General features: G+C 38.5%; 3 protein-coding genes and 1 non-coding gene across 7 annotated transcripts; all 4 read right to left on the minus strand.

The window, feature by feature from the left end:
* Positions 1-4,381: 4,381 nt before the first annotated feature.
* Positions 4,382-163,724, minus strand: ACAP2 (ArfGAP with coiled-coil, ankyrin repeat and PH domains 2). Of its 4 annotated transcripts, XM_044252040.1 has the most exons (25): positions 163,470-163,724; positions 111,489-111,546; positions 100,211-100,330; positions 97,710-97,763; positions 75,702-75,760; positions 74,196-74,379; positions 70,119-70,163; positions 66,697-66,792; positions 59,389-59,463; positions 57,212-57,223; positions 52,295-52,407; positions 47,764-47,784; positions 44,340-44,391; positions 42,712-42,812; positions 42,031-42,136; positions 26,867-27,075; positions 26,466-26,535; positions 25,039-25,130; positions 22,690-22,874; positions 21,712-21,804; positions 19,812-19,999; positions 19,297-19,406; positions 16,998-17,108; positions 14,481-14,542; positions 4,382-8,875 (listed from the first exon to the last, which is right to left on the minus strand). In XM_044252040.1, the coding sequence occupies exons 1-25, from the start codon at positions 163,520-163,522 to the stop codon at positions 8,775-8,777; spliced, it is 2,370 nt and encodes a 789-aa protein (XP_044107975.1). In that variant the 5' UTR covers positions 163,523-163,724; the 3' UTR covers positions 4,382-8,774. The 4 variants fall into 4 exon arrangements, with proteins under 4 accessions (XP_044107975.1, XP_044107976.1, XP_044107977.1 ...); XM_044252041.1 differs by lacking the exon at positions 57,212-57,223 and having other exon boundaries at positions 163,470-163,723; XM_044252042.1 differs by lacking the exon at positions 47,764-47,784 and having other exon boundaries at positions 163,470-163,723.
* LOC122910844 lies at positions 58,101-58,266 on the minus strand. Its single transcript, XR_006385279.1, has one exon. It is a non-coding gene; the product is annotated as a U1 spliceosomal RNA (small nuclear RNA).
* A 35,813-nt stretch (positions 163,725-199,537) lies between the features above and the next one.
* Positions 199,538-229,367, minus strand: PPP1R2 (protein phosphatase 1 regulatory inhibitor subunit 2). Its single transcript, XM_044252044.1, has 6 exons — positions 228,959-229,367; positions 216,781-216,888; positions 213,282-213,359; positions 212,551-212,645; positions 206,075-206,242; positions 199,538-202,341 (listed from the first exon to the last, which is right to left on the minus strand). Exons 1-6 carry the CDS (start codon positions 229,078-229,080, stop codon positions 202,295-202,297), a joined length of 618 nt encoding a protein of 205 aa, XP_044107979.1. The 5' UTR covers positions 229,081-229,367; the 3' UTR covers positions 199,538-202,294.
* Positions 229,368-250,672: 21,305 nt separating this feature from the next.
* Positions 250,673-268,005, minus strand: APOD (apolipoprotein D). The gene is made up of 5 exons (XM_044252045.1): positions 267,876-268,005; positions 263,653-263,782; positions 257,674-257,795; positions 254,175-254,263; positions 250,673-251,128 (listed from the first exon to the last, which is right to left on the minus strand). Exons 2-5 carry the CDS (start codon positions 263,773-263,775, stop codon positions 250,893-250,895), a joined length of 570 nt encoding a protein of 189 aa, XP_044107980.1. The 5' UTR covers positions 263,776-263,782; positions 267,876-268,005; the 3' UTR covers positions 250,673-250,892.
* Between the last annotated feature and the right edge of the window lie 20,353 nt (positions 268,006-288,358).

Genomic DNA, 288,358 nt, shown 5'->3' on the forward strand with positions numbered 1-288,358 from the left:
TAAATGAGAAATGCCACCTAAGGTGCAAATGGCCTGCCCAACCCACTGGCACCTGAGGCCAAGTAAAGGATGTGGCCAGCAGGGGGACCCCGCTGCCCACGACTTGAAGATAGTTTCCAAAGTCCCAGGAAGTAACGCTGGAGGCTTTTATAATACCTTAAGACTTAGAATCTCAAGACGTGCCAAGTCGTTTTTCAAAATTTTAACTGAGGCACACTGAGGTAACTTGCCCAGGGTCACTCGGCTTTGACCTTAGACAGCTGGGACACTTGACAACTACATAAAAACTCATTAACTTCAGTCTTCTAAGGACTGATGATAATACTACAGCATTTAAACATGTACAAATGATCTGCATTCTTGAAGGTCGCGGAGGTGAAAATGCATGGGCAAATGCACATACGAATTATCACTCAGCCGTTTACTGTGCCATGCTCTTATTGGTGAAAGTGACTGGTACCCAGAACTACAACGCATCTTTTTTTTTTTTTTTAACGATTTTTAAATTTATTTGACAGAGAAAGAGAACAAGTAGAGTGGCAGGCCGAAGGAGAGGTAGAAGCAGGCTCCCCACCGAGCAGGGAGCCTGATGCCTGGCTCGATTCCAGGACCCTGGGATCATGACCTGAGCCAAAGGCAGCCACTCAACCGACTTAAACACCCAGGCGCCCCACAATGCATCTCATTTTTAACTCTTGTTTTTTTCAATCGGAGTAACAGTTTTCTGGGGAAAAAAAAAAAAAATTGGAACTCTAAAGTGGGCTGAGTGAAAAGATCAATACATACTAATTACCTTGTGGGGGTAGGAAGGTAACCCAGTAGCTAAATTAACTCACTCAAGTGATGGGCTCTTACTTTATTTAATCCTCACAACCCTAAGAAGCAGAGGTATTATTTGCACTTTACAATTGAGGAAATTGAGGTTTAGAGCATATATTGCACGAACTTAGCTGGCTAGTAATAGAGCCAGATCTCAACCCAAATCTTACTTCTGCCAATGCATAAGCTTTTAGCCAAGACTCACACTGAAAGCAATAATTCAAGCCCTGGGTTGTGTGTATGTTACCACAACCTTCAGCAGATATTGGTTACAAGAGCAAGTTCTCCAAGTTAATCTAACATGACTAATTATTAGACTTCAGACAGGATCCTTAATCTGAGCTTCAATAAGATCCATTTGGAAAACAGGGTTAATACTAGTACCTGAGCCTTATAGGATTATAAGACAATACATAAAAAGCAGTTAGAACTGTGCCTAACACTTAGCAAACAATATAAAATATGCTAGAAACACCAAACTCTACAAAAGGGCAAAATAGCCAACAAGTACCCAAATATAGCGACCATAGCTTTTCTAGGGTAATTACAAATACCAAACTACAAATGTCCTTTAAGACTTTATTATATGTTCCGTATTATCACCACAGCAGTGTGCTACAGCTATATTATATTCTAATTGTTCACTAGTAAAAATTCTGGAGTTGTGGCCCTCATCTTCACATCAATAATGTGGTTTTTCCTTACGCCAGTTATTCTAGAACTTATTCAATTATTTTACTTTTCAGACCTTTACAAGATCACTACTCCTGGTATTTATGGATAAAAGAGGAGTGACAAGATAATTTAAATTTTACATAGAAAGGAAAATACTTGAGACTAGTCTTAACTTCATGTTAATTTTTTATTCCCAATTCTTTTGACCATAAAGAAAAATGTTGCAACTTCCTGAAATATATTGCTAGCTGGAAACTAAAACAGGAGTTGAATGAAGGTGGCCATTTATTCAACAGGTAACAAGTGACCCCTGAGTATCAAGCACGTAGTGCCTAAGGATTACACCAGTGAAAGAAAACAGAAATCTCTGCCCTCATAGAGCTTATATACTAGCAGGAGAAAATAGAATAAGGAAAGGTATGTAGTGTGTCAGTTTTCACTTTGGTCAAGACTTCTGACCAGATATTAGAGGTAATTGGTTTCTCCATCTGTAATATTGGGTAGATGATCGGACTTTTTTCATATTGACTAGTACCCAATACTGTCAAGGATATAGAGAAAGATAAACTTTCCTTTACAGCAGATGAAGGGTACTTTTCTGGAAGGCACTCTGGCAATAACTAAAATCTTTCTGTGCCCTAAGAGCACTCTCAATTCTTTCCTGAATGTTTCTCTCCAAGACGGAAGTTCCCAGATTTTGGTTGGCCTTGGAAGCACCTGGGGAGCTAGGTAAAAACACAGAGAATCAGGCATTATGAATCATCAGTGAGCCTGGGCCTCAATAGTACATCTTTTACAGACCAAAGTTTCTAAAGCACTGCCTTAGATCTTTGCACAGCCAAACTCTCCTTCTGCGTCAGACCTTAACTTAGATGTCATTGCCTTGATGAGTGGTCTCTAAACACTGAGCCATTCAGTGTCCAGGTGAGGCACTATCCTCCAACAATCCCACGAGGGCCAGCTCTAAACTATTCAGTCCCATTCTTCTCCATTCCAAAAAGCAAGATGTCAAGAAAATAGAAGTACATCTATCTTTTATTTTTTTGACTGTAATATCCCCAATACCTGACTCATTGAATGAGCCTCAAAAATATATCTGCCCATTGTGAATCAGCATTTTTACTTCTGGGAATTCATCCTGAGGAAATAATTAAGAATGTATGCAAACATTTAGCCATAAGGATAAAACAGAGCTAGATTTAGGAAGGCAAGAAATTAGAATCAAATATTCATCAATAAAGTGGTTAAACAAAAATAATGATGCTGTTATTAAAAAAGTGATGTGTTCGACAAACTGCAAGTGGAAACTTTTCAAAATTAATGAGGAACTTAGAGGAGACACAGACCTATTAGCCAACTGTAATGAATGGAACTTCTATGAATTCTAACTTGAAGAATCTATTTTTTATTTTTATTTTAATTAATTTATTTTTTTTGTGTTAAGAATCTATTTTTTAAAAGCACATTTGATATAATCGGGTCAATTTGAATACTGACTATATAATTTTATAGTTTAAGGAAATGAGATATTGTGATTGACTCTTTTCTTTTAGAGATACATACTGAATGATTTGTTAGTGAAATGTCTGAGATTTGATTCAAAATCTGGGAAAGAGAAAAAATGGGTGGTAGTATTGATAAAACAATGTTAGCCATGAGCTACTAGCTATTGAAATTATTCTACTTTGTTTATGCTTGAAATTTTCCACAATAAAGACTACTGAAAATCCTCCCCAGACACTTAGTCACTTAAAGATCTGTTCCCCATTTATTAAGTGAAAGACGCAGGTAACAGTATGGTCCCACTGTATATTAACAAAAATACACATACCCAAAGTTCTAGAAAGATATATACCAAGAAATTAAGTTTCCCCCTCAATGCTAATCAACAGAATTTCCTACAATGATGGACATGTTCTACAACCTGTCCTGTTCAAAACAGTAGTCACTAGGCACATGTGGCTGAGTTCTAAAAATGCAGCAGTGTGAGAGAAGAATTCAACTCTTAATTTTGTCTAATTTCAGTTAATTTCAATAGCCACATGTGGCTAGTAGAGACCATACCGGGAGCATAGGAAGATGATGGAATTATGGATGATTATCTTTTTTACTTATTGTTAAACATTTTTCTTCATGAAAAAGCATTGTTTTGCAATAGAAAAAAGTAGGTTTTTTTTTTTTTCAGTTAGAACATTTACTCACTATTGGTATGGGTTCTCTTTACAGAACCATTCTGAAAATGAAATGAAATGGAATAAGCAAGTCACGCAGAAAAGTTTTATGTATCTGCTTTTAATTAACTTAAAAGGCAAAAACTGGTGATTCACTTCCAGGTCTGTTTTTTCAAACCTCCATTTCTTCTATCTCAATTCATATAAAAACATGTCTTTGTTTATTAAAAGGATTGAGTGTGAATGTGTTGCCTAGATGGGGAACTTCAACAGATGTCAATCATAGTGGAAAATAATTAGAGCTAGCCCCCATCCCTGAAAAAAGGAAAAAAGGCCTTTGCCATTTTTAGCTAATAAATGCATACAGCTCTGTGATCAGGAAGAAAATATTTAAAAGATGAAAAATGAATTTCCTGATTGAAGCAGTCAGCAGATAGGATCAACTGGATCAATATGACAGAGTTGAAAGGAATATAAGACTTTAAAAAAAAAAGAACAGACATGTTTAAGATTTTATTTATTTATTCATGAGAGACAGAGAGAGAGAGGCAGAGGCACAGGGAGAAGTAGGCTCCCTGGTGGACCCTGGGATCATGACCTGAGCTGAAGACAGACACTTAATTGACTGAGCCACCCAGGTACCCTAAACATGACAGCTCTTAACACATATGTCCGCAGTTATAGTTCACAATAAAGTGGAAGTCTGAGCATAAAAGAACTATGCCAGAGGTGAGATTTTTATTGACTTATTATCATAATTTTTCCGCATACAAAGTATTTAATCAAGTATAATATTTACAATTCTTACATAATGTACATTTTAGAGTAACTATAAAGATATGTACTTTGCTCCATTTACAATGACAAACTACAGTAAAACTACATTCATGAATTAGATACAAAACCTCTACATACTAATAAAAAGTAAATGGAGTGTTGGTTATACATTCTATAAAATATGCCTTTTCACAGGTAGCAAGAAATATTACATGTAATAAATCTTTATGACTGGAATGATCCAGAAATACCACAAAGCACAGATAAACACATATAGAAAAGTAGCTCATCATTTCCAAAAGTTAACCTTTAGCCTTTGTGTAAAATAAACGGTGCCAGCAATCTTCATAATGTAGCAAGCTTTCCCTGTTTAAAATGAACACCCTCTGCAGGAGGTTGTTGAGGAAAAATAAGAAAATCTAAAACATAATACAGTGAAAAGACCAATGCAGAGAAAAGATTAATCAAACCTTATTTCCCTCCCCTTATTATTTCATTATTTTAAGTGGGTAAATCTATGTAATTGGGAAAGGATATCTACGAAACCATGTTTATGGATGTAATTATTTAGCCAAACTGAATCCAAGGCCCTTTTAGTTACCTTTCATTTGGAAACATCAAGAATTTGATAAGTATATGGTAAATTAAAATCACCTTACCATGTTTTGCTTTCATTAATGTTTGCTTTTACAAAAATGTAATGTTTCCTACCATTCAATGTCTTCAAATCCGTATCTATTCCTTCAAGGTAATTTTATAACCAGGTTCTCCTGAGTATTTGGAGTCTTTGCTATGAAAACACAAGGAAAGCTGGCAGTCATTATCAGATTTTGCTGCTTTACAATGATTTCAAAACATCTCCCGATACAAGTAAAGTGCCTCCGACTAGTAGTCAGTCAGACAGGGGTTCTGGGGCCAGTTACGCCACCAACCAGCAAATCAATGACTCCCCTCTGTAAACCAAGAGGAAAATCCCAGGATCAAAGAAAAGAAATGTTGGCATTCTTAGAATAATATCGCAGAAATCCTACTGTCAGAATCAGGTGAGATAAAGCAATGTCAACATACACTGTGAGCAGAACAGCACACAAAAGGATGGTGTTATAGTTTCACCATGTTTTATCCACTCCTTTTATTTGTGAGAAGCTCTGAATCCAAAAAGGGTAGTAACTACTAGTCAGTGCTCTTTCCATATAACATGCAGGTGGAAGTCATTCTGGACATAATAATTCTATAAAAATATATCATTTTTCCTGCTCCTGTCCATGATCAAAAGTGCTATCAAACAGGAAAGTTAATATGACAATATGCGAGTGCTATGGGAATGTCTTCTTATTCAAAATGAGTACTAAGTTTAGTCTTAAATACAATTTGGTTTATTGTCACCATACCTCACATGTGTAAAATTATATTTTTTAAAATACTGCCTAACACATCACAAACTTAAGTTGTCCAGACTGTGAAGATATAATTTTTTTTCAACATGCACTCATGAAGAACCTAAGTACATATTCCAAATTAAATTATATGTTTTGGAAAGTAAACATCAAAGCTCACTAAAATCTACCAGTAAAGAATACCAATAAAAATTAGGTTCTGAATCCCTGGAAATTTACTGAATCCCTAGAAATTTCTGAATTTCTAAGAATTGTACCAAAGGTAAATTTTAAAAACCTTAGAAATCTTAAACATAAACTACAAATAACTACTCAATTACCTTTAGTCTAGTTCTGGTGTGAGACTGCATTTTATGAGCTCTTCATAGTACTGCTATTTTATTTTGATGTTAATCTAGCTTTTAAGTTAATGTGCTAGAACAATAAGCTAATAGAGCACTGACAAGGAACCAGAAATTAATATAAGCAGATCAGTTAAGGAAAGAAAACAAAGAGCTATCACATTGACTTATGAATCCCAAAAGTATGGTTAACATTGTTCACACTGTACTTTCTCATAATGCATTGAGAAAAATTCACAGCATAAAACTCAGATTTGTTACATACTATATAAAAGCTATTAGTTGACGCAGCTAAATCACCTTGGTAAGAGCCAATCTACTTTGTAACTACTTATAACTATTAATTTACTTAAGAGCCTTGCTATATTTACTGCATCGTTTCTGCCAAATTTCATCCAAATTGGGTCATGGCATATTCAAGAAATCAAGCCACTGGAATGTATTTTTGTATTGTCAGGCTCTCTATACTGATAAAGATTTAGTTTCTCTGAAGATATTCAGAACCATGATCATCTTCAAATACATCTCTAACCATTAAATTTAAGTAGAAACTAAGTTTAATGAAACTTTTATTATACTAACATTAATAAAACTCACGACTCCAGCCACATTGGTAAGAGTGTCATAAGGAACTGCCTTCACGACCAGAGGCCCCAGAGATGATCTGGAGCACCAATGGCTGGATCCCAAAGCAAAACTGTTCAGGCTTCCTCAGATAAAGCTTAGGAGATTTAGAAGTGAAGCCCTGTGATTAACCAGAATAGGTACTACAAAGGAAAAGTGAGCTTCTCTTTTTCTTTCTGTTCATTTTTAACATATTTCTAACATAACTTATCCTTGAACTTTTTGGACAACTTCAAAGTACACTCTAATAAAAATGTTACAGACCAGATCTGTGCAAAGCCAAATGATCTGTGACTCTGAGGTGAGAAACAGGAAGATTTAATGTTTTTGTTACTGTCATAATTAAAATACAGGCCAGGGAAGTTAACATTTTTTTAGAAATAACACAAATATATTTTATCCTTATCTAATATATGGTGATTATTACTAAATAAGCATTGTAGGCATACAATTTGGCCAAATATGGAAACTTTTCTGTGACAAGAATTTACTTCAGTCTAATTCCTGTTTAGTTAAATCCTGGTTTGACATGCAATCAACTTAAAAAACTCTAGTTACTGGAGGGAGGGATGTTAGGAAATTTTATGTTTAAAATTTATTTTATCTACCAAATTAAATATAATTTTTCTACTTATTTGGTAGCGCAAATTTTAAAAACTCTTATTTAGAAACCGAGTATCAATAATACGACATCATGTAAAAGAAGATTAAACTTAATTCTTGACAATATTAGAAACTATAAGGCAAATTACTTAATTATTTTGTACTCCTGACAAGATATGTCAATCAAAGACGAAATCAGACAAATTTATAGCATTTACGTGTAAATTAGTAGATCCATGTTCTGGAATTCAAGGGTGTTTCATGTAACCAACTACTAAAGATACATAGATGGTATAATTTAAAATACTGTATACTGTATACAAAGGATAGATGTTGAAAAAATTAAAAAGCAATTTATCATTACATATTTTAGTATAAACTGAGAAAACCTTGAGATTTTTCTTTTCCAGAAATTTTTCTTTCACTCAGTGCAATAGCAAAGTTATCTTGAAAAGGAGAAATTTTGAATACAAAAATGCTCTACATTATAACTTAATCAGTTGAAAGTTACAATCTGATAAAAGTATAATTTTCAACATTCAAGTAACCTCTGAAACATAGTTTTATTACATCAATAAATTTGTCAAGGTTTTAGGAAACCAACCCAACAATGAAGGACTACAACTTCTGTAAGTAAGGTTCTTTTGGTTATTTTTTTAAAAAAATTGTTAAGGGCTTCTTTATGCTTCATAAAATTGGATAGATCTGAAAGACTGAGTTACGTCTACTTGTACAGCCATTACACGTATGTTAACTTAAACAATAACCAGACATCTAAGGAATATCACTATATTTATGAGCAAATGGAGGAAACATATTCTCTAGCTCTGAGAATTACATTACATATTGTGTGTATAACAGGATACCAGAGAACAAAACAAAACAACAAAAAAAGTATTTTTGAACCACCAAACTTCATTAGGGAAGCTAAAGAAAAGACATATTCTTCAGGCAGGCAGGACAGTTGGCTCTTATTTTGATGCAGACATGCTTGACTGAATGGTCCTTGGCATGATGCATAGAAAAAAAAATCAATGCTACCCATTGGCAAAAACAGAGATTTCATCCAAACTATTAGCATCTTGTAACCTAAAGATGGCCTAAGTCTAGATTTTGTCTATAAAAAATAGCCCTTTAAACAGACTTCTTTTTTTTTTTTAATAAAAGAGGTCCTAAAGTAGGTTCCTCTCCCAACTACTAGAGACCTACGTTTTAATTTATAAAAAATATCAATGAATGGGGTACCTTTTTTCCAAACCACTCAATACCTACTAAAATTAAGTAGAGTTAAAGCAGTAAAAACTTGTAAGATTTCAGATGTACACATTAGGGGATGATTCAATTTAATATTTTCCCCTTTAAAAAACTCAGAATTTCTGTGAATCTTGCTGGAAACGATTTAGTTTCTCTGGATTATTGGATGCCATTTGGGAAAAATCACGAAAAATATCCTGGTAGGTTTCATCACCTGCATGAAAGTAAAATAAAGACACTTTTAAAATGTATATAATGAAAGTATTAATAAACATTCATTTTTATGGCTAGCAATTATAATTAGTCACATTCAAATTTTGCTCAGATGAACATTTTTGGAAGAAAAAAGACTAACATATATAAATGCTGAAAAAGCATATAGTGAAAGAAAAAAAAGCTATACCTGAAAAAAGCACCTCAGATGCAGCCACAGAGGAAAGCTCAGAGTTAGAAAAGAGCAAAGATGCAAGTATTTTAAAGCAATGTAAAGAAATACATTTATTTACACAGAAATTAAAGTCATTCTAAATGAGGTATAGTAAACAAGGCATTCTTTAAATAAATATTTTCCTTGATCGAGGCCAAAAGAAAAGACCAATAACAAATACTAATGCTTCTGATGGATGCAAGTTATTAATAAGACAAACTGATAATCAGGTGAGAAAAAAGTCTATTTTAATATTATCTTTTAGTTAAAAGGCATTTTAATTTAAATAGCATGTGAAAAAGGAATTCTTTACTCAAACATGAATGCTGAACTAAAATTAATGCACCTAATCCACTGCTTACTGAGCTTATAAAATAATAAAGCCTAGAAAATTACTATATAAAGTCAGTTTCACATTTAGTCAAGTTTTTTGTTTACTGTAAGTCATATGAGCAAGAGTGCTATGACAAAACAGGAACAGATACAAAAGATGTCTGTTAAATTAGAGTATTACACATATGTATATACATACAAATATGCTTGTAGAGAAGATTATAGATACTGATTCTATATCAGACTGAATACTGTTTTTCTTGCCCTCATAAGAAACTAAATATATGAATACGTAAAGATTAATTCCTCAGATAAAGCATATGTATAAAGTAAAATTTTATTTTAAAGATGAATCTTTCATCATGAATACTTCCCGTCAAACATTAGCTTTACACAGCATAGTTCTGTTTTCAAAATTTAAGCCATCAAATACTGCTTTAAATGATTACTGCTGCAACAGGGTTTTATAATTATTTCCCCTATGATATCTTGCATCCATCTTAGTACAAACTCATTGCTACAGCTGTTAATAGTGCAGTAAGTTTTGTCAGCTTTTAATAAGTGAGATTTTTGAGGCAAAAGGTGTCATACCAAAAGCTAGAGAATCGGAAAAAAGTTGGGGGGGGGAATAAAGATCTAGTAAAAAGGTCTAACAGCATAACCCAAAATTTTCAATAAAAAATTTTTAATACTTTTAATATGTAGTCACATTAAGTATTTAGTCTATGTAAAAAGCAAGTTATTAAAATCTCTATATAGTTTCCATTTAGTCCTGGAAATGTTCTCATGACCTGAATCAGTCTACTTTAAAAAGAAAAAATATAGTAAGAAGAAAATCTTAATAGGTTGGCTAAGAGTAGCATCTAACTCATATTATGTTATTAAAACAATAAAAATAAAATTTGATATACTAGATCTGTTAGGACAATCCAATTACACCCATGATTTCTTAGAAGTTAAACTCTCACATTAAATGACAAACTACAAATCTATTCCCATTTTTAGCCATTCTAAAAGATATAAAATAAACTGAGAAGAGACCAACATTAAAAATCAATTAACAAACCATACAAAATATTTAAAAATTCTTATCTTAGATGTTGAATTAAAATATTTAAAATATTTATTGTAAACATTAGAAATATTTTTAAAATACTATTTAAACTTGAGAGTCTGGAATTTTACTTTCCAAGGAAGTGTAAAGTGCAGATATAATACAAAAATAATACACTGATTTTACCATTCAACACCAGAAGTAACTTAAAAGGCACACATTATACATTCAAGAAGAAATAGGAAGAAATCTAGCAGACGCTAATGCCAAATAGTTTACAGATAGCACCAGATGAGCATTCTTAAGTATTACAACAGTACAATGGCAATATATGGCTTCTACTATTAGCAATGCATATTCTGTATAACAAACTGTAGGGTTTTTTTTTCTTTTTGTGGTTTTCCAGCTTTTGTTCTTAAATCACCTAGTACCTATTATACAAGTACGTTTTAGTAGAACCATTGTACCATGCAAAACAAATTATAAGATCTTTTATTCACTGAATTAAATGCTTCCTTGAAGGAAAGTGTTGGTGCTACACTAATCATTGGTTTCACGAATACATTTTAAGAGTTAATACAATACAAAAGGAAGTCTCACCTTTACACACACACAAAACTTCCTGTTAACGTTCAGTTTCTAAAACATTAATTAATGGACTATCAATAAAATACCTTTCTTAGGTCTCAAAATGTATTATCAAAAAGCAAACATTACAATAACAATAGTGACTAAGATATTTAATATCATTAACATAAATTGAACTTCAATGTGATTCTTTAAAATTTAAGTATAATTTTAATCATTAAGAATTTTTCCCAAGGCAAATATAACTTGTCTACACTACAATACATAAACAATAACCCAGAATATGCTGCCCTGGAAAGTTCACAGAAGTACATTTAACAGTTTATTATAAATGGTAAGCAACTAATCACCCAGTATTTGTAACGCTACGTTATATCCTTTAAATTACTTAATCACATTGTATTTCTCTTCCAATAGTTAACTTTTCTATATGCCCAGACAGTTCTGGGTTTTTAAAATGTGCACTGCTATATGTCCAGTGATAGTTTAAAATAGTTTTTGATTTTTGGTATTCAGAATATCCATTGCAATAGCAATTATGATGATCCAAGGTTTTGTTAATTTTGCTCTTAAAATGCACTCCCCTCAAAGAGATGGCAGTACATGACACCCCACCTTCGGGTGATCAAATATATGATCCCACCCTTTCTGGGTTGGTTACAGCTTCCTTTGAAAATTGATCAGTGATCAACCATTGCCAGCAACCTAGTCACATAACCAGTAGTGGTTCTGTAAAGCAAGAACTTTCAGCTGGCTGAGAAACTCTGCCAACAATCAAGAGGAGTCACAGAGCCAGACACTGTGGGAACCACCAAAGTGGTTTCCAACAACGGAGAGCAGGGCGTGGTATTTCACTCACTCACCCAGTCCTCTTTAGAGTTGTAGGAACTGATAAAGAGGGATACATCCTCCCTTCAGGAAATGTGTGCTACTATAGCACCTTGCAAAAAAACAGGGAGTTTCAGGGTTGTAGATAAAAGGTTCAGAAGTGGGGTTTCTCAGAAATAAGTCCATGATTTCCAAAGATTATATCTGAGACTTATAAGTGATAGGGCTCTTCATTATCAAAGATTGAAAATACCTGCATTTTAAAATTACCCACAATTCTAAGGTATTGCTAGGGAACAAAAAAAAGGATCTAGATAAAACAATCAACCAAAATTAATGAGAGAAAAAGAGCAGTGACAAGTAGAGGGAAAGAAAGACCTACTGCCTGAGCAAACATTTCTGCTCTCCAAAGACTCATGAAGAAAAAGAAAAGTAGCCAGAGAGCAACTGCTGTGCCATTTCACCACAACATCTGTATAAGTATATAAAATTCTGCTTTACATGAGACCCCATAAATGCATTAAAAATCTATTATCAAGATTATTCTCTCATTTTATTCTGCTGATACACCATCTCCAGAATTCTGATCTATTTTTAAGCTCTAAATCAAAATTTGAGAGTGACAGGAAAAAAAAAAATTTTTAAGTGAGTCTTTTTTGTTCAAATTTTCATTTAAAAAAATTGAAAAAATTCATTTTTATACTGAGGAAAGTAAAGTGTTTACTCATAAACTTATACATAAAATGACAGTGAGAGAGACATTTGAGCACTCCTAAATGGTGGCAGCAGAAGCAATCTGAGTGGAACTAGAAGTCACAAGAATATGGAGGCCCTGTCCTTTCAAGCTTCCCAACTCCAAAGGAAAATCGACCACTGACCTTATGACTAATCAGTTGGGTGTAACTTCATTAGCAAATAGCTTAAGGAAAGAACAGCTAACCAAACATTTAAGTTTAAAATTTCAGGAATAAGAATTATTTAACTTAAAATCCTGAAGTTCACTCTTAACCTCACAAATATCAGGTCATAGTCTTTGAATAATTTTTATTTTTAAAGTGCTTAAACACAAAGGCCTCAAAAATGGCCTAGTAATACTCTCACTTAAGTATATTCTGTTACAAAATTATAACTTATTTAAAATCTAACATTCAAGTTTAAAACAAATGGGTGAAATTCAGAATTAACACTGACACTTCACCCTTAATCAGCACTCTTACATCTTGGTATACCATGAGTCAGAAGTATTGTTTGATCCATAGGATTAAAATGGGACACCCTAGATTAGAAGCTACTAGCTGAAGTGCCTCTAGTCTCAAAGTTCTTACTTTTTCCCTCTTAAACTAGACCAACAGTAAGTAGTAGATATAGTCCTCTGAGAAAAGAATGGCCCCATATTTATATTAATTATATATTAATCCAGTTAAAGTAAAAGTTAATGGCTAAAGCTAGCATAAAATACTGAAATTTCAAAACATATTTAAACAGTAAGAATAGATAATATTACTAAGCCCCTTTAAAAATAATATATTAATATTCATTTTTTAAAAATCAAATGTACTTATTGAAACTAACATTCTCAATTATTTTGGTCATGAATTCCTGGAATTTTTTACTAATACGTATATGAATTTCAAACAAAGAAATTAGTAATTCATATACTCAAATTCATGAGAATGGAGATCCAATTATTAATCTTTTCTTTGTGAAAAATGTCTAATTAGGATGTGTTCATCAAAAAAAGGAATCTGATTATCAACATTCTTCCTTTTCCTGACTTCTTGATGCAAAGGTGAAAATTACTCAAAATGAGACGTGAGTTGATCCTGAGTTGAGGTTTCTCTAACAAGCTACTTTGCCATCAGGTTCGTGAAATACTGTTCTAAATACTTAGATTTATCCAAAAGATACTGTATGATTGCTGGGGCAAAGCTACAATAAAGTGAAACCTTTTCTTTATACTTTTTAAACTAACTCCATTCTCTTTATGGACTTATTAAACCACTCCTAAATTTTATTTTTAAACCTACAACTTATTTTTAGATCAGATTACGGAACTCCTCATTCAGTAAACTTTTTCTAGGTATTTGCCATACTGCCTTTTTATATGCCAAACACATGGTGATTTGGTTTTTTCCCTGAACACAATTTATAGAAATTCCCTGAATAACAAAAAGAAAACAACTCTGTTATATTCATTTGACAGCTAAAGAGAATTCCAAAATGAAAATGACTATTGTGCTGCTGTAAGGGTACAAAGATAGGTTATCATTCCATTCGCGTCACTGGAATGTATATGGAAGACATCTGTACAGCAGTAAAGAAGTCAGCAGCCAAAGTTGAACACAGCAAGTAAATGTGTACTGTAGTAGGAATAGTTACGGAGTTTTAAAGGCTCAGGAGTTAGCCACTCCCAAGAATTCAGTAGGTATAATACATAACAACTCACAATTTACAAGTAGGTTATACAAAATACTCTAGGGTATTAAGTCAGTTTGCTAAAGAACTATGAATCTTCCAACTGTAAACTAATAAATTCCTGAATGCATTTCTTATACTGCATTTCAGTATGGTTATTAGTAGAATATTGACCTGGCTGTCCATAAAGTCCTTCTGATTCCCGCATCTCTTCATTCATTCTTGCTAAACGTAACCTAAAATTAAAGGAAAGGATTTTTAGATGAAGTTACGTAATATAGATATTCATAAACTAATAAGCCCTGACAATAAAACCTTCCTAACTAGTACATTTCAGCTCTGTTTAAGCAGGATCCTTGCAGCACGGCCAATAGCTTACTTCCTCCAGACTCCGGAGACTCCCTGGCTTCCACAGCAACCTGCCACACTTACACTGCCAACTGCTGGAAGTGTTGTTTCTATGGTATGGAATGTTGTATTATACCATATACGTTCATTCTGGTTCATCCTGAGCTGAGGTAGTTCAAGACATACAAATAGCATGTGTTATGTCTAAATAGTGGAAATACATTTTGATGTATTAAATGACCACAGGTTGCCAAGATTTTCCCAAGGTTTCTATTTGGTTATACATTCTTTTTTGGGTTATTCATCCTGCCAGCAGGAAGACATACGGCATTGGATTAAGAAGACACGAATTTCCTCCCATTTTCTTACTAAGTTCAAGCAACATTTTGAGAGAGGCAAATGTTTCCTTTGGTGTACCTCTCCCCCTTTGTACTATTTATACTATTTGCCTGTGCTTTGGACCACCAAATACTCACTGCCCCATGAGAACTCTATCACCATCTACTGACATGCACTCTCTGGCATCTGCGGCATCTGCCATGAGCTTTCCCTCTCTTCAGAATACTACCATTCCATTCTCTTCCATCGCTTCATAACCATTGTGTGAGTTAATAGCGCTGCAAGTCCTCTTTGATATTTGGACTTTTCAGAGAGGACTCTTATTTTCAAAAATTAAGTGAAACTGAAGTCCTCACACAAAGTAAAATGAGAAAATTTAGACAACTTGGGAACAGATATTTTTGAAAAGGGACTATTCTTATTTTTTAAGATTTATTTATTTATTGAAGAAAGAGAGCAAGTGTGGGGAGGGGGAGGCAGAGAGAAAAACTTTATCAGACTCCCCACTGAGCTTGGAGACCAATGTGGGGCTTGATCTCATGACCGTGAGATCATGACCTGAGCCAAAAACAAGGGTCAGGTGCTTAACCAACTGCATCACCTAGGGGCCCCAAAAGGGGCTATTATTAAAAGAATTTCTTTATACTATCTCTATCTTTTCTTTATTTAATAACTTACCTTTATCTAATGGTGAATCTAAAATGTTTTAAATGTTTTAAAAGTTCTAAATTTTCCTGCAACAGCCTCCAAAATTACAATAACCTCTCCAGTGAGGAAAGAACACTGAGTGCAGAGAAAGTATGTTTTACTGTTTTACTGTGTGTCTTAATTTGGCAGGGGCCAGGAGGAGCGATATATGATAACTCAAGAATTCTCAGTGGTGGGCACCTGGGTGGCTCAGTGGGTTAAGCCTCTGCCTTCAGCTCGGGTCATGATCTCGGGGTCCTGGGATCGAGGCCCATATTGGGCTCCCTGCCCAGCGGGGAGCCTGCTTTCCCCCTCTCTCTGTCTGCCTCTCTTCCTAATTGTAATCCCTCCTGCTATCAAATAAATAAATATATTTAAAAAAAAAAAAGAATTCTCAGTGGCAGCTCAGTTAAGGCAGTTGGGAGAGTCTCTCTTTATAAGTGACTGAGATTCAGTAATGTGAATGAAACTACCTCTACCCATATAACAGGATCAACAATTCAATCAACCCAGAACAGAATGAGTAAGTAACTTCATACAACATATTTCCTACATTAATAATAAAGTGCAGGTAACAACCACATTTCTAGGTTCAGTGTAAACAAACAACTTTGATCTAAGATGCAAATCAAATTAAGATCTCAAAACTCTTTAACAGATCATATTCAATCATATTCAAACATTAAAAACAAGTATTTTTACCTTAAAATATAATATTTGTGTGAATAGTTCCTTTAAAAAAAAGCACAAACAGATCCTAAGTATCACTGCCCAAAGGCAATGCAGCTGTAAAAGTGACTGACATCAACACAGCTGTCCCCCATACTTAACAATCCTTGAACTTTTGAGGTAGAATAAATGTAGATTCCTGAGTAGAGTAACTTCCTATTACTACCAATCCAACCCCCACCCTAGTACTGTAGTGAGAATTAAAGATCCATTTTAGAGAAGCCACTGGTTTTGTGTTCTTACTGGTCAGGCAGTATAAAAGAAGTGGCTAAGAACATGGATTTTGGAGCCAAAATTCTTAATTCCAAATCCCCACTGCACCCGTCATCAGTTTCTTAAATTATCTGTGGCATGGCTTCCTTATAAAATGAGGCTAATTAACAATAGTATCTTCCTCATAGGGTCGTTGTGAGAACCAAATAAGTTCATGTGTGTAAAGTGCTTAATATGTTTAATATGTCTAGAGAAGTTTATGGCACAAAGTAAATAATCAAGTTTATAGTTCACACCTATGCATGAAACTATGCTAAAACCCTGTACAAGTAACACACTGTATGAGAAATAATCAAGGAGAAAGAAAACACTTACAAAGTCACTATGTCAGCATTGGCTGCTTCCACAGCGATAGTCAAAGGGTCTTTCCCTTCTTCATCGGTGGCATGCTGATTGGCACCTCGTTTTAGAAATAAACATACCTGCCTGTTTAAGGAAAGAGCATTTTTGAGACATTGCCAATAAGAAAAAAAAAATAGTATTCACCTTAAAAAAATAAAAAACACTAAAGAAATAACATTTTCATTAGGAAATTCTTGACTCATTCTACACCTATTAATTGAACACTGGTTCTAATAATATAAATTTACCCTCATCAGCATTTTACAAATCTCTAGATGTTTTTACATTTAACTTGTAGCACGATGGGATGTATAAATTATGGTCCCTACCCTCAAATAATATCAGAAAAAGATGTACACATATATCCATAAACTTAAAACAGAAATCATTCACGGCCAAATCAGTCAAGGCAATGTTAACATCATACCAATGATAATTCAACAGCAAAGAGTGGAAGGTAATCCTCCCACTGGACTCCACAAATATTCCTAACTTGAAGAAAGTAACAAAAATGAAAAAAAAAATGATAGGATGAGTAAATGAGTCTATTAAGTAAAATGGGAAGAGTGGCTGTTTAAGAAAAAAATACAAAAATACGGGGCGCTCGGGTGGCTCAGTCGTTACGTCTGCCTTCGGCTCAGGTCATGATCCCAAGGTCCTGGGATCAAGTCCCGCATTGGGCTCCCTGCTCAGTGGAGAAGCCTGCCTCTCCCTCTCCCACTCCCCCTGCTTGTATTCTCTCTCTCATTGTCTCTCTCTCTCTAATGAATAAATAAAATCTTAAAAAAAAGAAATACAAAAAAAAAAAAAGAAATACAGGGGCACCTGGGTGGCCTCTGCCTTCGACTCAGATCATGATCCCAGGATCAAGGGATCGAGCCCTGCCTGCATCGGGCTCTCCATTCAGCAGGGAGCCTGCTTCCCTTCCTCTCTCTCTGCCTGCCTCTCTGCCTACTTGTGATCTTTGTCTGCCAAATAAATAATAATAATCTTTTAAATAAATAAATAATCTTAAAAAAAAAAATAGGGACACCTGGGTGGCTCAGTTGGTTAAGCATCTGCCTTCAGCTCAGATCATGATCCCAGGGTCCTGGGATCGAGTCCCACATCGGGCTCCTTGCTCAGTGGGGAGCCTGCATCTCTCGTTGCCTCTGCCTGCCACTCTGCCTGCTTATGTGTACTCTCTCTCTCTCCCTGACAAATAGATAAATAAAATCTTTTTAAAAAATACAAAAATAAATATGAACATTTTTAAGTTTACAAAAGTTTTTACGATGAAGTTACTGAACTCAAGTCTCTGCTGGCTAAATTATGATAAAAATAGAAAATGCTTTAAAAAATAGATGTTTTAAATAAAGTAAAAAAAGAACAGCATCTTGATTTTTGGGTACTAAGAATAGGATATCTGAGATATTTTATTTTTTAAATTTGTTTATTTTTATTTATTAGAGACAGAGTGAGAGCGAGAGAGATCACACAGGGAGAGGGAGAAGAAGCAGATTTCCCACTGAGCAGGGAGCCTGATGTGGGACTTGATCCCAGGACCCCGAGATCATGACCCAAGCTCAACGCAGATGCTCAACTGCCTGAGCCACCCAGGTGCCCCCTGAGATATTTTATTTAAAAACAATCACCTATGATACAAACTTTTCATTTAAGGTCAACATTTCTATTCATTTGTACCTTCTATTAGAAAATCCATTTTCATGCCTTTATTGTTCAACGAGTCTAAATATTGCTTCAGACACCTCAATGGCAATAGCACAGACTAAGAATTTACTTTAAAATTAGACTTTAGCTACCCTGTGGGAAAACTCAAATGTACAAAATTACAAAACTCTCCCCAAATGCATGTGCTTTGCACAAAATGTATGTGAACATGCATTTATACAAATAGAGACTTAGCTGCTGACGAAAGCACCATAATTTTAGTAACAGTTCGAAATACTAAAACTGATCTATATAAATGGCAAGTAAAGTTCAAAAAAGGCTTTGCAACGGTCTTATCTGAAAAGTAACCATAGCTTTTTTCTGCATGAGATTTTTAAAATCTGAAATTCCATCATGACAACAGAAGTCATAGGAAAGTATTTTATAAACTCTATCCAATGGCCTTCACCTGAGAACAAACAAAATATATTTTATATATATTTATTTATAAAATATATTTTTATATGAGTATATACATATATATTATATATAACAAGCAATATATTATTCAAAATAATTTTTCAAATAAAATCTACTTAAGTATGTAAGCACGACAGTTTACCCTGTGTGTCCCAAGACAGTGGCATGGTGCAGTGGGCCCCGCCCCTGCACATCTCTCTGGTTCACGTTAGCACCATTCTGTAGGAGAAACTCGCAGGTCACCAAAGAACCCTTGAAGGAAAACAGAAGATAACAATGTACGAAAAGCAAACAATAACAAGTTTCTATTAAAAACAGGTATTTACTCTGATAGCCTTTCTGTTTTTTCTCCCCCAAAGAAAAAATACTCCCCAGTAAAAGCAGAAAAATGATCAATTATATTATTTTCTTCCCAAGGACTTCAATAGGAATTCAACTTGCAGTTTGTGATCTAGCAAAAGACACCACATTCATCACCAGAATTCTCTTCCATTGAGAAAAAAAAAGAATTTACATAACCAAATCACTTTGGTTCAGAAATCACTACCAGCTTTTCCTTCTACTTTCCAACACATCTCTTAAAGCAAAGAATAATGTTAAAGCTATGTTCACAATGAATTATAATTTTTTATGTTTTTACAATGCATTAATTCATACCCCTAATACGGCCTGAATAAGTGGTGTTGCTTTATTTTCCTCTGAATTAGCCCAGTTCACATCTGCACCATGAGCCAGAGCCTCAGCCATTTTAGGAAGATTTTTTTCATATGAAGCCCTATAAAGCTGGAGTCCAGGGTTAAAATGTTTAGAGTCGAGAAACACAGAAGAATCTTGCCGTTCTCCCTCTGAAAAGCAAACACAAATACATCAATAAAAATGAGCAGGGCGGGCAAGAATGATTTCTCATTTCTGAGGTATAGGGTTTCAGTTGTGTAAGAGAAGAGAGCTCTGTGGCTAGATCGTGGTGACAGCAGCGAGAGTCAATGGCACACAACTAACGATCCATTTGAAGATGGTAAGTTTTGGGACGCCTGGGTGTCTCAGTGGGTTAAGCCTCTGCCTTCGGCTCAGGTCATGATCTCAGGGTCCTGGGATCAAACCCCACATCGAGCCCCGCATCGAGCCCCGCATTGAGCCCTGCATCGAGCCCAGCATCGGGCTCTCTGCTCAGCAGGGAGCCTGCTTCCTCCTCTCTCTGCCTGCCTCTCTGCCTACTTGTGATCTCTGTCTGTCAAATAAATAAATAAAATCTTAAAAAAAAAAAAAAGAAGATGGTAAACTTTATGTTATGTATATCTTATCACAATTTAAAAAATAAAAATGAACTCTTACAATGTGCCACAATGTAAAAGATGTAAAAGAAACCACTAATTCAGGGCGCCTGGGTGACTTAGTGGGTTAAAGCCTCTGCCTTCAGCTCAGGTTGTGATCTCAGTGTTCTGGGATCAAGCCCCGCATTGGGCTCCCCACTTGGCAGGGAGCCTGCTTCCTCCTCTCTCTCTGCCTGCCTCTCTGCCTACTTGTGATCTGTCAAATAAATAAATAAAATCTTAAAAAAAAAAAAAAAGAAACCACTAATTCAACAAAATGAGTGAATGGGAGAGTTTCACAAAACTATGTTATTTCCAACAGACTGATCACTCCTCAAACAGTCAAACATCTTCTCTTATAAAGATGTCAGTTGGGGGGCACCTGGGTGGCTCAGTGGGTTGAAGCCTCTGCCTTCAGCTCAGGTCATGATCCCAGGGTCCTGGGATCGAGCCCCGCATCGGGCTCTCTGCTCAGCAGGGAGCCTGCTTCCTCCTCCCTCTCTGCCTGCCTCTCTGCCTACTTGTGATCGCTGTCTGTCAAATAAATAAATAAATAAAATCTTTTAAAAAATAAAATAAAATAAAAAATAAATTAAAAAAAAGATGTCAATAGGTATGCTAGACATTTGTGGTCCTGCCAGGATTCAATAAGAGGTTAATTACTCTGTACTAGATTAAAATTAGGTATATTCCTATATGACTGGATTTATGGACTCACAAGAGCTGGTAAAAAAAATTCCTAGAGAATTTTACTAGGAGACCAAGCCTTACTTTATTCCCAGGATGGTCCAGCACCACCACAATTTACAGTACAAGCAATTCAAGTAATCAAAAAAATGCTTACAACCCTGGGTATTCTGCAAGATCAAAATCATGGAAATCAAGGAGAGAATATAGAAGAAAGCACAGTTCAGGAGAAAAATATAATGCAGAGAGAGTTACTAATCTCCTTCTCCTGATAAAACAGCCATAAAAAAGATAAAGAGTAATAAGACATAGTTCATGCGGATTAAAAAGTATCCTTAGTGACTGACTAAGCATTTTTAGGATGTATCATGAGGCTTAGAGGAATATACACCTAGAAGAGAACTTCTAAATATGAAAAGAAATAGCTGCTTTCTCATTTAACAATACCTTCTAAAAGGCTAACCACTTACTTTAGAAATTATTTAATCAAGACTAAACACAAAACACATGCATTTTTCAGCAAGCAATACCAACTGACATTGAATTTTACCAAAACTCACCAGTCTCATATAAACTATTGGCAGACACTGTGGAGGGTAAAGATTCTCTTCCATCATCAGAACTCTGCTGGATTCCACTATCATTGCTTTTGACTGTTTTAAAGAAAAATCAGCTAGTGATTAAAGTTCAAGCCATTCAGAAAACAATCTACCACAAACAACAAGGTTTTAAAATGAGCTCTGATAACGTCAACATGAACTTAACCACCATCACAATACATTTAACACAATTTTAATCCTTTCGAACATTTAGCTTATTAAAATATGAACCAATCACAAAGCCTGAAAATAAACTCTTCAGAGTCGCAACACATCTCATTACCCCATAATATGACAGGCATGGTGAAGAGCTTAATTTATTATGACTGCAAGTAATGTGTAATTCTGAGACAATGGGTAACATCTAGAGAAATGGCCACACTGCACAATGACCACTGGCACAGACTTGGAATGCTCCACAAGAGTAGTACTTACTACTACGTAGTTTTGAAGAAGTATCAAAGTAGGAGAAGAGTGAATCTAGCTCATCAGGACAGAACAGAGACTCCCGCCTGGCCTCGTCGCTATTTACAGCAACCACTGGGGACATGCAAGTTAGCAAAGCACAAAGCAGGCCATAAGAAGGGAAAAGGGCAGGAAAAAACGTTACTGGGAAAGATTGAGGAGGAAAAAATAGGAAGGAGATTAGGTGGTTAATCAGATATTTAGGGCTTGTTGCCATGATAGATTTATAATTCCCATCTCCCCTTGCCTTTTAAGCAGTTTTATTCCTTAGAATATACACATTACCTAGAATTGTAATTACCAGATGTTATTTAATTTTAACTGTTTTAAAGAAATCCAATTTTTCCTTAGACTATGCAGAAGGAAACAAGTTTTTGGCATTCAAATAATCTACAATGGCTACTAATTCAGAAATTAAGAAAGTGACTTCAGTTTAAGAAAATATTTCTATTCATAACAGGTAAGCTATAATACCTGAACTTTGGAGAGGTACTCTGACTTGGTCACTGGGCCCAAGTTTAGAAATGCTCAGCCTCTTCTCTTCAGAACTTTTGGAGACAGTCTTTTTTTCCTGCTCAGGAGGTGATGATGACATAGAATATTTATCCACAAATTTCCTCTCCACGTATTTTGCTTTGATATATGCCTCTTTCTCCTGTCTGGTATATATAAAAATGCCATGATGTTCTGCTTCATCTCTTAGTATGGCTAATACTGAAAAGAAGCCATTACATACCAAATATTTCCCAAAAAGTCACTAAATGTATTACTGGTTAAAACTAAATTTGTGATATTACGCAACATATTTCCCTTCTAAATATTTAATATTTATTATGTTCAAATAAAATACAAGTAATAAACTAAATGAATAAATAAAAGTAATAACCTAACTGAAAAATCACAAGTATTAACATGGCACTCTCTTTACTCTCTTAATTTCTGGGCTCATTCATTTCTACACATATTCCCTTGTGTTTATTACAAAATGGAAAACATTACCAAGAAAACTATAAAAATTTATAGAAATTAACTTTAATTTCATTTTACTTCAATAGACAACATCAACAGATCTACTATCACTATTGTCAGTCATAATTTTTCCTAAGACAACTACTTTAAAGCAACATAGCAGTTCTAATTAAAGGGAAAGAAAAACATTTTAAACTTTTTTGATACAATCAGAAAATGCTAGGAAAAAGTATAGAATAGACTTGGCATTTTCTGATTGTATCAGAAAAGTTTAAAATGTTTTTCTTTCCCTTTAATTAGAACTGCTATGTTGCTTTAAAGTAGTTGTCTTAGGAAAAATTATGACTGACAATAGTGATAGTAGATCTGTTGATGTTGTCTATTGAAGTAAAATGAAATTAAAGTTAATTTCTATAAATTTTTATAGTTTTCTTGGTAATGTTTTCCATTTTGTAATAAACACAAGGGAATATGTGTAGAAATGAATGAGCCCAGAAATTAAGAGAGTAAAGACTAAAAATATTTCAAGATCTGAAATAATTTGGCCATGCGTTAGCAAATAATCTCACTTAAGTGTTAATAGTTCAGACAGCAATAACTTTAAAATAATACTGATTATACACAGGGGCATCTGGATGGCTCAGTCAGTTAAACATCTGCCTTTGGTTCAGGTCATGATCCTGGGGTTCTGAGATTCAGGCCAGTGTCAGACTTCCTGTTCAGCTGGGAGCCCTCTGCCCTTCTTCCCTGCTTGTGCATGTGCTCTCTCAAATGAATAAATCTTTAAATAGGATTATGGCACATAGGATTATGGTAAAAAAAAATTAATGCTAAAAATAAAGAATCATAAAGACTAAAAGCAACATCAACAACAAAAACAAATTATGTATGCACTCCTAGCCACTTCATTCTATGAGCCTCAATATACAGAACTGGAAGCATAATTTCAAACACAGCAATTAAGTATTCTCCCCTACCTGAAGTTACCCTTTCACCTTTAATTCTTTAATGTACCGACTACATGATTAATAGATATATATACATATATATATATATATATATATATATATTTTTTTTTTTTTTTTTAATGAGAGAGAGAGAGCATGACCTTGATGGGGAGGGGAGCCAAGTAAGAGTAAGAGAATCTTAAGCAAACTCCATGACCAGTGCAGAGCCATAAGCAGGGTTAGATCCCTGACCCCCGAGACCACAACCTGAACTGAAATCAAGAGTTGGACACTCAACCGACTAAGCCACCCAGGCACCCCATAACAGATATTTATTGAACAAGGTCAAACAATGTTTGTTTCATTCATTGTTGATAATAGAAACTTGATCCTGAGAAACATTAACAAACAGATTTCTCGGGGCGCCTGGGTGGCTCAGTGGGTTAAGCCGCTGCCTTCGGCTCGGGTCATGGTCTCAGGGTCCTGGGATCGAGCCCCACATCGGGCTCTCTGCTCAATGGGGAGCCTGCTTCCTCCTCTCTCTCTGCCTGCCTCTCTGCCTACTTGTGATCTCTCTCTGTCAAATAAATAAATAAAATCTTTAAAAAAAAAAAAACAGATTTCTCTTTATAAAGGCCAATAACAGAATTGATATACTTTAACTGCTAAGGGCTTTTATATTCTATGTAGATACTTTGAATATTTAAGATTCTCATCTGAAGCCCACAGTTGATTATCTAATCAATAAAAAATAATTATCTAAGACTTACCCAAGAAAGAGAAAGTCATATTTTAACAGTCTCTTCCAAATAGTCTGTCTCAATATTACATATCGATTATAGTGAAATAAAATCATAGCTATATTCCTGCTTATGAAAAAAAAGCATGGAGACAACTGAAATAGTACCTTTGCCCCGGCTGTGGTTTCTTTATTCCCATTTTTTCCACTTTAGCTTCATAAACTCGATTTATAACATCATTTCCCAACTCACACATAAGCTGTTTTGGCAGGAAAATAGAAAAATAAGCTACAAATTGCTAAAATACTAAAAAAGTCCTTAAAACAAGTACAATTAACTCATTCTTTTTGCATATCCCGCCAATGTTCATCCCACAAAGACATTTAAAGTTAAAACAAATTAAGACAAGGACTAAGAGCAATATCATCATTTTGCCATTAACAGCATTTCTCCCCCTGGAAGACCACCACTCTTACAAGAAAGGGTTTCTCCTGACTCACCTTCCCTCAACTATGGCTAGTACAATGCTGCATATTATTCACAATGCTTGGTAAATCAAATGAAAAAAGGTCAAACAGGTTAAGTTTTAAAATACAAATAAACTATCTTCTCCTTACACACGATATATAAGAATTTCAAAATATTTTGCTTAAAACTTGTGGTTATATATTATATAATGTACCAGACTGTGTTTCAATGAAATTTTAAAAATTGAATCTAACGTTTATAGCTATAAAACTGATGCCAAAAAATTAGGTTTCTGCCTCTCATCCCCCACTTTCTTCTTTTGAATTCATAACAGTTCATACAAACTATTTTAATAGGGCTCTACTGTAGGAGCCAATTTATCACTTTCATCCAGATGTTTACACAGTAATTCCACAAAGCAAATGTTTTACTTTACATAATTGAGAGGATTACCAGTTTATCTATGGGTTGAAATAAAAATTTAAGTACATTAAGAACACAATTTCACACAGAAATAAATGCAGAGTATATTATAATCTTTAAACTAATATATATATATTTACAATATGGTAAACTAAATGGTGGGAATTAAAAAGAATATATTATTAAGCAATATGATTTTTATTTATCAGAAACCTAATTGTGGTCTAAATGATTTATGACATTTTCATAGATATGAATTTGTGCACAAGGCTTCATCCTTACACAAGATGAATGCCTACTACCTTCAGAAATCTAAATCTAAAAATGGTCCTATGTTAAAAGGGCCCAATGATAACAACATGCTATACCAATCCACTCTGGAGCACACTAATATCTCTGTTATACTTTTAACAAATAAAAGATTAAAATTAAGACACAGAATTGAAGGTTTTTGAGAAAACATAAAAATGTAGGAAAACAGTTTTCCTTAAAAGGTGAAGTGACTTGCAATTAAAAGTGCTACATAAACTTAGTAATTTAAAAACCCATTAATGAAAACACCAGATTTTCCAAATAGCCTCAGATGTGTTCCAATAAATTTAGTTTATTGTTAGCATTGAGACACTCATACATTTTACAAACCCTAAAATCCTGATCATTTATGTGGAAATCTGAACTATTTTTAAACAAGTATGTATTTTACCTTTAAAAGTTCAGGCTCCCATGTGTCTAAAGTTAAAGATCGTACTTTTGAAAAATGAACTCCAAGACTCCTAGAGGGAAAAAAGACTGTATTAATATATAAAGCTATCAAGTCTCTATTTGCATATTATTCAAATTATTTCCCTTTTAATGGAACATAGTTGCTAACACAGCCCTCAACATGCATGTAAATAAGGAGGGTTCTTCTGGCTAATAATAAATAGTAAAACAAAGTCCTCTAAGGCATTCCACAAAGCAGAATTTTATTCACTGTACAAAAGTTACAAAGATACAAATGGCAATCACATTAAGGCAAGTGGAAAAGGTCCTGTAACCAATGGGACATGATAATTTACTATGTGTATCCCAAAGAAATCTGTCACCCTATACAGGCCTACCTACCGGTGAATTCCAGAACACTCGATACACAGAGTGATGCCCAGGTTGATGCTGGCCCACCGTGGATCTGCCAGACCACAGTCACAACAGCTGGCATTGCCAGGAATACACTGGACTCGCTGCAGTGCACTTTCTCCTTTCAATAATTTATCTTTTGACTCATTTCCAGAATCTAGGCTTCCTGTGGATGGAGATGATTTCTTATCCAGCTTCTAAAAGAATAAAGAATTATTTGTTTAAAAGAAAAAAAAAAAAAAAAAAAGACTGCAATACTATGCTACACATTACCTGCTCCAAACAAAAGCTTCCAATCAATAAACTGAAGGCTTATGATGGGCCTAAGCCAGGCACTGTTGTAGGCATTACAAATAAGGATAAAAAGGTATAGATTTCTCCATCAACTGGCATTTAGTCTTGTCAGAAGAAACATAAATGTTGGAACTGATATCTATATTTATGTAAATAAATATATATTTACATTTAATTTATATTTAATACAAATATGTATACCTATAATAAATGCATAATGAACACATGTGTAAGATAGGAGGGTGGAGAGAAAGGGAAACACTTATTTAACAAGCAATATCAAGACAGATGAAATAAACATGAGACTATTAAGACTCAAGAATAAAATTAATATTATTATTTTATACCAAGTTTTTCTGAAGTATTCAATGAACTGCAAGCAAATTGTTTTGATTACTGTAGTGAATAACTAGAAATGGTATGGCTTTACTAAAGAATAAATCAATTACATAATTATAATTATATTCCCAGCAAGACAAGTGAGAAACTAAGGAAGGAGAAGAAAGCACTAGTGTGAGGTGCCAGAGCCCGAGTAGGGGCAGTAGGCAGGAAAAAAGGATGTTCGTTACATACAGGGGGACTGATCATGTAAGTAAACATGTTAAAAATAAAAGGGAGCCATTTATTTATATGGAAAGGGAGAGAATTAAAACAAACCCTGTTGTGTGTACTTATAACTGGAGATACAAGAGACACACTAATGGTTTTCAATATAAACAGATACATAAAGATATGTAAACATGTCTATGTGTAAATGCATGCATATATTCCTTCATTGGTTTCTAAAAGCCATTCACCAGCAAAAGGAACTAGGGCTCTTTGGAAAAACTGCTGATCTTAGCACTGATGCAGAAAAAGTGCAAGATGAACCCAGAACATCTCATCATGCTAGAGAGTAAGGAGGAACTCAGATTGATGGGAACATGTCAAAAGGATACAGAAGCCGGGGTTCCACTGGCCACATTTGGGCCAATTTTTTAAAAGAATTTATTTATTTGAGAGAGAGAGAGAGCGCACAGGCATGGCGGGGGTTGGGAGGAGGCAGAGGGAGAGGGAGAAGTCCAATGTGGCACTCGATCCCAGGACTCTGGGATCCTGGGATCATGACCTGAGCCAGAGGCAGATGCTTAACTGACTAAACCACCCAGCCACCCAAACCTGGGTCAATTTGAACAGCAAAACAATGATAGTAATGGATTATAACACATTGAATAAAATAGTGGTCTATACTGACATAATTAAATAACATTTAAAGCCTGATGAGGAACAGAATATTCGCATAGTCTCAAAGTACCTCTCTTACAAAATACTTATTATCTACAAAGGAACTATTATAGTACAAAATTCTAGCAAACACCACCTTCATCAACAATCAAAGTTAACATCACCAATAATGAGACAAATCAAAGTTATGTGCCGCCCGAGTATGCACTTAGAAGAACACAACATCACTTATACAACACACCTGCCAAAGATACATAACCTTGAGAGTAAAGATCAAACTCACAATGAAGGACATTTCATAAAATAACTCATTAGCTTCAAAACTATCAAGGTCAAGAAGGTCAAAGTAAGACTGAGGGACTATTCCTGAGAGAAGGAAACTAAGGAGCCATGGCATCTAATGTTACCTGTGCTTCTGGACTGGATCTTATAGCTCTAAAGCATATTACTGGGACAACTGTGAAACTTAAAGATGTTTGGGAACTAAACTGTAGCCATGTATCAATGCTCATTTCCTGATTATGATGGAAGCACTGTGGTTTTATGAGAGAAATGTCCTAGAGTATGGTAAGTAACACTTAAATAAGCCGGGCATTATGCTAGAAACTTACCCTGAAACAGTTTGTGGTGGCGGGGGCAGTTATTTGTACAATACTTAGAACTTGTCTGTAAATTTGATACGATTCAAAATTTTTTAAAACTGTTTTACTAGAATATGTTCAATAATGTGAATTACTTCATAAGCAATTATCAGATAGGAAAAAGATGTCAATGTAATACAGAAATCTTGTTGGGTCATTCCCAGTTTATAGAAACTAATGTTTTTGCACCAAATTAAAGAAGCTGAAAGCAAAGTATACTACACAGCAGAACCTGGGCTAGCTGCCTCCAGGAAAAAAGGAATAAATATGACACTCATTCCTTCCATTCTTTTTGGCTCATTTTGGCTATGTGCTAGGACTCAAAAGTGTGTGCTGCATTCATTCTCTCTGATCTTTACCTGTTTTGCCTTTGTCACCATAACTGAGTAGCCTCGACCCTTCCATACCCTTCCATTATGCTATCTTCATCAATTTTTAAAGCTAAGTCCTATTATGCTGTAGTATTCATTTATTAATACTTTAACTCTTCTAGTATTTTTACTGAGACTCTAAAATTCCTGCAAGTATTCTAATTACAAACTCACACAGTTTTTCAGGACAGCCCTATCCCTATTTTTTCTGTAATCCCTATTATTTCTAGTGTATGATTTTTCATAACAGGTATTTCAGCAATGCTACCAGCTTCTTCATCAAGATGATCTGGATGCAAACGTAATTTTGTTCCCTCACAAAACCTTCTTAGAAACCAGAAAAAAATTATTAGAAGGCATTATCCTGAGCTTTTATTGGACAAAGCTGTGATATTCTCAACATAAAAAAAAAATACTGATGTTGAATATCTTTTCATGTATATGTTGGCCATCTGTATGTCTTCTTTGGAAAAATGTCTATTCAGGTCCTCTGCCATTTTTAATCAGATTATTTGTGGGGGTTTTAGTGTTGAGTTGTGTAAGTTCTTTGTATCTTTTAGATCTTCACCCCTTACTGGACATACCTTTTACAAATAGCTTCTCTCATTCAGCAGGTTGCTTTTCTATTTTATTGATGATTTCCTTCACTGTGAAAAAGCTTTTCATTTTGATGTAGTCCCAGTAGTTATTGCTTTTCTTCTCCTTGCCTTAGGAGATATATCTAGAAAAATGTTACTGTGGCCAATGTCAAAGATATTGTTGCTTATGTTCTCTTAGGAGTTTAATGATTTCAGGTATAACATTTAGGTCTTTAATCCATTTTGAGTTTATTTATGTGTGTGGTGTTAGAAAGTGGTCCAGTTTCTTTCTTTTTGCATGTGCTGTCCAGTTTTCCCCATACCATTTATTGAAGAGACTGCCTTTTCCCCATTGTATATGCTTGCCTCCTTTGTCATAGATTAACTGACCACAGAAGTGTAGGTTTATCTCTGGAGCTCTGTATTCTGTTCCATTGATGTGTCTATTTTTGTGCCAGTACCATTCAGGTTTGTAGTGTATCTTCACATGTGGAATTGTGATACCTGCAGCTTTGTTCTTCTTTCACAAGATTGCTTTGGCTATTCAGGATCTTTTATGGTTCCATACAAATTTTAGCACTATTTGTTCTAGTTCCATGAAAAATGCTGTTGGCATTTTGACAGGGATTGTACTAAATTTGTAGATTGCTTTGGGTATTATGAACATTTTAACAATATTAATTCTTCTAATCCATGAGCATGAAATAGCTTTCCATTTATGACTTCTCTTCAATTTCTTTCATCAGTATTTTATAGCTTTCAGAGTATAGGGCCTTCTTGGTTAAGTTTATTCCTGAGTATTTTATTCTTTTTGGTACAATTGTAAATGGAATTTTTTTCTCAATTTCTCTTTCTGCTACTTCATTGTTAGTGTATAGAAATACAACTAATTTCTGGGTACTTTTTATCCTCCAATTTTACTAAATTCATCTATTACTTCTAGTAGTTTTTTGGTGACATCTTTAGGGCTTTCTATGTATAGTATCACATCATCTGCAAAGAGTAACAGTTTAACTTTTTCCTTACCAATACAGATGCCTCATCAGGGAAATGAAAATCAAAACCACAATGAGGTATCACCTTACACCTGTCAGAATGGCTAAAATAAAAAAGACAAGAAATAACAAGTGCTGGTAAGGATGTGGAGAAAAAAGACTGCTTGTGTATGGTTGGTGGGAATGTAAACTGGTGTAGCCACTCTGAAAAACAGTATGGAGGTTCTCAAAAAATTAAAAATAGAAATACTACATGACCTAATAATTCCACTACTGGCTATTTACCCCAAAGAAATAAAAACGTTAATTCAAGAAGATATATGCAGCCCTGTTTACTGCAGTACTATCTACAACAGCCAAGATATGGAAGCAATCCAAGGACCTATAAATAGATGAATGGATAAAGAAGATATGTATGTGTGTGTATACACACACACACACACACACACACAGAGGAATATTATGAGGCCACAAAAAGGGATGAGATCGTACCACTTGTAACAGCATGGATGAACCCAAAGGGTACTATACTAGGGTGAAATAAATCAGATGAAGAAAGACAAATACTGTATGATTTCACATATATGTAGAATCTAAGAAACAAAATAAATGAATAAAAATACAAAAAAAAAAGCAGAAATAGGGGCGCCTGGATGGCTCAGTGGGTTAAGCTGCTGCCTTCGGCTCAGGTCGTGATCTCAGGGTCCTGGGATCGAGTCCCACATCTGGCTCTCTGCTCATCGGGGAGCCTGCTTCCCTCTCTCTCTCTGCCTGCCTTTCTGTCTACTTGTGATTTCTCTCTGTCAAATAAATAAATAAAATCTTTAAAAAAAAAAAAAAAAGCAGAAATAGACCTATAGAGAACAAACTAATGGTTGCCAGAGAGGAGTGAGTGGGGGAAATGGGCAAAATGGAAAAGGGAGTGGTAGATAAAGGCTTCCAGTTATGAAATGAGTAAGTCACAGAGATAAAAGGTATAGCACAGATAATAGAGTTAAAATGGTATTGTAGTAACACTGTATGGTGAATATGGTGAGCACAGGGTAATGGATAGAGTTGTTGAATCACTGTGTTCTATACCTAAACTAATACAACACTGTGTGTCAACCATACTCAAATAATTTTATAAAAATAAGTAATTACTGTAATTAATTAGGACCTATTGTACCTACAAAAATCCATGAGTTTATAGCAATAACCAAAAAATTAGATATCTGTCCTCCTTGAGGTAGCTAATAAGGTAACCAAATGTGGTAATTAAAAGAAAAAATCAAGCACTTTGTTACAGTAACTAAATAGCTCTAGCTGATAAACAAAAGCTATATTTAATGTAAGATTCAAGTTAATCAATAAAGATGGGATGACAGAATTAGAGAACCAGCATTTCACAATTCCTAATGAAATTACAAACTCATCTGTAAAACCATTAGATGAATGGTTGGAGGGGGATTAGATCTTGTGTTATCAAAATAACACAAAATAAAGTTACTATACAAAGTAACAAGTAGACTGGGAAAGGGGGAGAAAATTTAACTTTACAGTGGAGAAATCATATAGTCATCTTTCTAATCCAATGTGGCCACCTCATCTTCACACAGAAGCCTTACAGCATTAGCAATGAATGACTAGATAACCAAGTATTCGGTGTCTCCTGTTGCAACATGAAGTATACGTACCACCTATGATGGAATTTTATCAGTTGAAATTCTATAGGATAACTAACTTTATCTCTTCAGTAAGTCATTGTCATTAAAAGAAGGCCTTGCTCTAGAATGAAAGACCTGAGAGACATAACAACCAGATGCAATGCCCAGTCATACACAAGATGCTACTTTTATAAAAAGGTGGCAGAAGACATTTTTAGGACAACTGGGGATATAGAGTGGGTAATAGATGATATTAAAAAATTATTATTAGGCATGAAATGAGATGATGACTATAATCTACTTAGAAAGCTCTTGTGGGGATCTTTTAGTTTGTTTTTTTTTTAAGACATTTACCCACAAAAATAGGGAAAACAGAAAAGCAAATAACAGCAACAAAATTTTGAAAGCTGGAAGATGGTTCGATGAATAGTAACTAAGTGTACCAAGGCCAAATCTTACTATGGAAGTAAGTAAAAATCTGAGTTCATGAATTTACTTTACATGATACTCAAAGGGCTCAAGGATTTATACCAGTGAACCATACAAGTGGGAACCAAAGTAGGAGAAATGACTGTGGAAAGAACAGGTAGATCCCAAAGTGCCTTCCCCAATTCCATGCCATTTTGGGACTGCTTCCACACATAAATACAAATAACTAGAATTTTATTTTATACTCTGAGGAAGTAAAACAGGGTCTATGGATAGGATTTACCTGAAAGTGGAGGACAGAAGATTAAATGAACATACACACACTGAATATTGAGATCCCTGGCAACTAGTTCCCAGCAGACCCTTACCCCTCTGCAGGAGACTGATATCGAGACTTCTCTGGAAATCATACCAGCTAAAAAGATTCCAAAGAACCTAACTCTCTGGTTGTTCCTCAACAAATCATCCAGACTCCAGAGAGGCACATAGTCAACAAAGTCCTAACTATGATCTTGAGAGTGTCCAAACAGGCTTTTAGTTCTTAACTTGTCATCAGAATAGATTACCAGATAGCCAAGAAAAAACTCTTGACTCAACAGTTCTCAACATTGCCTGTATATGGAATCACCCAGGAAGCTTTTCAAATATTGATTCACGGGGGACAACTAGGGGGCTCAGCAGGTTAAGACTCTGCTTTCAGCTCAGGTCATAATCTCAAGAGTCCTGGGATGGAGCTCCACATTGGGTTCTCGGCTCAGCAGGGAGCCTGCTTCCCCTCTCTCTCTCTACCTCTCTGCCTACTTGTGATCTCTCTCTGTCAAATAAATAAATAAAATCTTTCTATATATATATATATATATATATATAGAGAGAGAGAGAGAGAGAGAGAGAGAGAGAGAGAGAGAGAGAATAGATTCCTGGATCCCAACTCCATTTAATTACTCTAGGGTAGAACCTATGTACTGGGATTTTGGGTTTTTTTTTATTTTTATTTATTTTTATTTTTTATAAACATATATTTTTATCCCCAGGGGTACAGGTCTGTGAATCGCCAGGTTTACACACTTCACAGCACTCACCAAAGCACATACCCTCCCCAATGTCCATAACCCCACCCCCCTTAACCCAACCCCCCTCCCCCCAGCAACCCTCAGTTTGTTTTGTGAGATTAAGAGTCACTTATGGTTTGTCTCCCTCCCAATCCCATCTTGTTTCATGGATTCTTCTCCTACCCACTTAAGCCCCCATGTTGCATCACCACTTCCTCATATCAGGGAGATCATATGACAGTTGTCTTTCTCTGCTTGACTTATTTCGCTAAGCATGATACGCTCTAGTTCCATCCATGTTGTCGCAAATGGCAAGATATCATTTCTTTTGATGGCTGCATAGTATTCCATTGTGTATATGTACCACATCTTCTTTATCCATTCATCTGTTGATGGACATCTAGATTCTTTCGATAGTTTGGCTATTGTGGACATTACTGCTATAAACATTCGGGTGCACATGCCCCTTCGGATCACTACATTTGTATCTTTAGGGTAAATACCCAGTAGTGCAATTGCTGGGTCATAGGGCAGTTCTATTTTCAACATTTTGAGGAACCTCCATGCTGTTTTCCAGAGTGGTTGCACCAGCTTGCATTCCCACCAACAGTGTAGGAGGGTTCCCCTTTCTCCGCATCCTCGCCAGCATCTGTCATTTCCTGACTTGTTGATTTTAGCCATTCTGACTGGTATGAGGTGATATCTCATTGGGGTTTTGATTTGTATTTCCCTGATGCCGAGTGATATGGAGCATTTTTTCATGTGTCTGTTGGCTATCTGGATGTCTTCTTTGCAGAAATGTCTGTTCATGTCCTCTGCCCATTTCTTGATTGGATTATTTGTTCTTTGGGTGTTGAGTTTGCTGAGTTCTTTATAGATTTTGGACACTAGTCCTTTATCTGATATGTCGTTTGCAAATATCTTCTCCCATTCTGTCAGTTGTCTTTTGATTTTGTTAACTGTTTCCTTTGCTGTGCAAAAGCTTTTGATCTTGATGAAATCCCAATAGTTCATTTTTGCCCTTGCTTCCCTTGCCTTTGGCGATGTTCCTAGGAAGATGCTGCTGCGGCTGAGGTCGAAGAGGTTGCTGCCTGTGTTCTCCTCAAGGATTTTGATGGATTCCTTTCTCACATTGAGGTCCTTCATCCATTTTGAGTCTATTTTTGTGTGTGGTGTAAGGAAATGGTCCAATTTCATTTCTCTGCATGTGGCTGTCCAATTTTCCCAACACCATTTATTGAAGAGGCTGTCCTTTTTCCATTGGACATTCTTTCCTACTTTGTCGAAGATTAGTTGACCGTAGAGTTGAGGGTCTATTTCTGGGCTCTCTATTCTGTTCCATTGATCTATGTGTCTGTTTTTGTGCCAGTACCATGCTGTCTTGATGATGACAGCTTTGTAATAGAGCTTGAAGTCCGGAATTGTGATGCCACCAACTTTGGCTTTCTTTTTCAATATTCCTTTGGCTATTCAAGGTCTTTTCTAGTTCCATATAAATTTTAGAACTATTTGTTCCATTTCTTTGAAAAAGACGGATGGTACTTTGATGTGTAGATTGCTTTAGGTAGCATAGACATTTTCACAATATTTATTCTTCCAATCCAGGAGCACGGAACATTTTTCCATTTCTTTGTGTCTTCCTCAATTTCTTTCATGTGTACTTTATAGTTTTCTGAGTATAGATTCTTTGCCTCTTTGGTTAGGTTTATTCCTAGGTATCTTATGGTTTGGGGTGCAACTGTAAATGGGATTGACTCCTTAATTTCTCTTTCTTCTGTCTTGTTGTTGGTGTAGAGAAATGCAACTGATTTCTGTGCATTTTTTATATCCTGACAATTTACTGAATTTACTGTATATCCTGACAATTTACTGAATTCCTGTACAAGTTCTAGCAGTTTTGGAGTGGAGTCCTTTGGGTTTTCCACATACAGTATCATATCAACTGCAAAGAGTGATAGTTTGACTTCTTCTTTGCCGATTTGGATGCCTTTAATTTCCTTTTGTTGTCTGATTGCTGAGGCCAGGACTTCTAGTACTATGTTGAATAGCAGTGGTGATAATGGACATCCCTGCTGTGTTTCTGACCTTAGCGGAAAAGCTTTCAGTTTTTCTCCATTGAGAATGATATTTGCAGTGGGTTTTTCATAGATGGCTTTAATGACATTGAGGTATGTGCCCTCTATCCCTACACTTTGAAGAGTTTTGATAGGAGGGGATGCTGTACTTTGTCAAATGCTTTTTCAGCATCTATTGAGAGTATCATATGGTTCTTGTTCTTTCTTTTATTGATGTGTTGTATCACATTGACTGATTTGCGGATGTTGAACCAACCTTGCAGCCCTGGAATAAATCCCACTTGGTTGTGGAGAATAATCCTTTTGTACTGTTGAATCCTATTGGCTAGTATTTTGGTGAGAATTTTCGCATCTGTGTTCATCAAGGATATTGGTCTACAGCTCTCTTTTTTGATGGGATCCTTGTCTGGTTTTGGGATCAAGGTGATGCTGGCCTCATAAAATGAGTTTGGAAGTTTTCCTTCCATTTCTATTTTTTGGAACAGTTTTAGGAGAATAGGAATTAATTCTTCTTTAAATGTTTGGTAGAATTCCCCCGGGAAGCCATCTGGCCCTGGGCTTTTGTTTGTTTGGAGATTTTTAATGACTGTTTCAATCTCCTTACTGGTTATGGGTCAGTTCAGGCTTTCTATTTCTTCCTGATTCAGTTGTGGTAGTTTATATGTTTCTAGGAATGCATCCATTTCTTCCAGATTGTCAAATTTGTTGGCGTAGAGTTGCTCATAGTATGTTCTTATAATAGTTTGTATTTCTTTGGTGTTAGTTGTGATCTCTCCTCTTTCATTCATGATTTTACTTATTTGGGTCCTTTCTCTTTTCTTTTTGATAAGTCTGGCCAGGGGTTTATCAATTTTATTAATTCTTTCAAAGAACCAGCTCCTAGTTTCATTGATTTGTTCTATTGTTTTTTTGGTTTCTATTTCATTGATTTCTGCTCTGATCTTTATGATTTCTCTTCTCCTGCTGGGCTTAGGGTTTCTTTCTTGTTCTTTCTCCAGCTCCTTTAGGTGTAGGGTTAGGTTGTGTACCTGAGAACTTTCTTGTTTCTTTTTTTTTTTTTAAAGATTTTATTTATTTATTTGACAGACAGAGATCACAAGTAGACAGAGAGGCAGGCAGAGAGAGAGAGGAAGGGATGCAGGCTCCTGGCTGAGCAGAGAGCCTGATGCAGGGCTCAACCCCAGGACCCTGGGATCACAACCCGAGCCGAAGGCAGAGGCTTAAACCCACTGAGCCACCCAGGTGCCCCCCTTTCTTGTTTCTTGAGAAAGGCTTGTACTGCTATATATTTTCCTCTCAGGACTGCCTTTGTTGTGTCCCACAGATTTTGAACCGTTGTATTTTCATTATCATTTGTTTCCATGATTTTTTTCAATTCTTCTTTAATTTCCCGGTTGACCCATTCATTCTTTAGAAGGATGCTGTTTAGTCTCCATGTATTTGGGTTCTTTCCAAACTTCCTCTTATGGTTGAGTTCTAGCTTCAGAGCATTGTGGTCTGAAAATAGGCAGGGAATGATCCCAATCTTTTGATACCAGTTGAGTCCTGATTTAGGACCGAGGATGTGATCTATTCTGGAGAATGTTCCATGTGCACTAGAGAAGAATGTGTATTCTGTTGCTTTGGGATGAAATGTTCTGAATATATCTGGGATGTCCATCTGGTCCAGTGTGTCGTTTAAGGCCTTTATTTCCTTGTTCATCTTTTGCTTGGATGATCTGTCCATTTCAGTGAGGGGAGTGTTAAAGTCCCCTACTATTATTGTATTATTGTTGATGTGTTTCTTTGATTTTGTTATTAATTGGTTTATATAGTTGGCTGCTCCCATGTTGGGGGCATAGATATTTAAAATTGTTAGATATTCTTGTTGGAAAGACCCTTTGAGTATGATATAGTGTCCTTCCTCATCTCTTATTATAGTCTTTGGCTTAAAATCTAATCGATCTGATATAAGGATTGCCACTCCTGCTTTCTTCTGATGTCCATTAGCATGGTAAATTTTTTCCACCCCCTCACTTTAAATCTGGAGGTGTCTTCGGGCTTAAAATGAGTTTCTTGGAGGCAACATATAACTGGGTTTTGTTTTTTTATCCATTCTGATACCCTGTGTCTTTTGATTGGGGCATTTAGCCCATTAACATTCAGGATAACTACTGAGAGATATGAATTTAATGCCATTGTATTGCCTGTAAGGTGACTGTTACTGTATATGGTCTCTGCTCCTTTCTGATCTACCACTTGTAGGCTCTCTCTTTGCTTAGAGGATCCCTTTCAATATTTCCTGTAGAGCTGGTTTGGTGTTTGCAAATTCTTTCAGTTTTTGTTTGTCCTGGAAGCTTTTAATCTCTTCTTCTATTTTCAATGATAGCCTAGCTGGATATAGTATTCTTGGCTGCATGTTTTTCTCGTTTAGTGCTCTGAAAATATCATGCCAGCTCTTTCTGGCCTGCCAGGTCTCTGTGGATAAGTCAGCTGCCAATCTAATATTTTTACCATTGTATGTTACAGACTTCTTTTCCCGGGCTGCTTTCAGGATTTTCTCTTTGTCACTAAGACTTGTAAATTTTACTATTAGGTGACAGGGTGTGGGCCTATTCTTACTGATTTTGAGGGGCGTTCTCTGAACCTCCTGAATTTTGATGCTCGTTCCCTTTGCCATATTGGGGAAATTCTCCCCAAGAATTCTCTCCAGTATACCTTCTGCTCCCCTCTTTCTTCTTCTTCTGGAATCCCAATTATTCTTTTTTTTTTTAATTATTTTCTTATTAAAAGATTTTATTTATTTACTTGACAGATAGAGATCACAAGCAGGCAGAGAGGCAGGCAGAGAGAGAGAGGGGGAAACAGGCTCCCTGCCAAGCAGAGAGCCTGATGCGGGACTCGATCCCAGGACCCTGAGATCATGACCTGAGCCGAAGGCAGCGGCTTAACCCACTGAGCCACCCAGGCGCCCCAGGAATCCCAATTATTCTAATGTTGTGTCGTCTCATAGTGTCACTTATCTCTCGAATTCTCCCCTCGTGGTCCAGTAGCTGTTTGTCCCTCTTTTGCTCAGCTTCTTTATTCTCTGTCATTTGGTCTTCTATATCGCTAATTCTTTCTTCTGCCTCATTTATCCTAGCAGTGAGAGCCTCCATTTTTTATTGCATCTCATTAGTAGCTTTTTTGATTTCAACTTGGTTAGATTTTAGTTCTTTTATTTCTCCAGAAAGGGCTTTTATATCTCCCGAGAGGGTTTCTCTAATATCTTCCATGCCTTTTTCGAGCGCAGCTAGAACCTTGAGAATTGTCATTCTGAACTCTAGATCTGACATATTACCAGTCTGTATTGATTAGGTCCGTAGCCTTCGGTACTGCCTCTTGTTCTTTTTTTTGTGGTGAATTTTTTTCTCCTTGTCATTTTGTCCAGCTAAGAGTATATGAAGGAGCAAGTAAAATACTAAAAGGGTGGCAACAACCCCAGGAAAAATTTTGCTTTAACCAAATCAGAAGAGATCCCAAATCGTGAGGGGGGAGAAAGGGGATAAAAAGAGGTTCAAAAAGAAAGAAAGAAAGAAAAAAAAAAAAAGAATTAAAAAAAGAAAATGAATAAAGAAAAGTATAAAAAGAAAAATATATATATTAGATAAACTAGTTTAAAAACGTTAAAAAAGAAAAGGGTAAAAGTTAAAAAAAATTTTAGCAGAAGAAGAGGGAAAAAAATGAAAAAGAAAAAAATTAAATTAACTGCAAGACTAAAAAATCACAGGGAGAAAGCCATGAGTTCTGTGCTTTGCTTTCTCCTCCTCTGGAATTCTGCTGCTCTCCTTGGTATTGAAACTGCACTGCTTGGTAGGTGAACTTGGTCTTGGCTGGATTTCTTGTTTATCTTCTGGGGGAGGGGCCTGGTATAGTGATTCTCAAGTGTCTTTGCCCCAGGCGGAATTGCACCGCCCTTACCAGGGGCCAGGCTGAGTAATCCGCTTGGGTTTGCTTTCTGGAGCTTTTGTTCCCTGAGCGCTTTCCATAGAGTTCCGGAGGACGGGAATACAAATGGTGGCCTCATGGTCTCCGGCCCGGAGGAGCCGAGAGCCCAGGACCCCACTCCTCAGTGCGCCCTCAGAGAACAGCACCCAGTAACTCCCATCTGTCTGCCTGACCTCCGGCCGCGCTCCGAGCTCACCGAGCCTGCAACCGGTTCAAGGTAACACCAAGCTGCGAGCTTACTGTAGGCTCTGTGTCTGTAGCCGGCTCTCCCGTTCCAATACCTGCAAGCTCTGCAACACTCAGACATCCCCGATCCTTCTGTGACCCTGCGGGACCTGAGGCCACGCTGACCCCGCGTGGGCTTCGCCCCGGTTTAGTCTCTGGAGCGATGTCCCTCAGCGGAACAGACTTTTAAAAGTCCTGATTTTGTGCTCCGTTGCTCCGCTGCTTGCCGGGAGCCGGCCCCTCCCCCCGGGGTCTATCTTCCCGTCGCTTTGGATTCACTTCCCCTTGGATTCACTTCTCCGCCAGTCCTACCTTTCAGAAAGTGGTTGTTTTTCTGTTTCTAGAATTGCTGTTCTTCTTCTCTTTGATCTGCCGATGGATTTGCAGGTGTTTGCAATCTTTAGATAAGCTATCTAGCTGATCTCCTGCTAGCTGAAGTAGTCTCAGCCTGCTACTTCTCCGCCATCTTGACTCCTCCCCCCAGGATTTTGTTTTAAATCCCTGTGTTATCGTCACAGGCAGCCAAGTTTAAAAACCATAGCTCTAACGCTGTATCCATGAAGAAAGAACAGGTTTACATGTATAAACATTCAGCAAACAAAAAAACTCCTGGAAATTTAATATGTGTTAACAAAACTATAGTATTCAATAAAAGGTTTGGGAGATTAACTGAGAAAATCTCAGAGAGGGGCGCCTGGGTGGCTCAGTGGGTTAAAGCCTCTGCCTTCGGTTCAGGTCATGATCCCAGGGTCCTGGGATCAAGCCCCGCATCAGGCTCTCTGTTCGGCAGGGAGCCTGCTTCCTCCTCTCTCTCTGCCTGCCTCTCTGCCTACTTGTGATCTCTGTCTGTCAAATAAATAAATAAAATCTTTAGGAAAAAAAAAAAAAGAATATCTCAGAGAAAGCAGAGCAAAAACACATAGAAAATTTAAAAATCATAAAATCAGTCCAGAAATTCCAGAAAAAGAAAACAGGAAAATTGGAGAGGAGCAATACAAAAAAAGGTCAGTAATAAGAAAGACTCCAACAGCAATGATGAAACTAAACAATGCTGTTAAATTCTTAAGGATAATTATTTCTAATCTAGAAACTCCAACCCAACCAAACTATCAAACAAATGTGAGGATAAAGACATTTCCAAACATGCACAGACTCACAAATGTTTCATTTTCAAGAAGTTACTTGAGGAATTATTAAGTTCCATTTCTCAAAGCTTACTAATGGCCTTGCTCAAAAGTCTGTAAAATCACTGGGAAGCTGAACCCAGGCTATGACGCAAGACTCCACATTCAATTCATCTTATCCTATCCATGAAGATTTCAACCAGAGACAATTTGAGCTTGCCTTTTTTGATTTTTACTAATTACTAGTCTTTTATTTTTTTTACTGATTTTTATTAATGAGAATACATAACATATTTTAGGAAAAATACTTACATTAGAATACCTAATGATAGTCTAGGATATATATTCAAATACTGAATTAAACATATATTAAAATGATAAAGAGAAATAAATTGAATCTAGATTTTCATAGTAAAACCTCTTTCATTTACAAAATTCATCATTCATTAAAAACTGGTATGATCACATAATGTTGAAATTAAAATTAAGAACTTTTGGAAATGTAACATTTCATATTACAATATTGTTTACTAACCTCTGATTCATCACCCTTCTCTCTATAAGCAGTAGCAATACTGGTCTGAACAGCCTTAATCCATGCCTGGCGCAGCTTTTCAGAATCTGCCTGAAGCATACAACTTCTAAAAGGAAATAACATTGTTTTCTCAGACACTAAGTTAATCCCCCTCCAAATAATAACAAGGTTTACTTTGCTATTTAATAATTTTCTAATAAAAAGCAATTTCTTTTGAAATGTTTTATTTCAACTATCTTTAGGACATAGTACGTTCATGAAGAAATCAATAGAAATGAAATAAATTGTCTATTAGGAAAAAAAATCACAAATCCCTGAATATTAAAATTTTTTTTAATTTACCAACACTAATTTTTTCTATTGGATAGAAATATAAATGATAGTTATCAGAGAAATTGATCTGATATATGACATCAGTTCATAATCAAGACAGCTAAAAAGTTTTCATATGGCCATATCAATAATCTTTATAGAATTTAAAGAAAATGATATTGGGTAGAAGTTACATAAATATCTCACTGTAATACTTATAATCATTAATTTTTAAATTTACTTTTAAAGCACGTTTTTCCCTCTCTACCATAATCACAAGTAAAACACAAATGTTTCTATACTCTGAAAAGTTCTTTAAAATAAATGATAGAAACTTAAAAGCAACTCTCATTCTTTAGAACCACTTACTTTGTTGGAGAGACTACTTCAAAACAGAAGCGTCGCTCTATATCTTCACAGTGTTTCACTGTGCAGAGCCTGAGATCTTCCACTACCACAGTGGGGTTATCCTACAATAAGGAAACAAAACTCTCATGTTTATCAACTTAGTTTTTAAATACTACTGCCAATACCAATAATAACATACGTTAAAATATCACTTGGAATAAATGGTCTAATTTTAAAGATTTATATTTATCTCATTTAGGATTAGAGACAGGAGTTATCAACTCTTATATAGATATAATATAGGTAACTGTGTCCTGTTCATAATTTTATCTGTCTCATAAAATGGCTGTACAAGGCTTAAATGGAAGTATATGTAAAGAACTTAGTCTAACACTTGGCAATTAATTAATAAGTGCTCAATAAACATTAGCTTCCTACTAACTTTAATTTTCTTCCATTTTCTTTCACATCCATTACTCTCCTGGTTACCCCCCACACACATACACATATATAATAAAATCTACTTTCCTCTAAAAAAGAAACCTTTAAGAATCAAGTTTTAAATAACAACAACAAAAAAAAATAAGCTTATCTATTCTTCTTAAAAATACCTAAGAAAATGAGGAAGCTTCTATCATTTTTCTAGTACTAAATGAAAATATAAACTCAAAACCAAGTTTATCAGAGCAGAAGAAACCATGAACTGAGTTAGATCAAAGGACTTGTATGGAATAAGCCTGTTAGCACCCAAACAAGCAAATAAAACTTCAGATTTATCTCAAGAGCAAAGTGAGCATTTGAAATGGACAGCTGAGGGGCGCCTGGGTGGCTCAGTGGGTTAAGCATCTGTTTTCAGCTTGACTGAAGTCCTGATCAGGTTCAGCAAAGCCCCTGCTTCTCTCTTTCCTCCTACTCCTGCTTTCTCTTACTATCTCTGTCACTATCTTTGTCTCTCAAATAAATATTTTAAAAATAAATAAATGTACAGTTGACTACGTCATTCACAAAGACTAACTAGGTAAAAATCACCTATTAACTAAGGGGTTTTTTCCCTAATTATTTTTAACATTCTCAGGTGCCATGTAATCATGGTACGTCTTTCCGATAAATAAAAATTCCTCAACCTTAAAAAAAGGTTCAGGAAAAGAGATGTATAAAAACAGCATTAACAAATTTAGAGGTTTCTATTTAAATTACTTCAAGCTTAAATTTTACTATCATATTTCACATTTCCACATTTATCACCTTTGCCCTAACGTTATGTTTCTCAAAAGGCACCCTTTCCTTCAGTCTCAAAATTTACTGTCGAAAAAAAACAAAAAACAAAAAAATACCGTGGAATGGCAGTATTGTTCCTGTCACACACTGGCCAAAGAAAATAAAGAAATGAAAGTAATAATCCTGGGACACAGAAACACCTGTCTTAAAACCAGGAGTTAAGAATTCAGGATTCAAAAACACTCTGCTTATTTTAAGAATCAAAGGTTAATACTTTCCACTTTTGAGTCCTCTTATACATGCCTAAACATAAAATTAATAAAATAATTTTGCATACACGAGCATTTAAAAACTTCAGTGCTTTATCAAGATGAACAGAGAACTGAAATGGGGGACTCACTGGGTTTTCATTTAATTAAAAAAATACCTACCTTAAACTTTTTCTGGTAAACCAACTGATTGTTCTGTATTGAAAACCAGCGTCTAAATAAATAAAAACAGATTAAGTTCTCATAGACATAATTTAGGTCAGTTGTTAGAAATGAAATATTTGGGAAAGTACTAGAAAATCAGTTCATAATAATTATGTTTTGAGAAGTGCACTGTTTTGTTTCATTTTATATGGACTAATGTCAATGAGATAACTACTGAAAGTAAACAATAATTTTAAACAGTTTTAAAACCACAGACTAGGAAAATAAAGTTACTGTATTTTGATTCATTTTCCGTCAGAAATTTATATCCTAACAACAGCTGTTATCCTTTACACTATCACCAAATAATTGGTGCGCCAATACTACTCAAAAGGCACCCTTTTGAGTAGCAATATTTATAATAAAGCAATATTTAAATATTGATATTTAACAAAATTAAAAGCTTCAGCATGTACACTACTATCTCTCAAATTCAATTAAATTTGTCCCAAGAAAAAAAGACCAAAAAGTAAAAAGAAAAAAGTAAAAATTAGTTTTTTGAGGTTACTCAAAAATAACTAAAAATCTTTCCCCCAAAATAATTGCTTCAATTATAAAGTAGAAATAAACTTATGTTTTAAAAGACGATCCACGATCCATTTGTATACAGCAAAACACTGAACTAAATGGTGCTTTGTCTACAACCTTTGCACAGCTAATTCAGCAAGTGTTTGATTTGTTAAGCAAAACAGGAAATTAAATCATTTTAGAACTGATATCAAGTAAGAGATAATCGCCAATTCACTTGACTTCACTTTAATATAAAATACTTATAAGCAGAATAAAAGTTATTACTAAAAATGATTCACCTATTTATATTGTTCTGCTTGTTCTTATAAATTATTAGGCAAACAATTTACTTGCAATCTGTTTTAGAAGAAAAAGCTAACCTATGTATGACATATTTACTAATTCTTATTTATTAAAACAGTAAAAGAAGCTAAAGACTTACAAAAAAAAATTAACAGCCAAAAGCCATTCATAAAAAGAAGCAAAAATTCTCATCAAGCATGAAAGGTAAAACTATTTCAGTCATTATTTTAAAATTAGTTTCACGTGAGATGATTTCTATTGTAAACATTAGTTATTAATCTATTAGCAGATAGAGATTCTACCTTTTCATTGACTAATACAAAGCACTAGAAAATGTATTTAGACATACTTAGATTTCTATTTTAAAAAATTAAGTTAATTCTCCACAGCTGTGAAAATTATTAGATGCTTTTCTGTTTTAAGCTAGACAGACTGTTAGGTTTTCTTGCTACTTCAAACGGTATCACCTTTACCATTAAAATAGAGATGTGTTAAATAAGCATCTAGATAAAACCAAGTGACTTGCCTCTAATACAAATCATCAAGAGGAAGGCTAGAAAAGGAAGAACTTCTGGGTTTCTTTGCTTTGGGACACATAGTTGGTTAGAAATGTTAAAGGAAATACCTATAAACAAACAAAATGGTGCAGCCCTGCCACATGGGATGACATGCAATGGAAACAATCTCTGATACTGATCAAAATGGTTTTTTTTAAATCATTTGAAATAGAGTGAACTATACTAATAACAACTCTTATGTTTTACAGTATAGTAATCATACATAATTCTATGAAAAACTATAGTTTTATTGCACAATAGAAAACACCCACATAACCGTGTAAACTTTTCATGTTTCTGGGATCTTTAAAAAATAAATTTCTATTGAATTGCTGCATCTTAGGATAATAACCTCGAAAAATAATTTTAAAAACACCACATAAAAAAAATTTTTTTTTTTTTTGGTCAGAGAGCATTTCCTCTGATTATTAACTTTATAGATCATATACGTTTCTGAATCCCAATACATTTCTGAAACCCAGTTTCCCTACCATCTATCTGCTTCTGGGTGACTCTCTCACATAATCACTTTTTTGTACACTCAGGGAAGACACTATAAATTCGTCTTAATTCTGACATTTCCTAAGGAAGAAAATCATAATAAATCCTACACAGAAAAAAAATTTTCAATTACTAAAATCTGTATATTATATGACACTGTCTCCCCTCCTCTGCCATTAAAATAAAGAAAAAAGAGTCAACTACACTCATTTACATTGATCAAAACTTTAATTGGATGAGTAAGATGGAATGTAATTTTTTAAAATGCTCCTATGGGATAATACTAGCTATTATTAACATTTCTAATAAAAGGAAAAAATGAGATGGTTCATAGCCTATGATGTATAGGATAAGTTACTTATTTCACGCTCACGCTACTTGTATTTTGGAGCTACTTTAAAAAACAATAAGGGCACCTGGCTGGTTCAGGAGGGGAGCCAGAGGAGGAGTGTGCAGCTATCTATCTTGGGGTCATGAATTCAAGTCCCACGTTAGGTGTAGAAATTACTTAAATGAACTTTAAAAAACATTTTTTTAAGATAATTAAATAATCAAAAAGACCAACTTTAGAAAGCACTGAGCTGATTACTACACTATATCCTACAGAAACTGACCACAAAGCCAAAATATAAAAAGACTGTTTTTAAACAGCAAAATTTCTTGGTTCATTAAGAAAAATAATACACCACTTTATATCTATCCCAAAGTGAAATAACTCAATAAAGATTTTAGGCCAAAATTCTAAATTCCTAAACAGTTAGATATTATTGATATTTAAATACCTATGAGAGCTTCAGGATAACAAAACATGGTGGGAGTAAAGGAAAAAAATGTATTAAAAAAATAAATCAAGTGTCTTTTTTCATATTTAATCATTAGTCCTAGAATGGTACTTGAAACCACAAATAAAATGTAAAAGTCAAACTTCTAAATCTTAGATTTCTCACTAAAACTATAAAAATGAAATTCATGTATGTGCCAAGTATGTGAACATTTAACAAAATTAAAAGCTTCAGCATGTACACTACTATCTCTCAAATTCAATTAAATTTGTCCCAAGAAAAAAAGACCAAAATATTTTTTTAAAAACCTCTAGGAAATGATAATTTGTATTTTCAATAAAACTAATATGATTATTAGCAAAGGCGCTAATTCCTAGTTACTGTTTAAAATTTTGAAAAATGTTTACTGGCGTATTTTCCTCAAAAAAATAAAAAAGATACAAAGGCATTCATATTACTTACTCATCTATATCTCTGAGTTACTATAAATGTATCAAATTAAAATTGATATATTAAAATATATCAATTAAAACATATTGAGGCAATTGGCAATGAAAAGATAATTCCATTCTTCAAATGAAATATGTATATTTTCTTTCCAATTTAAAACATGAGACATTATATCCATTGCAAGTAATCCAAATGAAATGCAGGTTAATTATGAGCTTTCTCGTGCCAAAGAGGAAACTGGAGTAAGGCAGAAATGAGGGGAAGGAAGCCATTTGGTACCTGATATGATCGGGCTTTTTCCTGTCATGTGAAAAAATGGGGCAGGATTAAAACATAAAGGAAAGGTGGTAAAAGAATGAAAACGCAAATGTGCAAAATAAGCAAAGGACTAGCATGATATGAAAATAAAGCAAGAATTAAAGAAACAAGCTTAAGCTCAAACCTAACAAAAGAGTCAAAAAATATCTGTTGTATTTTGCTCTCAAATATATACATGTATGCATTTACACAACTCTAACTCTTAGGAATCTGAAATGCTAATATTTTAGAAATATTCAAAAATGTTCTTCAATTATTATGCCATAAAAAGTTCTGGTAGGACTTGGCACACTTGGGCATACCTCTACTATTATTTTCTCCCTCTGTGGTGATAGCTATAAAATATAGTACTTCTCATTTTAGTAAGTTGCTCCTACAAAATTAAGGGCAATAATCACTACAGATATATCTTCATAAAGCTGAAACAAATGAAACTCTTCATAAGGAAAGTAGGATCACTAATTAAGAATTTCAAAGATTATAAAGTATTATTAGGCAAATAAACCTACCTCCTACCTGCTCTCCCCCTTTTCATCATGACAGCAGACAAAGGCCACACATAAGCAGAATATCTTTAATCTATCATACACTTATTTTAAAACAAAAAGCCAATAAAAACAAAATTTGTATCTGAGCTAGCAGCATATATAATACTTTAAGAAACTGTACAATTCATTTTAGGCTTTTAGTTATATTTTCTACTTCAACACAATCTGACTATAGCATGTAATAATTCAGCTTATTTATTCATTTAACCAGTTTACTACTAAATAATCTAATCACTTAATTATTTTCCTTATTCATTCATATATATGTATATAGGTACAAATATATATATATAGGTATGAATAATCAATCCATCTGGCCTTGATTTGAGCCTGAGGTGAAGTTGCCACATTGAGAAAATGACCTGATATGGAAAGATAATTTTGGTAGATCTCATGTGTTTTCAGAAAAACATGTATTATAGACATATAAAAATCCTGAGACACTACAAACTAGAAATCTGAAACCAAGAGACAAATTCAACAATTCACATAAAACATAAAGTGTCTCACTCCTTACATTCTTTCAATCACATCACACAAAATATGATCTCTTTTGTTAAAATTCAAATTAGAGAATGATGCTTAGATTTTATGAAGCCCAGGGACCGGTTTTTAAACTACCTGGGAATTCCTAATCAAATTCACATTTCTGGGGCACCTGGGTGGATCAGTGGATTAAAGCCTCTGCCTTTGGCTCAGGTCAGGATCTCAGGGTCCTGGGATTGAGCCCCACATCGGGCTCTCTGCTCAGCAGGGAGCCTGCTTCCTCCCCTCTCTCTGCCTATCTCTTCTCTGCCTACTTGTGATCTCGGTCTGTCAAATAAATAAATAAAATCTTTAAAAAAAAAAATCACATTTCTCTCAGGAAGTAAGTCTTTTCTAAAAGTTGGTTTAAACGGGTGATGGGGATTAAGGAGGGCACTTGTGGTGAGCCCAGCACTTTTAAGTGCTGGATCACTAAACTCTATACCTGAAACTAGTATTGTGCTCTATGTTAATTGGAAATGAAATAAAAACAAAAAAATAAATAAATGTTGGCTTTGAAAATATTACATGCCACCACTCCATCAAACTATAGATAATGGTGAATTTGTCATCATAGGATTGGTACCTTACAGTGACAACAAAATGTGTTCCCTAAAACTAAACTACGGACAATCTAAAGAAGATACTTAAACAGTAGGCAGAAAAATCTTTATGCTTGCAGAGTTGGGATTCTAGATTTTTAAAGGTGAGGTACAAATATCACAAATATATCTTTCATTTGAAGTCTAATCAAATATATGAAATCAAGCTGGATAGAAAACTAATTAGAGAAGAAGGGCAGATTCTACAGTCATATATAGGTAAAGGGAAGGTATTTGCAAGTATTTCCTGAGATTAGATTTTTTATAAACGTCATATAAGAATTTTAGGTTACATTCTGAAGTTTTAAGTTGAAAAGCAGAAAAAAAATTCTAAATAACATTTAACAGATTTTTTTTCTCCCTTTCACCATTACAGACCTATAACCTAGAAAATATCTAAAACTTTTGTTATAAGCTTTTGACTTTTGTTTTCTGTGAAAAGACTACTATACAATGTTTATATACTATATTCCTTAGAAGTCTGCTTTTTACTGGTATTTTCATGAAAACATTCTTTTTAAAGGCATATGAAAATGTAAATAGTCTAGGAGAACTATTCTTTTAATAGTTCTTAAGATTTTTTTAAATATTTGACATATTCTGCTTTATCAAAGCAAAAATTTATATGGAATTTCCATAGCAAGTTAAAAAAAAAAAAATGACAGGTTCTAGGCCTCGGTATTGTCACAGATCAGCTGTGTGACCTTCAAAGAGCAACCATCTCTCTGCACCTTCATTTCTTTACTAAAAATCAGGGCATTGAAATATGATCCATGATTCTAATGAGTAACTGTCATCCACTACAATTAGTTGGCATCTCCTTTAAAAAGCAGCCTCATTTCCAAAGGCACTGTCTTTCCACTTTACAAATGGAAGGTAAGAGAGGCGCCTGGGTGGCTCAGTTGTTAAGCATCTGCCTTCAGCTCAAGTCATGATCCCAGGGTCCTGGGATGGAGCCCCACATACGGCTCCCTGCTCAGCGGGGAGTCTGCTTCTCTCCCTCCCTTTGCTGCTCCCCCGGCTTGTGCGTGCTCTCTCTCTCTCTGTCAAACAAATAAATAAAATCTTTTAAAAAAATGAAGGTAACATATCTACAACTGAGAATGTAATAGTTATTCCCTACTTGCTTTTAGTTACATTTTATTATCTATGCCAATTAATAGAATTCATGAAACAAGTAATAAAAAACAAAAGGTCCATGTTTAAATCAGAATTAATTTTCTCCTATTGCCCTAAATGGCAATGCAATTTTCCACTAACACTTACTGTGCTTCATTTTGAAGTCTGAGATCATTTCTCATTGGAGTAGTCCAGGGAAGATCTTTCATTTCTTCTTAACATAATGGTATAGTTTCTATGGATTTACTGTATTTTCACTGTGTTAAACTTTAAGTAGGTTGTTTTGAAATCTGAAGGTTAAAATTCAATTCTAACATTACCTCATGAAACTGTACTGGTTGACAAATCTTTATTTATTATAAAAAGTGACACACTATTGTTTTATTTTAATTTCCTATTCTGGCCGTGGAAATTTGCCAGGAAAAAGTTAAAACTGTCTTAATTTAAACAGCTTAGAAAACAGAATTTTAATTTTTCATTTTCATTTTACAACGGTAAAAAACACTACTCTACCCAGACCACCTTAATTGATCCTTCTGTATTCCTTCATTATTTCATAAGTTCTACATAACTCAAAGAGGTTTAATATCAAATATAATCACTTTCTATTTATATTCATCCTCATGTAAAGAAAAATTATATCAAATAAAAAACACCTCATAGACTTAAGTATCTGGAAATATCAAATACTAGGGAAATGCTCAATAAATCACTGACATTTGAAAATACCAGTGAATGTTCCATATAATCTCATCACCAAGAAATCAAAATAAGTGCACTAGGAATCCATTTTAATACATTAAACATTCAAGCATACAGTTTCCATTTAAATCAACAAAAACATATATACTAAATTAAATTTACCAAGAAAATTCTATTTATTTTGCTAATGTCCATTTTAAAAAAAAACAACAATCTTATCTATCATTAAGTGAATTCATGTCTTGTTCAAGAAGCAAATGAAACATACACATTCAACCAATAATGTAAATCAATTCACCAGAACCCAATGTTACTCCAATTACTACAAAATTATTCTAACTACTTTGTTGTTGTTGTTGTTGTTGTTGTTGTTGTTGTTGTTTTTGCAAAAACAGAGGCATCCTTAAATAAAAGACTAATCACTACTATTTGGAAAGATGATCCTGATCCAACACAATCTTTTTTTATGCTGTATTGTCTGAAATTATTTTATTTTGTATTAATACACAGGAAAGCATAATAAAATACTTTTTATATTTATATAAAAAGACATTTATATGATTAATACTTTGTAAAAATTAGTTTAACAACAACAAAAAGCAACATTTTTGGTAGCCATCAAGTTTAGAATAAAGGAGCACCAACTGCTACAGACACTTCACATATAAAAATAATCTCATTTCCTAAAAGTCATGGTTAAAGTTATTGCAAAGATCAAAAGACCACAATCACGTAGCTTAAAAGCTCATAAGCAAACACTAAATTAAAATGTACATAAACATCACACAGAGAAGGAACCCAAAGGGGAAAAAAAAAATCTTGCCTCCTGGTTTATATTTGCTTAATTTTACCCTTTAGAATTAGTGCTATCAATGGACTGAGTTCAAGAAAATTATTATGGACTGTGAATTTAAAGAATTATGAAAGAGCTGTCAAATCACAGCGAAGGTCAGAAACAACATGGCAAGATCAAGACTAGTATTTGAAATATATTACCTGTTCCAAGTTTTGAAGGCATTGCTGGCTCGTTTGAACAGATATCCTTCCATAACAATGCCATTTGCAGCATCTACATTATATTCTAACTTAGAATCATCACTGGAGAAATCCTAAACAAAATAAAAAAGTTCATATGATTTGATTAAGTCCCCTACACAAAAAATTTATTGTAGGGAAACAGCTCAAGACAGAAAAAGCTTTGTATTAAACAGAAAAGCTCTGCATTAAAACAGCTGTATTAACAATATTCATAAGAAAAGAGGAGACCTAAATGTTAGATAATAGAAGAATGCTTCAACATATTACAGTATTTCAATTCAATGTCTTGTTATACAATAATTATTATAATGACAATATTAAAGCACAGATGATTACATAGAATATATTCTGAAAGAGAAAACAATGTTATATGCACAGTGATTAAAGGCACAAAATATTATGTATACAAATAGACAAAAGGAGCAAATAAATACTATGCATGCTATGTTTAAAATGTTTCCATTTCACCCTAATATTATATTATGATGTGTGTGCTAACAAAGAAGGAATATAGATATATTTAAATTGGGATTACTTAAATCTACTACTATTCTCTGAGTATATTACTATTATGGTAGTTTTTTAAGTTGGTAGAACATGCAACTCTTGATCTCAAGGTAGTGAGGTAGAGCCCCATGTTGGGTGTAGAGATCATTTAAAAATAAAAAACCTGGGACGCCTGGGTGGCTCAGTTGGTTGAGCGGCTGCCATCGGCTCAGGTCATGATCCCAGTGTCCTGGGATCGAGTCCCTCATCGGGCTCCTTGCTCTGCAGGGTGCCTGCTTCTCCCTCTGCCTCTAACCTGCCACTCTGTCTGCCTGTGCTTGCGCTCTGTATCTCTCTCTAACAAATAAATAAAAATCTTTAAATAAATAGATAGATAAATAAATGAAAAATCGGGGCGCCTGGGTGGCTCAGTGGGTTAAGCCTCTGCCTTCGGCTCAGGTCATGATCCCAGGATCCTGGGATCGAGCCCCGCATTGGGCTCTCTGCTCAGCAGGGAGCCTGCTTCCCCCTCCTCTTCTGCTTGCTTCTCTGCCTACTTGGGGTCTCTCTTTCTCTCTGTCAAATAAATAAATAAAATCTTTTTAAAAATAATAATAAAAATAATTTTTAAAATTTAAAAAAAATATAAAATCTTGGGGCACCTGGATGACTCAGTTGGTTAAGCTTCTGCCTTCAGCTCAGGTCATGATCCCAGGGTCCTGGGATGGAGCCCACACTGGGCTCCCAGCTCAACAGGGAGTCTGCTTCTGCTTCTTCCCCCCACTCTGGGCCTCCCCACCAACTCATACTCTCTCTCATGCTGTCTCTCTCTCAAATAAATAAATTTAAAAAATAAAAAATAAAATATTTATTGATGAACTTACAAAATAATTTGTACAAACTGAAAGACTACGGCTATTTCCAATTTTAAAACTCTAAAAATCAGTCGCAGAACTTTCAAAATTACTTCTGGGCCAATAATCAAAGTTAGAATATTATCCTTTTAGAGAATAGCAAACTCTGTCTTGAGAAAGATTTTGGCAGAAGCTACATGACCATCTGCCAAGAATGCTGGGATGTGAGGGTCCTCCCCTAGAGGGGAGGCAGAGTGAGAATCCACCTAGGGGCCTTCCAAATCTAAGAGTCTACAAAGATGGAATATGGAAACAGACTAAATTCAGAAAAACAAAATTTATTAAAAACAAAAACTCGGCCGACAGCTCTCTAAATTTAACCATAAAAAACATGCTAATCCAAAATAATCAAATGAAACAGAATTTATAAACGAATTGCTACACTTTATCCTGCTTTTTCTTTAAAAAACAAATCAGGAAAACTTTAATTCCCTCAATTAAAATTTATTTGAAGCTGTAATTTATTTAATTATGCACACAGGATTATGTAACCAATTGATTTAACTGAGTACAAAATTCTAAAGGTTTCATTTATAACACTGGAAGCTTTTTAATTACTCTGATTCTACTTAAAACATTAAAATATAACCTCCTTGAAGTACAGTGCATTTATAAGTATTTTTCTAATTTTCAACTACATTTCCTGAAATAGATTAAGTCTTTAATTTATTGTTAGTATCAATTAATATAGTATTTAAAATGTGACAGATTATATGATTTTATAATGAAAGTAGAAACAATGCCTAAAATATATATTATAATTTAAATATATTGATAGCTGACAAATCAGGAAGGAATACGCAAAGGCCAAAGATTAAGTGAAAGTAGGAGGCTTGAACAGGTAAGCAGATGAAAGAAGCCAGATTTCACCTTAAGGGCATTTCCCTCATCAGAATTTGAAGCTTTTTTGTGGGAGGCCCAGGGAAGAGAAGGCAAGACTAAGAAAGCCAATAAAGAGAATTTAACAGAAGCTTTCCCTTCTGAAATTGTAACCAATACAAGAAGGCAAGACTAAGATAGCCAATAAGAGAATTTAACAGAAGCTTTCCCTTCTGAAATTGTAACCAAGACAAGAACGACCATTATCACTTCAAGATTATGTTAGAAGTCCTAGGGACACCTGGGTGGCTCAGTCAGTTAAGCAGCTGCCTTTGGCTCAGGTCATGTTCCGAGCGAGCCCCGCATCAGTCTCCCTACTCAGCAGAGAGCCTGCTTCTCCCTCTCCCTGCTGCTCTGCCTACTTGTGCTATCTCTCCGTCAAATAAATAAATAAAATCTTTTTTAAAAAAAGAAGAAGAAGTCCTAGCCAGCAAAATAAATAAGAAGTAAGGAAAGAATTGGAATCAGAAAGGAAGAAACTATTATTTGCAGATGTTATGAGTTTGTACAAAAAACATCCAAAAAGGGGCGCCTGGGTGGCTCAGCGGGTTAAAGCCTCTGCCTTCAGCTCAGGTCATGATCCCAGGGTCCTGGGATCAAGCCCCACATCAGGATCTCTGCTCTGCAGGGAGCCTGTTTCCTCCTCTCTCTCTGCCTGCCTCTCCTGCCTACTTGTGATTTCTGTCAAATAAATAAATAAAATCTTAAAAAAAAAAAATCCAAAAGAATCCAGAGATAAATTAGCATTAAAGAGAGCACAACAAAAAAACTGGTTTCAAAGTTAATATAGAAAAATCAATTTTACCCTAATATGTATTAAAAGTAAACAGTGAAGGGGGCCTGGGTGGCTCAGTTGGTTAAGCATCTGCCTTCGGCTCAGGTCATGATCCCAATGTCCTGGGATCGAGCCCTGCATCAGCTCCCTGCTCAACAGGAAGCCTGCTTCTCCCTCTCCCACTCCCCCTGCTTGTGTTCCCTCTCTTCCTGTCTCTCTCTCTCTCTGTCAAATAAATAAATAAAATCTTAAAAAAAAAGTAAATAAAAGTAAACAGAGAAGAAAATTTTAAAAGACAACATTTACAATAGCATTTGCAATATAGCTATCTAGGAATAAGTTTAACAAAAGATGTAGAAGAAAATATCAAGCTTATAAAGTACCTTAAAGAAGAAATAAATATTTCAAGCTCTTAGATTAGAAGACATTGTAAAATAAAGATAACAATTCTTCCCCATATTGATTCACAGATCCAATGAAATCAATCAAAATCCCAAAAGCTATTTGTATGCAACCTAAAAGTCTGCTCCTGAAATTTATATAAGAATGGAAATTTTAGGCAATTCACTTTTGAAGCAGAGAACCTAAGAGGCTTTGCTTTGTCATATATCAAGATACACTATAAAGCTAAAATAATTAAAGCAGCATAGTATTGGCACAATTAAGACAAAAGGCCAATGAAAAGAACTGAAAGTCTGAAACAGACTTCACATGTATGCAAACATGATGTAAATCAGAAGGTATAAAAGAGTAGTAGGGAAAGAACACATTTTTTGGTAACTGATTCTGAGTCATCTAGATACCAGTATAAGAATACAAGGAAACTGAATCTCTAGCTCACACCATACACAATCACCCAATTACAGATGGATTTAAGGTCTAAACATGAAAAGGTAAATCTATAAATACTCAAAAGATTATACAGGAGATACATCTTCATGATCTTGGGATAAGAAGGACTTATTAAACAAGACACAAAAAGTACCAAACACATAAGACATTAAAAAAAAAAAAAATGGGGCGCCTGGGTGGCTCAGTGAGTTAAAGCCTCTGCCTTCAGCTCAGGTCCTGATCTCAGGGTCCCGGGTCCTGAGCTCAGGCCCCACATCAGGCTCTCTGCTCAGCAGGGAGCCTGCTTCCTCCACTCTCTGCCTGCCTCTCTGCCTACTTGTGATCTCTATCTGTCAAATAAATAAATAAAATCTTAAAAAAAAAAAACTACATGAAAATTAAAAACATATATATCCCCCAAAAAGGCTTATATCCAGATGATATGAAGAATCTTATCAACAGTTAGGCAACCTGATGGAAAAATGGAAGAAAAACTAGCAGACATTTGACAAACAGGATATCCAAATGACCAAAAGGCAGAAGGAAAGGTACTTGAGCTCATTAGTAACTAAAGCATAAATTAAAACTACAAAGAGATATCAGTATCTACCCACCAAAGTTAGCAAAAATTAAAAACTCTCACAATACCATCAGGTGGCAAGGAACACTGAGAATCACACACAGTGCTTTCTATCAGGAATGGTAATAGCATTCTGAAACGTAATTTAGCATTATCTACTAATACTGAACATATATATACCTTCTGAACCAGCAGTTTTACTCCTAGATATAAATCTACCAAAAATATATACACATATCCAAAAGGCATGTACATGAGTGTGCATAGCATCATTGTTTCTTTAGTTGATCAATTTCAATTCATGAAAAATGTAAATAATTACATTAGGTACATTAGACATACTTTCCCTTAATTTTTATGTGACCAAAACATTTTCTTTTCTTTTTTTTTTTCCTTTTTTTTTTTTTTACCTGTAATGCAGCCTTGTGTCAGCATTTAAGGGCAAAAAAAAAAAAAAAAAGGCAAAAATAGCATTACTTTCTATACAGCAGTAACTGACTATTATTTAAAATCAAGTAAGTTAATCTTAGATTTAATAATCTACTACTTTTGGATCTTCAGTAAAACACTGAGCTGTATATACAACAGGGAAAGACATTAAAAGATACATAATATTCATTAATTCATTTTAAGCAAACAGTCACAAGTTTCTAAAAATACCACGATCTCTCATTTTAATTAGAAATGATTGGTCCCAATTTTTAACAATCTTTCCATGGTAATGTCATTAACATGAGTCACCCAACCAAAAATGAGTCTAACTTTAACTTTATTTTTTATTTTTTTTTTTAAGATTTTTATTTATTTATTTGACAGAGAGAGATCACAAGTAGGCAGAGAGGCAGGCAGAGAGAGAGGAAGGAAAGCAGGCTCCCTTCTGAGCAGAAAGCCGATGTGGGACTTGAGCCCAGGACCCTGAGATCATGACCTGAGCCGAAGGCAGCGGCTTAACCCACTGAGCCACCCAGGCACCCTAACTTTAACTTTAAACAAAACAAAACAGGGAGTTAGTCTTACCTAACTATAACTGGAAATAACTAAATTAAAGATGATCCAGTAGAAAATCTTTCCCTTAATAAATAATGTTTCTCTTTGAATATTAATAGCCCACCACCAATAACATTTTCCTTACTTGTATTACTGACTTCACTTGAATTTTTTTCTACTGGCATCTTTTATGCCAGGCTAGTTCACCGGTATTTTAAATTCTAAAAAAACCATAATGAAAGTTGATCTGACCGGTCAATACCACAGGAACAGATTTCTTAATGCAATGCTAGAAGGCATCTTTTTTTTTTTTAGGGGAACACATGAATAAGGTGCCCCACTATTACCCATTATGCAGTCAAGTTTCCCACATTTGGGGAAATTCTAAGAGTCAGCACATTTGGAGTCAATGGATGAGCCTCACCCTGGGAAAACCACTTTTGTAATCATGATATCTCTTCCCCTGCCAGGTAAGTACAGAAGACATCTTGTCCCATACTTTTATTAGATTCAACCTCCAATTATCTCCTTTTATTTTCAGATTACCACACAAAAATATCACTAAATATGTAAGACAAAATATTATTAGGTTGAGTTCCACGTTAGTTGTATTCAAAGCTCTTCACACACAAAAATAAAAATGTGTCAGATTAAATTTTCATTTTAAAAATACATTTTTCAAATTGTTTAGCTAAGCTTAGGCATATTAACAAGAAATGCACGTAAAATGCCATTATCACATGAGAGAGGTCAAGGGCTGCCTTAGAGTAACTATAGCTGTTAAGTCCACTATACTACACAACCACATTGATGCAAAGATGTTCTCCACCACCCCCTGTGCTTGCCCGCCCCCCAACCCAAACCCTACCCCCTCTTACTCACAGGCTTTACAGGGTTTGGTGATATCCTAACTGAAACTTTAAATGGCAGTTTAGAGTCTAAGGGCCATTTGTAAATTAGCTAAGATCCTATGAGATTGGGGTGCCTGTGTGGCTCAGTTAGTTAAGCATCTGCCTTTGGCTCAGGTCATAATCTTGTGGTACTGGGATGGAGCCCTGCTCAGTAGGGAGTCTGCTTCTCCCTCTCTCTCTGTTCCTTCCCTCTGCTCATGCTCTTTCTCTCCCCCTCTCTCTCAAATAAAAAATAAATAATCTTTTTTTTTTAAATCTTTTGAGATTAAAGTTTTTGCAAAGTGGTTAAAAAACATGGCTTTCGGGCGCCTGGGTGGCTCAGTGGGTTAAAGCCTCTGCCTTCAGCTCAGGTCCTGATCTTAGGGTCCTGGGATTGAGCCCTGCATTGGGCTCTCTGCTCAGCATGGAACCTGCGTCCCGCCCCCCTCTCTCTGCCTGCCTCTCTACCTACTTGTGATCTCTGTCAAATAAATAAATAAAATCTTAAAAAAAAAATGGCTTTCAAATACTGCCTGATCATCTAAAAAATATTTTACTTTTCACAAAAAAAGGAGGAATTTATCTACCAAGTTCAATTACTACAGCAACTTAAAGGATTTATTCCAACACAATAGTATCTTGCTAAAACCAGTAATTGAATAATTCTATAAAATGGGAATTACTCTCCTTTAACTTTTCCTGTCAAGTACCTTTTGTTGAATGGTAGAATGTTTTTGCTCCATCTCTCTTTTCTCCTTTGCTGCATCCACAACCAGTCGATCCAGCTATAAAGGCAATAAGGGAGAAAATTAGCCAACTTAAAAATTAAAGAAGAAAAGGTATGATCATTTTTTAAAACATACTCTTAGTAAGTCAGCCAATGTAAGTTTACTTAAAAAGGCATTTTGACTACAACTTTAAAATGGAAGTTCTTTTTCCTCTGCTATGAAATCCTTTTTAAGAAGGTCTATAACTCCTCCAGGAAAAACATTTCTAAGAACAGTTGTAGTGCCAAGCAAACATGACAGGAGGCCTTGTCAAGGGCACAACAGTGATAAAATGAACTCCTAGAATAAGGAAGAGAACTCTAGCATAAGTTGCCTGCTGACTCCTGCAATTTCAGTAGTCAGAATCAAAGGCAGAAAGAAGATACCCTGGTGACTTTCTCCCCAAATAGCAAAAAGTAGCAGCTACACTAGTGTGGGGCCAGCTCTCCTAAGTTCAACAGAACAGACACTTCCAATCACTCACTCAAAATGCTTCATGTTTTCAAGTTGGCTTCTTAATGTTATAATCAAATCTAAAAGGCAAAAAACAAAAACAACAACTCACCAGATTAAGAGAGAGCTAAATAATAAAATTTTTTAGGGGTGCCTGGGTGGCTCAGTGGGTTAAAGCCTCTGCCTTCAGCTCAGGTCATGATCCCAGGGTCCTGGGATTCAGCCCCGCATCTGGCACTCTGCTCAGTGGGGAGCCTGCTTCCCCCTCTCTCTCTGCCTGCCTCTCTGCCTACTTGTGATCTCTGTCTGTCAAATAAATAAACAAAATCTTTTAAAAATAAAATAAAATACAAATTTTTTAAAAGTAATACTAGTAATCATTCGTAAGGCCAGGGTATAAAATTGCCATTGTTTAAGCTTCTGTTTTAAAAGCTCAAAAAACTTATGAAATCATAACTCTCATTTCTTTCTTGTTCCTTTCCAACAGAAAAGATGATTTCCCAATACTATGACAAATGCCCTGGCTCCTTGAACTACTCTTTGCTGGAATAACAAACAATTGGTTATAAATTATATGAATCTACTCTTCTAGACTATGATGCATGTCATTTTATCTGATTAATGTGGGATAAATGAAAAAAAAATTTTTTAATTTTTTTTTAAGATTTTATTTATTTGACAGAGAGAGAGAAATCACAAGTAGGCAAGAGGCAGGCAGAGAGAGAGGAGGAAGCAGGCTCCTGGCAGAGCAGAAAGCCTGACATGGGGCTCGATCCCAGGACCCTGGGATCATGACCTGAGCTTTAACCCACTGAGCCACCCAGGCACCCCATAAATGAAAAAATGCTTTAAATATAAATATCAACAGGAATAATGAGAAAGATAAAGTATTAAATGAATAAATGTTTTCATTGCTATTCTTTACAAAACAAAATTTTAAAAAGCCTCTGTAAAAATACCATTTGGTCCTTTATTTACTCTCTATTACAAATGATGGTGTTTTTTTTCCCTACCAGAGAATAATTTGGGCCTCAGAATTTTTTTTCCTTAATAAAAAAAAATTTTTAGGAGCACCTGTGTGGCTCAGTTGGTTAAGGCTCAGGTCATGATTCCTTCAGCTCAGGTCATGATCCCAGGGTCCTGGGATCAAATCCCATATCAGGCTCCCTGCTCTGCAGGGAATCTGCTTCTCCCTCTCCTCTCCCCCTGCTTGTGCTCTCTCTCTCTGCCCCAAGTAAATAAATTTAAAAAAAAATTAAGGTTTTATTTAAATCCTAGATACTTAGCACATAGTATAATATTAGTTGCAGGTATACAATTGGCCACAGAATCTTAGTTATCACTGAATATTAATAAAGAACCAAAAGAAAACACCCTGAAACAAATGTAGCACTATTATAAATATTTGATTTAGATGGCAACTACACTACTACCCTTGAAGATCCAATGCATATGTGCCTTAGTGACATGTAACATTGATTTAATGGGTAATGCTCATACATGCTGCACTAGGAAAATGCCCTCAGGATTTTCTTATACTGAATGAGTGCAGTAACCATTATATCATGAGTTTATATCCTTTAATTGAATGGCATATAAGTATTATTTATCCATTCAGATTGAAGTAAGGTACAAGGCAGACCCCAAGATTCAACTAATATTTATAAACTTGTGTGCATGTACCTTCTACACTAGTACTGCAATGCAAGTGCTGGTTTTCTGCCTGCTGGACTGGTAGTAAATTCCTCTCCTACATCCCACCTCACTACTATTATAGCAGAAAAGAGCGAAAATTCACTTCTCTCTGTTGGGGCAAAAGTATAAAGAAAAAAATGTCTAAAGATGGTGGAGGGTTGGGGAGAGTACAAACTGAGGAGATGTGAAGACTGACAGACTGGTCTCCTACATACTGGGACTGTATCAGGAAGAATATGGAGCATAGCACAATATGGCCCATGCTTCTATTAGTGCAGGTACCTATAACGAGCCAGGTGCCCTAGTCTCCTGTGTTTAGAATCCTCTCTACTCCTACCATATCAGACATCATCACTTCTCTCTCCACTTTTTAATTTCTCCCATTTCCATCTGCTTGTATATTTGTGCAAATCATACTACCTTAAATAAAGCCTTCCTACAACTCATACTCCTCTCTAGCCCTCTTTTTCCTTCGTAACACAACTTCTGGAAAAATCTTCCCTGTTCTTCACTGGTCTATTTCGTATTTATCTACCCATTATAGTTTAGCTTCTGCCACTCACACCCTCTGCTCTCACAAAGGTAAATAATCTTCTTGCTGCTAAACCCAATATGTAGTTTTCAGTCCTTGGTTTACTGCACCTTCTTTCCAATATTTGTATTGATAATTATCCTCTCCTTTTTGAAACACTCTCCTTGGCCCATGGTAACACCATCTCCCAGTTTTCCACCTCCTCTCTCATCTGTGTTTTAATGAAGATCCTCTTACCTAACCACCTCTTAAAACTATGTCATTCTTAGGGCCCTGTTTGAAGCCAGATTCTCTTTTTACTCTATACTAGTGGCCTTTGCTATTAACTTACAAAATGAAAATCTTTAAGCATACCATTCCAGCACTCATTTTTCAAAAATAGCTTTGGAAACACTAAAATGATTTTGGGATACCTATTAACTCTCCTTGAGTCAATTCACCCATTCTTGTGGTTACAATTAATAATTATATGCTATCGGGGGCCTGGGTGTCTCAATGGATTGAGCCGCTGCCTTCGGCTCGGATCATGGTCTCGGTGTCCTGGGATCAAGCCCCGCATTGGGCCCTCTGCTCGGCGGGGAGCCTGCTTCCCCCTCTGTCTCTGCCTGCCTCTCTGCCTACTTGTGATCTCTCTGTCAAATAAAATAAATAAAATCTTAAAAAATAATAATAATAATAATTATATGCTATTGACTCCTTTAACCTCATTTGGGGGGAGCCTCCAGATACACCCATTTAGATGTCCTATCATCAAAATTTAACGTATTTAAACTTCAAATCATCATGTCCCTCTACCTTCAAATTGGCTATTCCTTAAATATCCCTCAAGTCTATTTGTTTCTATCTCTATTGCCATGTTCCTAGTTCCAGATCCAGTTATCTCATAACTGAATTACTGAAAGGATATCTGAACTGGCCACCTCCAACCAGGCTATATTTTCCAACAGGCACCAGAGCTTAGATGACTTTCAAGGACCTGAAAAATTATGTGAGAACTGAGAGGGGAAAACTGTAAAACCAAAATTAATAAATGTCTAAAGTATGAAGTTATTTAAACTACTCAACTACAATCTAATTCATTTGTTTATAAATTACATTTAACTCTCAAATTACATTTGAAACTCTGCTATATGGTAAAGACAGCCAGCTATCCCCTAATAACCATTCTCTCTTTCTTAACAAGACAGTACTCAAATTCTTGTAGGTCACATGCTTATCTGGCATTAAGTTTTTAATTCCCAGCTTTTCCTGCAGCCAGTATGACACTGGGATGTACACAGAAGTGGACTCTATAAATTCCAGGAGACATCCATAAAGAGAATGCACCTTTCTCCTTTCCTCTTTCCTGTCAGCAAGAATGTGGGTATGGTGACTAAAGCTTGATCAGCCACTCTGAACCATGAGGTAGAATAAAAAATGTAAGCCTGCATCCCTGCAAACCAAGTGACCATAATACCATGCCTTTGACTTTATGTAGAGAAATAAAATAAAAAATAAAATAAAACAAGAATTTCATCTTGTTGACGCTACTAATATTTCAAGGTTTCCTTGTATCGCACACCAACAAGCAAGTTCTCATTTTATATACCCAGACAGAACACTGATCACACAGAGTAATAGTCTGGTGACTTGTTGGTCTCCTCTAATAGATTTGGTTCTACAGAGTCAGGGAACAGTATCTCTGTAACTCATGGCATATGCCCTGCACACCATCCCAACAAGCACACACATGTACACACATGTGTATGCACCAAATTTACTTTTGGCCAATGAATGCACTTCTCTTACAGTCTTACCTTTTTCCTCATTTCCTTAAACTCTATTTTTCAACCTTAATCCCCTGTCCTCAAAAGGTAATATGAACCTATACGGGGTGGGGGGGGTAATCACCTAAAAATTGGTATCATTAAATCCAAAAAGCTCACCAATCAACAAAAAAGAATATCCCAGAACAAATCTAATATAAAGTTCTTCTCAGTTATCAAAAATAATCTGAATATAATGAACTTTCTATATAATACTGTGATATATGTATAATTCACGTATGTGCATATATATAAAAAATAAAAAAGATACCAAGAGTTCCATACGCTTAAAATTCTAAAGTTTTATTATTCAAAATAGCAAAATATACATTTTGTAGAAAATAAAAAAAGAGTATAACTCAAATGAAAAATCAGTAGGACTTTCATTTATCCAAATATAAGAAATGAAAAAATAAATCCAGCTATGTGTACTATAAAACAGACCCTTTGTTTTTAAGTTTTCCTTTCAACACCCTCATATACTATCTATGACATATTTTTAAACTTCAATCTTCTTTTTGGTTACACATTTAACCTACACATAAATATTCCACAGCATCAAACTTCTTCATTAAATAAATGAAATGGCAAATTCCCCAATATTCTAAATTTCTTTCTTTTTCCCAACATGCTAAACTTCTTTAAAAGTACAGACATCAGGGTGCCTGGGTGGCTCAGTGGGTTAAGCCGCTGCCTTCGGCTCAGGTCATGATCTCGGGGTCCTGGGATTGAGTCCTGCATCAGTCTCTCTGCTCAGCAGGGAGCCTGCTTCCCTCTATCTCTCTCTGCCTCTCTGTCTACTTGTGATCTCTCTCTGTCAAATAAATAAATAAAATCTTTAAAAATAAATAAATAAATAAAAGTACAGACATCAGAACAAAGGCAACAAAACCAAAAATAAATAAGTGGGACCATATCAAACCAAAAAACTTCTGCAATGGAAACAATCGACAAAATGAAAAGGCAACCCACCAAATGGCAGAAAATATTTGCAAATCATGTATCAGATACCATATAAAGAACTCGTACAACTTTATGGGGTGCCTGGGTGGCTCAGTGGGTTAAAGCCTCTGCCTTTGGCTCAGGTCATGATCTCAGGGTCCTGGGATCAAGCCCCGTGTAGGGCTTTCTGCTTAGCGGGGAGCCTGCTTCCCCCCCACCCCGCCTCTGCCTGCCTCTCTGCCTACTTGTGATCTCGGTCTGTCAAATAAATAAATAAAATCTCTAAAAAAAAAAAAAAAAACTCGTACAACTTCAAAGCAAACAACAAAACAAAACAAAACATCCAAACATTTTGTTTTAAAAATGGGCAGAGGATCTGAAAAGACATTTCTCCAAATGTGAAAAACGGGTAGCCAAAAGGTACATGAAAAGGTGCTCAACATCACTAATCCTCAGGAAAATGCTAATTAAAACCACAACAAGGTATTACCTGTCAGAATGCCTGTCATCAAAAAGATGAGAAATCACAAGTGTTGGTGAGGATGTGGAGAAAAGTGCACCAGTGGTGGGAATATAAATTGGTGCAGCCACAATGGAAAACAATATGGAGATTCCTTAAAAAACTAAAAACAGAACTACCATATGTTCCAAAATGCCCCTTCTACATATGTTCAACGTAAACAAAGACACTGATTTGAAAAGATATCCACATCCCCATGTTAACTGCATTATTTATAATAGCCAAGATACAAGAACAACCTAAGCGTCAAAAAATGAACAGATAAGAAAATATGGTGTATATACACATAAGGAGCTATTATTCAGCCATTTAAAAAGCAAAGGAAATCTTGCCATTTGCAACAACATAGATGGACTCTGAAGGCATTATGCTAAGTGAAATAAGCCAAGCAGAGAAGGACAAATACCACATGATTTCACTCACATGTGAAATCTGAAAAAAAAAAAAAAAAATCAAATTCATAGATATAGAGAACAGACTAGAATTTGCCAGAGGTGGGGGATGAGTGAGACAAAATGGGTAAAAGGGGTCAACACAAGGTACAAATTTCGAAACAGTTATAAAATAAATAACTCCTGGGAATGTAATGTACAGCATGGTGACTATAGTTAACACTACTGTATCATATATTTGGAAGTTACTCATCAGTATATATATATATATTTTTTTTAATAGATTTTATTTATTTATTTATTTATTTATCTGATAGACAGAGATCACAAGTAGGCAGAGAGGCAGGAAGAGAGACGAGGGGGAAGCAGGCTCCCCGCCAAGCAGAGAGCCTGATGTGGGGCTCAATCCCAGGACCCTGGGATCATGACCTGAGCCAAAGGCACAGGCCTTAACCCGCTGAGCCACCGAGGCGCCCCTCAACAGTGTATCTTAAAAGTTCTGAAGAGAAGAAAAAGAATGTTTAACTATATGGAGTAATAAATATTTACTAGACTTCTGAGTTGGTCATTTGACTATAAATATGTGTGTGTGTACTAAGACACACAGATATCTCGGGATGCCTGGGTGTCTCAGTCGGTTAAGCAGCTGCCTTTGGCATAGGTCATGATCCCAGGGCCCACATCGGGCTCCTTGTTCAACAGGGAGTCTGCTCTCCCTCTGCGTCTGCCTGCCACTCTGCCTGCTTATGCTCTCTCTCTCTGACAAATAAATAAATAAAATCTTTAAAAATATATACACATATATCTCAAATTATTTTATACACCTGAATTAATGCAATATTATATCTCAATGAAAAAAAGATACAGATATCAATGTATAAAACAGAATCAAGCAATACAGTACAATATTACCTGTGCACCAAGATCCTTCATGTAGGGCCCAAGTTCACTAAATAGATCATACCCTTGATGGAAGAAGGCCAAATGGGCATACATAAAAGATAACATCTGATAAGAGAAAAAAAAAGTTTAGCATTTTAAAATCAATTCTTAGATAAATATTCCAAAATTTTTAAAAATCTTAATCTTATCTAATGTTTAAAAATTATTCCATTAGAACCCAAAATATCAAACCTATTTAAAATTAAGTCATTTTTCTTAAGAGTATTTCAGAAATATTTGTGAAGCAAGAATAAGTTATATTTAAAAGAAATGTCCAAGTGGTTTAACATTTAAAAAAAATTTTTTTTTCGTTGTTTAGACTATATCCAGACAATCAAACTTCATATGGTAATAACTGAAAGAAAAAGTCGTGTTTTCAATACTTTCACCATCTTCCCACATACATTATAAAGTATCTATATGCCTTTCAACCAAACTCCCTGGCAAAATTTTAAAGTGCCAAAAAAAAAAAAAAAATTAGAAGGGGAAATATAAATAAAAAATATAAATAAATAAATAAATAAATCACACCTTACAACTGACTAAGATCACTAAGCACAGCCCAAAGTAGGGGAATGATTATTTTCCTTCTCAAGTCACTGAAATAAAATGAGTCAACAGACTTGGCCAATATGGATATTCATATGCATATTCATTCCCAGTATCCAAAAATGTTGCTAACAGGTTAAGATTTTTTTTCCATGTTTTCCTATATTTTACCTGTTCATGAGAGAAAAATCACCCTTATTTTTGTTTTTACATGGTTAGGAATTTAATTCAATATTAGTAAACACCCATGTTTATTTTTAGCAAGATGAGGCATCTGCTTAATACTCTGAAGTTTAAAATTTAATATTCAAGAATGCTTCAAAAGAAAATTTTTTGAAGAGAAAACCAATTAAATAAAACACAAACACAAAAGGACAAAGTTCAATAAAAGATTATTCCGAAATTAGATTAACAGTAGTTGTGCAATTTCATAAATATAATAAAAACATATAAAAAGAGGGTGAAAGTTTAATAGCTACAACTACATAAAAATGTAAAACATGCTGCACATCAAAACACATAATAAACATATTAAAAGATGAATGATAAACTAGGAAAACACACATGACAAAGGGTTAATGGTCTTTTAAAATATAAAAAGATGTTACAAATCAGTATGAAAAAGAGGACTAACAAAAATACAGGAAACGAAGAGGCCAAAATACACAGGAAAAAAATCCAAACTCACACATATTTAATATAAACTCATTGTATTAAAGATATGCAAAATTGAACAATGACATGACATGACATTTTCTATCTATCAAATTATAGGTAGAGTGGGAGAAATTAGTACCCAGTGTTCATAATATGGTTCACTTTCACATACTACTAGTGGAAATGTTGTATAACTCTTAAAATTTACCATTATTTTTTAAAAGTTTTAATAAATGCTTAAACACTCTATGTAATCTCTTGTCTAAATCTATCCTAAGGAAATAATCATATTATTTATTAGAATGATCACTATAGTGCTATTCTTTAATGTCAAAAGCATGGAAATTACTTAGAAATCCATTAATGGATAAACCTAATTTATGGCATATTTAATTGACCTGCAAACTATATCCAGCCCTATCACTTATTTTTGGATGGCCTATGAGCTAACAGCGGTTTTTACATTTTTTAAATGGTTGAAAGACAATGAAAAAAATGAAACTCATGACATGTGAAGACTGTATGAAATTCAAATTTCCATGTCCATAAGAAAAATTCTTATTAACATGTAGTAATGCTATTCATTTACATATTGTCTATGGCTGCTTTCTCATTACAACATCGCAGTTAAGTAATTACAACAAAGACCACATGGTCCACAAAACCTAACATATTCACTACCTGGCCCTTCAGGAAAAAAGGTTGCCTACACCTAGGATATTCACATGGTAGAATTCTGTATGGCCAGGAAACCCATCATTAAATAAAAAATATTTAGGGCTCCTGAGGGGTTGAATTGGTTAAGTTACTACCTTTGGCTCAAGTCATGACCCTGGAGTCCCAGGATAGAGTCCCTGAGAGAGTCAGGTTCCCAGCTCCACCAGGAGTCTGCTTCTCCCCCTGACCTTCTCCCCTCTCATGCTTTCTCTCACTCTCTCTCTCAAATAAATTTAAAAAAAATATTTTAAAAATATATTAATTAAAAATGTTTAAAAATAAAAAATAATAAAGACATGTGATGATTTTGTAGTTACTATCAAAAGAACAAAGTTATAAAACATATGTAGCAATGATTCCGATTTCTTTTTTAAAAAATTATGTGTTGGGGTGCCTGGGTGGCTCAGTGGTTAAAGCCTCTGCCTTCAGCTCAGGTCGTGATGCCAGGGTCCTGGGATGGAGCCCTGCATCGGGCTCTCTGCTCAGCAGGGAGCCTGCCTCCCCTTCTCTCACTCTCTCTCTCTCTGCCTACTTGTGATCTGTCTGTCAAATAAATAAATAAAAATCTTTTAAAAAAATTATGTGTAATTTTAAAACACACATATACATAGTCACATACACACATGCTCACAGAAAAAGAGGGAAAAAGGTGGATATATGCCAAGATATTAAGAGTAGTTCTCTCTTGGTAGTAAGATTTCTAAGTATTTTAACTTTTTTCTTCATACATTTTACTTTTCAATTTTCTCCAATTAACATACATTAATCTCAATCTAGAAAGGGAAGTAAGTGGCAGTAAAGAGCAAGTACAAGGTACTTACCTGATAAGAAATAACATAAATATAGAATTTAGGAAAAAGCTAGGTGAGTACAAGAATCAAAAGCAATTTATGTACACCCTTTCAGGATAAAAAACAAAACACTTCAGTGAACAGAGAGGAAAAATTATTTCTAAGGTTCTCAAAATATGAAAGAATGCAATGCCATACTACTACCATCCCCTGTCTACTTCCTCGTTAGCTTTAAGATTTTTTTTTTTAAAAAGGGGATCCAAAAAAAAAAAAAAAATTGGGCATAGAGGCTCAGGGAAAAACATTATCCTCAAATTTCATCACCTTTTATTTTCAAACAGCACTCTAAAGAACAAACCAACAGGCTAATAAAATCACCAATAATCCTAAGGAAAACTTGTCTAAATGATACGATTTATACATGCCCTCAATCTCAAGTATTTAAATGCATGTTAATAGAAGAGAAAGACATAAGTAACTATAACATGAAGGAGACAAAAAAGTGGTTAAGCGACATAGGAGAAGTATGAAAAGATCTGTAAGATTAATTCTGAACCTGGAATAAATATATTTACATGTATATACAAACATACATATACACACATATGATGCTGCTTTAAATGCTTACATATGTACACTTAGATCATATTAGAATCATCATTTCAATAAATATCTTACTGATTTTAGGATTTCTGATCTCCTTTTTGATTGAAGGACATTAATCTGAGGAAAAATACACTTGGTTAATCACCCAAACATTTATTTTAAAAACTAATCTACAATGCAATATTGTAAAATTTGCTTATTCTGATAGTTTGATACTTTTTCAGAACAGTAAATTAAATCAAAGTTCAAGTTTTTCACCCTTTGATACATGTTTTGCAAAAACAGTTAAGACAAACATGCCAATGAAATTCTCATCTATTTTCAACTCAAAGAAAAACTGGCCATGCATAAGTCATAAATACTGTAGTGATAAAACTATCACTTTGATAGACATTTGAATTTCTCAGAATTTCATCTTTTCCCCATCCTCCTTATCTAATTGTTCATCTAGACCCTTCAACACAGATCCTTAATGCAAACTCTCATCACTTTTACCACTACTACTAACCACCTTATCTTTTCTAGACTGTTGCAATAGCCTATGAACTAGCTTCTATACTCATGACTCTCTAAACCCATTCTCCACATAGTAAACAGAGTGATCTTTTCAAAATATAAATAAGATTATTCTATGAGCAACTTAAAACGTTCCAACTTCCTTGTGTAGCTTGCATGGCCCTTCGTGATGTTCACCTCTCTAACCCAGTTTTCTTCCACTTTACCTTTCTGTGCTCCAACCCCAATCCCAAACTACCCCCCCCAACACTTTCAAACTAGTTGTTCTGTCTTCATGTCATAATTGTCTGCCCAGACAGGCATAAGGCTACCTGTTACCAATCAGGTTCCAGCTGAAGTACTAGCTCCTCTGAAAGGTCTATGTAGGCTCTATGTACTCTCTAGTACAACAACTCTATTTATTTCCTTCATAGCATTCATAACCACCTCATATTTTCTTATTTACTTATGTCTTTTCCCCAGTTAAAGTGTGAGCTCCATAAGATCAAGGTCTTCCTTATTCCCAGCTGCACTCTCCAACTGGTACAGAGTGAGGACTCAATAAATATTTGTTAACTAAATTAACAGACTTTAAATAATATTTTAATTAGACTAAACTTACTGAAAGATCAGTAAATTATGAAAGTTGCCTTTGTGGTATCTGTCCCAACTCTAGAAATTCTTAACAAATATTTTGTCTACTATATATCAGCTTAATGAAATTAAATTTTTATACAAAAAAAGAATCATTCACTTTTTGCTAATATCGTCAAAAGATTACAGAATATTTTTCTTTTTGATATGTTCTTCCCACTAAATATTCTGCCTGTTGTTTTATAATTTTAAAGCACTGATCAGAAAACTAAAAACACACCAAGAAAAATCCAAATAACTATGCTCAAATAAGCACTAATTTCCTTTGTATATCTGTTTCAAGGCCTCTTCAGTTTTGAGAACTAAAATATTAACTTTCAAATGCTCTAAGTAAAGCAGAGGCTATAGATAACCTATTATTCAGACTTTGGAAAATGCCAAAAGTGTTTCTGTTTTATCTATATTTTTATGTTTGGCAATGAAAAATAGCATTTACTTGAATAAAAAAGTAAAGTCAAATATGTACAGAGGCTAAAACATGACAAACTTTATAAATTTGGATATTTATTACTTACTATGCCCTAAAATAGCCATTTTAGCCATATAATGAAATGACACAAGAATTCTCATCAGAAAAATTAAATAAGGTAATACTTATGGGAGACATGGGGGCCTAACTTAAAACTATTGGATGAACACTAAAGGAAATGGATAATTTATTTTCCAACCACTAGAGAGAATATAACCTAGAAGTAGAAAAGAGATATAAATAATTATAATAAATGTGATTAAGTGCTCTAACAGCAATGTGTATGATACTATTATGACAGCACAGCAAAGGCATGGGCAAGAATGATTCACTTTGCCTGGAAAAACTTGTACAACTGACCACAGAACAGAGAACAAAGTGGTAACAGGGCAGGTAAAATTGAGAAAACCAATTTTGTGAGAACATCTTAAAATTCAAAACAAGAAACAATTAAGACTAGTGTTAGGGCTGCATCAAAGGTAAGAAGAGCAGACTTAAGAGGTACAGAGAACTTTTTCCTCTCTCTTTTTTTTTTTTTTTTTTTTAGATTTTATTTATTTATTTGACAGACAGAGATCACAAGCAGGCAGAGAGGCAGGCAGAGGGAGAAGGGGAAGCAGGCTCCCTGCCAAGCAGAGAGCCCAACGCGGGGCTCGATCCCAGGACCCTGGGATCATGACCTGAGCTGAAGGCAGAGGCTTTAACCCACTGAGCCACCCAGGTGCCCCTCTTTTTTTTTTTTTAAAGAGTGAGAGAGTATGCACCAGCAGGGGATAGGGAAGTGGGTCACAGAGAGAAAGGGAGAGAGAGAATCCCAAGCAAGCACCACACCCAGCATGGGGCCTGACAGGGCTTGATCTCATGACCCTGAGATCATGACCTGAGCCAAAATCAAGAGACAGATGCTCAATCAGCTGAGCCACCAGGTGCCCCAATACACAGAATTTTTTAATTTGGTTTTTCGATATAGCAGCTGAGAATGAGAGTATCTGATGTAACTGTCCATAAGAATCTCTAGGATTGGGTAAGAAGATTTCAGCATTCAGCTGGGTAAGAGCAAAAAAAAAAAAAAAGCCATTTGGAAGAAGACAGTTCTCAGTTGTAGATCAAAAAGAAAGAGGGACATCTGAGAAAAACAGATTTTGTCATCTATATATTATGGTTATTCAAATAAGAGGCATGAGACTGTCAGGGAAATCAAAAGGTCAGAAAAGAATAGGACCAAAGAGGTAGCCCTGAAAAAGAGGTTGAAAAGATTTTGGATAAAGGAAAGAAGCCCAAGGTGAAAAGTGAAAAGAAATACAAAGTAATAGAAGTTAATAAATAGAAGCTAAATAGAAGTTAGTGCAATGTAAAAGTGGTTTAAGATAAATCAAGACAAAAGTATATTTCAAAAAAAGAGAGTTGTGGTCCACTATCTCAATGAAACACAACAGTCAAGTTGGTTAAGAATTAAACTGTATCTAATGAGTAAGCCTTAGCATGAGCCATTTCAGTGGAATGGGATAGGAAGATAATACTCATACCACCACAGGAAGTACAGTAAATGGGAGATAGCTAATAGAAGATAGGAAATACAGACAATTCCATTCTAGAAGATTCTCACTAATAAGTGGAATGTACTTCATTTTCTAACTTCCCACTTAGTGAATAGAAACTTCAAAAAAAGTCACTTTCTACTGTTTTGCAAAGTTATCTAAGTAGTTTTTAATCACCAATTTGTACACGGTTACTTGTGCATTTTTCTGAAGAAATGATCTGTGATTGCTATCAGCAATCTCTGGGGACTTCACTGCTGTTTTGTAAAAGGAGATTCAGACAAACTAATTTCTTAAGCTTTAAAGCTTTCAACTCATGATATGTAGGAATACATCAAGTACATGTGAAATAATGTATGCTTTGCCTTCACTTTTCATGTCTCTCGAGTCCCTCTGGAGACATATCACATTCAAACTGATTTCAATTACACACAGAACCAGAAGATCACCAGGCAACTTACCAAATACTGATCTCTAGTTTAAAAAAAAAAAAAAAAAGTAATGCAAATATAAGAACACCACTTCTAGAAATATTTTTCATTTGGTAATATGGTATGCCTTAATACATCTAAGAATCTACTCTAAAGAAATAATCAGAAATATGGCAAAAGATTTATATACAAAGATGTTGTTATCTTTTACCATTACTGAATACTATATTTTCACTATTGCCAGTAAAAAATGACAACACTGTCTGATAAGTAGTATTAATTAACACAGCAACTCCACAGAATAAAATAAAGCAATTAAAAATGTTTTTTACAACATTTAAAAATGAGGGAAAGTATCACGTTAAGTGAAAAGGGAAAGAATCAGAACCAAAGGTATACACATATATTTATGTGCATACACAGATACACACTCAAGTGAAAAGTCTTCACAACATCATTTAATTTTAGACTCAAGAAAACAGTACTAGTTCTTTACAGTGCAATCATTCAAAAATAATGACATGTTTAGTTAGCATTTTCTGAAAACATATAATAAATATACCTGAAGTACGTAGTCGAGAGCTATGTGTCGAAAACATTTTCTTGTTGCTGTCAGAATGTTCGTGGCTTCTTCAACTTCGTGCTGTTTGTTTCTTTGTACTTGAGCATTTTTTACTAGTGCATTTTCTTTTTCTTCACTGACTTTCTCAAATTGCTTCTTGGCATCTTTAAATTTTCTAAGATCTCTAAAAAATAAAAAGAGTAAAACTTCCATAAATCCTACTATGGGTGAAATACAAAACACACTTTTAAGAAATATCACTCGTGGGGCGCCTGGGTGGCTCAGTGAGTTAAAGCCTCTGCCTTTGGTTCAGGTCATGATCTCAGGGTCCTGGGATCGAGCCCCGCATCGGGCTCTCTGCTCGGCAGGGAGCCTGCTTCTTCCTCTCTCCGCCTGCCTCTCTGCCTACTTGTGATCTCTGTCAAATAAATAAATAAAATCTTTAAAAAAAAAGAAATATCACTTGTTTCTTGTTGAGGGAAATTACTATGCCAAATGACACGAATATATCCTTCTAACACACACATATACAATCTTTGGTAAAAAGAACTGTATACCCATAAAGGGTAATGGTTTCCATTTCAGTATTCCGAAAATCTGAAACATTTGATTCCATTAATGAGCTTAGATAAGCACTTTATTATATCAGAGAACTAGGCAAAATGATTTGAAGACACTGATTTTAAAATAATAACAAAGTAGACCCGAGAAAGACTCTATTTAAAGTCTTTGTAAGAAGCCATAAATTTTCATGCATACATTCTATAAGGACATTCTGAACATTAGTCTATTATTTGGAAAGAATCTGTGAGACATCACTAACAGGACAATGAATTCTAAACCACTAAATGGCAATGCATTATATTCATGAGATGTGCCACTTTTTTATAGCTTTTAACATCTATAATTTATCCTGAATACTGTAGTATAAACAACTTTATCTGAAATTTTATATATTCTGTCAATAATTAAAAGAGAAAAACTGAATTATTAATGTGGGAAAGGAAACTGTTCCTATCTGGAAAGTTCACGTTTTTATCTCCAGTTTAATTTTATTTCACATATAAAATGGGATGAATGTGCAAAAAACATGCACTTTCATGATTCATTCTCATATATTCCATTATCTTCTTTTCAAAGAAAATACCATATTGAGACAATGGAAAATTTAGCCTCAACTATACTAACTAATAGTATTTCAACCACTTTTGAGGCCTGCTTTGATTTTGAATGGTCATTATTTATTTTATTTGTTAATCTATAACAATCCTAGCTATGTATCCTGAATACAAATTTCATAGTATAATGATTCACTGAAAGGCATGAAGTCTGATTCCCTTATGGAGTATTCATGGGGAAATGCAATATACATTTTACAAAGCAAAAAAACAAAAACTCCAGTATTTTCAGTAAATCACAGTCCATAAAATCCTCCCAAAAGATAACAACTCCCAAATGTGATCATTAATGGATTGCTTTTCTTTCTCTTTATTGCAATTGACTTACTCTTTAACAAAGTTCTGAAGCTGTGCTTTAATTGATCTCTGAGTTTGGTCAAATAGGATCTGAAAGATAAAATGTAACATTAAACAACTAGAAAAGTAAACAAAAAATAATATATAGGTTGATAAGTAACACATCCTTCTACCAGTACTCAATTCTAATAACACCTATACTTACTGAAGACTACATAAAAAATAAGCATTTAAAAAGAAACTGAAACTGACTTTCAAGTCAATTTCATCTGTCTAAAAATTAAAATTATTTCTAATTACAGAGAAAAATCAAAACTGCATTACCATTTAAAAAGAGTGCTCAGACAATAGAGCAATTTATTTCCTTGATTTTTAATTCAAGCTTTGAAAAACAACCTGAGAGAGTAACACAAATTCTACTTCATTTACTACAGGAATTTCTTACTTTAACGTATCAAAACACCTCAAGTAAAAACAACTCCAAAACTGCCTTATATCTTAGTTAGAGGTTTCTCATTTGGGAAGACCTAGAGATTTAAATGTTTTATATTATTAATTCGAGTAAACATTACATAGTCCTTTAGGTTCAATGACTATTAAGACTGGAGAAAAGAACAAAATTTTATTCCTTATAACAATATTTTGCCCCACTTAAATAATGCCACATATTAAACTTTAGTAGTTTTATGTGTGGGAAATTTCACTGGGCTTGTCATGGAAATTCTGAGTACTATGATAATTTATAGATACTCTACATTTAGAGTTTGAAACAAATGTCAGATGAACAGGCACAAAAATCAGTATTCAGGAGTGCCTGGATAGCTCAGTTGTTAACTGTCTGCCTTCGGCTCAGGTCATGATCCCAGTGTCCTGGGACTGAGCCCCGTGTCAGGCTCCCTGCCCTTCAGGAAGCCTGCTTCTCCCTCTCCCACTCCCCCTGCTTGTGTTCCTGCTCTCACTATTTCTCTCTGTCAAATAAATAAGTGAAATCCTTAAATATATATATATCAATATTCAACACAAAACAAAAAAAAATCCTGTATCCTTCTCATTAAAAACAGTATCAATTTCTTTTTCTCTGAAATCTTGCTACTAAATGCTAAACACCAACACCACACACACCCACACACACACACCACACCTGGGTTGAGTACTACAGGATTTAAAAATATGCCAATTTGCTTCGAGAGAAAAAAATCATTTTCTGTAATATGTTTAATCCAAAGTATTAAATTCAAATTAAGCATAAGAGAGGAAATAATAAAGATGATCGGAAGTCAGCTAAACAGAAAACAGAAAATCAGTAACCAAAACTCAACGAAACCATAAGCCAGTTCTTTCAGAAGATCAATAAAGTTGATAAACCTCCTGCCAAAATGATCAAGAAACAATTTTAAAACACAAACTTCAGGGGCACCTGGGTGGCTCAATCAGTTAAGTGTCTGACTCTTGATTTTGGCTCAGGGTTGTGAAATCAAATCTCACACTGGGCTCCATGCTGGGTGTGGGGCCTACCTGAGGTTCTCTCTCTCTCACTTTCTCTCTCTCTCCCTCTGTCCCTCCTCCCAACTCTAAAAAAAAAAAAAAAAAAACTTTAAATACCAAGAAGAAGAGAGATGACAAAACCACAGATTCTACAAGTACTAAAAAGAAGAATCAGGGGAACTGAGGAATAATTTTATGCCTATACATTCAACAAGCAAGATGGGTTAATTCCTTGAAACACAAAAACTACCAAAACTCACTCAGTAAAAAATCAATAACCTAAACAGAATAAAAGAAATAGAATCTACAGTTAAAAACCTCCCATATACTATAAAGTTAAAGCTATACTTACATAAAACTTAGCAATCCCATTCCTAGGCACTTGCCCAAGAAAAAAAAAAAACTTAGATTTACACCAAACTCTGTAACCAAACATTTATAGCAACTCCATTATTAACTGCCAAAACCTGGAAACAATCCAAACATCCTTGAAGAAATAAACTATGGTACATCCATGCAATTGAATACTACTCAATAATAAAAAGGAACAACTACTAATACATACAACAACACAGATGAATCTCAATAGATTTACCTAAGTAAAATAAATCATATTCAAAAGGCTACAAGCTATATGATTCCATTTATATGACACTCAAAAAAGATAAAACTATAGGGATAAAAAATAAATCAGAAATTTCTAGTGGTCAGGGGTAGATGGAAGGGTACTAACAAAGGAATAAATAAGGGTATTCTTAGGGTTACTAGAACTGTCATGCGTATAGAGTGTGGTATAAGATCCAACTGTATGTGTTTGTCAAAATTCATAAAACTAATTAATAGCATTTATCACAGAATTAGGGCAAACAATCCTAAAATTTGTATAGAACCCCAAAGATCCAAAGCAATCTTGCAAAAGAACAAAATTGGAGGCATCACAATCCCAGATTTCAAACTATACTACCAAGCTATAGTAATCAAATATTATGGTGCTAGCAGAAAAACATACACACAGATCAATGGAAGAGAATAAAGAACCCAGAAACAAACTCATGTTCCATTAATCTATAAGAATATACAGCACAGAAAAACACAGTCTCTTCAATACATACTGCTGGGGAAACTGGATAGCTACATGCAAAAGAATTAAACGGACCACTTTCTTACACCATACACAAAAACAAACTCAAAACAGATTAAAGATCTAAATGTGACACCTGAAACCATAAATATCCTAAAAGAATATACAGACAGTAAACTCTTGGACATTGGCCTTAGTGTTTTTCTGATTCTATCTCCCCAGCCAAGGGAAATAAAAGAAAAATAAACAATTGTGACGACATCAAATTAAAAAGCTTTTGCATGGTGAAGGAAACCATCAATAAAATGAAAAGGCAACACACTGACTAGGAGAAGATATTTGCAAATGATATATCTGATAAGGGGTTAATACCCAAAATAAATAAAGATATCCTACACAGGGCACCTAGACGGTTTAGTTGGTTAAGCATCTGCCTTCCACTCAAGTGATGATCTCAGGGTTCTGGGATCAAGCCCCACATCAGGCTCCCCACTCAGTGGGACGTATGCCTCTCCCTTTCTCTCTCCCTTTGTGATGTCTCCTGCTCTCGCTCTCACTCCCTCTCAAATAAATTTAAAAAAAAAAAACTTAAAAAAAAAAGAATCCATACATAAAACAATCTGGTTTAAAATTGGCAGACAACCTGGGTAGACATTTTTCCAAAGACAATACACAGATGGCCAACAAGCACATAGAAAGATTCTCAACATCACTCATCATCAGGGAAATGCAAATCAAAACCATAATGAGCTATCACCTCACACAAGTCAGAATGCCTAATATCAAAAAGATAAGAACAAGTGCTGGTAAGCATATGGAAATAAGGGAACCCTCAATATCCCTCATGAATACAGATGCAAAAATTCTTAATATGTAACTAATACATAATAACAACATATAAAAGGGACAACATATCATAACTAAGTGGGATTTATTTTGGAATTGCGAGATTGATTTAACACTTAAAGACAATGACTATAATTTACCATGTTAACAAACTAAAACAAAAACTACAGGACTATCTCAACAGATACAAAAAAGCATTTAACCAAATACAACATCCATTCCTGACAAAAATTCTCAAGAATCCAGGAACAGAAGGGGACTTCCTCAAATTAATAAAAGGCACATATGAAAAACCTACAACTAACATATTTAGTGGTGAAAGGCTTCTTAATGGCAATGATCAAGAACAAGGAAAGAATGTCTTCTCTCATCACTTCTATTCAATATCGTACTAGAAATCCTAGCAATGCAAGTAAGCAAGAAAAATGGAAAAAAGGGGAAATATTAGAAAGGAAGAATATAGGGTGGCTCAGTGGGTTAGGCCGCTGCCTTCGGCTCGGGTCATGATCTCGGGGTCCTGGGATCGAGTCCCACGTCGGGCTCTCTGCTCAGCAGGGGGCCTGCTTCCCTTCCTCTCTATCTGCCTGCTTCTCTGCCTACTTGTGATTTCTGTCTGTCAAATAAATAAATAAAATCTTTAAAAAAAAAAAAAAGAAAAGAAAGCAGGATGGACTGAAATAGTAGAAATTTAAAAAAAAAAAAAAAAAAGGAAGAATATAAACCTATCTTTATCCACAGGTGATACAATTGGCAATACAGATAATATGGAATTTACAGAAAAGTCTACTAGAACCAGTAAGTATATTTAGCAGGGCCACAGGAACAAAGTCAATATACATAAATCAATTTCTATATACCAGCAACAACTAATTAGAAACCAAACTTGAAAAAATATTTATAGTAGGGGCACCTGGGTGACCCAGTGGGTTAAAGCCTCCGCCTTTGGCTCAGGTCATGATCCCAGAGTCCTGGGATCCAGCCCAGCATCAGGCTCTCTGCTCAGCAGGGAGCCTGCTTTCCTTCCCCTCTCTCTACCTACCGTGATCTCTGTCTGTCAAATAAATAAATAAAATCTTTAAAAAATATATTTACAGTAGCATCAAAAAATAGGAAATACTTGGGCATATATCTGACAAAAGATATATAAGACTTGTACAGTGAAGACTACAAAACATTACGAAGAAAATTAAAGAAAACCTAAATAAATGGAGAGACAAATTGTGTTGATGGATTGGAAGACTCAATACTAGTATGATTTCAATTCTTACCAAACTGATCTATACATTCAATGCAACACCACTCAAAATCCCAGTAAGATTTTCTAAAGAAGCTGAAACTCTGATTCTAAAATTTATGTGAGAATGTAAAAGACCTAGAATAGCAAGCCAATTTCCAAAAAAAAAAGGAACAAAGCTGGAATAGCTACACTACCTGACTTCAAGGCTTACTATGAAAGCTACAGTAATTAGCTATTATCCTATTAGAATAAAGATAAGCAAAAAGATCAGTGAAACTAAATAGAGCCCCACAATGACACACACTTTTTTTTTAGACAAAAGGTACCAACAATGTGGCACTGGTGGTGCACTGGTGGTACACTGGCGAGAACAGCTGCCTTCCAAAAGGTGCCAATATGGGAAAGATAATTTTTTGAGTAAGTGGTGTTAGAACAAACAACTGAAGAGTCATATGCTGAAGAAAATAAACCTTGACCCTTACCATGCAAACATATAGAAAATTTAACTCAGAATGGATCACAAATCTAAACAGAATAAATCGGTAAACATTTCTTGGTAGGACACAAAAAGAAAACTATATTTAAAAAAAGACAATCAATAAATTGACAATCAAAATTAAAAACTATTGCTCTTCAAAAGATACGGTTATAAAGTGAAAAAGTAAAAGCCTGAGAGAAAATATCTGCAAAACATTTATCTGACAAAAAACGTATCTGGAATACAGAAAGAATTCTTTCAACTAAATAACAGTAAGATTTTAAAACTCCAGAAATTTTTAATGTGCAAAAGATCTGACATTTCACCAAAGAAGATACACTAATGGTAAATAAACACACAAAAAAAAGATGCTTGGCATCATTAGTTATTAAGAAAATGGAAATTAAAACCATGATTAATTTAAAAAGAATGACCATACCAACTGTTTTTGATTGTGTGAAACAACCAGAACTCTCAGACATGGCTGCTGTAAAATACATAGTCAACTTTGGATAACAATTTCCAAATTTTGTGAGGTTTTCTTTAATTTCTTTGAAGAAGTTAAATTTTTTTTAAATTTAACAAAGAAAGAATATTAACATTATTATAAACAATAATAAAGTAAGTTCTTTTCTCTTCCCTTAATTTTTCTTAGCAATGTTTTATAGTCTTCACTATACAAATAGTTTTGTAAAAAGTTAAACATAATCCTACCTTATGAATTAGCCATTCTACTCCTATTTACACAAAAGAAATAAATGCATATACCTATGTAAACTTTTACATAAATTTTTATAGGCAGCTTTATTTTTAATAGCCAAAACCCAGAAACAACTCAAATATTCATTGTGGTAGCTTTAAAATATGTCCACAAATTCTTTAACACTCCTCCCTTCAAAAGTGGAGTCTGATACTTCTCACCTTGAGAAAAGGCTGGTTATAGTACCATACTTCTAACAAATGGTAATTTGGAGGAAGTAACAATGTGTGACTTCTAATAGAAGACTAAGTCATGAAGAGTAAGGCAGCTTTCTCTTTGCCCTTGCTCTTGGATCACTTGTTTAGGCAGTAACTGCATTCCATGTAGTAAGGACATTCAAGAATTCCTGCCCAGGGAGAAGGATCCTTGGGAGGAACTGAGGCCTGGATCCAACAGCCATGTACATGGCCCTGTCTTGGAAGTAGATCCTCCAGCTCCAGTAAAGCTTTCAACTGACTGTGGCCCAACCAACACCTTAACAGCAATCTCACAGAAGACTCTGAGCCAGAGCAACCCAGCTCTTTAAAAATTCCTGGCCCTTGGGGCGCCTGGGTGGCTCAGTGGGTTAAGCTGCTGCCTTCGGCTCAGGTCATGATCTCAGGGTCCCGGGATTGAGTCCCGCATCGGGCTCTCTGCTCAGCGGGGGCCTGCTTCCTCCTCTCTCTTTCTCTCTCTCTCTGCCTGCCTCTCTGCCTACTTGTGATCTCTCTCTGTCAAATAAATAAATAAAATCTTAAAAAAAAAAAAAAAATTCCTGGCCCAGAAACCATGATATCAAGTGTTTATTGTTTTAAGTCACTAAATTTTGTGGGTAATCCACTGTATAGTAATAGGTAACTAACACATCCATCAACAGGTCAATGGATAAATAAATTATGATATATCCATATAGTGTAATAGTATTAAGCAATAAAAAAAGGATTATTGATAACCATAAAACTACTGTGTTTCAAAATAATTACACTAATTCCATTTAGAAAAGCCAAACTAACCAATAATGATAGAAAGCAGATCAGTGAATGTCTAGAAATAAGGAGACGGCAAACAGAATTCTAAAGTGGCATAGGAAAACTTTTACGGTGTAACTGTTATTATGCTCACTCAGGTGACAGTTTACACGGAGGTTTATATATGTCAACACGAAATTATATGATTTAATATGCTGGTTATATAATTACTCAGTAGCGCTGCTTTAAAAAATCCATATATTCCAGGGAGAAAAAAACACAATGTTTTCCTGTGTAGCACTGTCATTGTTTTAAAACTATAAAAACATGACCATCTACATTCTCCAAGACAGAGCATTACCTCAACCAAATTTTATATACACTTGAAGAGGAGTAAGAAGTATTTTAGGAAACTGCCAATTACCTAGACAACATATTTTCAACACCTCCACTACAGTGAAAAGTATGTTGTTAATGCAAAAGCAACTGAGTAAAGAGTTGTCTCCTACTTGCCAACTGCATGCCACTGGGCCAACCTACCAGCTAACTACTGCTCTTCTTGTGCAGAACTGCTCCACAGAGTTGCCTCCAGTTAGTTCCATTTCCTAAATCACTAATCTGTACTCGGCCTGAGGCAGAATTCACAACCTTACTTTTCATATGCTAAAAATAAGAAGCTGGACAAAACTTGAAAGAATCAGAGGCTGAAATAAAAGCAGCCTTGTCAATGTTCCTGGAAGCCAGGTACCAAATGAAGTTTGTAGAACTCTTTCCTAAGTTTTCTCCCTTTATCTGATTTCCCCATTTTCCTCGTGTTGTGTTCTACTATCGTCACTAGTTATAGATTCTGATCCAGACCTTATCCAAGGTGCTTGGTGACCACCCAAAAACTTTACCTAGGTTTTAGACCCAAAAAATGGTTTTATCCACAGAATTGAGTACATCTCAGGTCTTGTCTTCTGTTTCTATACCACAAAACCTGGAAGGGTATAATAAAGCCACAGTCAGACATTTGGTGGGTGAGGGTAGCTACCAACACGAAAGCTAAGATTCAATTCTATTTCTGGACATGAACAGTATTATTTCTAGTGACATATATCTATGTAGCAAATAATGAACATTGAATCATTTGACCTAGCTGCTAATTATAAAAGGATCTGACCTGAGTACAAAGATAACATATGGCTGTTTAACGCCAATGGCTTTGGGTGCCTGGGTGGCTCAGTTGGTTAAGTGGCAGACTCTCAATTTTCAAGCTCAGATCATGATCTCAATATTGTGGGATCAAGCCCCACGTTGGGCTCCACGTGGAGAGTCTGCTTAAGGATTCTCTCTCTCCCTCTCCCTTAGCCTCCCACCACTCGCCCTCTCAATCAGTCTTTAAAACTAACGGCTTACACTCAGGTTTACTCCCCATTCATGCTTGGACCTGGTTAAAGCAACACTATCTCATCTGCTTTCAGGAAAGGATGAAAGCTGAGATGCACTTTATACATGGCAAACAGTACTCTAGGAAAGTTAGCTGAAGACCTGTTACACATTCATAGTTGGCACTGAAAAGTTCCCAATTCTTACCATTTAGGTCCCACTGGTTCGAAGTATAAATTTTGTAGTTTATAGTCTTTGTCTTCCATTTAAATATTACTCAACTACCACAGCACTTTATTCTATAATTCTACAGGACATAATCATCCTGTCCTTTCCAAAATCTATAGAAGAGTATAGGACTATGGCTGTGGACTCACTGAATGTTTTTATGTTTCTAAGATTTTATTTATTTATTTGAGAGAAAGATCGTGAGCAAGCAGAGGGGAAGGGCAGAGGGAGAGGGAGAGTCTCAAGTAGACTCCTGTTTGAGAGTTTTAGGGATGGGGAAAAATTTTTTCTAAAGGTTCCAAACACTTGGGTCATGGCACACCCTACTGGTGTATCAAAAGATACAATGGACTGTATATATAGATGAACACCAAGAAGTCTTCTCATCCCTCCATGTGCATGGTATTCTCCCACCAAAAGGTAGAGTTAATTTCCCTTTACAATGAATCTGGGGTACCCTTGTGTCTTGCTTTGACCAAAAGAATGTAGCAGAAATGATTTTGTGTTATTTCCAGGCCTAGGCCTTAAGAAAAACCAGCTATCACATTAAGAAGTCTGACTACCCTGCAGGAGACAGACCCACATTTGTAAGAGAAAAGCCCCAAAGAATGAAAGACTCCAAGGGCAGGAGAAGCCAGGCCAGTCCCAGCCATTCTAGCTACCCCAGGTGAGACAGCAGACATGCTCGATCCTCCAGCCACCCACACAAGCCACTCAACCAAAACCAACTAATGTACAGACAAGTTGTCCCCTCCAACACCTACCCAAACACATGACAATAGTTGTTTTAGGTCACCAAATGTTGGGGTGTTTAAACAGCCAGAAATAAGTAAGATGTCAACAGTCTTACATAAGATATTAGTGTTTATAAGGGTTTTGGGTTTTGTTCTTGTTTTTTTAAGAGAGGGAGAGGGAGGCAGAGAATCTTAAAAACAGGCTCCATGCTCAGCATAGAGCCCAATGCCAGGCCTAATCTCACAACTGTGAGATCATGACCTGAACTGAAATCAAGAGTCAGACACTTAACCAACAGAGCCACACAGGCCCCCCCCCATGTTTATAAATTTTCGTGGTGATTTAAGAAGTTGTTCTATTTGGTACAACCATTCAAAAATTACCAACTGCTAAAATTATATCTTTGCTAAAATTATATTTTATTTGTCTGACTTGCTCTGTAAAGTATTTAAATGCAGTAATTATTACTTAAACAAAATTATGTAACTTTCCCCCTGGTGTTACCATTTGAATCATCCAAAATTATTTTAGTCACAATATGTTTGTCATCACTTCTTGGCTTTGTGCTCACTGTTAAAATATTTCATCTTTCTTTGCCTCTTCATAAACTTTTGCTATTAATGTGCTCTTATTTTTCGTATTTCTCCTACTTATAAAGTATGTATGGCTGTTTCCTTATCATCATCATTTATATGAGGTATTCCTATTAGAATACAATCGATTATTTTTTGGACTATTACTTCTTGATATTATTGGCTTTTGATATTAATTAGCCAAACTCTGACTCTTGATGAAATTTCATTGTTTTATTTTTAATTATTAAAAAACATTTATTTCTGAAGTGAAATTAAATGCACATAATCTGTTGTGATGAGCACTGAGGGTTACACATAAGTGATGAATCAATAAATTCCACTCCTGAAACTAATATTACACTATATGTTAACTAACTCGAATTGAAATAAACAGATGCACATAAACATTTAAATGGGATTGTAGGCATTTACAGATCTAAAACACTTTGAAAATTTGATTTTCTGACCTTACATAAGAGTAACATTTATTGCATTAACTAAAATGAATTATTATTTTCTATTTTATTTATTAAATGTTCATTTTATCTTTCAACATAATTTTAAAACATTTTAAGAATGTAGAAAAATACATATATACATATCAATTTTTGAACCTTAAGACATATTGTTTCATTTTCATACTTAAGGAGATTTTTTACTCATTGTTTTCCCACCATGATGAACAAACTTTTCAATAAATAGTGCTGGAAAGTGATCACATTCAGAATACAAACACAATGGCCCAAATTATCTTCTTTGATAAAGTCATTTATCAAAGTCATATATCAAAGTCATTAAATGAATCATGGTAGAAGCAAACCATACAGGACTTCAACACAACACATCCATTTCATACAGAAAGATTTGTACTCTAAAGTTCTGCAAACACAAAATAAGAGACAAAGTTCTTTTATGAGATCAGTCACAACAATATCAGATTAAGAAACCAGTTACAAAGGGAAAAAAAAGCAGTTAGTTATAAGACTACCCAAGTAAGAGCTAGAGCCAGAATGCCTCATACAATTGCAAAATTGCACAATATATTAGTTTGCAAGGACAATGTCAAAACTTCATAATTTCCAAATAGGCAAAGGAAATTAAAAAGGTACCACATTTGAGTAACAGAACAGATGCACTTGACAGCATGCTAAATAAACACAACAATCACTAATCCAGAAGAAAACTTTTTCAGTTGCTGAGTGATGATTCTACATGTTAAGAACTATGCTGAAGTTAACAGCAATGGTTGAAATGTCTGCATAGAAGATTTTCTTGCAAAGCCATTGATTGTTTTTGCAAAGTACCAAAACAAACTCCTAGGGACGAAATACTCAAAATAACAGAAGAAAACTCTAAAACAAAAAAGATTATATTATGGAGACATTATAATATTCCATACTGATACTGCTGTCACAATGACAACAAGAGGTAAATTTCTGCTAAAAATTCATTTGGAAAACTCTGAAGATCTAGTAAGACATAATTTCACAAAACATCTTTTCATAAATAAAAGTTTGGGGGCGCCTGGGTGGCTCAGTGGGTTAAGGCCTCTGCCCTCGGCTCGGGTCATGATCCCAGGGTCCTGGGATCGAGCCCCACATCGCGCTCTCTGCTCAGCAGGGAGCCTGCTTCCCCCTCTCTCTCTGCCTGCCTCTCTGCCTACTTGTGATCTCTGTCTGTCAAATAAATAAATAAAATCTTAAAAAAATAAAATTAAATAAATAAATAAATAAAAGTTTGTGTGCAGATATAAATTCCAAGCTAAATGTTATCAAAATAATGTATGAATCTAAACAAAATATTCAAAACCTTTGGTTTATCCATTGTTAGCTTTTTGGTAAAGAAAGGATATGAGAGGGGTGCCTGGGTGGCTCAGTGGGTTAAAGCCTCTGCCTTCAGCTCAGGTCATGATCCCAGAATCCTCTGATCCAGCCCCCATCCAGCTCTCTGCTCAGCAGGGAGCCTGCTTCCTCCTGCCTCTCTGCCTCCCTCTCTGCCTACTTGTGATCTCTGTCTGTCAAATAAATAAATAAAATCTTTAAAAAAAAAAAAAAAAAAAGAAGAAGGGATATGAGAATATCACTCTCTGCTGTTTCAAACAAAACATATTGGCTGTCCAAAGGAGGAACTATACCTCAGTTTATAAGTTAAAAGTGAATTCAAAAAGTTTAGGAAGGGGGGCCTGGGTGGCTCAGTGGTTTAAGCCTCTGCCTTCAGCTCAGGTCATGATCTCAGGGTCCTGGGATCGAGCCCCGCGTCGGGCTCTCTGCTCAGCAGGGAGCCTGCTTCCCCCTTCTCTCTCTGCCTGCCTCTCTGCCTACTTCTGATCTCTGTCAAATAAACAAAATCTTAAAAAAAAAAAAAGTTTAGGAAGAATAAATCTCAACTTACAGATTTGGCTAATGCTAATTATTGACTTTAAAATATGGCTTAAGTAGAATTCTGCAATCTGATTAACTTCTTTCAAGGAATCCTTGATATTTTTAAACAATTAACATACACTAACTGTGTGGATTCAGAGTGTTGGAAGGAAGGGGCTGAGAATGAATCACTGAGGAGTCAGTGTTATAATCTACATCCACAAAGAGAATTATTCAAAGTTAATTAAGGATTAAAGGAAGAAAAAGTAGGTAAACCAACTTCTGTATATACCTCCGAAAAAGGTTCATCATTACTTTATTCAAAATCTATTCAGTTTAGCCAGGAAAATTCAAGCATTACATATGTCAATGAAAGGGGGAAAAAAAAAAAAAGAGCACCTCAAATGAATGATTACTCCTTTAAAGGACAACTTAGGGATAAAAAATTACTTAAATTCTAAATACATGGGATAAAAAAGGTCCTATCAATCAGGAGGAAGGGGCAATAAATAAACTCCTGTCAATCAGGAGCAAAGGGAAATGAACACTCACCTGCCTTTCACAAATATGCCTACTTATGCAGACAACATTCTCATCAGTGACAATGACCAAGAATTTGAAAAGATCATCAATTTCAAAATCTTAATCAGGAAATGCCTGAAACTATTTCATGCACAAGACCTATTTTTGTTAAAAAGTTATGTTCATGGAAGCTAGCTCAAGATTCTCATTAAAATATTTTTTAGGGTGCCTGGGTGGAAAACACAGCCTGTGTCTGTTTGGTAAACAAACTATTATTGGGGGCCGCTTAGGGTACTCAATCAGTTAAGCAGCTAAGCGTCTGCCCTCCGCTCAGGTCATGATCCCAGGGTCCTGGGATCAAATCCAACACCAGGCTCTCTGCTTAGCCAGGAGTCCACTTCTCCCTCTTCCTCTTCCTCTGTCCCTCCCCGTGCTTGTGCAAGGGTGCACTCGCTCACTTTCTCTCTAATGAATAAAATCTTTAAAAATATATATATTAAATATTTATAAGTGCTATACACTCAATGTGTAATATTGTCCCTAATACTATGTGCTTTATTTTAACATAATTCTATTAAAAAGAAATTTTTATTTATTAAATATTTATTAATTACTTTAACATAATTCCATTTTAAAAATCTAAACATTTTTCACCAACTACCAGATAGGACATGACACTTGCATGAAACCATCTATTGAGTGAATGAGTAGACAGCTATAATATTATATTATATATATTATATATTATATATAATATAATATACTCAAACTTACCAAAAAACTAAGCAAAGAATTACACATTTTATAGAATTTATGTAGCAATTCAACCTTAAAGCTTCATTCAGCAAAGGTAATAATCAAATAAATATTCAAATTCCTTACACCAATAGCAAATTAGAATCCAAGAGAGTCATCAGTAAAGTTATAGAAATCTCTAATTTCCAGAAAAAAAAGTCAGAATTCAAGTCAACTTCAATACATAATAGAATGTAGCACATATGACCTGCTCTGGAAAAGTCATGAGTTGCATCTTCTAAAGACATGAGTTAAAGAGCAACCCTAGGGAATTCTCATTCTGTAAGGAAAAAGGAACAATAACATCCACTTTTACAGAAACCACCAAAAAAATCCAAATAATTTTTTTAAACAATCAAATGATCTAAGCCCAATCTATATTTAATCTTACTTGGCTAAAAACACAAATGGCTCTATTATTTCAAACATTTATTTAAACACATAAAGTTATTCATAAATGACATCTGTAAAATATCCAGCTTTTTATCCTGACACAAATTGATACACCAAAACCTAAGTGTTACAAAGTCTGCTAATAGACTGTGAGCAGATTCCAGCGTTTATTACATTTTAGAAAGCAGTTTTGTCATATCCAATAAAGCCTCCTTCACCCTGTAATGCTATGTAATTAAAATTCATTGTAGAGAATGCTACTAAAATAAAGCATTTTATGTAGCGAGGCTTTTCCCACATTTTAACAAATGGCTCTGAGATCATATTTAAATCTTTTAATAATGCTTTGTAATCTTTGTAATATTTATAACTAAAAGTCATCTAGTAAAGCCCATTCATTTTACAGAGGAAGAGCATAAAGCTCAGAAAAATTAAATGACCTCCCCAGGATAAGAATTATGCACGTAGGCCATCTGAGTGGCTCAGTGGGTTAAAGCCTCTGCCTTTGGCTCAGGTCATGGTCCCAGGGTCCTGGGATCGAGCCCCGCATCGGGCTTTCCACTCAGGGTGGAGCCTGCTTCCCCCTCTCTCTCTGCCTGCCTCTCTGCCTACTTGTGATCTCGATCTCTCTCTCTCTCTCTCTCTGTCAAATAAATAAATAAATAAGATCTTTTTTAAAAAAAGAATTATGCAAGTACGAGGGATATTATAGTAAACAAGAAGTATGTCATCCCTGTCTCTATTGTAGTTAAGGTGAAGTATGTAGTATTATGATTGAGGGAGAATCTTTGCCTCATATATAAGAACTCTGATTCAAGTACACACAAGTCACTTCTCCTGGGAAAAATTAGAAGTACTTGTTAACAAGAAACAAAAAGGCCAGGTAAAACAGACAGCATAGCAACTATAAAAGGAAAGAATATTAAATTAAACCAAGGTCTTACAATTTCATACTTTTATCTACCAGTGGGAAAATTTCTGAGATGTTATAAAAAAATATGTAGATAAAATTAGAAAAGCATTGGACAGCTCAGTGTACTTTCAGAGTTTTCTATATATACATATACAGTACATACACAAACACACACAAGCTCACCAACCTACAGCCTTAAGACCTCTGTCTGCAGATAGGCAGACAGAAAGTAATCTGTTGGTTTGCAAATTATTTTTTTTAAGATTCTATTTATTTCAGAAGGAAGAGAGAGAGAGAACACAAACAGTGGGGAGGGGCAGAGAAAGAGGGAGAAGCAGACTCCCTGCAGAGCTTGATCCCAGGACTATGAAATCAGGACCTGAGCTAAAGGTAGAAATTTAACCAGCCACCCAGGTGTCCCATTTTGCTAATTATTTTTAAAGCAACATAAATTTTACAGTCAAAACAGAGATCCTGAAGTTTTTCAAGTGCCAGAAATAATAAAAGAAAAATTTTTAAACATCACTTTTAATTATCTACCCAGTGTGTGCTGTCACTGATTTTAAAAATTTATACTCATTTAATGACTATTAAAAAACACTTAAGAATTTTAATAACTTCATAACCTCGGTCTCCTTAACTCTGTTGTGAGTAACTACTTTCTACTATGAATCTTCTAGGTGGTAGTAGCAGAGATTAATATAACAAAGTGTCTACAGTCGTGGAACTTAGAACAGACAATAAATTAGGCACATACATACACTTAAGAACCAGACCATATATCTGTACATCATTGTGTGTGTGTGTGGTGTGTACACTCAGGTGTGTGCGTATGTGTATAAAAAACAGTAAAATAACATAAAAGTGACCATAACGTGGTCAAGAAGGTTTCTCTGAGAGGTTGTGACCTAAAAAATGTGTTAGGAAGAGAAGGAATATTATAACGAAAACAGCCACAGATAGATATGAAGAAAGAACATTCCGCACAGAACAGATAGCAAGTGCAAAGGGCCTAAGAGGAGAGCTACTTTGATGTTAAAGAAGAGAGTCCAAGTAGCTTCAGCCAAGCAGAGTTGAGATGAGATCAGGGAGTTATCAGCAAAAGGCTGGTCATAGGACTTGGTAGACCATGGTTATAATGGATTTTACTTTGAATGTGATGGGAATCTAGAACAGTGGAATGCTGTTAATTTATATATATATACGTAACAATGCTGTTTATATATATATATATATATATATATATATATTTTTTTTTTTTTTTTTAAAGATTCCCTTTATTTACCTGACACACAGAGACAGAAATCACAAGCAGGCAGAGAGGCAGGCGGGGGGCGGAGAGCCCGATGCGGGGCTAGATCTCAGGACCCTGAGATCACAACCCGAGTCGAAGGCAGAGGCTTTAACCCACCGAACCACCCAGGCGCCCCTGTTAATTTATATTTTTATAGTTCTTCCTGACAGCGTGCCTGGGTGGCTCAGTCGGCTTGATTTTGGCTGGGTCATGATCTCAGGGTCGTCCCTCACATCGGGCTCCATGCTGAATGTGGAGCCTGCTTAAGAGCTCTCTCTCCCTCTGTCCCCCACCGTACTCACTCACTCTCTTTCAAAAATAAATATAACAAAATAAAAATAGAAAATAAAAACAAAAATATAATATATAACATAATGAATATAAAATTTTTAAAAATCTTTTCCTGGCTGCTGTATACAGAACTCATTGTAGAGGGGCACCTGAGTGGCTCAGTGGGTTAAGCCTCTGCCTTTGGCTCAGGTCATGATCTCAGGGTCCTGGGATTGAGCCCCTCGCCTGACTCTCCGCTCAGCAGGGAGCCTGCTTCTCCCCTTCTCTCTCTGCCTGCTGCTCTGCCTACTTGTGATCTCGCTCTTTCTGTCAAACAAATAAATAAAATCTTAAAAAAAAAAAAGAAGAAGAAGAAGAATTCATTGTAGAAAAACAAGAAAAGAAGAAGAAACACAAGTTGGGAGGCTATAATCCTAAACAAGAGGTGGTAGTAGTTTAGACTTGGAGGTCCTACTGCTAGATGGATTGGGGTGTATTTTGCTAATATACTAGATATGGAGAATACAGAAAAAAGAAAAATCATATAAGAAGTTTTAAGGATAAAAATCATTAAGCTGCACAATAATTTGCCTGCCAAAAATAATTTTTTTCCTCAGTGCAACAGGTTTTTATTATTAAAGCAAAGACTGGAAAACGGCTATTCCCCACCTTGCTACCACCCTGCCACCAACCTCCAGATTCATCCTGTTATGTCCTATGAAGGTGAAAACTAGATTTGTCTGGAAAAGACTCAGAAATGCTCATCCCCACCAAAACTATTTTCAAATTATAGCCTTTATGTTTGGTATGCCAGTTAATTGTTGGTCTTCACTATTGTATCACCCTTCCATGGACTCCTCCTCTATACTGCCAGGTACTAGAAGTCTGCAAAGTGTATTTCCTAGGCCTTCTTGCATACAAAGAGGTTAGGTGCTGCCAATGGAAGCCAATGTTAGATTAAGAGGCAAGATATAGAGGAGGCCAGTTTTTTTCTGCTTCTGTTTGACACCGCCATCAGTGAGCAACTGTGAGCCACACCAACTGCCAGCAGCACTGCTGACCAATCTAGGCAGTTTCAAGGGGACTACAGGCTCCTTGACTCTGGAAGAAGTCCCAAGAAGGCAAGCTTCTGGCTTCCTGGCCAGGTAACAATGGCCGTATTCTCAACAGTGCAGTACTGAGGGGTTCTGGGAAACACCACTTTCCCTTTTGTTTCTCCAGCTTCAGGGGCAACAACTGCTTCCCATATTTACTAATCTCTAGGTAGCATCATCTTAACTTTTTCTTTTTTTTTAAGATTTTTTATTTATTTGACAGAGAACACAAGTAGGCAGAGAGGCAGGCAGAGAGAGAGAGGCGGGAAGGGAAACAGGTTCCCTGCTGAGCAGAGCCCGATGCAGGGCTCCATCCCAGGACCCTGGGATCATGACCCAAGCCAAAGGCAGAGGCTTTAACCCACTGGGCCACCCAGGTGCCCCAACATTTAACCTTTCATGTTAATTTCAAATCAACAGCTTTTATCCCCCCAAAATTAATTCTCACTATAGTTTGAAGTTTAACGTAAATGTAAAGTTTAATGTAATAGTTTGAAGTTTAAACACAAGCAATCACTTGATTTAAAAAGAAATCAAACATACTATATTTTGACATCTAAATCCGACAGAAAGCAAAAAGAGAACTAACAAGAAACAAAAGAAACAAATTGGTCAGGGGTGCCTGGGTGGCTCAGTGAATTAAAGCCTCTGCCTTCAGCTCAGGTCATGATCCCAGGGTCCTGGGATAGAGCCCTGCATGGGGCTCTCTGATCAGCAGAGAGCCTGCTTCCCGCCCCCCGACCCCTGCCTGCCTCTCTGCCTACTTGTGATTTCTGTCTGTCAAATAAATAAATAAAATATTTACCAAAAAAAAAAAAAAAAAGAAAGAAAGAAAGAAAAGAAACAAATTGGTCAAAACATTAGAGCTAAAACCATAAAACTCTTAGAAGAGACTGAAGGAATAAATCTTCATCATCTGGGACTTGGTGATGGATTTTTGGATATGACCCCAAAAGCAAAACAACATAAGAAAAAATAGATAAATTGAATTTCATCAAAATTAACTTTTGTGCAAAGGGCATTATCAAGAAAGTGAAAAGACAACTTACAGAATGGGAGAAAATACTGATATATCACTTATCTGATAAGCGTTTAATATCCAAAATATATAAAAAATTCAATTTTAAAAATTCCAATTTTAAAATGGTCAAAGGAGTTGAATGGGCGCAATGGTAAGGATGACAGAAGATCTACAAATGGCCAATAAGCACATGAAAACATGCTCAACTATATTAAGCATTAGAGGAATGCAAATCAAAACTCAGTGAGACAATACTTGATACCTACTAGGATAGCTATGATCAAAAGAATGGAAAATAGTAAATGTTGACAAGGATGTGAAAAACTGGAATATTCATACATTGCTGGTGGGAATGTTAAATGGTACAGGTTCTGTGAAAAACAATTTGGTGGCTCCTCAAGAAGGAAGTAGTATAGAAGTACCATATGAAACAGTAATTCCATACCTGGATATATACCCAAAAGACCTAAAATCAGAAAATGAAGCAGTACTTGTACATGATAGTTTTTATACAGATAAAATCTGAAGTACAATTAAAATATTATCAGATAACTTTATCCTTAATTTGTTGACCAAAAAAGCAAATCAAATTAAGAACCAAACCTTAGCAGAATTTAAAGAATGTTAAGTGCTGATATTCTTATTATAAACAGCTGCTAATAAACTTTGAAGCACCAAGTAATTATATAACAGCCATACACTTTAAGCTCTTTAAAAAATTGTAAGAAGCATATAAAACAAAAATAACTCAAAATAGATTAAAGACTTGAATGGAAGACCAGAACCCATAAAACTCCTAGAAGAAAACACAGGCAATAAGCTCCTTGACATAAGTCTTGGCAGTAACTTTTTTGGATTTGACACCAAAGCAAAGGCAACAAACACAAAAATAAACAAATGGTACTACATCAAACTGAAAAGTTTCTGCACTACAAAGGAAACCAACAACAAAGTGAAAAAGCAACTTACTGAATAGCAGAAGATATTTGCAAATCATGTATCTGATAAGGGATTAATATTAAAAACTCATATAATAGCAGAAAAAAAATCTGATTAAAAAATGGGCAGAGGGTCTGAATAGACATGTTTCCAAAAACAAACATGCAGACGGCTGATACATGAAAAGATGTTCTACATCACTAATCATCAAATGTAAATCAAATTCCAATGAGACACCACCTCATCCCTGTTAGAATGACCATTATCAAAAGGACAAGAAAAAAAAAAGACAAGAAATAACAAATGTTGATGAGGTTACAGAGAAAAGGGAACCCTTATGCACTGTTGGTGGCAATGTAAATTCATACAGCCACTATAGAAAACAGTATTGAGGCTCCTCAAAAAATTAAAATTAGTACTACTACATGATCCAGCAGTTCTATTTCTGGGTATTAGGAGAAGAAAGTGAAAACATGAACTATTTACAATAGCCACGGTATGAAAACAACCTAAAGCTCCATCAATGGATGAACAGATAAAGAAGATATAGATATATAGATAAATATGTGTGTATAGATAGATAGATAGATACACATATAATGCAATACTACTTAGCCATAAAAAATAATGAACCTCTGCCAAATGGATGGACCTTTCAGTCATTATGCTAAGTGAAATAAGTCAGAGAGAAAAAGATAAATACTGTATGATTGCACTCAGATATAAAATTTTTTAAAAAACAACAAAAAACAAGTTTATGGCTATGAAGAACAGACGGGTCTGGTGGCTGCCTGAGGCAGGGGTAGGGGGTAATGGGGGTCATTTCTAGTTATAAAAGGAGTATGTTGTGGGAATGTAACAAACAGCATGATGACTATAGTTCATAATACCATACTGCACAGGTGCCTGGGTGGCTTAGTCAGTTAAGTAGCCGACTCTTGATTACAGCTCAGGTCGTGATCTCACATCTGGCTCTGAGCTCAGTGAAGAGTTTTCCTGTCCCTCTCCCTCTGCTCCTCCCCTGCCCTCAAATAAATGAATAAAATCTTTTTAAAAATAATAATAATACTACACCACATATTTGAAATTAAGTAAGAGAGTAGGTCTTGAAAGTTCTCATCACAAGAAAAAAAACTTTTAACTATATGTGGTGAAACGTTAACTGGAGTTTACTATGGTAATCATTTTGCAATATATGCAAATATAGAATTGTTACATGGAATCATTGTACATATGAAATCAATATAATGTCAATTATACCTCAATAAAAATTGTTTTTAAAAGAAGTACATAACTTAAAAGCTACTACATTTTCAGTAAACTTTTCCAAAATTTATAAAGGAATTTCCTGGCATTCTAAAAGTAGTATATATCCCTCATTCTTGAGGGATAAAAGCCCTTAAATCTTTTAGTTTTTTTAAATTTTGACTTCAGGTTTTATTGCACTGGTTATAATCATAAAAAATAAATGTTCTATTGTGGAAGGAGCTGAGACGCACTTCAACAGACGAATGGATAAAGATGTGGTCCATACATACAATGGAATATTCTTCAGCCATCAGAAAGGATGGATACCCTACATTTGCATTAACATGGATGGAACTGGAGAAGATTAGGCTAAGTGAAATAAGTCAAACAGAGAAAGGTAATTATCATACGGTTTCACTTATTTGTGGAACATAAGGAATAGCATGGAGGACATTAGGAAAAGGAAGGGAAAAATGAAGGGGGAGGATCAGAGTGGGAGACAAACCATGAGAAACTACGGACTCCGGGAATCAAACTGAGGGTTTTAGAGGGGAGGGGGGCAGGGGGATGAGTGAGCTCAGTCATGGGCATGAAGGAGAGCACATACTGCATGGAGCACTAGATGTTATATGCAAACAATGAATCATGGAACACTACATCAAAAACTAATGATGTACTGTATGGTGACTAAAATAACGTAATTTTTAAAATAAATAAATAATGTTCTTAACAAAGTTAAACAGGAAAAAAAAAAAAAAAAACCAGCATCTTTTGCCCTCATGAATGACTAGAATAAAAGTCCTCAAATCTTAAATGCACATATAAATAGCTCAAAGAATACAGCAGTCTTTAATATTGGCAACTGATTAGACAAAGGGGGTATACTTGAAGCATCTTAAAAGAAACAAGTAAATTTAGAAAAATGGCTTTTACTTCTTCATTCTTAAAATAATTCCTTAACTCACAAAGGCACAATTAAAACAAAAAAGATAACTTTTATAGGTATATATGTCACTCATATTAAGTTCACTATATTAGAATGAGAAATAGGGGCACCTGGGTAGCTCAGTTGTTAAGCATCTGCCTTTGACTCAGGTCATGATCCCAGGGTCCTGGGATTGAGTCCCACATTGGGCTCCCTGCTCAGTGGGAAGCCTGCTTCTCCCTCTCCCACTCCCCCTGCTTGTGTTCCCTCTCTCAATGTGTCTCTGTCAAATAAATAAATCTTTAAAAAAGAGAGAAACAAATGTCTCTCTCTCATACACATACACACACACACACACACACACACTCACACACACTCACATACATACATTTTAGATCCATGAACTAAGAAGCTGGTTAATCAAAGTTACTGAATTATAACAAGTAATTTTATAAAATACCGCCATTCAAAGAAAGGTACTAAATATTTACATGGTCATAGTAACACCTACTTACTGACACTTACTGTGTGAAAATTTATCATTTCTTGAAGACTGTCAGAAAACTTGGTCAAGCTTGTCTATGGAAAAAGAAACCAAAAGAAAAACTAAGTCATTTAAGAGCCACGAAAATAGGTCACACAAATGTTACTTCTGCATTTCTGACAGAAAGATCTAGTTACACTGTAAACAGTAACATTTACTTCTGAGGATGATTTCATGGTATTGCCTCATGGGCATGCTCTGCAAAGAGGACAAATGTACATGTGGTAGGTAACATAAAACCCAAGAACAGTCAAAGAATTAGTACTGCCATATCATTAGGAGTAGGCTAACAAATAATAATGGCACATATAAGCCTAAAGGTAAAATTGAGCGTATCAAGACTGTGCCCATTTAGACATCCATGAATCAAATAATCATCAAAGCATGCCCATTACCAAACCAAGTATTATTCCTCATGGAAGAATTATCATAACACCACACAGTATAGCAAGGGGCCTAAGTTAACCCAGCACAGCTAGCTGACAAGAGCTTTGCTGTGCAAACCCATACATAGTTAGATACTATTCTTTTTTTTTCCAATTTATTTATTTTCAGAAAAACAGTATTCATTATTTTTTCACCACACCCAGTGCTCCATGCAAGCTGTGCCCTCTATAATACCCACCACCTGGTACCCCAACCTCCCACCCCCCCGCCACTTCAAACCCCTCAGACTGTTTTTCAGAGTCCATAGTCTCTCATGGTTCACCTCCCCTTCCAATTTACCCAAATTCCCTACTCCTCTCTAACGCCCCTTGTCCTCCATGCTATTGGTTATGCTCCACAAATAAGTGAAACCATATGATAATTGACTCTCTCTGCTTGACTTATTTCACTCAGCATAATCTCTTCCAGTCCCGTCCATGTTGCTACAAAAGTTGGGTATTCATCCTTTCTGATGAAGGCATAATACTCCAAAGTGTATATGGACCACATCTTCCTTATCCATTCATCCGTTGAAGGGCATCTTGGTTCTTTCCATAGTTTGGCGACTGTGGCCATTGCTGCTATAAACATTGGGGTACAGATGGCCCTTCTTTTCACGACATCTGTATCTTTGGGGTAAATACCCAGGAGTGCAATTGCAGGGTCGTAGGGAAGCTCTATTTTTAATTTCTTGAGGAATCTCCACACTGTTCTCCAAAGAGGCTGCACCAACTTGCATTCCCACCAACAGTGTAAGAGGGTTCCCCTTTCTCCACATCCTCTCCAACACATGTTGTTTCCTGTTTTGTTAATTTTGGCCATTCTAACTGGTGTAAGGTGATATCTCAATGTGGTTTTAATTTGAATCTCCCTGAGGGCTAATGATGATGAGCATTTTTTCATGTGTCTGATAGCCATTTGTATTTCTTGATTGGAGAAGTGTCTGTTCATATCTTATGCCCATTTTTTGATGTGTTTGTCTGTTTCGTGTGGGTTGAGTTTGAGGAGTTCATTATAGATCCTGGATATCAACCTTTTGTCTGTACTGTCATTTGCAAATATCTTCTCCCATTCCGTGGGTTGCCTCTTTGTTTTTTTGACTGTTTCCTTTGCTGTGCAGAAGCTTTTGATTTTGATGAAGTCCCAGAAGTTTATTTTCGCTTTTGTTTCCTTTGCCTTTGGAGACGTATCTTGAAAGAAGTTGCTGTGGCTGATATCAAAGAGATTACTGCCTATGTTCTCCTCTAAGATTCTGATAGATTCCTGTCTCACGTTGAGGTCTTTTATCCATTTTGAGTTGATCTTTGTGTATGGTGTAAGAGAATGGTCAAGTTTCATTCTTCTACATATAGCTGTCCAGTTTTCCCAGCACCATTTATTGAAGAGACTGTCTTTTTTCCACTGTATGTTTTTTCCTGTTTTGTCAAAGATTAATTGACCATAGAGTTGAGGGTCCATATCAGGGCTCTCTACTCTGTTCCACTGGTCTATGTGTCTGTTTTTTTTGCCAGTACCATGCTGTCTTGGTGATCACAGCTTTGTAATAAAGCTTGAAATCAGGTAAGGTGATGCCGCCAGCTTTATTTTTGTTTTTCAACATTTCCTTAGCGATTCGGGGTCTCTTCTGATTCCATACAAATTTTTGGATTATTTGCTCCAGCTCTTATACTGCCTAGAGCAATCTATACTTTTAATGCCATTCCGATCAAAATTCCACCGGCATTCTTCAAAGAGCTGGAGTTAGATACTATTCTTAAGATTTAAATGCTCTCTGTTTGCCCTAAAAGCTCCTTCTAGTAAGCGTAGTCCTCCTCTCCCTGCTCGGGTCCTCTTGTAAATGATCCAGCTCACCTAGCAGAAGTAAACTTATATTCACAATGCAAATCAACCATCAACTTCTAACTATATTAGAAAACAGAATTATACAACACCAGTAGGTGACAGCTTTTCTATTCCTAATTTTAAGGACCACAAAACTACCACTAAGGTAAATGGATGCATAGTTCTTTAATATTTTGTTGAATGTATCATATTAACTAATTTTAATAATACTAACCTCAACTACAGCATCATTACTAGAATACTGTGCCAGGTCTCGAATCCCATTCATGAACTGTTTATTTGCAACACAAAAGGCCTTTCCGGTATCAATCATCACAATACAAAGTTTCACAAGCTGAAAAAGAAAAACATTACATCAGGTTGAAAATAATTACACAAATTACCTAGTTGAACAAGCGTTAGCAACAGCTACATGAGTTAGCCTAGCTAAGATAAATTATGGTTCATCAGTAAAGCCAAAATAGACTAATTGAAATTGTTCTTTTTAACTCTGACTTACAAAGTAAATTCATAGTAGAACTGTACCCAAAAAAGTTGACCCTTTAGGACCCAGAGGCTGTAATGGTAACAATAAATACTTTTACCAAGTCATATTCATCCCATAACTCCATAAAAATTTATTAAACACCACTTAGAAGGAAGAATAGGGAATTTCAGGCAGAACAAGCAGTCTGCTTAAAAAAAAAAGAAAAAGAAAAAGAAAAAAACCTGTACTATGTTGGAGGAAAAGGGAGTAAACTGGTATGCTGGATTAGTCATGCTAGGCATTTCAGTGTCAATCTATCAACACAAACATCTGAAATGATTAATCAACCATTGTTTCTTCAATGCCTACTATTTTAGGCATTGAGCTAGCCTTAAAATTTAGACTTTCACCTTTCTTTCTCTAAAATTCTTCTCCTCCCCCTTTTCTTTTTTCTTTTCCTTATTTTTCTCCTTTCATTCAAACACATAACATTTAATTAAATAAAATCTTGGGTGAATACATATATTAAAAAAAAAAAGTAGAGAAGGGAAGGATACTGAGGAGGTAATGGTGGGAGCACCAAGAAGAGGGTAAAGAGCCAAAACAACAATAACAACAAACCTTTAGAAAGCATTTAAGGATCTCAGGAGTAGAATTTAAAACTGTTACCCTAGGGCCCAGAAGAACAGAAATTAAAAATATACTGTCTGCTCTCAGAAGCTTTAAATCAAACCAGTAGACAAGCAAATAAATTCTGTACAGCACAAACACAACGGCTACGCATGACAAAACCATACATGATCGAACAAAGGAAGAACATCTAGTCAGGACTATGGGCATCAGGGAAGGATTCCTGGAAAAGATAACAATTAAGAAAAGCTCTGAAAGATCAACAAAAATTAGCCAATCAGACAAGAGTAATGGAAAGATAATACTCTAGGAAGAGCATGTTTTAAGGTAAGGCCCAGAAGCAACATGGGCAGAGAAAACCAGAGACACTTAGTAGCTTAGTGTGGTGTGAAAATGTGGGACATTAAAAGTGTGATGTTGAAAATGTATGCAAGGGCCAGATCAGGACAAGCTTTTGTGTGCAATGCTAAGATGTTCACATTTTGTATGAAAGGAACAGAGAACACGTGAATACACTAATTGGTGAGTTCACCAGAGTTCCATCTCAGAATGATGACCTAAATGGAGAAAAAGTAAAGACAGGGAAAAGAAAGACTAAAGGGGATTAGACCAAAAACCATGACAGGCTGAATTAAGGCAGTAAGCAGGAGAGAGAAAGGAGGAGAAAAACTCAAAAACTATAGTCGAGTACCCTTCTGTAGTACAGTTATACAGACCGTGTCCCACCAAGGGGAAAAAAACAGGATCTGAAATCCAGCCTGAGTTCTGCTTGCCATGGGCTACATCTGCTAATTCACACAAAGACACATTAAACAGGCCAGCAAAAGACTCCTGTTTTCACTGTATTAGGCCTGTGACGTGGCCCTGAATTAAATGGGCCTGTGATAGGGGCGCCTGGGTGGCTCAGTGGGTTAAGCCGCTGCCTTCGGCTCAGGTCATGATCTCAGGGTCCTGGGATCGAGTCCCGCATCAGGCTCTCTGCTCAGCAGGGAGCCTGCTTCCCTCTCTCTCTCTGCCTGCCTCTCCATCTACTTGTGATTTCTCTCTGTCAAATAAATAAAATCTTTAAAAAAATAAAATAAAATAAAATAAAATAAAAATAAATGGGCCTGTGATGTAAGTCAAGTGGAAAGCTGGACCAAACACGTGAAAACAGACATATGAAACTCAAAAAAGAGGTGCGTGCTGTAGATACAGAGGAATCATCAGCATATATACAGTTACAGTGCTACAATGCTATATCCCACACAGGAGATAGAGGACAGAGCTTGCAGAGTGAAAATCTCACAAAGAAAACAAAAGAGGAAGAGGAAAAGTAGGAGGAAAAGCAAGAGAATAATTTCACAAAAGTAAAAAAAGAACTAAGGATCAAAAAATAGATAAATAGGTTGAAAAATCCATAAAAGTCCTATTTTAAAAAGATTTTAAAATGTCTGTTGAGGTTGTCACCCAGTATCCCTGGCAAGAATAACTGTAAGAGAAACTGACTGGGGAGCTGTTAGCCAGATTACAGTGAGTTATGAACTGCAGATGTAGAAGACACGATGATCAGTATTTCCCAATATGTACTCTACAAAATATCCTACAGGAATATCCTACACCAAAATAAGGATCTTCTGACAAAATAAATCTGGCAAACTCTGCGTTTGAAAAGCTAAACAGATTTCTTTGTTGCTGAATTTTAAAGAGCTTTTGATATATTCATATGTGTTGTGAATCCTAGAAGAATATAAAATATGTAGCAGTTCTCAAAAATATTTGACATGGAATTCTTTTTCAGAGGAACCATGCTCATTGAAACAACATTCCAAAAAAACTCACTATGAGAACTGCTGGCAGAGATCAGTCTTTTAAATAGTTTGAAAATTACAAATAAATACAAAATTACAAGAAATAATGTCTTAAAAACCAGAAAAACTAATTCTAAAATTCTAACCAACATGCAAGAAGAGGGGAAAAAATTGAAAATGAGTGATGAGATGGGAACATTAGCTTTATATATATATATTTCTTAAAGATTTTATTTATTTATTTGAGAGAGAGATCACAAGTAGGCAGAGAGGCAGGCAGAGAGAGGGGGTAGGAAGCAGGTTCCCTGATGAGCAGAGAGCCCGATGCGGGACTCGATTCCAGGACCCTGAGATCATGACCTGAGCCAACGGCAGCAGCTTAACCCACTGAGCCACCCAGGCGCCCATAGCTTTATATTTTATTAAAATGTATTATACCCAAAAAAAAAAAAAAAAAAAGGTACGATACAAGTATTGTAATTACAATTCTGGTAATGGCCATGAACAGACAAATGGAAAGAATACAGAGTCAAGAAACCAATACAAATATGCAGTACTTTCCAGCCAGTGGGGAAAAAAGTGATCCAATAAATGACATAGGGACACTAGAATCTAATGGGAGAAAAAGAAAAAAAGAAACCAAATTCAATTTCAAACCCTCCAATTAATTTCAGATGGAATAAAGATTTAAACATGAAATACTAAATCAGAAAATTAAAACAGGAAGTAATATTTTTTATAATCTCAAAGTAAGAAAAGTCTTTTTGAGAAAGTTTCAAAACTCAAAAGTCATAGAAAAAAAAATCAATTCAACTACAAAAAAATAAAAATTTTATGGCGCCTGATGGCTCAGTTGGTTGAGTGTCCAACTCTTGATCTCAGCTCAGGTCTTGATCTCAGGACCATGAGTTCAAGCCCCACACTGGGCTCCACCCTGGCTATGTATGTATATATGTGTATATTTATACACACACACACACACATATACACGTGTATATATATGAAACATTTTTATCAGGGGGATAAAAAATAATAAATTTAGTCAAAAGACAACAATATGGAAAAATAGTATTAGCGACAAATCATAAGGGATTAATTTCCCTGCTCTAAGAAGAGGATATAAAACATTTTTTAAAATCAAACCAGTCACTAGAAAAATAATGGCCAACCGATTATGTACAGATAATTCCCAGTAAAGAAAATCCAAATACATTCTACGCCTAGGAAAAAAATTTCAATCTCGGGGGGAAAAAAAAAAAAATTCAATCTCACTCATAGTAAAAGTACTTTACAAAGAGTAAATTACCGGTTTTTTTTCAGAATAGCAAAGATCGAAAAGTTTGTTAACTTGTTATTTTAGAGAGGGTATGGAGAACCAGGCACTCATACATTTATGGGAAATGTAAACTGGTACAATTTCTGTGTAAGGCAATTTAGCAAGAGCTATCAATATTTTAAATACATACCCTCTAACCTAACAATTTCACTTTTAGGAAAGTATTATGAAGTTATTTTTCACATAAACCACATGACACACATGTGAAGTCATACACTGCAGTCACAGTAAAATATAGGTAGCAATCTGAGTCCATCAGTAGGCAACTGAATAAATAAATAATGATATATCCATACAATGAAATACAATTCAGCCGTCAAAAAGAATGTGGCAGCTCAATAATTATTAACAAAAACCAAAATCCAAGATGTATTTTTTCAAAAAACAAAATACAGGGGTGCCTGGGTGGCTCAGTGGGTTAAAGCCTCTGCCTTCAGCTCAGGTCATGATCTCAGGGTCCTGGGATTGAGCCCCACATGGGGCTATCTGCTCAGTGGGGAGCCTGCTTCCCCGTCTCTCTCCGCTTGCCTCTCTGCCTACCTGTGATCTTGCTCTGTCAAATAAATACATACAATCTTAAAAAAAGAAAAATGTAGAACAGTTTTAATATTTTTGTTGTAGTGGGAGAGAAGACAAATATTTATAATCTTTTACATGCCTAGAAAATTTCTGGAAGGACTCAAACGTTCTCCTTTAGGAAAGAGACTAGAGGATGACTAATTTTTCACTGGATACAAACTTTCATATCTTTAAAGTTTATATCATGTAGGAGGTATTACTTATTCAACAAATTAAATAATTCAAAAATAATTAAAAGGTCCCACAGTAACTATAGGAGAGAGAGAGGTTGGTAGTATGACATTATGGTTAAAAACACAGTTGTGGTTTTAGTCAGCTTAGATTCAAATCCTGCTGCCCTACTTAACCACCTAAATGATCCTGAGTGACCTTAACCTCAGTAACCTTGAGTTTTTTTCTGTCTGAAATGATCACAACGGTACCAAACCATATAAGGTTACTATAAAAGAGTTAAGGTGATGCACATAAAGATCTTAGCACAAACCATTACTGGCACATGGTAATTACTAAAGATTTATGTTTCCTTGTCAGAGTTTTGTTATTTGCTTTTAATTTTCTCTCTTATTTTGTTTTTGTTCCAAAGAAACTTGAACACCTTCTACTTAAAATGAAGAGGTGGCAGAGAAAGAAAAGGAGAAAGATGACTAAAGCAAAGTTCTGAAGAGTTTGGAATTACATAGGAAAAGGGATACTTTTATCACTCAAATGGGAGGAAAAGTGGAAAAAGAGAAGGACATATTCTGAATTTCTAGGAGCAAGGAATAAAAGTGTTCCCACCAAAAGGAAGACAGGGTCAAAGTCCTCTATTTAAGAAGAAGAACAAAATGATAAATCATGAGAAAATAGAAGTAAAGCTGTTAAAGATAACTAGACAACCTGAATAAATCTTGGAAAATTTGTTTTACATCAAGATTTCCAGGAATGTGTAACTCCACCAGTTGATTTCACCAAACAATTGTGACTTCTCCTACAGGGCTTTATAGATATGACACAGAGAATACAGATGATTAGACAAATATAGTGAGAATTCTACAGAGTAGGTGTTATGGAAAGGAAATGAAGGCCTCTAGAAGAAAAATATGATGGAATAAAATTAAGAGTAGACTGAAAGTGATCATAGCAGTATTATTCATACTAGCCAAAAAGTGGAAATAACCCAAATGTCCATCAAATGATGAAGGGATAAACAAAATGTGGTATATCCATAAAGGGATATTACTCAGCCATAAAAAGTAAATACTGGAAAATGTTACAACATGTACAGATGAACCTTAAAAACATTATGCTAAGTGAAAGAAGCTAGTCACAAAAGGCCAAATATGGCTCCATTTATATGAAATATTCAAAAGAGGCAAATCCATACAGACAGAAAGAAAATTAGTGGTCACCAGAGTATATAGGAAGAGGACAATTGGGTGTGATTGCTAACAGGTACAGGATTTCTCTTTAAAGTAATAGAAATGCTCTGGAATTAGATAGTGGTGAGGGTTGCACAATACTATGAATACACTGGAGACACTGAATTGTACAATTTAAAATGATGAATTTTATGTCAGGTGAATTTTATCTCCAAAAATTACCCCTTCCCAAAATGCACTGAAAGGGGATTTTAAAAGGGGTTTAAAATATCAGAAGGTTATAGACTGAAGACTAGAGCTAAGCTTGAAGAACAGAGGCAGGAGTGAATAAAATAAGAACTGGAAAGACTAGAGTCTCAGGTAAGAAAGTAAGAGATCAGCATTCCAGATTTCTGAGACGAGAACTCTGAATGGTAAGGCATAGCTATGACCATGAAAACAGGTATCAGAATTAGAATAGAGGTCACTAACACGGGAGTTGGAGAGATAATGGAATTGTCATACAGCTGAGCCACATATACACTGCAGCTATGCAGGAAGAAGAACTGGCTTGGTGAAAGAAACTTTGCCAGCTAGCAAAATCCTTAGTAAATGACGCTGATGACAGGTTTAAGTGAATAATATAAGCCTACAAGAGAGAACCTAAGAGTATATGTCAAGTTAGTCAAAATTATCAAGCTGGCAGCCCCAATTCATTCAAGTTCTTTTTTACTAAGAGATACGTATGTCATAGGCACTTTTCCAGGTGATGAGAATATAAACAACTTATCCACTGACTGTCCTTTAGTAACAACCTCTCCAAGTCTCATTTTTCTCATGGGCAAATTGGGTGTAATGCCAAGTTTGCAACACTGTTGTGACAGTTGGAGATAATATAAGTAAAACTTAGCATCTGATACATAGTAAGTGTGCATCAGGGTTGTTTTTCTTCCTTTGAAGACTGTCTTCAAGGAGCTAATAATTGAGACATCATCATTAGCATTTATTTAGAACGTAACATGTGCTAAGAACCATGCTAAGCACTAACATACACTAAAACATCTTATTCTCATTAATAACCCTATGAGATAGATACTCAACTTTTACTGTTTTTGAAGATGAAGAAACTGAGGCATAGGAAGGTTGAGAAACTTGCCCAACGCCAAATAGCTTAGTAAGGGGTAGAGCCAGATTCAAATGCATGCAGTCTTACTCCAGGCTTTGTGTTCTTAACTATTACACCATGCTACAAGCCAAACACTATAATAATATTATAATAATTTAAATGGAAGTGTGTGGTAGAAAGGTAGAAAGAATGCAATACCAGAAAAAGAACGTAAGTTTGGTAGTACTTGAGCTGTGATTTAAAGAGTATCTGCTTAACAGAGAAAGAACAAGCATTCCAGTGAGAGGATGCAACAGAAACAAAAATTACATCTAGATGGCCACTACGTTGCTCTACGGTGCTGTCAGTGCCAGAATACCTGGCAGAATGGATAAATCATTGGACCCAGCAAAACAATGCCACTCATGAAGCATTATTCTCCACAAGGAGTGTAACTATTGGTAATATATTATAAGCAAAATAAATAATAGCTAAGTCATCAAGCTAGTTTAACCTGTCGGTGGCATGATTTACAATGATACTACAGGCCTTGCACAAAGTTATGAAATCACTAAACTAATCCTGGGCAAACCCTCCCCACCACAAGTCCTTCAGTGTCACCACCTTCAGTAACAACCATTTCTTCCTCCTGTCTGGTTCTCCTCTCTGTGCTAACTCCTCAAAATTCTCAAGTGGAATGATAGATACTAACTTAAGAATTTGAGACAGGTACATTTTATAAGAAAACAAGATTTTAAACTAGAGAAATATAAAACTATAGACCTTCTATTCCGGTGGAAGATAGTATGTTTTAAAATGTCAAAATTTCCATGATGCCCTTATTAGTCCTTTGGGAAATAAACATTCTAGAAAGGGCTTAGAGATGTTAGTACTGATTGCCAACATTTTAATAACTTGTTTTAAACTTGAATATTTCGTTTTAAGATTCTACCAATCTCCCAATTCCAACCAAATATGACACAGGGGCAGGGGGAGGGGGATGCTCATTGAAGCAAAATCAGTAACAAAAATGCTATTAGTAGATTCTATCAGATGAGATATTACAAAATTTTGAGGACCTCCCCAACAAACCCAAAAAATGTTTCGTATGATTTATATGCAACTCTCCCCACAAAGAACAGATATTCTGATTAGACTACTCAATGATTCTTTAAAAAGCCTTGTCTTTCAGGGGTGCCTGGGTGGCTCAGTCAGTTAAGCATCTGCCTTTGCCTCAGGTCATGATCCCAGGGCCTTGGGATGGAGCCCCACATAGGGCTCCCCTGCTTCTCCCTCTCTCCCCAGCTCATGCATGCTCTATCTCTTGCTATCTCTCGCAAATAAATAAATAAAACAAACAAACTAAGCCTTGTCTTCCTACATACTCCCACATAAATCTACTAGAAAATCAAGACTACAGTTCTGTTGCCTACCTTAAGATTTAAAAACTTTGTTTCAGAGTGTTTAAAATAAATGGAATACCTCTGGGTAAAATAATAATAATAATCCTATATGTGTAATTTTAAAGAGAAAATATTTGAAAATCCTTTTGAAAATATCCTTACAAAAAATTATAACACTAATTTTTTTTTTAAATTACAACACTAATTTAAAAAACATTTGCCAAGAAGCTTCTTAGCTTTCCTCAAAAAATTTCCAAGCAGCAAAGTGCTCCCCTAGTATGGATGCAGAAGCGCAGTGGTGCACAAAAAGAGCACTGAACTAAGGATAAAAACTTGAGTCTTGTCCCAGGTTCTGCCTCTTCTACCTCTGACTTGAAGCCAGTTCCCTTCACTTTCCAGGCTTTGGTATCCTCATCTATAAAATGGGAATAATAGCACTTGTCTTACCTCACAGAATTATTATAAAAATCAAAAAGCAGAGTATGTATCAAAGTGTTTTGGAAACTATAGCGTACAACACAAAAATAACTTATTACTAAATATTTTCTAAAATTTTGGTTTTAGGTGCCTTGTTACCACAGTAGGTAGCATGTCAGTCTCATAAAATATTGGTTTTACATATATAATTACTACTACTTTATATTTATACCATTTACATCATATACATACATCTATTTCATGATTTCAAGACATTTGAAAACCTTCAGCTTATTTTATATCCTGGCTATTCAAAATGTGGTCCATGGAACAACAGCATTGGTGTTACCTGGACTCTGATTAGAAACACGGAATCTCATAAAGGGCTAGTACACAAAATCCATAAAGAACTTATCAAACTCAAGACCCAAAGAACAAATAATCCAATCAAGAAATAGGCACATGACCAGACATTTCGTCTGACATTTCATCAAAGAAGACATGCAAATGGCCAACAGACACACGAAAAAGTGCTCCACATCACTCAGTATCAGGGAAATACAAATCAAAACCACAATGAGATACCACCTCACACCAGTCAGAATGGCTAAAATTAACAAGTCAGGAAACAACATATGTTGGCAAGGATGAGGAGAAAGGGGAACCCTCCTACACTGTTGATGGGAATGCAAGCTGGTAGGCCACTCTGGAAAACAGTATGGATGTTCCTCAAAAAGTTGAAAATAGAGCTACCCTATGGCCCAGCAATCGCACTCCTGGGTTTTTACCCTAAAGATACAAATGTAGTGATCTGAAGGGGCATGTGCACCCGAATGTTTATAGCAGCAATGTCCACAATAGTCAAACTATGGAAGGAATCTAGATGTCCATCAACAGATGAATGGATAAAGAAGATGTGATACACACACACACACACAATGGAATACTATGCAGCCATCAAAAGAAATGAAACCTTGCCATTTGCAATGATGTGGATGGAACCAGAGGGTATTATGCTGAGCAAAATAAGTCAATCAGAGAAAGACAGTTATCATATGATCTCTCTGATATGAGGAATTTGAGAGGCAGGGTGGGAGTTGTGGGGGGTAGGGAAGGAAAAAATGAAACAAGATGGGATTGGGAGGGAGACAAACCATGGGAGACTCTTAATCTCATGAAACAAACTGAGGGTTACTGGGGGGTGGGGGCTAGGGAGATGGTGGCTGGGTTAAGGACACTGGGGAGGGTATGTGCTATGGTGAGGGCTATGAAATGTGTAAGCCTGATGATTCACACACCTGTACCCCTGAAGCAAATAATACATTGTATATTAATTAAAAAAAAAAAGAAAAGAAATAAAGAAAAAGAAACACAGAATCTCAGGTACCCCAGACTTACTGAATCAGAATCTGTATTTTTACAAGATCCCCAGGTGATTCCTATGCACAGCACAGTTTGAGAGGCACTGCTTTATGCAGCAATACAATTTTTAAAAATAATTAAATGAGTAGGAAGTTATTTTCAGAAAGGGTATTTCAAATATATGCATCTGATTTCTCTCCATGAATTTTAAGAAAGATATTTCACTAAACAGTTACTGGTTACGTGAAACCAGAAGCCATGTCTTACTCATTCTCATATTTCTTCCTGCTTTATACGGTATTTCTTGGGTAGAGGGAAAAATAAAGGATGATCAATAATTAATATAGATGATAGGAATTAATGCACATTTACCCTCAAATACAATATGGTCGCTTAAAATCAATTATTAACTATATACTAAGCATTTCTGGCATCAGCTTTAAAAAAAAATGCAATCAGTATTTTAAATTTTATTTATATTTAATGTGTCCACACCTACAGTTAGTTATAAACAAGAATGGTCAGGTTATATATGAAAACCACTGAACAGTGAAAAGATACATGCAATCTTTTTTTTTTTTTTTAAGATTTTATTTATTTATTTGACAGATGGAGATCACAGAGAAGCAGGCAGACAGAGAGGAGGAAGCAGGCTCCCTGCTGAGCAGAGGGCCCAATAAGGGGCTCAATCCCAGGACCCTGGGACCATGACCTGAGCCGAAGGCAGAGACTTAACCCACTGAGCCACCCAGGTGCCCCACATGCAATCTTTTTGATGGAAAAGAAGAAAACAGTTCCAACAATATAAAGGATATCTAGTTAGCTCTGAAGTCAGATGTTGTTCAAATTCTTGCTCTCGAGCTTAGATTTTCAATAAGCTATTTCATGTCTATAACCTCAATTTCCTCACGTGTAAAACTGAGATGATAATAATAACATTTACTATCATAGAGATTTAAAAAAAAAAAAAAAAGGTAACATGAACCACCAGGTATTAAAGGCCCAAAATCAGTGTTAAAGGAAAATAAGAATTAAATGTTTGAAAGAACTTTTAAAGTAAAATTCACCTTATCAAGTTTTAGTTCCAATTCTGCCACATCTCCTTCTACTTCTTCCAAAGCAGCCCTAGAAAAATCATATATAAAATAAGTTATCATGTGTTTTTTATTTTTTTAAATGCCCCCCACCTGCCCCCAGTCCCTCCCCACATCCACCCTCCAGCCTCCCCTCTGCCCCCTAAGGTATCAGAAACGATTAAATGTTACTTTACTCTTGGAAAATAACTCTAAATGAAAAAAGATATGAATGCTTAAAAATTACACTTCACATTAAGTAATAATTACCTTAGGATGAAGTGTAAGTACTTCATAAACATGAAATATAACAGATAATACAATTATTATTTAAGGTAATGAGAGAACACATTAATTAGGCTGACTGATTCAAAGCATTCATATTATTCAAATTAATAACACTAATAAGAAGTATTTAGCATATTTGTTTTTTTTAAATGAGGAAAAATTTTTAAATATGAGCCTTAACAAAAACTTGGATTTCTATTCAATACAACACATCTAACCCAACAACAGAGCATCCTTAGGAACCAAAAAGGAAAGGGTTTTACTTTTATAAATAGTTCAGAAAAATGTCAGCCTTGTTTAATGAACCATTTTGTTTCCCATGGATTTTTAAGAAATCACTAGATACTCTTAATTGTCAGGAGAATTATAAAATTATAATATTTATTAGTACTTGATATCACACTATAGGTAACATTCCAAAATTGGAAATTTGGAACAGAACAGCAGCAACTAAAACTTTTTAAGAATAATAAGATTTTACACTTAAGAGTTAAGATAGAACAAAACACAATTCATCTACTTTAAGTCATCTAACCCATTTTCAGATACCTACTTGATAAACTAGCAACTTCCCAGTAGTCATTTTACAAATTAACCAAATTTGTTTCAAATGGACAACAGTGGGGGACTAACCACCCAAACATTTATTTTGAAACCTGAGTAAGATATTCTCAATTAGGTAACAGAACTAAGAAAAACATGGCTAAAATATAGCCTCTATTCCCAGAACTACTCACTTAACCTCTATGTAATAATGTCCAAATAATCATTTTTATCAGCTTGTAATTCTACTTCTATATCTGGTCACAATTACTGAAAAAAAGTTTTTAATCTCCCAAACAAGAAAATTATACAACTATAAATTATTCAGCAAAGAGATGCCTATTCCATAAAACAAGATACTAGAGCATACAGTTCAAAGTTCAAGAAAACAAGAGGTGATATACTTCCAAAGCACAGAAACAGAAATGCTTCTCCCCTAACTAAAAGTATCATTTTCTTTAGCAGTTTTTCGAATTACATTTGTTCCCTTAACCTAGAAAACATTTTCCCTTCACATTAATCCTAACTCCTGTTCACCTGACTATATATACTGCTTGTCATTTTAAACTTAATTCATAAAGGAAAACAAATATATCTGCATAAGGATATTCACTCTTTGTAACAGGTTGAAAACCTGCATGTCCAGCAATAGGAAATATTGTAAATAAATGAAAGTACATCCATCCCAATATTTGAGGCAGCAGAGGTTTTTAAATGCAATTGATCTACATCTACTGGGATAGAAACATACATATGATAAACTATTACATGCGGGGGAAAAAAGCAAGTTACAAAATTATATATAGTGTGAACCCAATTTCATGGAGGGGGAAAAAAGAACCGTTGGTAAATGCCCAGGGAAAACTCTGGAAGCATATTTACCAGTCTATTACCCATAAAATGAGGACTGGAGAACAGAAAGTGTAAATAAGATTTTATACTGTTTGCTACTTATACTTCTGGCTTTTTAGTATTTGCAAGAACTACATATTTTTAAATAATTTTAAAGCCAATAAAGGGGAAAAGAAAAAATTTCAGACATCATCTTTCCAGGAGATAGGGTCTGGGAACCTCTTCCTCCACCCACACCAGCTTAATTACACATCCATCCTGTGCCCCCACAATACCTCATGCATGCCTCTACCAGTGTCCATTTCTCTCACTTATTGAAGTTCCCCATAGCAGTACAGACACTCAAAATGTTTGCTGGGTCAAGAAATAAACTCCACAATCATTTACTCTGTCAGAAACATTCTTCATTTACTTGTAACATTTATTTAACCTAGCTTTACTCAATCTTCAATTACTTTCAAGCATATTAGTTGAAATGACCAGCTTAAGATTTGATTTAACCATTGATTTCTACTAAACATACAATATGACAGAAACTTTATGTATATTCCTCAATTATTTTATTGTGCAATTGTCCTAATTTACTTTTGTAAAACATTTTTTTAATAAAGATTTTTTTTTAAAGTAATCTCTACACCCAATGTGGGGCTCGATCTCACAATCCTGAGATCAAGAGCCACATGTTCACCAACTGAATCAGCCAGGTGTCCCATAAAACAATTTTTTTTAAAAGATTTTATTTATTTATTTGACAGAGAGAGATCACAAGTAGGCAGAGAGGCAGGCAGAGAGACAGAGGAGGAAGCAGGCTCCCTGGTGAGCAAAGAGCCCAATGCGGGACTCGATCCCAGGACCCTGAGACCACGACCTGAGCCGAAGGCAGCGGCTTAACCCACTGAGCCACCCAGGCGCCCCCCATAAAACAATTTTTTTAAAAGATTTTATTTGTTTATTTGAGAGAGAGAGTACAAGCAGGTGGAGTAGCAGGTAAAGGGAGAGGGAGAAATAGGCTCCTCGCTGAGCAAGGAGTCCAATATGGGGCTCAATCCCAGGACCCCGGGATCATGACCTGAGCTGAAGGCAGTTGTTAAATCTACTGAGCCACCCAGGTGCCCAAACAATATTTTAAAAGAGAGGTACAAACACAAAAGGAAAAATGTGTTTCACCTGCACTTAAAAGTAAAGCCCTCTGTAATCATATATTCAAAGAATCTGAAACTTTATCTTCGAGGTTCTTCAACATTTCACCTTTTCTTAAAAAAAAATCTGTTGGTCATCTAAGATGTGTGTGAAAACTCCTAGCAATAGCAAAACACACACACACACACACACAAAACTTGCAGTAATAGCTAAGTAGCTAATGTGTAAGGTAAACTAGTTAACTGAATATTCCTTAGCATAAAAAGAAAAGTATATGGAAAGATTTTGATCTCAGTTCAAACTCTCCTCCACCACTCACTTATTCGTATTTAGTATTTTATCTAAGTTTCTTCATCTGTAAAATGAGTAAAGAAATGCCTACTTAAGGGCGCCTGGGTGACTCAGTGTGTTAAGCCGCTGCCTTCGGCTCAGGTCATGATCTCAGGGTCCTGGGATCGAGTCCCGCATCAGGCTCTCTGCTCAGCAGGGAGCCTGCTTCCTCCTCTCTCTCTCTCTGCCTGCCTCTCTGCCTACTTGTAATCTCTCTCTGTCAAATAAATAAATAAAATCTTTAAAAAAAAAAAATTAAAAAAAAAAAAAAAAAAGAAATGCCTACTTAAGTAAGTTGTAAAGGTTAAATCAGGGGCTGTTCCATAGTACATACCACACCTCAAAGTGTGTGTGTATGTACTACGTTTGTATGTACGTGTTTGTATGTATGTTTGTATGTACGTGTGTATGTACTACATATGTACTACATTTGTACACAAAGTGTGTGTGTATGTACTAGTTTGTGGTGTGGTATGTTCCACAGTACATACCACACCACAAAGAATACTATCAATAAGAGTCTCTTTCTCTCCTTTCTCTTATCCCTACATCCTGAGGTGAGTTTTGCCTCCCTATTACTTCTGTTCAGCAGTGCAAGAGAACCATCCTGGAACATGTTTAATAAATGAGTAAGCAAAATGAAACAATCTACACAAGGGTTCTTCAAATATTGCAAGAAAGATACTACTCCTTTTCAACTCTCCCAAATAACTATTGAGTATGTGTAACGTTTATAAATGTGCAAGGTATTAGAGGCCAATATTGTAGAAACCCTATCATAGCTTAAAACAATAAAAATAATCAAGTTTTTTTGAATTATTAAAATTTAGGGGCGCCTGGGTGGCTCAGTGGGTTAAGCCGCTGCCTTCGGCTCAGGTCATGATCTCACGGTCCTGGGATCGAGTCCCGCATCGGGCTCTCTGCTCAGCAGGGAGCCTGCTTCCCTCTCTCTCTCTCTCTCTGCCTGCCTCTCCACCTACTTGTGATTTCTCTCGTCAAATAAATAAATAAAATCTTTTAAAAAAAATAAAAAAGAATTATTAAAATTTAAAAGTTACATACACATTAACAATGTCCGAAAACATATGAGTAAGTAGTAAAACATAAAATAATGTTAAAACAAAGGGGGGAGAAAAAACAGAAAACAGTCAACAAAGTCTCACAGGATTATTTTGAACATAGTTCAGCAAACTATAGCCTGTCAGGCAAGTCGGGACCACAGCCTCTTTTTACACAGCCCGTGAGCTAAAAATGGTTTTTATGTTATTTAATGGTTAGAGAAAAAAAAAAAAGCAGCCACATATTTAATGACACAAGAAAATTGCTATTAAATCCAAATTCAGCATCCATAAATAAAGTTTTATGGAATCACAGTCAAGTTCATTCATTTAAATATTTTCTATGGCAACTTCCATGCAATAATGGCATGAAAGCTGAATAGTTTAGAGAGAGAGACTGTATAACCTACAAAGTCTAAAATATTTACTATTATCTGGCACTTTACAGGAAAGGTTTACTGACTCCTTGTAATGAATATTAAATACAAAAACATAAATGAAAATCCTTTCTCAAATACCAGATACATTCAGGGAAATAATTTTTAAAACTTAGTTCTGGTTCGCTGTACCTTCTAAGAAACTGAATAAGCCTATAATTCAGAAAAATGTCACCTTACTTTTAATAACATCTTCATTCTTTAGTCTATTCATGCACCACAGTTTTTTTATGATCAACTCAGAAAGTTAACCAAAAAAAAACATAAAATTAGAATAGAAAAAATTCTAGCAACAATTATTAACACCGAGACTTTTTATTTTTAAGTAGGTTCCACACCTAGCATGGAGTCCAGTGAGGGAATGGAAATCACGACCATGAGATCAAGACCTAAGCCAAGCTCAAGAGTTGGACGCTCAACTGACTGAGCCACCCAAGCACCCCAACACTGAGACATTTCTAATCACATGGTGATCACTTTCAGCTGTGAATTAAATGAATCTCTATGAGAAGCATAAAAATAGAATTCTCCCTACCCAGATAATTGCATACCACTGATGTAGAAAAATCTTTTTTAAACCACTGTTTTGTTTTTAAAGTCAGAGTTTTGTTTTTTTTAAGATTTTATTTATTTGAGAGAGAGAGTGAATGAGTGAGAGAGCACAAGCAGAGAGGAGGGGCAGAGGGAGAGGGAGAAGAAAATTCTCTGCTGAGCAGGGAGCCCGATGTGGGACTTGATCCCAGGACTCTGGGATCATGACCAGAGCTGAAGGCAGATGCTGAACCAACTGAGCCACCCAGGTGCCATTAAGCCACTGTTTTTATAAAATGATCTATAAAAATAACTAAATAATATGAATAATATGAGCACTGTATTTTCTTTATAAAAGCAAATTATTTGAAACAGGAAGTGTGATGAAGAATTGTTGTAGCCATCCATTTGAGATCTTAAAAAAAAAGAAAAGTGGGGCACCTGGGTGGCTCAGTGGATTAAAGCCCCTGCCTTCAGCTCAGGTCATGATCCCAGGGTCCTGGGATCGAGCCTCTGCTCTCTCTGCTCAGTAGGGAGCCTGCTTCCTCCTCTCTCTCTAACTGCCTCTCTGCCTGCTTGTGATCTGTCTGTCAAATAAATTTTTTTAAAAAATCTTTAAAAAAAAAAAAGAAAAGAAAAGCCAACCTCCACTCAAACCTCAGCAATTTCCTTAAAAATTGAATTAATAGTAAGACTAGGTCACATGACAATACAATCTAAAATGTAACAGTAGTGGGAGCCTACGTGGCTCAGTCATTAAATGGCTATCTTCTGCTCAGGGTCCTGGGTCCACATCCGGCTCCCTGCTAGGCGGGAAGCCTGCTTCTCCCTCTCCCACTTGTGTTCTCCCCTTGCTTGTGTTCCCTCTCTCACTGTGTCTGTCTCTGTCAAATAAATAAATAAAATCTTTTAGAAAAAAATAAGTAAATAAATAAAATAAAATAAAATGTAACAACAGGATATTCCAGATCACTAATAAGCACATAAATATGATTTATATGATTATTTATATAAATTATATAAATTATGATTTATAATAAGATTAAGTATTTAGACAATTAAAAATGGATTTGAGGCTCTAAGTCATATATACCTTCTAAATAATTAACAAAGATAAACTATAATATAAAGATTTTGAAACTAACATCTATATTCCTTGTTTTATATAAAAGATGTATTCCTAAAGTTTGCATATAGATTAAATAACCACTTAGCTACCAGGAGGGGTTGCCTATATGTCCATCATGGCACCTACCATCCCCAAGGCAACTTTCTCTTCCAGATCAACAGATTTAACCACTGTGGGCAACGCTTGGCTATTCTGTGCAAAGGACAAAGCCTAGATCAGGAATAGCCCGCTGACTGAAGGGCAGTCCTGTAACTCAATAAATGACAAAACTAGGTAACCAAAACTTCTAGAGGTGGCTCTAAGATGAGATGGCTCCCTCTGCATTTTTGACCAGAAAACAGAGTACATACCCTGGAAAACTGCTTTTTAAAATAAATCTCTCAGGCTGGGATGCTGGATTGATCAGTCTGTTAAACGTCTGCCTTCTGCTCAGGTCCTAATTCCAGGGTCCTGGGATCAAATTCCACAGCAAGGCTCCTTGCTCGGCAGGGAGCCTATTTCTCCCTCTGCCTCTGCCCCTCTCCCTGCTTGCATTCTCTCTCTCTCTGACAAATAAATAAATAAAATATTTTAAAATAAATCTCTCAGGGTGCCTGGGCAGCTTAGTCGGTTAAGCATCTGCCTTCAGTTCAGGTCATGATTGTGGGAGTTTGGGGATCAAGCCCCATGTCCAACTCCCTGTTTGTTGGGAAGTCTGCTTCTCCCTCTCTCTTTGCCCTCCCCCTGCTTGTGCTCTCTTCTCTCTCCCCCTCTCTGATAAATAAATAAAAATCTTGAAAAAATTTTTAAAATAAATCTCTCATTAAATCATTTTGTAGGGGACCTGGGTGGCTCAGTGGGTTAAGCCTCTGCCTTCAGCTCAGGTCATGATCTCAGGGTCCTGGGATCGAGCCCTACATCGGGCTCTCCGCTCAGCAGGGAGCCTGCTTCCCCCCTCTCTCTCTGCCTGCTTCTCTGTCTACTTTTGATCTCTGTCTGCCAATTAAAAAAAAAAAAAAAAGAATAAGCATTCAAAGGAAAATTAGAACCTGGATTTGATTATCTTCTCCCAAGCAAGAATTCCTCCACGTCCCCATTCGTGCTTTCAAAAGAATTAGAAAAAAAAAAAAAGAAAAACTTATAAACCATGAAAAACCCTCACCAAAATTTATACTGTTAAGTTAAGTTTCATTCATCCTTTTCAAAAGCCTCCTTTATGTACTTCTTAAAAGATAATAAATATCAGGGAAAACGGTGGGGGTTTTTTGTAAAATTTCTTATTCGGCTTAACATTTTAGGGAAAAAAAAGATTTTATCTTCTGTCCACACATGTATGTTTCTCAACTTTTTTAAAGTACCCTCCACACCCAGCATGGAGCCCAGTGCAGGGCTTGAACTCATGATCCCAAGTTCAGTACTTGAACTGAGATCAAGAGTCAGATGCTTACCAGACTGAGCCACCCAGGCGCCCCCACACATTATCTTTCTGAGTGAGCTCCATTATATTTCTTTTCTAAAGATTGTAAACATTATTCTGCCATTTTTCTGCTAAAAAAAGAAGTTTTTTTGTAAAAAGTAGTTTAAAAAAATGTACTCTTCTCCCCTCATGTTCTCACCTGCCAATACAGCATCCAAAATAAAACCATTCAAGCCAGCATATAATTCATGTAATTGAAAAAGCAACCAAACTACAGCCCAAGGTAGAGATGCAAACAGTATGGTTCCAGTGAATGAATAGCACACACTCAAGTTCTAACTCAGGTGTCAATAACCCTATGAGTCCAAGCTCATTAAAAAAAAGTAACACTCTTAAAATATTAGCGAGGTCATCATATTGTGTGGAGAAGTGTGGATGGAAGAAGGGGGACATACAGAAGCATCTGTTCCTAGGGCTCCAGATTTTCTTCCTTAACAGGGGTCATGTGGATCTATATACAAAGTTATTTTTTTAATCATGTGCAGTAGCAAATACTCACTATTTACAGAAAATTTGTGTAAAGAAATACTAATAATGTTTTATTTTATTCAGATAGGAAATTATATTTTTTTCCTCAGAAAAAAATCAGTACTATGTTAGAAAGCTATGTTTCCATTTCACCCTCCTCCTCCAACAGCCTGAATTTCTTGTCCAGGCAGTTAGCATAGTCAAGCAGATGAAATGCCACTATAACCGCAGCAGCAATTAATATCATCCTACTGTGGCATAAAAGAAGGTGGTGGAAGAAGAGACGGCCTATCTATTGTGCTGGGAATCAGTAAGCCACACCGATGGGTGACTGGGTGACAGTCTCTTTCAGTTTTCACAGTAGGAGGTGTAAAGCTAAAATGAAGATACTAGTCATCTAAAGAGGCGTAAGGCCACTTTAATGAGGAAAAAAAGAGGGCTAAGGAAAAAAACTACGAACTTAGAGATTACTACATAATGTTGCCTTCAACCAGGCCCAGAAAAAATAAAAGCTGAAGAAAAGGTATTTCTGTCTTGGGGTGCTTGGGTGGCTCAGTGGGTTTAGCCTCTGCCTTCGGCTTAAGTTATGATCCCAGGGTCCTGGAATCGAGCCCCGCATTGGGCTCTCTGCTCAGTGGGGAGCCTGCTTCCTTCCTCTCTCGCTGCCTATTTGTGAACTCTGTCAAATAAATAAATAAATAAAATCTTTAAAAAAAAAAAAAAAGGTATTTCTGTCTGTCTTGAATTCACAATAAACTTAGGAAGCTATCCCCCCCAAAAGAAATTTTTACATTGACTTTCTACAAAGTCTGTCCATTCCCAAGAATCTTATCACTGCAGTAGATTTAGACATGCTAGGAAAATAAAACAGTTACCATCACTGTTTAAAGAATTAAAATGTTGAACCAAAGCAGTTAAACTGCAATGTTTACCGCATCAGTGGTGTGTCATGATCCACACCTTTACAGAGAAGAGAGCACTGTAAATTTCATGGTTTATAACAGGGGGAGAGTAGATATCTATAAGGAAAGAATACTGTGACTGATAATTCTGTCAGGATGACCAAGTATTTCAAATAAGATGGGACTGTCAGCAGACTCATAATGGAAGAAAGGAGCAAGATGGTAGGGACATCTAGGGCCAAGCCCAGACAAAATTGTCAAAAATTATCATGAGAGACCATATTCCCCCTTTCATGGATATTCACCTTCATCCTTTTCAGAACTGGAAATGGTACTTAAGCAACAGGATTTCCTACAAATCAGAGCAAGTAAATAACTGCATATTGGGCCTTTCAGGGTTCTGTCTATGACATATCTTAGGCTGCTGAACAAATCCCATCTTTAACTTTTCCAGGCTTCTCCATTAACAAAAGAATCTTAGTACATCATGAAAATAATTTTGCCACGTATGTTCACTGCATTTTACAATCTGCCGGGGGCACCTGAACGTATGATATAGCAATTGTTATATTAAGAACACAAAATAGTAATATGAACTACTTTTTTTTTTAATAAAGAGAAAAACCATTAACAGGAAATGAGCTATAACCCCAGAATCACAGAATCTTGAATTGGAAGAAACCTTAGCAAACTGCTGAATGTCAGAACTGTTCAGTGAAAGTAGAGCAGCTGTGTTTAGAAAGTATTTCATGTAGTATTTCATGTCCATAAAAACCCTGTATCTGTAAACAGGATGCAGAATACAAATTTAAGAGACTAATAAAGAGGCTCAGGGTTTTAAAGACACTGTTCACACAGAAAATTTGTGATACTGAAGTGCCTTCTTCTCAATGAATGCACACCTTCCCAACACCACCTCCACAAAGCAACCTATGTTCACATCAAATAGACCACGTGGCACTCAATATGACAATTCAGCTGAGAACTGAGAAATCTGATCAGAGACTATGATCTAGTTAGCTATCTATCCCTAGTTTATTGAGTTATCAAGTAAACATTTATTTACTAGATGGACAGATGCAGCATTAAGAAAAATTACATAATTTTGGGGGCCCAAGACCCCTCATGATAGTTACACCTACATCTCAGTGCACATGTATTTATATGTAACTTTCCAGTTCCCTCTTGCTTCAGGTTTCAGTTATTCTAATCTGCCTCTACAGCCTCATATAGATGTTACCATAAAACCCTTTAAAGAAAAAAGAATACACAAATAATTGCAAAAATGTCAAAATTAGATTTACAATGAAAGAAGAAAAAGTCAGTTCTTTCCACATACAAGGATGAGCCTATATACTTTTACCTAGCCATTATTATAATACCTATAATTTCTTTTAAAGACAGAAACAGGAAATTCTTGTAATATAACACTCCAGATAGAATATACACTAATAAGATTTGGATTTCTAAAACAGGCTTTGAAAGAAACCTCAAAGGATCTAAGGAAGAATTCATGTAACACCACCACAAAATAACATTACAGGGGGTATAGCTCAGTGGTAGAGCATTTGACTGCACAAAATAACATTACTGTGATTACATAACTAAATTCAATTTATAAATCAAATAGAATCCTTGGACATTCCAAGAGAAGAATCAGAATAGTTACAATAAAGTGGAGGGAAATTTTTTTTAATTTTTTTTAAAAAACACTACTAGAAAAATTTAGACAACTGAAGAAATGAGATTTCCCTTCCCTTTCTCAACCAACAAACAAGAGCAAATACCTATTGCTTGGGATACACAGAAACAAAGAACCTTGCCCTCCTAGATCTTACACTGGAAGAAGAGGACAGTCCATAAACAATAAACATAATAAACAAGTCATTTAGATAGTACTCTAAAAGGTGTTAAGTGCTATTTAAAAAAAAAAAAAAAAAAGGGCTCAGGGCACCTGGGTGGCTCAATGGGCTAAGCCTCTGCCACCAGCTCAGGTCATGATCTCAGGGTCCTGGGATGGAGCCCCGCATTGAGCTCTCTGTTCAGCAGGGAGCCCGCTTCCCCCTCTCTCTCTGCCTGCCTCTCTGCCTACTTGTGATCTCTGTCTGTCAAATAAATAAAACCTTTAAAAAAAAAAAAAAAAAAAGAGGCTATGGCATAGTAGGCCAATGATAAAGATTCTAAGTGAAATGGGAACCACCAAAGGGTCTAAAGCAGGGAAGAGACACAATATGACTTATTTTTGTAAGAATCACTCTGGCTACTGTATGGAGAAGGCGGTAAGGAAACAAACAAAAAAAGGCAAAGAGACCAATTAGGAAGCTACAGATCATCCAAGTAAGCGGTGAAGGTAGCTTCAACTAAACACGAGTCACTGGTAAGAGTGAAAGAAAGAAAAAAAAAAAAGCTAATCTGGATATATTTTGAAGGTAGAGCTAAAAGGATTTCCTCATGAACTGGACGTGGTGTGTGAGCACATGCACACATACGCCAGTGAACTGGTAAGTGTGAAATTAAGGATGAATTCCAAGTTTTGAGCAGCAACAATCAAAAAGATAGCATTGCAACCAACTAAAATGGAGAAGACCATGAGTAGAACAGGTCTGGGGAGAAAAGAACTGTAGTTCAGGTTTGGACTTGATCTGAAATATTTATTAGATATACAAGTGGTGACATCAAGTAGATGGATAAATCTAAGTCTAAGTCTACAGTTTAGGAGTCTGAGCTGGGGATGTAAGTTTAGGAATCATGAACACACAGTATTTACAGCTGTGAGACTGGATATTGTTGAAAAAAGTAAAGAAAATAATTTAAGGACTGAGGTCTTGGTAAAGTCCAGTATTAAAGGTCAGGCAAAACAAAGAGAATAGAAAAAGGAACAGAAGATAAGAGGAAAACTAAGAGAGTATGGTAAAGAAGGGAAGTGAAAAAAATGTAACAAGGAGAAAGAAGTGATCAACTATGTCAAAAGCTGCTGACAGATCAAATAGGGGTGAAAATAAACATCAATTTTAAGTCAAGTCAAAATGGTTAGGAAAACAATTTTTAAATGTTGAAAAACACTTCTGGCCTGAACCAAGAGTGTGCTCCTATGGAAAAGTTAATTTAATACTTTAAATAGAAGTTTGGAAAATTTTCTAGGAATATAAGGCACATGAAACTAAAATGAAAAAACAAAATCCCAAATAGAAACTGAAAATGCATTTTACAATCAGCAAGGACGACAAGTAGGTAAGTTCCTCTCTTCCCCCTTTTCATTCTCAAGCCCTCCCTGGAAGATAAAGGTAATTAATTAGACGAAAAAGAAATCTTCACATTCTTTCTTAGGAAGTCTAGGGCAAAACTTCTACTGCCACTCATAATATTTAACCCAGTCTAACTCCTACAAATACAAGGACAGCTAATCCACCTCTAACTACTCATGAGACGATATACATATCAAAATCTGTGCTTGTCTTTCTATAAAATTAGGGCTGATTTCATTCTAACTCTATGACTCATTTTGTATAGCTACAGCTTTGTTATCCTTTGCTGATAAAGTTTCAAAATTAAAAACAACACATATATACAAGACCAATCACTTCACACTAATTTCATTACCTCTTTAGGCATAGGTTATAATTCCGTCCCACAAATTCAGCAGTAAACATAACTAGAAGTCTGGGTTACCTTCGGGTGAAAAATCTAGCTACGGTAACTTTAATACAATCATATTACCTATATTGCTAAAAAATCAAGAATCTTTATACTTCAAATTTATTTTCTATCAGCAAGTCATCATCCTTGTGTTTAACCATCCTTATATTCTAAAGGAGATTGTGCAACTTACATAAGAGATCATACAACTTCAATAATATGTATGTTTAAGCTGAGCAGTTATTCATATTCCATAGTTCATCAAGAGATCTAGAATCCACTCATTTACAAAGTCTAAGAAAGTATTACAGATACAATGGATGCCCAGTAAACCCCTGTGGACCTATAGCATCTTAGCTGCACACTCTTGGTGATACCTACTGTTACCAACTAAATAACAGAAAAATATTCAAAGACGTCAGATGACTTAACTAAGAGAACTAAATAAGCCAATATGTACAATGATGATGTATTTACCTTCAGAGAACTGCTAATGTGACACTTCCAAGGAGGTATAAACTAAGACACCCTAAAAGTTCAAAATATTTTGTGTTTAACACCATTCAAGGGGAAAGAAACACAAACTACTACTTAAACTTCACAAGCTTAGGAACTGGCTTAAATCTCAGTTGTCCTACGTAATGACATGCAGCATATCTAAACCTGTGTCTAACAACCATCTCATAAAAAGATTTCTACTGGGGGCACCTGGGTGGCTCAGTGGGTTAAAGCCTCTGCCTTTGGCTCAGGTGATGATCCCAGGGTCCTGGGATCAAGTTCCAAATCAGGCTCTCTGCTCAGCAGGGAGCCTGTTTCCTCCTGTCTCTCTCTCTCTCTCTCTGCTTGCCTCTCTGCCTACTTGTGATCTCTGTCTGTCAAATTAATAAATAAAATCCTTTAAAAAAAGAAAAAAGGATTTCTACTGGAGTCTCAAAATACCTGCTGACACATCTATTTTGAGTTTAATGCCATAGGAATGGAAATACACATGTATGTGATGCACACTAAAATCTAGACTATATCAAGATGCCAATAAGAAAGTCTCCTGGGTAAGTGGTAACCACACCTATCCCTCAAGGTCAAAAATGAAAATACACTGCAACACATCAACTTTTTCTTATAAAACACATAGCATTTTATTTATTTTTAAAGATTTATTTATTTATTTATTTGACAGAGAGAGAGATCACAAGTAGGCAGAGAGGCAGGCAGAGAGAGAGGAGGAAGCAGGCTCCCTGCTGAGCAGAGAGTCCAATGCGGGACTCGATCCCAGGACCCCGAGATCATGACCCGAGCCGAAGGCAGCGGCTTAACCCACTGAGCCACCCAAACACATAGCATTTTATTTTTTAAAAAATATTTAATCATTTGAGACAGAGAGAGAGAGCACAAGCAGGGGGAGAGGGAGAAGCAGGCTCCATACTGAGCCAGGAGCCCAATTCGGGGTTTGATCCCAGGACCCTAGGATCATAACCTGAGCTGAAGACAGATGCTTAGCAATCTGAGCCACCCAGGCACCCGAAACACATAGCATTTTAAACAAGAAGATATCATACATATGTTAGTAAGTTGGAAGCAGAAATTACTTAGTTTTAAAATTCTAGTGACTATCTTAAACTATTATTACTGTGTCCAACACTGCTAAAGAAAAGTAAAAAGCATGTTTCTTAAGGAAACAGCCCAACACTAAACAGATGTATTTACTTTATGAATATTGAGTTGTATAAGTTTTGATGAGGCTATATTATTTAAAACCACAGGAATAAATCCACATTCATGAAGGGTAAAGTCATTCCCAGTGGCAAGTGTTAAGGTAGCCTCCATCATTAGGACAAGACCAGTAACAAAAACAGCAGTGTCCACTGAAAAACAAACGCCAAGCCTGGGTGGCTAGTCGATTAAGCATCTAAGCAACTCTTGGATTTCTGCCCAAGGGACAATCTCGAGTCCTGAGTCTGTGCCCCATGTTGGGCTCCCTGCTAGGCATGGACACTGCTTAAGATTCTTTCTCTCCAACTCCCTCCGTCCCACCCCTCCCCCAAAAAGAAAAGCAAACAAGTAAGGCAGGAATGGGGAGTTATTGTTAATTGGTACAGAGTTTCACTTTTGCAAGATAAAAAAAGGTTCTGAAGATGGATATTCTTAATAGGTATATAACAAGTGTATTTTAATACCACTAAAGTATGCACTCAAAAACAGTTAAGACAGTACATTTTATGTTATACATACTTTAACCACCATAAAAAATGGAAAATAAAAGTACGACATCTACACATTAAAAGACACCATACACATTTAGCTAATTCCTTAATAATCTCTAATCTTCAGTCTTTTGCCTGTGACAGCCATATTCTTAGCACAGCCCAATTTCATAGAATTTTCTAAGTCAAACTGCTGAGGGATTTACAGATAATTAACATAATAATTATGCGGCATTAAAACTCACAGTGCATGTCAAAATTTGTTTTAAAGCTAGGTCTTGATGGTAAAGGATTACATCTTATATTACATAAACCTGCTGGTCGACTACTTAAAAATCTATGCTTTAACTTAAAAATAAAAATCAACATACTCTATTAAGTAAGGTAGCATAACTTTCTGCTCAGAATATAAAATTTGAAAGTCTGAACAGTAATGAGCAGAGAGTTAAGCCCTTTTCAGATGTACAAAGTTTTTGTAAAATTAATCTTGACAAGAACAACAAATTAAGACCATAATAACTGTCTGAAATCAGTGGTAATTGTAAAATCAATCTCAGAGATAACAACAAAAATAAGACTGTAACAACTGCTTTTGAAATCACATTTTTTTAATGTTCCAATAAATTCTACTAATGGAGGGGCACCTGGGTGGCTCAGTGGGTTAGGCCGCTGCCTTCAACTCAGGTCATGATCTCAGGGTCCTGGGATCGAGTCCCACATCAGGCTCTCTGCTCGGCGGGGAGCCTGCTTCCCTCTCTCTCTCTCTGCCTGCCTCTCCGACTACTTGTGATTTCTCTCTGTCAAATAAATAAATAAAATCTTTCAAAAAAAAATTTTTACTAATGGAAACAATTTGAATTTCATATAATTTTCATGTCACAAATACTGTGTTCTTAATTCCAGTATACTTAGCATATAACGTTTTATTAGTTTCAGGTGTACAATATAGTGATTCAGCAATTCTATACACTACTCAGTGCTCATGAAGAAAATTATCATGAAGAAAAGTGTACTCTTTAATTTTCTTCACTTATTTCATCCATCTCCACACCCATGGACTGTGATAACCATCAGTTTGTCCTCTATAACTGAGAGACTGTTTTTTGGTTTGTCTCTTTTTTCCCCTCTTTGTTTGTTTCTTCAATTCCACATATGAGTAAAATCATATGGTATTTGTCTTTCTGTCACTGGCCTATTTCACTTAGCATTATACCCTCTAGATCCACCCATGGTGTTGCAAATGCCAAGATTTCATCCTTTTTTACGGCTGAATAATATTCTATTGCATAAATATATACCTCATTTTTTTCCCATTCATCTAGCAATAAAACTTGGGCTACATCCATAATTTGGCCATTGTAAATAATGCTGCAATAAACATAAGGATGCATATATCTTTTCAATTTAGTGTTTTTGTATTCTTTGCGTAAATACCCACTAGTGGTATTACAGGGTCAATTGGCAGATTTATTTTTTAATTTTTGAGGAAACTCCATACTATTTCCCAGAGTGACTGAACCTGTTTGCATCCCCACCAAAAGCACACAATGGTTCCTTTCTCTTCCACATCCTCACCAACACTTGTTTCTCGTGTTTTTTGATTTTAGCCATTCTGACAGGTGTGAGGTGATTTCTCACTGTGGTGTTGATCTACATTTCCATGATGATGAGTGATATTGAGCCTCTTTTCAGGTATCTGTTGGCCATCTGTATGTCTTCTTTGGAGAAATGTCTGTTCATGTCTTCTACCCATTTTTAATTGGATTATTTGGGTTTTCTGACGTCGAGTTGTATAAGTTCTTTATATATTTGCAATACTAACCCTTTATTGGATATGTCATTTGCAAATATCTTCTCCCATTCTGTAGGTTGTCTTTTAGTTTTGTGGATTGTTTCCTTTGCTGCGCAGAGGCTTTTTACATTGATGTAGTCCCAATAGTTTATTTTGGCTTTCGTTTCCCTTGCTTCAGGAGACATGTCTAGAAGAATGCTGCTATGGCCAATATCAGAGAAATTACTGCCTGTGCTCTCTAGGATTTTTATGGTTTCAGGGTCAACATTTAGGTCCGTAATCCACTCTGAGCTTATTTTTGTTCGTGGGGTAAGAAAGTGGTCCAGTTTCATTCTTTTTTGCATGTAGCTGTCGCGTTTTCCCAGCACCATTTGTTGAAGAGACTGTCTTTTTCCCATTGCATCTTCTTGCCTCCTTTGTCAAGATTAATTGACCATATGCTTGTGGGTTTACTTCTGGGCTCTCTATTGTGTTCCACTGAAATCAGCAATACATATTTTTTTAAAGACCAGCCTATTTTCTAAGCTATAAGTAATGTTTTCTATTCATTCAATAAATATTTAACATTTATTGAATGCCAGGCACTATATAAGAGACTTAGGATATAGTAGCAAATGAAATAAATAAGTTTCTACTCTCATGGAATCTATATGGGGTTAAGCTGATATAAAATATATATACATGTTGTATTAGGTGGTCTAAGCCCTTTTTTAAAAGTAGGATATAAGGATACAAACTGATGAAAGGGAATTCAAATATTCATATTTAAGAAAATATTTATCACTGAAATATATTAAGGAATGGAAAGAAATTCCTTGAATAATATAAATCATGAAGAAAATAACTGAATAAATGTTGCAGAGAGAGAAGTTTCATACACACACATACCTTTTTTTAAATTTAGACCTTAAAGCCCTTAAAATTTGTTCTTATAACTATTTTTGGTTGGAAGTGTTTTTTGTTTAAAATTTTATTGATTCTGTCTTATTTTATTTGGTGGGATATACCACAATCTTGATTTCTTATGTTAGACACTAACCAGTTAATTAGGTAATTACAATCCACAAACAAAAATGCCTAACATTTATTTAAAAATAAATATTGCTTGGGGCACCTGGGTGGCTCAGTTGGTTAAGCATCGGACTCCTGCTTTCCGCTCAGATCATCATCTCGTGGATGGTGAGATCCAGCCCCAAGCTGGGCTCCATGCTCAGCAGAAGGTCGGCTTAAAGATTCTCTCCCTCTGCCCTTCCCTCTGCTCGCACACACTCCCTCTCTCTCAAATAAATAAAATTAAAAAATAAATAAGTAAAATAAAGAACTAAATGTTGTTTAAGAGAATAAAAAGACAAGCCACAGACTGGGAGGACATATTTGCAAAATATATCTGATAAAGGACTGTTATCAAAATATACAAAGAATTCCTAAAACTCAACAATAAGGGTCGTGGGATTAGGCCCCACGTACAGCTCTGTGCTCAATGTGGGGTGTGCTTGTCCCTCTCTCCTTCTGCTCCTCCCCCATTCGCTCTCTATCTCTCTCTCAAATAAATAAGTAAACAAATAATATCTTCGCGGGGGGAAAAAAACCTCAACAATGAAAAAGCAAAAATCCAATTTTAAAAATGGGACCTAGATTGACCTGGGTGGCTCAATCATTAAGCGTCTGCCTTTAGCTGGGGTCATGATCCCAGAGTCCTGGGATCGAGCCCTATATCAGGCTCCCTGCTTGACGGGAAGCCTGCTTCTCCCTCTCCCACTCCCACTCCCCCTGCTTGCATTCCCTCTCTCACGGTCTCTCTCTGTCAAATAAATCAATAAAATCTTAAAAAAAAAAAAAATGGGACCTAAAATCTGAATGCTACACCAAATTAGATATATAGATGGCAAAAACCACATGAAAAGATGCTCCACATCACATCATTAATGAATATCATCAGATCATCATGGAATTGCAAATTAAAATAATGAGACACCACTATATACCTCACTATATACCTATTAGAATGGCCAAAATCCAAAATACTAACAAGTGCTGGTAAGAATGTGGATCAATAGGAACTATCATTGGGGCGCCTGGGTGGCTCAGTGGGTTAAAGCCTCTGCCTTCGGGTCAGGTCATGATCCCAGGGTCCTGGGATCAAGCCCCATATCGGGCTCTCTGCTCAGCAGGGAGCCTGCTTTCTCCCCTCTCTCTCTGCCTGCCTCTCTGCCTACTTGTGGTCTCTGTCTGTCAAATAAATAAATAAAATATTAAAAAAAAATAGGAACTATCATTCGTTGCCAGTAGGAATGCAAAATGGCCACTCTGGAAGACAATTTGGGGGTTTCTTACCAAACTAAACATTCTCTTGACCTATCATACAGCAACTGTGCTCTTTGGAATTTACCCAAATGAGTTAAAAACTTATGTCTAGGGGCTGTGGGTGGCTCAGTGGGTTAAGCCTCTGCCTTCAGCTCAGGTCATGATCTCAGGGTCCTGGGATAGAGCCCAGAGTTGGGCTCTCTGCTCAGCAGGGAGCCTGCTTCCCTTCCTCTCTCTCTGCCTGCCTCTCTGCCTACTTGTGATCTCTGTCAAATAAATAAATAAAATCTTTAAAAAAGGGAGGGGGGACTTATGTCTACACAAATATTTATACAGGAATAGTATAGCAGCTTTATTCTTAATTGCCAAAACTTAGAAGCATTCAAGATGTCCTTCAGTAGGTGAATGGATTGATTGACTGATTGATTTATTGATTTACTTACTTACTTTCTTACTTACTGTGGAACATCTAGACAGTGGGATATTCTAAAAGCTAAAAAGGAATGAGCTATGAAGTCATGAAAGGATATGGAAGAAACTTAAATGCATACTAAGTGAAAGAAGCCAACCTGAAAAGGTTACACATTGCATGATTTCAACTATAGGACATTCTGGAAAAGGCAAAACTATGGAGACATTGAGATGATCGGGGATTAAGAGGAAGGGAGGGCTGAATCAGAACACAAACTATTTTGAGGGCAGTTAAACTATTCTGCAGGTTACTACGATGGTGGGTGCATGTCATACAATAGTCCAAACCCATAGAATGTACAACACCAAGAGTGAACCCTAATGAAAGCCATGGACTTTTGGTGATAATGATGTGTCAATGCAGGTTCTTCAACTGCAATGAAAATACCATACTTGGAAGCCTGATACAGACATAAGAGGAGATTGTAAGGATACAGGGTAAGGATAACATGGGAATTCTATGTACTTTCCACTCAGGTTGGCTGTAAACCTAAAACTACTCTAAAAAATACAGCCTACTAAAAAGAACACACACACATTTGCTGATGTCTTTATCATCATTTATAACTGTAAAATGTTTTCAATTGTATGAACATTCAATACCATTGACTGATCAGATTTTTCCATGTATGAAAGACAAAAGTAACTTTTTAAAATTAAGATAGATAGATAGATAGATAGATAGATGTGGGGCACCTGGCTGGCTCAGGCGATAAGAGTATTAAGACTCTTGATCTTGGGGTTGTGAGCTTCAAGCCCCATGTTGGGTGCAGAGATTACTTAAAAATAAAAAAAAAAAAATCTTTTAAAAAAGACATTACATGGGGTGCCTGGGTGGCTTTGGTAGGTTAAGCATCTGCCTTCAGCTCAAGTCATGATCCCAGGATCCCGGGATCCCGAATGGGGCTCCCTACTCAGCAGGGAGTCTGCTTCTCCTTCTCCCACTCCTCCTGTTCATGCTCGCTCGCTCTCTCTCTCTCAAATAAATAAAATCTTTTTTTTAAAGACATACATATATATATATGCAAAGTAAGTGTGTTTTATGAAGCAGTAAATATTAAAATTCAAGTCACAGAAGGTCAAGCTTCAAGATGAAAAAAAAGTGAAGACAAAATACATGCTGAGCAGAGAGATTTTCACTGACAAAGATCAGTTCATTTGTACAAAAATTCTGCAAATCAAAAAGAAAAGAGCAAATGCATCAACAGAAAGTGAAGTGGGGAACATAAAATAGGTAACTTATAGAAGAAACATCAGTGAACAATCAATATGAAAAGATGCCCAACTTCATTAACAATTAAGAAACAAATTTTAAAATCACAATATACCATTTCATACCCATCAGATTGGAAAAGTATTAAAGTCTGACAATACCAAACATAAGAGAAGACATAACACATACAGTCTCACACATAGCTAGTGGGAGTGTACATCAATATAACCCCTTTATATAAATCAATTTGGCAATATCTGATAACACTGAAGATGTGTATCCCTTCCACCTGGTAGTTCCACTCCCTAGCTCTCACACTTGTGCAGACATGCACAGGAAATTTCAGAATGACAATACGAACATAGTAGCACTAAGGAAAAAAGGAAACAATTTGAAAGTCTATCCACAGAAGGGACAAATTGAGTAAAGAATTTTCTTAAAATAGACTCCCAAATGCTATGAAAAATGTGAAAAGAAACTGAAAGAACAAGTATCCATTAGGTTGAATCTCACAATTATAAAGCTGGAAGTATAAACACATTCAACAAAAACACTTTCAGAGGGACGCCTGGGTGGCTCAGTTGGTTAAGAAGCTGCCTTCAGCTCAGGTCATGATCCCAGCATTCTGGGATCGAGTCCCACATCGGGCTCCTTGTTCGGCAGGGAGCCTGCTTCTGCCTCTCTGTCTGCCTGTGCTCGCTCCCTCTCCCTCTCTCTGATAAATAAATAAATAAAATCTTTAAAAACAAAACAAAAAAAAACACTTTCAGAATGCCTGTTATTTGGCAAGCAGCTCTTTCGGCACAAGCTGAGTATATATCTGTCATAAAATATAAACGGAACTTATCCCAACTTATAAAATCAACTTACCCTTAAAGAAATAAATACCAAGATTTCAAATCTTCATCTCCAGCCCATATCTCTCAAAGCTTCAGACTACCTACTGAACACCTCTGCCTGAATGGACCATGAGTAACTTAAAAAACTGGGCATTATCTTCGCCATCAAATCTGCCCTTCTCTATCTCAGTGAGTAGCAACAATATTTCACACCTGATCAAGACATAAATCTAGACATCATCTTGTACTCCTTCCTTATCCCTCATCTCCAAGCAAACACAATGTCCTAACATTCTACCACTTAAATACCTTGATGCTATCCTTCTTCTGACCATTTCCTCTTACCTGAGTTGCAGTAACCACCTTCTAAAAGACTATCCTGTGCCAATGAAATTAATTGCATTAACACAGTGCAATAAATGTTTTTTAATAAGCAAAAATTTGATCAAGTTATACTAACTTCCTGATTAACATCTTCTGATGGTTTTCTACTCTCCTGAGTTTTAAAAATCCTTTATGTGGGAGCACCTTGGTGGCTCAGTCAGTTAAAGGTCTGCCTTTGGCTCAGGTCATGATACCGGGGTCCTGGGATCAAGCCCCATGTCAGGATCCCTGCTCATTCTACATTCTCACCTACATTTGGGCCTTTGCACATGTAGCTCTGTGTCAGAGCCCTTTTCTTAAAACTCTTCTTCACCTTTGGTAATTCCCAAGTTGTCCTTCACCTGTCAGCTTAAACATCACACTCCCTTTCGGAAGCCTTACTTGTGCAGGCAAGTCGGAGAACTTTTTTATACGCTCCCAAGATTAACTTCAATTGTATCACTTAGTAAACTGCAATTTAAGCGTCCATTTGCTCCATGAAGCAGAGACTGGGTCTTGCTCACCAACAAACTCCAAAACATAGCTTAAAGGATTAACAGGTTGAACTGTCTTCAAAAAGTGAGAAGTTACAATATCTTGCAATTTGCAATTAACTTGTTCTTCAGTGGTTTCTCAGTCTGCCTAACACCCATCCTGAAAATTGTTGTTTTTAATAATAATCTGATCAAAGGGATAAATAAGAAGTCCATATAAAAGCATTAATTCTTATAAAAGTGTTTTGTAGAGAATATTACCCCTAAATATGCATAAGTATGGAACTATTCAAATTAATGAGACATTATATAACATAGAGATACTTGCAAATAGACTATTAAGTGAAAAAAGCATTGGGTAAATTTCTAAAAATGGAATTGCTGAAACAAATATTTTATAAGTATAAATATTTTAAGGGTTTTATGTTATTGTTATACAATGTCATATTATCTACTCTCCTAGACCCCCACCAAGGCTATATCAAATTACACTCCCACCAGCTACATATGAGTATCCATCTCTTTATATTCTGGGGATTAACCATCTTAATCTTTATCAACTGAATGATTTAAATTAATGGCATCTCCATGTTCATTTATTTTCCCACTTAATTAACAGAAAATATTAAAGGGATGCCTGGGTAGCTCAGTTTGTTAAACATCTATCTGACTTTGGCTCAGGTCATGATCAGGTCATGATCACATCTGACTTTAGCTCAGGTCCTAGGATCAAGCCCCTGGTCAGGCTTCCCACTCAGTCTGAGTTGTCCCTCTCAGGAGACTGCTTGTCCCTCTCCTCCTGCCCCTCCCCCTGCTCCTGTTCCCTCTCAAATAAATAAACAACAAAAATTTTTAAAAAGAAAATATGAAAAAAATTAGATATATAGGCCATCCATGTTTCTTTTTCAAATGCCTATTTATGATATTAGCCTATTTTCTAAGATAGGTTTGCAATTAAAAAAATTTTTAACAGCTTTACTGAGATAGAATTCAAATACAATATTCATATAAAGTACAAAATTTGAGAGTTTTTAGTATATTCAGAGTTCTGCAACCATCACCACAATCTACTTTTAGAATATTCACATCACCCCAAAAAGAACTTCCATACCCAGGAGAAGTCACTTCCCATTCCCCATCCGCCTATTCCCAGGCCTAGGTAACCACTAATCTACTTTCAGTCTTAGTAGACTGGACAGTTCTGGATATTTCATACAAATGGAACTGCAAGACTTTTTTTTTTTCCAATATATTATTCTGAATTTATTTAAATAGCCAAAGAGTATGCTCTTTTGATGAGAGGATGGGGAAGAATTTTTATATCAGAGTGTATTTTTGCAGCTTAGAAGCTGATATAGACATTTTCGATAGAGATATTTATATCTATTTGCTATAGATATAGATATATCTCTATAGATATAGATGTATGATATAGAAGTTGATATAGATATTTTCAGATACCTGAACTAGGGGTTAAGCCTCTGACTTTTATTTTAGATGGAGACTTCTTAACCAAACATATTCTTGAATCCAGTTATACACAATTTTATCAGGTCTTATCTAGAAAGAATAAAGATCAGCAGGGGCACACCCATGATCTAGTAGTATATGTAACTCAGGACAGCCAGAGAAAAGAGATATTCAGGGCAAGATAAGTGGGAAGGGACACAGAAGTCCATGCTCCGAGAATGCTACTCTCCGCTAATCCCCACATACATGTTCACCAACCCAGGAGTTCCTGCAAGACATTTTTAAGAGCTCTCTAAACACATAGGATTTTAAATTTCTTTCACATATTCCAAATATTTTCCCATATGTCTTGGGGGGGAGGGGTAATATTCTTATATTGTCAAGTGTATTTTAAGGTTTTGTCTTTGTTATCATGCTCAGAAAGACTCTCCTGTTCCCAAGTATGAACTGCTTGAGAAGCTGAAATAAGGTCTTCCAAGGAACTAAAAACCCATGTGTGTATAAAATCTTCAAATTTTTAAATGTTAGCAACTTTTTTAATCAACATTAACTTCAACATTACAAAAGTTGACACAGTACAAGGCAAACAAAATATGTCTATGGACCAAATAAGACCATGCTAACCAGTCTGTAACCTCTGCAACAAAACAAGATTATCAATACAGTTGATCCAATAGAAATACAGCCATCAACTAAGATTTGTACTCTGCAAACAGAGTATACAGATTCTATTTAAACATTTCATGACCACTTTAGAAAACTGTATTATTAATCCACAAAGATAATGCATAACTTTCATAAAATAGAAATACAATGAACCACACTGACCACAATGTAAAGAAAAAATAGCATAAGTAAAAAATCCCAATCACTTAGGAATTTTTAAATTTTCTCTCAAATAGTAATGAGTTAAAGAGAAAGTCAAAATTACACAAAAACACAGTAATACAGTAAACACAGTAATATGGTAAAGAGTAATACAGTAATATAAAAATATTTCACATCAAAATGGTGAAATCCAACAAAAACTAAACTCAAAGAAAAATGTACACTCTTGAAGAAGTTATACTAAATATTAGAAAAAGTTAGATTTATTTTGTTTCCAAGAAAAGTAGAATTATGAAGACTAAGGCAGATATCAATAAAAATGAAACTGAACAACTCATGAACTAATTTGGGGAGGCAGATAAAAAAAATAAATATCATGGGACACGACCTTAACAAGATAAAAAAAAAAAAAAGCATCAGTTAAAAAATAAAGAGTGAGGGGCACCTGGGTGGCTCAGTGGGTTAAGCCTCTGCCTTCAACTCAGGTCATGATCTCAGAGTCCTGGGATTGAGCCCCGCATCGGGCTGCTCAAGCAGGGAGCCTGCTTCCCCCCTTCCCTCTCTGCCTGCTGCTCTGCCTACTTGTGATCCCTCTCTCTGTGTCAAATAAATAAACAAAATCTTTAAAAAAGAAAAAATAGAGAAAAAAACCAAAAATCCACAATATTTTACATGACCCTATACTATACAAATTTGAAAGCATGAAACACATACTGTTTTAGCTTCCTAGGGTTCCAAAAACAAATTACCATGAACTATGTGGCTTAAAACAACCAATTTATTTTCTTACAGTTTTAGAGTCTGAAAAAAGGTGTTGGTAGGGCCATGCTCCCTCTGAACTTGTAGGGGAGGATCCTTCCTTGCCTCTTTCTAGCTTGTGGTGGTAACCATCAGTTCTTGGTTTGCAGCTACATCACTAACCTCTGCCTCAGTCATCACATGGCTGTCTTCTCCCTGTGTGTCTATCTTCACATTATCTTCTGTCTTGTTATATGAACAAGGACATTTATCAGTGTTTATATATAGAAAGAGTGTTCAAGTAGAATATTCGCATCCCCACCAAGAGTGCACAAGGGTTCCTTTTCCTTCCACATCCTCACCAACACTTGTAGTTCCTTGTGTTTTTTATTTTAGCCATTCTGAGAGGTGTGGGGTGATACAGCTAATCCTGGTTTTGATTCCAAATAAGGCCACATTCTGAGATACTGGAGATTAATTAGTACTTCAACATATCTTTTAGGAGACCACAATTCAACCCATAAGAGATACTTTTTGGGTAGACAAATTACCAAAAAGTGGCAGTCAAAAAGGTCTTAAATAGGTGAATTATGTAGCAACTTCAAGAACAAATAATTTCAAAATCAAATTACACCACCGCATCAAGAAAGAAGGAGGCATTTAGTTTTTCGGGTCTATCCATTTTAAAAAGCCAGCAAAGGGGCACCTGGTGGCTCAGTAGGTTAGTAGCTGACTCTTGGTTTCAGCTCAGGTCGTGATCTTGGGAGTCATGGGACTGAGCCCTGTGTTGGGATCCATGATCAGCACAGAGTCCACTTGGGACCTCTCTAGCCCTCTTCCTCTACCCCTCCCCTACTCTCTCTCTCCCTCTAAAGTAAATAAATAAAGAGACACAGGGATAGCTCAGTCAGTTCACCATCTGCCTTCGCCTCAGGTCATGATCCCAGGGTCTTGGGATTGAGTGTGGATCAGGCTCCTTGCTCAGCAAGGGGTCTACTTCTCCCTCTCCCTGCCACTCCCCCTTCTTGTGCTCTCTGTGTCAAACAAATAGATAAAATCCTTTTTTTAAAAAAAATTAAATCAATAAACAAAATCTTAAAAGTCAGTATCAGTATAACATTATTCCCAAAACCTAAAACAGAACAATTGCTCATTATAACTTATGAATATCAATGCAAAATTATAAATAAAATATTAACAAATAAGATCCTATGTTTTTAAAAATTATAACCAAATAAAGATTATTTGTGACTGTAATAATATTTAAGTATTAATAAATCCATTAATTTAATTTACTATGATAATAAGTCAAAGAAAAGCAAACAATATTACTACAGACTGAACATTTGTATTCCCCCAAAATTCATATGCTCAAACTCTAATCTCCAAAGTGATCATATTTGGAAGTAAAACCTTTAGGAGGTAATTAAGAGTTATAGTATGTCACAAGAGTGGAGCTCCCATGACAGAGTTAGTTCCCTTATAAGGAGATGAAGGGACCACAGTTCTCTCTGTACACCGGGATGAAAGCCCTCATCAAGAACCCAACCATGCTGATACTCTGATCTTGGACTTGCAGTCTCCAGAACTATAAGAAATAAATATTTGCTATTTAAGCTACTCAGCCTATGATACTCTGATATGGCAGCCCAAACTGACTAAGCCAGTCTTAAATTATAAAAAAGGCATTAGACAAAATTAAACATCCATTCCTGATCTAAAACCCTATTTATTTAAAAATAAAAAGTTACTTTTTTAAGATGTTACACATAAACGGGCGCCTGGGTGGCTCAGTGGGTTAAGCCGCTGCCTTCGGCTCAGGTCATGATCTCAGGGTCCTGGGATCGGGCTCTCTGCTCAGCAGGGAGCCTGCTTCCTCCTCTCTCTCTCTCTCTGCCTGCCTCTCTGTCTACTTGTAATCTCTCTCTGTCAAATAAATAAATAAAATCTTTAAAAAAAAAAAAGATGTTACACATAAACATACAGAAAAGCAAGAAAGCACTATTTGGTGGGACTAGTCCTCCCTCCTTTTTCTTCTCTTATTGAAACAATATTTACTAAAATTTTAGGTGTATATTCTCTTTGACTCAATTATGATACTTTGTAGATATTTATGCTGCAGATACAACAAGGCATATATACCAGAAGTGCACAGGGAAGCTGTTAAAAAATAAATAAAAACAAGTTAAAAAATGAAAAACCCATCCAGCAACTAGTTATTCAAATTATTATTCAATAATTTATATACTATCATTTAAAGAGTATGTAGCCACTTAAAGAGTAAGGCAGATCTCTACGTCCTGACAAAGAAATAAGGGTATCATTGTTAAGTGAAAAAAGGCAAGGTGCAGTGGGCTGAATAGGATCTGAGGTCATTCATGCAAGAAAAATATATATGTTAGCATAAACAAAGCAAAATGTGTGAAAACAAACACTAAGCTGCTAGCAGTATGAGTTTATTTTAAATATTTGTATTATTTTTCTAATATAAACCGTATAGGGGCACCTGGGTGGCTCAGTCGGATAAGCGTCTGCCTTCGTCTCAAGTCACGTTCCCAGGGTCCTGGGATTGAGCCCTGCATCAGGCTCCCTGCTCGGTGGGAAGCCCACTTATCCCATTCCCACTTCCCTTGCTTGTGGTTCCTCTCTCGCTGTGTCTCTATCAAATAAATAAATAAAATCATATATATACACAAACAATATACATATATACATAATAAATAAAATAAATATATACATATATATAAACTGTACAAAAACTAAACTTGTACAAAAAAATAAAGCTTCCTAATTTGTTTTAAGACAGAAGAATGAAAAGAGCATTACATACAAAAGTTTAAAGCGCTATGGCAATGTTTAGGTTGACACACAAAAAAAAAATTAGAAAGAAGACAAAGGAGGAAATAAAAAGGCCTTAGCAAAGTATACCTCAAAAGCAATGTAAAGGTATTCAATTTTTCTGTATAAAAGTAAAACTGATAAAATGGGTATCTTTGGAAATAGTATTAATACACTACAGTAACAATATCTGGTAGTACTTAGGCAGGAGTGGGAAGGAACAGTTTATCTAACAGAAACAAGTTATCTAGCAAAGTCCGATAATGAGGCTGCCTAGATGGGAGTTATTGATATGGATCTAAAGTATGACATAATACTTTTGTTACTAATAAGGGGGATACAAATGTTATAACATCACTTGCCTGGTAAAAACACTTTAGTGGCTATCTATTGCAACTGTAAATGATTTACCTGTTCCAGAGAAACAGAATAAGGAGGAATAGGGTTAGAGATAGTCAGTGGAAAACTGCCTTGCCTAAAAGTATTAGGTTTAAAAAACCAAGGAGAGGCTGTCAGCAGAGCATGGAACTCCTGATCTTCAAGTTGGAAGAGCACCGTGGGTGGGTACAGAAACTAATTAAAAATAAAATCTTAAAAAATTAAAAATAAAAAATAAGGAGAAGACTAACAATCACTATGCTTTATCTTTATCTATTTACATACATCAAAGAAGAATTCTGACACTGTTAGAGCAGTAATCCTTAAGTAAAGGTTCAGATCACAATCACCTTAAAAAAGGCTTTTCCAACTATCTCTGCCCCCAAAGCTCTGATTCAGTGGGTCTGGATGTGAGCCCAAGCAAAGGTATTTTGGAAAAAGTTTCCCAGGTCATTCTGAAGTGCACCTCTGGTTAAAAATTGCTTATCTGACTACATGGATGGCTTCCCAAATTATCAATGGAACATTAAAATAAGAAGAAAACATTCTTAATACAGAGGACAAAAGCCTTGACACTAAGTCATATATTAACTTACTTTCTTAGAATCAAACGCTACTTTCTAACATTGTCATCTTTTTACTTCAATGACTAGTACCAGCACCTGTGACCAGAATGCAGCTGCTGGATTCAAATCAAAAGAGATGCCATTGTTTGTATCTCTTGGAATCATAGTAAAGCAGTACTAGTAATGCATTAATGCTGTATTCATAGGGAAGATTACACATAATTTACACAATAGCTGATTGATAAGCAAGAAATCTCCACAAAAGCATTCTACAACTGCAAGTGGTGGTTTGAATTAAAGTTTTGTAATTTGTACAGAATTTTTCTATTGTCATAGCTAGCTTTCTGCCATACTTAAAAGATAGCAGTTTTTAAATAAATACTATAAAGAACAAGATTATTTCTTGTTTAGGATATTACCTAATATTCTAAAATGTTGGATTCTTCTCAAGAGATTCAGAAACATGATTTTTGCTAATTCTTTTTCTAAGCAAATATTTAGAAATACATTTCTTAAGAAAAAAAAGTTTCCTTGATATAGATTTTGACACTATATATAATAAAGAACTCCTCTGTAAAGTAAAAAAAAAGTTTTCAATAGCAGACAACTTTTACATGCAAATTAACCCTTCTAGTTAATCTTTCAAGTCAAAAAATGAAGTGTTTGTGGTTGTGACTTTTTAACCTCTTATGAAACAAAACACACATACCTACCACCTAGTTTCAACAACTGGCAACAAGCCTATTCTTTTTTCATATAGTCCTATCCCTTTCCTGTTGAGGTACTTTAAAGCAAATCCCAAATGCTGTATTTTATTGATCTTTAACAGATAAGGAATTTTTAATGGGATCTCTTCACCATTATTACACGTAACAATAACTCCTTCAAATATCTCATACCAATTTCATGCTTGACTTTCCCAGATCGTCTCAAAAATGTATTTTTTAGTTTTGTTCAAGGCTTTCTCATTTTGTACCAAATTGTGATAATACTAAAATGCTTTGCTTCAAAAGTTAATGTTATATATACTATCCAAATCTGAACATGTCACATCTCCTTTAAGAGATGTGTTCCTATGATGATCCACCAAAGTATTTAACATGATAGAAAATCTCACATGATTTGGCCCTCACCCAAATCAAGGCCTCAGAGATGACTAAGACCTCTCCTAGCTCCATAATAGTCCAGTATTTTCTTAATGGTTAATTCATCCCAGTGAGAGATGATAGATTAAAAGAATCAAAAGTGTATAGTGAGCTACAGGTTATGAAAAGCCAAGCCACTGCATAAAATTTGTTTAGATGCTAGGGGAAAAAAAGTTACTTATACAAGGCATTACTGTCACACTTGCAAAAATCTGAATATATAATTAATATTCATGTTATAAATGTGGCTATGAGGAAGAATGTTTTTATTTTTAGGAAATGCATGCCAAACTTTGAAATCATTTTTAAAAATGTACATGCTATATATATATACACATACATGTGCGTGTGTAAGACACACAGAGCAAACAAATATGCCAAAATATTAACAACTGATGAATTTAGATGAAGGTTAGATAGGTGTTCATTGTATGATATCTTCAACTCTTAAGTTTGAATAATTTTTAAGTAAAAAGCTGTGGGGGTGTTTGATATTCACAAATCGATCAACATGATATATCACATCAACAAGAGAAATGATAAAAACTATATGATCATTTCAATAGATGCAGAAAAAGCATTTGACAAAATACAACATCCACTCATGATAAAAACCCTCAACAAAGCAGATTTAGAAGGAATGTATCTCAATATAATAAAGCCCATATATAACAAACCCATAGCTAACATCACACTCAACAGGGGAAAAACTGATTTTCCCCAAGATCAGGAACAAGACAAGAATGTCCACTCTCAACACTTTTTTCAACATGGTACTGGAAGTCCTGGCCACAGCAAGGACAAGAAATAAGAGCACGTGGGTGGCTCAGTTGGTTAACTGTCCGACTCTTGATTTTGGCTCAAGTAATTATCTCAGAGCATGAGACTAAGTCCTGCACAAGGCTCCAAACTAGGGGATGGAGCATGCTTAAGATTCTCTTTCTCCTTATCCTTCTGCCCCCTCCCCCACTTGCTCTTTGCTCTCTCATAGATAGATAAATAAATAAATAAAGGTGTCCAAATTGTAAGGAAGAAGTAAAATTTTCACTATGATACTGTATATAGAAAAGCCTGAACACCACCAAAAAAATATATATAAGAATAAATGTATTCAGTAAGGTTGCAGGATACAAAAATCAATGTACAGAAATCAGTCCAATTTCTATACACTAATAATGAAGCAGGAGAAACAGAAATTAAGAAAATAATCCCACATACAATTGCACCAAAAGTAATAAAATACCTAGGAATAAACTTAACCAATGAGGTGAAAGACTTGTACTCTGAAAACTGTAATAGACATTGATGAAAAAAATTAAAGATCACAAAAAACAGAAAGATACCCCATGCTCATGGATTAAAAAAGAACAAATACTGTTAAAATATCCATATGACCCAAAACAATCTACAGATTCCATGGCATCTCCATCAAAGTACCAAGAGCATTTTTCACACAACTAAAACAACAATCTAAAATTTTTATGGAACCACGGAAGACCTCAAATAACCAAAAAAATCTTGAAAAAGAAAAACAAAACTGAAAGTATCAGTCCCAGATTTCAAGTTATATTACAAAGCAATAGTAATCAAAACAGCATGGTACTGGCACAAAAATAGACCTCCAGATCAGTGGAACAGAACAGAAAGCCCAGAAGTAAACCCACAAGCATATGGTCAATTAATCCTGACAAAGGAGGCAAGAAGATACAATGGGAAAAAGACAGTCTCTTCAACAAATGGTGCTGGGAAAACGCGACAGCTACATGCAAAAAAGAATGAAACTGGACCACTTTCTTACCCCACGAACAAAAATAAGCTCAGAGTGGATTACGGACCTAAATGTTGACCCTGAAACCATAAAAATCCTAGAGAGCACAGGCAGTAATTTCTCTGATATTGGCCATAGCAGCATTCTTCTAGACATGTCTCCTGAAGCAAGGGAAACAAAAGCCAAAATAAACTATTGGGACTACATCAATGTAAAAAGCCTCTGCACAGCAAAGGAAACAACCCACAAAACTAAAAGACAACCTACAGAATGGGAGAAGATATTTGCAGATGACATATCCGATAAAGGGTTAGTATTGCAAATATATAAAGAACTTATGGGTGCCTGGGTCGCTCAGTGGGTTGGGGCCTCTGCCTTCGGCTCAGGTCATGGTCCCAGGGTCCTGGGATCGAGGCCCGCATCGGGCTCTCTGCTGGACGGGGAGCCTGCTTCCTCCTCTCTCTCTCTCTCTGCTTGCCTCTCTGCCTACTTGTGATCTCTGTCTGTCAGATAGATGGATAAAATCTTTAAAAAAAAAAAAAAAAGAACTTCTACAACTCGATGTCAGAAAACCCAAATAATCCAATTAAAAATGGGTAGAAGACATGAACAGACATTTCTCCAAAGAAGACATACAGATGGCCAACAGATACCTGAAAAGATGCTCAATATCACTCATCATCATGGAAATGTAGATCAACACCACAGTGAGAAATCACCTCACACCTGTCAGAATGGCTAAAATCAAAAAACACGAGAAACAAGTGTTGGTGAGGATGTGGAAGAGAAAGGAACCTTTGTGTACTGTTGGTGGGGATGCAAACATTCTACTTGCACAATTTTTTCTATATATAAACTACATATAGTTTATGTACGTATTTTTATATCTCTATATATAAATATATCTTTGTTCGTATAATTGCGAACATTTTACCTACCATTCCTTAGTAGAAACTCCTAGATATAAAACCTCTGAAGCAAAGTATGTATTTTTAAGTTCTACGATATCTTACTTTGTCCTTTGAAAAAGCTCTACCAAACTATACTCCTTCCAACAGCATGAGGACTGTTGGAAAACTTTCCCAGTGGTGGGAACTCTTAAAACTGAAGCCTGAGAGAAAAATCTGTTTGCTTTTACTTTACATATGGAATCTTACTGCATCTTAATTTTCCTCATAATGATTTCCAAAGACACCTTTGGACACAATGTACAGTAGACTATATTTTCCAAAGATGGCCACACTGGGTCATCTGCAACATGACGTTGCCATTCCCCCAGCAAGATATGGAGTCTATTTACCTACTCTCTTGAATCCGAGTGGCCCCTATGACTGCTCTAAAATAATATGGTAGAAATGATGTGTCTCTTCCAAAGTTAACCTTAAATTGGCCTCCTAGCTTCAACTTCTTATCTTTTAAAAATAAGCTGCGAAGGGGCACCTGCCTGGGTCAGTAGGAAAAGCATATTACTCTTGATCTCGAGGTCATGAGTTCCAGCCCCACACTGGGTGTATAGATTACATACATACATACATACGTACATAAATAAATTAAATAAGCCATCATGTAAGTGCAATTACCCTAATACTAACATGCTGTGAAAAGCCTGACCAGAAGGAAAAGCTCTGAAGGATGAAATGCCATGTGAAAAGAAGACAGACCAAGAAGAGCCAGGGCATCAGATGTGAAAGTGGATTTTGCAGCCTCAGTCACCCAGCTATCAGAACATGGATCACAGATGAACCATCCAGCCAAAACCATTGCAAACTACTGACCTACAAACCTAGAGCAAAATAAAATGGTTGTTTTATTTTTTTCTTAAAGATTTTATTTTTACTTATTTGACAGACAGATCACAAGCAGGCAGAGAGGCAGGCTGGAGGTGGGGGTGGGGGGAGAAGGCTCCTTGCTGATCAGAGAGCCCAACACAGGGCTCAATCCCAGGACCCTGGGATCATGACCTGAGCCAAAGGCAGAGGCTTTAACCCACTGAGCCACCCAGGCACCCCTGTTGTTTTTTTTTTTTTTTTAATAGTTGTTTCAAGCAACTAAGTTTTAGGTTGATTCATTACAGAACAACAGATAAACACAATTTAAAGTAACTTCTAAGGGAAGCCTGGATAGCTCAGTCGGTTGAGCGTCCAACTCTAAGTTTCAGCTCATGTCATGATCTCCTAGTTGTGGGATTATGCCCCTCACCAGGCTCCTCACTCAGTGAGAGGTCAGCTCATGTCATGATCTCCTAGTTGTGGGATCAAGCCCCTCACCAGGCTCCTCACTCAGTGGGAGGTCTGCTTGAGATTCTCTCTCCCCCTCTCTCTCTGCCCCCTCAACTCTCTAAAGTAAATGTTTTTTGAAATAAATTTTTGAAAAACATAAAATGAAGTCAAGATTATTCATTCTTGCCCTTTTTTAAGGACAATTAATAGGAATTTTTAAAACCCAGAATGTCAAAACTAGTAGCTGATCACTTGAAGCAGGAATGCAGCTGTTATGATTAATGGCTAAATTTTAAATACTTGAGACAGATCGAGGCACTCTCCCACACCACCCTGCTTGTCATACGTGCCTCCCCAGGATGCTGCAGAGTGTGATGGCATCTGAACAGGTTCTTTCCTCCCGAAAATTTTGTGAAAATAAAGTAACCACTGATAAAAATGTTAAGATCATTTATCTCCAAATAAGCATGCACTTCAAAAGCTACCTTAGAAGGATCACTTACTCCAGTGATTTCTCAATTGCAATAAGCTTAAGAATAACTTTTTTATAGTCTTTTACAACTTTTAAGGAGCTTTAGTTACATTTTTTTTTCAAGTATCTCATTCTGATTCATGTGAGCCAGGGACAACAGTTTCAAAAAGACAGATTTTATAAGTAGACAGTCAACTGAAAAATTAAGAGTTTATCAATGTGACAGGATATAACACTAAATCTTCTATACAAGTGCAACAAGCCTTAGTTCTCTGAAAAGTTCAGTTTGTTAAATTAAATACACTATCTCCCTAGAAACCCCACATATAAATATGTCAGTAGCCTAGAAAGAGACTACTAGTCAGAGTCTCTCAAGTAATATGACAACTACCCAAGAGAACCTAAAGATTTTGGGTTTGTTTTTTTTTTTAAGATTTTATTTATTTATTTGACAGAGATCACAAGTAGGCAGAGAGGCAGGCAGAGAGAGAGAGGAAGGGAAGCAGGCTCCCCGCCGAGCAGAGAGCCCAATGCGGGGCTTGATCCCAGCACCCCGGGATCATGACCCGAGCCGAAGGCAGAGGCCTTAACCCACTGAGCCACCCAGGTGCCCCAAGATTTTGGTTTGACTTAATTACAACACTGGAAAAGAAAATTTCAACAATTCATATATTACTCATAGTTTTGCAATTCATCAATAGTACAATAACAGGAAAAAGTCCTAAAATAAAAACTGGAGTATGTTATGTAAAAATGAAGACTCTATGATTATTTTATGAAACTAATTTTTGACAATAAAAGTCTGTAGCCTAACTGTTGTGCGCAAGGAATTATGCTGAGCGAGAGGATATACAATGACACTAGTAGGCTCTATCACCAGAGAGTTTACGTGCCGTCTAAAAAGGACTGTGAGATGTGACCGTATCCGTTTGTAAAGTAAAATTATAAAAGGCTATGCAGAAGTGCTGATTCTACTTAACAGCTCCACTTGGATGTCTATCTCAAACTCAACAAGTACAAAAATTAAATTCTTGATTTTTTTTTTTTTTACACAAAACCTGCTCTTCCCTTGCCTTCCCCTTATCAGTAAGCAATACCTCAATCCACCCAATCACTAAAGCCAAAAATGTTATTTTTATTCTTCGCATTCCCTACAAACAATTCAATAGCAATTTTTTTTTAAGATTTTTATTTATTTACTTGACACAGAGAGAGAGAGCGCACACACACACAAGCAGGGGGACTGCCAGGCAGACAGGGAGAAGCAAGCTTCCTGCAGAGCAGGGAAAGCCCGATGTGGGACTCGATCACAGGACCCCAATATCATGACCTGAGCCAAAGGCAGTCGTTTGACCAACTGAGGCACCCAGATGTCCTCAACAGCAATTCTTACTGATTCTATCACAAAAATTGTCCATTATCTACCAAATCATCTCCTGCCTGGCCTAGCCTGTTAACTTGTTTCCTACACTGGCTTCCTTAACTGGTCTCTTTATATTCACTTCTGCCCCTCTACAACTCATTTTCTAAATAGTAGACAAAACGTTTTTTAAATTTTAAGCCTTATAATTGCTCACCATAGCTAAAAGCTTTCTAGTAACTTCCTATTGCACTAATCATAAAATCCAAACTTCTTTCCATGGATGACTTACAAGGCCTAACTTGATGTGGTCCCTGCTATCTCTCTAAACTTAGCTCCTACCATTATTCCCCCTGCTCACTCGGCTCCAATCCACACTGGCCTTTTTGCTCCTTGGAATGCAAGCTCTTTCCCACCTCAAGCTCTTTGATCTATAATCCTCCTGCTCCCTTTGGTCCCCCACCCCTGGCACCAGTGACCCAAATTAGCAATGCCAACAAGAAGACAAGTGAACATCACTGGCCTCCTGATGAAAATAATACATCACCTGTGAGTATTCTTGCCAAAACTGTTTAAATGGAATCTTCTCAGAGTAAACAATTAGACAAACTCGGAATGTGGGATATTCTATAAGATAATCTGCCTACACTCACCAAAAAAGAAAGTAACATGAGATTATTAGCTATCATATTATCTATAATCCAGAAAAGTAGGGGACCAACTCATTCAAAACAGGTAAAAGCAAGAAGTATTATGCTATAATAGCTTGATGAAACATGATACAACCATTTTTAATCATAAAATCTTCCTATAATACAGAAAATTTACAACATACCACTAAATAAAAAACTACCAAAACTGACAAAAATTTGCAATATGATGATAAGAAGGTGATATAAATTGCAACATGGGTTGAGACTTTCAGGGATGCTGGGATGGAGTGAATATATTTTGCATGTAGGACAGAAGTGAATCTTTGGGAGCAAAAGGGACGAACTGTGAGAGATGGAATAATGGTCCCCTAAGGATGTCAATATCCTAATCCCCGAACCTATAAATATGTTAGGTTACACTACAAAGGTGAATTCAGGCAGCACATAGAATTAAGGTTGATCATCATCTAACTTGGGATGGGGAGATTATGCTGGAAATATCTAAGTAGGACAGTATTACCACAAGGGTCTTTGTAAGTGAAAGAGGGAGGCAGAATAGAAAGTGCCCCAGTGACTGCTGACTCTGAAGCCAGAAGGGTGTCATGAGCCACGTAATGTGGGCAGCCTCTTGATACCGGAAAAGGTAAAAAAAAAAAATTCTCTTCTAGACCTTCTAGAAAGCTATGCAGTCCTGCCAACACCTTAATTTCAGCCAAGTGAAACCTGTGTTGAAACAAACTGTAAGATAATGAATTTGTGTTGTTCTAGGCCACTAAGTTTGGAATAATTTGTTATAGCAGCAGTAGAAAACCAATAAAGCTTATTCTATGACTGTACTAAAATTATCATCTGCAACTCTATCTACCTAACAAAGGAAAGAGTGAATCCTCTTGACAGAAAGATAACATCACCCAGAGCATCTATAATTTTTCATACACAGTGTATAGCATTAAATAAAAAATTCTTGCCCACTAAAAGAAGTGAAGAAGGGAAGGAACAGGAGGAGAATGAGTGAATAAAAGACAAATAGACACACAGATGATCTAAATATTGGTTTCATTAAATACAGACTTAAAAGTGGTAATAACATGTTCATGAAACTAGAGAAAAATATGCAAGAAACAAATACAAAGGTGGCAATTTTCACAAAAGAAATAGTATCTATAAAAAACAAAACCAAAGGGATGCCTGGGTGGCTCAGTCGTTAAGTGTCTGCCTTCAGCTCAGGTCACGATCTCAGGGCTCTGGGATCAAATCCCACATTGAGCTCACTGCTCAATAGGGAGCCTGCCTCTCCCTCTGCCCTCCCCCTGCTTGTGTGCATTCTCTCTCTCTGTCTCTCTCAAATAAATAAGTAAAATATTTTTTTAAAAAAATAAATAAAAGTTGCAAAGAGAAAAACACAACTGAGGAACTCCGTGGATAGGTTTCACAGGAGATTATACACAGTAGAAAATGAGCTTAATAAATAGGAATACAGATCAATAGATAATATTCTACTTTTCTGTGAGGTTTATCATTTCAAAAAAGAATGAGAGACATATAGGACACAACAAAAGATTCTAATATATATGTAATGAGTGCCAGAAGGAGATAAAAAAAGCAAAGCAGAGTCAGGCAATATTCAAAGAGATAACAGCCAGGAATTTTACAAATTGATGAAGACATGCCCTACAAACCCCATGTACTGAAGAAACTCTGCAGTCCCCAAGCAGGATGAATAAAACAGAAACCACACTTACACACAGAATAGTAAAACTGCTAAAAAACAGTCCAGAAAAAAAAAAAATCTTTAAAAAAAAAAAAAAAGCAGAGGAGGTGTGCCTGGGTGGCTCAGTCGGTTAACCATCCGACTCTTGATTTCAGCCCAGTCATGATCTCAGGGTCATGGATCAAGCCCCACCCTGAGCTCTGCACTGGGTGTGGAGCCTGCTTGAGATTCTCTTTCTCCATTTCCTTCTGCTGCCCAATGCTTCCTCCCTCTCTTCCTCACCAATTAAAAAAAAAAAAAAAAGCAGAGAAAGAAGATACATTATCCTCAAAAAAGCAACAATAAGACTAATAAAACTTGTAACAAATGATAAAGACAAAAAAAGCAAACAAAAGACAATGAAATGACATTGTGCTTTAAAAAAAAGAAAAAAAAAGATAACCTACTATGCCATGCTTTGGGAAAAGAGCCTTCCAACATCAAAGAAAAACAAAGGTATTTTCGGACAAAAACTGAGATGCTTCTTAGACAGCAGATAAACCCGAAAAGAAATATCAAAGGACATCTTCAGATTAAATGACGAATGTATTAGGAAGTATCTTTTTATCCATATAAAACAATTACCTGACAATAACCAATAGAACCTAGTCTCTTTATTATTATATTAGTGTAATACACCAAATCCAAAGGAGGGAAAAAGTCCAAGGAGATGGATTTTTAATTTACTACAAAACTTCTCAATGAGCAAAAAATGGGGAATCAAATAAAACAACATAGTAATGAGAATTTTTTTTTTAGACAGAGTAGAATAAGTTTTGTTTATTTAAAAATGAACATATTTGGGATGCCTGGGTGGCTCAGTCGGTTAAGCTGCTGCCTTCGGCTCAGGCCATGATCCCAGAGTCCTGGGATCGAGTCCCACATTGGGCTCTTTGCTCTGCAGGGAGCCTGCCTCTCTCTCCACCTCTGCCCGCCACTCTGCCTACTTGTGCACTCTCTCTCTCTGAAAAATAAATAAAATCTTTTTTTTTAAATTTTATTTATTTATCAGAGAGAGAGAGGGAGAGAGAGCGAGCACAGGCAGACAGAATGGCAGGCAGAGGCGGAGGGAGAAGCAGGCTCCCTGCCAAGCAAGGAGCCCGATATGGGACTCGATCCCAGGACGCTGGGATCATGACCTGAGCCGAAGGCAGCTGCTTAACCAACTGAGCCACCCAGGCGTCCCAAATAAATAAAATCTTGAAAAAATATATTTTTTTTTTAATGAACTTTTTTTTTTTTAAAAGATTTTATTTATTTATTTATTTATTGACAGAGATCACCAGTAGGCAGAGAGGCAGGCAGAGAGAGAGGAGGAAGCAGTTTCCCCGCTGAGCAGACAGCCCCATGCCGGGCTTGATCCCAGGACCCTGAGATCATGACCTGAGCCAAAGGCAGAGGCTTTATTTAACCCACTGAGCCATCCAGGCGCCCCCATATTTCTTTTTTTTTTTTTAATTTCTTTTTAAAGGGACGCCTGGGTGGCTCAGTTGGTTGGACAACTGCCTTCGGCTCAGGTCATGATCCCGGAGTCCCGGGATTGAGTCCTGCATCGGGCTCCCAGCTCCACGGGGAGTCTGCTTCTCTCTCTGACCTTCTCCTCAGTCATGCTCTCTCTCACTGTCTCTATCTCAAATAAATAAATAAAATCTTTTTAAAAAAAAATTTTTTTTTTAAAGATTTTTATTTATTTATTTGATAGAGAGAGATCACAAGTAGGCAGCGAGGCAGGCAGAGAGAGAGGGGGAAGCAGGCTCCCTGCTGAGCAGAGAGCCCGATGTGGGGCTCGATCCCAGGACCCTGAGATCATGACCTGAGCTGAAGGCAGAGGTTTAAACCACTGAGCCACCCAGGCGCCCCTTTTTAAAAAAATTTTTAAAAAAAGATTTCTTTTTAAAGATTTTATTTATTTATTTGTCAGAGATAAAGAGCACAAGCAGGGGGAGTGGCAGGCAGAGGAGAAGCAGGCTCCCCAGTGAGCAAAGGGCCTGCCATGGTCCTAGAATCCAGAGTCCTAGAATCATGACCTGAACCAAAGGCAGATGCTCAACTGACTAAGCCACCCAGGCATCCAAAAATGAATATATTTCTGGCTAGAACCAGGTGGGGACTAATGAAAACAGTTAGTCCCCACCCCCTCTAAAAAATGGTTAGTTCCATCACTTTAATTTTGCATAAGTCAATTTAAGAAGTATACATGCTTTGCACACATCTTATCTAAAAGTGACTTTAAATACATACAAAGCTAAATCCTTGATATTAATCATCTGAGTGACCCTTTCCACTACTTGCCTTGGATTAAAAATGTTTAATTAAAACATTAAACATGTTTTATACTTCAATACTGCACTGTACTTTTTAACAGTGAAAATTTTAATATTTAAATTTGAGTATGTCAGGGCATCACGGAAAATATAAAAATTGTAAAGGGAAAACTGACTACATTTCATTAAAGAATTCTGACTTAAAATTTTTTTAAGACTTTATTTATTTATTAGAAAAAGAAGGAACACAAGCAAGGGAAACAGCAGGCAGAGGGAGAGGGTGAACCAGGTTCTCGGCTGAGCAGGGACTCCAATGCAGGACTCAATCCCTGGACCCAAGATCATGACCCAAGCAGAAGGCACACTCAACCAAGCCACTCAGGTGCCCCTAAAGTTTTTTTAAGTAATCTCTACACCCAGTGTGGGGTTGGAACTTACAACTCTGAGATCACAAGTCACACGCTTCAGGGACTGAGCCAGCCAGGCACCCCCTTGACTTACTTAAGATAACAAATTACTTCAAGACTACAATCAAGTCAACTCTTTCTATGAGAATTTCTTCATCTCTGGAATAAACATAACAATATACTCATTTAACTCACATTTCTTCTCATCTAACTTCCAGATCCTTCTAGAGATATAATTCAAAGGAAAGAGACTTCATGTAATCCCAAATAAACATATATATTTCCTCACACAAGTTTTCTTCCATGGCCTCTCAGTTTACTTATCCTTTGCTCTGACATCACTTCAGATATAAATCTTTAAGGCACTGTGTCCTCCATTTTGTTGGTTTTTTTCCTCCTCTCTTTTGCTCACTCTACCTTCTTAAGTACTCTAAACATAAAATCTGTAATTGGCTCTTTTTCAAGACCTTTAGTGCTCTCCTTCTATAAAGTTAAGTGAAGTTTACCCATCTGTTTATATTCTTTTTCTACAACATAGAAGATATATACAAGTGACATGCCTAATCCTTCATGCATTCTAAACTACTGGTTTACTTCCACATGGGAAAGCCAGCTTCTTTAACTAAATCATCCAAACTTCTCTTCAAGGATACAAGAGAAAGAGGAAAGGGAATTAGCATTATTTTTTTTTAATTTATTTATTTGACAGATAGAGAGCACAAGTAGGCAGAGCAGCAGGCAGAGGGAGAAGGAGAAGCAGACTCTCCACTGAGCAAGGAGCCCAATGCAGGGCTCAATCCCAGGACCCTGGGATCATGACCTGAGCTGAAGGCAGCCGCTTAACTGACTGAGTTGCTCCCTATCTACTTCCATGAAAGGTAGTATTGTTCTCATTCATTGAACCTGGGAAAAATTCAGAAATCTGCCCAAAGGTTTCACTACCAATAAGTGAAAAAGAGAGAAATTAAACAGGTCATCTGCCTCCAGAGGTTATATACTTGGTCCATATTCAACCCCTAAAAGAATGTTCTCCAGCATAATTATGCTTTGCCTACCAACATCACCAGAAATTCCAGTTAAACATTGCCACAGTACAGTTAGCTGTACCCCTTTACCTCCATTTTCTCCAAAAACCCAATTAAAATGACAGAAAAAAAAAATTTTAAAGCACTAATCCACAAAGACAGAGAAGCAGTAAGAGTAGAAACACAACTCTGGAAACTGAAAGGTAAAAGGACAGGAACTCACTTAGACCAGAAAAAGCTAAAACCTAAGTCTTTTTTTTTTTTTTAAGATTTTATTTATCTGACACAAGAGAGACAGATAACAAGTAGGCTCTACCTTGCTTGTGTTCTCTCTCTCTCTCTCTCTCTCTGACAAACAAATAAATAAAGTCTTTTAAAAATAAGCAAATAAAATTAAAAATCACTGCCTAATTCAAGGTAAATCTTTTGGATACAAGGTAATTCAAGTAAATCTTTTGGGTACAGAGATATATGTTTTCTTCTAAGAACTGTATAGTTTTCGCTCTTACATTTAGATCTATGACCCATTTTGACCTAATGTTCACATAGGATGTGATACAGGAGTCTAACTTCATTCTTTTACATGTGGATGTCCTGTTGTTTCAGCACCATTTGTTAAAAAGCTATTCCTTCTCCATTGATTGTACTGGAACCCTCGTCAAAACCTGATCTATCAGGCGCCTGGGTGGCTCAGTGGGTTGAGCCGCTGCCTTCAGCTCGGGTCATGATCTCAGGGTCCTGGGATCGAGTCCCACATCGGGCTCTCTGCTCAGCAGGGAGCCTGCTTCCCTCTCTCTCTCTCTCTGCCTGCCTCTCCATCTACTTGTGATTTCTCTCTGTCAAATAAATAAATAAAATCTTTAAAACAAAACAAAACAAAAAAAAACCTGATCTATCATAAATGTAAGGGTTTCTGGATTCTCTATTCCATTCATCTATATATCCTGCTTTAGTGCCAATACCACACTGTCTTGATTACATAGCTTTGTAATATTTTTAAACTGGGAAGTATACCCTCCAAATTTGTTCTTCTTTTTCCAGATTGTTTTGGCTATTCTGGGTCACTTGTATTTTCGTATGAATTTTAGGATCAGCTTGGAGCCCTCAAAGAAATTAGGTGGAAATTTTGATATGAGTTGTCTTTGGTCTATAAGAGAATAGGATTTGGGGAATATTGTAATCTTAAGTCTTCTGACCCATGAACATGGAATATCTTTCCATTAATTTAGGTCTTTAATTTCTTTCAAGTAATGTTACATAGTTTTCAGTGAACAGTCTTTTACTTCTGTGGCTAAATTTATGCCCATGTATTTTATTCTTTCTTAATGCCACTGCTCAATGGAATGATTTTCATTGCCAGTAAATAGAAATAGAAGTGATTGTTGTATACTGACCTTACATCCTGCTGGCCTGCTTAACTTATTAGTTCCAGCTGATTTTGGTGGGTTCCTTAAGATTTTCTATATACAAGATAATATAATCTGAAAGTAGAGATAGTTATACTACCACTTTTTTTTTTATATGGACGCCTTTTATTTTTCTTTCCTGCCAAATACTCTGGCTATAACCCCCTCTACATCATGGAATAGAAGTGGAGAGAGTGAACTTTTATTCATGATCATAAGGGAAAACTTTTAGTCTTTCACCTTTAAGTATGATGTTTGCTAGAAATGTTTCACAGATGCTCTTTACCACATTAAGTACCATATTCCTACTTTATTGAGTATTTTCACCACAAAAGTGTGGTGTATTGCTAATTTTTTTTTCTATATCTATTAAGATGATTATATAATTTTTGTCCTTTATTCTATATCCATTGACTTTTGCATTCCTGGATAAATCCCACTTGGTCATGATGTATGATCCTTTTTATATGTTGCTATATTTGGTTTGCTAATATTTTGTTCAGGATTTTCATGTATTTATAAGGGATATCAGTCTGTTGTTTCCTTGTGATATCTTTGGCTTTGGTAGCAGGGTAATACTAGCCTCACAGAATGACTCAGTGATATCTCTTTTATTCATGGAAAAATTTGTAAAGGATTATTGTTATTCATCTTTAAACACCTGGAAGAATTCACTGGTAAAGCCATCTTGCCCTGGGTTTTCCCTTTGGGGAAACTTTTTTTTTTTTTTTTTTTAAAGTAGGTTCCACATCCAGTGTGAATCCAACGTGAGACCTGAACCCATACCCCCAAGATCAAGACCTGAGCCAACACCAAGAGTCAGATACTCAATGGAATGAGCCACTCAGGCACCCCAGAGGAAGCTTTTTGATTATTAACTCAATATTTTTTTTCCATATTAGCCAAGTATCCACTTTTATATGAGGTCATATTTTTTCAAGACTAAATAGGTCCTTAATGCTATTTAATGCAATCTTTTATTATTTTTCCTTCAAAATATAAAGAGACTACTGATTTCACAATGAATTATCACAATCACAGAGACTCCCCTCTAACAAAAGAACAGACTATCAAGAATAATGGGTTATGGGACGCCTGGGTGGCTCAGTTGTTAAGCAGCTGCCTTCGGCTCAGGTCATGATCCCAGCATCCTGGGATCGAGTCCCACATCGGGCTCCTTGCTTATCAGGGAGCCTGCTTCTCCCTCTGTCTCTGCCTGCCATTCTGTCTGCCTGTGCTCACTCTCGCTCCCTCTCTCTCTCTGACAAATAAATAAAAAATTTTAAAAAAAAAAGAATAATGGGTTATAATTGTGGAAATTGGTATTTTCTTCTTTAAGCAGAATTCACACTCCTCCTCAGTGTGTGAAACCCATTTTGTTCCTCAATATATCTCGTAATCCCCAAACAATGATGATGGCATTTTGATCACTCTATAGAAACATTATATATGCTGATTACCCACTATAACCAGCACACATTTTTCCCCTGTAGCATTACTAGGTTTGTGTCAATTTGTCCTTTTACTTTTGTCACCTGTGGCTGACTACAGTTGAAGTAGAAATCTGGTGTCTGGAAGAGATCACAACTATCTTTTATCTGGTAGGCCAACGTGAGGCTGGCCCCTGACGACATTCCTTTTTTTTTCTTTTTCCATTTAAAAAACGTTTTTTAATTTAAACTCAATTAACATATAGTGTATTATTAGTTTCAGGGTAGAATTCAGTGATTCATCAAGTCTCATACAATAGCCAGTGCTCATTACATCACATTCCCTCCTCAATGTCCATCACCCCGCTACCCCATCCTCCTACTTTCCTTCCCTCCTGCAACCCTCAGTTTGTTTCCTGTGATTAAGGGTTTCCTATGGTTTGTTCATTCTCTGATTTCGTCTTTTTTTTTTTTTAATGTCTATTCAAATTTTCTATTTCTTCTTGAGTTGGTTTCAATAAATAGATCATATCGTTCTAGGAATATATCCATTTCATCTAGCTTATTGTCATAGAATTACTCACAGTATTCTCTTATAACCCTTTGTATTTCTGTAGGACAATAGCAGTGTTCTCCCTTTCATTCTTGAGTCTTCTTCTTTTTTTCTTGGTCAGACTACATAAAGCCTTGCCAGTTTTATGGATCTTTTTGAAAAACTAACTTTTGGCTTCATGACTTTATTCCTACTGTTTCATTCTCTATTTTATTTCTGCTCCAGTCTTTTTTATTTCCTCCCTCTTCCTGTTTTACAATCAGTTTGCTAGTTCCTTTTCCTAGTTTAAGATAGATGGGTTTGATCATGATTTGAGATGATTTTAACATAGGTCTTTGCCGATATTAATGTCCCTCTAGGCACTGCTTTAGCTGCATCCCATAAATTTTGGTATGTGATTTTGTTTTCATTGGTCTGAAAGTATTTCCTAATTTCCTTCATGATTTCTTCTTGGACTCACTGGTTATTTTACAGTATGTTACTTAATTTCCACATATTTGTGAATTTTTTGGATTTTTCCTTCTGTTACTCCTTTCTAACTTCATTTCATGGTGGTCAAAGAACATATGTTGCATGGTTTAAAGCCTTTCAAATTTACTGAAACTTTTTTAGTGGCCTAACATATAGTCTACGCTATATGTTTCACATGCACTTGAGAAGAATGTGAATTCACTTTTGTTGTGTGACGTGTTCTATAGATTATATCTGTTATGATTATACCTATTACCTATTATTTATTATATATCTATCATTATCTTGTTGGGTTTGTAATGTTTATTTTGTTTTGTCTGGTTTTTTTCTGTTTTGTTTTTTGAGAAAGAGAGAAGAGAGAGCACAAACAGGGGGAGGGAGAGGGAGAAGCAGGCTCCCCACTAAGGAGGGATCCCCCCAATATGGGGCTCTACCTCAGGACCCTGGGCTCATGATCCGAGCCAAAGGCAGATGCTTAACTGACTGAGCCACGCAGGTGCCCTATTCTGTGGTTTATAGTGTTGTTCATATCTATTTCCTTGCTAACCTCCTGCCTAGTTGTTTTACCCATTACTTAAAGTATTTATGTCTTCAATTCTTATTACTGAACTGCCTGTCTCTTCCTTCAATTGTCAGTTTTGCCATATGTATTTTGTGCCTCTCCTAACTGCATATTTGTAGGTATTATGTCTTCCTGATGGACTGACCTATTTATCATTATAAAATGTCCTTTGTCTCTAGTAATTTTTGTCTTAAGGTCTATTTCAGCTGATATTAGTACAGTCATTGCAGCACTCTTCTGGGTACTGTTCACATGATTTATCCTTTTTATCCTTTTACTTTCAACCTATTCGTGTCTTTGAATCTAAAGTATGTTTCCTGCATGAGTTCAAGCCCCACACTAGGTGTGGAGATTATTTAAAAATGAATAAATAAAGGGGCACCTGGGTGGCTCAGTGGGTTAAGCCGCTGCCTTCGGCTCAGGTCATGATCTCAGGGTCCTGGGATCGAGTCCCGCATCGGGCTCTCTGCTCAGCGGGGAGCCTGCTTCTCTCTCTCTCTCTCTGACTGCCTCTCTCTCCATCTACTTGTGATCTCTCTCTGTCAAATAAATAAAATAAAAAATCTTTAAAAAAAAATGAATAAATAAAAATAAATAGTCATTTAAAAAAATAAAAGTAAAGTATGTTTCTTGTAAGTAGTGTATAGTTGGATCATCACTGAAATTTTTGGGAAAAAAAAATAAGGGAAAACTTATCCCACCAGATACCAAGACAGACTCATTATGAAAATTACTATAACTAATATTAATGGTATTTGACAAATAGACAAATACATTAGTGAAAAAGAGTATAATACAGAAAAATATCCACATATGTATAGATGTATAATATTAAATCAATGGGGAGAAGATTAATTATTCAATAAAAGGTGTTAGGATAAGTGGCTTCCATTAGGAAAAAAACAAAATTAGATTCTCAAAACTAAAATCTAGTCACACTACATGAAACTAAAAATTACTATGAAATGATAGAAAAATATCCTATAAGTAATAATGGGATAGAGGAACTTTTCTAGGTAATACACAAAAACCCATTTTTAAATTTCTGTATGATCAAAAAAAAAAAAAAGGCACCATAAACAGACAATGCAAATTTAATTCCTACAACTAAAGCCTGTAGCTTGAGAAAGAGCATTTAAAAAGTGAATTTACAAAAAAAAAAAAAAAAAAGTGAATTCACTTCCAGGTCCACCATTTGAAAGTCCCCCATTTAAAAAGTGAAATTTAGGGGCACCTGCGTGGCTCAGTGGGTTAAGGGTCTGCCTTTGGCTCAGGTCATAACGGGGTTCCCTGTTCAGCAAGGAGTCTGCTTCTCCCTCTGCATCCTCCCCCTCCCACCTCCCATCCCCCACCCCCTGCCTGTACTTGCTCTCTCAGTCACTCTCTCTCTCAAATAAATAAACAAAATCTTTTTTTTTTTAAGTGAACTTGACTTCTCAAAATATCAGGCTTGAGTTTTTTTTAATTTTAAAAATGAAGATAATTCCTACCTCACAATATATTTTAATGTTAAATGAAGATAGCTATAAAAGCATCTAGTATGAAATCTGTTTACCTCATTATAGAAGCTTGTTCTTATTTCAACTTAAGTTGGTATTACATTACATTATTACATTAAATGAGGAATTACAAGTTACAATCAGGAATAGCAGGATTCCCGTATTTTGGTTCATGATAAAACTACTATATAATTATAATAATACTTCTATAATTTTAAAAACTACTTCATAATAAGTGAAAACACATTTCCCCACATCCCTCACCCACTATGTTTGCCACGTAAAGACAGAAGATAAAGTGGCAATACAGCCAGGACGGGCACCCGTTTAAGAGCAAAACATAATCAATACAGATATAGTTAGATAGCTACATCTTATGTCATGTCTTTCACCCATTAAAACCTTTCTCCCCAAAATATATTTTCTAAGATTTTTTTCCTAAGTTCTCCAATAAGTATCATATCTGAAACAGAATCTACAAATGAAAAACCTTCAGAATGGTACACAGTAAACACTGCTAAGGATAAAACATAAATGTATATCCGGTAAAGACTGAAGTTTCGAAGACTTGTTAAGCCAAAATTTTTATTTTTGAAAACTGCTTAAAGCAAAACTGTTTCACAATTCAGAAAGTGCAAATTAATTACTTCCTGCATGAACCATAGTAAGATTAAAAAAAGGAAAAGCACAATTTTTTTAAAATTTTATAAAATTCTAAAGACCAACTACATAATTAATTTAGAGTTCAAACAAATTCAAAGTTCTCCAAAATATGTTGGTCAAAATGGAAAATTCCCACTTAAAAATAAAGTATGCTTAGACACATGTACTTTCTTGTAGATTTTTAGATGAATAAGATTTTGACCTTTAGACTGGTTTTTAAAAAACTATAAAGGAAATTTTTAGTTACACAAAATTACACAATGAAATGTGCCTTTCAATCTAAAGACAAAACAAACAAAAAAATGTTCATTGGAATGTAAGAGTAACCATTGGTTTTATTCAAATTACTAAAGACAATGTTGCAATAAGCAACATCCTTCTCTCCCTATTTCAACCAATCCCTCTCCTATTTTCCTTATCAACTTAGCAGGCAAATTAATGTTCAGAACTTGAACACTGCTGAAATTTTTCTTCAGCAAGATCTACCTTCTGCATCAATTCTACAGCACCCAAGGCAGTTATACCCCCATGCCAGACTTAAATTGCCTTAAGAATCATTTATAGAGAAAAATAAAAGTAAGAATTAATATTAAAACAACACAACAGATCAGAACACTACAATAGTGCAGCTGCCTTGCTATCAAAAAGCAAAAAGAGGGAACCTGGGTGTCTCAGTCAGTTAAGTGTCTGCAGCAGGCGTTGGGGGAAGTCAGCATGGAGCTTCTCCCTCACCCCCCACTCATTTTCTCTCTCTCAAATAAGTAAAATCTTTAAAAAGTAAAATCTTTTTTAAAAAAGATTTTAAAAAAAGCAAAACCAAAAACAAGCTCACCCCTCACAAATTTTCTTTTCTAATATGAAAGTTTCAATATCACTCACAAAATGCAGATACTTCTTAAAAGTCAAGTTTCTCTTATACATAAAGCATATGGATAAAAGAATTCTAAAATATTCTTTTCAAATGCTATACAAACTTACACAGTAATGGGGTTATAGAAAGACTGGAAAAATTAGGAACGTGAGCGACGAGACTTTTATTTCTTGGCATACTTCCATCTATTACAAATCTTATCTATTTCCAAAAATGTATACCAGATATTGGGAGTTCTTTGAATCTTGATTTCTCTTCCCAGCTTGCAGCCAACAATAATTGGAAGCAACTGGAATAACTGGAAGCAACTCTTTTAAAAAAATCTCTAATACTGAATTAAAATAGAATAGATATTATATTCAAGTTTAACAAAGTTCACTATAATATTCCATACAACTTAATCAGTATCTTTCCCTCTTATTTTACATTCAATGATTCCTTTCTTTCAAAAACAAAGACATCACATGGTTTGTGAACACCACCAGTGGTTACAAGTATTTCCTTATCACTTCCCTCAACTTGATTTTTTAAAAAATCAAACTTAAAATGAAGCAAATTAACAGAAGCCACATTCTCTAGAGAGGAAAATGCTGTGTTACTTCATTAAAAAAACAAACAGCCAAGTCATATAAATAAAAATTCACAAAAAGCAGAATCTTCTGAGGTACACTTTAAAAATTATTTCATTTGCCACATAGTCTGGATTCTAACCTGCAAAGCTGTCCTAAGCAAGTCATGTGTGTCCCCTCGGGTCCTTTTAATTCACACCCAACACACTTTCAAAAACTAATACCAACAACAGCAATTAAACCAGACGCAGCCTTTTACAACCAACAGTCCTAAGCTCCAAATAAAATTAACACCCTCCTCAAAAAAAAAAAAAAAAAAAAAGCAAAAGTCAAAATAAAACCAAAAAAGTTCTTAAACTTTCTCTTAGAAGTAGGAGTTCCTCGGTTTTACAATTTTTTTTCTTGTCAGTGGAAAGAGAATGGGAAATCAGTGATAAGAATGAGAACAGTTAGTTCCCAAAAGAGAAGGATGCAGGAATTTACAACTCAGGCTTGGCCTAGAGATCAGCAGGCAAATACACACCAATGCTCAGGGAAAAGCTTTCAAGAAATGTCATTATCTAACGCCAGCCATAAGGCCTTATTTTTTTAAGGCCTAAGGACAGCCCTATACGTGCACCGTACAACACAATCTATCAAAACTATTCTCCAAAAACAATTCCGGAGTTTCCCAAGATGCCCGAAACGTAAAGAGCAAGTCCTCTAGACACCCGCAGGACCGCCTCCTCTCACAGGGGAGGGAGGCCAACTCCTGTGAATCCGAGGGCCACCACGTCAGTTTCGGTGACAGATCCACTGGGAGCATCCGACCGTGATCCGCGCCCTCCCGGGCCGACGCTGCTGCAAGAGGAACAGACATGCAATCTTCAGGGCCCTCCTACTTCCGTTCTCAAAACAGAAATGCACAGTTTCTCCTAGTCCTCACAGCTCAGCCCCGTGCCTCTCAGCGGGGAGAGCTCAAGTGGAAAGAAAAGCAGACAGTCTCTGACCAGGGTGGATAGAACGCTCTTAGTCAAAGCATTTCCCCCCCGCGACTCCGGGGGCAACCGCCAGCGCCTCCCTGAGCGCCCCCGCCCCGGGCAGGGGACACGCAGGCAGCAGCAGCCCCAGGTCGCCCCACTCCTTCCTCCCCGGAGTAAGGGGAGCGGAAAAGCGCAAAGAGGAACTAAGTGAACTGCAAAAGGGTGCCCTGCAAGCTCCTCAAGGAGGGGGTGGGGTGCGAGTGGAAACGGGAAGGAGCGGAAGGAAGGGGCAAGGAGCAGCCAGAGGAAGGGGACGAGAGCGCGCGCCCGCAAAGGGCACGACTCTCCGGGGACGCGGCTGCACCCTGGTTCCTCGAAGCGGACGGGTGCTCCCGGCCTCCCGAGCGCTCCTCCCCGGGCAGAGGCCGAGGAAGCGAGAAGAGGACCTCGTCGGCCCAGCCTCAGCCCTCAGCAAGGGTCGGTCCGGGCTGCAGTGCCCTGGCCGGGTCCGGAGCTGCAACAACGGCCGCTGGCCTCGTCAGAAGACGCGGACCGCAGTGCTCTCCGCGCGCTCAGCGGGCCGGCTTTCACGCCCCCACCCCGGGGGTTGGGGGCGCCCCGGGGTGACGGCAGCCCGGCGCCCGGCGGCCTCGCCGGTTACCTGAAGCGGGGCGAGTCCTTCAGACACTCTTCGAAATCCACCGTCATCTTCATCCTGCCTCCGCCTCGCCTCGAAGGCGGCGCTGGAAGAGCCGAGAGAGCCGCGGGAGCGGCTGCGCTGGGGACCCAGACAGCGACGGCGGGCGCACGGCCGCGACTAGCGCTGCGCGGAGCTGCGGAGGGCGCCTTGCCCGCTGGTCATAGCAGCCGCGAAGACGGTTGCAGCAGCGGCGGCTCGTCAGGCCCCAGTCCGGCCCCTCTTCCTCCCGCCCCCAGCCGAGCGCCGGCCACAGGGAAACCGCCCGGGAGTGACAGCCTCCGCCAGCCAGCCACGAACCCGGCGGCCGGTGGGTGGGGCTTCCGGCAGCACCGCCCGCGGGCGCTCCGGCAACGCACCTGAGCGACGGTAGTTCGAGCCAATGAACAGCGCGACCGTGGGTGCCGCCTTGCCACCGCAGTCCCCGAGGGCCAACCGGGATGCGCAGGAGTCGTTAGGCGGGACGCGCCCGTTGCTGGGAGGCCGGCAGCTGAGGCTCCTTGGGAAGGAAGTCACGTGGCTGAGCGCCGCGCTTCCCGCGGAGCCCCCGCCTCTTCTCAGCCCCGCCCTGCCGAGCTGCCAACGCGGAGGAGCCGCCGCCTGCAGGTCTGAGGACTCCTACAGCTTTGGCAGAATTCTGAAGAGTAGAAATGATCAAAGGAGGAGATAAACTGATCCACCGCCTCCTTGTTTAAAGAAAATGAGGTCGGGAGAGAAGTGAGGGTATCCTTAATGATAAAATCCCTTCCTTCACTTACTGACTTCATCTCTTAATAACTTGGAAGGAAATCTCTCCCACGTTTATCTTCTCATATAACTAAGAGACTACTTCCTGAAGGAGCTGGTATTTGGAGCGAGCATGGAAAGATCAGGATTCCGACAGGCAGGCGAAGTAGGGCGTTTGGTGCGGAGGCAACGCTTTCAAACTCGCAGACAGTCCTCCTTACTGATAACTTTTCTCTCAGTAGCTTTCACCGGTTCAAAGAGGATAGGGTTCTGAAAATCAGCCTCACTTCCTTATTTGCCACACCAGCCCACTGGTCCACAGTTGTTCTAGGAGCCCTCCAAGATATGCATCACCTGATCCGACAAGGCAGGTATTTACCATACTTCTGGTTTTAATATAACATCGACTGTTAAAAAAAAAACACAACAACAATAGATCCATTTTATTTAAATGGAACCCAACCTAAAAAGCATAAGAATATCCATAAAATGGAAGGAAATGTAACAGTATAGTGGCTCTGAGCGAGAGCTTGCAGGCAAACTTTCTGGTTTTGCCTCCTATCTTTTCTTACTGTAAAATGAAGCTGATAGAGTTGCCCTGAAGCTGAAGTAAGAACTCTGAACACAACACAGTGCCACATAGTAACCATTCAGTAAATGCTGGCTATTATAATAACTGTACCACTTTATTCTTCAGTGCTATAATCAAAGTTTAAATGTAAGCCTTCTCACTTCTACTGCCTAAAGTCTTATATAACCATTTTGACCATCTGGCTAAGTGTAGCTCGATGGTAGGATGGTAGGATGTTTTACATAACCAGTGGTTGTATCTTGATCTCTTTAGCACCTTTTAGAAGTTAACTATAATTTTGAGACATTTCAAAGAATATACAAGCATTATATATGTTTCTTCTTTGGTTATAAACTTGGTTTCTTTTTTTATTTTTTTAAGTTTTTTTTTTTAATTCTAATTAGTTAACATACAGGTCTTATATTGATTTCGGGTTTACAATATGGTGATTCAGCACTTCCATATGTCACTGTGCTCATCAGGACAAGTGCGCTCCTTAATCCCCATCACCTATTTCAACCATCCCCCCCTAACAATGATCAGTTTGTTCTCTATAATTAAGAAGCTGTTTCCTGATCTCTCTCTCTCATTTTTTTCCCTTTGATTATTTGTTCTTGTTTCTTAAATTCCACATATGAGTGAATTCATATGGTAATTGGTTTCTTTTTTTTTTTTTAAGATTTTATTTATTTATTTGGGGCACCTGGGTGGCTCAGTGGGTTAAGCCGCTGCCTTCGGCTCAGGTCATGATCTCAGGGTGTTGGGATCGAGTCCTGCATCGGGCTCCCTCCTCAGCATGGAGCCTGCTTCCCTCTCTCTCTCTCTCTCTCTGCCTGCCTCTCTGTCTACTGTGATCTCTCTCTGTCAAATAAATAAATAAAATCTTAAAAAAAAAAGATTTTATTTATTTATTTGACAGACAGAGATCAGAGGCAGGCAGAGAGATAGGAAGGGAAGCAGGCTCCCCGCTGAGCAGATAGCCCCATGCGGGGCTCAATCCCAGGACCCTGGGATCATGACCTGAGCAGAAGGCAGAGGCCCTAACCCACTGAGCCACCCAGGTGCCCCGGTTTCTTTTTTAAATTGAATTGTATATCCCTGGAATCTATCCACATTCTTTTGATAACTGGAAACTATTGGCAGTTAAGACTTAAGTGTCCTCAGACAGTTCAGTTGGTCAAGCCAACCTCTTCTAGATTTATAACTTCTGTGTCAGACTTGGAGAGTTGGCCATTTCTACATTTAATTGTATTCCTGACACATGACAGCTAACCTGTATATACAATAACTTGTTTCAATGCTTCAACATAGTGTAACCTTTTGGAAGAGGCCTAACTTCACACTTTGAGATTCAAAATTAAAAATTCAGCTGCCTGGCACCATCAATGAAAATAACTCAACTAAGCTAATCGTTAATAATGAACATTTTCTTTCTGCAGACAGCTAAATTTATGTACATCCAGTTAGTGATAATGCTATCAAAAAAATTTTTTTCTGGGGCGCCTGGGTAGCTCAGTGGGTTGAAGCCTCTGCCTTCAGCTCAGGTCATGATCCCAGAGTCTTGGGATCGAGCCCCAAGTCCTGGGATGGAGCCCCGCATTGGGCTCTCTGCTCAGCGGAGAGCCTGCTTCCTCCTCTTTCTCTCTGCCTGCCTCTCTGCCTACTTATGATCTCTGTCTGTCAAATAAATAATAAAATAATTTTTTTTAAATTTTTTTCTGCCCTGTGGTAAACCAAGCATTTGGGGTTGTCAACCGTAGGGTATGTCCTAAATTTGAAAATACTGGAAGTGGGTTAGGGTGGGAATAGTGAGTCTTAGAAGTATAATACTATTATTCTTTGAGTAATGAAAACCAAGGCCCCAAGGTATAGAAATAACTGGCTGGGAGACTCAAGCTAACTACAGGTCCCATGTCACCAGACTCTTAACAGCAAACCACCCGTTGTCCTCTTTAGAATTTGGCCTTTATAGGTGTGGCTCTATCTCCCTGTAAAACAGCTCCTTTTCATCCATTTCATTTTAAAGATGCAGCTCAAATGCCACTTCTTTCAAGAAGCCTTCTCAGTTTGCCAAAATACAGACTTCTCTTTTCAACACACAGTGAAAGTTAGTAAAGGATATAAGTGATCAGACCTTAAATCTCACAAATATCTTTTCCCCCGACTTCCCAGTCCCTTCCTCCGAAACTTCTGGAACCCTGTGTACCCATAGCCCTTCCTTCCCAGAATAATTCTGATTTCCTCTGAAGATTTTTTTTTTTTTAGATTTTATTCATTTATTTAGAGAGAGAGCATGTGCGCATGCGCGTGCACTTGTTGGGGGGTGGGCAAAAGGGAGAGGGAGCAAGAATCCCAACCAGACTCCCAAGCTGAGCACTAAGCCCATCATGGGGCCCAATCTTACAACACTCGGATCATGACCTGAGCCAAAATCAAGAGTGACACACTCAAACGACTGAGCAACCCAGCCACCCGTACTCTGAAGATACTTTTAATGGTATATCCTCTTGAGTAGAAGTTGTTCATTACCCTTTCCCTGATCCCCTTGGCCAGGATACATAGTCAGCAAGAATCTAACTCTTGACAACTTAACAACTTAACACTCCACCTTCATACAAGAATTTCTTTTGGGGACCTTATGTCATCTAGCTACACCACTGTCCTACTGTCCTCGTTGCTCTTCTCTAATTTCTCACTCACTTCCTGCCTTAGCCTGGCTCACTGCCTTGCAAATTATGTCAAGAGCCTGGAGTTATGATGAAGGTAACTATGGGCAGCTACTGGAACTGGGTAACTGAAGAACCCAGACACCTGTGGGAACTGGTTCCCTTCTCCTGGTGGCTGTATCCTCAGTCTTTCTCACCTACTGCCCAACTCTCAGCAGGTGGCCTCTCTGCTCTGTGTAGGTTCTAGTCCCCTGGGAGACTAGCTGGCATATAATCCCTTATTGCTACTGGTTCCTTCAACAAGCTAGGTGTCCGATGGCTATGGGGGCCCAAGAAGATGATGTAAGTGAATGCAATGCCCCCAAACCTCTTCTCAGGTCCTGGTGTAAGCAGCCTAGAGCGGCAGTGGCTCAGGTGAAGAGGGCAGCATATGCCCCGTGTAACTGCTCAGCTCCAGGATGTTTTTATATCAGACCTTCAGATTCTATAAGAGAAGCCAAATAGCCAGATTTCAGTGTGGAACCTCCCCAATTTTCAAATGTTGGCAACACTTTCAGAATATTAGAAAACATTGCGCAGGTCACAGAAATAAATTTCAGGGCCACTCTGCAACTGCTGTGTATTTTTTTTTTACAATTCTTGATGTATCCTTTCAACCTTTGCTCCTGGAGCTTATCTCTTTAATCTGTTTCCTAATTCCCAGATCCCAGGAGAAAACAGATTAACCCAGCTCATCTTTTCATCAGAGGTCACACAGGTCCCCAGCCAGCAAATAGGAGGGTCAGATTACCCAATTTAATTATTCCTACAGGAAGGTGGGTCAGGATGGAGGCCACAGGACAGTTGCCTAATAGACAAGGCAGTTTCCCCAAAAGAGAGTATTAGTCCCATAAAACAAAGCTGGTAAACTCTCATGTTTGGCCTCTGACTCACAGTCCTCCACCCCAACTCCTGCCACCAGCTAAGGTGATTTAAACATTCACTCATCCTTTCTTCATTTAATAGTATCCATTAAGCAGGTATGCTGGCCAGACACCATGGCAGGCTCTGAGGTTTACACGTGAGATAAAACAGTGTTTCCCCTCTAGAACTGAGAGCTGCTCATACTCAAGACAGCCGTTTCTCCTGAAGAAGGAAATAGGGTTCTTATATCTTGCAGCCATACGGAATCTTGAAAAAGTAAGAGGAAAGGAAAGGTGAGGAAGGTTTTTCCAAGGACCTTTAGTCACAGGGAACTGTGTGGCTAGTAGAAGTAAACAGTGACCAGATACAAAGGATTTTGCCACCCTAAAAATTTCATATTTTAAGGCAATGGGAAGCCATTGGAAAAATTTAAGCCTGCAGTGACACAAAACAGTTTGACTATTAAAGGAGAGTACCTCAAGGGGCTGGGGCTATCAGGACTGAGACCAAACACATAGCAGTCAAGAGGTTTTCAACCAAGGCCATTGCAATCAGAAGATGTTTAGGCAACAAAATCAAAAGGATCAACTAAATGTGAGGGAGGAAGAAAAGACTAAACTCCCAGGGTGACTCCAGGTTTCAAGTAAGAGAATGATTGGTAGGACGTGGTGCTGTCATCTATAGAGAGGAGAAAATTTGTCTCTTTGTCTCAAAATATGTCACTTTGCACAGTCCTTAAATATTCCCACCTTAAACCTCATCTCACCCATTCCATTCACAAGCTCAGCCTCAAATGTCTCCTGCTGTGTCACTCAAATACATTCATTTCAGACCCCCCAACCCTGCCCCAGGACTCTCTTTATCTCCTAGGCTGTTGGTATCCACGGGTCTTCCCTTCCTCCACCACCTCGACAACTCCATTGCAATGCTCCCAAACCTCTTCTCAGGTCCTGCCATGACCATGTCACATACCCAGCACTAGATCAAAACAAGCATTTCCTTTTTGTTTCCCCCTCCTAGTTTCTGAGTAATACTAGTCACAATTGATATCTCAAAGCAGTGGAAGCCATTGGAAAAATTTTAAGCCAGGGAGTGTGATGTGATCTGATTTATATTTTAAAGGGAGCTGGGTAGGCAAAAGGTGAAAGCTTTTAACGCAAGTCCTGGACACAACATACTTAGTGTTTTCAATTGTCTTTGTATTATTTATCTGTGGTCTGATCCCTGGCCTGCTGGTGCAATGGCTATTCTGAAACTTGCCATCCAAGCTGTGGCCCACGTCTCTCATAAACTGTAGATAATTTTGACTCTTCACAAAGAAAATAGGAATCACTGGGTGGGAACATTCTCCTAGCCCTGACCCACATTCTCAAGCACTTTCCCATCTTCTTTACTTCTTACCCATCTATTTCAAAGGAAAGTGCCCCCCTTCCTTGTGCTCCAGATCTCATATCTTCCATTCTCCTCTGAGAATGGCTCTATCAATTATCCTCTTTCTCTGCATGCTCAGCCTTTCTCTCAAATGACCTTTCTTTTCTCTTTGAAGACAAGAGAAAGAAAAGCATACACCCTCTGTATCAGAAAGGATCTGTGTGTGCACATGCACTTGTGTGTGTGTATAAGAGACACTATTTGAGTGAGGCAAAAATAAAGAGTTCATTATTAGATAGGATGGTTTTACCCTAAGCCCATGATAAGCTCTCTATGGATGTTGGGAAGGATTTGGAACCAGGACCGGTAAAACCTGGATGCTGCTTCCTTTCCATCCTTTCCACATATACTTCGCCCTTCTGAAATTTTCACCTGATTCTCTAGGTCCGGCTCTCAAGATTAACCAAAAAATTAGAGAGAAAGTATCTTCTCTCTTGGCCCAAATTATCAATTTCTTAGGGAACTATTAGCCTAGCTGGGGTGATGTACCCCATCAAGGGTCAATCAACTACAGCAAGGGGGCAGTGTGTACATACATGGCTTCCAGAAGCCCACCCCTATAACCTGTCTTAGGGGATCAGTTAGCAAAGAAGGGAGACATATGAAATGAACAAATTCCCCTTTGGCTATGGCCAAATCTCCCTCCACTGCTTTCTAAGACTCTTAGAAGCACAGCCTCCCCGTCTTCTCCTCCTATTCATTCCACCATGCACCGCATTCTCTTCTCCACTCCCTACCCACCCCCACCAACTGTTTTCAGTAAGGCCACTCTCCATTTGACAAACCAAAGGATGCTTTTCAGTACTTGTTTTTCCTGACATCACATTAGCACCTGACACTGTTTGCAGCCTTTTCATCTTGAAAACTCATGCTTATAATTCTTCACTGGTTTATCATTGCCTACAGCTATGGTTTTTAAACTTTCTTTAATCACGGAATCCTTTGTTGAAAAGAAAAAGTCTTTCACCCTTGCTCACCATTAAATGGATAATAGTGAAGCTGATAGGGTTGAAATGGATGGGAGAGGCAGAGCCCTGCCCACCTTGCTCCACTCCCCACCCCAGATGACTCACTGGTAGGCTCCAAGGGGTGTTAGAGCTCCACTGAGAAATACATGATTTGGAAACCACAGATCTGTCGGATAAATTCCCAATTTCTTAATTTTAAATGTAAGGTTCCTTTAGTATCCAGCACCCACCAACCTTTCCTGTCTTCATTGCTGCCAATCTGTCTACTCTAAACGGGTTTATCCATCCACAAAGGAATTCTCAGCTGCTTCTGTGTGCTGCTTTCTCAGTGCCCCCTCGTGCACCATATCTCCTCTGCCCAAATGGGCCTCCTCCCTCTGTGTGCCTGCGGAGCTCCTGTTCATTATTAAAACTTGGCTTCACGGGCATCTCAGGATCTCCCTCCTCGCAGTGACCTGACTTCTCTTTTGTGCTGCGGTCCTTTTTTGTTGCTGTATGTAACTATTAGAATAGAGTTCAGTATTACAATTTGAGATTTTTATACCCATATTCTCTTTGGACCTGGAGCTTCTGAGTAGTGACATTATTTTCGTCTTTGTAGCTCTAGAACCTAGCCCAGGGGCTGGCACTTAGTGTCTGATAAAGGTTGAGTAAATGGATATATTTCTCTCCCACAGGGATCTCTTCCTTATTCAAATCCCCATGATTACTTGTGCACATGTATGTATTTCTCCAACAGATTAGGAGCTCAGAGGATGATACTTAGATGTTAGGGTGATTTGAGGATTATATAAGATACACAGAACAGTGCCTAACAAAGCCTGACTCATCCGTAGTTTTTCCTCCTGGCTATGTAACAGAATCCCCTATAGAGTTTTTCTGTGTTTGTTTTAATATAGATTCATAGGCCATACTTACTAAATCATATTTTCCAGAGACGGTGCTGGGCGGCTGTCACACAGATGATTCTGAGGCACAGCCTTCACTGAAACTCAATAAATGCTAATGTTCATTTTGTAACTCCAGAATCTGGCACAGAGACGAGCCATGTAGTAGGAGCTCACTAAATATAGTAGATTGAATTCAAATATATAATGTTTTCAACGTGTAGAATGTTACATTTTTTATATCTAACAAGTCACGGGTTTAAGGCAAAAGGTAGATTTAGGTTAAAGGGGCTCAGATGACAACTTCTCAGTCTCTCATTTCTGGGTTTGTATACAGTGAGCTCTCTCCTGCTCTTCCCACCTTCCACCCCTTCCCACCTTCCTGCCATTTTTAATTAGTTGGAAGACTCATTCTCTGTCCAACTGTCATCCCCGGGGATCCCAAAAAACTAATGTTTCTAAGCAGTTTTGTAATCTTCTGATTTGGCTGTGGCCTGCCTCTAAGGGCTATCCTGAAAGTCTTCCTCTCTCATAACCACCACACTGTGCCCACCTTCCAGACCTCAGTGCCACTGCTTTGGCTCAAGCCTTCAGTATCTCTTGCTTACTAACTCATAGCATTCCCTGCGTTCAGACCAGCCTTCCTCAGGTCTAAGGCAGGATTATTGCTACTCATACTCAGCCTTCAAAATCAATTTCAGATGTCAGATTCTCCAGAAAGCCTTCCTTCCAGATTTGGGCCTCATATTTGTACTCCCAATACACCCAGTGTGTACTTCCTGTCAAAACACTTACCATACTGTCCTTCCATAGCTCACAGGCAGGAACTGACCCTGTTATTTCTGTGTCCTGGTATAAGATACAGTGCCCAGCTCTTAGTAGATGCACTACAACTGTGTGTTGAAGCTGTTTGTCTCCAATCCTCTTCTCACACTTTAAGCTCAAGTAATGACAAACCGTGTTTATAGTTCCCCAGGTATACTGTGCTGTCCCAGGTTCCTGGGCCCCAGTTACTTCATGCTGCTTCCTTCACAGAAAAAATAACTTCCAAGACATGCCTTGTACCCACCACCCAGTCCCGAGAGGTATTTTTTCTTTACTTGCAGAACATCTTTATATCTCTGGTCAATTTTGTGTTGCAACTATCTTCTCTCAGTTGTGGATGCTCTATTTTGTTGTATGGTGACTTTTAATTAATAGAAGTAACTATTTTTAATGTAGCCAAATCTATCTTTTTGTTTATGATTTGTGCTTCTTGTGTTTGAAGGAATTCTTCCATACCCTGGGATTATGAATACATTCTTTTCATATGATCTTCAAAAATTTTGTTCCTCTCATGTAAATCTTTAATAACATGTGGATTCAATATTTATGAGTAATGCAAGATAGCTACCTTAAAATATATAGAGAGAGGGACGCCTGGGTGGCTCAGTGGGTTAAAGCCTCTGCCTTCAGCTCAGGTCATGATCTCAGGGTCCTGGGATCCAGCCCTACATCAGGCTCCCTGCTCGGAGGGGAGCCTGCTTCCTTCCTTCTCTCTGCCTGTCTCCCTGCCTACTTGTGATCTCTGTCAAATAAATAAATAAAATCTTAAAATAAATAAATATATATATGTAGATAGATAGATAGATAGCTCCTTGTCTCAGTGCTATGCATATGCTATGCTGTGGAGGAAAACTCCATCCTAATAGATTACTCCTTGTTTGGTTACATATCTATGTCCCTTTACTAGCCTGTGGATCCTTTATCCTTTTCTGTGTATATTCACTGTCTAGCATAGTTCCTTGCATTAACGTTCAATACATATTATTGAGTTTGCAAATGTACTCTTAAATCCATAACATTGTAGACTATCTGAGCTAGGAGGAACCTAAAAACATTGTCCTGTCCTGCCCCTTTATTTTACAGGTGAGGAAATGGAGGCCCAGTGAGTGAGTGATCTGTGTACTTAGGAGATCACATGGGGTTCCAGTGCCTGAGCCAGGGCTCTGCACACTGTTTCCTGTTTCTCCTAAAAGCCTAGGCACCAAGTCCAGTTCCACTTACCATGGCCATCCAGCACCTGAACTAAGGGGCCAACTAGCAAGGACAAAGAGGGGCACTGGTGTCTACCACCATGGCCAAGGATTAATGTAATTAATCCTGACAAATCAGAAAGAAAAAGAAAGAAAAGACCAAGAATGGTCATAATAAAAAGTGGAAGAAATACAAATGGGTAAAAAATTACTGAATTCAGAAATCGAACACACGGAAGGTAGAAAGGAGTACTTTTCCTCCCCTCTCAGAGTGTAAAGAGCAAAAAGAATGCCTTAGGAAATGGTCCGCTAGGATTATAAACTTCCTGAGAGCAGAGGCTGCCTGTTTTGCTCACCACTATATTCCTATCATGTGGCACAGGGCCTGGCAGATAGTTGGAGCTCAATTACTATTTAATATTATTTTTTAATTTTTAAAAAAATTTTATTTATTTATTTGATAGAAAGAGAGAAACAGTGAGAGAGGGAACACAAGCAGGGGAAGTGGGAGATGGAGAAGGAGGCTTCCCACTGAGCGGGGAGCCTCATGTGGGGCCTGACCCCCAGACCCATGACCTGACCCAAAGGCAGATGCCACCCAGGCACCCCATTATTTAATATTATATAAATGACTAGTACTTGTGTGCACTTATAAGATAGGGGCTTTCCTTATTGCAGGAGGAGGCTGGCAGGCAGATCCCAGTCCCACAGCCTTCCCTCTGCCACACACAACACAGGAGCAAATGCTCGTTCTTCAAAAGAAGCGTGTCTGGCGTTGCTTCAGGTTCTGAGAGCTCTGGCTCATGAGAAGATAAACTACTTTCAAAAAGGAAACAGGAAACATGTATAAAGGAAAAATTAAGTAAATATTGGTGAGACTGTGCAGTCAGAGGTTTACGCAAGCTGTTAGTAGGAGCACAGAACTTTTCTGGACATTTTGGCAATACGTAGCAAAATGCTAAATAGGTGTATCTTTTCAATTTATCTGAAAAGACAGGACACATACACATATGCATGTTTGCTGCAGTGCTGTTCCTAGAGGAAGAAAGGATATAGCCTAAGTTTTTCACTAGTACATTGGTTGAATAAATCACAATATATCCATACAATAGAATACCATGTAAGTTATTCATTCTAAGTTATTCGTTTGGGGGCAGGGGGTGGATATAAATTCAGTACTACCAATGAGTATATGTTTTGCTTCATTCCTTTATGCAGTATCTTTTTTTTTTTAATATTATTTATTTATTTATTTGACAGAGAGAGATCACAAGTAGGCAGAGAGGCAGGCAGAGAGAGAGAGGAGGAAGCAGGCTCCCTGCTGAGCAGAAAGCCCGATGCGGGACTTGATCCCAGGACCCTGAGATCATGACCTGAGCCGAAGGCAGCGGCTTAACCCACTGAGCCACCCAGGCGTCCTAAATAAATAAAATCTTAAAAATAAATAAATAAATAAGAAAAGAAAGAAAGAATTCAAACCATCACATTAAGAAAGACATTATCCAGGGGCGCCTGGGTGGCTCAGTGGGTTAAGCCGCTGCCTTCGGCTCAGGTCATGATCTCAGGGTCCTGGGATCAAGTCCCACATCGGGCTCTCTGCTCGGCAGGGAGTCTGCTTCCCTTCCTCTCTCTCTGCCTGCCTCTCTGTCTACTTGTGATCTCTCTCTGTCAAATAAATAAATAAAAATCTTTAAAAAAAAAAAGAAAGAAAGAAAGACATTATCCAGAATTCCGAGAGGAATTTGTACAAGCTTAATTTCTGTTCCTATTACCTGTTAGCCAGCTAACGTGCACTTCCACTGAAACCTCTCTCAAATGCTGAATCCACAGCTTTGGAAGGGCTTATACATGAGGATGTGGTATTATCACAGGATATCCTGGTACTTTCATTTGGTGGCCATCAAAACACATACCCCATGTCTTTTGCTTTTATTATTTTTAAGAAAACTTGGCATTGCCAAACATGGAAATGAAGGTTGGATTCAAATATTCAGGGACTTTAGTTTTGTTGCTATTGCTTATGATTTGAATATTTTAAACATTTGCACAGGAGTAAGGATTAGGTCTCTCTCCCCTGCTGCTGAAGAAGTTGGGGGCACTCAGGTCTTGGACTTCACCGTTCTTTCCTTAAATGCCAAACCACTCACATCCTTCGGCATGAACCCTTAACTGCTTTTCTTCTGAATGTCTTTCTTTTCCCTTTAACTGCCTCTAGATTCTAGGTGAAGGTGCTGGGGGAAGTATTAGCCAATAGAAAAAAATTTATCTTCTACTTTCATGTGATAAAATTGGTATTGATAGGTAAACGGAACTAATGACTTCTGTGGTTGAAATTTAAAACAGTTCTTCAGTTTTTATCAACATACAAATAGAACTAAATATGTCCCTTAATAGGAAAGCTAAGAAGCTACCTACACCACACTATCTGCCAAACATGGTTTATAGATACATCCTTCCTGCATCTCTCCTTTTTTTTTTTTTTTTTTTAAAGATTTTATTTATGGGGCGCCTGGGTGGCTCAGTGGGTTAAGCCGCTGCCTTCAGCTCAGGTCATGGCCTCAGGGTTCTGGGATCGAGTTCTGCATCGGGCTCTCTGCTCAGCAGGGAACCTGCTTCCCTCTCTCTCTCTCTCTGCCTGCCTCTCCGACTACTTGTGATTTCTCTCTGTCAAATAAATAAATAAAATCTTTAAAAAAAAAAAGATTTTATTTATTTGAGAGAGAGTACGAGCAGGGGCAGAAGAAGGGGCAAAGTGAGGAGCAGAGTCCCGGGAGCCCAAACTCTGGGCAGGGAGCCGAGCACAGGGCTAGATCCCAGGACCCTGGGATCATGACCTGAGCTGAAGGCAGTAACTTAAGCAACCGACCCAGACAACTGCATCTCTCCTAATGACAAAGTGGTTTCTTCTTCTTTAAAAAAAAAAAAAATGCAGGGCTGGGAAAGGAGAGGACAAATTTTACGTATTTGTTAGTTCCTTTGAACATACTGTCCTACTGCAAGATACAGATCTACACATTACAATGGTGACTTCAAAAAAGTCTCAAAATTAAGAGGCTTAGTTCCACCAGAGAGAAGTATTCATTTTTATTGGAATATAGTTGAAGTAGTCGTTTCTAAAATGTTGTAATGTTGGCATTACTAATAGCCTTTGCACCAAAACAAACGTTCGCCCAAGTGTTAAAAATCCCAAACTATACATTCAAAACACCAGATTTGTGCGCTCTGTGAAGACAAGGGGAAAGATGATGTTTCAATTTAGTAAAGGAGAGCCAGAACAACGAATAAACAGAGGCCAGGAGTACAAGGAGTTAAACACTCCCCACTCCCAACAAAGGGGCCTCAGTGCCTCAAAGTGTGATGCTGTTCAATGTACTGTGATTTCTACATGGTTGGTCACAGCATAGTTATGTTCAAAGAGCAGAAATTGTCCACTCCCCTGGTCCCAGCCACCACTTTCCAACCCCTCACAGTCCTGACTCCCAGCTTTCTTACCTCTCAATTAGCAGATGCGTTAGAGCAAAACTAATAGGTGGGCTACTGCCAGTGCCATGCTGTCGCTGGTGGAGCACCCCTGGCATTGGGTAATTAGCTAGCTCAGCCCTCCCCTCCACCCATGGAGCCGCCAACCTGCCAGGCAGCTTCTGGCAAAGTTCCACAGAGGGGACCATCGGCGTGTGGGGACCGAGGAGCGGACTAACCTTCTCTGTTCTCAGCTGATTCCATAATTGGCAGCGGACAGGGGCCAAGGGTGGGCAGGGGTACTGTCACTGAGCTGTCGGCAGCTTGTGGAAGTGACTCTGGAAGGCTGCAGAGGTGGGTGGCACTATGGAGATAGGCAATTCACACCTCCCCGGGCTTCCTCCCACTCCCTAACTTGGAAACACAAGGTACTTTGGGATCTGGAATCAGCCTCCAGCCGCTGTTCTGCTACGGCTTATGCTTTGCCAGCTGCTTCCTTGGGACTGTCCTCAAGGAGTGGTTGGGTTTTGCCTTCCATCTCACTATATAGGTCACAGCAAGACATCTGGCCACACACCCAGACAGAAAGGATTTCCTGGCTTGAGAGTCCTAAGTTTACAAAGCCATTAGAAACATGAAGGTCCTGGAAAGAACTCCCCGGGGATATCACAGCTAGCTTACAGAACAAGATTAAAACAGGCCCCCTGAACAGTGTTTCTCAAATATTCAGACATACATTTTACCTGGGGACCCATGACTGTGAGCGTAATATACACAAGGTTAATAAATACACGTGTCATTGAAACGGGACTGTCATGATGCAATGTTACCCTTTCCAAATGCTGTGTTGTTTTCCTTTCTGTTGTTTTGTTAAAGCTGTTTTAGACCCACTAAATTGGTCTATGACCCACTAAAGACTCAACCTGTAATTTGAAAAGTACCATACACATAAGCAAAAACTCCTTGTGCTCTCTCATACTGAACCATCTAACTCACTTTTAATTATGTAGTACAATTTTCTGAAAATAAGTGTAATCACCACTCTTAGTTCAAAAGGTCTCAGATTTCATGTAAAGTCCTTTTCAAGAAAACAATTATCCCCGCCCCCCCGCCCCCCACCCCACCGGGCCCCTCACTCTCTACTTCTGTATAGCTACAGCGAAGCTGTTACAATGTAAGTTCTATCATGTCAGTCTTTGCAGGAAACTCTTCAGTGGGCTCCTGGTTGCCAGTAATAATAAAAGCTAACATTCAAATATGCTCACCACATGCCAGGCCCTCTTCTAAACATTTGACACCTTTCACTCATTTGCTTCTTCACAGTAGCTCTAAAAGTTCGGGTTAGCATCAGACCCTTCTTAACAACGATGATGAGTAACCCGCACAAAGACCCACACCAAGTCCCAGGCAAGCTAGGATTTGAACCCAAGCAGCTGTCCAGCTCTGGAGTGCACATTCTTGGCCACTGGGCCTTGCTCCCCTTGGCAGACAGCAGTACATCCAATGGCTTAAAATACTTTCCAGGCCTCATCATGCTACCCTGTGTGCTTCTGCCTCCTGACCAGGGCCGTGACCTCCCACATGCTGTTCCCTATGTCTCCCACGGGTCACTTTCTGCGTTTGAGCTTCCCTTTGGATCTTCCTCATTCCTTTACACTGCCTTCCATGTACCCTGTGTGTTCCTGCAGTACACAGAACCCCCCCACCCCCATTCTCATACTTAGCACTTACTCCATGCAAGGAGGTACAGTAGCAAAATTGACCCAGTCCTTGCCCTCATGAGCTCATAGTTCCCAAAAGGGGGCAAGGGGAGGCCATAATACATGATTAAATAGATTGTCAGGTGATGACAGGGTTAATAGGACAAATAAAGCAGAGTAGAATGGATAGGGCGTGCGCAGGGCAAGCAGCAGGTGCTTATTTTATGTTGGGACGGTAAGGAGGGGCTCACTGAGGAGGTGGTCTTTCAGTGGAGATGAAAGAAAGAAAGAGACAGCCATGTGGCTTTCCGAGGGGCAAAGAGTCCATAAAGAGAGAACCACTAGTGCAAGTGGGCACCTGGAATGGAGAGAGTGCGTGGAGGGTTCAAGAAGAGTAAGGAGGCCAGTGTGGCTGGAACAGAGTGAGACTAGAAGAAAGTGGGTCAGAGAGGTAGGGGGCCAGATGGCTCAGGGCCTTGCAGGTCACTTTGTCTGTTACCCTGTGTGAGCCACTAGAAGGCTCTGAGCAGAGTAATATGTGAGTGTTCTATTCCTGCTATAACAAATCACCACAAATTTAGTGGCTTAAAACAGCACAAATTGATTATCTTGCAGTTCTGGAGGTCAGGAGTTGGACACAGTTCTCTCTGGGGTAAAATCAAGGTGTTGGCAGGGCCATGTGTCTTCTGGGGGCTCTAGGGAAGAATCTGTTAGTTTCATTTTCTAGCTCCCAGAGACCTTCATCTTCAAAGCCAGCAATGTGCATTTTTTTTTTAAAGATTTTATTTATTTGTCAGAGAGAGAGGGAGAGAGAGCGAGCACAGGCAGACAGAATGGCAAGCAGAGACAGAGGGAGAAGCAGGTTCCCTGCTGAGCAAGGAGCCCGATGTGGGACTCGATCCCAGGACACTGGGATCATGACCTGAGCCGAAGGCAGCCGCCCAACCAACTGAGCCACCTAGGTGTCCCAGCAATGTGCATTTCGGTGACCATTCTTCTGTGGTCACATCTGCCTCTGATCACAGCCACTTTTAAGGATTTGTGTGATGTAGTTTGGGCCCGCCTGAATAATCCAGCAGAGTCCCCACATGTCAAGGTCCTTAATCATATCTCCAAAGTCCTTTGGTAGCATATGTCTAGGTTCCAGGGATTAGGACATGAACATCCTTTGGAGGGGGGCATCATTCTGCCTACAACAAATAACATGATCTGGCTTCGGTTTTAACATGATCGATCATTCTGGGGTGGATGCAAGGAGACCTGGTAGGAAGCCATTAGTAATACAGGTAAGACGGATGGAGGCCTGGGCCAGAGTGCCAACAGTGCAAGTGAGGAGATGGGGTTAAATTCTGGATGTTCTGTGAAGGTAGAGGTGACATGGTTTGCTAATGGACTGGATGTGGGATGTGGGATGTGAGAAGAAAGAAGTCAAGGATATTTCCAAGGTTGATTCTCTCTCCCCTGCTTATTTAACCTAGGTAATGAACAATATTTATGAACAATATTTAACCTAGGTAATGAACCTATGTTGTTATTGGTTAAACTATCTCCCCTGTTTAGTTGTTTAACTACTTCCCTTTTAGACTGAGAGTTCTAAGGGAAAGGGGCTCAAATCTGGCTTGTTGACTCATATTGCTGAGTGTATAGAACATAGCAATACAGTTCGTAATTACTGCTTATTGAACTATTTCCAGGCGTCAGGCGCTTTATCTCATTGTATCATGGGAACAGCCTCTATGACTAGCATTATTTACTAAATGAGGAAACGGAAGGCCAGGGAGATTAAATAACTTATATAAGTAAATAGAAGAGCCAGGATTTAAATCCAAACTGAGTTAATACATGAATTCAAATTAATCAAAATTTGGGGATTAGCTAAATAGTCGGGCCACATGTGGAATGGGAGATGGGAGAAAAAAAATCAGGTTTCTATTTTAGTTACAACCATAGACCAGTCATGTCAAGAAATAGCAAAAGTTAGCTCTACTAACGTACGAATTCTCTAGCCTAATCAGTTTAGCTGTGGTTTGGTTGTGGCGATGAGTGACGCAGATGATAATTCCAGAAATGTTTTGTAGTACTCTGAAGGCAAAGAGGAGAAAAACAGATGACATCAGGCAGACCAGGGTGGTACAACGAAAAATGCCCAGACCTAAGAGCAGTCTCACTTTAGTTCCAACCACTTATTAGCCAATATATTTTGAGGTACTTGATGTCATCTTTCTGAGACCATCTCAACTATAAAAAGGACATATTTTCTACCTTATCTACTTCATAGCCTCTTGGGAGAAACTAAGTTTATTCATTTAATAAACACAGAGCCCTGTGTGTGCCTGGCCCTGCGGTAGACAACCACTGACGTGTCATGAGTGAAACAGACAAAATCCACACCCTCGTGGAGTTTGCATTCTAGGTGGAAGGGAGACTGATATAAACCAGAATAGACAATAGTAGATAAATGCTATAAAATGACAAGTGCTATAAAGAAAAACAACACAGGACAGGGCTTAAGAGAATGATCCAGGGAGGAAATAACATTGGACAGAGACTGAATAAAGAGAGATCAAGCTAGACAATGATGTGAGGAAAGGGCAGTCTGGAGAGAGAAGGAACAGAATCTGTGGAGTTCCTGAAGTCAGAATGAACGTGGGGTTCATATCTGAGGCACAGCAAGGAATAAGCAGGGACAACGGTGGATGATGCTGGAGAGGTAGGCAGAGGCCGGCGCATGCAGCCTTGCAGGCGGGGCAGAAAGGATGCATGTAATCATGCTTGCAAGAGGAAAAAGTTGGACGCAAAAACATGTGACGAGCAACAGAGACAATAGGCAAAGGAGGTGGAGCGCATGGGCTCTGATACGCCCGAGTTGGAATCTTGGATGCACTGCTGTGTATAGCCTTGGATACATTAATTTTCAGCACCTCAATTTTCCCACCTGTAAAACAGGAGTAATAGTACCTACCATGTTAAAGTGGTGTTGACAGTTAAATGAGATATTACATATATAACCCTTAGAATAATGTCTATAACACAACTGCTCAGTAAATGTTAGCTGTTATTACTATTAACTACCAAAGGGTGTGACAGCCTGAGTTCACTAAGACAGAGTTCTCTAATTAAGAATCTACCATTTATTTTTAAAAAGATTTTATTTGAGAGAGAGAGAGAGATAGTAAGAGAGAGCACCAGCAAGGGGAGCAACAGCAGCAGGGATCCTCAGCAGGATCCCGCTGAGCAAGGATCTGGATGTGGGGCTCAGTCCCGAGACCCCAGGATCATGACCCAAGCCAAAGGCAGATGTGGAACCAACTGAGCCACCCAGGTGCTCCTACAATTTATTTTTTATTTTATTTTATTTTTTAAAGATATTTTTTATTTATTTGACAGAGAGAGAGATAGAGAGAGGTCACACGTAGTTAGAGAGGCAGGCAGAGAGAGAGGAGGAAGCAGTCTCTCTGCTGAGCAGAGAGCCCGATGCAGGGCTCAATCCCAAGACCCTGAGATCATGACATGAGCCAAAGGCAGAGGCCTTAACCCACTGAGCCACCCAGGTGCCCCCAATTTATTTTTTAAGCAAAAAATTTACACATAAAGAAAAAACCTTTTAAACAGAAAAATTAATTGCATTTTTTTTAAAGATTTTATTTATTTATTTGTCAGAGAGAGAGGGAGAGTGAGCAAGCACAGGCAGAGGCAGAGGGAGAAGCAGGATCCCTGCCGAGCAAGGAGCCTGATGTGGGACTCAATCCCAGGACGCTGGGATCATGACCCGAGCCGAAGGCAGCTGCTTAACCAACTGAGCCACCCAGGCGTCCCTAATTGCTTATTTTTAAATATATAAAGTGTTGCAGAATTCAGGCAATAAATGAAATTAACCTCCTACAAAGTACTGTATATATTTTTTTAAAGATTTTATGTATTTATTTGGAGAGTGACAGAGAAAGCGAGTGAGTGTGCACAAATGGGGGAGGGGCAAAGGGAGGAGGAGAGGGAGAAGCAGATGCCCTGCTGAGCAGGAAGCCCAAGACAGAACTCAATCCCATGGCCCTGAGATAATGACCTGAGCCAAAGGCAGACACTTAACTGACAGAGCCCCCAATTCTGGATAATATCAAAGTTCTTAAATGTAAAGGGTGTTAAACACACCTAAGGGCTTTACTGCCCATTGTTCTCTTCCTCAAGGGACCAGCCCTCCCTCTTCCCATGATTTTTCTTGATCCATGTAATAATGGTGAGGAGGGAAATAAGATCCAGGTCTGCCCGGAGCCCTCCATCTGCACTCTGCCATCACCGTCCCCACCCACTCTCTGCACTGTATACCCATAGTGATCATTCTAAGAATGAGCAGGACAAGACCCAGACTGGGAAAAATCAGAGTCCTCCTTGAGGTTTTTGCCAAACCATAGGAGAAAGATGCTCTCTCTCTGACATCTCAAGCCTCCAGCAGCCAACACTACTTTACCACCAGGTGGACAGAAGGAAGCCAACACAGAAGCATCAAAAAGTGGAACCAGAGCCCTGCTGGGAACTCATTCATGTCTAAAGTCAGATCTACCTCTGCACTTGACAGTTACGTGAACCATAAGTTCCTGTTCTGCTTAAGGATTTCGTTTGTTACTTGTACCAGGAGATTCTCGATATACATACCTTCCATGAAAGACACTCTGATTTGCCAAAATTTGTAATAGCTTGTGTCTGTATAACATTCTTTATACAATGCTTCAAGAATCCACTACATTTAAAACTTCAGTACGAACGTTACAGGATGGATAAGGATGAAGGTTAGAAATCAATGTCTTCTTAACTGATAAACCCAGGCACAGACTTTGTCAATATTGTTGGTAACCCTGTTATCAGATCTACAGAGGACCTCATGCTAGTAGAGGCACCTTAGGAATGACCTGTGTCATATCAAGCTTTCATTGTATTTATTACTTTTCAGAGAAAGTGATTTCAGTCTCAGTAAAAGCTAATACGTGTACCATGGTGATGCCATTTTTGCATCTTTGTGTAATAATAAAAAAGGCAACATCTGTTTTCAATAGTGGAATATGATTCCATATCCACAAATTCACCCTATTTTGTATTTTTATAACTTTCCCCTTACTTTCACAATATTTAGAAAAACCTTGGTTTTGCTGTCTGAATGTAAGAAGGAAATTAGAGTGATGTGTAATGGAAGCAAACCAGATTAAGAACAAAGCTATTCGTTTTTTTTTTTTTTAAGATTTTATTTATTTATTTGACAGACAGAGATCACAAGTAGGCAGAGAGGCAGCCAGAGAGAGAGGAGGAAGCAGGCTCCCTGCCGAGCAGAGAGCCCGATGTGGGGCTCTCCTGGGATCATGACCTGAGCCGAAGGCAGAGGCTTTAACCCACTGAGCCACCCAAGCACCCCCCCGCCGTTTTTTATTTTTTAGAAAGTTGTTTCTTTCTTTCTTTTTTTTTTTAATTTTTAAAGATCTTTATTTATTTGACAGACAGAGATCACAAGTAGGCAGAGAGGCAGGCAGAGAGAGGAGGAAGCAGGCTCCTCGCTGAGAGAGCCCGATGCTGAGAGAGCCCGATGCGGGGCTCGATCCCTGGACCCCAGGATCATGACCCAAGCCGAGGGCAGAGGCTTTAACCCACTGAGCCACCCAGGCACCCGAGAACAAAGCTATTCTGAAACCCAGTTGCCAACCAGCTACTCAGTCACTCACTCTACTTAATTTGCTCTCTTGGAATTGAAGAGCAGCCAAAACCAAATTATCTTCAAAACTGGTTTAAGATGCGCGTGCATAACAAAATGCTGTGAAACAAGGCTTCTGATACCAGTAAATAGTTTGAAAGAGGCAGGTGAAAAATCACTAGGAATTTATAAAAACTTGGCAGAGATGTCTGTCATTTGGGTCATGCCGGAAACTACCTTGAAAAATAAGCACACTGAAAAAGTCTTGGTGTAAAGTATAGCATATTTTACCACCATTTGAAAAGTAAACATGTTTTTGTTTTTATTTTTAACTTGTCTAAGTCCAAGCACCCACTGCCTTTAAGAAGCTATTTCTGGTGACGGTACAGTGTTCTGACACCTTTCCTCTAAGTAAAATCGACACAGCTGCTGAAATTAACATTTTTATCTCCATGGACCCACATGTTTCTGAAAAATAGAAAATACCATGTTTTCTGCTAACCAGCATTTAAAAGCAGTTGTTAAGCCAAACCTACTCCAGTCCCCTGAGAGAGGGACTACGTTATCACGAATTCCTATCCCCTGTGAATACTGTAAGGTCTTGAACAGAGTGGGTAAACTCAGCTCAAACTAACTAAACTGGATAGATGTGTCTGTGGCAGCGCAAATCCCATCTGTTGGAATCTGCATATAGATAATGCGTTGGCAATCCAGCAAGTTTGTTTGGTGCCTAGAGCTAAAGAGGAAGGAAGAGCAACACAGCTGTAATGTTTTCTTACATCCAGTAAAGAAACCCAAGGCGCTGGAATCTTTCTTGGTCCCTTCACTGCTATGCAGCTATATATTGCCACTAGGGCTCTCTTGGGTTCCTGGACCCAACTTCCAATGTGTGGAGGTGGAAGGCTTCCCCACACATCCAATCAATGTACCCGGTATCAGCTCAGTGTCCTACAACTCAACTAAATTCTGGCACTATCTACTCAGAACGTTAGATTCCATTGGTTAAGGGTTCAGTCCTAGAAGACTGCTCTGCACCCCACCATTTCAGACACTAGCCACAATCCTCATGCTGTTACCCGTGCTGCTGACCAACAGCTACAGGTTATGGAGTCTCCAGCCTCCTATTGGGTTGGATTAAATTGTTAGCGCAGCTCACAGAAGTCTGGGAAACACATTTACCAGTTTGTTAAAAGATAGGATAAAGGATAGGAACAAAGAACCAGAGGAAGGGCTATAGGGACAAGGCATGGGGAAAAGACATGGAAGCTTCCATACCTTCTCCATGTGTGCCACGTGTTCACCAACCCAGAAACTCTCCAAACCCAGTCCTTTCAGGTTTTTATGGAAGTTTCATTGCATAGGCATGATAGACCAAGTCATTAGCCATTGGCCGATTCAACTTCCAGCTCTGGCCTCCGGAGGTGGGTGGGGGTCAGGACTGAAAGTCCCAACCCTCTAATTACATGGTTGGTTCTCCTGGCAACCAGGCTCACTCTTGGGGGGTAGGACCTAAAAGTCACCTTCATTAATAACAAGACACCCATTTCACCTTTTTGTCTCTGAAGCATTTTCAGGAACAGTGGATGAAGACCAATACGTCTGAGAAATAATATTTTGGTCATCTGAATGACCACATCTATATTTATTACAAATCATTTTATCACAGGCTCCATCATTAGAGATTAGAATCACACGGACTGGGGCACCTGGGTGGCTCACTGGGTTAAGGCCTCTGCCTTCAGCTCAGGTCATGATCTCAGGGTCCTGAGATCGAGCCCTGCATCGGGCTCTCTGCTCAGTGGGGAGCCTGCTTCCCCCTCTCTCTCTCTGCCTGCCTCTTTGCCTACTTGTGATATCTTTCTCTCTGTGAAATAAATTAAAAATCTTTTAAAAAATTTTAAAAAATCACACAGACTAATGCTTTACTAGTAAATATGCCTCAAGACTCAAGAATTAAACATTTGTCATGTATTTTCCTACCTGTTAGAACATAAGTTATTGGTCCAAGAAAAAAGATAGGTATGCAAATAATTGTAACACAGAACAGAACACGATTAGGGAGAAATAAGCATAATGTAATAGGGATTCAAAGGGGGGGGAATCATATGGAAAAAAGGCTAATAAACAACCTAAATAACAGAAATGATCAGAATGATAGAAGGTTAACAGAGAAAAGAAAAAGAAGAAAAGAAAGCAAGACTTATGTTAGAGAAAAAAGAGCTGTCAGCCTGCCCCAAAGCCAGGGGAGATACAGAGAGTAGAGAGAAATATGCCTGGGAAGGTAGACCAGGGTCAGAGCACAAGGGACCTGAGGATACACAGTTTCAATTTTATTTTGCAGTCTAGAGGGAGCCTGGGGTCTCCAAACTGGGAATATTTTAATGTATGATTACATCCATTTTAAAAGGAAATTAAATTCCAGGAATCGAATGTAGATTACTGAGGGTGACAGAAGAGGTACTGAAGGCAGGAGACGAACTAACTGGAAGGTGGGTAATAACAGGTCAGGGTGAGAACAGTTACAGAGAAGCTAGAAAAGGACAGATGAAAGTGGTACTTTGAAGGTAATAGTCACAGTTCAGTAATTTAGAAGATGTAAGGTTGAGGGCAAGAAGGGCATCAAAGATGACCGTGCATAGCATGGGTAACAGGAAACACTGCTCCACAATTATGGCATTTTTTGGTAGGGAAGTTTTAGGAATTTAGTTTTGTACACATTGAGTTGAAACAAAAGGATTCAAACTTAAATTTTTTTCAGCTATTTTGAAAAATTTTGCTTTGACTGCTGAGTTCTAAAATTAGCTCTGAGCTGTGCAGCTCCATGCTCAAATGCTTTTTGCAGGTGGTGTTAGAATATCCCCTTTCTCTAAGACCTGCCACTTTTATTGTCCAAAAATTTCATTAAAATAAAAAAGAGGACATGGTAATTTTAAATGTTTTTCTCAATAGTCTTTCCCCTTTCTGCCATCAGTAGATAATTTTTACTATAATAAAATTCCAGATGCAATAAATTTTGTTAGTAAGATGGGTGAACAAAGAACCATAAAGTTTGGGGCTCTAACCTTATACCAAAGCCTCTGACTCTAAAACTTATCTTTTAGCTGTTGTGCCATCTGTTTAGAAACTAATGGTTTAAAAATAGATGATCTTTTGAAGGCAAATGACATGAAAATAATAGAAAATATTAATATAGCTCTCATAAACCTACACTACAGAAAACAATGGTGTGTTTCAGGCATTGCTTTAAAAGAACAGGATGAGACGATGTCACAGTGAGATGCTTAATAGAGTATGTACATTGTAATGTACACAGATAAAGAGAGAGCTACTTCAAAGAACTTTTAAGTCACAGTTACTAATTAGGTATTTCCATAGGTCTCATTCACACTGTTATTGCTGGTGATTAATTTGTAAACTTTATCTAATAGTGTGTACATTCATACCTATATACAAAAGGTGACCCTTCTCTTTCTATCTTCTAAGTCTATACTAATTTGTAAAATATAAACATACAAATCTGTTCTACCTTGTCTACTATCTCCATCTTCCCTTTCACAACTAAATTCTTGGAACAAGCTACCCACATATTAGTCTCTGTGTCCACACCTTCCACTCACTCCTCAGCCCCCTGCAACAGCCCCTTCCACCTTCAAAGCCCAATGAAGTCAGTTCTCACGAAGATCAGCAGGATCTAGGCGATGCTTAATCTAATGAAGACTTTGTGGGGTTAGCCGCCTTGCTTTGGGGACTGAGTAAGTTAATTCTATATTTAGTACTAAGTGTCTGAAATGTTAAAAATATGTTTCAAATGTATCTTTCATTGGTATATCCATACCTTCTATAGGTATTCCAGCAAGTGGATCTTCATTATTTATTTAATTCTTTTTTTTTTTTTTTTTTTAAGATTCTATTTGAAAGAGAGAGCACGAGCAAGGATAGGGGAAGGATAGGGGAGGAGTAGAGGGAAAAGCAGACTCCATGCTGAGTAAGAAGCCTGATGCAGAGTTCCATCTCAGGACCATAAGATCATAACCCAAGCTGAAGGCAGATATTCAACCAACTTAGCCACCCAGGCACTCCTTTGCTGGTCTTTTTCAAAAGCAAAATATGTGAGGGTAGCTACCAGCTTCTGGGTATGGGGCTTTGTGACCGTTTTCCTTGATGCCAAGAGGCATTTCATTTCTGGCTTATTGTCTTTGTGTCTGGCTATAACTGCCAAAATTTCATGCCAGGGTGAATTACTGTAATGTAATACTCCTTGAACTTTGCCCAGCCCTACCTGTCTCAGTAAGGTCTTTACACTTTTGAAAAAATACCAGCTGCCAAGTTCTGTAGTCCAACTAGAACATGAGTTTAAAAAGTTCTACAATTTTTTTTTAATTATTTATTTGACAGACAGAGAGAGATCACAGTAGGCAGAGAGGCAGGCAGAGAGAGGAGGAAGCAGGCTCCCCGCTGCGCAGAGAGCCCGACGCGGGGCTCTATCCCAGGACCCCGGGATCATGACCTGAGCCGAAGGCAGAGGCTTAACCCACTGAGCCACCCAGGTGCCCCAAGTTCTACAAATTTTGAGAACCGCAGTTTAAATACTTTAAGCATTTAACTTTCTCTTTTGCCCAGATTCTAGAAAATTATAGGTTGATGAGATTCTTGTGAAGCTTTAAAATGGAAGATCTTACTTTACCTTATTCTTTTTTCTGATTAGTTCTAAAAATACAAGCGAGTGTAAATATGATGGCTTCTCAATTATTTTAAATAATGAACATCTAAAAAAACATATTTTAAAAAAAGAGAAAGACCAGCTTGTTAGACTTTGGAAAAGTCCCTTCAATGGGCTCTCGAGGGCAAGACTTCCAGACAACACAATGATCAATGCTCATAAAACAAACTGTGGTCAAAAAGTAAAGATGATGTCTGGGGTCACTAGTTTGCAACCACAGTGCAGGAGAGTGGTACAAGATTTGAAGAGGTAGGTGGGGACCAGTACACGCAGAGGGTGGTAGAGAAATCAACGAAGGGCTTTAAAAGTAGGGCAGCAACGCCTGCTGTTATAGGAAATGCATTGAAAGGGATAGAATGAAAGCAGGGAAATCAGGAAGTTGTGACGGGAGTAAAGGCAAATTATGGTGGAGCTTGACTAGGATACTGCAGTAAGGATTGGAAAAGGCAAGGGATATAAGATACATCATGGAGTCGTCGAAAATGTTTACTAAAAGGACTGCTTTTATATACTTGAGAGAATGAACAAAATCAACACTGAGAAATGACAGTGGAAGAATGCTTAGTGTGAGGAATAGTGTAATTAAGAATAGTTTGGAGGACAAATAAAAAGCTCAGTTTTGGACATGCTGTTTGGTGTGGGAGACATCTTATGTAAGCAACAGACATTCTGAACCCTCTGTTCTACTTCTTACATCTTATGTTTTGATTTTGGTCACAGCAATTGCGTATCTTTTTTTCTAAAACCATCTTTCACTTTTTTATGCACATTGCTCAGTAAATTCCTAGGCATATAGATAGTGCCTAATAAATGTTTACTAATGTTCTCAAAAATAAACATCTTCAATCAACTCTATATTCATCAATGTGTTCTCATTCAAACCGCAAAATTCTGGGTAACTCTAGTCTAGTAGGTCTACAGAAAAATGCTTGGGCTTAGAACAACATAGCATACTATTCTGGGTCCAATTTACTTCGCAATCTGGTCCATTTCTCCCCCTAGGACTGTTTTAAAGACTCCTAGATTAGATTCTATATTTTGTGACTTACCATGAAAAATTCAGAATGCTCCCAGTAGGTTAATGGAGAATAATTTGCTTCCCAAAGTTAGCACTGGATCAGGGCACACTTCCTGATAGTCTCAAGCTAGAGTGGGACTCCCATAACTGTGGTCTTGACTCAGACCTTCTTACCCATCCCCCCTTACTCCCAATAAACTGACTTAGGGATTACTAATAGGGTTTAATTGGCAACAAACCATAATTTTTTTTTAAAGATTTTATTCATTTGACAGACAGAGATCACAAGTAGGCAGAGAGGCAGGCAGAGATAGAGGAGGAAGCAGGCTCCCCAGTGAGCAGAGAGCCCGATGCAGGGCTCTATCCCAGGAGCCTGGGATCATGACCTGAACTGAAGGCAGAGGCTTTAACCCCCTGAGCCACCCAGGCGCCCCAACAAGCCGTAATCTGCTTCAAGTTCAAATTCTGAAATCCAACATTCTGGAATAGACTTTCAAAAAAAAAAAATTCGAAATTTCTGATTTCTATGGGATCTAACTTGCTTGATAACAGTTTTGTGGTAGGTGACTAAAGAGATTGTACTTCGGTTTTCAGGAGCACTGCATACAAATCTGGTTAGTAGCAAAGTCTTGCTGATTATTAGCCCAGCCTTCCCTACTAGAAAGGTCTCCTTAGAATGGCTAGAGGGTGAGTGTACTGCTTACTCCTTCCTTTTTCCCCAAAGCAATGGTTTCTGCTCCATTTGCACACATAAATTTAAAATCTCTATAAAGGCAGGGAAATTCTTTTATGTCCATAGCTCCCAATTAGCTTGACATGGTGACCTACAATAAAGTGCTTATTTTTCAGTTAGGTCTCTCTTTTACATAGGAAGATAAAAGGAAATAGAGCTGACCCTCGAACAACAGTTTGAACCGCATGGGCCCACTTACATGCAAATATTTTTTTGGATAGAGCCACCAGAGTACTATAAATGTAGTTTCTCTTAAGATTTTCTTTAAAACATTTTCTCTGCTTACTTTATTATAAAAATATAGTATATCATGCATATAACATATAAAATATGTGTTAAGCAATTGTCTATATTATTGGTAGGCTTCAGGTCAACAGAAAACTGTTAAGTTTTGGGGGAGTCGAAAGTTACACGTGGATTTTCAACTGTGTGGGGAGTAGACACCCCTAACCATTGCATTATTCAAGGGTCAGTTATACCTTGTCTTTTAAGTAGCTGCTTATGTAAGAGATACTTCAGGTAGCAGGGAGTATAACTAACCAAGAGTATAACTAAACTGTCTTCTTCCTGTGTTTTGTTAGTTCTATTACTGGTAAGACTTTTTCAAGTTGAACCATTTTCTTAGAACAATTCATACTGCAAAGCATACTGCTTATAATTCCTTTTTGCTTAAAAAGTGAGGTCATATGATATTAAGATAAAAAAGATCAGCCTGCACAATCTTCTATTTCTAGTCAAACACGCTGTTATCAATTCAAAAATAATTAAACAGATGAGAACAAAAATTTATAGAAGTCCTCTTCCATTCCAATAAACCTATTGGTAATAGAACTGAAATGCTGAACACTCACTTGGCAGACTTACTGAAAAAAACTTCAGGTTGGGCAGTTGAGATAAAATCATGACTAAAACACTTGCCAAATCCACCCTCACCTACCTACTTTCAGCATTACCTCCCCCAAATAATTCCTCAAATAAAAAACTAGATGAGTCAACCCCCCAACCAGAACCCCCCGAACACTTTGCTGGGGCAGCTAACCAAGGCTTGGGGGTGTAAGCCACAGACCAGAGACACTTGCTGTAGGCTCTTTTATTTTCCTAATGTGTAGCAGATGAGCTGACGGGGAGGAGAAGGCATTTTGGAAAATTGCTTAGAGCAGCAAGTCTTGGAGCAATAGTTTTATCAATAGTAAACCATAGCACAAAACCGTTCCTTCCCTGTCATATGTGCTAGGCAGTCTTGGTTGGGACCATCGCTCATCTAAAAATGGTTCCTGCCCAGGGAGCACGGGGACCAGCCTCGACCAACAGTGTACCCACTGTGGTAGTGAGCCAGTCACAACAGGAGGGCACATGCAGCCCACAAAGGGGAGCTCTTGATTCTGGTCATCAGGTCATCTGGGCTCCACAGGACTCCTACATAAGGTCAATCCTTCAAAACTAGGAAACATAGCTGATTTACTTTTTTTTTTTTTTTTAAGATTTTATTTATTTATTTGACAGATCACAAGTAGGCAGAGAGGCAGGCAGAGAGAGGAGGAAGGAAGCAGGCTCCCTGCTGAACGGAGAGCCCGATGGAGGTCTCAATCCCAGGATCCTGGGAATATGACCTGAGCCGAAGGCAGAGGCTTTAACCCACTGAACCACCCAGGCACCCTGCTGATTTACCTAATACATAGAAACAAATGCAGAGAGGTGGGCAAAATGAGAAGACAGAGGAACATGTTCCTAATAAAAGAACAAAACACCTCAGAAAAAGAACTAAATACAACAGAGATAAGCAATCTGTCTGATAAGGAATTCAAAGTAAAGGTCATAATGATACTGCACTGAGAACACACATGAACACAGAACTTCAAAAAAGGGATAGAAAATATAAAGAACTAATCAGAGCTGAATAATAACTAAAACGAAAAATACAATAGAGGGTATCAACAGCAGCTTAGAAGCTCTAGAAGAATGGATCAGTGATCTGGAAGACAGTGTACTGGCAATCACCCAAGCTGAACAATAAAGAGAAAAAAAGAATTAAAAAAAAAAATGAGGATAGATCTCTGGGCTAACATCAATCACACTAACATTCCCATTACAGGAATCCTAGAAGAGAAAGGAGCAGAAAACTTATTTGAAAAAACAGTATGTGAAAGCTCCCCTAACCTGGAGAGGGAAACAGACATCAAGGTCCAGGAAGTGCAGAGAGCCCAAACAAGATGTATCCAAAGAGGTCCATACAAAGACACATACTAATTATAATGTCAAAAACTAAAAATAGAGAATCTTAAAAACCGCAAGAGAAAAGCAACTAGTTATGTATAAGGGAAGACCTATAAGACTATCAGCTGACTTGTCCCAGGGAAGTTTGCAGGCCAGTAGGGAGTGGCTTGATATGTACTACAACCAACAGTACTCCAACTGGCAAGGTTATCAATGGCAATTAATTGAAGGAGAAATAGAGATTCCCCAACAAACAAAAGTTAAAGGAGTTCATCACTTCTAAACTGCCCCTACAAGAAATGTTGAAGGGACCTGTTTAAGCGGAAAAGAAAAGGTCAAAGCTAGAAGAAAATGATGAGAAAAAAATCTCACTGGCTAAAGCAAACATACAGTAAAGGTAAGTAGATCAACCACTTATAAAGCTGGTATAAAGATTAAATGACAAAAGTAGTAAGACCAACTATATCTACAATAATTAGTTATAGTATACATAAGATAAACTATGGACAATTTGACATCAATTACATAAGACCTGACTGGGGAGGAGTAAAAATGTAGTGCTTTTGGAATACATTTGAACTTGAGTGACCGCCAACTTAAAATAGACTGCTACATACACAGGGTGTTATATATGAACATCAACGTAACCACAAACCAAAAACCTGTAATATATATACAAAAAATAATAAAAAGGAATCCAAATATAATACTGAAAGAAAGTCACCAAGTCAGAAGGGAAGACAGCAAGAGAGAAACAGAGAATTACAAAAACAACCAAAACACAATCAATAAAATGGCAACAAAAGCACACACCTAAAATATATATATATATATTATATATTATATATAAATATATATTAATATATATATATATATTATATATATATATAATAATATATATATTCTGAGCAGAGAGCCCGATGTGGGGCTCGATCCCAGGACCCTGAGATCATGACCTGAGCCGAGGGCCGAGGCTTAACCCACTGAGCCACCTAGGTGCCCCCAAAATAGACTTTAAAACAAAGACTGTAACAAGAGACAAAGAAGGGTATTACATGATGATAAAGATATTGATCTAAAAAGATAGAATAATTTTCAGTATCTATGCACCCAAAAAGGAGCACCTAAATGTAGAAAGCAAATATTAACAGACATACAGGGTAAACTGTAATAGCAGGCAACTTTAACACCCCACTTAATCAGTGGTTAGATCATGCAGACAGAAAATCAGTAAGGAGGGATGCCTGGATGGCTCAGTCAGTTAAGTGTCTGCCTTTGGCTCAGGTCATGATCCCAGGTTCCTGAGATTGAGTCCCATGTTGGGGCTCCCTGTCTTTCCCTCTACCCCGCTTCCTGCTCATGCTCATTCTAATAAATAAATAAAATCTTTTAAAAAGGACAAAAAAAATCAATAAGGATATAGTGGTCTTGAATGGCAAATTAGACCAGATAGACTTAACAGATAATATACAGAGCATTCCATCCCCAAACAGCTGAATACACATTCAAGTACACAAGGAACATTCTCCATGATAGATCGTACTAGGCTACAAAATAAATCTCAATAACTTTAAGATGTAAATCATATCAAGCATCTTTTCTAACCACAACAGTATGAAACTAGAAATCAACTGCAAGAACAAAAAATGGAAAAAACAAAATACATGGAGGCTAAACAACAGGCTAATAAACAACCAATGGGTCAATGAAGAAATCAAGGAGGAAATAAAAAAAATACCAGAGGCAAGTAAAAATAGAAACATAGCATTCTAAAATCTGTGGGATGTAGCAAAAGCAATTCTACCAGGGAAGTTCATAACTTACAGACCTACCTCAAGAAACAAGAAAAATAAACAATCTAACCTTAATACCTAAAGGAACTAGAAAAAGAACAAAGCCCAAAGTTATTGGAAGGAAGAAAATAATAAAGATCAGGGTGGACATAAGTGAAAGAAAAACTGAAAAAGCAATATAAAAGATCAGTGAAAATAAGAGTCAGTTCTTTGAAACAACAAACAAAACTGATAAAACTTTAGCCAGACTCATCAAGGGAAAAAAAAAAAAACAACCCAGCTCAAAGTCAAAAATAAAGAAGTTACAACCAACACCACAGATATACAAAAGATTATGAGACTACTACAATTAGATGTCAACAAATTGAACAAAAGAAATGGATAAATTCCTAGAAACATACAATCTTCCAAGAATGAATCAGGAAGAAATAGAAAATCTAAACTGACTGATCGCTAACCATGAAACTGAGTCAGTAACAACAAAAAAACTCCCCACAAACAAAAGTCCTGAACTAGATGGCTTCATAGGTAAATTCTACCAAACATTTCAAAAATAATTAAACTATTTTAGAAAACTCAAGAGGAAGGAATGCTTTCAGATTTGTTCTATGAGGCTAACATTGCCCTAATACCAAAACTAGAAAGATACTATAAAAGTGAAATGTCCATGATGAATACTATCCATGATGTCCATCATGAATACTGATGCAAAAATCTTCAACAAAATATTAGCAAAGAAAATTCAACAATACATTCAAAGATTCATACAGCATGATCGTTTATTTCAGGGATGCAAAGATGGTTTAATATCTGCAAATCAATGTGATGTAAAACATTAACAAAATGAAGGATGAATATCATGATCATCTCAACAGATGCAGAAAAAGCATTAGACAAAATTCAATATTTATGATAAAAATTCTCAAAAAAGTAGATACAGAGGAAACAAACCTCAACATAATAATAGTCATTTATAACAAACCCAAAGTTAACATCACACTCAACAGTAAAAAGTTGAAAGCTTTTCCTCTAATATCAAGAACAAAACAAGAATGTCCTACCACTTTTATTCAACATAGTACTAGCAGTGCTAGCCAAAGCAATTAGACAAGTAAAGATATAAAAGCATCCACATTGGTAAGGAAGAAGTAGAACCGCCACAATTTGTAGATGACATGATACTATGTATGGAAAACCCTAAAGATTCCACACAACAAAAATATGAGAATAAATGATTTCAGTAAAGTTTCAAAATACAAATTATACACAAATATGCTGATTTCAATACACTATTAACTATCAGAAAGAGGAATTAAGAAACAATTCCATTGACAATTGCATGAAGAAGAATATAATGCACAGAAATAAATTTAACCAGGAGGTGGAAGCCCTATACTCTGAAAACTGTAAGATGCTGATAAAAGAAACTGAAGATGACATAAATAAATAGGTACACCACACTCGTGAATTGGAATACTACTAAAATGTCCATATTACCCAAAACAATCTATAGATTCAGTGCAATCTCTATCAAAATATCAGTAGCATTTTTCACAGAACTAAAATGAAGAATTTTAAAATTTGTGTGGAACCACAAGACACCCCAAATAGCCAAAGCAATGATGGGGAAAAAAAAAAAAAAGAACAAAGCTAGAGGCTAGAAGAACAATGCAACCAAATCACACTTCCAGATTTCTAATTATATTATAAAGCTTTAGTAACCAAAACAGTAGGATACTGACACACTTACAAATAGTGGCACACACAAAAAAGAAAAATCCACACAGTTCAAAAGAACAGAATAGAGAACCCACACTTACAGAGTTAATCTATGAAAAAGGAGGCAAAAATATACAGTGGGGAATATTCAATGAAACTATATCACTACTTATACCGTATTAAAAAAAAAACTCGGGGCGCCTGGGTGGCTCAGTGGATTAAGCCGCTGCCTTCGGCTCAGGTCATGATCCCAGTGTCCTGGGATCGAGCCCCACATTGGGCTCTCTGCTCAGCAGGGAGCCTGCTTCCCCTTCTATCTCTGCCTGACTCTCTGCCTACTTGTGATCTCTCTGTGTCAAATAAATAAATAAAATCTTAAAAAAAAAAAAAAAAACCTCAAAATGGACTAGGGAACTAAATGTAAGACTTGAAACTGTAAGACTCCTAAAAAAAAAAAAATAGGCAGTAAACTCCTGAACATCGGTCTTAGCGACAGATATATATATATTTTATTTCTCTCCTCAGGCAAGGGCAACAAAAGCAAAGATAAATAATTTTTTATATAGTGAAAGAAACCATGACCAAAATGTAAAGGTAACCTATGGAATTAAAGAAGATATTTATAAATCATGTATCTGATAAGGGAGTAATATCCAAAATATACAAAGAATTCATACAAATCAACACCAAAAAACCAATCAATCCAAAGAAAAAATAAGTAGAGAACCTAAATAAGCATTAATCCAAAGAAGACATACATATGGCCAACAGTCACAAGAAGGGATTCTCAATATCAGTAATTATCAGGAAAATACAAATCAAAAACACAGTAAGAAATCAACTCACACAAGTCAGAACGGCTAGTATCAAAAAGACAAGAACAACTTGTTCCATTGAGCACAGGGTGATATATCAAACTGTTGAATAACTATATTTTACACCTGAAACTAATATAACACTGTATGATAACTAATGGGAATTAAAATAAAAACTTAAAAAAATGAAATGGGAAAAAAAAAGAGAAGAACAAGTGTTGATGAGGATGTAGAAAAATGGAACCCTTATGCACTGTTGGTGGGAAGGTAAACTGGTACTGCCACTATGAATAACTATGGATAGTATGGAGGTTCCTCAAAATGTTAAAAATGTTAACACCAGATGTTTCACTTCTGGGTACTTACCTAAGAAAATGGAAACATGATTCAAAAATATATATGTATTCCTATGTTTACTTCAGTATTACTTACAATAGCCAACAAACATATGGGAAACAACCTATGTGTCCATCAATAGATGAACTGATAAAGATACAGTATATATACACAATGGAGTATTAATCAGCCATAAAAAAAAATCGTGCCATCTGAGACAAGATGAATGAACCTAGAGGGTATTATGCTAAGTGAAATAAGCCAACTACAAATACTGTGATTTCATATGTAGAATCTGAAAAACAAAACAAATGAACAAACAAAACAAAAACAGACTCATAAATATGGAGAATTGGTGGTTGCCAGCAGGGAGAACAGGTGGATGGGCAAAAGAGATGAAGTGGATTAAGAGGTACAAATTTCCAGTTATAAAATAGTAAATCACAGGGATGTAAAGTATAGCAACAGGGAAAACAGATAATAATATTGTAATAACAACGTATGGTGACAGATTGTAACTAGACTTATGGCAGTGATCACTTTGTAATGTATACATGGCAAATCACTATGTTGTATAGCTAAAACTAATAGAATACCATATGTCAACTTTATTTCAATTTTAAAAACATTAAAGTATATATATAAATATATAAAATATTAAAATACAGCAACCACATCAACCACATCTTTATCTGTCCCAGATATGTAATTTACCATTTCTTGCTAAGTTAGCCAAAAAATTATTTATTTACTTATTTGTTGAGGAAGGGGGAGTACACAAGCAGGGGAAGCAGTGGGCAGAGGGAGAAGTAGGCTTCCTGCTGAACAAGAAGCCCGATGCAGGACTCAATCCCAAGACCCTGGGATCATGACCTGAGCCAAAGACAGATGCTTAACCACTGGGCCACCAAGGCATCCCATAAGTCAGCAAAAAATTGAAGTCTTATTTTAACAAATTATATACCACCTACAGATACTGTGCACTTACAGCTACCAAGGCTTACCTCTTTTTTTTTTTAAAGATTTTATTTATTTATTTGAGAGAGAGATCACAAGTAGGCAGAGCAGCAGGCAGAGAGAGGGGGAAACAGGCACCCCGCTGAGCAGAGAGCCCGATGTGGGGCTCGATCCCAGACCCTGGGATCCTTCGGACCGAGCAGAAGGCAGAGGCTTTAACCCACTGAGCCACCCAGGCGCCCCCAAAATTACGGTTTCTTAAAAGATTTTATTTATTTGAGAGAGAGAACATGAGCAGAGTGAGGGGCAAAGGGAGAACCATGCTCCCCTCTCAGCAGGGAGCCTGATGCGGGGCTGAATCCCAGGACTCGGGGATCATGACCTGAGCCAAAGGCAGAGGTTTAACCCACTGGGCCACTCAGGTGCCCCAAGTCCTCCCTTTTACTTTCTTCCCCCTTTTTTTTTTTTTAAAGATTTTTATTTATTTATTTGACAGAGAGAGAGCAAGAGAAGGAACACAGCAGAGGGAGTAGGAGAGGGAGAAGCGGGCACCCTGCGGAGCAGCGAGCCAGATGTGGGGCTTGATCCCAGAACCCTGGGATCATGATCTGAGCCAAATCGAAGGCAGATGCTTAACCGACTGAGCCACCCAGGTATCCCACCAAGTTTTCAGTTTAAAACAAGAAATAAAAACTCAAAACACATAAAATATTCCTACAAGCACACAATGTTTATCAATAATCCAAATAAAGTTTATTTTTAAGGTGCAACTTCTAAGGAATTTTATGTATCTAAAAAAGCATGAATAAAAAACATAGTTGGTCTGGATTTGAATCCTGTCATTTAGCATTTGTGAGAGACTGAATAACTTGGCCAAGAGCTTTTTCCTCCCTACAAAGTATTACTAAGAATATTTGCTTTGTGTGATTGTTCTGAGGATCAGATAATAAAGACTGAGCACAATGATGGGCAAGAACAAGTAATAGTTTTCAAGAAATGGTAGTTCTTGTTACCATTTCTATAACAAAACAATTAGTTTGCCACAATATAGTCCAAGAACCTCTCATGGTATTCAGAACACGGGCCCAAGATAGGTGGGTAACAAGAAAATAAAACCCACAGGAAGAAAACTGTCATACTGCTATAGTTTCTTATAATGTGTTTACTAACCTAAAGTGGAAAAAATTATGAACATTTGGAGAAAATGGCACTTTCCTTCAATATTCAATTTAAAGTTATTAATATTTTAACAATCTTTCATACCATTATGTCTCAGATTTTAAAAAGCATCATTGCTCGATTTCAGACTGAAAAATGAACAAACAAAAAAAGATACTAGAAAAACTAAGAAGTGATGCTGACTAAAAACCCACCGTGGCTCGTGGCTAGAACTGAACACTGACAAGACAACTTTCTCCAAAGGAAGATCTAACTTGAATTATATTCATTTTTTTATACAGTCCAATAACATGTCAGTGAGGAACTCATGACACAAAAATGGTTTTACTCAATTACATAAGACTAAAATTCTATTGAGCATGTCATTTTTACATCTTACTCCTCTGATATAATTATGTACTTCCTGAAACCAGAAATGAGTGTTTGCCTTTGAGTTTGTAGAAAACAGCAAAACAAATCAGTTGTTAAAGGTCTTACCTTTTCTTCACTATATAGCAGCTATTTCTACAGAGTACATGCATACTTTCTTACAGCTCAAAATGAGAACACCAAGAACAGAAGTCCATGTGCATGAACATATGAATACACATATGTATCAACTTAAATTCCCCAAAGTGGATTTAAACCGGTAAGAATATTTCAACATTCTAAATTCAGAAAGCAAAAAGCAGACACAAACACTATTTTGTTTATAAATCAGAGGTGTAATGAGCTAGTAAGTTTCAGTCAGAATACTATACAGTTTAGAAGTACTCTGACTGGATCCCATTTAAAAAAAAAAAAAAAGTCATTCAAAATAAAAAGCACATTCTTCTAACAGCAAAGAATTCTCCCACTTTTTATTTATTTTGACATATTGGTATTTTCATAAACTTGCAAGTGGAAGATAAGCTGTTCAATAAAAGCCATTTCATATATACAATATACAGAAAATATTTTAAAAGTCTGTTCATATAATGAATTCTTTTGGTACTGACAAAAAAATTAAGATACAAATAATTGACGAGAAATGAAACTATCACTAAACTAACACAGGAACTGCACTTCATTTCAGGAAAAAAATCCAGATCTTACTGTGTTAGAAGAATAAAGCACATTTGTAGTATACATTATCATATTCCCTTAAAGCAGGGACTATTTAAAGTTTTTAAATTAGAAAGTGTTCAGGATTATTCTGTCTGTACATTCAGGAACTATCATATCACCGGTTACACACAATTCTCTCATCATGCAAAAAAACCTGCTAGCTGTTTTCTAAGGTCTAATCAAGTCAAACAACAAACTAATTATAGCAATTTAATTAGCAAGCTGCAAATCAGAGAGGTGTAGAAATTCCACAGCTGAATTGTATTTTCTGTCTATAGTATGGCTGCTGTTCAACTTTCTCCATACATTAGAAGAACTAATAGGCATTGATAGTCAAACATTTCATTATAGCAGCAAATGATAGAATATGTGAGAGAAAGAAGAGTTCCTAATTCCATGACCATCTTTATTACACTTTATAAAGGTAAAGAGCTGTCTGTGTATATGTGGAAAGAAGAAAGAAACAAAGGCAAGAGGTTAAGACAGGTATATAAAGGGAATGTTGAGACTGTATCAGAATTGTATTTATTTAAAAAACTGATCTGAAAGTCTGCCCATCGAGTGTACAAAAAACAGAGCAGATGTTACTGCGAGTTTAACCCGGTAATTTATTTGTGAAAAAAAGCTACTTTTGATGAGGAAAAAATAAATCCTGTCCTTGTAAACATAAAGAAACTCAAGGGGAATTTTAGAGATAGTAGGTCAGAAAATGCCAAGTTACTCTTATGATCCTTTTCAATTAAACAAACAAATCAAGTTGAAGACACATGTTAAAATACTGTTCAGACTGAATATTACCAGCTTATATAATCTGCTATTCCAACTGGATTACGATTAAAAAAAAAAACAAACCCACTCTTTATATAAGAGCTATCACATCTAGAAGTGAAGAAAATAAATTAGATCCCCCAAAAGATATTATTTTAACTTCTAAAGCATAAAAAGCTATATAATATACAAATTAACCAGTGTTCTTACAAAAGTAATGTAGTTTGGGACTGATGACATTATGCTATATTTGTGATGAAGTACTAGGCACAAGAATATATGTATCAATTAGGCATTTTCAGTCTAATTAGTCTTGAAAGTCATTTAATTCTTGGCAATATATAATAACTGGTACGCATTTTGGTACTTAAGTCATGAATTGTTGAGAACAAGAAGCAGTGTATTATAGGAACAGGGTCTGTATCTGACAATTACAGTGCTGAACAAATATTTTCTATGAACTCTGTGATTTGTTTTGCAGTTGGTCACTTGTAGTAGATCCTGCAAAAATAAAAGGAAAACAAGTCAATATAATTTATTGTGTATTGCCAACCTTGGAACTACCTGAGCTAAATTCCCCTTTTACTGCCATGGATAATAAATATAAAAACCTAAAAAACAAATAAGGTATATATGACGTAGGCTGATTAGTCTAACAAAATAATTAGTATACCTCCTAAATATTCTAAAGACCAAAACAAGAATATCTACTTGGTATTGGGACAAAAGGTTTCAGATTAAATATTTCTGTGAATAAATCACAAGTAGCAGATAAGACAACTCAAATATCCGAAGTTATTAAAAGATCTCAAAACAAGAAAATTATTTCCTTAGTATCTAAACACGCTACTTTTCTTTTTACAAAAACAGCAATAAAACAAATGAGGATCGGCAGAGGTTGGGGAGAGGAGGAGAATGACAATGTTCATAAGTAGTGGGCTACTGAGAACCTGGAGATTTTAAAAGCTGGTAAGTTTTGTTTTTTTTTTTAAGGGCTCAAAAAGAGTAGAATACAAATAAGGAACTGACTTCCCTAAGTCTGATTACAGAGTTTTTTCTATCCTTGTGGAATTGATGCTAAATAAGATATACTCCTGTGTAAAAAAGTATTTCTCCAAAGAAGAAAAAATAGGCACTGAGCTAACACAAATTTTAATAATTTATTTATTTATTTTAAAATATTTTATTTATTTATTTGACAGAGATCACAAGTAGGCAGAGAGAGAGGGGTAGGGGGAAGCAGACTTCCCACCGAGCAGAGAGCCTGATGCGGGGCTTGATGATCCCAGGACCCTGAGATCATGACCTGAGCTGAAGGCAGAGGTTTTAACCCACTGAGCCCCCCAGGTGCCCCTCATTACCCCAGGTGCCCCTCATTATATTTAAAAGAAAAAAATTTATTTATGTACTAAATGTGTGAAATCTAATATCTTACCAGCAATTACAGACAAACGACCAGGATTATTTTTCAAAAGTCATGACTTAAAGAAAAAGAACTCCACGGCACCTGGGTGGTACAATTAGTTAGGTGTTCAGTTCTTGATTTCAGCTCAGGCCATGATCTTAGGGTCATGAGATCAAGTCCTACATTGGGTCCACCCTCAGAGCAGAGTCTGCTTAAGACTCTCTCCCCATCTAACCCTCTTACACTGTTGGTGGGAATGCAAGTTGGTGCAACCACTTTTCACACTTTAGAAAACAGTGTGAAGATTCCTTTAAGAGGTTAAAATTAGAGCTACCCTATGACCTTGCAATTGCTCTACTGGGTATTTACCCCAGAGATACAGAGGTAGTGAGAAGAAGGGCCATCTGTACCCCAATCTTCAAAGCAGCAATGGTCACAATCGACAAACTGTGGAAAGAGCCAAGATGCCCTTCAACAGATGAATGGATAAAGAAGATATGGTCTATATATACAATGGAATATTATGCCTCCATGAGAAAGGATGAATACCCAACTTTTGTATCAACATGAATGGGAGTGGAGGAGATTATACTGAGTGAAATAAGTCAAGCAGAGAGTCAATTATCATATGGTTTCGCTTACTTGTGGAGCAAAAGGAATAACATGAAGAAAAGGAAAAGTGAACTGGGGGAAATCGGAGGGGGAGACAAACTGTGAGAGACTGTGGACTCTGAGAAACAAACAGGGTTTTGGAGGGGAGGAGGGTAGGGGTTAGGTGAGCCTGGTGGTGGGTAGTAAGGAGGGCATGTATTGCATGGAGCACTGGGTGTGGTGCATAAACAATGAATCTTGGAACACTGGGGGAAAAAAAAAAAGACTCCTCCTCTGCCTCTCCCCATCCCCTCAATAAACAAATAAATCTTAAAAAAAAAAATCCTTTTAATCTCTGACACAGTGTTACTGACGCAAATTTCCAGCAAATGAAGGACATTCCTTGTGCTCTGCCAGAGTCACCAAGAATTGGTGTTAAAAGTCTGAGCAGGAGCGCCAGGGTGGCTCAGTTGTTAAGTGTCTGCCTCTGGCTCAGGTTGTGATTCCAGGGTCCTGGGATCAAGCCCTGCCTCGGGCTCCCTGCTCAGTGGGAAGCCTGCTTCTCCTCCTCCCACTCCCCCTGCTTGTGTTCCCTCTCTCCTGGTGTCTCTGTCAAGTGAATAAAACCTTAAAAAAAAAGTCTGAGGAGAAACTGATGAAAAGTTATAACCAAAAGAACATTCACTTTGAATACATTAAAATAAATCACCAAGATATAGGTAAATGGGAAACAGAGACTGATTAGGGTATGTCACCTAAAAATGGATAATAAACTTTAAAAGAGGAAGAGGGAGACATGTAACACTAATTACTTAAAATGAAGTTTGTTCAGTTAAATATAAGCTAAAAAAAAAACAAAAAACAAAAACATGGTGAATAAAATGGAAGTGAAATGCTATACGAAACAAAAGGCAAAAGCTTAATAGGGAATAAAAAATATTATAGGGCGACTGGGTGGCTCAGTGGGTTAAGCCACTGCCTTCGGCTCAGGTCATGATCTCAGGGTCCTGGGATCGAGTCCCGCATCAGGCTCTCTGCTCAGCAGGGGGCCTTCTTCCCTTCCCCTCTCTCTGCCTGCCTCTCTGCCTGCTTGTGATCTCTCTCTGTCAAATAAATAAATAAAATCTTTAAAAAAAAAAATATTATAATTAGGGTATTAAATGAGACAGTCATTAGGTTCTATCACAGAATCCTTCATACTTCATATATGCGCACCAAAACAATAATATATACTATATATATAATTATAATATATAATATATAATATATATTATATATAATATATATATAGTGATTTACTTTCTTAAGACTTAACCATCTGAGGCACAACAAATAAAGATACGTCTCCAGTTTTCAAGTACAAAGCATTAGTTTTCAAGTACAAAGAGTAGGTAAATGGGCACAAAATCTGCATTAGCAGTACAGAAGATTCATCTTCATTAAATACCAGAATTTAATTAACAAAATAAACTCTACTAACTATGATGGATTAACAGTTGGCAGGTTGCAAGGGCTGACTGTCCAAGACTTAAAAACAAAAATCAGACAAGCAGGGACGCCTGGGTGGCTCAGTTGGTTAAGCAGCTGCCTTTGGCTCAGGTCATGATCCCAGTGCCCTGGGATCGAGTCCCACATCAGGCTCCTTGCTCCGCAGGGAGCCTGCTTCTCCCTCTGACTCTGCCTGCCACGCTAACTGTGCTCGCTCTTGCTCGCTTATTCTCTCTCTCTCTGACAAATAAATAAAATCTTAAAAAAAAACAAACAAAAAAAACTCCCCCCCCCAAAAAATCAGACAAATATTTTTGTCAATCCAGTAGTCAAAAGAGTCAACATCGGAAAGATATGACATACTCTACTTGAAAGGATGTTAAGAACAAATTTTCCAAATTAAAAGCGTTCTTCTTTTAGAAAGTTTAAACCTTAATTTAGATTGGTGTGACAGATAGAATACAATCTGAAACATCAAAAACAAAATACTGCTTAATGTGAAGACAAACATCACTGCTTAAGCTAAGTAAACAAAACCCCCATATACATATGGTCTTAAATCAAAACAACTCTGGGCATAAAAACTTTATTTTGATATTGGCCACAGGGGCTGAGATTTTAGAAAGTTTGGCATAATAAATTTAAGTGAATTTCAAAAAAATTTTCTGAGCTTCTCCAAACATGTAAAGCAAAATAAGTTAGGCACAAAGAACTACAAGAGTCTCCATGAAAATTTCAGAAACATCTAACCTTGATTTAACTCTTCCGTGTTCATGCTTTCTTCAGCTGCAGTCTCTGACATTTCTTCATCTTCCTCATCATCATGTAGGTCTTTTGAAATTAATTGTCTAGCTAATTTAATATTCAGTCCTTCATTGTAGTGAAGCTTCCTTTTCATTTCAAACTGTCGCTTTTTTTCTGTAAGATACAAAAAGTAGGCTTAGGAAGTCTTTAACTCAAAGATTAGGAAAATCTTTTTGGTAAATAAACTATTATTGGGGGTGTCCTGGGGGGCTCAATCAGTTAAGCAGTTAAGCATCTGCTTCAGCTCAGGTCCTGGGATCCAGGGTAAGGCTCTCTGTTCAGTGGGAAATTTGCTTCTCCCTTTCCCTCTGCCCCTCTCTTCTCCTCGTGTGCACGCTCTCTCAAATAAGTAAAATCTTTAAAAAAAAAAACAAAACAACTTTGGGGGATCTGAGTGGCTCAGTGGGTTAAACCTCTGCCTTTGGCTCAGGTCATGATCTGAGGGTCCTGGGATCAAGCCCCGCATCGGGCTCTCTGCTTGGCAGGGAGTCTGCTTCCTCCTCTCTCTCTGCCTGCCTCTCTGTCTACTTGTGAACTCTGTCTGCCAAATAAATTTAAAAAAACAAAACAAAACAAAAAAACCTTATTGGAACATGATTGTGCTCATTTGGTTCTATAATGCTTATAGCAGAGTCGAGTAGGTGCAATCAAGACCACATGGGCCGTAAGACCTAAAATATTTAGGTTTTTTTTTTTTTTTACATAAAAACCTAAATCTGGCCTTTTACAGAAAATCTGCACACCTCTGCTTTTAGATGGTTCAAGTACATCTTACTAGGAAAACAGGACATAAGAAAAATCTCCAGAAAGAGTTGAAAACGAGCTACATTTGGTTAAAAGGTGTAAAAAAGCTTTTTTTTTTTTAAAAACAAGGTTGAAAAACAAGCTATGTACACCATGTATATGTCATTTAAAAAGTCTGCATGCATGTATATACATATGCACAGAAAATAAGACTCAGCAATTAGCATGCTTAACTTCGAGTCAATGAACTGTGGGGTATCCTTAGTATTTTCAAGTCTTCCAGTTTTATAATTACAAATTCCCTGAAAAATTCTTTTTAGCAGGGTGCCTGGGTAGCTCAGGCACTTGAATATCTCTGCCTTTGACCCAGGTCATGATCCCAGGGTCTTGGGATCGAGTCCCTCATGGGGCTCCCTGCTCAGCCAGGAGCCTGCTTCTCCCCCTACCTCTCCCCGCTACTTGTACTCTCTCTCTCTCAAATAAAGTCTTCAAAAAAAGAATTCTTATTAGCAAATAAATAAATAAAAATTTTCATTATCCATGAAGAAACTGCAGTGATTTTAAACACTGCTACTTAAAACGTAACCTCATTCCCAGAGTAATTTTAAGAAAAAGCTGTTATAAGGCACAGTGAAGTAATCCTAGATTATTCTTTCATTTACAGTGTTCACCACAGAAACACAGGTCAGCAGCAAATCAACGTAACTGATCATATTTTATTAACAGCATTTAAAGACTGATTATTTCTGTAGAAATAGTTATAGACGTAAATAAAAGGGGGATGACATAAAATTGCCACCTGTTTGTCAAACAAGAGCATTAAAATTCATTTATCATAGTTTTATTATATTCATGAAAGTATTTTAATGCAAAAAGCATAGAGAAATCTCTGCATAAGGCTATTCAAAGTACTTTCTGAATCTCCTTTAATTCCCTCTCAGTTTTTATAACCATCTATACTCACAGATGACTTATACTTAAATTTGTTTCAAAAGCAGGCATTTATCGTTCTTTTCAGCCTCTATTTGGGTTGGGAAAAGGAAAGTTCTGAGACCACCAACTCAGTATTCCATAAACATTTGTTCCAAATGACCAAGATCTTGCCAGGCATCTTTCTTCTTCTCTACTTATGAATTACTTTTGTGATTTGTCTTACTGTTTGAGAATACCATATGGTAGAGGGAAGTAAAATTGAAAAAAGAGGGCAATAAAAAGACCAAATCCTCATGATTTAATTTTTAGTGATGCCTTTCAAGTATTCAAATGATGTAAAAACCAATGTTGAAAAACAAACAAAAAAATGGTTTTACATGGGACGCCTGGGTGGCTCAGTTGGTTATGCTGCTGCCTTCGGCTCAGGTCATGATCCCAGGGTCCTGGGATTGAGTCCCATCCACATCGGGCTCCTTGCTCGGCAGGGAGCCTGCTTCTCTTGCTGCCTCTGCCTGCTTGTGTGTACTCTATCTCTCTCTGGCAAACAAATAGAATCTTTAAAAAAAAAAATGGTTTTACAAACTTCCAGGGACCAAATAAATAAGTCATGGAGATGTAAAGTACAACTCAGGGAGGATAGTCAATAATACTGTAATAACACTGCTCATTATATGGTGACAGATGGGGACTATACATATGATAAACACTGAATAATGTACAAAATTGTTTGATCAATACATTGTACATCTGAAAACCAATGTAACATCAATCGTATTTCAATAATGAATTTAAAAAAATGGTTCTGATTGCCTCCGGTACTGCAATACTCACTCAGAATTTAACCATTAATATATTTTTTAAAGATTTTATTTTTATTTATTTGACAGACAGATCACAAGTAGGCAGAGAGGCAGGCAGCACAGAGCAAAAGGAAGGGAAGCAGGCTCCCTGCTGAGCAGAGAGCCTGATGTTGGGGCTCAATCCCAGGACCCCTGGGATCATGACCTGAGCTGAAGGCAGAGGCTTTAACCCACTGAGCCACCCAGGCACCTAACCATTAATATTTTATGATTTTATAATTTTTTCTAGAAAATTTTCTAAAAATAACTCCTGTATTTTTCTATATGATGCTTTTTCACTTACTATATAGTTACAATTTCCGTATGTTCGCCCAGGCAAGGTTCAGTTTATGCCCACCATCTGAGGAAGTACAATATGACCCTTTCTTTCGTGCTAAAATGATTCAGAGTTTAGACAATTAGGTATATGAAGATATAGTAAAAAATTCCGCCATGTACATAGCAGATTTTTTTTTTTTTAAAGATTTTATTTATTTATTTGAGAGAGAGACAGTGAGAGAGAGCATGAGCAAGGAGAAGGTCAGAGGGAGAAGCAGACTCCGCATGGAGCTGGAAGCCCGATGTGGGACTCGATCCCAGGACTCCGGGATCACGACCAGAGCCGAAGGCAGTCGTGCAACCAACTGAGCCACCCAGGCGTCCCCATAGCAGATTTATATAACTTTTAAATGGTTATAAGGTATTGAGTGACTATTTAATCCTCTATTCTTGGGGAAAAATTTCTAACCTCCACGTATTTTCATGTTTTTATACACATACATTCTGTGCTTTGTTTCTATTATTTTCTCAATATAAACCAGTGTTTTTTAAAAATTGTTTATGAGGATTCTTTAATGGGTATTTAAAAAAAATATTTTATTTATTTATTTGACAGAGAGAGAGATCACAAGGAGGCAGAGAGGCAGGCAGAGAGGGGGGAGGTCCTCCCCGTTGAGCAGAGCGCTCGATGCGAGGCTCCATCCCAGGACCCTTGGGACCATGACCTGAGTCGAAGGCAGAGGCTTTAACCCACTGAGCCACCCAGGCGCCCCCTTTAATGGGTGTGTTTAAAAAAATGAAATAAAACAGAATAAACTGGAATGCATTACACATAATAAAGGTGAGTACTGTTTTGTAAAATTTTTCTTTTTATAATTTTGCATACATATGTAACATGTAGGACTTAGTCAATAATGTTTACAAAACATTGGAATAGACTCTGGGAAACTGAATTCCTAGATCAAAGGGTATCATTTTCTTTTAAAACTTCTGGCTCATATTTGCCATACTGCTCTCCAGAAAAGCCAAACCATTTTCATGCCCACCAACAGTACATAAATAACTTATTTCTCCACATTTACACCCAAAGAAACTCATTCTTTTTAACTTTTGTTGATCTGAAAGGAAAGAGACCATGATGCTGTGTGTTTATTTATGTACTATGTAGGTACTATGTATGTATGTATGTATGTAGGCTCCACCCTGAGTCTGGAGCTCAAAGCAGGGGTTGAACTGACAACCCCGAGATCAAGACCTGAGCTGAGATCAAGAGTCAGCTGCTAAACCAACTGAATCACCAAGGTGCCCCCATGATGCTGTTTTAATTTACAGTTTTTTATTCCTAGAAGTTGACATTATAGTATTTCTCTCTGATGAATAATATTTACAGTCTAAGAAAATTATTTCTTTTTAATCCTAAGAGATGCTGAACTTGGTTTTGTTATACTTTATAATTTTAGAATACTCAAAATGCTTTATATAAGTTTAAAATATACAATATATTCATTTTGTAGAAAAAGGCTAATACAAGTGTTCTCAATCTTCTTTAACTATTTATATTCATTTTACCTGTAATCCTTGTATGATAGAGCAACATACTACGAAGAGCACAAGGATGTTAAGATTTTAGGCCTAGTTCTAACAATAATCAACTCTCCATGTAAACTTCACAAGCAAATTCCCTTTTTTATACTTTTTTTTAAACTATTCTATAAAATAACAGAGAATATACCAATTATTTAAATCATTAAAAGTTATTTTTTACTGAATACATACAATATGATAGAATCAGAGTTAAGTGATTTAAATTCTTTATATCATTTAGTACTCACAATACCTCTGAATATTTTTATAGATCCCAATTTGAAATGAAGAAACTGAGGCTCAGAGAAATTACAAATTAGACACCTGACATACCTGGAGTACAAACTGGTATATCTGACTCCACAGCCAATATCTTAATTGGTATACTATAAGTTACAAGATATAATTTTTTCCAAGAATTTCTATCAGTAAATAAGGACTTTCAGATATGTATTTTTTTTGTTTGTTTAAAAGCAATAAATAGGGGCGCCTGGGTGGCTCAGTGGGTTAAAGCCTCTGTGTTCGGCTCAGGTCATGGATCCCAAAGTCCTGGCCTCGAACCCCACATCAGGCTCTCTGCTCCGCAGGGAGCCTGCTTCCTTCTCTCTCTCTGCCTGCCTCTCTGCCTACTTGTGATCTCTGTCAAATAAATAAATAAAAATATTTTTAAAAAATAAAATAAAAGCAATAAACACCCATAGGAGTCAGTAACTCTATTGGGACTTGACTTTTGAACGTGTAACCAAATTGTTCCCCCTGCTGGCTAATTCACGGAACTACAATCTGAGGGGGGGGAATCCTTCAATGAAAACTGACAAGATAGGCTAATAACAAATTCCTGTTCTCAATAGATCATGTTTTTAAGAGAATAATGAGGAAACCAGCTCCAGAAACAACTTATATTTAAAACAATTTTCAAGGGTCTTTGTAATTTATTTTTGGATAAGTTAGGAAATCACTGAGGAGACAAGACCTACAATATAACTTGGGATTAGTCTACATGTACTTTTTTTGGTCTCATACAACAATTAGGCTCAGACCATCATAATTTGTTGAATAAGCTATATTCTGAAGATGACAGGAGTAGCAAATTATACCTTAGGAGCTACACCTGACAAAGATTCTGACCACTAACTAGCAAATATTCAGAATCCAGATGAAGTTTCTGAACTTCTTAACGTCCACATTTCAAGGCTTCAAGTACACCACTAACTCTTTTTCTTTTTTGTGAAGGTGTGTTTCTGTTTTTCTTGCATCTTTTTTCCTATACCTACGCTTGGTTTTTCCTTTTAAAACTAGTTTTAAAAAACTATATAAACAATTTTAATTCTTGAAAAGACTGTACATTCACATGGTTCAAAGAGTGTAAAAAGCAACAAGATAAAATACCTTCCTTTTCCTCTTACCTCCACAGATAACCACTGTTACTTGAAATAACAAAAACCATGAGTAAGTAGCAATATAACTGTTTGTGTACTGTATGGACTACAAGAGCCTCTTCAAACCCTGCTGAGAAGGCTCTTTTATCTTCTTGCATATGACATTACTGTTCTTTTTTGATTCAATGGGACCTAAAAAAGATCACTCTACATCTGACCATCTTGGTTCATCTGGTAAGTTTCACTACTGTTTTAAAACAGAAAAAGCACAAGCAATTGGTAAATTAGCTCTTACTGCTATCCATTTTAAGATCATCCAAACACTCACTGACACCAAAAGCATTACTATTTACTGAGCATCTACCCTGTATCAAACAGTAAAAAAGAAGAAAGAAGTACAAAGAAAGAAACTGTAATTACTTAAAAAATGATAATACTTTCCCAAATTCTTGAAATCAAGGAAGGTGGTATGTGTGTGCAGGGGTAGGGAAACTGTTATCCACTAAACCCATGTAAGTAGAATCTGAATTATAAATATGTTGCTCCCTAACCTCCCACCATCCATTTCCCCAAAAGGAAAACCACTTGAAAACCTTCAAATAATGAATTTATTTAAGCAAAAATTATTAGCACAGTGCTGAAAGCAGTAAAGGAAATCAACTACCTTGTTCTTCAGGTGAGAGGTCACTATCCTCATCTTCACTGCTTGCTTGTTCATGAACCCGATACTTTGGCTCTGAGCCTTCAGCAGCAGCTAATCTACACAACAATCATTTACAAAGAAATCAACACTGTGATATTCTTTTATTGAGTGTCTCATTCATTCAACTCTTGAGCCTTATAAAAACATTTAAAGATCATTACTATGCCAGCTATAACCTGATGAGGAAAATAAAAAGCAAGAAAGTGGGAATGAGCATAGAAATCAGTAAGCAATAAGAACAGTTGAAGGTGAAAGAAATCAATGAACAGCAAAGAAATAGAGTTTTTGTTTATGAACCCAGTTATTTTTGTGTAATCTCTAGGTGTAGACCCAATGTGGGGGCTCAAACTCACAACACTTAATAAGAGTCGCATGCTTTTCTGACTGAGCCAGCCAGATGTACCATCTTACTTTAAAACATAGGATATTAAAAACACCACCAACAAAAATAAAAAAGCATAGGGGACTGACACAAGGAATCTGTGTACCAGGCTCTAGTACTCTTTCTGCTACCTGTATACTTTGATTTTAATCTAGAAACAAGACTATAAAAGTTGCTATGAGAAATCCAAATAAACTTAGCTCATGCTTTTTTACATTTGTACAAGTACAGCAGAATGCCTTTAACTCTGCACAATTAAAAACAAGTGAAAATGTGTAAGTGAAAATACTTTAAAGTCATCAGTACTTACTTCTTAGCTAAGATATCTGGGGTCAAGGTTTCATTGGTTTCTGAATCACTCAGTGCATCTTCATCATCACCTACCATACTAGAATGAAAAGCACATTATAATTAATACTTAAACCATAATTTTTCAAGCAGAAAAATAAGGTAGAGAACCATAATTCTATTGATTAAGTTACAGTATCAACATATTTATAGCTCTGTTGTTCTATCTGAGGTTTAATTTAATTTTATTTTTTAAAAGATTTTATTTATTTGACACAGAGAGCACAAGCAGGGGGAGAAGCAGTGGGAAAGGGAGAAGCAGGCTCCCGTTTGAGCAGAAACCTGATACAGGGCTTGATCCCAGGACCCCGGGATCCTGACCTGAGCCAAAGGCAGATGCTTAACCAACTGAGCCATCCAAGTATCCGGAAGCTTAATTTCAAATTGTTTCTATTCCATGCAAGTTTTTGAAAATACAGCACCAATCAAGAAAACCCTCCAAATGACTTTAAAAAACCACTACTGTGACCATGAAAATAAATATTAAGAACTTGTATCATTTGTAAAAAATTTAGAAACTTCAATTATTCTATCCAGTGAGAGGGAACAAATATGTAGGAAAACAAAACTCCAAAACCACTGTCTGGTTTTAGAAGAAGACAAAAACAAATGATCCATGCAGACATAAGGCTAGGTAAAATACCATAATTAGATCCTAAAGATCTAATTCAGGGCTTTTAAAAGCTATTAGCTTTCCCAATCTATCATCTAATATAAAATTTTCTCCCCACTTAATTGCAAACATGAGCATATTTAATTCTGAGGCCACTGAAAGGTATATAAAAGCAGAAGTCACCTATATTAAAAAAAAATACTGATTTATATCCTTCCTGGTTAGTTGAAGAGACAAGTTAAAAAAGTGCTATAGTTTTGATGATGCATTTTTTTCCATGGGAGGTTATCAATTTGTAGAATTGACAACTCTATATTATAAAATTTATAGGCAAATTATATTTATGTGTGTGTATATACATACACATGTATATATAAAAGCATTAATAACTTCTGTATATTAAAGTGTGAAATTCTTAGATAGTATAACACGATCTTTCTATAAAAAGCATCCTCTTCTACTAAACAAAACTCTTAAAAAAAAGGGCCATGAAAGAAACTGGTAAAATTGAGCACTAAATTGATAAAAGCTGAGTACATGTACCTGTACATACATAAAGCTTCAATTACTTAGGAACCAAATAACTTTGGAAACTCCCAGAGGAAGGATATGGGTAAGGTAAAGGGGAAAAAAAAGTACCAGATAAATACCAGTCACATTTATTATATTTTAAAGATAAACAATCTAAAAATAATGCCCACAACTTTTTCAGTTATGTTCAATTTTAATTCTTGTCAGATAGGTATTTCCAACCAACAGATAAGGAAGGAATGTCTATCTACCACCATTACTGAAAAGGAAAAAAGCCCTGACCGTGGCTTCTGGCACAATAAAAGGTTTAAGGTAGGTTTTAAAATATATCCTTGGGGGGCCTGGGTGGCTCAGTCGTTAAGCGTCTGCCTTTAGCTCAGGTCATGGTCCCAGCGTCCTGGGATCGAGCCCCACACTGGGCTGCTTGCTCTGCGGGAAGCCTGCTTCTCCCTCTCTCACTACCACTGCTTGTGTTCCCTCTCTCACTGTGCCTGTCTGACAAATAAATAAATTTTTTTAAAAAAGTAAAAAAAAAAAAAAAAATTCTTGTAATTAGGAGAAAAACAAGGGTATAAGCTTTTCATAAATGTTATGTCCATTTCTTCCCTCAAGCCTTATTAGTGTTCCGAGTTTTGGCACCTGTACCTATTTCATTATTTCTGCCTTTATCAAAATCTTCATACTTATCCTTGTTTTTACTGTTTTTGCTATCAACAAGGTGTAAGTTATCTCAACTTACTTTCCAAAGTTTTCATCCACTGATTTGAAATACAGACTTCCTTAACTCTATTTTAACAGTAACTCCTGGATTTATGTTACCTTCCTTCATAGACCAAATATTTCATTCCTGGAAATCTTTTTCAATACAAATTAAGGCACAGTCTGAATTAGGTATTTCTATTACTTAGAATCTCTATCTTCTCATAATGCTTCCTGGTACATTATTTTTGTCTTCATACTAATTACTGCCACACACTATAATTTTATAATTCATTAAAAAAATTTTGGAAGGCAAAAGCTGCCAATAATCACAATGTAATTATCTGAACTATAATGTTACATAAGTTTAAAAATAAGGACATGTAACAATAGTAATGACCACTTGTCTTTGAATGGGTTTAAAAAAGCTGAAGTCAAAAAAAAGAAAAAAATGGGGCGCCTGGGTGGCTCAGTGGGTTAAGCCTCTGCCTTCGGCTCAGGTCATGGTCCCAGGGTCCTGGGATCGAGCCCCGCATCGGGCTCTCTGCTCTGCAGGGAGCCTGCTTCCTCCTCTCTCTCTGCCTGCCTCTCTGCCTACTTGTGATCTCTGTCAGATAAATAAAGAAAAAATCTTTAAAAAAAAAAAGCTGAGGTCATCCCTTTCTGCAGAGATTGAATAAGCTCCCAGTTTCTACTTAGAAAGGAAATAAGCCCAACCCTCATCTTCTTTTTTATAAATAGATTATATTAAGGAAGGCAAAAGTCATTAATCTGTGTGTATCATTAGTGGCTAAGGATCACTGAGTTACAGCAAATAAACAGTTACTACAATTATAATGGACAAAATGGATTCTCGGGGCACCTGGGTGGCTCAGTGGGTTAAGCCTCTGCCTTCAGCTCAGGTCATGATCCTAGGGTCCTAGGATCGAGCCCCACATAGGGCTCTCTGCTCAGCGGGGAGCCTGCTTCCCTTCCTCTCTCTCTGCCTGCCTCTCTGCCTACTTGTGATCTCTATCTGTCAAAAAAATAAATAAAATCTTAAAAAAAAAAAATGGACTCTCAATTTTTCCTTAAGGGGGGTTGGGGAGGGGCAGATTGAGGAAGAGAGACTCTTAAGCAGGTTCCATGCCCAGTGTGGAGCCTGATCTCACGACCCTGAGATCACAACCTGAGCCTAAATCAAGAGACGCTTAACCAACAGAGCTACCCAGGTACCCCTAGATCCCCAAGTTTTTAAAGTTACTTGTTACTGGGATGCCTGGGTGGCTCAGTGGTTAAGGATTTGCCTTTGGCACTGATCACGATCCCAGGGATCGGAGATCGAGTTCTGCATCAGGCTCCTGGCTTAGCGAGGAGTCTGCTTCTCCCTCTGCCTGCTGCTCCCCCTGCTTGTGTGTATGCATGCTCGTTCTCTCTCTCTCTCACAAATAAAATCTTTAAAAAAATAAAATAAAGTGATATATTACTTATACTATTATATACAAATATGCAGTTGGGTTATTGACTCATGCTCTAATAACAACTATAAAATCAAACAGAAACTTAAATCAGCTGTTATCCAGAAGCTCATATAGAATGCAAAAAGGAAGTAAAAAAGAACGAATCAACAAAACATTACCTATGGTAAGGAGTGCTAGGTTCATCTATTTTCATCAAACCATAGTCTTTGTCTGCTGGATGATATGTCGCCAGGATGTTCATTTCATCCCACTTCTGGGATTTTTTACTAAAATTAAAAAGAAAAAGAATTTCCTCAGTGAAGTAAAAGATAAAAAAGTTACACATCTAAAATTGACAAACATCCAAATCCCACGTTTCAACTTCTATCTGACTGCCAGCTTCTATTTTTACATATACTTTCTTGGAATAGAAACTAATGTAGGGTAAAAACCATAAGTAATTACAATAAAATAAATATTTTATAGTATACTTAGTGCCCACATATTAAAAACACACTATTCAGAATCTTCATCAGATACTCAAGACACTATATTATGACATGCTTAGTTCTTCATCTGGCCCATAGAAGTAATAATAGCAAAAAACTGAAATGTACACATTGTATAATCTCAGCAGTTGAGGATTTTTCACCTATTATATGTCGTTAGCAATTTAATAAAAAACAATGAAATTTTCCAGACCCCTGGCTTGGGGCACTGACTATTAAAATGAGAGGATTCTGAGGCTGCTGGGTCCCCTTTCTGAGGGCACGAGTATCCTTTCCTCTGGCACCAGGACCCCATTTTGGTACCCCAGGCTATGTGGGCCCTCTCTTCACTACGTTGTATTCCTCAGTTCCTCAGAAGGTGAAGCCTTCCACTCTCGGTCTGTCACCATTCTGGGCTCTCCCTTGCACTCAAACTGAGATGCCAGCCCTTCCCAGGAATGGGGGCCAGAGGAAGAGGGAGAGCTAGGGAAAGAGAACCTGGGGTTTGTTCCAGGGTTTTGGGATTAAGTTCTTCATTAAGAAAGAATCTGGGAATACAAAGGGTGTGGGGGGGGCAGGGAATTTGGGGGGAATTAGTTGGAGGGAAGGAGAAGTTCAAGTATACTCTTGTTTGTTTTTTTTTTTTTTTAAAGATTTTATTTATTTATTTGACAGAGAGAAATCACAAGTAGATGGAGAGGCAGGCAGAGAGAGAGAGAGGGAAGCAGGCTCCCTGCTGAGCAGAGAGCCCGATGCGGGACTCGATCCCAGGACCCTGAGATCATGACCTGAGCCGAAGGCAGCGGCTTAACCCACTGAGCCACCCAGGCGCCCTATACTCTTGTTTTTAATCCCACTACTCATCACTCATTACTCATCATTTATTGTAAATAAAGTAGCCTGGGACATACAAAAATAAAGAAATTAAAATTTAAAAAACAATGAATACCTCCCTCGGCCTAATTTTTTCAGAGATATCCAAAACAATCAAAAGAATTAAAACATAAAAACTATAGGGAATACCTCACTAAACTTAAATACCATTAATATTTAGGTTGCAAAAACATAATAGTTAAGCTCTTTTTTTATCTAGAAAAATAAGAGTTTGCTAAGAAATGGTATATTCAGGATACCTGAGATAAATCTACTTAAGAAATAAAAATAACTGTTTTATGAACATCTGTATTAATATCTAGTCAACAAAATATTTAAGGTGCTAAATAATTAGTTGACTTAATTACAAACTCTTTGGATCTACTCATTATATAAAGGACATCAAAGACCTCTCTGCCACCCAACAATATTTTGTTACATATACAATTTGTGCCTCGGTTATATACTGGAAAATAAAACTACTATAAAATCAAATGTAGATTTTACACAGATTCAAATCTTTTCTGTACTTGCACACATTGGTGAGATTTTAGCGTAGATATTAATTTTCCTAAATCTACCAACACCCAGATTCTGAAATGTTCTTGAAAAATGATACACTCAAACTTTAATATCATATTCCCTTTACCATGCCCTGAGTCACCTTAAAATTATACATGCCAGCTCATAGCAGGTTGTTTTCTTCTCCAAAGCACCCAGTGTCCCTATTTCAGACAAAGCACTTTTTTCTTCTTATTTTAGTGTAGTAAAATGTGTATAACATAAAATTCACCATTTTAAACATTTTTAAGTGTACAGTAGTTGTGCAGCGTTAAGTATAATCACATTGTTGTGAAACCCCCAACAACAACCATCTTCAGGACTTTTTCATCTTCCCCAACTGAAACTCTACCCAGTGAACACTAACTCCCCATCTTCTCCTCTCCCAGCCCCAGGCAACCACCATTCCGTTTTGTCTCTATGAATTTAACTACTCTGGGTACCTCATATAAATAGACTCATACAATATTTGTTCTTTTGTGACTGGCTTATTTCACTTAATGTCTTCAAAGCTCATCTGTGTGGAGGCATGTATCAAATTTTTCTCCCTTTTTTGGCACGTGCACCTGAATGTTTATAGCAGCAATGTCTACAATAGTCAAACTCTGGAAAGAACCTAGACGTCCACCAACAGATGAATGGATAAAGAAGATGTGGTATATATAAACAATGGAATACTATGCAGCCATCAAAAGAAATGAAATCTTGCCTTTTGCAACAACGTGGATGGAACTAGAGGGTATTATGCTGAGTGAAATAAGTCAATCAGAAAAAGACAATTATCTTATGATCTCCCCGATATGAAGAATTTGAGAGGCAATGTGAGGAGTTTGGGGGGTAGGGAAGGAAAAAATGAAACAAGATGGGGTCAGGAGGGAGACAAAATATAAGAGACTCTTAATCTCACAAACCAAACTGAGGGTTGCCAGGGGGAGGGGGCGAGGGAGAGGGGAAGGGGGATTAGGTTATGGACACTGGGGAGGGTATGTGCTATGGTGAGTGCTGTGAAGTATATAAACCTGGCGATTCACAGACCTGTACCCCTGGGGCTAATAATACATTATATGTTAATAAAAAATAAAAAATTAAAAAAATTTTTTCTCCCTTTTTAAAGCTGATTAATGTTCCACTACAGACTATTTCCACTACAACTTCAAGTTGCTTATCCTTTGTTTTATCAAGAGGCAAAGGTTGGTCCAGATATACTGCACTTTTCTTTTTTAAATTCAGCATGGAATGTATCTGAACTTTGAACTAACAAACTTAAATCTCACTAATATTAAAAACACTTGAGTGAACTAAACTAGAAAAATAGAACCTGCTTTATAATATTGATTTCTTCATATGTCTAGCTGCTATCTGAGTAGTATATAATTGGTCTTATGGCAGAAAAACAAACGAACAAACGAACCCCACTAGCACTGATGTTTAACGTTCAAGTTCCAGTTACCTTTCACTAGTCCTCCAACTACAGGCAAGTCCAACAAACACCCTCTTTGGGGCTACATTTACTCTACATGGAAACTGTAACAAAATGGGAGTTTTATTAACAGTCTTTCTTTTAATATAAGTTGTTGAGAGAATCAACTGAAATAATGTCTGTGACATCAAATTATAAAAGTACCACACAAACAAAAGCGTTTTTATGACTTTAAAATCTACAGTTTGGGGGCACCCGGGTGGCTCAGTCGGTTAAGTGGCTACCTTTAGCTCAGGTCCTGATCCCATGTCCTGGGATTGAGCCCCACCTTGGGCTCCCTGCTCAGCGAACAGCCTGCTTCTCCCTCTCCCTCTGCCTGCTGCTCTGCCTACTTATGGTCTCTCTCCATCTAATAAATAAATAAAATCTTAAAAACAACAACAACAACATTACTGTTCGGGGTTAAAAATCCAGGTGCCATATCTCACTTAGAACTGTAGAAAATGGGTTGAGGAGGTTATTCTGAAGAAATGTTTAAAACTGCTTTTGAACTGGATCCCTTTCACCTTGCCTTGCCAAGACTCAACATTTACATGATTTTGAAAAACTTCTATGTGCCACAGAATGAATTTTTCTAAAAAGCAATCAGTTTTGTATTCGACTAAGTCCACAGTTTCAGATATTTTGTTAAATAGTTCCTATCTACAAATTAGTCTGAATTGAGAAAGTAAATGCCCAAATTTACTCATGCTACATAAAGAAAATAATCACAGTGAAGAGATATATTTCTAAAGATTCTAGATAGCAAACATGATCAAGCAGCTCTGATTAGAAGAATCATGAAAGAAAAGTACACAAGCTTTAAGGGAATTAGATAAAGTTTGTGAAGAAAGCAATCCAATTAATAAGCAAAGGGAGTCTCAGGATACCGTAACTAAATGTTCCCTCCTGAGAGAACAAATGCCTCTGAAGTGCCAGCTGAGGTTAAGTGCCAGGCAGAAACAAAATCACAGGTGAAATTTCATAAAACCTGTATTAACAGGTAGTCCTATTAAGATTTCCTATTAAAGATACTGTAAAAGAAAGATAGCACATCTCTACATAAAGTTTGAAAGGTTGAAAAGCTGGCAAAACTAAACTGTGCCAGGTTGAAAGCTGGCAAAACTAAACTGTGTTGGAATGTATACTTACATGATTACCATAGAAGTCTGAAAAGTGGTTACGTTGGGAGCCAGGGGAGGAAAGAGTGTGATTGGAAAGGACAGGGGACATTCCTGAGGTGATGGAAACATTCTTTTTCTTGACCAGGATGGCAGTTAAGGGGTGTTTTATAATATATATAATAATTTTATAATATAAATATAACCATTTATAATTTTTTGATTTCTTAAACTTTAAAATTACATTCAATACAACTTTCCATATTTGTATTACATTACAACAAAATACTTAAAAATAAATACATATTAATGACCTTGTTAGGTACTTCCTAACTTTAAAGTAAAACAAGTTATTTCTTAAATGATGTTAACAATATCAAATTAAAAATGACAACTTATCATCTTTACTGCTTAAGAATGACAGACCATTAGAGGAGTTTAAAAGGCTTCTCCAGTGAGTGGAAACCCAAACACTCTATAGATCTATTTGGTGAGATAACAGGGGGCGGGGGGAAAAAAAGAGAGAACTGTGCGATAAAGCAGAAATAATGTTTACTTAAAAATGAAGGATAAAATTTAATAATGATAATCCCAGCACCCTAACCCACTAACAGTTTTGATTTCTGCAAATTCCAATACCATATAAAATAATATATATTATATAAAAGTATATAAACAGTCACTATATACAAGAATACATATACTGTGTACATACATATATAAAACAGTAGATACAGTACATAAAAATACATATACTGATATGGAAGCATTAGTATATATATTTTATTTATAAAGCAGTAGATACTGTACACAAAAAATACACCTACTGATATGGAAGTTATTAGTATATATATTTTATTATAATAAGCCACTTGTATTTTCTAGTCTTTAGGGTTTTTTTAATACTTATTAAATATTTATTTATTTTGCAGACAGCAATCACAAGAAGGCAGAGAGGCAGGTGGGGAGTGGGCGGAAGCAGGCTCCCTGCTGAGCAGAGAGCCAGATGTGGGGCTTGATCCCAGGACCCTGAGATCACCACCTGAGCTGAAGGCAGAGGCTTAGCCCACTGAGCCACCCAGGTGCTCCTAGTCTCAATACTCAATAATAACTATTCACCCAATGTTAGATATTTATATTGAAACCAAGTTTTTCCTATTTAGAATAAAGCAGAAATGAACACACTTGTGCATATTCTGTTCAATATTTTTAGGATAACTTGCTAGGATAGGCTTATCTGGGTCAAAATGCAATGGCTTTATAGTTCACTCCAGGTTGCAGTATAGTTTCAAAAGAGAGATCAAAAGGCGCCTGGGTGGCTCAGTGGGTTAAAGCCTCTGCTCAGGTCATGATCTCAGGGTGCTGGGATTGAGCCCCACATCGGGCTCTCTGCTCAGCAGGGAGCCTGCTTCCCCCTCTCTCTCTCTGCCTGCCTCTCTGCCTACCTGTGATCTCTGTCAAATAAATAAAAATCTTTAAAAAAGAGAGAGAGAGAAAGAGATCAATATGTAATGTCCCCAGTAATTACCAAAACTTTGCCAAGATTGGTTATTTATGTATGTGTTATCTCCACCTGAGCAGTAGGAATCATTACTTAAAAGCTATTTTATGTTTCTTTGCTCGTTACCTTATAAATGCTACATTTTACTTTCCTTTTATGAATTATGTTTATATCCTTTGGCTTTCTATTGGAAACCTCTTATAAATCTAAGTTTTTTACATTTAAAAATGAGTAAGTTCTTGTACATCTATATATATAGACTTACAATGATGTAGAAAAACATAAAGAACTCAAATTTAAATGTAAAGATTGAAACCACGTTATGTACATATAAACAAAAGATACACACAAGGTATAAACCACATATCTATAACCACATTATATGTAACCCAAATTCTTCTTGGTTTGTCTGTCTTTTAGTTTACTTTCCACTATCAAAAGAACTAAAGTTTTATTTATTCAAAGCTTTACTCCACTTCCTCAACACAATATTAACAAAAGAAATTCTTAGAATTTTTTGGCTCCAAAGAAGAGAACAGTATCTTGCAAAAACATCGATTTAAATAAGGGCATAAAAAAATAGGTTACAAAGCACTCTGGAAAACAGCATGGAGGTTCCTCAAAATGTTGAAAATAGAACTACCCTATGACCCAGCAATTGCACTACTGGGTATTTATCCTAAAGATACAAACATAGTGATCTGAAGGGGCACGTGCACCCGAATGTTTATAGCAGCAATGTCTACAATAGCCAAACTATGGAAAGAACCTAGATGTCCATCAACAGATGAATGGATAAAGAAGAAGTGGTATATATATACAATGGAATACTATGCAACCATCAGAAGAAATGAAATCTTGCCATTTGCGACAACGTGGATGGAACTAGAGGGTATCATGCTTAGTGAAATAAGTCAATTGAAGAAAGACAATTATCATATGATCTCCCTGATATGAGGAAGTGGAGATGCAACATGGGGGGTTAAGGGAGTAGGAGAAGAATAAATGAAACAAGATGGGGTCGGGAGGGAGACAAAGTATAAGAGACTCTTAATCTCACAAAACAAACTGAGGGTTGCTGGGGGGGGGAGAATGGGGGGGGTTATGGACATTGGGGAGGGTACGTGCTATGGTGAGTGCTGTGAAGTGTGTAAACCTGGTGATTCACATACCTGTACCCCTGGGGATAAAGATATATTATATGTTTATAAAAAATTTTAAAAAATTTAAAAATTAAAAAAAAAAAAAGTTACAAAGCACACCAGGAATTCTTAGGTGGAAAGTAGTGAAGTAGAAGGAACTGGGGCACCTGGGTGGCTCACTGGGTTAAAGCCTCTGCCTTCGGCTCAGGTCAGGATCTCAAGGTCCTGGGATCGAGCCCCACATCGGGCTCTCTGCTCAGCATGGAGCCTGCTTCCCCCTCTTTCTGCCTGCCTCTCTGCCTACTTGTGATCTCTGTCTGTCAAATAAATAAATAAAATCTTTAAAAAAAAAAAAAGAAGGAACTGTCAGCAAAGACACTAAATATGGAAATTAGGATCTCCAAAGTTTTGGCAGAATTAACATTCGTTATGGAGTAATAAAATCCAAAAAGCAAAAGTGAGTTTAATTCCAAGTTGTCTGTATTACCTTATAATAGTTCATTATCTCTATCTAAAAAAAATATGGGCATCACCACTTACATTGCAATCTGCTGGGAGGATGAAAGCACCCGCTGGTTTCATTTTACCCCTCACCTCTTGGAAGATTGGTTTTCATGCAGCCTAAATCTGGTCCAGAAAAAGTCACCCCTTGTCACTTTCACTTTGATAGCTCATTTGATACTGCCTCAAAGGCCTACCCGTATATCTCGTTGCTTGTGATTTGCTCATTTGGTAAGTTTTAGCCATGTTTGGAGTAAGAAGCGGAATTTTGCCTCAACATATTAAACTTTAATTGCACACTTCAAGAAATGGCTCTTTCTTTATATAAAGATTCAACTTGCATAGCTTGACAACGTACAAGACTATGAAGCTAGACACAACTACCAATTAAAGTAAGAGCTGACAATAAAAGCAATCAGTAATCAAAAAGTCACTTTCATAAAACTTGACTCAGTGAGGCTTTCCAGTCCGTATCCCTTTACAGGCAGAAAAAGATGAAGCTGAAGCATGTTTATATAAAATTATATTAAAGGAAATTAATTCAAGCGCAATGTTTTTAAGCAGAATTTTCCTACACTATCTAAGAGTACTACTGAATGGAACACAGCAACTTCAAAGCGTATTGTATAGAACGATCTACTGAGATGTGGAAAAATTAGATTGCTATAGTTCATTTCTATTTGAATAAGACTAACATTTGAGGATGAGATACTGAGCTAAACTAACTTTACATTTATTAACCAATTTATTTTATTTATTTAATTTTTGTAAAAGCAGGGGTGGCGGGTAGAGGGAAAGGGACAAACAGCTCCATCTCAGGACCCATGGATCACAACCTGAGCCCAAGGCAGACACTTAACAGACTGAGCCACCCAGACGCCCCTTATTAACTCATTTAATATAATTAAACTACACATGGATACAATGAATAAGTCACAGGAAGTCACAGAGCTAGTAAGTGGTAGACAAGACCCAAACCCAGGCAATCTAGCCCCAGATTAATCACTAACCTGTAATACATCTCATAACATAAGTTTTAGTAACATTTATTTTCACCAATTCAAAATGCATTCTCATTTTAATCTCTCTGAAAACAATTTATCTTAAAATGAATTTTATAATTGATGGCATTTTCTTCTTTTTTGGTGGTACATAAAATCATGGTACTTCTTAGAATCAATGGTTTCTTGTTTTTGATGAAATGCACATTAGCTACTCACTAGATCTGTTCAGACCTTTACAAGTGGTACACTATATTCAAGGTATCCTGACAGAATGAGAACTTCAAAATCATAGGAGACGACAGTGATGTTCTAACTAGTTGAATAGTGTAATACCATATATTGAGATTTATTTTTGCCCGATAGTGTGGATCTACAGATTCTATCCAGTTGTAACCGAACTAACCCTCAAAAAACTGGTATCTGACAAGTGGTAACTGAAGAAACAATTCATTGAAGATAACAGTATCAATGCAGAGCATAAAGTAAGTAAGAAAGTAACAGAACTGAGACAAAAAGAAAAGTCTGACAAGAACTGTATAAAAAAAAATTCTAAGACTATTTGAAATTTGGCATTATACGAATCTCTTTAAGTGTATACTGAGCCTTGAAATATTATCTAATGATAGTAATATATGAGATAAATCACAAAGATATCTGAAGCATATTTAAATTTTTTCCTACTAAAAAGATAGACCCTTGAAGTAAGACAACTCAACTTCTGTTTTTCTTAAAAGAAAAAATATCTCTTGGTAACATCTCTTCATGTTAAATAAAATATTACGTTAAGATATCCTCACAACTTATGAGGAGGCGGTGATGTGGTGTACAGAAAAATGAAACTACCACTGCATTTAACTTGATAAAGGCACCAATAAAAGGTAAGTTATTTGCAGATTGTCTATTTACAAATTTGCCCACTTGATAAAATTTATTTGTAACTCTAAAATCTTACCTGAAAGAGGCGCATTCTCTGTCTCTCGCAGACATGCACAGAACAGGGACAATTCTGAGATGCTCTATGCACATCTTCCCAGCTGTTAAACAAGGTGATTGATACCTTGTTGTTTCAGCTCTCAAACTATAAAAAAGTGTCTCTTTTGTGTCCATGGAGTAACAGAGTTTTTTACTTTTTTGTACTTTTGTTGAATCCATTGTTTTAAATGGCTCCCAAGTGTAGTGTTCAAGTGCTGCTGAGCTTTTGAAACACAAGAGGGAAACTTGCAGGAACCTAACTCTGTATTTCCCCTAGAAGCAATGGTTCACTATTCACTAACTGAGAATTTGTGATGATTATAAAGAACAGAACTACCTAAAATAACAAGAATTGACTTAGATCCCGGGTCATTTTCATATTAATATGAAATCCTGTTGCCTTATATTCTGTTCCAACTTTTAAAGTTAAACCATTACACTACACTTACTAGTTTCTGAATTTTAAGTCTATTAATAAAGAGTATTAAATAAAACAATTATTTTCAGTACTTTTTATAGCAAAAGGGGAATACTGGTTATAATTAAATGACAATTAAACATTACAAAGAGAGTTCAACTATACTTTTATTGTTTCTGTTCAAAGAGGCACTTATAAAGTTGCTAATAATGTTTGCATAAGCTGTGACATAAATAATGCATATTATATTACCAACAGAATTTGCTTTGCTTTATAGTCATATAAAACTAATAATGAAAATGTCCATCTCCTTTTACTACTTGTTTACTTGTTTACTATAAACATCATGAACCTCAATGAATTAGAGCTTGGTAGTTTCCTTTAAAGACTTAAGTGCTGTCTAACCCTCTAGACAAGTCAATCAAAATCATCCATCTTGGAACCTAGTAAACGGCCCCTTTTAAGTGAATCTGTCCTGCTAGCAGCCTAGGATAGTAGCTTTCAAGACAGATACCTGAAGTAAACCCCAGCCAATTACAGAAAGAGGCTGAAAGACTAAGACCACAGGAAATTATGGCATATCCAAACTGAGAATAAGCAGAAGATAAGGAAGCAGAGAAAGATAGGGGAGAACAATAAGCCACTTGGTAGCCAAACAAAGAGAAGCTAACACTAAGAATAACTAAGTAACATAAATGCCAGTGAGAAAGATACTCTTGCTGTTGAATACCCTGAAACTGCATAAGAGCTCTCTACAGTTTGTCTTCCTTAGTCTTCCTGCTATAGCTATGTTCCAGTGAGATTCTGTTTTCTTAATTCAGTAACCTACAACCATCATTCCCCACCAATTCCCATTTGAAGCAGCTTACCCAAAATAGAGGTTGGAAAATTTCCTGTTAGAGAATGTAAGTCAAGCATCCAAAAGAGAGTGGAAGTGTAGGAGTTGTGAGACAAATTAAGGTCCTTTCCAATCCCAAAAGGCCATGATTCTAAGCTGTCATCCTACTTTAATGTTTTCTTCAAGGTAACATTTTCTTCAAGGTAAATTTCTATAAATTTACCACTACTAAGTAGTAGTAGTTCCTTTTATAGTCCTAAACTGGTTATTTAAACAGGTATGCTCTAGTTGTAATATTCCGAGTTTTTACAAATGTCCCCATTTTAGTTTTTTTACTTTACCGATTTCAACGATAACTTCTCTTAAGCCTTCTTTCTGGAATATAGAGTCTTTATATTTTTAGTATCTTGTAACACCCAAGACCCCTAGCACTTCTAATCCAGTGGTATATTTTACACTATGTGTATGGTACTATTTTCTCTTAGTTGAGCACTGCACTTTGGATAGCTTCCTCTGTGCATAAATATCTTTTTCGTTCTTTAAAGGGGTGATATGTTGTTTCATTACACAAATGTACCATAATTGGTATTTCACCAGTCCTTATTAATAAACCTTGGCTTGTTTCCAATTATTTACTATTACACACAATGCTATGGGAAACATCTTTTTAAACGTGTACCTTTGAGTATATATAACTAAAATATCACTGGATCATTTCAGTTTTAGTTGCTACTCTCTGAACTGTTCTGAGCTTAGGTCTTTCAAGAGCCACAAAGACTACAAAGCACTTCAAATTCTTGTTGCAGATGCAAAAATAATTAGTACTCGATTTCCATTAAATATAGACCAAGACTCGGAAAATTCTGGTTTCTCTTAGTGTAAAGACGATGACAGATCAGGATCTAAGAGTGAGGGTGGCATGAGGTCTCTGATAATGTTCACCTAAAAAGGAACGACTGTGGAAACTCAATTAGAAAAATGTGGAAAATGTCTCGTATCGGCTTGAGACTCGTATCGGGATCTTAAAGGGTTCCTAAGCCAAGAAAAGATTTTTATTATTGAGGAATTTTAGATACTTCAGATACCACGTTAAGAAATAACGAACAGGTGAATCTCTGAAACTTCTATATGATTCTTTCATGTTCCCAATTTCCCTAAGTTCAAAGAACAGATGTTTGTTTAAAAAATATTACATATGCGCGTGTACTTTTTAAAGAAGGGGAAAAAACGATTAACGTCATAGCTCCTGCCTTCTTTAGAATCACTAGAATCGGCAGCCTGGCTGGAGGAGGGAGACCCGAGCGGCGCGGGAGCCGCATCCCCGCAGCCGCCCGAGCTGCCGGTCAGCGCTCGGGGTCGAAACTGGGGCTGGAACAGGGGTCGGGGCCGGTAACGGCGGCGCGGGGGAAGGCGAGGCCGCCCGGGCAGGAAGGAAGAGCTTCCCTAGGCCCACCCGCGGTCGTCTTTCCCGGCTCTCACCTCAGCTCTTCGTCGACACTCCTGCCGGGCTGCTCGGCCGAGGCCACCACAGAGGAAGTCGCAGAACTCTTGTTCTTCAGGATCCCCTTGATGGGCCGATGCGAGGCCGTCGAGGCCGCCATTGCCCGCCGCTCCGGCGGTCGGCTCAGCGTCGCTGCTTGGCGCTGGGTCCAGGAAGGAAAGGGCTGGGCGCGAGCACAGACTCGCCAGGCAGCCGCTGAGCCCGCCTGGGGCTAAAGCGGCCGCACCAGCTGTCGCGGACACGGCTACCGGAGTCGTTGTCACGACACAACGACCCCGACGCCACGGCTGACGCCGCGTGGCTGACGGCCCTTCGCGCGCCCTTCGCCACCGACTCTTAACCGCGGCCTGCGGAGAAAAGCCGGCCTAGCTCCCCAGCGCGGGAGCGACGCCGACGCCGAAGCCAAGCGGACCCGCCCTCTCGCGATATCTAGGGAGGGGCGGGGGCGGGGCGAGAACAAAGCCAACCTCCTCGCCCCGCCCCCTCCCGGCTCTTCAGTCAGCAGGCCCCTAACCAGGCTCAGACGCAGAGTCCGGGAGCTGTTTCAGGGAACGTCCGGAAAGGTTCCTGGTTTGCCTCCGTGTAAAGTTACAGATCTCCCCAGGCACCCATCCACCCTCCCACCACCTCATAAGGTCTATATTGTTATTTTTGTGTTTTATAGATCGGAAAACTGACGCTTATGGTGACATCATTCCACAAAGATGTTGGCTGATTTTCAGAGAAATGATATATCTCACCTCTTTCCTTCCATTTAACCGCATAAAAAGTTTTAGCTTTTATAAATTCATGGAATATCAGCATTAGAATGGCCCTTAGAGACCTATTATGAAATCACAGAATACTGACTTTTATGAAATCATAGAAGTAGTCTAACTGAAATAGTCTAACTTATTTTACCACGGGAGTGGCTAAAGTACAGAGAACCACTAAAGTACAGACCACCACTATCACACTTCCATAGTGTGTGGTCATAGAACTTGGGGCTTCTGACCTCTGGTGTCTCTGAGTCTTGTCTTTCCCCGTTTTACCACGATCTCCCTATGTGTTTGTAATCCTATGAAAGGAATTGCTGGCATAAATTTCTAGAATTGTGATTTATAATCTGTTTCCCTAAAAAATCCAGGAAATTCACTTAAGTTGTCCAACACTGGATGAAATAGGCCAGAAGCCTTGGGTGCTGCTGTTTAGGTAGTTGTAAGAAGAATCCCAAAGGAGAAAAACAAAAACCAAAAACCACACACACACACACACACACCCCTTCCCCAAGTCGCGTTGTTCTGTGCCTGGGTGTGAGGGAGAGATCCCAGAGAGAACTTTGATGAGAGGAGAGAGTTTGAGCCTCTAGGGTATCAGGAAAAGTGGGTGTCCATGCTGTGGAGTGCAGTGGATGTTGTGACGTACAGGGAAAGGCAGAAATTTGAAGCCCTAGGAACAATCTCAGAATCATGCTGTATATAAAGTCAAGCTAGCAGAGGGCATGGCATCTCTTCCAGCCCTCCAGCCTCTCTCCATGCAGGCCCACTGCCAAGAGTTTGTACAGATGGGAAAAGATGAGGTGTCAGAAATTAAGCAAGTTGCTCCCCCTTATGGATTGAATTGTATCCCCCCTAAAAATAAGTTGAAGTACCTCCAAGTGTAAACTTATTTGGAAATAGGGTAAGTGCAGATCTAATTAGTTAAATAATACAAGGTCATCCTGGAGTTGGGGGTGGTGTGACTCCAGTATTACTCTTGTCTCTCTAAGAAGCTGGTCGTGTTCAGACAAGAAGGGCACCATGAGATGACAGAAGATTGGAGTGATGCATCCATAAGCCAGGGAAAAGCAGGGGTTATCCAAAGCTGGGAGAAAGATGGAGCAGATTCTCCTTTAGGGCTTTCAGAAAGAACCACCCCTGCTGACACCTTGATTTTGGACTTCAAGCTTCAGAACTGTGAGACTTAAAATTTCTAAGTAGTTTAAAGGTACCCAGTTTGTGGTGCTTTGTTATGGCAGCCCTGTACACCCCTCTTCTGCCTACTCCTTCCCCAGTTCCCAACTCTTTCCTCACCAGGCTTTATCCTAGCACCCTTTCCAGATCAGGCCTCATCATCCTCATGACCAGCTAGAGCAGAGCAGACTAGTTCACCCAGAACTCCCATCTCCAGGAGATCAGCACCTTGGGGGATTCATAGATCACAGATCTGTAAGGAATCTTGTCAGTCCCACCAGTAGCTAGCCAGCCTCTCCTCCAATAACCCCAGTGGCCAGGAGTTTGCCACCACCCCTACGCAGCTCAGTTTATCTTTGGACAATTTTGACTCAGAAAGTTCTTCCTCTGGTTGAGCTGACATGAGTTCCTGGGGTAGGAAATGAGGTGAGAGAATGTGTCAGGAGATAAGGGCTGCACTCTACCTTAACCCAATGGCAGCCGGCTCTCTCATCTCCTATCTCTGGGCCCCACATCTCATCTCCCTTAACACAGGCTCTGTGCTTTAAGGAGCAACACAGTTCATGTCCTTAGAACTATGCTCCTCAGAAATGACTTTCAGGGTTCCTGAAAAGTATTCTGCTTCTATTGTCTGCCTCCCTTCACCCCCATCCCTGCATGTAGCTGAGATCCTAGCATGGAACAGTAAAGGAATGACTGCTGAATGAAGATAACAGAGGGGAAGTGACCAGGAAGGGCAGAAAGGCAACAGCTTTGCCAGTTAGGGTCCCCTGTGTTCCCCAGGGATTTCCCCAGGTGTGAGCTCCACAGTCACTCTTGCCACCTTCCTCTCCAGGCCACACTTCTGTTCCAAGCCACAGGTTCCCAGCTGCCCTCCTCCTTCACCACCATTAGATCTGACCTCACACCCAGACAGCCCTGCCCCGCCCCTGGGGCAGAGAGAAGGTTCTCATTAAAGGGGAAGCAGGATGGCCACCTCCCTTCCTGAGTCCTTGACACCACATTTTCTCACACCTGCGTTGCCACTCTTGCCCTGTCAGCAGGAGCCCAGATCAGCAGAGCTAATCCTATTTTCCAGGGAATACAAAAAACTTCCCATCCTATTCTAAATTATTGGGCAGATTTGCTTTGTTCCTGCTTGGGCCCACAGTCACCTCCCTGAACCTGTGACTGGGCCCCTAATTAAGCACTGTCTTGCTTTGAGATCCTTTAATGAAAAGGCCTTCCAGAGTATGACCTAATGTGTTTTATTACAGTTAATAAAATAAAATACGTTGGAACAGGAATGAAGAGTTCTCTGAAGAACCTTGAAAAAACGTTTCCCTCATCCAAATTCAAACTCTGCCTCATGTATTATTTATTTCACCCCCGAACCCCACTAAAAGTGAGTGCAAAGAGGACTTTCTTAATATTCAAAATAATCATAATAAGATGCTAGTTTATAAGAGTGTGAGTGCCAGTGTAGATTTTCCTTATTTTAGAATAATTGAACCACTTAATTCCTCAGCATGGCCCAAAGAAGTTTTCCAAGTGCTTCTAAATAGAGCTCTCCTTCTACACCTTGCTGAGATCCACTCTTATAGGAAGTCATCTGGACAAAACAGCCCAAACACTAAATTTGGCTGTATTGGTATTATTTCCTGAATGTTGAGGGTTTGGTCGCCAAGAGATGGATTGTAGATGGAATCTTCCATTGTGGATCCAAGTTTCTGGAGGTAGCTATTAAGCTCAAGGCGAATCATATATTTAAAAATATAATCATATTTAAGGACTTTCTCACAATTATTCCTGCTTTCTTTTTGAAGACTGCATATGGTTGCTGATTCAATGCTACATATAGAGAGGAGGACAGAAGATCCTTTTAAGGTACCCCCTTATGTGGCTGAGCCACTTGGCTCTCTGCTCATTGAAATTGGCTAACGAGGCCAATGCCACTTGGTTTTTCCCCAAGAAGAGAATTTCAGACCTAGCAAGGGCTTCAGTAGCTGGCTCTACCAAGCCTGCCTAAGTCATCAACCAGGGTTCACTGAGCAGAGAAATGATAGTACCTGCCTTCCAACCTCTGGAACAGTACCCAAAGGTTGTGACTTAATGACCACTAGTCAGCAGCAGTTCTTTCCCTGCCAAGAATAGCACATCGTTAGTTGCAGTTTCAAGTAATTGCCCTACAAGACAAGAAAATCACAGATTTTGCAGTACACGTGGTAGAAATTCATGGTAGCAGGGGCAAGATTATTTAAACCAAATACAAAAAGTATTCAAAAAGAGAGAAAGCCAAGGACAAAGATGAATCATTTTCTGCTTTAAAAAAAAAAAAAATGATTTTGATTTGCAACACTGTTCTCTTCAAAGATATCTCCCAACAGTTTTCTTAACCTTACCACAAAAGCCCCCAGTGTGCCAAAATACTTACCTGAGAAGACTCACAGAACATAGACAGACCTGTCAGGTATACAAAGATTTCATTAGTTTCCAAATGTTTCCTGACCCTTTAAGAACTAGTTAAATTGAGGGAATCTCAGGAAGCACTTCCTTTTTCAAAATCTTTAGTATGAAGGGCTTGGAACAGTAAGTAGGAAATATGAATTATTTTCTTGGCTAAGCCACCAATTTATCTTGTGCCTGCCAGAAATCACTCAGTTTTTTGTGACTGTAAATTTTTCATACAGATCAACTGGTCTGGTTTGTAAATTATTGCAAGAAGTAAGCAACATTGCCATACACTGTAACTTCATTATGCTAATGTTGCCAGACTCTATTGTGTTTTAATATTCTGTGGACTCATAATGGAATCAGGAATACAGATTTTGATTCAGAATACATGCAATGTTTGTACAAACACTTCCTGGAAAACCTGAAATGTACTTTGAAGACTGTATAGTCATTGTTTACATTAGGAAGGCTTTTTCCTTTAATAACTATGTTTATGCTCACTTACATTTGTTCTACTTTGAAATTGCTCAACTATGTAATCTTCTTATTTGTATCTGATTGTTGTTACTGTCTCCAGATTGGTCTAGGGGCCAGTCTCCATTTTCCTTGATGTCTGCTCATCTTCACTCTGCTCTCTTGCTAAAACAAAAATTGGGTTACATCTTGAGTCTGAATTTATAAATTAAATTTTGCTTTGCCAGCTGTGGCGTGGAGCACAGAGCCAGTAGACCTTTCTCTGCTTCCGTCCTTTGCTCAAGGAGCTCAGTCTTCAGTGACTGCTCTTTGCATAAGATAAAGTTCAAATTCCTTGGGCCTTCACAGTCTGGCCCCATCTGTTTCTCTTTTCACATCCCCTTCCTTTCTCCCTGTGTTCTTCACACCAGTCACACTACCCTTCTCAGAATGCCAGAGCGCCTCATGTGCCTTCACTTTTTCATGCCTTTCCCAATCTGCAAAATGCCACCCTCCTTTCTTGCCCTGGCATTACCCCAGCTCAAAGGCCACCTCCTTCCCCACTCCACTTTGGTAGAGTTAGTCTTTGCCTCCACCAAGATCCCTGGGAACAGTTTGCATTCCTCTATCTTATAGGGTCATAAATTTCCAAGTGTCTGTCTGTCGCATGGTGGTCTCCCAGGGCAGGTGGGTTTCTCCCTTCACTCTCCAACAGCACAGCTCAATGAATGTGGTGTCTGTCCATAAGAAGCCCTGAGCAAATGTTGATCAAAGCAGTGAACAAACAGCTCTGAAATTCTCCCATCCAAATGATGGTGCCCTTAAAAACATGGAAGGCAAGCTGATTATGTATCTTGTTCTATGGGCCAGTTGTGGTACGAACAGCTGTAACGCAGGAAAGGAAATTAAAGCAATGAGAAACACATTCGCACATGTGTGTGCATGCCCACATGCACACCGAACACCTACTTTTTTTAAATGCACATCTACATTTAATTAGGTCTTTCCAAGTTTTGGTCCTATGTTCCATAAGAATAAAGTGTCTGTGGGGCACCTGGGTGGCTCAGTGGGTTAAAGCCTCTGCTTTCAGCTCATGTCATGGTCCCAGGGTCCTGCGATCGAGGCCCACATCGGGCTCTCTGCTCGGCGGGGAGCCTGCTTCCCTCTCTCTATGCCTGCCTCTCTGCCTGCTTGTGATCTCTGTCAAATAAATAAAATCTTTAAAAAAAAAAAATAAAGTTTCTGTGTTTGTGAGGGTGTATCTTCCTATAATGTGTCCTTCAGGTATTGTACCACGTGGGCATGTGCTCTGCATAGGATTCCAGACCCTCTGTGCTCTCCTGGGGCCAGTGCAGGTGGGGAAAAACCCTCAGTAAGGACACACAGAGTTCTCACAAGAGCACCTGGTGTCTAGCTCTCTCCCCCATAGATAGAAAAGTCAGGAGAAAGCAAAACAAGGGACGCTGTGGGGAGAAGCTCACATTGGGGAAACCAGCAGCAGGAGCCACGTGGGTTGGTGGTTTTTGTGCAAACATTCTCATCTATGAAACATAAAGCAGGAAATGATGAAGGTTTCCAATAACCTTTTTAAATATGTCTTATCCAGAACATGCTAAAGTGCAGAAGAATTTGCTTCTCATTGTTTCTCATATGGGGTTTTCTAGCCAGCATCTTGAATGAAACTGAATGAAAAATGAAACCAAAGTGAAAACTAGTTTTGTCCCTAGGGTTTTTTTTTTTTAAAGATTTTATTATTTATTTGCCAGACAGAGATTACAAGTAGGCAGAGAGGCAGGCAGAGAGAAAGAGAGGAGGAAGCAGTTTCCCTGCTAAGCAGAGAGCCTGATGTGGGGCTCAATCCCAGGACTCCAGGAACATGACCTGAATCAAAGGCAGAGGCTTTAACCCACTGAGCCACCCAAGCACCCCAGGATTTTTTTTTTTTTTAACTGTGGCACCTATATTGTTGTATCGTAGGTAACTAACTAGAATGTTCTTTCTTTTTTTTTTTTTTTTAAGATTTTAGTTATTTGTCAGAGACAGAGGGAGAGAGAGCGAGCGAGCACAGGCAGAGAGAGAGGCAGGCAGAGGCAGAGGGAGAAGCAGGCTCCCTGCCGAGCAAGGAGCCCGATGTGGGACTTGATCCCAGGACCCTGGGACCACAACCTGAGCCGAAGGCAGCTGTTCAACCAACTGAGCCACCCAGGCGTCCCTAGAATGTTCTTTCTAACTGCCTGCCATTAATAGTTTACCTACTTGGAAACCCAATTCTGTCCAAAATAATAAGTTCACATTAATTTTGTCTCAGTTTTATGAAGATCTACCCTACCCCTAGTATTCGGGTATTCCCTTTTTTTTTTTTTTCTTAAGATTTTATTTATTTATTTCACATAGAGAGAGAGATCACAAGTAGAGAGGCAGGCAGAGGGGGAGGGGGAAGCAGACTCCCTGCCGAGCAGAGAGCCCAACGTGGGGCTCGATCTCAGGACCCTGGGATCATGACCTGAGCTGAAGGCAGGGGCTTTAACCCACTGAGCCACCCAGGTGCCCCTGCCCCTACAACTTTTTTAGAGTTGAAGCAAATGCACAAAAATGTTAACTACTTTTGTTTCATCTTTGTCTCTCTAAGTAAGGGGAAAGAGAAACAAAGTAAATTTGTATGGAATGGGTAGGAATAAAATCCTCTGGTTAAGCAAATTAACATACCTACTAAGTGTGAGAATACATTTGAAGGATTAGGACATCATGAAATTAGGTCAATGCTAAAATAACCCTAAGCAGAATTTAGCATAAATATTACCCCCTCCCCCTCCCCAGGCACTGAACTCTGCTTTCAGTTTTGCCAGGCTCTGGGACCTGGGCAGGCTTTTCCTTCTTGAGAAGACAACTAGGAGCCAATTAGGCTAGCAGTGCTTCTCTCCCAGCTCAGCCAGCTCTCAGAGAGTTCAAAGGGCATAGTGGCTAGCTCTCTCACAGCCAAGGCCAGCTCCGCTCACCAGGTCTCCCAGTCCTGTCATCCTGGATATGCAGCCTCTTTCCCCACTGTCATCTCAGTGTTGCTTCTCCTCAACTCTTTCTTCTGGGCAACCCAGCCTCCATTCTTCACAAACAATCTGCTTATACTCTGGGTAATAATCAGAGTATTTGATAACCAAAATGGTGCGGGCTGGCCCCAACCAAGCAGAGAGGAAATTGGCCACCATGCAGGTGTGGGTTCATATAATTCAAGGCTTCTGCTGTACCAAGTGCTACCTACCCCTTTAGTTTGTGGGCTCACTGAGGCAGTGGTGGTTTGTACCAGGGTGGTCAGGTTATGGGAAACACTCTGGAAACTCAGAAGAGTGGCTTATCCTGGTCCTGTTGTGCTGGTACATACCCACTGAGTATCAGCCCTCCTGGGACCCCAAATGACTTCCCAGAAAGTTGTCTACCTTCCTCACCATGACAGAATTCTGGTTTTTCTCTCTCATTCAGCTCTTACAAATCACAGCTAGATGTTCACTGCGTGCCGTGGAGCCCAGGGCCCAGAAGCAGTGGGGCTTTCCCTTGACTCTCCAGGCTGCTTCCTTCCTCATCGCTCCTCTACCCCAGCCCGATCTGCAGGTAAAAACTACATTCCTGAGCTACTTTGCATCCCTGTCTGCTCCTCTCAGTTGGGGCAATCTCATAAGCTCTTGGCAATCTTCACGTTTCATCAAGAACTTTGATTCATTTCCTCCCTTCATTTTCACTGCAAATTAACAAGTTGCTATTCTGATTTTATTTTTATTTTATTTTATTTTTTAAAAGATTTTATTTATATATTTGACAGAGAAAGATCACAAGTAGGCAGAGAGGCAGGCAGAGAGAGAGAGAGGGAAGCAGGCTCCCCGCTGAGCAGAGAGCCCGATGCGGGACTCGATCCCAGGACCCCGAGATCATGACCTGAGCCGAAGGCAGCGGCTCAACCCACTGAGCCACCCAGGTGCCCCCTGATTTTATTTTTAAAATGCAAGTTAAATTACTTCCTAGATCACTCCCCTCAACAGTAGTATTACGACTCATACTCTGTCATGGTTTTCATGGGGAACAGACCCTTGACCATGGCTCCTCCACAGCCCCCAGCCCCCAGATGATACTGAATGAAGTGAGTTCTCTTGTGTGAGTCTTTCCTCTGCCTGGGATGCCACCTCTTCCTTCTTCTAGTTTGGGCTTGCGCTGGTTTGTCCTGAATGAAACTCAGGATTTGCTCCTGAGTGAAACCTTCTTTGACTCTTTCAGGCCAGGGTCAAGTGATCCTCCTCTGTGCTTCCATAATGCCCCATTCTAACCTCGATTACAGCGTCCTTATTCCATGTGGTCTCTGAATCCTACGTTGCGATGCGATGATTGATTTTTTTGTTTATCTCTCCCTCTAGACTCTGGGCAACTCAAGTAAACTCAGGTCAGTTCTCCTAAAAGCAGTGTGCCTAACATACTGCCCCTTTTTAGTATTTGTGGGGGTAGCCTTTCCTTTTCCCCCCCTAATTTTTGGCATTTTTATTTTGTTTTCTCATGTTGAAATTTTAATTTATTATTTTTTTAAATGAAATTTTATTTTTGCAATTCAGTTTGCTTTTTCTGGATGGAATTGCTGGCTTCCCACAGACATTAAATGTGGCTCTAGGGCACTCCCCTTCAAAGAGGTAGTGTTTGTTGTTACCTGTGGTGGAGGTTGAGCCTTAAAGCCTGAGATGAAGCAATTAGCAGACATCTGGAAGCATTGTTGTGGATGAGACATTGAGATATGGAGACTCTGAAGACTGTTGTTTGTGGGTGGGTCCCAGGTATAAAGGCTTGAGAGAACTTGCTTTCTGTCTCCCACAATATTTGGTAAAAATAGCACTTACAACTAATATTTCAGAATTCAGTATATTTTATGGTGATTTTGAGATCTTGATTCATAGTAAACAAAAGAAAAATAATAGCTATAAGGGAAATAGCAATACCATCAATCATAAGATGTTGCAAATATGTTATAAGCTAATTTGAAATACAAAGTTTGAGTTGCTTTTGATCCCAAGTATTTTAAAAAGTCTTTAAAGTGCCAAAAATAAAGGAACAAAGAATAGAACAGATTAAAGACAAAGGTACTCAAAAAAAGGGTTGACTTTCAAGCCAGGCTCCACACCCTGTCCTGTGTTAACTTCATTTCTCTGCACTAGAAGTGAGGGATACAAACGTGAATGACAGAGTTCTTGCCCTGCAGGCCCTCACCATCTAGTAGGAGAGGTATGCCAGCCCACCAACAGCAAAGAGTCAAGGAGATAATTTAGGTTTATTATTTAGGGTGGACACATTGGATTTATCTTTGGAGGCGGTAATTCTAAGAAGAATAACTGCCTTCCCGCCACAGCTAATATGTGAGCCACTGGAGTTCTTACGCACGATTCAAATAATGAATCAAACCAGTCCTCAGAGCAGGTAACTGCAAACATTGCCCAGGTTACCAATCTTTGTCCCTTGGGTGGAAAACTACCGTACTATTTCTTGTCCAGTATTGAATCTGGTGGCTTCAGGTGATGTTTTCTGGCATGTTCTTTGGATTCTGTTTTTAGAAATTTGTTCTACCACCTAAATAGTTTATTTTCTTATTCTGAAATAAGAATTATGCTTAGTTTTAAATCGTTTTGCTTTGTGATTTTTTTTTTTGAAATTTGTGTTTAACACTTAGGGTACCATCATTCTGTATTAAAAATAATCTCTTAGGAAACCACCTATTGGTTACTCTTTGGGCTTTAAAAGTAATGCTTTTCTTTAAGATGGTGATAGAAGTGGTTGCTACAATATTATTAACTACAACAAATATTATCAGTTAATTATGAGGTTTCTTTGGGACCTAAGAAAGATTCTCAGACATAGGCTATTCTTTGGTAAAGAATTTACCCTTACTGTGGCAATTCTTTTGCTGTTGGTTAGCGGTAAACTTACTTATGGGAAGATATGGCACCTCAGGGTTTTGTTTGTTGGAAGTTATTAGAATTGAAATTATTTGAAATGCCTTCTCCTTTCAATGAGAGATAACTTTTCTATTATAATTCAAAACAGATTTAGGAATGGCCAACATTTTCAAGGAGCAAGAAGAAAGGATGAATGAATGAATTGGGGTGCATTTTCAATAACATACAAATGGAAAATGAGAACTGGACACAAATAAAATATTCAGGCTAATTTAAAAATTACCAATGTTTCTCAGTCAATGTATCAAGTACATGCAATCAGTTTTTGTCCTTCAAGTCAAAAGGAGGCAGCCTAGTCTCATGGGAAGAGAAGAAGTGGGTATTAGAAGCTCCTATTTTCATGGTTCCTGTTCTGTCCTTGACTAGACAGACCCAAATGTTGGGAGGCTCTCATGAAATCATGGCCTTGCTTCCTAGTAGAATTGCCTCTTAACTATGTGAAACAATATCCCTAAGGCTAAAAATAACCAGCATCTGAGTCCAAGACTTCCATGATGGTCATCTTGTATACCTAGTGGCCCTGGGGAGTCCTCCTCTCACTAATCTCTAATGACATCGAGTATCAACAAGACTAGCCAAAGTTGCTTTCCTTTTTAAAAATATTTTATTTATTTATTGGAGAGGAAGAGAAAGAAAAGCAGGCAGAGCAGCAGGCAGAGGGAGAAGCAGGCTCCCTGTTGAGCAAGGAGCCCAATGTGGGACTCAATCCCAGAACCCTGGGATCACGACCTGAGCCAAAGGCAGACATTTAATTGATGGAGCCACTCAGGTGTCCCACCAAAGTTGCTTTCTTGATAACCTTATGCCTTGTATATAACCTCCTATATAGTGGTTATTGACTTCCTGAATGTAACCCTGACTTTAGACCATGTCTCTGTGGTACCCTTTTCTCATAGGAGGTGTTTTGTTGTTTTATTTGTGGGGGAAGGAGCAAAATGAGGCAAAAATCCCAAATCATACTATGAGTAAATTACTTCTCTGATAGGAAATAGGGTCCAAGTCAACCATAACTAGCCCCATACTTTTATTCAAATCATTTCACTTTGCTGAGTTTCAGTTTCTCCATCTGGGAGACAAACGTGCAGATGTGTATCTATGAATATGCACACAGAGGTATATGTGGGAACAAAGCAGAAATAGTAAATTGGGATACAATCTGTGCTGAATATGTTGAAGCACATGAATATGGGATATTTACATTAATTTGGGTTCTGTTCTCATTTCCATGACTGATTCTTTTTGAATTCTGGGGCATTGATTCAGCCTCTGCATTCATCCATTCATTTGTTCATTCACTCACTCATTCATTCAGTAAACATTTATTGTCTAATATGTCAGGGACTATGCTAACCTCTGAGGATACAAGATATAAGTAGAAAAGCGAGGATCCTGACTTCAGAAATCCTACATTCTAGTGGTAAAGGTGGACAATAACTACATAAGCAAGTAAGTATATAAGATAATTGCAGAGAGTAAAAAAGAGGTTAAGAAAGAAAAGGGATTCTAGGATTAAGATCATCGAGCCAATCACTTGCATGTAGATGCCATCTGAGCTGAGACTTGACAAATGAAATGTCGAGCTTGAACCTCTCAGCCTGAAAAAGTAGAGAGGTTATTCACATTAGTAATCCATAAGTGCAAAAATGACCCATCTAGACTGTTTCCCGTGCACAGTAACACTTTGTACAAAATGAACAGAATGCCTTCAGGCAGAATAACACAGAAGTCAGCCTCAATGTTTTAGATTTCCTTGGCATCCTCCGAAAGGGTTGGTTCTGACCATGACCAATGTGAACCTTAAAAATAAAACTGCCAGTAATTTTACCAACAAAAGTGGATTTATTTGGAAATGACAGAGAATCACAATCCAGAACAAGCCATCTACTGCAAAACTATAAACAATCCTGTGAACAAGGGAGGAATACTCTTTTATAGAGGAAAGGAGTGGGGTGGGGCTGTTATAAATCAAAAGTCCATTGGAATAAACTGGGAATTCGTAGAAGAGTGGCTTTTCATTGGCTGAGTTATGCCGGTCTTTCATTGGCTGGGCTGTTGCCAGAGGAGGAGTAAAAACTTCCTTCTTTTTGCTGGCATAGTAAGGTAGTATCCACGTGCAAGGTCTGGCTCTTCCAGTTGGGTCCGAGGCGGACTGGTGGGGCCCCAGAGCTCCCCCTGCTGACCTTCAGCTCCACTCTAAATGAGGTTTCCTGGTACTAATTTTCACACCCGCTGCTCCCTCATCTGGGAACAGGATGCAGGGAGTCCTCTGACTCTGGGGTACTTGGTTTCATCAGTTCTGCTCCCACCAGGCTGCAGGCAAAGAACAAACACCTGCTTAGTCATAGCTGAACCGTGCTGAGGAAAGAGTGCCCACCTGCTGCTTCTTCCAGCTCTGCTCACGCTGACCAAGGAGCTCCTGAGCCCAGTTTGTCATCTCCTGGGAATAGAGCTGACTCAGAGCATCGGCTTCCTGTTTGACCTGGGAGCGGTTGGCAGCCAAAGGCTTGGATGAGAAGCAGGTGGAGCTGGTGGCTGCCTATGTAATATGGCTGGAATTTTTCTCCCCTGACCTGTCCTCAGTGCTTGAAATTTGACTGCCAGAAGTTAGCATCCAATCCACCACTCAGTTTTGGAAGGTTTTTGTTTGTTTTTGGTCTTCAGTTCTCTCAAGTTTTGGAAGAGGGGCCACTCTTTAAATATGATAATTAAACAACTTAAAAGGGACTCGCAAAAAATTCTAAAAATGACGAGTTTGTTTATAAGTGACTTACCCAGAATTATCCCATTTCTGAATGCTTCATACACTCTACTCTTGGAATATAACTCGAAGTTCTCTGACCTGCCCCCTGGGTTACTCTCATTTACCTTGCTCTTCAGACTCCTGGAGACCTCTCTTGCCATGACTGGTTCACAGTGTGTCTGACGTAACATACACACAGAGCTGCAACGCAAGGTAGAGTTCCGTGAGTTTATGTCTACTATTTCCCACCATTCAGCCTAAGAAACAAGACATTATAGGGCACCCGGGTGGTTCAGTCCATTAAGCATCTGCCTTCAGCTCAGGTCATGATCCTGGGGTCCTGGGACCAAGCCCTGCGTCTGGCTCCTTGCTTAGCCAGGAGCTTGCTTCTCCCTCTCTCCCTGGCCTGTAGCTTCCCCTGCTTGTCCTCTATGTGTGTATGTGTGTGTGTCAAATAAATAAAATATTAAAAAAATAAAAAAGAAATCAAACATTACTATGGTAGACTAAAAATTCCCTCCCTCCCAAAGATATCAGGCCTTAATCTCTAAAACATGTAAATGTTAAATTTGGAAAAAGGGTCTTTGCTGATGTGATTAAATTAAGGGCCTTGAGATGAGATTATCCTGGACTGTCCAGATGGGTTCTAAATATCATCACAAGTATCCTTATAAGGAAAGTGGTAGAAGGAGATTTCATACACACACACACACACACACACACACACACGAAGGCCCTGTGAAGACAGAGCAGGAAGAGATTTGAAGGTGGGAGAGGTAGGACCACAAACTGAGGAATGCCAGCAGCCACCAGAAGCTGGAAAAGGTAAAGAAGAGACTCTCCCCTAGGGGCTCCAGAAGGAGCATGGCCCTGCCTGTACTCTCATTCTGACCTTGACTTTGGACGTTAGGCCTACAGAACTGTGAGAAAATAAATGTTGGTTGTTTGAAGCCACCAAATTTGTGATAATTTCTTACAGCAGGCACAGGAAATTAATACAATTACCAATGCAGCGAAAGCCACTGGTGTTTCCCTACCCAACTGCAACTCACTCCTTCTATCTCAGGAGGTAACTAAGACCTTGAATTTGACATTTATAATTCTGAGTTTCATTCTACTTTGATGACGTGTGTGTATTCCAAAATAATGTCATTTTATGTATTCTACTGTATCGTTCCACATTTTCCTTTTTGCTTTTATGCTTCTGCATACTTTTGTTTATATATATAAATATATACATGTTACATATATTTATATATAACATAGATAGATGTTATATATATATATATATAACATAGATAGATAACCATATTATATATGGTGAAACATGTCACTCTAGTTCACTTTTACTGTTGCATAGTATTCCAGTGTGTGTGCGTGTGTGCGCGCGCACATACTCCAATTTTAAAATCAGTTTTTCTGCCAATGGATATTTATTTATGTTGTTTATAGTTTTTCAGTCTTTCAGACAGCAACGCAACGAAGATTTTTGCACATGTCTTCTTGTGCCCACGTGTGGAGTGTTTGTAAAGTATTTACCAGAGGATGCAGTTACTAGATCAAAGCTTATGTCATCCTCAATTTGGCTAGACGCTGCCAAATGGCTCTGATAAAATAGCAATGTACGCTTGGTGGGCTGGATTCTGACATCAGTAGATTTCAGGAAGGGGAATGATGTGTACCAAAGGTGCAGGCATGGGAAACACAGGCGGCGGTAAGTAGTCAGTTCTGTTTCACAAAACAGCAGTTCCCATTTGAAGCCTGAAAGCAAATCTGCATTGTGGCAGGGTGGGTGGGGGAGGGGGGTTCTTTTTGCAATCTTTGCCCTCTTTTGCCCACCGTCTCCCCATTCTGGGACATCTTCTCAAGAAACAGATACATTCTTCAAGTAACTGTGGCATGCCTTGGTTGAGACCAGTGGACTGGGTGCCTGAGAAGGAGCAAAGGGAGAGGGAGCAGGTAAACTGGGCTGGGAGGGCCACCGGGAGAGCTGAGATGTCACCCAGGAGAACGCAAGTAAGTGGCACCCAAAGTCTCCAGCAGAAGCAGGCACCGGCCCCTCTGCAGATATCTGGAGGCATCAGGAAGGCTCTGGCACGTTAGGGTAAGAGATTTGGAATAAAGGTTGGCATTTGGCCTCTGAAAACCCTTCTTTCTCTCAAGTCCCCTTTGTACTGTGCTCACTGAGAGTGACTTTATAATTCAGCTTGATGTTGCTTCCGCCTACATCTGGATGCACTGAACATGCTGCAGAGCTGGCTGAAGATTGGCATTCTAGATTTTAATTATAACTGGCAGTCCAGGAACAATGTAATCCATCCCATGCCTTTGCCGAATGTAACAAGTTATATGAATAAAATGTGAGTATCCCTCTGAAAAAATGTATACATCCAAATAATGTATAGTTTGAAAAAGCCATGTATATTGATTAAAAAAATAAAGTGTGTAAGCGTATGCATGTGTGTACATTGATAAGGGTTAGAAGGGGACACAAAACAATGCAAAGAGTTTGTCTTTTAGGTTTATAATTCATTCTCCCTGCAAAGGTACAGGTACTTTCTCCTTTTTAGGAAAAGCTGCACTTCATTCATCCCGTGCAAAACTATAGAACGATAAATGTCTGATCTGGAAGGGTCATTGGAGATACATCATCTGGTTCCGCTCTTTCAGTGACGTGTGGGGGAGGAGGCAAGGCTGCCTGGAGAGGGGGCTCCCGGGATGAGCTGCTGGCTTGCCTGGGGCTGAGAGCGGCGCTAGATCCCACCCCAGAGCACTTTCCACCAAGGCACCTCAGCATTGCCAGCTTGTTCTGCATTGCTGAGAAATGTTAGATAACTCTTGATGAGCCCGTTTTTAATTTCATATTTGGTATTTATTCAAGGTAGTAATTTTAGCATATGAGTTGACCATATTTTATTTACCCAAAGGATACAAACATAGTGATTCAAAGGGGCACCTGCATTCCAATGTTTGTAGCAGCAATGTGCACAACAGCTTAACTGTGGAAAGAGCCCAGATGTCCGTTAACAGATGAATGGATAAAAAAGGTATGATATATGTAGAAAACAGAATATTATGCACCCATCAAAAAAGAGAAATCTTACCATCTACAATGACGTGGATAGAACTAGAAGGTATTATGCTAAGTGAAATAAGTCCATCAGAGAGAAAATTATCATACAATTTTACTCATATGTGGAATTTAAGAAACAAAACAGAAGATCACAGGAGAAGGGAGGGGAAAAAGAAAAAGACAAAAATCAGAAGGAAGACAATCCAAAAGACACTATTTTTAAAAAATCAGCATATAATACATTATTGGTTTCAGGGGTACAGGTCTGTGAATCATCAGGCTTACACATTTCACAGCACTCACCATAGCACGTACCTGCCCAGATCCATAACCCAACCACCCCACTCCTATTTCCCACCCCCCAGCAACCCTCAGTTTGTTTTGTAAGATTAAGAGTCTCTTATGGTTTGTCTCCCTCCTCGGTCATATCTTCTTTCATTTTTCCCCTCCCTACCCTCCACGACCCCCTGCCCTGCCTCTCAAATTCTTCATATCAGAGAGATCATACGATAATTGTCTTTCTCTGATTGACTTATTTCACTTAGCATAATGCCCTCTAGTTCCATCCATGTCATTGCAAATGGCAAGATTTCTTTCTTTCTTTTTTTTGTTGGCTGAGTAATATTCCATTGTATATATACACCACATCTTCATTATCCATTCATTAGTTAATGGGCATCTGGGCTCTTTCCATAGTATGGCTCTTGTGGACATTGCTGCGAAAAACAGTGGGGTCAAGAAGCCACTTCAAATTACTACATTTTATCTTTGGTGTAAATACCCAGTAGTGCAGTTGCTGCATAGGGTAGCTCTATTTTCAACCTTTTGAGGAATCTCCATACTGTTTTCCAGAGTGACTGCACCAGCTTGCGTTCCCACCAACAGTGTAGGAGGGTTCCCCTTTCTCCGCATCCTCGCCAACATCTATTGTTTCCGGAGACTCTTAATCATAGGAAACAAACTGAGGATTGCTGGAGGGGAAGTGGGTGGGGGTGAAGGGGTAAGTGGGTGATGGGCATTAAGGAGGTCACGTGATGTAATGAATACTGGTTGTTACATGCAACTGATGAATCATAAACTCTACATCTGAAACTAATACTATATGTTAATTAATTGAATTTAAATAAACATTTTTAAAAAGTTGATCATATTTAACAAGTATTTAGGGGTGCCTGGTTAGCTCAGTTGGTTAAGTGTCTGACTCTTGATTTCGGCTCAGGTCTTAATCTCAGGGTCATGAGTTCAAGCCCTGCGTTGGGCTCCATGCTAGGTGTGGAGCCTGCTTAAAAAAAAAAACAAAACAAAACATGGGGCACCTGGGTGGCTCAGTCAGTTAAGCATCTGACTCTTGATTTTGGCTCAGGTCATAATCTCAGAGTTGCGAGACTGAGCCCCAGAGTGGTGAGACTGAGAGGTTCTGCACTCAGTGGGGAGTCTGCTTTGGGATTCTCTCTCTCCCTCTCCCTCTGCTGCCCCCCACTCACCACACCACACACACACTCTCTCTCTCAAAGATAAAATAAATCTTAAACAAAACCCCTCAGATATTTAAAATTTTTAAAGTTGGTCATATTATCAAGGTGAAAGTGATTGTTTTTGGAGGGAAATCTTCATAAAATTACATAATATTTAGACAACAATCAAATAAAAACTTTCTAAATTACTTGAGAGCCTCCTTCATGTCTCCTAGAAGCATGCAGAGGACCTTGTTGGTAGTAAATAAAGATTGCTTTAACAACACATCCTATATTCACACAATAAATCATCCTTTCAAACATATTGGGATTATGGTGGGATGGGAGAACAATCCAGAAAGGGCTGCAAGTCTGAGGTAGTTACTAGAAGAAAAAGCTTATTTCTTGCTTGGTGCTCGACTTCCCAGAGGGTCAGGTTGAGCTAGAAGGAAGTCTTAGGGTCTAAAGTTTTAAGGCCTACACTACAAATATCTACAGCAAAAATTAGCAAAGGGGAAGATCACCTTGTAATGCTAGCACTCTAACACATTAATTGCTTTCAGTTTCTCTGTTCACTTTTAGTCCTTGATTTTATGCCTTCATTCCATGTAACTATAAGTATAGCATAGATACAATGGTACATTCTTTTTTTCACTCAACATTATAATGTGAACACTTTTGTCTTAGTGCTATTTTGGTTGCAAGGAACACTCAGTTAAGTTAAATTACCTCAAAAAGAGAAGGCGCGCGTGTGTGTGTTTCTGTGTGTGTGTGTCTAATCTTGCACAAATTCTAGGATGGAAAACTAAGACAGTTAAGCTCCATGGGAACTGGAGCCAGGACACAGTAAGCCATCAGCTAGGGAGCTGCTTTGTTTGGGTGGGGTCTCTGCTCATCTCTGTCTTGGGTAGGGTCTCGGCTCATCCCCGAGTTTCTGTTCCACACCCTCGTAAACTTCATTTGTGCAACACCAACAACGAGCACTCCAAACAACGTGACCTCACGGTTCCAGGTTTTCAATCATCCTCTCTCCAGATCTCTTAAAGCCAGATCCTGATGTGATGGACCTCATTTATCTTTTCCATCCAGTTAGGCCACAAGACTCAGAGGTTTCTTCTCAGCCTATGGCCTGGCCATCACTAGTCCAGGCGGATACATCTCGGTTCCAGACACCAGCTCTGCAGGGAGCAAGGCCATGTGCAGGGACGCCACCCCCCACCCCAAGCACTGCATGTGGCCCGGCAGGCCCCAGTTCTCTGGTGGCTGCCTTGTCTTCATAACTAGGAACTTTCATGAATGCACGTGAAGTCAGGGTCTACCATTTATGATCCCATCCCGCTGCTGGTAGGGTTAGCTTCTGTTTAGCTCCTTTTTTGGGGGGGGTTGCTACCACTAAAACTGATGGGCATTTTTGTGCATCCTTCTTCCTTTTCATCTGGATTATATAATCTTCCAATCCCATTGAAATGGCATTCTCTGAGCACCCTTAGGATATAAGACGTAACCTTACATTTTTTTGTTTGAAAAGTACCTATATTTGCTAGAGATTTGTACATAGGCAGTTATAGGCCAAAATAAGAGGATGTGATATCTGGGACTTGCTTCAAATCCTCTAGGAAAAATATTGGGGGTCCTGGGGAGGTAGCCAAAACCAGACTGGTGAGATGTTGATGACTGTTAGAGCCCATCATAGTTCGTGGGGATTATTCTCTACTACTGTCTCTATTTTGCTGTTTTCCCCACTTCCCTTCTTTTCCTCTCCCTTCTGGATTTTTCTGTTCTTTTCCCCATGTATTCTTTTGCTACTTGATGGCCGCATACCTCCCTCTGGATTACCGGAGAAAGTTTTTCTGTGGCTTCGTCACCCCTGATATCTGCTTCACAGGTCCCCTTTCCTTTACTAGGAAACTGCAGTCCATCCATCTACACACGCAGCCAGTAACTCATTCCCAACGCCCTTTGAGGTTCTGTATCAGGCCAGACACTGTAAAAGGTACTAACTTCAGTCACCTTCATGGTCTTTGATGTTGCCAAATAGGTGTAAAGAGGAATGCAGTCGCACCTTATCTTGTGCCATGAGTTAAGAGGTCGGTAACACTCTCAGGGATAAAAGTATTTGAGAAGAGCCAAGAGCTCTCTGGTTGGTAGGATAAAGCACAGGGCACAATGGCAGGCAGAGTTGGGGAGAGGTCTTCTCCTTCAGTACCTACCTCCCCCTTACCACCTTCTTGCCTGGTAGTTTTCAGACCTTAGGAAAGTCAAACTGGAACCTGCAATCTGAGGTCCTATTTATTTAGAAAGAGAAAAAATTGTACCTTTAAGATGCTTGGGATTCTTGGGTGCCTGCGTGGCTCAGTGGGTTAAGCCGCTGCCTTTGGCTCAGGTCATGATCTCAGGGTCCTGGGATCGAGCCCCACATTGGGCTCTCTGCTCAGCGGGGAGCCTACTTCCCCCTCTGTCTCTGCCTGCCTCTGCCTAATTGTGATCTCTCTCTCTCTGTCAAAAAAAAAAAAAAAGATGCTTGGGATTCTTGTAACATGTAATAGAAAGCATTAAGGGCGCCTGGGTGGCTCAGTGGGTTAAAGCCTCTGCCTTTGGCTCGGGTCATGATCCCAGGGTCCCAGGATCAAGCCCCACATCGGGCTTTCTGCTCAGCAGGGAGCCTGCTTCCCTTCCTCTCTCTCTGCCTGCCTCTCTGCCTACTTGTGATCTCTGTCACATAAATAAATAAAATCTTTTAAAAAAATAGAAAGCATTAAGAGTTTCCAGTGCTCAAGGCAATTCATACCTTATGTTCATGCTGAAAAAGCAAAACTCTCATCAGATGGCTTAATTTTGTCTTCATTTCCCAAAGCATAGTAGATTACAAATGGTATGTGAACTAAGTGAAATTGCAGGGGAAGAATTCTGAGACCTTTCTTATTTTAAAAGTCATGATGTAAAAATAAACAAAGAAACAAAAACCCAAAAATCAAAACCTCAAGGTGATTCCCAATTCTCTGAAGTTGGGACACCCAGAGCTGTGACGGTGAGACCCCATGGGCGCCTATGTCTTGCAGGGACTGAGACTCTCCCGGAGCTCCCCACGGTTCCCTCCATGTGCTGCTACCTTTGCACACCTCAGCTTGGATTATACATGCATCTATACGTGTCAGTCTCCCTCGCTAGTCTGGGAGTTTCTGTGGGATGACAAGGTTTCAATGCCTGGAATACAGCTGGGCCTCAGTAAATATCAGTTGAATGAAAGACACCCAAAAAGTATTCTCTTAAAAAACAAAAATCCCCATAGTCTTCTCTCTTATTGATTCTCCCCTGCACGGACTCCAAGATGGCCCCCTGATTTAGCCTGACTCTGAGGACCTCCTGATGAGAAAATAAATACTTCAAAGAGACTGCCTGTCAAGAGACTCAAAAAACAGAAGTGATTCCCCCCTAAAGGAGTGCCCACTGCAAGATGGTGACACCTGGATTCAGGCCACCCATCACTGGCCTTTGCCACCAGCTGTCCCCTTCCAGAAACAGGATTGTTACCTTTAAACTGTGCACTGCTTCGTTTCTTTCAGCAGAACTGTTCAGGGATCTCCAAACATAAGCTTATAATGAAAACCCCACAATAACCAATTCAGAATCTACTGTGAGCACAGCAGGTCAGCAACAAGTTTATTATTAGACTGGCAAGGTCACAGACTGGTGCATGGCTAAGTGTTTGGGCCAACTCTCCTTGGGTTTCTGCTGTCAAATTTCCCTTCTTGGTGTTTGCAATGGTTTGCGGCGGTGCGTTTGTCTTTATGGGGGTGGGGAGCAAAGCAAAAGAAGTAACAGAGAAATAATGCAGGTTCCCTCAAGCCTCTCACAGTGACTCAGGGCAATTCACTTGATCAGTGATAGTCATTTTCTCAATGTCAATGTCATTAGAGGTCAGGATATCTTTTAGATAGGTCACAGTTTCTGGAGGGAGATAAGGGTTTCTTCCCAAGATCCAAACATGATCCATGTGAAAAAGCCAGACGATTGTGGTGCAGGAGTACACGAGGGCGTAGTTCTCGTAGTCGGTGGCCAGAACCCAGTATGGAGCCGAGGGCATCACTGAGAACAAGAGGGCAGTGTTAAGCGGGAAGAGGGTAAGAGGAACCTTCATCTCCAGGACCCAGGAAGTCAGGGTCCTAGTTCTTCTACATGAGGGCTTCTTAACTCTGAGTTCATGTGGGAATCTTATGGGAGCTTTAAAAAATCCTAGGCCACCACCTTCAGGCCTGCCCACATCCTGATGTGGGGGTGACTGGAACTCCTGAAGTCTCCCTCAGTGATTCCAGTCTGCAGCCCGAGCTCAGAGCCATCATTCTGGATCCTCCCTCCCTGGCAGCAGATTGGTCTGCAGAAGGCGACGGTTCATAGGGAATTTTGTTGGACCCCCTAGACTAATAGGCTGCACTGAGCACTAGTACAAATGGAGGCACCACTTAGATAAGGGGAGTCAAGAATGTGACGTCAGGGGATGCCTGGGTGCCTCAGTTCATGATTTCAGGGTCCTGGGATCGAGTCCCACATCAGGCTCCCTGCTCAGCGGGGAGTCTGCTTGTCCCTCTGCAGCTCCCTCTGCTTATGTGTGCTCCCCCCCCCCCAACAAATAAATTTTAAAAATCTTTAGAAGAAAAGAGAATGTGAGGTCAGGGGCCCCAGGCTTTCCAGGTCTGTACTTCCCCAATTCCTTTAGAAACTGCCTAGGGAAGGAATTAAGGACTAATGCTGAATTGTTTTTCTTTTTGTGTGATCTTCAGAAGTTCCTCTGTTCTTAAGAATCAGGTGATAACAGGTTAAAAACTCTTTCTCACAAAGGGCCTATAAGGATTCATTGAATGACATCTGCCTAGTATCAAAATTTCAGCATTAAGGGGTCCTTATGGAAAAAGGGAAGATTTACCTTCTCCATCTGAATCCAGAAACTTCCTCTATTAACTTACCTCCACACCGCAGTCCAAGGCAAGGAAAAGTCATAGCCTACCTTGTTAAAGTTAAGTGGAACATGAACCCAAATGGCAGAAAGCTGTGAGCTGACCCCATAAGAACAAAAGATTTCGACACATATCCCATCATGGGAGGTTTGCTTTCCTGGGTTTCAAGCATCCCACCTCCTCCACTCCAAAATAATCCCCGTTTGCCAAGCCAAACCATATCTCAACACTCGTGAATGACCATGAGAAGCTGGACAAAGGAGGCAGTGTGTGAGAGGTTAGAGCTTGGCTGGGCATCAAAGACCCAGCTGGTCATCAGTATAATACAAGAGGGCCAATCCAGATGACAACCCAACAAGGTCCCTCCTCTGTCTGACTTTCTACCTATTTTATAAATATGAAAAAGGAAGGACACTTGGAGGATGCCTGATGGACAGAAGCCTGTACAAGGCTACGGGGCCCACACTGAGAGCTGTTTCTGACTTACCTTTCTAGCCCTGTTGGTGCCTGCCTGTGGGCTCCCCATGAGAAGCTCGTATTTGTCATATATCTGCTATCTGTGACTTTCCACTGCTTTGTGTGTTCCCAGCTGGACCGAGAACTCTGCAACCCTGAGCTGTCTGGAGGAAATGTTCTTCCAACCTCTTTTGGTGATGGCCTCATGCCCCACCTGCACACATTCAGGAGTTCACATGCTGTCTTCCTCCCACAGGGTCTAGATCTCAAGACCCATTTACCCAGATGTTTCTTCTCAGCAAAGAAAATTTCCATGATTCTGTATTAGAAAACTCTGACAGCCTCCTACTGCTTCTGGGAGGCACTTCAACCCAGGAACATGGCTTTTGAGGCTCTACCCAGTCTTGTCTTGTGCTCCACGTATCTGCCCATCCTCTGGGCTTCTCTCTGCAGGCCTTTCCTCTTGCCATTCTTGCACTTGGGACAGCCTTTCCCATAATCCCCACACACCCTGGAAGACCCACCAGAATACATCTCCTCCTCCTCTGATTGCCCTGCCAGGAGCTCTTGCCTCTTCCAGCTCCTGTTCCAGGCTTCTTTTGTAAGGTCATGCCCATAATATTTGGCCTTGCCTCCTATCCCCACCCCTCAATTGAGAGTTTGGGGTCCTATGTTTTGGTCCCAAGTCTGCCTTTAATTAGTCCAGTGACCTTGCCTCCATCATCTAGCTTTTCTGCACTTGGACTTTCTTATTTGTGATATAAACAAGAGAAACTGACATATACAAAGCCCCTTCCATTTACGGAGCATTTGCCATCTCATTTACCTTTACAACACTGGGCACAGAGGTGACGATATCTGCCTATGGTCACATGTGCAGGAAGAACTGTTTTCATCTCCCAGCATTCCTATCTTGGTGTATAAAATAAGAGTGTCCTCTCTGCTCCCCTCTACGGGCTTGATGGGGGGTGGGAGGTAGTGATTCCTCTTGCAGCTGTGACTTCAGTATCCGCCACTTGGGTGGGGAGAGGGACCTTCGAGCACACTGGGAATTAAGAAATCTCACATTTCTGACCTGCCTTCACCCGTGTGTCTGTATCAACAGTAAAACTAGTATTTGGTGTTTTCTCTGTTGCCCGTGTCCATTCCTCCATGAGCCCAGAGCTCAGAGGGCACATGCCCATGATCATATATCCCTCAGAGAAACCCACAGTGTGGCGAGAAAGTGGCAGACAAAGCCGGGGCTCAGATTTGCCTTCACTCATTATCTCTTGCTGTCAAGCTTCTGTGCATATCAATTGTTTTGCTAAGAACACCACTATTAACTATTACTAACCACTAATGTTTCCAGCCTCTGTTTCCTGGGGAGTGGGGGTGGTGGGAGGTGGGAAAGGCGGGATTGGTTATCCTACTGCTCAGACCCTGTGTGCTGCTATCTGTGCTTCCTCTATGGAAACGTGGTAGTTTTTAATAGTAAATCGCCTATGTACTTGTCAGTATCCACACTGGGGTTTAAGTCCCTCGGGAACAAGCCCGGCTCTGTCTGGCTCGTCATTGTTATCTTTGGTGCCTAGCCCTGAGCTGCATGTAGCCGGTGCTCAACAAATAATTATGTATTAAGTCCCACCCAGGGCTCTGACTTCTCATCTGAGGTAGAAAAGGCTCTAACTTTCAGTTTGTGTATCTCTTATCCCTGAAACCTCCCAAGCGAAGTGAATACTTACACCAGAAAAACTTAACTCCCAGCTTGGCAGGCTCTGTAAGGTTGCCCTGGGTGGCTTCGCCTTCGATTTGATTCACAGTTCCATCAGATCTGCAATGCGTTAAAACAAAAAAACAAAAAAACAAAACAACGAAAAACCTTAACTCATGGGAAGTCAAAAATCAGTGAAAGGCAAGATGTGTGACACTAAGGACCACGGCGGCAAGAATGTGATTGCGGGTTAGGAAGGCTCTGTCCCCTCTCCTTTGTCACTGTCTCACACCAGGCGGAAGCAAATGGCCTTGGAATGATAAGAAGCAAGAACTGAAATGCTCCAGGACCGGATAACATGTTAGGCCTTTGCCCTTTAGGGCTATTTTTTGGGTCCTGCAAGGCCATTTCCCATTCTCAGGCTCCAGAGGGAGGAAGTAAAAGAGAAGGAAAAAACAAACAAACGAAACAACCCAATACACTAAGAAGATTAGCTTCTTTAAAAACAAGAAAGAGCCAAAGGAAAAAACAAACAAACAAACAAACAAACAAACAAAAAAAACGAGGACTGCTGGAAGTCTGGAGATCTGCAAGCTTTCCCTGCTCTTGGGGTCTCAGTGACATCTGTCCCATAAAGGCATTCATTCACCTGAGCTCCAAGACCCCTATCCAGCCCAGCAGGCTTCTGACTGAGTGTGGGAGATTTTGACCCCGGCCAGGTACAGCAGGCAAAGAGAAAACATTTGTGATTCTCAGAGATGTTGAATGAGAAGAAATGCCCATCTCACAACGAGTGCCACCTTCCACTTACAATTGGCAGTGTCATTTCTTTCTTAGGGATTTATAAAATGGTGGTGTTTCTGAAGTGATGGCCTCAGATTGGATGAAGTACTTTCACTCTTTTGAAGGGAGCTGGCTCCATTTCCGGGTAACTGGCCATGACCTTGGGGACCTGGGGGAGCGGGAAAAGGCCTGGGGATAGACTGAAGGAAGGTGCTCACATATCACAGGGCTCTTTGAGGACACTGAAGGATGAGGACCCCATTTGTCTCTCCTCAAGGGGCAAACTAAAACTAGAGGAGTAGCGTGTGTTAGAGTCAGTAGGAGGGGCGCCCAGGTGCCTCAGGGTTTAAGCTTCTGCCTTCGGCTCAGGTCATGATCTTAGGGTCCTGGGATCGAGCCATGCGCTGGGCTCTCTGCTCAGCAGGGAGCCTGCTTACCCCCCTCCCCTGCCCCCTCTCTGTGTGCTGTTCTGCCTACTTGTGATCTCTCTCACTCTCTGTCAAATAAAGAAAGTCAGTAGGCTATGTTTAGTGTTGATGTCCAGAAACCAGACAAGAAACAGGTAAGGAAGGATGGCAGAGGTACTCTGATGCTGTTGGATATGCTGCTGGATGTCTGTCAGTCCTCAAGTAGGGCTGGAGACCAGACCCTGAGCTGTCACCTGGAACTCCACTGGGAAGACAAGAAGAAGGTCCGTTTCCATCTGCATACGGTTGCTTAGCAACAAACCAGCTTCTTCTCAACAGACTCCTCCCCTTTCCTTCATCATTTATGCTTTGTCCAGAACAGTTTCCAAAAAACATTCTCTGATCATAAGCTCACAGTTTGTTCATGGGAAAAACACACATGTCTTTTTCAAGGAAGGCAGCGGTATTTATTAAATGAGTAGACCACACCAAACACTGTTCTAAGTGATTTGCATGTGTTATCTCACCCAAAGCTCACAAAGCCCTATGGAGGGAAGTTTTATGATTATCGCCATTTTACAGAGAGGAAATAAGAGGCTTAGAGAATGAGCATAAATCACTGAAGATCCCATTGTCAGTATCTGGCAGAACCAGGATTTGAAACTGGGCAGCCTAACTCCCCAGCCTGAGCCCTTCAACTCCCAGCCCTGTGCCAGCTGCCCTGGCCCTCAGATTCTCCGACCTGAGAGTACTTTGCTCCGACTCCATGCTGTGCCTCTCTGCCCATTTGACAGTACTCCTGAGAGGAAAACCGTTCCCCTCTCCTGAACTAGCAAATATTTCTCCGTGTGCCCTTGAATCTTAAACAGACGTGACCCTGCAGGCTAAGCAACCTAATACTCAGGATACGGTTCCAGACGACTCCCCGCCAGCTCCAAAGGAGAGGTGAAAGAGGTTTGGGATCTGTGTCATTGCCTGACTCTTGGTCACAGAATGGGACAAAATATTTGAAATGAAGTCACTGCAACTTTAGATGGCTGCCTGCCTCCCAATTCCTGGAGCCTTTCCTGGGCTCTAAAATAAGCTGGTTTTCTCTTTATAGGCCCTTAAGAGTAAGACACTCACTCTTGTATGTACGCAGGGCCAGCAGTTACACCCCCCCCCCCCAGTGTCTTGGCTCACAGTAAGCTTAGTGGATAGTAGGATGGCCACACGAAGCCCTAGTAACTTCCAGGCTGGTTTGTGGTTGTTTTTTGGAGTTGACACTGTTCTCAGATCCTGTAGGGAACAGGAAGGACAACCCTTCATCCCCAGCCTTCCTTTCATGTGTCCTCTGTCCTCTTCCTCATTTCACTTCTTAAATTTTCGTGTTGTTACTTACAAACTGTGTGGCCCTTGGGAAATTACTTGACCTCTCTGTACCTCAGTTTCCTCTTCTAGAAAAATGAGGTTAATAACAGCATCTACCTCAGGGTCGCTATGGGGATGAAATGAATATACACACTCATTTACATATACATACATATAGGTCCACATGTGTACAGGTGTGTACAAAATAGTGCCTTGCACAAAGGAAGTGCTTAATATCTGTCACTATTTATTGTTGCTCTTATTTTTGTTGTGGAAGGTAGGAACTTTTTCTGGGGCTCTTTTAAAGTTTACATTTGCTTTCTAAAGTATGAATTTTTGTATCAAATAGAAATCCATTAGAAGCTCCCAGTAATAAAAAAGTATACTTTTCTAAGCTTTCCTGTCACAAAACCCAGAGGGTGACTATATCTGTATCTAATAGTCAAAGTTGTCTGGAGATGGAATAAATTGTCATGGAAGGCAATAAGCTACCCATTCCTGGAAGGATTCAAGCAGAGCTGAATGTCCTCTGTCAGTAGATAATGTACAAGGGCTTCTCTCTTGGTTTGGGAGATCAGATGAGAAGGTTCCTCCCCTTGTCCTCTGCTGAGTATCTATTTCACAATTAACTGTGTATCTACAGTTTGGGTTCCCATTGAGTCCCAAGTGCCTTTCCTGCGGAGTACATAGACAACAGGTACATAATACAGGGAGTACACAATAGAGTAAGTACACAATACAGTAAAATGCTCTGCCAGTGGTCTTACAAATAAATGAGTAGTTCCTCGCACCTCCCCCTCCCCCCTGCCATGCCCCGCCATTCCGCTTGCCAAGAGTCATCATCTCAGGACCTGCTGTGAACAGGTAGTGCATACCCAGCCGCAATGGCATCCCCCTTGAACTAGACTGCAAGGACACCCAGTCACCCCAGGACAGCTCTCTAGTGGCTGGCTCCAGGACTGTGCTGCTTTTGAAACCACAGCCACTCACCTCAACTCCTGGTTTATCACTTTGATGTTTCCGTTTTCCATTAACGAGTAGTTGGCCTGGATGCAACTTCCCTTCTCAAAGCTCACCGGGATCTTCTCAATTTCATACCATCGTCCAAGATACTGCAGAGATAACAACAAACAGAGAAAACTCTGCGGTTCTCTGGGGACCTGCAAACTCTTCCCTATTGTTGTCTTTTAGAGCAGAGCCCTTTCCTGGGAAACCAAGCAAAATGGGCTGCATTGTTCCCAACAGCAACTGAGCCAGATATTGATTCAAAGGAGAGTAAGTGAATCAGATGTGCAGGCGTTTGTCGAATGCCGCAGTTTATTCCTCAAGTGCTTTTTATTTAGATATGCTGTCAGTGGCCCCTCCAGCCAAAATCTATGTGAAATTCTAGACTCTGTAAAAGAGAGGGCTCAGTCCAGATGATGTAAGGTGACATCTCAAATATTTTGTGATTCTACGAGGCATCTCTGAATTGTGTGCAAAATCAGATATGTTCCTGTGGGGAACTGGAACTCCAGGATTGGTAGAATTCTCCTCATTTGACCCTGGAGAGGGAACTGGTCACAAAGGCTTTTGGCAGGTGATGAGGATTTAGGAGACTGATATCATTCTTCCCCTGGGGGCTTGGTCTCAGTTTATAACTTCATGTACAGAGTCAGCATTAAAGGAAGTGTGTGACTGTGGGTGAGGGGAGACAGGTGTTTTCTTGTGTCCATGCACCGTCTTGCATGGAGACTGCTCCAATTTACAACCTCCATGGGGGGCAATGTGGAATTATCTAGCAAAGCTGAAAATACATACAGTGCATATATGAGGTTATTTGCTGCAGTACTGTTTTTAAGAACGAAACACAGGAAACTAGAGTCTAAGTGAGCATTAGTAGGGAATGGGGTCCATAAATGATGGCAACATCCATGCAATGGAATGTTATACTCCTTTTCTTAAAGGAGTCATATACAATTACTCCAAGATATATTCAATGGAAAAAGAGCTGGGTGAAAAATAGAGCGCATGGAAAAATGGGGGAAAGGTTATTATATTCATTTTTTTAAAAGATTTTATTTACTTATTTTGAGAGAGAGAGAGTGCAAGCATGAATGGGGGCAGAGGGAGAAGGAGAAGCATACTCCCTGCTGAGCAGGGATCCTGATGTGGGGCTCCATCCCAGGACCCTGAGATCAGGACCTGAGCTGAAGCAGATGCTCAACCAACTGAGCCCCCCAGGTCCCAATTACATTCATTTTCTGTCCCCGCTATAACAAACAAGTTACCACAAGCTCACAACATGAATTTGTGGTCTCACAGTTCTGTACATCAAGTGAGCTTGGTTAATATCAAGGTGTTGGCAAGGCTGTGTTCCTTTCTAGAGGCTCTAGAGAACTCTGTCTTCTTGCCTTGTCCAAGTTCTAGAGGCCACCCACATTCCTTGGTTGGTGAACTCCTTCCTCCGTCTTCAGGGCCAGCAAAAGCAGGGGACATCCTTATCACACTGCATCTTTCTGACCACAGCTGGGGAAGATTCTCTGCTTTCAGTGATTAGACTGGGCTCACTGGATAATCCAGGCCACTCTTGCCATCTCCAAGTCTAGAACTGTAATCACATCAACACAATTCCCCTTTCCATGGAAAGTAGCATATCCACAGGTTCCAGGGATCTGGGTGTGGACATCGTTCTGCCTACTGCAGTTATGTATGTATTTGTGGACGTAAACATTATCTCCCAAAAGATACACAGTGAACTGTTTTTACTGGTTGCTACTAGAGAGGCAAACTGAGGTGGGAAGGAATAAAGCTTTTCATCGAATGTTCTTTGGTACACTTAGAATTTTGAACCATATGAATATATTTACTTAGTCAAAATACTAATTCAAAAGATTTTAGAAATTTATTACCCAACAAGGGAAAAATCGGAGATGCACTCACCTTCAATAGAGTCAGGCTTTGAACTGAGAGCGTCCTGCCAACAGGGGGCAGTATTACGCCAGTCACATGGCTCTTTGCTCAAATCTATACTCCTGTTTATGACATAAATGTTCCACTCATTTATGAAAGCACATCTTTCCATTAAACCACTGAAATCAACATTCACTTAAAGCACCGAAAAATAAGATGAAAGACCATTTGGTTTCCTCGGCATCCTCAAAAAAAGCTCCATTTTATACAGAGCATTTAAAAGAGTTCTGTTATTGTTAAGGTGAGTTCAGGGCTCCACAATTAAAACCGAGGAAGCGTGATTTTCCAGTAAAGAGGCAACTCGGAGGTTGAAGATTGCTTTTCATGTCATGCTTCTTTGTAATTTCATAGTATTTTTGTGAAAGCCATTTCATGGTTTTGGGTCTGCTTCTCTAACCGCGTAAGGAGAGAGCAATGTTTAAAAAGAATTCTGGAGAGGCGCCTGCGAGGCTCAGTCTGTTCGGCTTCCAGCTCTTGATTTTGGCTCAGATCATGATCTTGGGAATTGAGAGACTGAGCCCTGCAATGGGCTCCACACTGATTGGGGAGCCTACTTGGGATCCTCTCTCTCTCTGTCCCTCTGCCCCTCCCTGCTCCTGTGCAAGCCCCCCCCCCACCTCCCACAGCCTGCTCTCTCTCTCATTCTCACTTTCAAAAAAAAAAAAGGAAAGAAATGAAAAAAGAATCCTGGAAAAGATAGAAGTAAAACTATCTGTATTTGCAGATAGCATGATTTTGTAATAGAAAATCCCAAGAAATCCACACAAAAAGAACTATAGGAACTGATAAATGCAATCAGCAAGGTTAAAGGATACGAGATCAATATACAGAAAGCAAACGGGTTTCTACACTTACAATGAACCCTCTATAAGTTATGAAAATTCCGCTTACAATAGTATCAAACAAATAAAATACTTAGGAATAAAAGAAACGCAAAACTTATACTCTGAAAAATATAAAACATTGTTGAAAGAAATGAAAGAAGACCTAAATAAATGGAAAGATAATCTATGTTCAGGGACTAGAAGGCTTAAAATTGTTAAGATGACAATGTTCTCCAGATTGATTTAGATTCAGTGCAGTCTTTATAAAAACAAAACAAGAGAGAAGCACAGTGGAAACATGTTGGGCCCATAAAAACAAAACAAAACAAAAGACAACAACTCTGCTTTTTTACAGAAATTGACAACCAGATCCTGAAATTCATATGGAAATGAAAAGGATTCAGACTAGCCAGAAGAACAAAGTTGGAGGCCTCATATATTCTAATTTCAAAACTTACTACAAAGCTATAGTAATCAATACTGTATAGCACTAGCATAAGAATGGATATATATAACAATATAATAGAATTGAAAGTCCAAAAAATAAACTCTTACATATATGGCCAATTGATTTCAACAAGGATGCCAAGATTATTCGATGGAAGAATAGTCTTGTCAACAAAAAGTTCTGTGACAACTGAATATCCAAAATAATAAAGTTGGACTTCTATATCATCCTATATACAAAGTTTAACTTAAAATGGACCACAAATTTAAATGCAATGATTAAAACTAAAAAAAAAAACTTTTAAGAAAATATAGAAATTATTCTTCATAACCTTCCATTAGGCAATGAATTTTTTAGAAATCAAAAGCACAAGCCACAAAAGAAGAAAATAGATAAATTGTAACTCATTAATATTAAAAACTTTTGTGCTTCAAAGGACACATTGATAAAGTGAAAAGAGAATCCACAGGATGGGGTAAATATTTGCAAATCCTATATTTGATAAGAGACTTGTATCTAAAACATATAAAGAATTCTCAGAGCTCAACAATTAAAAGATAAATAATCCAAGTAAAAGATGGGCAAAGGACTCAGACATTTCTCCAAAGAAGATATACAAATGGACAATAAATGCATGAAAAGATGCTCATCATCATTAACCATCAGAGAAATACAAATCAAAACCACATTGAGATACCACTTCATGCCCTCTAAAATTTTAAGGGCTATAATCCAAAAGATGTGATAACAAGTGTGAGCAAAGATACGGAGAGATCGGTGTGAGACACTGCTGGTGGGAATGTAAAATGGTGATGCAGCTCTTTTGGAAAACAGTCTGGCAGTTTCTCAAAAGATTAACGTGGAGTTACCATATGACCTAGCAATTCTCCTTCCAGCTATATGCCCAGGAGAACTGAAAATGTATGTCCACCAAAAAAACTCCCATAAAGACAAACACACAAAAATCTTACACATGAATGCTTGTAGCAGCATTATTCCTAATAGTTTAAAAGTGTAAACAACCCAAATGATGAACAGATAAATAACATGTGGTATTATTCATGCAGGAGAATATTATTTGCCAATGAAAAGGGCTGAAGTATAGATGCATAGTACAGTATGGATGAACTTTTAAAATATTATGTTGCGTGAAAGGAATCAGTCTAAAAAAACCACGTACTGTATGATTCTGCCCCTATGAAATGTCCAGAATAGGCAAATTCATAGGGAGAGCTGATTGCCTGGGGCTGGGAGGAGGATGGGAAATGGAGAGTGACTATTTGTGGATAGGAATGATGAACATATTATAAAATTGATTGTGGTGATGGTTTCATAACTCCAATTATACAAAAAAATAGAAAGTGAACTTTAAACAGGTGAATTATGTGTTACATGAATTATATTTCAGCAAAACTTTGTTAAACATCCCGCTTCACGCCTCAAGGGACTTTTGTAAATAGAGTCCAATTATAATTATCAAAGTGTCTTTGGATTTTTACCCCCAAACAGAAATATAATTCAAATTCCCTGGATTTTTTTCTGGAAAATCTCCCATAGCTTAGCAGGGTTGCCTGAATAAAGGGACCAGCCTGTAACAGTTATAGAGTGAGCGATGTAAACTGTACTGTATGTGTCCTTCCTACCTCCCCTGTGTGACTCTGTGGACGGTGCTCCTTCCCCACAACCTGCAGGCTCTGAGCTCTCGTCCCTCACTCCTGTACCTAATCCACCCCAAGAGGTCCCAACACTTATTCATACTGAGGAGTGAGTGACTGATAACAATTTTAATATTGCCCATCATGAGTACTGGCTCTTAAAAAAGATCCAAACTTTCTGTTAAGGAGAAAATGTCTTAAGAGCGAGACTCTAGGCATGAGTTCATAGCAATGGAAACCTTTCCTGTTTCCACTAGTTGCCTCTTTCTCCTATTCCCTGCTTGTAGATATGCACATATATACACTGGAAGGCTGGGCCTGATCCCAGGAAGAAAAGCCACATATGGGGACCTGGTTATATTGGAATCTTTTTAGAGCAGGTAACAAGAAAGCCTCTTGAGGAAGTTCTGTCCTCTTCTAGGTCCTACGGGAGGAACTCATGGGTGCCCAGCACCATGGCGAAGCCTGGTCTTGAATCCCCCTCTGCATGGATTAGCAGGGCGACCTGGGTCGGTGATGAGCTGTCTGACATTGAGCTTCTTCATCCGTAGAATACGGAGAATAGCCCTGGAGCTGCTGCCTGCCCATCAACTACGGCGTGTCCTCTCAGCCTAGCTGGGTTCACCTCTGCCACTGTGGACAATTCCCACGAACACGCTGCCAGCTGCTCACCTTGAGCTCACATCTCCCCCTTTGCCGAAGACCTTGCCAGCACCCCAGAGTGCCCACAGCTGGCTCATACCCCTTCCATGGGACAATCTGAGGCGCATTCTACACATTTCCTCAGAGGATTCCCAGCAGGACAGAACCCTCTTGTTAACAGTGTTACTGTTGAGGAATGCACCCTTAGTTACTCTTCTACTTCTCTGTCTGCTTCCCCACAGACCCACATTGCTTCCTGGGATCATCCTCCCCAAACTCTCTGCTCCCCAGTTCTTGCCTGAGTCTGCTCTTGGGGGATCACCAAAGAGGATCAGTACCTACCCCAAGGCTAGCTGTGGGACTCAAAGCAGAATACTAACTCTGAAGCCTGGCAGATGTTTATTCAAACGGGAGGCAAAACGGATAGGAGGTTAGCCTTTTACCACACCTTATTCACATCAAAGTTCTCCTGCACTGGAGGAGTCGGGCATTTCCCAAGATGGAAGGCTTGTCCGGATGCCGCACTGAAGAGGCTGGCCAGCGCGGAGAGCAGCAGCAGCGCGGTCACCATCTTAGGGCTGTGGAGGGAACCCGGAGTTAGGAGAAACAAAGCTGCTTGTGTCGATCTGGGCTTCCAAGGACATGCAGTCACACAGGGTGGGGGGGGGATTTCTGGGGACCGCTCTGGAGACCTCCCCCTGAACCCTTTGACAATCGCCCTGCAGGCCACCTGGGTCATCATCTTCATGGCACTGGGAGGCATTCCACCCCCCGGAGCCTCTCCAGACACTCTGTACCCCCTGGGAAAGCACATTCTGCCTGGTGTTGGAGCTCCTTGGATTTATTTTCCAACTGCTCCCTCCCAATTATGCATTTTTCAAGGACAGGCACCCCCAGGACCTGGCAGTGTCAGGCACAGTCCAGACTTGTTAATGAAGAGAAACGATGTGGGGTGGGGGTAGGAAAAGGTTGAAGTTGTCGAGGGAACCACGCGAGAGAAAAAAGATGAACATAAACAGAGCAGACATTTGGTGTGTTAGGAGACTCATAAGAGAGATGCCTCCTTGATCAACAGCCCGCCTCTCACCCACCCCCCCACTCCACCCCCGCCTTGCTGGGCTGTTCACCAACCAAGAAATATGCCTGAGACCTGACAGGCAGCTGCGTATTGGGGGACCGCAAGGCACCCCAGCTGGGTTCAAATGCAGGCTTTGCCACATACTAAGTATAACTGTGTCCAGTTCACACTTGAGCTTTCCAGGCTATTATGTGGAAATAATAATAATACCAACTCCAGGAAGTTTTGTGAGAATTAAATGAGATGTATAGAGACAGCATTTCAGGTGGTGTCTGATATAGAGAAAATGTTTCATAAACTAGTTGTTATTACCATGAAAAGCAGACACAAATAATTGTTTCCTGAATTTCTCTTTGGACGTCTGTTGGGAATATTTTTCTTTCTTTCTTTTTTTAAAATTTTATTTATTTGACAGAGAGACAGCGAGAGAGGGAACACAATCAAGGGGGGTGGGAGAGGGAAAAGCAGGCTCCCTGCTAGCAGGGAGCCCAATGAGGGATTCAATCCCAGGACTCTGGGACCATGACCTGAGCTAAAGGCAGACGCTTAACAACTGAGCCACCCAGGTGCCCTGTGGGGATATTTTTCATAGATGTGCATTTATTTTTATTTTTATTTATTCTTTTAGTTGCATAGACAGGGAAACCGATGTGCATTTAACTAGAGACGGACCAGTAGCTGGCAACAGCCCAAGCTCCCTTCCCTTCTTCTTGCCCTGACCTCTTCTGTGTGACTCCTTGCCTGTGGCTGCACAGGAGCTATTTCTAGCTCTTTGCCTTTCTCCCTGCAATGAAGAAAACTGAATCCATGCAAGCCAAATGTTCTCAGATCTGAGCATTTAAAAGGATGTGTCATAACAGGAATAATTATAACCACTTTATTATGGTTAAACCTCTAAATAACCTTTAATAATCAATAGCTTTTCTTCTGGAGGTTTCACTGCTCCATTTCCAAAGGAACAGTTACATAATGAGTAAAGCTGCCAGCCAGGGATGGTGGTGGTGGGGTGGTGGCTGAGTCTCCCTTGAGCAAGCCAAGTCTGGGTAGGACCCCACCTTCTCTGAGAATCCATCTCCCATCGGCTCCTTCCACCATGTAAACAACATCTGTATTTTAACCTTTAGGAGATGATGGGAATCGCCTGACCTTACAAAAATTTGCATCCATCTCTGAGAAATTCTTAGAACTGCGGAGCTCTACTCTTGGCCCTCAGTAGGTTCCTAATTCTCCGTGCCTTGGCCAGAAGATCCAAACTCAAAGGCTGGTCACACATTACGCACGTTCTACAGGGCCCCCCAAACTGGCGGGACTTGAGAGGTCCTTTACCCATTCCCCAAACCCCCGAGTGTACAGATGGAAGCTGAATGCCAGAAGGGGCAGAGAGCTGGGACTCAGGGGCCATCGCCAGCTGAACATCCTGCAGCGACCCTCAGACAGGTTTCCTTCTGCACACCAGCTTTGGTGACTTTCAGTAAACACCTACCTCTGTAACCTTGATGAGCCTCATTTCACCCAGTGACAACTACACCAAAAGTCAGTTCCCTGTCTTACTCTGACAAATCTCTTATTACAAAATGTTCTCTTGGGGGCTGAAGCATGTGCTTTAGCTCTGTGGGAGGATTTCAGAGCAAGGCTAATTCTTAGCGTTGCTCGCATCTCTTCCAAAGATGTCTCTCCTTGCAAGAGTTTTACTCCTCTGGTTAAAACTTTCTGCGAGGGTAACGGTTGATGGCATCCATAATTTCTTTTCCAGGCCCCTCCCATTCCAGCTCACTCCACACTTCTTCAGCACCTTCTGAAGGGGAGGCAGTGGGGAGAGGACTTGGGAGACAAAGTGAACAAAGTGAAGCCATTTTGGTTTTAGGCTAACCCTTAACCAAAAGTCGGGAGGTCATAAAAAGGGTTACAAGTTCTGACTCACAGAGGCCTCAAGACCCCATTCCCTCAGGTAATAAAAGTGGTAAAGGCCAGACATTCTTAAAATTGCTCCCTGCAGGTAATTTCACGATCCTAAAACAATGGAAAAACTCACCAATATAAATGAAAAACCCAAAATTAAAGAGTGAGCCCCTCCCTATATGGTTAATTAATTAAAAAAACTTACAAGACCCTTTATTAGAGGCAAAGGGGTGTCCTCTTTGTCAGCTGGAAGGGGGGACTACTATTTTGTAAGGTAGCTCCTTTCTCCTATACTTAATACATCTTTGTCCCTTTCTCTAAACGGCTTGCTCTCAAATTCTTGCTTTTGCAAGGGCAAGAACCCTCTCAGCAATGGGCCTGAGGCCCTCCCTCTGAATCAAAGGTAAATCACATTATTAACATACACCTGTGAACTTGGGTATGTGTGACCTATATTTTTGCATCATCTTCTAAATACTATTGGGAAGATGTCTTAATGAGGGGAATTTACATATTTTAAAAATAAATATAATTTAGGGGTGCCTGGGTGGCTCAATGGTTTAAGCCTCTGCCTTTGGCTTAGGTCATGGTCTCAAGGTCCTGGGATCGAGCCCTGCATTGGGCTCTCTGCTCAGTGGGGAGCCTGCCTACCTCTCTGCCTACTTGTGATCTCCCTCTCTCTCTCTCTCTGTCAAATAAATAAATCTTTAAATAAATAAATAAATAAAATTTAAATGCTCTTTTAACTGAATATTCAATTACTTAGTAAGAATTCTACTAAGGTTATGGTGCACCCACACTGGGCCAGCACTGACTCTGTGAACTGAAACTCATAGTCATTGAACTTCCCCTTGGAGAAGCCCGGGCTTCAGTATGTTGAATGGGCCCTACCCCATACGGCCACAATACCCTACCTGTTAGGGTCCCACACTGACATTCTCTTTGTACACAATGGTGTTAATGAGCCCAGGTTAGTTCCTGCTAAGCTCTGAAGCCAGAACTTCCTTAGGCCAAGTCTCCTAAGAGCCTGTTTTCTTGATGCCTGCATATTACCGAGGACCTGGTCCCTGATTTTAAAGATCTGCAGATCCAAAGACGACTGGCTTCTGAGATTTCATGTGATAAAACAAAATACACTTCCGCAAGTCAATGGGTCTAAAAAACCCATTTAGCTGCTGAATCCAACAAGAAACCATGTCTTCTCAGGAAAATAGTTTTGTACCACATTGTTAAATGCATTTTCTATTCACAGGATGAATTCCAGTTCACTTTTCAGTTAATTTTGCTGCAGCACACCAGTGGATGACAGGTCCCCGAGAACCCATCCAGGACAGTACTGGTGTAGGGAAAATTTTCCTATCGTCTATCTAGAAGAGTGTGCCCAGTGCAAGCAGAAGACTCGGAGATGAGTCAACATGGGTTTGGCAGCCCAGTTCGGCATCTGTTGTCAGTCTTCTCTTGACTTGTTGTTTGGGATAGCTGAACCTCGGTTTCATCATCTGAAAATGGGACGGTTAGTATCTACCTTGGAAGGGAGCTTGAGGAAAAAGGAGACCAAATTTGCAAAGCAGCAGGCACAAACTCTCCATCCTGTTAGTTACTATTGTTAGCTGAAAAGGGGCCATAGAAAGCCAAGACTGTCTCTAGGGTAAACATCATTCATCATAAATGAAAATTAAAACCACAATACGTACCTTTTTGGTCAAGATGAAGGCAGTCTCCACATGCAAACTCACCCAATTTAGGATGCCTTCTCTTGTTGACTAGCTTCTCCCAAGCTGTTTTATAAGCTTCACAGGGTCATTGATGTTTCATTTTAATGCATGCCACACCCCGCCCAGTTCAGGAAGGCTGGCCTAAAAGCTTAGCTCTGTACCAAACACAAAAATGGGATGTTTTGTCCATCTCCCTCCCCCAGTTTCCTTCACAGCTGCTCCCTGCAAAAGAAACAATGAGATACTGTGTGTGTGCATGTATGTGAGAGCGAGGGAAAGACAAAGTGCATTTCATTCAAAACATCTTTTTTGCTGTGTGGATTTTCTAATTTAATTTTCTCAGTCAGAAATGCACTTTTAAGTTCCAGGAAGATGAGTTGCAACATGTTTTCAAGCATCTGGTATTTATTTTTCATTTTTGTGTAAATGAAAAATCAACAATTTCATTTCCCCACACAGAGCATGAATTCCATCCCATGAGGTCTGTGGTCTGGACTGTGTGGTTCGGGCAACAGGATGAAGGTTAAGAATTAGAGATTTTTTTTGTGTGATCCTGGGGAAGCCACCCACTTCTCTGAGTCTCAGTCTCCCCACTGTGAAGGAGAGACTGTCATTTCTGTGTCTGCCAGAGCTAGGGGTGCAGAGGAGTTCCCAGCTGGGAAAGAGCTGGGGCTGAGAGCTGAGAATGCCAAAGGTTTCTTGCACAGCCGCTCACTCTGGACCGTTCCTGCCCCTCTCAGCTGCATATTCTCTGTGGCCTCTTACTGCCTGGGGTGGAAGTGGATTTCAGACGAGATCGGGGGCGTTCAGGGTGGTATGGCCGTAGACTGGAAGTGGATTTCAGATGCTCATGGCACAGAGATGGGGCTGAGCCTCCTCTCTCAGTGGAATTAGCAACTTTGAATCTTAGGACTTGGGTTCTATGCCTCTGTGGTAAGGCAGTTGATAACACAGTATCTTTATCATCAATTCCTAGATGAAACGCATTCTCCAATTTCTAAGCAAGAGAGAGAGAGAGATTTATAGCACTAGGCCATATAAAGAACAACAAAAGTGAATCCTTGACCTACTAGACCCTGACGGCGTTTTCTTCAGGATGTTCTTTACCTTTTCAGGAACAGAAATGCTGATTTCCATTCAGGCTGTCTCTTGCCCTCTCTCTTCCCATGTCCTTGCTCAAATGTCACTTCCTTTATTTTTTTTTTTTTTTAAGATTTTTAATTTTTTTTATTTGACAGATAGAAATCACAAGTAGATGGAGAGGCTGGTAGAGAGAGATAGAGAGAGAGAGGGGGAAGCAGGGTCCCCGCCGAGCAGAGAGCCCAGGACCCTGAGATCACGACCCGAGCCGAAGGCAGCGGCCCAACCCACTGAGCCACCCAGGCGCCCCAAATGTCACTTCCTTTAAAAGGCCTTCCTGACCTTTGAAAAACAATACTCTTCCCACTACCACTTTGCCTCCTTGTTAGAACTTTACCTGAAATTATACCCCTGATTTGATGTATTTTTTTGCTTCTTGTGTTTCCCCACTCATATATGAGCAATACAAGTGCGTTGACTCCTTGCCGTCCCCACCCCCAGTGCAAGGACCTTGTAAGCCCTCATTAAATAAACTGAATAGAAGGGATCTACCTAGTCAAAGAATTTACTGAGGGGCGCCTTGCTGGCTAGGTTGGTAGAGCGTGCGACTTTTTTTTTTTTTTTAAGATTTTATTTATTTTTTTATTTAACAGACAAATCACAAGTAGGCAGAGATGCAGAGACAGGGGGAAGCAGACTTCCTGCTGGGCAGAGAGCCCGATGTGGGGCTCGATCCCACGACCCTGAGATCATCACCCCAGCCAAAGGCAGATGCTTAACCCACTGAGCCACTCAGGCACCCCAAGTGTGCAACTCTTGATCTAGGGGTTGTGAATTCCAGCCCTATGTTGGATGTAGAGATTACTTTAAAAAAATTGGGGCTGGGGTGCACCTGGCTGCTGGCTGGCTCAGTCTGTAAAGCCGGTGACTCTTAATCTCAGGTTTGTTAGTTTAAGCCCCACTTGGGCAAGGAGCTTACTTAAAAGTAAATGAATAAAAAAGAATTTACTGAGTATTCTAAGATCTGCAAAAGGAACAGGAGGTAATTATTTAAGAGGCTTTTATTTAAATTGTTTTTCTGGGAAACTATTAACCTGTAAATTCCTGTGTCTTCTTTACTTGCATCCCATTTGTTACCAGGAATTGCTTGTCATTGAAAAAATACACAGCTAATCTCTCATTGACCTCATAAAAAGAACATTTCCTTTACTCTAAATAGGCACACAGTTCTCCACAAAGCAATGTTGGCAAAGCTGCCAAATTTGTGAGTTGCAGATCGATCTCTTTTATCTTTTTTTTTTTTTAAGATTTATTTATGCGGCTCCAGGGTGGCTCAGTTGGTTAAGCGTCTGCGTTTCGCTCAGGTCATGATCACAGAGTCCTGTGATGAAGCCCCATATGGGCTCCCTGCTCAGCAGGGAGTGTGCTTCTCCCTCTGCTGCTCCCCCTGCTTGTGCTTGAGCTCTCTCTCTCTCTCTCAAATAAATACAATCTTTTAAAAATAAAAAAAAGATTTTATTTATTTATTTGAGGGAGAGAGAGTGCAAGGGGAAGGAGTAGAGGGAGCTGGAAATAGAGTCCCAAGCCGACTCTGCATAGAGTGCAGAGCCCAAGGTGGGGCTCAATCTCACAACCTTGTCATCCTAACAGGTCCAAGAGTCGGACCTGTAACTGACTGAGCCACCCAGGCACCCTGATATATTTTATCTTTTATTCCTCAGCTTGGCTCAGTGGACCACTCAGGTCTAGGGGTCACAGCATGAGAAAAATCACGTTATATTTCTGAACCTCAGTTTATTGTTTCCTATAAATGTTGGCAAATGAGAAAATTTAGGGAAATTCTCTCTTTGCATGTCTCTGGAATATAGAGCCAAGCATGAGTTTTTATGCTTCATACAACAAATCAGACCTATGTTCTAAATAAATCTTAATGTTCATTTTTAAATTTTATTTTTAAATTCCAAAATAGTACACATTTATTGTACACAATTAAAATAGTACCAAAATGTAGGACTCAGAAACTCTAAGTGCCTCATCTCACAGATCAAAGATGACCATTGTTATGTTTGCATTTATTCTTCTGGAAATTCTTACACAGATCCTAATACAGTAACAACAGTAGCCAGGATATTCAGTGTCCTGAAACTCGCTTGTTGTCATATAATAATGTCTTTCTTCGTCTATCTGTACACATAGATCTCTGTCCTTCTTTCACCTGCTGCCAAACGTTGCTTTTACCTGAAGGTGTATTTCTTCAAGGACCGAACTTGTGATTTCACAGGGAATTAACTTCTTGGGTGGGTGATCTTTCCTCATACAGGGGCCTGCTTCAGGGGTTTCACTCTAAGACCCTCAGGGAAGATGAATCTGTTTAGGTGGACTTTTTGTGCAAGAAATAGAAAACGATTCCTTTTTTTTTTTTTTTTTAAGTTTCCCTGGTGAAAATATCTTCATCAATCAGTTGTTCTCTCAAATACCAGAGTCATCCTGCCTGCTGTTCTTTATTTTTCCGAATTTTTTTTAAGTTTTTTTAAAGATTTTATTTATTTTAAGATTTTATTTATTTATTTATTTATTTATTTATTTGACAGTGAGAGAGGGAACACAAGCAGGGGGAGTGGGAGAGGGAGGAGCAGGCTCCCCTCTGAGCAGAGAGCCCGATGTGGGGCTCGATCCCAGGACCCTGTGATCATGGCCTGAGCAGAAGGCAGACGCTTAATAACTGAGCCACCCAGGTGCCCCTGCCTGCCCTGCTGAAGCGATTTTTCTTTTGTCTGTTAAAGGGAAACTACAACTGGATTTTTCATATGAAAACCCAGACTAACGGTTTCTAATAACACATTCTACACGCTCTGAGACTCAGCTCAAGAGTTTCACTCTCAGGGAAAACTTCCTCACCCTTGCCCTCTCTGTTCAGCCATCCTTGCTCTATGCACGCCGTGCTTATTCTCAGGAGAACCACAGCGCTGTAGGCGGGCATCGCTGCAGGCCCGCTGGTTCCTTCTGGAGACCATCATATCCCACAAAGTAGGGTTGTGTTTCTATTCCTGTCTAATTGTGTAACACCAGGTACATAATAAATGTTTACTAGATATTATTAGATGGTTGAATGAATACTAGAACTTTCCATCCTCAATATTTGTGGGGATGATTGTGTACTTCATGATTTATTCAGATGCTCTCTTTCCTCTCCTTCCTGTTCCCTTAGAGCCATTTCCTTTATCACTAGGCTGGAACCAGTTGAGAGTTGAATGGTGCCAAGCATCTGGTGAACAGCAAGGAAGTAATCAAACTGTTAAAGTGGCAGGGCCCCTGGCTGGCTCAGTCAGGAAAGCATGCGACTCTTGATCTTGGGCTTATGAGTTCAAGCCCCACACTGGGCCTAGAGCTTATTTAAAACAAAACAAAACAAAAAACAACTGGTAAAGCTGCAGCTTGCCATGACCCTGGGGAAGAACACTGAACTGGGAGGCAGGAGACCTGGGTTCTTTTCCCACCTCTGATACTAATTCATTTACCCGTTCACTCACTCTTTTAGCAATATATGTCCGGCACTCAGTTCTAAGTCCTACAGATGTAGTGGTGAAGAAGAAAGACAAGGTCCTAACTCTTGTCTTCCAGAGGAGAGTCCAGAACACAGACAGTAAAAGGTGATGTGATGGGGAGTGTCTGGTGGCCGCTTCAGTTTTGTGATCAGGAAGGACCTCTCTGAGAATGGACACTTCAGCTGAGATGTGAAGGAGTACAAGAAGCCAGTCACTCAAGGACCATGGGGGTGAGTATTCCAGGAAGGAGAGCCAGGGCAAAGGTCCTAAGGTGGAAACAGACTTTGTGTTGTCAAGGGGCAGAAGAGACAGTATGGCTGGAGCAGAGAGAGCTAGGAGGAACATGACTGAAAATGAGTTTGAAGAAGTGAATTATATGGAAGCCATATAATACCCTGCTTTGAGGAATTTGTATTTTATTTCAAATACAATGGGAAGCTAGTGGAGGGTATGAGAAGAGCCTTCAGGCTCTCCTTCCAAGTAGATTACAGGATGGTTACAGAGGGATCAGCTGGGAGCATTGCAGTGATTCAGGCCGTGTGGACTTGGGCTAAGGTGACTGAAATGAAAGTGGAGAGAAGTGGATGAATTTGGAATATGCTTTGTAGATAAAGTGGACAAGACTTGCTGACAGATTGAATATGGAAGATGAGGAAAGAGAAGAGTCCAGACGGAATCCTAGATTTATAGGTTGAACAACAGGGTAGATGTTTGTGCTAATGGTTAAAAGTAGGAATACTGAGGAAGGAGTAAGCTGAGTAAGAAAACTCGAGTTCTTCATGGATAATTTATGTCTGAGTTGGATATTAGACGTGTGTGGAAATGTTAAGAAGGCAGTTGGATATCCAAGTCAAACTTTGGGGAAAAGTCAGGGCTGGATGTAGGGATTTGGGGATCATAAGCACAAAGATGTCTCTTAAGCCCTAGGACTGGATGGGGATACCAGAGATAGTAGTAGAGGAGAGAAGAGGAGAAGGAGCCAAAAAAGAAGACAGAAGGAACAGGAGACAGAAGGAAAAGAGGAAGCAGGGGATCACAGAGCCAAGAGAGAAAACATTTTAAGAAGGTTAAGAAGGAGGAAATAATCAACTTCTGCTGAAAGGTCGAGGAAGGTGGGAGCAAAGAAGTGGTCTCTGGATTTAACAACATGGAAGTCAGTGGTGACCTTGACAATAACAGTCTCTTTGGATAGTGGGAACAGAAGCCCAATTTGAGTTCATTGACGAGGGGACATGGAGAAAGCAACTTTCTTGTAAAGTTGAAGGAAAATGGAGAAATTAGTTAGTAGCTGAAAGGAGACATAGGGATTAAGGAAGATACTAAGCACATGCACGTGGGGATGATTCAGGAGAGGAGAAGTCTTGACACTGGGGGTCAAGGATCCCAGGGTCCTGGTGAAGAGTGCAGGAGCACCACTGAGGAGAGAGGGGACGGAACCCAGGGCCCAGGTGGAGAGGCTGGTTTTGAGAGGGGCAAGGGTTCTGGGTTTACAGAAACCAGAAGGAAGGCAGCAGGTAGGCAGACACGCACAAGGAGGCATGTAGATTTGGTGGAAAGAAGATGCAGGGTTTTCCCTTTGTGTGACTGTCGTTGAGTCACTTATCTTGCTGAGATGTGTTGGAGAAACTAAACAGGCCTGCTCTAGTCATGATGAACGTGCATCTTCAAACACAGACACTCTGCTAATGACACCTGCCTTAACATCTGCTTCATTCAGTGAGGGGCTTAGTGGGGGAAGGTGCAAGGTTCAACCCAGAACTAATTATAATAATAGCTCCTAACTATTGAATTACTGTTCGTATATTACTGTTCATCAGGTCCCAAATGGAGGCTTTCCATAAATTCACTCTCACTGTCCCCACACCCTGCAAGGCAGGCTTTAGTACTATTCCCATGAGAGTAATGGGTGGCTTAGTTGTTAAGAGTCTGCCTTTGGCTCAGGTCATGATCCCAGGATCCTGGAATTTAGCCCACCTTCAGGCTCCCTGCTCGGCGGGAAGCCTGGATCTTCCTCTCCCACTCCCCCGGCTTGTATTCCCTCTCTCACTGTCTCTCTCTCTCTGTCAAATAAATAAATAAAATCTTTTAAAAAAGAAAAAAGAAACCAAAGCTGGGTGGCTCAGTCAGTTAAGTGTCTGCCTTTAGGTCATGATCTCTGGGTCCTGGGATCGAGTCCAGGTCAGGCTCCCTGCTAGGTGGGGAGTCTGGTTCTTCCTCTGCCTGCTGTTCCCCTGCTTGCTCTCTCTCTCTCTCTCTCTCTGACAAATAAATAAATAAGATCTTTAAAAAAAGAGAAAAGGAAACCGCGGTAGGTAGGAAGAGTTGGTTAAGCAACTTTTCTAAAACGATGCAGGGAGAATTTAAACCCTGATGTGTGACTCTGTATCCCTACTTTTGACCATTGTGTTCTATTGCCCCTGCATAGAAAGGGGTGAAAGGGCTCAGCTAGGAGGGTTGGGGGTTCCTCAGTTTAAATATGTTCCAGCCTTCTCCTCCAAGAGAGATGACAGTAATTTCTTGCTTATTCCTAGGAAGTGCTAAGGGAGGCAGGTGAGCTGAGTTTTCTGGAGCAGGCTTGGGAATTAATGTTCCAGACTCCTGGACAAAGGCCACGTGAAGGCAGAGGGATTGAACACACCCATTTAAATCCATAATCCAACACTATCATCTGTGTGGCTGGGACATCTGTTGCCAGTTACCAGCGTATTAGGTAAATCTTCAAATGATTGTGGCCTTGGGTTTTTCCAGATGTTTGCCAGGAAACCGTCTTTGCTCAGTTTTGCAATCCTCTATAAAATAAGATCAGTTCTTAAGAAAACAAACCAGGCAGCAGGGCCTCATCCCTACTTTCCAGCTTGAGGAAAATTCAGGATTTTTCCATGCAGAGCAGTACGATCTCCGTTTTCCTTTTCCTAATTTTCTAAGGTAATAAGTGAATTGGTGGAAAGAGCCCAGGTCTGGGAGTAAGGAGACGGGCCCCTATCACCTGTCTCACTTCCCAGCTGGGTGACCTTGAAGAGTTTCCCAAGCTGTTGGTGAGGGCTCTGGCTATCAGTATAGAATGGGTGGAACCCCATGGGAAATTGGTATAATTGTATACCTTTGTGCATACAATGGAATTTTGTATACCTTTGTGTATACAATTTCAGTATAATTGAATTCCTTTGGGGTCTTGTGTCTTTCATGGCATGGTTCATGGGCATTTTTGTCAAACTGCCAAAGGGATCTACGCACAAAAAAGGTAGGAACCAGCCGGCGGATCTCTGTGGTTCCTGTTTAGTTTGACATTAAGTTTCATTGGCATACCTTCTGGGAACTAATTTTCTTTTAACAAAGTCCAGCTGAGTGTGGAAGAGTGCGGATAGTTTCCCAACACTGGGCAGAGGGGTCAATAAACAGGAAATGAATGGAGGATTATATCTGGGTTGGGACCCCGGCTAGCAGGCAGACAAACCCAGGCTCTTGGCTCTCACACACTGTCATCGTCTGAGTCGAGGGTGGCACCAGCCACACACCCACATGTGCATCTGGGGATCCCCCCTTGAGAGGCCGGAGCAGCCTGCAGACTGAGGTGTCTTGGGAACCAGGTGCTGCCTTGAGAGAGGAAGGAGAGGGGAAAGAATGGCAGTAGGAGGGCGCCTGGGTGGCTCAGTGGGTTAAGCCGCTGCCTTCAGCTCAGGTCATGATCTCAGGGTCCTGGGATCGAGTCCCGCATCGGGCTCTCTGCTCAGCAGGGAGCCTACTTTCCCCTCTCTCTCTCTCTGCCTGCCTCTCTGCCTACTTGTGATCTCTCTCTGTCAAATAAATAAATAAAATCTTTAAAGGAAAAAAAAAAAGAATGGCAGTAGGAGAAGAACCAGGCCCTGGCCTGGCCTTCTACCTCCCGTGCTATTTCCACTCCTGTAATACCATTTCTGATAATAAAGTATGATGCTAGACATGATCCTGGCTAAAAGAGTTATCACTAATCCATAAGCCACGTATTAGATATTGGACATTTAATATGCTGCTGTTCTATGTATATTACCTCCTTAAAGCCAAGAGCAACCACGTGAGGTAGATATAATTATAGCCATGTCATGGAGAAGAGAACAGCCTCCCAGAAGTTAAACATCTTGCCCAATATGGTGCAGCGAGTGGCTGGACTGGGATTTATACCCATTTTCCACTTCCGCCTTCCCATGAATGGGAGCTATTGGCCAGTCTCTTGGCTCAAGATAGTCCCTCTCCACCTCAGACTGGCACATGCCCCAGTTAGAAGAACGGGACTTCTGTGTCTTATCCAAGCCTCTAAGAAGATGGCCAAGCTTGATTTATTGACTTACTCTTTACTTTGTCAAAAGCAGTGTTGTACTGTGTCTAGAATCTGTGTTTGATGGAAAGCCTTCTTTTGAGTTTTCTGCAACTATTATTTACAAGTAGGTCCTTATCAGAACTATGAGAAGAATATTATTGGATTTGAGATCCACAGCACAGGGGCGCCTGGGTGACTCAGTGGGTTAAAGCCTCTGCCTTTGGCTCAGGTCATGATCCCAGGGTCCTGGGATCAAGCCCGGGCATCGGGCTCTCTGCTCAGCAGGGAGCCTGCTTCCCCACCTTTCTCTCTGCCTACCTCTCTGCCTACTTGTGATCTCTGCCTGTCAAATAAATAAATAAAATCTTAAAAAAAAAAAAAAAGCTTGGCAGACGGTTTTTCATGGGCTCTATCTCTTGGAGGGCGGTGTATAGCAGATCTGTTACAGACCCAGGAATATATCAGTCCGTCCCTTGGCCTTGTGTGCTTTGCATTGGGTCTAAGAGCCAGTGTTTTAGAAGTCTTGGCAGAGTGAGCTATTTTATTATGGTACACTCTGTGCTTTTCTTTTCCAGAGGTCTTGTGTTAATGACTCTTCCTTAACCCACTGGTCCTTAACACTGGCTTACACCTGGGGTGCTTTCGACAAAGCTGATTCCTGGGTGGGCCCCCCCCCCCGCCCAAGAGTCACTCTTAAATCTGTGTGAGCATCTGGGTATCAGTGTTAACGGCTCTACCAATGACTTCAGTGTACAGCCAAGGTAAGAACCCCTGAGCCATAGTTTTACTTGCCTTGAGCCATCTTGCTGGTGCTCCCTTACCTAAACAGCCTGGCCAACTCTTGCTTGTCCTCCAGGAAATCTTCAAAATCTGGCAGGGCTCTGTGGCCTTCCTCTGTGCTCCCGGGGCTGCTCACTGTCACCGTCACATATCTCATGGCATCCCAGTCTTTGGTTTGTCTGCCTTTCTTACAAGGTTGTACGTGGAAGAGATGTGGCCTCGTGTCTTTAAAGGCCCAGCTTCCATCACAGCGGCTGCCAAAAGGGGGGAGTTTGGCACATGCTTGTTGCATAGATGAGGGGATGTACACGTTTGTGGGGGAAAGAATCAGAAATGTGGTTAGGCTCGGGTCTAGTTCCCCAAGGGCCCGGAAGACATCCCAGGGGAGCTCAGTATGAATGTGTTTAGGGAGATCTGAGGCCAAATATGCACCTGACATTCAGAAATAATTGTGTTGTTTTGAATAAAGTGTCCTGTAGGTTGTCCTAATGTAGACCACAGTGACCATCACAATCCCACAGTGAGCTACCATGTGCCCCCTTCACTCAGCCCAGTCGTCTGCACGGCTCATGAGTCAGGCTGCCCCTTTGTCCCTCCCCGAGATGTTGGTTCTGTCTCAGAGAAACAAAGGGAACATTCTGGCTGTGAGAGAATAGCTTTCAGGGTTTTCCTGGTGCAGCTCTGGAGAGAAGACACTTTTATTTCTATCTGTTCTGTGGGGACCAGGAGAGGCAGGGGGTATGTCCGTGGCTTTCTGTCATGAGATTCAGATTCAGAGAGCAGTGGCAAAGCCTCCTCGAGGTGGGCACTCTGAGGTTTCCAGGTGGGAGAGTCCTACTGTTAGTGAAAACAGAGAGAGACAACAAGGAAGAGGGAAGTGGCTTCTCCTAGGAACCTACCTGATGGTACTCGGACACCATTGTGGGGACTGTTCATTAATTCTACTCCTTGGGCAACCTGTGAAGTAGATATCGTCTTGATATTCTCACCTTTGAACCACTCTTCTCACCCATATCTTCAGGCCCCTCATTCTCTCCAGCCAGCCTCCTATACTTCTGTCTCACCCCTTCTCTTCCCAGTGGCAATGCCTTAGCGTGGGTCACCATCTAAATTGCCATGAGAAGGCTCAAGTGTCACCAAGCTCACACTTTATGTCCAAACCTTAGTGAGAGCTGCATTCAGACCTGAGTCTTGATTGAAGGGATTTCTCTGTTGATTGTGATCCTGAGACTCAAGGGGCCCATCTAAAGACAGACTCTGGGGCCTGAAGGAGGCTCCCACCTCACAACCCTAAGTGATGAACACATACACTTTGCCTTTTTCTCTATAATTTAGCCTGTTGTCATAGTAACTATTCCAGGTCAAGAATTTCACTTCCCAGAGACTCACCCTAACACTCAAAAGACACCCACTGATGGCCCAAAGATTTAGGCACCACCCTAACTTAACCCTTGCCCCCCTTTCTCCCCTTGCCCCCCTGCTAACCAGAGCTCTGGGCCGTGGAATTTTCCAGAGGCTAGTGCCTCCATTTAAGGGGAAGCGACTGAATTTCCTGGGACCCGCCCACTTCAGGAAGATCATTTGAAAAGATGTCATGGCCTGCTTTAGGGAATAATTATGAGTTCTGGAGCAAGGATGTATTTGGGTAGGACTGGCTTTGACAGAGGTCCTGAGGGACACAGTTTGAAACGGGGGAGAAGGAAAAGTTAAAAAAAAAAAAAAATCAAACAATGGTACAAAGAGAGCACTGTCCCCATGAGCAGATGGAGTGGTGGGGTCAGCCCAGCCCAGGTCGCTGTGCCAGGCCTCCCACGACATCCGTGTTGGGCTGGGAGGAAGCACATCTCTGGTCCAGGAGATAAACGGCTACATTAAGACGTCCTGCAGACCAGAGGGATACACACAAGACTTTGGACTTGAAAATCACATACAAATGGCAAGTGGAGGGTATTTTCACTTCTACATTTAGGAATCCTGCAGTGTAGACTGCCAAATAGAATAACTCAAGAAGCAAAGTGAACATTCCAGCTTGAAATATGCAGCTTCCCTGCCACCCATTGTGATTAACTAACCAGATAACCAGATCACTGCCAAATCTTCAGACTTCTGCAGTATCTATGGACAAAGGCTTGGTTTGGATACCACGAGGCTGCTTTTGGACCTGTGGCAGCTTCTCACGTCTGTGATCTCCTATGCACCTAGACTGTGGGTTAATCTGCATGCTCTGCAAGGCCCCTTCTTTCCCCCAGAGACCTGGAGCTAAATGGGGTTAAGGATGAATCCAGGTGGTCCCTGGGTGGACAGAAGAGGCAAGGGAGAATTTGTGTGACTGAACATGGCCACTGTGTTCCTAGACCCTACTCAGAACCCCTGAGACTCTTGGGCTTGCAAGAGTTTGTAGTCTTCTTTCTATGATGCTATATACAACTAAGGTTTATTCTAGTTTGTCTTACTTCAATTTTGGTATCTTGACAGGCCATTAATATTTATACCTAGGGACTGAATCTATGAGAATCTCAGAATCCTCTTTAAGTTTTCATTTTAATTCTAATTAGTTAACATACAGTGTTATATTAGTTTCAGGTGTACAATATAGTGATTCTACAATTCCATACATCACCCTGTACCCATCACAAGTGTCCTCCATAATCCCCCTCACCTATTTCACCCATCCCCCAACCACTCCTCGCTGATGACCCAAATCAGTTTATTCTCTGTTGTTAAGTGTTGGTTTTTTGGTTTTCCCCTCTCTCTTTTTCCCCTTTGCTTGTTTGTTTGTTACTTTTCTTTTATTTTTAAAAAATATTTTATTTATTTGAGAGAGAGAGAGAGAGCATGAGCAGGGGGAGGGGCAGAGGAAGAGGGAAAGGGACATGAAGACTCCCCACTGAGTGTGGAACATGATGAGGGCTCGATCCCAAGACCCCAGGATCATGACCTGAACTGAAGTCAGATGTTTAACCAACTGAGCCACCCAGGAGTCCCCCCCCTTTTTTTTAAAGACTTTTACTTATTTATTTGAGAGAGAGAGAAAGAGAGCACGAGTGGGAAGGGCAGAGGCAGGAGGAAAGAATCTCAAGCAGACTCTGCACTGAGCGCAGAGCCCCACATGGGGCTCAAGCTCATGACCCTGAGATCATGACCAAAGCTGAAACCAAGAGTCAGTCACTTAACAAGTGGTGCCACCAAGGCACCCAGGTTTTGTTTCTTAAATTCCACATAGGAGTAAAATCACAGTATTTGTCTTTCTCTGACTGACTTATTTGGCTTAGCATTATATTCCTTAGCTCCATCCATGTTGTTGCAAATGGCAAGATTTCATTCTTTTTTATGGCTGAGTAATATTCCATTGTATGTATGTACCACATCTTCTTTATCTATTCATCAGTTGATGGATACTTGGGCTTATTCTGTGTCTTGGCTACTAATGCTGCTATAAACATAGGGGTTCATGTATCCCTTTGAATTAGTGTTTTTGTCTTTTGGGGTAAATGTCCAGTAGTGTGATTGTTGGATCATAGGGTAGTTCTAGTTTTAATTTCTTGAGCAACCCCCATACTATTTTCCACAGAGCCTGCACCAGTGGTGCATTCCCACCAATAGTAGTGCAAGTTTCCTTTTTCTCCACATCCTTGCCAACACCTGTTGTTTCTTGTGTAAAGAACCCTTTTCATGTTAGGGCTTCTGGAAAGAGCATAGGTCTGTGAATCAAGATGGGAGGGTTCTAAACCCAGCTTTGTCACGAAGTTGCAGCTGACCTTGGTAAGGCACCTTTTCTGCCTAGATCAAGGTTTCATCCTCTTTCTTGCTATTTTAACATTCTATGACTGTGATTTGCTCATGGGAAGAAGACAGGACTCCTAGCACGTTAGGGAAATCAGAAAGTGAAGTTAAAGGAGGGTCATATTAGCTTGAGAACCATTAAAAATCCTTAGATCCCTGCATAACCTGCCTGCGTCTTTAAATGTTTGAAGTCCACTGGCTGCTTTTGACCCTCCAACCAGGGCCTGTGGGCCCCCTTGGAAGCACTGAGAATCCCTGAGTCCCTGTTTCTTTTCTATATGCAGCCACCATGGGGGAGGAAGGCCAGAGAGACAGGCTAGGGAGTGAGGAAGAAGGGCATTTGGAGAGAACAGTAGGGGACGATGCTTCTATTTTAAAATCTTTTGCTGCAATTTCAGCCCCAACACCAGGATAGGACTAGAGTCATGGCTAAATAGCATCTGCTCTTCTCTTCAGATGAAACTGTTTATCTGAAAAGGAAATGCAAAACAGTGATTCTGTTTTTCTGCTCTGTGTTACTCTGATGGGAGCAATACCAGTTGTGCAATGCAGAGTGTGATTATCAAACCTATCTTATGGGCACAAAGGAACTCTATAAGGAAGCCAAGAGGCAAAGATTCTCCCCCAGGCAGGATTTGGAGATTTTGCAAATTCCAAACAGTTTCCCCAGTGAACTATAGTAACCCACCACAAGGCAGAAGATGGAGTCAAACTTCAAGTGCATCTTGTCCGCACAGAGTTTGTATGGCACCAGGAGAATTTCGTTTCTGTGTCATTCTCAGGGTCTCACCCCCATGAGCTGGTTCAGCATTCAATCTAGTGGACACTTGGTGAATACAAAGGTCTGTTTCTCCAGCGCAAAATAAATGGTCAAGAATGGATGGGAACATTCCATGATGCCATAGGTTAGTTTATTTGCAGGATCCAAATTGTCTGGTTGGTTCTTTTCCCAAACAGCAGAACTGAATATTTGAGAGGAAGGATTTATTAGACACATACAAGTAAGCATTGTGGCTGAGAGTTTGGGCCCTTGGACTCCAGTAGAAAGGCAGCTTTTTGCCTCTGGTGGTCAGATCACAAGCAGCCTGGGAATTTCAGTGAGAGCCCTGAGCCAATCTGGAGAAGGTAGAGAGAAGTGCCAGGATGATTTTAGCCAGGCTTGTTATTGGGTGGGTGGGGGGGGGAGGGTCATTCCCTCATCTACTGCAAACCAAACCTGGAATTCAGACACATACATGCAATGCTTTCATGATTTTCCCCTTATACACAGTCTGGACCTTCTCTGTCCACACGCTTCTCTGGCAGCAAGGGTCCCTTTTCTTATTCTCTCCTTATCTCTGCTCTTTGTGCCCTTCCCAAGGTGCTCATTTTATCCACCTCTGCCTGGAGACAAATGATGGAAGAGGGCAGGGAGCTCATCCCCGCACTAGCCTTCACTCTTAGGAGGACCTTGGACCTTGTTCAACCAAACCAGCTGAACTCGGTGATAAAATCAGGAAGAAACCTGAGAGAGAAGCAGAGGAAGACCAGGACTGTGACTTGGGGACAGTAGCGCCTCTTGTTGACTCATCCCTACCAAGAATTCAGACAGGAGGAAAGTTACAAAACCTAGCTCTCCCAGGTCTAGAATGATCTTAATCTTCTGTATCCACTCTACTGAGGCCACCTATAGTACTTTGTTTAAGGAGATTTGCGTGAAGAAACTTGGATCCTTTTTATCACAGTCATGAAAACATAGTCGAATTATAAAGCTTTGTCCTCAAATATGCCCCCAATATTCGGTCCTGTTTTTATTCTTTTACTTTGTACTGCTTATTAGATCCAGGACACAGTGATAATTGCATTTTTCACATCCTGATGTCTTGACATCTTTAATTCTTGGCCATGCAATTCTACAGATACCATACATAACAAATGGAAAGCTAACCCCTTTTAATTTCTTGTTGAATTTTTGCACACAGAGTATATAGTCTTTTAGTTTATATAAGGCATCAAGATCAAAGAAAGTCCAATTCAAGTTGATAACCAACAACATTTGGCAGATGATTAACTTCCCCAGGATGCTATGCCTAGAGAAAGTACAAGTACCATATTGTGGATATAGCGTAAGTATCTCACCCATAATATTGTGACTTAAAGGAACATCTACCTCAAGTTGCTCATGTTGAGTTGTAAGATGCTGCAAATATGCACATATGCTAATTATGCTAATATATTAGCATAACGTGGAGCCTACATATGTATGTACATAGACACATACATACATGTACATATGTAGGTTCCGTATAAATGTGTATATATACACACACACGCGTGTGTGTGTGTGTGTATTCCCTGCCCAGCATAGAGCCCAACACAGGGCTTGAATTCATGACCCTGAACTCACCACCTGAGGTGAGATCAAGGGTTGGGCCCTTAACCGAGCCACCCAGGCGCCCCAAGATGCTGTTAATATTTGTTTTAAAAACATAGCAAAAATAGTTCTCTTTTTCATTGCCCCGCCCACCCTTAGTTAGAGGACTTTAAAGCACTCTTGTAACTACTTTTCGTGTGTGTGATTACAGGAGTCATTCACGTTTGGTGCAAAACCTGTGGAAAACAGGCGAGCCCTGAGAAGAGAAGCCCGCACGGGAGCCAGGAATCCCCGCAAGTGAGACAGGAGCCTGGCTGGCGCCCAGGATCTCCGACACACAGGGGCAGAGTCGCAGAGGTAGACAGGCACACCTCTCCTGAAACACAGCTGAGATCTCTCCAGGCGCGGGGAGACCACCTCAGAATTCACGCAAGAGCTTCTGGAGAGGAGCGGAATGTTTGCGCTCACGAAGTCCTCCCCCCGGGGCGGCCTTCCGCATCACCGCAGGGTGCCCCCGGCTGGAACTGAGGGCGCTGCTCCTGGGGTACCTGCGCCCGGCGTGGTGCTCAGCCTGGCGAGGCCCCCGGAGGACGTACTGCGGGTCGCACCCACAGGGACCTTGAACAAGGCTGTGAAGGAGATGCGTCTAACGTCTCCCCTCTCTTCTTTCCCCCTTAGCCAGGATCGGGAGCTTTCGGGAGCCAGTCTCCTCTGCGTGAACTTACTACGAATATGCTTGTCTCCTCTGCTCCGCGTTACGCTCCTTTATGCTTGAATGCCTCGAGGGGCACCTCGCGCCCTCCCTACACCCCGCAGGACAGAAAAGCTCGCATTTGTCGTGTTCTAAAGACTCCACCCAGGTCCCTTCGACTCTGGGCCAGATCCATTCGATATTCATCGCGCAGATGGAACAAGCGTGTTCCCAGGCCAGGTGCCACTGCCGCCGTCGGGAATCCGGGAGCGAAGGGAACACACAAATCCCCTCCCTCACGGGGCTCTCCTTCCCGCGAGGCCGGCGGCTGCCGCGCGAGTCGTTCGCTCGGGCGACACACGCCGGGCGCCGGCCGGAGCGGCTCCGCGCCGTGTCCGCGTGCCTGGGCTGAATCAGTTTTCTTTCCCGGGACGTTGTTGGTTAGGGGAGAACACAAGAGGGATTCTTGCGTGAGGTCTGGAGGGTGAAAATGAAGCAGCGGCCATTTTGTAACTCCCACACCTCAAGCGTTTGTGCAGTGGCCCACCTCCTAGGCATGAAGCCCGCAGCCTCCCCTGGGTCCTCCTTCCTTGGCACTCTGCTCGCCTCTCCAAAGATCCCATTCTGAGAGCTGCCCTTGCTTACTCTGTTCTGCTCCGTCCTTTCACTTTTAATTAGCTAAGGAAACGGTGCTGCATCACTTTCTGTGAACTTTCTCTTTCCCTCCTTCCTTCCTTCCTTTCTCTTCCTCTTTCTCTTTCCTTTCCTTTCTTTTCCTTTCCTTTCCTTTCCTTCCTTCCTCCCTCCCTCCTTCCCTTCCTTCCTTCCTCTCACCCTCCCTTCTTTCCTTCTCCTTTCCTTTCCTTTCTCCTTCCTTCCCTTCTCCTTCTCTTCCTTCCTTCCTCCATTCTTCCCTCCCTCCTTTCATTCCTTCCTCCATCCAGCAAATATTTTAATGAGATTCTCCTAAGCGGCAGGTGCTCTGCTAGTCACTGGTGCTACCGGGAAGAGCAGAACAAAGGCGACCCCTGCTTACAGAGAGCTTTACAGCCCTACAGGGGAAGACAAACCAATAAATCAAATAAATAAATGAAGCTGGGGGAAAAAAATAAGTAGACTCTGTAAGCAGAGAAGAATGGGCCAGGGTGGACAGGAGAGTAGGACCTATTCCAGACAAGATAGACGAAAAAAGCCTTTGTATCCAAATGCATTCTTAAATGTTAGAAAGACAAAAGGTATGGATCCCTTGAGAAAGCAGTTTTTGTTAGATGTTTTCATGCATTTGAAAAATACTCTGTAGAGGTGAAATTTCTTAAGAGGAAATATGAGTAGAGATGGAAAGCTTGCAGCCTGAGAGACCACTGTTTGAGAGGAAAGAGACAATCATAAAAGATTCCATGGGAGCATGGGCGATGTTGAGTTTTATCTTTATCTTTCCTTTTGTTCTGATGTTAAAAGGGGGAAATACATGGAAAGCAAGTCTTTTATCCTAACAGACACTATTGAGAATGATTTGAGAGTGAGTCATCAAACCTTACTTAAGATAGGAGTCGGGTGAAGGGCTGGGTTAAAGGCGAACCCTGAGAACATGCAGGACATTCTCAGGACCAACCCCTGGGAGGGTGTGTGTGTGTGTGCGTCCCCCTACACAGAACACCTGCTAGAGGGGCGCCTGGGTGCATCATGCTGTTGAACAGCTGCCTTCGGCTCAAGTCATGATCCCAGGGTCCTGGGATCAAGCCTTGCTGAGCAAGGAGCCTGCTCCTCCCTCTCCCTCTATCCCTCCCCTGCTTGTGTTCTCTCTCTCCCTAATAAATAAATAAAATCTTAAAAAAAGAAAAGAAAACCTGCTAGGCCAGCCTGTGCAGGGGCAATGAGCAAGGTGATGACTGCGTTTTCTCTGATATTGCCTGGGAACCTGAGACGATGGCTCAGATGGGCCATGAGCACTATACTGCCTAAGTTGGAACTGCTCCCAGCGAGGGTCAGCTCCCTGGTCAAGGGATCCTGGTGGCCCTGGAACAATTGCTGTCTGTCACCAGAATGTAAGGATGAGGACTTTACTCCTTCTGTTTTCCCTCATGGTGCCAAGCGAAGTGCTGCGTGCCCAGAAGGATGATCACGGATGCCCTTTTTGCAAAAGCTTTCCTCCTGAGCAAAGGCAGCTTTTAAAGCTTGGGGCCTGACATAAGGACTAAGGACCCAGAGACCCCAGCAGGGAACTAGTGGGTATTCTTTTAATGTTTCTCAGGATGGTTCCAGGTCTAGTCACTGGCTTGGGATCCAGAGCAACCATGTTCCTTCTGTTTGGAATTCTATAGATTAGAGGAAGAGCTCCAGCAAAAACCTAGGAGACAAGACACTATGGTGAAGAGCGGAGTAAAGACTCTTGTCAAACAAGGATATTGCTTTCAAAACATGGATGAACACTGTGTTTTGGACATTCCAAGTTCTTCTTACTGTTTTGCTCTCTGCACGGTGTGTGAGTGGGCAATTTCAGTAGCTAAAATTCCATTGTTATTCATCGGCTTCTCCAGGTTTTTTTTTTTTTTTAAATCTGACATACAGAGATCACAAGTAGGCAGAGAGGCAGGCAGAGAGAGCGTGGAAAGCAGGCTCCCTGCTGAGCAGAGAGCCCGATACGGGCCTTGATCCCAGGACCCTGGGATCATGTCCTAAGCTGAAGGCAGAGGCCTTAACCCACTGAGCCACCCCGGTGTCCTCCAGGTTTGTTTTAAACTGCTTTAGCTTGGTGCTGGCCTGCTGATAAGTTATAAAGAAAATTCAGGAAGAGCAATCCAAAGTAAAATTTTTATTTGAAAGGAAGTTTTAAATAAAAATTAAAAAAAAATTTTATTTGAAAGGAATCTGACATTCTCTTCACAGTCAGAATATCCAGAGATATAGCACCTCAGCTACCCCTCAGGAGACTAAGTACCAAATGTCTTACAGATTCACAAAAGACAAAGGTTTTTCCAAACATGGACCCATGCAGAAGCTCAGTTGTCACTGTTAAGAACAAGAGAGTTCCCTGGGCTTAGAGTCTGGCCCTAATTAACGAAGATATAAGTATCATGGTCTGCATTGTGACCTTGTCACTATTCACTCACCTTGACTACTAATGGCTTTCATCTGCCAGAAAGCAAATTACCTGTCATAGAACAGGTGAGCAAAATAAATCATAAAAATTCAAGCAAAAGGGGCGGGAGGTGGAAACAATGCCCATGGAAGGGTTTAACCCAAGGTCACCCCATCTAAAGCACTGAGCCCCCCAAAAAATGTCAGAATCTTTCTGCCCATGAGGCATTACTGGGTGGCACACACACTAGGCATCATCAGTCAAGTCTGCCCAGCTGCTTCCCTCCCACAGTGCCCATGGAGAAAGGATACCCTGAGATTCTTCAACCCACGCCAGAAGCTCTCATGCCCTGGCTTCCATCTTGGCCTCAGAGGCCAAGGCCTGGACCAGCCTGGATCCACTATTCCACGCTGTAGCAAGAGCTCCGAGAAGCTCAGGTCAAAACTCAGTGTTTATTGCACAAAGCACTTTGTTATTCAAAGCCTTTGCCTAGAGCCTTGGAGAGGATTACAAAGGAATGTTTCTTCGCTCTGCCTATTTCTTAGGAAATTACCTCCAGACCTGCCAAAGTCACAAAGAGCTGCAGGATGCCATTGGTGCCTTCATACGTGGAACATTTGGACATCCCTCGTGACTTTTTGCACTCCTATTTCCTGAGGAGAAAACAGGAGATTTGGGAGAGGGGAACAGCTTGCCTGTGATCTCTTGGCAGCCCTGACAGAGAGTCTCCAAGGGACAGCTGCAGGAACAAGGGTGGGACTGTGAGCAGGTGCATAGCTTAGTGCTTACATCTTACTGCACAATGGGTGGCCCCTCTGTCAGGTGAGGGGCACACTCCTTCTGTCCAGGTGCTTTGC

Source organism: Neovison vison, chromosome 6 (genome assembly GCF_020171115.1).
Source record: "Neovison vison isolate M4711 chromosome 6, ASM_NN_V1, whole genome shotgun sequence".
NCBI classification, from domain to species: domain Eukaryota; kingdom Metazoa; phylum Chordata; class Mammalia; order Carnivora; family Mustelidae; genus Neogale; species Neogale vison.

Excerpts from the sequence above, each read along its gene's own strand:
- ACAP2 (XM_044252040.1), bottom strand. The coding sequence starts at position 163,522 with ATGAAGATGACGGTGGATTTCGAAGAGTGTCTGAAGGACTCGCCCCGC. Across the intron at positions 66,793-70,118 it reads GATCAGAAATCCTAAAATCA|ATGTTATCTTTTATGTATGC; the intron begins GTAAGATATTTA and ends TTCTCTTATCAG. Across the intron at positions 42,813-44,339 it reads TTTACCAGAAAAAGTTTAAG|GATAACCCCACTGTGGTAGT; the intron begins GTAGGTATTTTT and ends TCCTTATTGTAG.
- PPP1R2 (XM_044252044.1), bottom strand. The coding sequence starts at position 229,080 with ATGGCGGCCTCGACGGCCTCGCATCGGCCCATCAAGGGGATCCTGAAG. Across the intron at positions 213,360-216,780 it reads CCTAGCACTCCTTACCATAG|TATGGTAGGTGATGATGAAG; the intron begins GTAATGTTTTGT and ends TTTTCATTCTAG. Across the intron at positions 202,342-206,074 it reads CACGGAAGAGTTAAATCAAG|GATCTACTACAAGTGACCAA; the intron begins GTTAGATGTTTC and ends TTATTTTTGCAG.
- APOD (XM_044252045.1), bottom strand. The coding sequence starts at position 263,775 with ATGGTGACCGCGCTGCTGCTGCTCTCCGCGCTGGCCAGCCTCTTCAGT. Across the intron at positions 257,796-263,652 it reads AGAACTTTGATGTGAATAAG|TATCTTGGACGATGGTATGA; the intron begins GTGTGGTAAAAG and ends TTATCTCTGCAG. Across the intron at positions 254,264-257,673 it reads GTGATAAACCAGGAGTTGAG|ATCTGATGGAACTGTGAATC; the intron begins GTGAGTGGCTGT and ends AACGCATTGCAG.